The sequence below is a fragment of the Mustelus asterias genome, chromosome 24 (genome assembly GCF_964213995.1).
Source record: "Mustelus asterias chromosome 24, sMusAst1.hap1.1, whole genome shotgun sequence".
Lineage (NCBI taxonomy): Eukaryota > Metazoa > Chordata > Chondrichthyes > Carcharhiniformes > Triakidae > Mustelus > Mustelus asterias.
In genome coordinates this window covers 53,249,667-53,502,371 of record NC_135824.1, presented here as the reverse complement: position 1 = coordinate 53,502,371, position 252,705 = coordinate 53,249,667, and the positions used below count along the sequence as shown (strand labels likewise).

At 43.9% G+C, this 252,705-nt stretch overlaps 1 protein-coding gene across 3 annotated transcripts; it reads left to right on the top strand.

Moving 5' to 3' along the window:
• Positions 1–14,674: 14,674 nt before the first annotated feature.
• Positions 14,675–141,864, top strand: LOC144511423 (hepatocyte nuclear factor 3-beta-like). 3 transcript variants are annotated; one of them, XM_078241766.1, is made up of 2 exons: positions 14,675–15,185; positions 140,148–141,864. In XM_078241766.1, the coding sequence occupies exons 1-2, from the start codon at positions 15,114–15,116 to the stop codon at positions 141,303–141,305; spliced, it is 1,230 nt and encodes a 409-aa protein (XP_078097892.1). In that variant the 5' UTR covers positions 14,675–15,113; the 3' UTR covers positions 141,306–141,864. The 3 variants fall into 3 exon arrangements, with proteins under 3 accessions (XP_078097892.1, XP_078097894.1, XP_078097893.1); XM_078241768.1 differs by having other exon boundaries at positions 14,675–15,420; XM_078241767.1 differs by lacking the exon at positions 14,675–15,185 and adding an exon at positions 15,449–15,604.
• The last annotated feature ends 110,841 nt before the right edge of the window (positions 141,865–252,705 follow it).

Here is a 252,705-nt window from a genome sequence, read left to right as displayed (position 1 = left end):
AGCACTGCACCCAGAGAGCAGATACAGTCAGCACTGCACCCAGAGCAGATACAGTCAGCACTGCACATAGAGCAGATATAGTCAACACTGCACCCAGAGCAGATACAGTCAGCACTGCACATAGAGCAGATACAGTCAGCACTGCATCCAGAGCAGATACAGTCAGCACTGCACCCAGAGCAGATACAGTCAGCACTGCACCCAGAGCAGATACAGTCAGTACTGCACCCAGAGAGCAGATACAGTCAGCACTGCACCCAGAGCAGATACAGTCAGTACTGCACCCAGAGAGCAGATACAGTCAGCACTGCACCCAGAGCAGATACAGTCAGCACTGCACCCAGAGCAGATACAGTCAGTACTGCACCCAGAGAGCAGATACAGTCAGCACTGCACCCAGAGCAGATACAGTCAGCACTGCACCCAGAGCAGATACAGTCAGTACTGCACCCAGAGAGCAGATACAGTCAGCACTGCACCCAGAGCATATACAGTCAGTACTGCACCCAGAGAGCAGATACAGTCAGCACTGCACCCAGAGCAGATACAGTCAGCACTGCACCCAGAGCAGATACAGTCAGTACTGCACCCAGAGAGCAGATACAGTCAGCACTGCACCCAGAGCAGATACAGTCAGCACTGCACCCAGAGCAGATACAGTCAGCACTGCACCCAGAGAGCAGATAGAACACAGAACAGTTCAGCACAGAACAGGCCCTTCGGCCCACGATGTTGTGCCGAGCTTTATCTGAAACCAAGATCAAGCTATCCCACTCCCTATCATCCTGGTGTGCTCCATGTGCCTATCCAATAACCGCTTAAATGTTCCTAAAGTGTCTGACTCCACTATCACTGCAGGCAGTCCATTCCACACCCCAACCACTCTCTGCATAAAGAACCTACCTCTGATATCGTTCCTATATCTCCCACCACGAACCCTATAGTTATGCCCCCTTGTAATAGATACAGTCAGCACTGCACCCAGAGGGCAGATACAGTCAGCACTGCACCCAGAGCAGATACAGTCAACACTGCACCCAGAGCAGATACAGTCAGCATGGCACAGAGAGCAGATACGGTCAGCACTGCACCCGGAGCAGATACAGACAGCACTGCACCCAGAGCAGATACAGACAGCACTGCACCCAGAGAGCGGATACGGTCACCACTGCACCCAGAGCAGGGGCGGCACGGTAGCACAGTGGTTAGCACTGCTGCTTCACAGCTCCAGGGTCCCGGGTTCGATTCCTGGCTCGGGTCACTGTCTGTGTGGAGTTTGCACATTCTCCTTGTGTCTGCGTGGGTTTCCTCCGGGTGCTCCGGTTTCCTCCCACAGTCCAAAGATGTGCAGGTTAGGTTGATTGGCCAGGTTAAAAATTGCCCCTTAGAGTCCTGATGCGTAGGTTAGAGGGATTAGCGGGTAAATATGTGGGGGTAGGGCCTGGGTGGGATTGTGGTCGGTGCAGACTCGATGGGCCGAATGGCCTCCTTCTGCACTGTAGGATTTCTATTCTTCTATTAAAAAAAAGATAGTCAGCACTGCACCCAGAGCAGATACAGTCAGCACTGCACCCAGAGCAGATGCAGCCACCACTGCACCCAGAGAGCGGATACGGTCAGCACTGCACCCAGACCAGATACAGCCACCACTGCACCCAGAGAGCGGATACGGTCAGCACTGCACCCAGACCAGATACAGTCAGCACTGCACCCAGACCAGATACAGACAGCACTGCACCCAGAGAGCGGATACGGTCAGCACTGCACCCAGACCAGATACAGTCAGCACTGCACATGGAGCAGATACAGTCAGCACTGCACCCAGAGCAGATACAGTCAGCACTGCACCCAGAGCAGATACAGTCAGTACTGCACCCAGAGCAGATACAGTAAGCAACAAGGCACGGATGCAGTGAATTCTGACAGAGTGGAAGTGGCTGCATTTTTATATTGTCACTGGATTAGAAATCCAGAGATCCAGCGTATATTTGTGGGTAGATCATTTTGATCCCAGCCGAGCAGCTGGCGAATTTTAAATTTAACATCTAAATAAGTAATCTGGAATTGAAGGTTGTTGCAGTAACGGTGACCGTAAAACTTATCATCAATTGATGTAAAAACCTGCCTGGTTCACTAATGTCCCTTTAGGGAAGGAAATCTGCCGTCCTTACCCCGGTCTGGCCTACATGTGACTCCAGAGCCACAGCAATGTGGTTGACTCTCAACTGCCCTCTGAAATGGCTGAACGAGACACTCAGTGTCCCAGCCTCCCATCCATTGACTCTGTCTACACTTTCCACTGCCTCGGGAAAAGCAGTCAGAATAATCAAGGACCCCCACGCACCCTGGACATTCTCTCTTCCACCTTCTTCCATCAGGGAAAAAGATACAAAAGTCTGAAGTCACGCACCAACCGACTCAAGAACAGCTTCTTCCCTGCTGCTGTCAAAGACTTTTGAATGGACCGACCTCGCATTAAGTTGATCTTTCTCTACACCCTAGCTATGACTGTAACACTACATTCTGCACTCTCGCCTTTCCTTCTCTATGAACGGTATGCTTTGTCTGTATAGCGCGCAAGAAACAATGCTTTTCACTTTATACTAATACATGTGACAATAATAAATCAAATCAAATCAGTTCAAGGGGCAATTAGGGATGGTCAATAAATGCTGGCCCAGCCAGCGACACCCACGTCCCATGAGAAAATGAAGAGTAAACATATATGGATGCACTGCATGCAGGGACAGCGTGGAGACAGTGAACTGGACTAAACACAGATACAGTAAGCAACAAGGCACAGTGCAGATACAGTGGGAACTGGGACAGCAACTAGACTCAATCAGCATACATGGCGGCACGGTGGCCCAGTGGTTAGTACAGCTGCCTCACAGCGCCAGGGACCCGGGTTCGATTCCCGGCTCGGGTCACTGTCTGTGTGGAGTTTGCACATTCGCCCCGTGTCTGCGTGGGTTTCCTCCGGGTGCTCCGGTTTCCTCCCACAGTCCAAAGATGTGCGGGTTAGGTGGATTGGCCATGCTAAATTGCCCCTTAGTGTCAAAAGATGTGTAGGTTAGGTGGATTGGCCATGCTAAATTGCCCCTTAGTGTCCAAAGATGTGTAGGTTAGGTGGATTGGCCATGCTAAATTGCCCCTTAGTGTCCAAAGATGTGCAGGTTGGGTGGATTGGTCATGCTAACTTGCCCCTTAGTGTCAAAAGATGTGTAGGTTAGGTGGATTGGCCATGCTAAATTGCCCCTTAGTGTCAAAAGATGTGTAGGTTAGGTGGATTGGCCATGCTAAATTGCCCCTTAGTGTCAAAAGATGTGTAGGTTAGGTGGATTGGCCATGCTAACTTGCCCCTTAGTGTCCAAAGATGTGTAGGTTAGGTGGATTGGCCATGCTAAATTGCCCCTTAGTGTCCAAAGATGTGTAGGTTAGGTGGATTGGTCATGCTAAATTGCCCCTTAGTGTCCAAAGATGTGCAGGTTGGGTGGATTGGCCATGCTAACTTGCCCCTTAGTGTCAAAAGATGTGTAGGTTAGGTGGATTGGCTATGCTAAATTGCCCCTTAGTGTCCAAAGATGTGTAGGTTAGGTGGATTGGCCATGCTAAATTGCCCCTTAGTGTCCAAAGATGTGCAGGTTAGGTGGATTGGCCATGCTAAATTGCCCCTTAGTGTCCAAAGATGTGTAGGTTAGGTGGATTGGCCATGCTAAATTGCCCCTTAGTGTCCAAAGATGTGCAGGTTGGATGGATTGGCCATGCTAAATTGCCCCTTAGGGTGGAATTTTCCCATCAGACCTTGCAAAGGTCTGTTGATCTCGGGTGGGATTTTCCGGTCTTGGGGCGAGGGCTGCTGGAAAATCCCACCCATGCTGTCAGGGGGATTAGCAGGGTAAACATGTGGGGTTACGGGGATAGGGCCTGGGTGGGATTGTGGTCGGTGCAGGCTCGATGGGCTGAATGGCCTCCTCCTTCACTGTAGGGATTCTATGATTCTGAAATGCGGACATGTTGAGTACATTCACTCAGAATACAGCAAGGCTGTCAAGATGAAACTTCCATGTTCACTTAACCCCACTCCCAGAGTGTCCTTGGTGTCTGGGATGGGTCCTTTCAAATGAGTGGATGGATAAAGTTTTTGGTAGTTTTCACTGTCCTGCTGGCAATCGTCCGCAGCTCCCAGAGCCTGGAGAACACAATCTGGGTGGAGTGACACTGTGTCTCCACCCGAGGGCAGCATTGTACAGAGCTGAAGCATACCAACCCTGCCCAAGGTCGGCTGAGCAAGAACAAGCTGCGTTTATATAGCGCCTTGAAAGTGATAAATCATCCCAAGGCAATTTGTAAGAACAAGGATAATTGACACTGGGCTGAAGAATGAGATCTTGGGACGGCACGGTGGCACAGCGGTTAGCACTGCTGCCTCACAGCGCCAGGGACCCAGGTTCGATTCCCGGCTTGGGTCACTGTCTATGTGGAGTCTGCACGTTCTCCCCATATCTGCGTGGGTTTCCTCTGGATGCTCCGGTTTCCTTTCACAGTCCCAGAGACATGCTGGTTAGGTGCATTGGCCATGATAAATTGTCCTTTAGTGTCGGGGGATTAGCAGGGTAAATATGTGGGGTTACGGGAATATGGTATGGGTGGGATTGTGGTCGGTGCAGACTCGATGGGCCGAATGGCCTCCTTCTGCACTGTAGGGATTCTATGATTCGCAGACTGGTAGCAGAAAGCTTGTTCTTTTTTTATTCATCCGTGGGACATGGGTGTCGCTGGCTAGGCCAGCATTTATTCCCCATCCCTAGTTGCCCTTGGAGTCAACCCCATTGCTGTGGCTCTGGAGTCACATGTAGGCCAGACCGGGTAAGGACGGCAGATTTCCTTCCCTAAAGGGACATTAGTGAACCAGATGGGTTTTTCCGACAATGGTTTCATGGTCATCAGTAGATTCTTAATTCCAGATTTTAAAAAATTGAATTCAAATCTGTGGCGGGATTCGAACCTGGGTCCCCAGAACGTTAACTGAGTTTGTGGATTAGTGATAATCTCACTAGGCTATCACCTCCTCTAAAGCTTGCTCGAGGAGGAAGATTTTGCAGAGAATATTCTCTCTCCACAGATGCTGTCAGACCTGCCGAGATTTTCCAGCATTTTGTGTTTTTGTGACAGATTCCAGCACCCGCAGTATTTTGCTTATATCCAAAGCGGTCTAAGAGGGTCGTGGGGTCTTCAGGAGATTACAGAGTTACAGTTTATTTTTTAGCGGCACAAGTAGGTTTACATTAACACTGCAATGAAGTTACTGTGAAAATCGTCTAGTCGTCACACTCCGGCTCCTATTCAAGTGCACTGAGGGAGAATTTAGCACGGCCAATGCACCCTAATCAGCAGGTCTTTGGACTGTGGGAGGAAACTGGAGCACCCGGAGGAAACCCACGCAGACACGGGGAGAATTTTACCTGTCTGACTAGCACACCAGACAGACTCTGGTCTGGACTGGGGTCAGATTCTGGTCTGGACTGGGTCAGTCTGGTCTGGTCTGGATCAGACTCTGGTCTGGACTAGGGTCAGATTCTGGTCTGGACTGGGTCAGTCTGGTCTGGACTGGGGTCAGACTCAAACACACACCTGCCCTGCGCCCATGCGTACACACCCATACAAACATGTTAAAACACACACATGCACACACACACATGGCTACGCTCAGGTATATATTCTCCATAACATACAATCTTCACATTCGCAGTCAAGTTTGGGGAAGTTAGCTGCTGAACCTTTGCAGACAGTCCCCATCGCTCTGCCCAATGTTCACCCAGCCATCCGCCCCTTGTTGGTGTTGAGTCAGTGCCAAGACTCCCACTCCCTGTCTCGCCCGCACTCGGGGGTTTTATTTGTGTTTCAAGTTCACTGGGCTGTCTGTCTGAGATACACACACACCCGGCTTAATCGGGGGTACGGTGGGAGGGAGGGGGGGGGGGGCGGGTAGAGTTTCCAGTTGTGTCGTGGCCAGCTGTGTCGAATGTTCCAGCCTTTACACAAAACATTTGCTTCCTCCACCCACCGTGTTGAACCCAAGTCCCCGTCGCCTCTCGGTCTGACATCCCTCTCCCCCGTCCTCACAGCAGTCTGGACTGGATGTTACACATGGATGCCATGTGTGTGTGTGTGTGTGTTAATGTGAATGAAAGCACCTGGGAGGGATGGACATTCTTGTGGCCGGACTGCCCAAAACCTGCCTTCAATGTTGTTGTCTAGTCTGGCAGCGGGAAAAGGGAATCCTTTCAATGGTGCAACTCACTGAATTACAATTCAGACAAAACTTTTCCACTCTGAGATTTGCCACACTCCCAAATCACCAAAGTCTCAGACTCAATTGGAAAATTAATTTCAACCTTTCCCCCACTCCCCCCCCCCCCGCCAACCCCACATCACCAAAGAACAAAGATAATTACAGCACAGGAACAGGCCCTTCGGCCCTCCGAGCCTGCGCCAACCATGCTGCCCTTTCTGAACTAAAACCCCCTACCCTTCTGAGGGCTATATGCCTCTATTCCCTCCTGTTCATGTATTTGTCAAGACGCCCCTTAAAAGTCACGAAAGATTATTTACTTCTGCAATGAAGTTACTGTGAAAATCCACACTCCGGCGCCTGTTCGGGTACACTGAGGGAGAATTTGACACGGCCAATCCACCAAACCCGGATGTCTTTGGACTGTGGGAGGAAACCGGAGCACCCGGAGGAAACCCACCCAGACACGGGGAGAATGTGCAGACTCCACACAGACAGTGACCCAAGCTGGGAATCGAACCCGGGTCCCTGGCGCTGTGAGGCAGCAGTGCTAACCACTGTGCCACCGTGCCACCCTGTCGTATCTGCTTTCACAACCTCACCCCCGGCAGCGAGTTCCAGGCACCCACCACTCTCTGTATAAAACATCTGCCTCGGACATCTCCTTCAAACCTTGCCCCTAGCACCTTAACCCTATGACCCCTAGTAATTGACTCTTCCACCCTGGGAAAAAACTTCTGACTATCCACTCTGTCCATGCCCCTCATAATCTTGTAGACTTCTATCAGGTCATCCCTCAACCTCCATCGTTCCAGTGAGAACAAACCAAGTTTCTTCAACCTCTCCTCATAGCTAATATCGTCCAGAGCAGAAAACATCCTGGTAAATCTTTTCTGTACCCTCTCCAAAGCCTCCAAAACAGGGTCACTGTCTGTGCGGAGTCTGCACGTTCTCCCCGTGTCTGCGTGGGTTTCCTCCGGGCGCTCCGGTTTCCTTCCACAGTCCAAAAGACGTGCTGGTTAGGGTGCATTGGCCGTGCTAAATTCTCCCTCAGTGTACCCGAACAGGCGCCGGAGTGTGGCGACTAGGGGATTTTCACAGTAACTTCATTGCAGTGTTAATGTAAGCCTACTTGTGACTAATAAATAAACTTTAAATTTTAACTTTATACACCCTATAATCCCCAAAGGGTCATCTGGACATGAAACGTCAGCTCGTTTCTCTCCTTACAGATGCTGCCAGACCTGCTGAGATTTTCCAGCATTTTCTCTTTTGGTTCCAGAATCCCCTGGGCAAAAGTTAAAGATCTCATTACCTCGAGGTCAAAGGTTCCAGCTCCCCTAATCTCCAGGTCAAAAGTTGCAGGTCCCCTCATCTTGAGAGCAAAGGTTGCAGATACTCTAACCCTTTGGGCAAAGGTTACAGTCCCCCTGGCCCACAGGACAAAGATTACAGATTACAGAATCAAACCGTACAGGTTTACCAGGATGTTCCCTGGTCTGGAGGAGACAATACACATCTTTTTAGCCTGTCTTGATGCTCTCTCCACTCACGTTGTTTGTATCTTAAAGACTTGATTAGCTGTAAGTATTCGCATTCCAACCATTATTCATGTAAATTGAGTCTGTGTCTTTATATGCCCTGTTTGTGAACAGAATTCCCACTCACCTGAAGAAGGGGCTTGCAGCTCCGAAAGCTTGTGTGGCTTTTGCTACCAAATAAACCTGTTGGACTTTAACCTGGTGTTGTTAAACTTCTTACTGGAGGGTATTAGCCATGAGGAGAGGTTGGAGAAACTTGGTTTGTTCTCACTGGCAGTTGAGGGGGTGTCCTGATACAGGTTTACAAGATTATGAGCGGCATGGACAGAGTGGATAGTCAGGTGCTCTTTCCTAAGGTAGAAAAGTCAAGTACTCGGGGACATAGGTTTAAGGTGCGTGGGGGAAAGTTTAGAGGAGATGTGCGAGGTAAGTTTTTTTACACAGAGGGTGGTGAATGTCTGGAACGCGCTGCCCGGGGAGGTGGTGGGAGCGGGTACGATAGCGGTATTTAAGGGGCAACTAGATGAATACATGGATAGGATGGGAATGGAAGGATACGGACTCCGTAAGTCCATACGGTTTTAGTTGAGGCAGACATCATGATCGGCGCAGGCTTGGAGGGCCGAAGGGCCTGTTCCTGTGCTGTACTGTTCTCTGTTCCTTGAACCCGGGTCCCTGGCGCGGTGAGGCAGCAGTGCTAACCACTGTGCCGCTGTTTGTGTTTGGTTGAAGGTGCTGGGGTAAGGAGGCAGTGTGGGTGGTGTTTGGGGGGGGGGGGGTCGGGGGGGGGGGGGGTGGGGGTGGTGAGAGGGTGGGGGTGTGGGGGGGGTTGGTGAAGAGTGTGTTCCAGTTGAGTTGACCGCTTCGTTCCCCTGCAATGTTTCCTGGCCACTTGCTCTGAGCAAACCAGCTTTTGTCAGACGTGCTGCTATGAATGGGCGATTTATAATCTGAGGGCATCGAATGTATCAGCAGCATGTCACATACGTGGGTCGCCTGACTGCTTTACACTGTGAGTCTGAAAACAAATGGTGCCCATTAGGGACCCCAGCCTCCCCCCGGCCCCCCCCCGGCAGCTTGTGTGAGAGCAGCTACCATGACACCAACCCAATGAATCACGTCAGATATTGACACCAAAACTGAAAACAAACGCAAAGGTGCCAGGAGGCCATGTCTCTGCCAACTCCCCTTCCGATGGTTATTGTTGGCACAACACAATACAAAGGGCATGCTCTGAATTACAGCCCAACAGCTTATTAACAGGGAGCGGAGGCCCAAACGGCAAAGGGGTTCATATCACTTCAGATCAGCCATGATCTTATTGAATGGCGGGGCAGGCTCGAGGGTCTAGATGGCCTACTCCTGCTCCTATTTCTTATGTTCTTATGTTGCTTTGATTTGATTTGATTTATTATTGTCACATGTATTAACATACAGTGAAAAGTATTGTTCCTTGCGCGCTGTACAGACAGAGCATACCGTTCATAGAGAAGGAAAGGAGAGAGTGCAGAATGTAGTGTTACAGTCATAGCTAGGGTGCAGAGAAAGATCAACTTAATGCGAGGTAGGTCCATTCAAAAGTCTGACGGCAGCAGCAGGGAAGAAGCTGTTCTTGAGTCGGTTGGTGCGTGACCTCAGACTTTTGTCTCTTTTTCCCAATGGAAGAAGGTAGAAGAGAGAATGTCCGGGGTGCGTGGGGTCCTTAATTATGCTGGCTGCTTTGCCGAGGCAGCGGGAAGTTTAGACAGAGTCAATGGATGGGAGGCTGGTTTGCGTGATGGATTGGGCTACATTCACGACCTTTTGTAGTTCCTTGCAGTCTTGGGCAGAGCAGGAGCCCCAGACCAAGCTGTGATACAACCAGAAAGAATGCTTTCTATGGTGCATCTGTAAAAGTTGGTGAAAGTTGTAGCTGACATACCAAATTTCCTTAGTCTTCTAAGGAAGTAGAGGCGTTGGTGAGCTTATTCTTATGCTCTTCAGGTGTGTGCTGGGGACTACTGGACATTCCTGGCGGCACGGTGGCACAGTGGTTAGCACTGCTGCCTCGCAGTGCCAGGGACTCAGGTTCGATTCCCTGCTTGGGTCACAGTCTGTGTGGAGTTTGCAAGTTCTCCCCGTGTCTGCATGGGTTTCCTCCGGGTGCTCCAGTTTCCTCCCACAGTCCAAAGATGTGTGGGTTAGGTTGATTGGCCATGCTAATTTGACCCTTAGTATCATGGGGTTACGGGGATGGGGCCTGGGTGGGATTGTTGTCGGTGCAGGCTCGATGGGCTGAATGGCCTCCTTCTGCACTGTAGGGATTCTATGATTCCAGAGGATGTTTTATAGGGTCCCCAACCCGCGCCCCCCCCCCCCCCCCATCCCCAGAATTGGCTTGGAGTCTCCAGGAATCAAAAATCAATCTCCGGGACACTGCTGTGTGCCCCCCTGGAGAAAAATCATCGGGAACATTGAAAATAAATTGTTTAAAAAAAAATTTTTTTTTACCGGATATAAAAATATTGAAAATGGGAGAAAAGGTTGATTCGCTGACAGTCAAACATCATCCAATTGGGTAATGAGTCTTTGTGCTTTCTGATTGGTGAAGGAAGACCATACGTCACAAGGATGGATGTGTTGGTCGCCTATTGGCTGAGCGGCAAGTCATGTGACGGAACCTCCAGGGATACATTGCATCACAGTTGGCAACCGTAACCATGTACCTCTAGGGGACTATTGGATACTGCAGGGCTTTGCACGGGTTGGGGAAGAGGTGGGCTGGTTTCTGTCTGCGTGTGTGGTAGCATTCTTGCCTCTGCCTCTGAAAGTTCTGGGTTCAAGTCCCACTCCAGAACTTAAGCATAAACTTCTAGGTTGACACTCCGGCAGCACTGAGGGAGTGCTGCACTATCAGAGGTATCACCTTTCATAGATCATAGAATCCCTACAGTGCAGAAGGAGCCATTCGGCCCATCGAGCCTGCACCGACCATAATCCCACTCAGGCCCTATCCCAATAACCCCATGAATTTACCCCAGCTAGTCTACCTGACACTAAGGGGCAATCTAGCACGGCCAATCCACCTAACCCGCACATCTTTGGAGTGTGGGAGGAAACCGGAGCACCCGGAGGAAACCCACGCAGACACGGGGAGAGGGTGCAAACTCCACACAGACAGTGACCCGAGGCTGGGAATGGAACCCGGGTCCCTGGCGCTGTGAGGCAGCGGTGCTAACCCACTGTGCCACCGTGCCACCCAATTTCAATTAGCACGTCAAAGCAATGTTCTCTTGGGTCAATGTGAAATATCCCATGGCACCATTTGAAAGATGAGCAGGGGAGTTCTCCCTGGGTTTCCAGGCCAATATTTATTCTCAGTGATGGAGTCATACAGTACCGAAGAGGCCCTTCAGCCCATCGAGTCTGCACTGATAGAATTACAGTAAATCCACACTAATCCCAGCACTTGGGCCATAGCCTTGAATGTTATGACATTTCAAGTGCTCCTCCGTGTATACGTTGAAGGATGTGAGCTTTCCTATCTCTACTTACCACCAACCCCCCCCCCCCCCCCCCCCACCCCCCACCCCGCCATCCCGCAACCCAACCCAGGCAGCGCATCGCAAACTCCCGGCATCTATTGGGAGAAAAATATTTTCCTCAGATTCCCCTCTAAGGAAAATAAAAATTCTCTGAAACCCTCTGAGGAAAAATTACCATCACACACACAAGACAATTATCTGGTCAAATCATGGAATAGAATCATAGAATCCCTACAGTGCTAAAGAGACCATTCGGCCCATCGAGTCTGCACTGACTCTCTGACAGGGCATTCCACCCAGGCCCACTCCCCCTGCCCTATCCCCGCAACCCCACACATTTACCATGGTGAATTCCTCTAACCTGTACATCTTTGGACCCGTTGCGACTTGTCGGAGTTTGGTGTGACGAAATTGGGTCTCTCCCAATGAGGACAGCTCTTGAAAGTGCTCCACTGGCTGCGAAAAAGCCCATTGAAGAGGGATGGTGGTCGTGAAAGGCGCCATATAAATGCAAGTCTTCCTCTTTCACCAACAACCCCAGTCCACACGAGATGCCCTCGCACGCTGACACCGTTCGCCCCTTTTCTGCACGCTCTCACCCCTTTACCCACTCGCGTCACTGAGGGCACTGGAAGGGGGGGTCAGTGTGGGTGGGTCGGGTGGGGTGCAGCGAAGGTTCACACCGAACGCAGGTGAAAGGTTTGAGGGGTTTGCAAAACCTGCCCGACGCACCTTTTGGAGGAGGAGATCTCTCAAGTCTGGTGGGGAGGAGGATGTGTGTGTGGAAGTGTGTGAGTGTGAGTGTGTGAGTGAATATGTGTGTGTATGTGTGAGTGTGTGTGTGAATGTGTGTGTGTGTGAGTGTGTGTGTGAGAGTGTGTGTGTGTGAGTGTGAGTGTGTGTGTGAGAGTGTGTGTGTGAATGAGAGTGTGTGTGAGAGCGTGTGAGAGTGTGTGTGTGTGTGAGAGTGTGTGTGTGTGAGTATGAGTGTGTGTGTGAGTATGAGTGTGTGAGTGTGTGAATGTGTGAGTGTGAGAGAGTGTGTGTGTGAGCATGTGAGTGTGTGCGTGTGAATGTGTGAGTGTGTGTGAACGTGAGAGTGTGTGTGAGTGTGCATGTGTGAGTGTGTGCGTGTGAGAATGTGTGTGTGTGAATGTGTGTTATTGTGTGTTATTGTGTGTGTGGGAGTTATTGTGTGTGTGTGTTATTGTGTGTGTGTGAGTGTGTGTGTTATTGTGTGTGAGTGTGTGTGTGTGAGTGTAAGTGTGTGTGTGAATCTGTGTGTGAGTTTGTGTGTGAATGTGTGTAGGAACATAGAACATAGAACAGTACAGCACAGAACAGGCCCTTCGGCCCACGATGTTGTGCCGAGCTTTATCTGAAACCAAGATCAAGCTATCCCACTCCCTATCATCCTGGTGTGCTCCATGTGCCTATCCAATAACCGCTTAAATGTTCCTAAAGTGTCTGACTCCACTATCACTGCAGGCAGTCCATTCCACACCCCAACCACTCTCTGCGTAAAGAACCTACCTCTGATATCCTTCCTATATCTCCCACCATGAACCCTATAGTTATGCCCCCTTGTCATAGCTCCATCCACCCGATGAAATAGTCTCTGAACGTTCACTCTATCTATCCCCCTCATCATCTTATAAAGCTCTATCAAGTCTCCCCTCAGCCTCCTCCGCTCCAGAGAGAACAGCCCTAGCTCCCTCAACCTTTTCTCATAAGACCTATCCTCCTAACCAGGCAGCATCCTGGTAAATCTCCTCTGCACTCTTTCCAGCGCTTCCACATCCTTCTTATAGTGAGGTGACCAGAACTGCACACAATATTCCAAATGTGGTCTCACCAAGGTCCTGTACAGTTGCAGCATAACCCCACGGCTCTTAAACTCCAACCCCCTGTTAATAAAAGCTAACACACTATAGGCCTTCTTCACAGCTCTATCCACTTGAGTGGCAACCTTTAGAGATCTGTGGATATGGACCCCAAGATCTCTCTGTTCCTCCACAGTCTTCAGAACCCTACCTTTGACCCTGTAATCCACATTTAAATTAGTCCTACCAAAATGAATCACCTCACATTTATCAGGGTTAAACTCCATTTGCCATTTTTCAGCCCAGCTTTGCATCCTATCTATGTCTCTTTGCAGCCTACAACAGCCCTCCACCTCATCCACTACTCCACCAATCTTGGTGTCATCAGCAAATTTACTGATCCACCCTTCAGCCCCCTCCTCTAAGTCATTAATAAAAATCACAAGGACCAAGTGTGTGAGAATGTGTGTGAGTGTGTGTGTTATTGTGTGTGAGTGTGTGTGTGTCTTTGTGAGTGTGTGAGTGTGTGCGTGTGAGAATGTGTGAGTGTGTGTGTTATTGTGTGTGAGTGTGTGTGTGTGTGTATTTGTGAGTGTGTGTGTGTGAGTGTGTGTGTGAAAATGTGTGAGTGTGTGATTGTTGTGGAGCGTGTGGGGAGGTTGTACAAACCAAAACAGAGGATGCTTTCGAGCCAGACTCTGGAAATGGTTCAATGCACACCTGGGGCTGGACTGCATGTACCCAATGCAGGGTGCTCAGCCCCTGGGGGAGTGGGGGGGGGGGGGGGTCACTGCCAGCCTGGGCTTGTCTGTGCGGTGGAGATGCCGGCGTTGGACTGGGGTGAACACAGTAAGAGTTTTAACAACACCAGGTTAAAGTCCAACAGGTTTATTTGGTAGCAAACAACCGGGATGTTGGATTTATGTCACATTATCAGTAACCCCCACAGCTTGCCTCCTGGACTTGCAGAATCTCACTAGCTGTTCTGTCTGGAGACAATACACATCTCTTTAACCTGTGCTTCATGCTCCCTCCACCCACATTGTCTGTATCTTTAAGATCTGGTTGGTTGTAGAGATTCGCATTCTAATCAGTATTCTGTAACTTGATTTCTGTGTCTCTGTGTGCCCTGTTTGAGAGCACATTTCCACTCCATCTGACGAAGGAGCAGCGCTCCGAAAGCTAATGGTGTTTGCTACCAAATAAGCCTGTTGGACTTTAACCTGGTGTTGTTAAAACTCTTCTTGTCTGTGTTCCCAGCCCTCTGGGGTCGGGTTGGGGCGGTGGAAAGAGCAGAATTTCCAGGCACAGACACAAGGAGACGCTGCTGCTGCCCAAGTTGTACCAAATCCATTGAAGTGACATGACTATTTTGGCACAGACACACACATCAAGAGTTCAGGTTAATCTATAACTTGTCTAACAGTCACACACACACACACTTGTAATCCAGAGACTCTCTCTCTCTCCCTCCCTCTCAGTCTCTCATTCCCACTTCCCCCCCCCCCACCTCCCCCCCGCGCCCCCCCCCCCAAAAAAAACACAACTCCTCCTGCACTGTGAAGGGAAACTTCTCCAACCCCACACTTACAAGCTGACTTCCAGCAGATCTGAAATTTGGGATTACAGAGAGCGACTGGCGTGCCTTGGAATTTCTATTCGGGACTATCTGCTGCGACCCTCCACCAACCTCTGCCTCCCCCACCTGGAGTATTTGTCCTGGGCGATGAGAGATATTCCACGTTTATGTGTCTGACACATCCAGGAGTTTTGGGATGTCGCCCCATGGAGTTCGTTGAATACTTTTGGAGTTAGCAATTGGAATACAGTTTGGAGACCCAGGGATCCTTTTTGTTTTCTCCTCCCCACACCCACCTCGACCCAGTCCCACTCCAACAGCCTTTCTATCTGTATAAATAGAGAAGGAACAATGTTGGGGTCTGTGAAGATGGAATCCCACGAGGTTACTGACTGGAACAGTTTATATTCAGATCCAAGCGAGGTCAGTAAGAACGCCTTGGTCGACTTTGTCATTCAATTCTCAAAAGCTGCAGTTGTTTAGCCAGATGTGCTGTTCAATGTTAAAGTCTGTTTGCCACAGTGGAGCAGGAGGGACTGTTTCACTGTCCTGTCTCTCCGGCAGCTTCTGCTGCCCATTCTAAATCAGCGAGAGATGCTGGCCCGGGACAGGGGCGCTGAAGATGGATCGGATACCAACATCACCGCTGCTGCACAGGGTACAAACAAGCTACATCACGGGGGCTCATTGCAAAACATTTCACTTTGATATGGCACACCCAGCACTGAATTCAGGGCACAATTCGCCGATCCCCGAACAAGGGTACCACAAGCACTGGCGGAAAATAACAAATGTCCAATAATATTTCCCAAAGGATGCTCGCGAAGTTCAAAGAGATCATTGTGTGTGTGTTTATATCAGTGTGTCAGTGTGAGTGTTTATATCAGTGTGTCAGTGTGTGTTTATATCAGTGAGTTAGTGTGTGTTTAGATCAGTGTGTCAGTGTGTGTTTATATCAGTGAGTTAGTGTGTGTTTAGATCAGTGTGTCAGTGTGAGTACTTATATCAGTGTGTGTGTTTATATCAGTGTGTTAGTGTGAGTGTTTATATCAATGTGTCAGTGTGTGTGTTTATATCAGTGTGTCAGTGTGTGTATTTATATCAGTGTGTGTGTTTATATCAGTGTGTTAGTGTGAGTGTTTATATCAATGTGTCAGTGTGAGTGTTTATATCAGTGTGTGTGTTTATATCAGTATGTCAGTGTGTGTGTTTATATCAGTGTGTGTGTTTATATCAGTGTGTCAGTGTGTGTGTTTATATCAGTGTGTCAGTGTGAGTGTTTATATCAGTGTGTCAGTGTGTGTGTTTATATCAGTGTGTGTGTTTATATCAGCGTGTCAGTGTGTGTGTTTATATCAGTGTGTCAGTGTGAGTGTTTATATCAGTGTGTCAGTGTGTGTGTTTATATCAGTGTGTTAGTGTGTGTTTATATCAATGTGTCAGTGTGTGTTTATATCAGTGTGTCAGTGTGAGTGTTTATATCAGTGTGTCAGTATGTGTGTTTATATAAGTGTGTGTGTGTTCCTATCAGTGTGTGTGTTTATGTCAGTGTGTCAGTGTGTGTGTTTATATCAGTGTGTGTGCTTATATCAGTGTGTCAGTGTGTGTGTTTATATCAGTGTGTGTGTTTATATCAGTGTGTGTGTTTATATCAGTGTGTCAGTGTGTGTGTTTATATCAGTGAGTCAGTGTGTGTGTTTATATCACTGTGTGTTTATATCAGTGTGTGTGTTTATATCAGTGTGTGTGTTTATATCAGTGTGTCACTGTGTGTGTTTATATCAGTGAGTCAGTGTGTGTGTTTATATCACTGTGTGTTTATATCAGTGTGTGTGTTTATATCAGTGAGTCAGTGTGTGTGTTTATATCAGTGTGTCAGTGTCAGTGTTGATATCAGTGTGTGTGTTTATATCAGTGTGTCAGTGTGTGTGTTTATATCAGTGTGTCAGTGTGTGTGTTTATATCAGTGTATCAGTGTGTGTGTTCATATCAGTGTGTGCGTATAAATTAGTGTGTGTGTTTAAATCAGTGTGTCAGTGTGTGTGTTTATATCAGTGAGTCAGTGTGTGTGTTTATATCACTGTGTGTTTATATCAGTGTGTGTGTTTATATCAGTGAGTCAGTGTGTGTGTTTATATCACTGTGTGTTTATATCAGTGTGTGTGTTTATATCAGTGAGTCAGTGTGTGTGTTTATATCAGTGTGTCAGTGTCAGTGTTGATATCAGTGTGTGTGTTTATATCAGTGTGTCAGTGTGTGTGTTTATATCAGTGTGTCAGTGTGTGTGTTTATATCAGTGTATCAGTGTGTGTGTTCATATCAGTGTGTGCGTATAAATTAGTGTGTGTGTTTAAATCAGTGTGTCAGTGTGTGTGTTTATATCAGTGAGTCAGTGAGTGTGTTTATATCACTGTGTGTTTATATCAGTGTGTGTGTTTATATCAGTGAGTCAGTGTGTGTGTTTATATCAGTGTGTCAGTGTCAGTGTTGATATCAGTGTGTGTGTTTATATCAGTGTGTCAGTGTGTGTGTTTATATCAGTGTGTCAGTGTGTGTGTTTATATCAGTGTGTGTGTTTATATCAGTGTGACAGTGTGAGTGTTTATATCGGTGTGTATGTTTATATCAGTGTGTGTGTTTATATCAGTGTGTCAGTGTGTGTGCTTACATCAGTGTGTGTGTGTTCCTATCAGTGTGTCAGAGTGTGTGTTTATGTCAGTGTGTAAGTGTGTGTGTTTATATCAGTGTGTGTTTATATCAGTGTGTCAGTGTGTGTGTTTATATCAGTATGTCAGTGTGCGTGTTTATATCAGTGCGTCAGTGTGTGTGTTTATAACACTGTGTGTTTATATCAGTGTGTGTGTTTATATCAGTGTGTGTGTTTATATCAGTGTGTGTTTATATCAGTGTGTCAGTGTGTGTGTTTATATCACTGTGTCAGTGTGTGTTTATATCAGTGAGTCAGCGTGTCTGTTTATATCAGTGTGTCAGTGTGTGTGTTTATATCAGTGTGTCAGTGTGTATGTTTCTATCAGTGTGTCAGTGTGTGTGTGTTGATATAAGTGTGTGTGTTTATATCAGTGTGACAGTGTGTGTGTTTATATCAGTGTGTCAGTGTGAGTGTTTATATCAGTGTGTGTGTTTATATCAGTGTGTCAGTGTGTGTGTTTATATCAGTGTATGTGTCTTCCTATCAGTGTGTCAGAGTGTGTGTTTATGTCAGTGCGTCAGTGTGTGTGTTTATATCAGTGTGTGTGTTCATATCAGTGTGTCAGTGTGTGTGTTTATATCAGTGTGTGTGTTTATATCAGTATGTCAGTGTGACTGTTTATATCAGTGTATCAGTGCGTGTGTTTATATCAGTGTGTGTGTTTATAACACTGTGTGTTTATATCAGTGTGTGTGTTTATATCAGTGTGCGTGTTTATATCAGTGTGTCAGTGTGTGTGTTTATATCAGTGTGTGTGTTTATATCAGTATGTCAGTGTGTGTGTTTATATCAGTGTGTGTGTTTATATCAGTGTGTCAGTGTGTGTTTTTATATCAGTGTGCCAGTGTGTGTGTTTATAACACTGTGTGTTTATATCAGTGTGTGTATTTATATCAGTGTGTCAGTGTGTGTTTTTATATCAGTGTGTCAGTGTGTGTGTTTATATCAGTGTGTCAGTGTGTGTGTTTATATCAGTCTGTCAGTGTGTGTGTTTCTATCAGTGTGTCAGTGTGTGTGTTTATGTAAGTGTGTGTTTATATCAGTGTGTCAGTGTGAGTGTTTATATCAGTGTGTCAGTGTGTGTGTTTTTATCAGTGTGTCAGTGTGTGTTTATATCAGTGTGTCAGTGTGTGTGTTTATATCAGTGTGTGTTTATATCAGTGTGTGTGTTTATATCAGTGTGTCAGTGTGTGTGTTTATATCAGTGTGTGTGTTTATATCAGTGTGTCAGTGTGTGTGTTTCTATCAGTGTGTCAGGGTGTGTGTTTGTGTCAGGGTGTGTGTTTATATCAGTGTGTCAGTGTGTGCGTTTATATTAGTCTGTCAGTGTGTGTGTTTCTATCAGTGTGTCAGTGTGTGTGTTTATGTAAGTGTGTGTTTATATCAGTGTGTCAGTGTGAGTGTTTATATCAGTGTGTCAGTGTGTGTTTATATCAGTGTGTCAGTGTGTGTGTTTCTATCAGTGTGTCAGTGTGTGTGTTTATGTAAGTGTGTGTTTATATCAGTGTGTCAGTGTGAGTGTTTATATCAGTGTGTGTGTTTATATCAGTGTGTCAGTGTGTGTGTTTATATCAGTGTGTGTGTTTATATCAGTGTGTCAGTGTGTGTGTTTTTATCAGTGTGTCAGTGTGTGTGTTTATATCAGTGTGTGCGTTTATATCAGTGTGTCAGTATGAGTGTTGTATATCAATGTGTGTGTTTATATCAGTGTGTCAGTGTGAGTGTTTATATCAGTGCGTGTTTGTATCAGTGTGTCAATGTGTTTTTTTATATCAGTGTGTCAGTGTGTGTGTTTATATCAGTGTGTCAGTGTGTGTGTTTATATAAGTGTGTGTGTGTTCCTATCAGTGTGACAGAGTGTGTGTTTATGTCAGTGTGTCAGTGTGTGTGTTTATATCAGTGTGTGTGTTTATATCAGTGTGTCAGTGTGTGTGTTTATATCAGTGTGTGTGTTTATATCAGTATGTCAGTGTGTGTGTTTATGTCAGTGTGCGTGTTTATATCAGTGTATTAGTGTGTGTGTTTATATCAGTGTGTCAGTGTGTGTGTTTATAACACTGTGTGTTTATATGAGTGTGTGTGTTTATATCAGTGTGTCAGTGTGTGTGTTTATATCAGTGTGCGTGTTTATATCAGTGTGTCAGTTTGTGTGTTTATATCAGTGTGCGTGTTCATATCAGTGTGTCAGTGTGTGTTTATGTCATTGTGTCAGTGTGTGTGTTTATATCAGTGTGTCAGTGTGTGTGTTTATATCAGTGTGTCACAGTGTGTGTTTATATCAGTGTGCGTGTTTATATCAGCGTGTCAGTGTGTGTTTATGTCATTGTGTCAGTGTGAATGTTTATAACAGTGTGTCACAGTGTGTGTTTATATCAGTGTGCGTGTTTATATCAGCGTGTCAGTGTGTGTTTATGTCATTGTGTCAGTGTGAATGTTTATAACAGTGTGTCCGTGTGTGTGTTTATATCAGTGTGTGTGTTTATATCAGTGTGTCTGTGTGTGTGTTTATATCAGTGTGTCAGTGTGTGTGTTTATATCAGTCTGTCAATGTGTGTGTTTCTATCAGTGTGTCAGTGTGTGTTTATATCAGTGTGTGTTTATATCAGTGTGTCAGTGTGCGTGTTAACATCAGTGTGTCAGTGTGCGTGTTTATATCAGTGTGTCAGTTTGTGTGTTTACATCAGTGTGTCAGTGTGTGTGTTTATATCAGTGTGTCAGTGTGTGTGTTTATATCAGTGGGTCAGTGTGTGTGTTTACATCAGTGTGTCAGTGTGTGTGTTTATATCAGTGTGACAGTGTGTGTGTTTATATCAGTGTGTCAGTGTGTGTGTTTATATCAGTGTGTGTGTTTATATCAGTGTGTCAGTGTGTGTGTTTACATCAGTGTGTGTGTTTATATCAGTGTGTGTGTTCATATCAGTGTGTGTGTTTATATCAGTGTGTCAGTGTGTGTGTTTATATCAGTGTGTCAGTGTGTGTGTTTATATCAGTGTGTGTGTTTATATCAGTGTGTCAGTGTGTGTGTTTATATCAGTGTGTGTGTTTATATCAGTGTGTGTGTTCATATCAGTGTGTGTGTTTATATCAATGTGTGTGTTTATATCAGTGTGTGTGTTCATAACAGGGCGTCAGTGTGTGTGTTTATATCAGTGTGTCAGTGTGTGTGTTTATATCAGTGTGTGTGTTTATATCAGTGTGTCAGTGTGTGTGTTTATATTAGTGTGTGTGTTTATATCAGTGTGTCAGTGTGTGTGTTTATATCAGTGTGTGTGTTAATATCAGTGTGTCAATGTGTGTGTGTTTATATCAGTGTGTGTCTTTAAATCAGTGTGTCAGTGTGTGTGTTTATATCAGTTTGTCAGTGTGTGTGTTTACATCAGTGTGTGTGTTAATATCAGTGTGTCAATGTGTGTGTGTTTATATCAGTGTGTGTGTTTATATCAATGTGTGTGTTTATATCAGTGTGTGTGTTCATATCAGGGCGTCAGTGTGTGTGTTTATATCAGTGTGTCAGTGTGTGTGTTGATATCAGTGTGTGTGTTTATATCAGTGTGTCAGTGTGTGTGTTTATATCAGTGTGTGTGTTTATATCAGTGTGTCAGTGTGTGTGTTTATATCAGTGTGTGTGTTCATATCAGGGCGTCAGTGTGTGTGTTTATATCAGTGTGTCAGTGTGTGTGTTTATATCAGTGTGTGTGTTTATATCAGTGTGTCAGTGTGTGTGTTTATATCAGTGTGAGTGTTTATATCAGTGTGTCAGTGTGTGTGTTTATATCAGTGTGTGTGTTTATATCAGTGTGTGTGTTAATATCAGTGTGTCAATGTGTGTGTGTTTATATCAGTGTGTGTCTTTAAATCAGTGTGTCAGTGTGTGTGTTTATATCAGTGTCTCAGTGTGTTTACATCAGTGTGTGTTTATATCAGCGTGTGTGTTGATGCCAGAGTGTCAGTGTGTGTGTTTATATCAGTGTGTGTGTTTAAAACAGTGTGTCAGTGTGTGTGTTTATATCAGTGTGTCAGTGTGTTTGTTTATATCAGTGTCTCAGTGTGTGTGTTTAAATCAGTGTGTCAGTGTGTGTGTTTATATCAGTGTGTGTGTTTATATCAGTGTCTCAGTGTGTGTGTTTATATCAGTGTGTCAGTGTGTGTGTTTATATCAGTGTGTGTGTTTATATCAGTGTGTCAGTGTGTGTGTTGATATCAGTGTGTCAGTGTGAGTGTTTATATCATTGTGCCAGTGTGTGTGTTTCTATCAGTGTGTCAGTGTGTGTGTTTATGTAAGTGTGTGTGTATATCAGTGTGTCAGTGTGAGTGTTTATATCAGTGTGTCAGTGTGTGTGTTTATATCAGTGTGTCAGTGTCTGTGTTTCTATCAGTGTGTCAGTGTGTGTGTTTATGTAAGTGTGTGTTTATATCAGTGTGTCAGTGTGAGTGTTTATATCAGTGTGTCAGTGTGTGTGTTTATATCAGTGTGTCAGTGTGCGTGTTTATATCAGTGTGTGTGTTTATATCAGTGTGTCAGTGTGTGTGTTTATCGCAGTGTGTCAGTGTGAGTGTTATATATCAGTGTGTGTGTTTATATCAGTGTGTCAGTGTGAGTTTTTATATTAGTTTGTCAGTGTGTGTGTTTATATAAGTGTGTGTTGCTATCAGTGTGTCAGAGTGTGTGTTTACGTCAGTGTGTCAGTGTGTGTGTTTATATCAGTGTGTGTGTTTATATCAGTGTGTCAGTGTGTGTGTTTATATCAGTGTGTGTGTTTCTATCAGTGTGTCAGGGTGTGTGTTTATATCAGTGTGTCAGTGTGTGTGTTTCTATCAGTGTGTCAGTGTGTGTGTTTATGTAAGTGTATGTTTATATCAGTGTGTCAGTGTGAGTGTTTATATCAGTTTGTGTGTTTATATCAGTGTGTCAGTGTGTGTGTTTATATCAGTGTGTGTGTTTATATCAGTGTGTCAGTGTGTGTGTTTTTATCAGTGTGTCAGTGTGTGTGTTTATATCAGTGTGTGCGTTTATATCAGTGTGTCAGTGTGTATGTTTATATCAGTGTGTCAGTGTGAGTGTTTATATCAGTGCGTGTTTGTATCAGTGTGTCAATGTGTTTTTATATATCAGTGTGTCAGTGTGTGTGTTTATATCAGTGTGTCAGTGTGTGTGTTTATATAAGTGTGTGTGTGTTCCTATCAGTGTGACATAGTGTGTGTTTATGTTAGTCTGTCAGTGTGTGTGTTTATATCAGTGTGTGTGTTTATATCAGTGTGTCAGTGTGTGTGTTTATGTAAGTGTATGTTTATATCAGTGTGTCAATGTGAGTGTTTATATCAGTTTGTGTGTTTATATCAGTGTGTCAGTGTGTGTGTTTATATCAGTGTGTGTGTTTATATCAGTGTGTCAGTGTGTGTGTTTATATCAGTGTGTGTGTTTCTATCAGTGTGTCAGGGTGTGTGTTTATATCAGTGTGTCAGTGTGTGTGTTTATATTAGTGTGTGTGTTTATATCAGTGTGTCAGTGTGTGTGTTTATATAAGTGTGTGTGTGTTCCTATAAGTGTGTCAGTGAGTGTGTTTATGTCAGTGTGTCAGTGTGTGTGTTTATATCAGTGTGTGTGTTTATATCAGTGTGTGTGTTTATATCAGTGTGTCAGTGTGTGTGTTTATATCAGTTTGTGTGTTTATATCAGTGTGTCAGTGTGTGTGTTTATATCAGTGTGTGTGTTTATATCAGTGTGTGTGTTTATATCAGTGTGTCAGTGTGTGTGTTTATATCAGTTTGTGTGTTTATATCAGTGTGTCAGTGTGTGTGTTTATATCAGTGTGAATGTTTATATCAGTGTGTCAGTGTGTGTGTTTCTATCAGTGTGTCAGTGTGTGTGTTTATGTAAGTGTATGTTTATATCAGTGTGTCAGTGTGAGTGTGTATATCAGTTTGTGTGTTTATATCAGTGTGTCAGTGTGTGTGTTTATATCAGTGTGTGTGTTTATATCAGTGTGTCAGTGTGTGTGTTTTTATCAGTGTGTCAGTGTGTGTGTTTATATCAGTGTGTGCGTTTATATCAGTGTGTCAGTGTGTATGTTTATATCAGTGTGTCAGTGTGAGTGTTTATATCAGTGCGTGTTTGTATCAGTGTGTCAATGTGTTTTTATATATCAGTGTGTCAGTGTGTGTGTTTATATCAGTGTGTCAGTGTGTGTGTTTATATAAGTGTGTGTGTGTTCCTATCAGTGTGACATAGTGTGTGTTTATGTTAGTCTGTCAGTGTGTGTGTTTATATCAGTGTGTGTGTTTCTATCAGTGTGACAGTGTGTGTGTTTATGTAAGTGTATGTTTATATCAGTGTGTCAGTGTGAGTGTTTATATCAGTTTGTGTGTTTATATCAGTGTGTCAGTGTGTGTGTTTATATCAGTGTGTGTGTTTCTATCAGTGTGTCAGGGTGTGTGTTTATATCAGTGTGTCAGTGTGTGTGTTTATATTAGTGTGTGTGTTTATATCAGTGTGTCAGTGTGTGTGTTTATATAAGTGTGTGTGTGTTCCTATAAGTGTGTCAGTGAGTGTGTTTATGTCAGTGTGTCAGTGTGTGTGTTTATATCAGTGTGTGTGTTTATATCACTGTGTGTGTTTATATCAGTGTGTCAGTGTGTGTGTTTATATCAGTGTGTGTGTTTATATCAGTGTGTGTGTTTATAGCAGTGTGTGTGTTTATATCAGTGTATCAGTGTGTGTGTTTATATCAGCGTGTCAGTATGTGTGTTTATATCAGCGTGTCAGTATGTGTGTTTATAACACTGTGTGTTTATATCAGTGTGTGTGTATATCAGTGTGTCAGTGTGTGTTTATAGCACTGTGTGTTTATATCAGTGTGTGTGTTTATATCAGTGTCTGTGTTTATATCAGTATGCGTGTTTATATCAGTGTGTCAGTGTGTGCGTTTATATCAGTGTATGTGTTTATATCAGTGTGTCAGTGTGTGTGTTTATAACATTGTGTGTTTATATCAGTGTGTGTGTTTATATCAGTGTGTCAGTGTGTGCGTTTATATCAGTCAGTCAATGTGTGTGTTTCTATCAGTGTGTCAGTGTGTGTGTTTATATCAGTGTGTGTTTATATCAGTGTGTCAGTGTGCGTGTTTACATCTGTGTGTCAGTGTGTGTGTTTATATCAGTGTGTCAGTGTGTGTGTTTACGTGTGTGTGTGTGTCTGTTCATATCAGTGTGACAGTGTGTGTGTTTATATCAGTGTGTGTGTTTATATCAGTATGTCAGTGTGTGTGTTTATAGCAGTGTGTGTGTTTATATCAGTGTATCAGTGTGTGTGTTTATATCAGTGTGTCATTGTGTGTGTTTATATCAGCGTGTCAGTATGTGTGTTTATAACACTGTGTGTTTATATCAGTGTGTGTGTGTATATCAGTGTGTCAGTGTGTGTGTTTATAGCACTGTGTGTTTATATCAGTGTGTGTGTTTATATCAGTGTCTGTGTTATATCAGTATGCGTGTTTATATCAGTGTGTCAGTGTGTGCGTTTATATCAGTGTATGTGTTTATATCAGTGTGTCAGTGTGTGTGTTTACAACATTGTGTGTTTATATCAGTGTGTGTGTTTATATCAGTGTGTCAGTGTATGCGTTTATATCAGTCAGTCAATGTGTGCGTTTCTATCAGTGTGTCAGTGTGTGTGTTTATATCAGTGTGTGTTTATATCAGTGTGTCAGTGTGCGTGTTTACATCTGTGTGTCAGTGTGTGTGTTTATATCAGTGTGTCAGTGTGTGTGTTTACATGTGTGTGTGTGTGTCTGTTCATATCAGTGTGACAGTGTGTGTGTTTATATCAGTGTGTCAGTGTGTGTGTTTACATCAGTGTGTCAGTGTGTGTGTTTATATCAGTGTGTCAGTGTGTGTGTTTACATCAGTGTGTCAGTGTGTGTGTTTACATCAGTGTGTCAGTGTGAGTGTTTATATCAGTGTGTCAGTGTGTGTGTTTACATCAGTGTGTCAGTGTGTGTGTTTATATCAGTGTGTCAGTGGGTGTGTTTACATCAGTGTGTCAGTGTGTGTGTTTATATCAGTGTGACAGTGTGTGTGTTTATATCAGTGTGTCAGTGTGTGTTTATATCAGTGTGTGTGTTTCTATCAGTGTGTGTGTTCATATCAGTGTGTGTGTTTATATCAGTGTGTCAGTGTGTGTGTTTATATCAGTGTGTCAGTGTGTGTGTTTTTATCAGTGTGTGTGTTTATATCAGTGTGTCAGTCTGTGTGTTTATATCAGTGTGTGTGTTCATATCAGTGTGTGTGTTTATATCAGTGTGTGTGTTTATATCAGTGTGTGTGTTCATATCAGGGCGTCAGTGTGTGTGTTTATATCAGTGTGTCAGTGTGAGTGTTTATATCAGTGTGTGTGTTTATATCAGTGTGTCAGTGTGTGTGTTTATATCAGTGTGTGTGTTTATATCAGTGTGTCAGTGTGTGTGTTTATATCAGTGTGTGTTAATATCAGTGTGTCAATGTGTGTGTGTTTATATCAGTGTGTGTCTTTAAATCAGTGTGTCAGGGTGTGTGTTTATACCAGTTTGTCAGTGTGTGTGTTTAAAACAGTGTGTCAGTGTGTGTGCTTATATCAGTGTGTCAGTGTGAGTGTTTATATCAGTGTGCATGTTTATATCAGTGTGTCAGTGTGTGTGTTTATATCAGTGTGTGTGTTAATATCAGTGTGTCAATGTGTGTGTGTTTATATCAGTGTGTGTCTTTAAATCAGTGTGTCAGTGTGTGTGTTTATATCAGTGTCTCAGTGTGTGTGTTCAAATCAGTGTGTCAGTGTGTGTGTTTATATCAGTGTGTGTGTTTATATCAGTGTGTCAGTGTGTGTGTTTATATCAATGTGTCAGTGTGTGTGTTTATATCAGTGTGTGTGTTTATATCAGTGTGTCAGTGTGTGTGTTGATATCAGTGTGTCAGTGTGAGTGTTTATATCATTGTGTCAGTGTGTGTGTTTATATCACTGTGTCAGTGTGTGTGTTTATATCAGTGTGTGTGTTTATATCAGTGTGTCAGTGTGTGTGTTGATATCAGTGTGTCACTGTGAGTGTTTATATCATTGTGTCAGTGTGTGTGTTTATATCAGTGAGTCAGAGTGTGTGTTTATATCAGTGTGTGTGTTTATATCAGTGAGTCAGTGTGTGTGTTTATATCAGTGTGTCCGTGTGACTGTTTATATCAGTGTATCAGTGCGTGTGTTTATATCAGTGTGTCAGTGTGTGTGTTTATATCAGTGTGCGTGTTTATATCAGTGTATCAGTGTGTGTGTTTATATCAGTGAGTCAGTGTGTGTGTTTATAACTCTGTGAGTTTATATCAGTGTGTGTGTTTATATCAGTGTGTGTGTTTATATCAGTGTGTCAGTGTGAGTGTTTATATCAGTGCGTGTTTGTATCAGTGTGTCAGTGTGAGTGTTTATATCATTGTGTCAGTGTGTGTGTTTATATCAGTGAGTCAGTGTGTGTGTTTATATCAGTGTGTGTGTTTATATCAGTGAGTCAGTGTGTGTGTTTATATCAGTGTGTCAGTGTAACTGTTTATATCAGTGTATCAGTGTGTGTGTTTATATAAGTGTGTCAGTGTGTGTGTTTATATCAGTGTGTGTGTTTATATCAGTGTATCAGTGTGTGTGTTTATATCAGTGTGTCAGTGTGTATGTTTATATCAGTGTGTGTGTTTATATCAGTGTGTGTGTTTATATCAGTGTGTCAGTGTGAGTGTTTGTATCAGTGTGTGTGTTTATATCAGTGTGTCAGTGTGTGTGTTTATATGAGTGTGTGTGTTCATATCAGTGTGTGTGTTTATATCAGTGTATCAGTGTGTATGTTTATATCAGTGTGTCAGTGTGTGTGTTTATAACACTGTGTGTTTATAGCAGTGTGTGTCTTTATATCAGTGTGTGTGTTTATATCAGTGTGTAAGTGTGTGTGTTTATATCAGTGTGTGTGTTTATATCAGTGTGTCAGTGTGAGAGTTTGTATCAGTGTTTGTGTTTATATCAGTGTGTCAGTGTGAGTGTTTACATCAGTGTGTGTGTTCATATCAGTGTGTCAGTGTGTGTTTATATGAGTGTGTGGGTTCATATCAGTGCGTCAGTGTGTGTGGTTATATCAGTGTGTCAGTGTGAGTGTTTATATCAGTGTGTGTTTAAATCAGTGTCTCAGTGTGTGTGTTTCTATCAGTGTGTCAGTGCATGTGTTTATATCTGTGTGTCAGTGTGTGTGTTTATATCAGTGTGTCAGTGTGTGTGTTTATATCAGTGTGTCAGTGTGTGTGTTTATATCAGTGAGCTAGTGTGAGTGTTTATATCAGTGTGTGTGTTTATATCTGTGTGTGTTTAAATCAGTTTGTCAGTGTGTGTGTTGATATCAGTGTGTCAGTGTGAGTGTTTATATCAGCGAGTCAGTGTGTGTGTTTATATCAGTGTGAGATTATATCAGTGTGTCAGTGTGTGTGTTTATATCAGTGTGTGTGTTTATATCAGTGTGATAGTGTGTGTGTGTTTATATCAGTGTCAATGTGTGTGTGTTTATATCAGTGTGTGTCTTTAAATCAGTGTGTCAGTGTGTGTGTTTATATCAGTTTGTCAGTGTGTCTGTTTATATCAGTGTCTCAGTGTGCGTGTTTACATCAGTGTGTGTTTATATCAGTGTGTGTGTTGATGCCAGAGTGTCAGTGTGTGTGTTTATATCAGTGTGTGTGTTTAAAACAGTGTGTCAGTGTGTGTGTTTATATCAGTGTGTCAGTGTGTTTGTTTATATCAGTGTCTCAGTGTGTGTGTTTAAATCAGTGTGTCAGTGTGTGTGTTTATATCAGTGTTTCAGTGTGTGTGTTTAAATCAGTGTGTCAGTGCGTGTGTTTATATCAGTGTGTGTGTTTATATCAGTGTGTCAGTGTGTGTGTTGATATCAGTGTGTCAGTGTGAGTGTTTATATCATTGTGTCAGTGTGTGTGTTTATATCAGTGAGTCAGTGTGTGTGTTTATATCAGTGTGTGTGTTTATATCAGTGAGACAGTGTGTGTGTTTATATCAGTGTGTCAGTGTAACTGTTTATATCAATGTATCAGTGTGTGTGTTTATATCAGTGTGTCAGTGTGTGTGTTTATATCAGTGTGTGTGTTTATATCAGTGTATCAGTGTGTGTGTTTATATCAGTGTGTCAGTGTGTGTGTTTATATCAGTGTGTCAGTGTGAGTCTTTATATCAGTGAGTCAGTGTGTGTGTTTATATCAGTGTGTCAGTGTGTGTGTTTATATCAGTGTGTGTGTTTATACCAGTGTGATAGTGTGTGTGTTTATATCAGTGAGTCAGCGTATGTGTTTATATCAGTGTGTGTGTTTATATCAGTGTGACAGTGTGTCTGTTTATATCAGTGTGACAGTGTGTGTGTTTATATCAGTGTGTCAGTGTGAGTGTTTATATCAGTGTGTGTGTTTATATCTGTGTGTGTTTCAATCAGTCTGTCAGTGTGTGTGTTGATATCAGTGTGTCAGTGTGAGTGGTTATATCAGTGTGTCAGTGTGTGTGTTTATATCAGTGAGTCAGTGTGTGTGTTTATATCAGTGTGTGTTTATATCAGTGTGTCAGTGTGTGTGTTTATCTCAGTGAATCAGTGTGTGTGTTTATATCAGTGTGTGTGTTTATATCAGTGTGACAGTGTGTGTGTTTATATCAGTGAGTCAGCATGTGTGTTTATATCAGTGTGTGTGTTTATATCAGTGTGTGTGTTGATGTCAGTGTGTCAGTGTGTGTGTTTCTATCAGTGTGTCAGTGGGTATGTGTTGATATAAGTGTGTGTGTTTATATCAGTGTGTCAGTGTGTGTGTTTATATCAGTGTGACAGTGTGTGTGTTTATATCAGTGTGTCAGATTGTGTGTTTATGTCATTATGTCATTGTGTGTGTTTATATCAGTGTGTGTGTTTATATCAGTGTGTCAGTGTGTGTGTTTATATCACTGTGTGTGTTTATATCAGTGTGTCAGTGTGTGTGTTTATATCAGTGTGTCAGTGTGTGTGTTTATATCAGTGTGTGTGTTTATATCAGGATGTCAGTTTGTGTGTTTATATCAGTGTGCGTGTTTATATCAGTGTGTCAGTGTGTGTTTATGCCATTGTGTCAGTGTGTGTTTATATCAGTGTGTGTGTTTATATCAGTGTGACTGTTTATATCAGTGTGTCCGTGTGTGTGTTTATATCAGTGTGCGTGTTTATATCAGTGTGTCAGTGTGAATGTTTATATCAGTGTGTCATTGTGTGTGTTTATGTCATTGTGTCAGTGTGTGTGTATATATCAGTGTGTGTGTTTATATCAGTGTGTGTGTTTATATCAGTGTGTCATTGTGTGTTTATGTCATTGTGTCAGTGTGTGTGTATATATCAGTGTGTGTGTTTATATCAGTGTGTCATTGTGTGTTTATGTCATTGTGTCAGTGTGTGTGTATATATCAGTGTGTGTGTTTATATCAGTATGTCAGTGTGTGTGTTTATATCAGTGTGCGTGTTTATATCAGTGAGTGTTTATGTCAGTGTGTCAGTGTGTGTGTTTATATCAGTGTGTCAGTGTGTGTGTTTATATCAGTGTGCGTGTTTATATCAGTGTGTCAGTGTGTGTGTTTATATCAGTGTGTGTGTTTATATCAGTGAGTGTTTATGTCGGTGTGTCAGTGTGTGTGTTTATATCAGTGTGTGTGTATATATCAGTGTGTGTGTTTATATCAGTGTGTCATTGTGTGTTTATGTCATTGTGTCAGTGTGTGTGTATATATCAGTGTGTGTGTTTATATCAGTGTGCGTGTTTATATCAGTGTGCGTGTTTATATCAGTGAGTGTTTGTGTCAGTGTGTCAGTGTGTGTGTTTATATCAGTGTGTCAGTGTGTGTGTTTATATCAGTGTGCGTGTTTATATCAGTGTGTCAGTGTGTGTGTTTATATCAGTGTGTGTGTTTATATCAGTGAGTGTTTATGTCAGTGTGTCAGTGTGTGTGTTTATATCAGTGTGTGTGTATATATCAGTGTGTGTGTTTATATCAGTGTGTGTGTATATATCAGTGTGTGTGTTTATATCAGTGAGTGTTTATGTCAGTGTGTCAGTGTGTGTGTTTATATCAGTGTGTGTGTATATATCAGTGTGTGTGTTTATATCAGTGTGTGTGTTTATATCAGTGTGTCATTGTGTGTTTATGTCATTGTGTCAGTGTGTGTGTATATATCAGTGTGCGTGTTTATATCAGTGTGTCAGTGTGAATGTTTATATCAGTGTGTCATTGTGTGTGTTTATATCAGTGTGTCAGTGTGTGTGTTTATATCAGTGTGTGTGTTTATATCAGTGTGTCATTGTGTGTTTATGTCATTGTGTCAGTGTGTGTGTATATATCAGTGTGTGTGTTTATATCAGTATGTCAGTGTGTGTGTTTATATCAGTGTGCGTGTTTATATCAGTGAGTGTTTATGTCAGTGTGTCAGTGTGTGTGTTTATATCAGTGTGTCAGTGTGTGTGTTTATATCAGTGTGCGTGTTTATATCAGTGTGTCAGTGTGTGTGTTTATATCAGTGTGTGTGTTTATATCAGTGAGTGTTTATGTCAGTGTGTCAGTGTGTGTGTTTATATCAGTGTGTCAGTGTGTGTGTTTATATCAGTGTGCGTGTTTATATCAGTGTGTCAGTGTGTGTGTTTATATCAGTGTGTGTGTTTATATCAGTGAGTGTTTATGTCGGTGTGTCAGTGTGTGTGTTTATATCAGTGTGTGTGTATATATCAGTGTGTGTGTTTATATCAGTGTGTCATTGTGTGTTTATGTCATTGTGTCAGTGTGTGTGTATATATCAGTGTGTGTGTTTATATCAGTGTGCGTGTTTATATCAGTGTGCGTGTTTATATCAGTGAGTGTTTGTGTCAGTGTGTCAGTGTGTGTGTTTATATCAGTGTGTCAGTGTGTGTGTTTATATCAGTGTGCGTGTTTATATCAGTGTGTCAGTGTGTGTGTTTATATCAGTGTGTGTGTTTATATCAGTGAGTGTTTATGTCAGTGTGTCAGTGTGTGTGTTTATATCAGTGTGTGTGTATATATCAGTGTGTGTGTTTATATCAGTGTGTGTGTATATATCAGTGTGTGTGTTTATATCAGTGAGTGTTTATGTCAGTGTGTCAGTGTGTGTGTTTATATCAGTGTGTGTGTATATATCAGTGTGTGTGTTTATATCAGTGTGTGTGTTTATATCAGTGTGTCATTGTGTGTTTATGTCATTGTGTCAGTGTGTGTGTTTATATCAGTGTGCGTGTTTATATCATTGTGTCAGTGTGTGTGTTTATATCAGTGAGTCAGTGTGTGTGTTTATATCAGTGTGTGTGTTTATATCAGTGAGACAGTGTGTGTGTTTATATCAGTGTGTCAGTGTAACTGTTTATATCAATGTATCAGTGTGTGTGTTTATATCAGTGTGTCAGTGTGTGTGTTTATATCAGTGTGTGTGTTTATATCAGTGTATCAGTGTGTGTGTTTATATCAGTGTGTCAGTGTGTGTGTTTATATCAGTGTGTCAGTGTGAGTCTTTATATCAGTGAGTCAGTGTGTGTGTTTATATCAGTGTGTCAGTGTGTGTGTTTATATCAGTGTGTGTGTTTATACCAGTGTGATAGTGTGTGTGTTTATATCAGTGAGTCAGCGTATGTGTTTATATCAGTGTGTGTGTTTATATCAGTGTGACAGTGTGTCTGTTTATATCAGTGTGACAGTGTGTGTGTTTATATCAGTGTGTCAGTGTGAGTGTTTATATCAGTGTGTGTGTTTATATCTGTGTGTGTTTCAATCAGTCTGTCAGTGTGTGTGTTGATATCAGTGTGTCAGTGTGAGTGGTTATATCAGTGTGTCAGTGTGTGTGTTTATATCAGTGAGTCAGTGTGTGTGTTTATATCAGTGTGTGTTTATATCAGTGTGTCAGTGTGTGTGTTTATCTCAGTGAATCAGTGTGTGTGTTTATATCAGTGTGTGTGTTTATATCAGTGTGACAGTGTGTGTGTTTATATCAGTGAGTCAGCATGTGTGTTTATATCAGTGTGTGTGTTTATATCAGTGTGTGTGTTGATGTCAGTGTGTCAGTGTGTGTGTTTCTATCAGTGTGTCAGTGGGTATGTGTTGATATAAGTGTGTGTGTTTATATCAGTGTGTCAGTGTGTGTGTTTATATCAGTGTGACAGTGTGTGTGTTTATATCAGTGTGTCAGATTGTGTGTTTATGTCATTATGTCATTGTGTGTGTTTATATCAGTGTGTGTGTTTATATCAGTGTGTCAGTGTGTGTGTTTATATCACTGTGTGTGTTTATATCAGTGTGTCAGTGTGTGTGTTTATATCAGTGTGTCAGTGTGTGTGTTTATATCAGTGTGTGTGTTTATATCAGGATGTCAGTTTGTGTGTTTATATCAGTGTGCGTGTTTATATCAGTGTGTCAGTGTGTGTTTATGCCATTGTGTCAGTGTGTGTTTATATCAGTGTGTGTGTTTATATCAGTGTGACTGTTTATATCAGTGTGTCCGTGTGTGTGTTTATATCAGTGTGCGTGTTTATATCAGTGTGTCAGTGTGAATGTTTATATCAGTGTGTCATTGTGTGTGTTTATGTCATTGTGTCAGTGTGTGTGTATATATCAGTGTGTGTGTTTATATCAGTGTGTGTGTTTATATCAGTGTGTCATTGTGTGTTTATGTCATTGTGTCAGTGTGTGTGTATATATCAGTGTGTGTGTTTATATCAGTGTGTCATTGTGTGTTTATGTCATTGTGTCAGTGTGTGTGTATATATCAGTGTGTGTGTTTATATCAGTATGTCAGTGTGTGTGTTTATATCAGTGTGCGTGTTTATATCAGTGAGTGTTTATGTCAGTGTGTCAGTGTGTGTGTTTATATCAGTGTGTCAGTGTGTGTGTTTATATCAGTGTGCGTGTTTATATCAGTGTGTCAGTGTGTGTGTTTATATCAGTGTGTGTGTTTATATCAGTGAGTGTTTATGTCGGTGTGTCAGTGTGTGTGTTTATATCAGTGTGTGTGTATATATCAGTGTGTGTGTTTATATCAGTGTGTCATTGTGTGTTTATGTCATTGTGTCAGTGTGTGTGTATATATCAGTGTGTGTGTTTATATCAGTGTGCGTGTTTATATCAGTGTGCGTGTTTATATCAGTGAGTGTTTGTGTCAGTGTGTCAGTGTGTGTGTTTATATCAGTGTGTCAGTGTGTGTGTTTATATCAGTGTGCGTGTTTATATCAGTGTGTCAGTGTGTGTGTTTATATCAGTGTGTGTGTTTATATCAGTGAGTGTTTATGTCAGTGTGTCAGTGTGTGTGTTTATATCAGTGTGTGTGTATATATCAGTGTGTGTGTTTATATCAGTGTGTGTGTATATATCAGTGTGTGTGTTTATATCAGTGAGTGTTTATGTCAGTGTGTCAGTGTGTGTGTTTATATCAGTGTGTGTGTATATATCAGTGTGTGTGTTTATATCAGTGTGTGTGTTTATATCAGTGTGTCATTGTGTGTTTATGTCATTGTGTCAGTGTGTGTGTATATATCAGTGTGCGTGTTTATATCAGTGTGTCAGTGTGAATGTTTATATCAGTGTGTCATTGTGTGTGTTTATATCAGTGTGTCAGTGTGTGTGTTTATATCAGTGTGTGTGTTTATATCAGTGTGTCATTGTGTGTTTATGTCATTGTGTCAGTGTGTGTGTATATATCAGTGTGTGTGTTTATATCAGTATGTCAGTGTGTGTGTTTATATCAGTGTGCGTGTTTATATCAGTGAGTGTTTATGTCAGTGTGTCAGTGTGTGTGTTTATATCAGTGTGTCAGTGTGTGTGTTTATATCAGTGTGCGTGTTTATATCAGTGTGTCAGTGTGTGTGTTTATATCAGTGTGTGTGTTTATATCAGTGAGTGTTTATGTCAGTGTGTCAGTGTGTGTGTTTATATCAGTGTGTGTGTATATATCAGTGTGTGTGTTTATATCAGTGTGTGTGTTTATATCAGTGAGTGTTTATGTCAGTGTGTCAGTGTGTGTGTTTATATCAGTGTGTGTGTATATATCAGTGTGTGTGTTTATGTCATTGTGTCAGTGTGTGTGTATATATCAGTGTGTGTGTTTATATCAGTATGTCAGTGTGTGTGTTTATATCAGTGTGTGTGTTTATATCAGTGTGTGTGTATATATCAGTGTGTGTGTTTATATCAGTATGTCAGTGTGTGTGTTTATATCAGTGTGTGTGTTTATATCAGTGTGTCACTCTGTGTTTATGTCATTGTGTCAGTGTGTGTGTTTATATCAGTGTGTGTGTTTATATCAGTGAGTGTTTATGTCAGTGTGTCAGTGTGTGTGTTTATATCAGTGTGTGTATATATCAGTGTGTGTGTTTATATCAGTGTGTCATTGTGTGTTTATGTCATTGTGTCAGTGTGTGTGTATATGTCAGTGTGTGTGTTTATATCAGTATGTCAGTGTGTGTGTTTATATCAGTGTGCGTGTTTATATCAGTGAGTGTTTATGTCAGTGTGTCAGTGTGTGTGTTTATATCAGTGTGTCAGTGTGTGTGTTTATATCAGTGTGCGTGTTTATATCAGTGTGTCAGTGTGTGTGTTTATATCAGTGTGTGTGTTTATATCAGTATGTCAGTGTGTGTGTTTATATCAGTGTGCGTGTTTATATCAGTGTGAGTGTTTATGTCAGTGTGTCAGTGTGTGTGTTTATATCAGTGTGTCAGTGTGTGTGTTTATATCAGTGTGTCAGTGTGACTGTTTATATCAGTGTGTCAGTGTATGTGTTTATGTCATTGTGTCAGTGTGTGTGTTTATATCAGTGTGTGTGTTTATATCAGTGTGTGTGTTTATATCAGTCTGTCAGTGTGAATGTTTATATCAGTGTGTCAGTGTGTGTGTTTATATCAGTGTGTCAGTGTGTGTGTTTATATCAGTGTGTCAGTTTGTGTGTTTATATCAGTGTGTGTGTTTATATCAGTGTGTCAGTGTGTGTGTTTATATCAGTGTGTGTGTTTATATCAGTGTGTCAGTTTGTGTGTTTATATCAGTGTGCGTGTTTATATCAGTGTGTCAGTGTGTGTTTATGTCATTGTGTCAGTGTGTGTGTTTATATCAGTGTGTCAGTGTGTGTGTATATAACAGTGTGCGTGTTTATATCAGCGTGTCAGTGTGTGTTTATGTCAGTGTGTCAGTGTGTGTGTTTATATCAGTGTGACTGTTTATATCAGTGTGTCAGTGTGTGTGTTTATATCAGTGTGTCAGTGTGTGTGTTTATATCAGTGTGTCAGTGTGACTGTTTATATCAGTGTGTCAGTGTGTGTGTTTATGTCATTGTGTCAGTGTGTGTGTTTATATCAGTGTGTGTGTTTATATCAGTGTGTGTGTTTATATCAGTGTGTCAGTGTGAATGTTTATATCAGTGTGTCAGTGTGTGTGTTTATATCAGTGTGTCAGTGTGTGTGTTTATATCAGTGTGTCAGTGTGTGTTTCTGTCATTGTGTCAGTGTGACTGTTTATATCAGTGTGTCCGTGTGTGTGTTTATATCAGTGTGCGTGTTTATATCAGTGTGTCATTGTGTGTTTATGTCATTGTGTCAGTGTGTGTGTTTATATCAGTGTGCGTGTTTATATCAGTGTGTCAGTGTGAATGTTTATATCAGTGTGTCATTGTGTGTGTTTATGTCATTGTGTCAGTGTGTGTGTTTATATCAGTGTGTGTGTTTATATCAGTATGTCAGTGTGTGTGTTTATATCAGTGTGTGTGTTTATATCAGTATGTCAGTGTGTGTGTTTATATCAGTGTGCGTGTTTATATCAGTGTGAGTGTTGATGTCAGTGTGTCAGTGTGTGTGTTTATATCAGTGTGTCAGTGTGTGGGTTTATATCAGTGTGCGTGTTTATATCAGTGTGTCAGTGTGTGTGTTTATATCAGTGTGTGTGTTTATATCAGTATGTCAGTGTGTGTGTTTATATCAGTGTGCGTGTTTATATCAGTGTGAGTGTTTATATCAGTGTGTCAGTGTGTGTGTTTATATCAGTGTGTCAGTGCGTGTGTTTATATCAGTGTGTCAGTGTGTGTGTTTATATCAGTGTGTCAGTGTGACTGTTTATATCAGTGTGTCAGTGTGTGTGTTTATGTCATTGTGTCAGTGTGTGTGTTTATATCAGTGTGTGTGTTTATATCAGTGTGTGTGTTTATATCAGTGTGTCAGTGTGTGTGTTTATATCAGTGTGTCAGTGTGTGTGTTTATATCAGTGTGTCAGTTTGTGTGTTTATATCAGTGTGTGTGTTTATATCAGTGTGTCAGTGTGTGTGTTTATATCAGTGTGTGTGTTTATATCAGTGTGTCAGTTTGTGTGTTTATATCAGTGTGCGTGTTTCTATCAGTGTGTCAGTGTGTGTTTATGTCATTGTGTCAGTGTGTGTGTTTATATCAGTGTGTCAGTGTGTGTGTATATAACAGTGTGCGTGTTTATGTCAGCGTGTCAGTGTGTGTTTATGTCAGTGTGTCAGTGTGTGTGTTTATATCAGAGTGCGTGTTTATATCAGTGTGTCAGTGTGTGTGTTTATATCAGTGTTTCAGTGTGTGTGTTTATATCAGTGTGTGTGTTTATATCAGTATGTCAGTGTGTGTGTTAATATCAGTGTGTGTGTTTATATCAGTATGTCAGTGTGTGTGTTTATATCAGTGTGCGTGTTTATATCAGTGTGAGTGTTTATGTCAGTGTGTCAGTGTGTGTGTTTATATCAGTGTGTCAGTGTGTGGGTTTATATCAGTGTGCGTGTTTATATCAGTGTGTCAGTGTGTGTGTTTATATCAGTGTGTGTGTTTATATCAGTATGTCAGTGTGTGTGTTTATATCAGTGTTCGTGTTTATATCAGTGTGAGTGTTTATATCAGTGTGTCAGTGTGTGTGTTTATATCAGTGTGTCAGTGTGTGTGTTTATATCAGTGTGTCAGTGTGTGTATATATCAGTGTGTCAGTGTGACTGTTTATATCAGTGTGTCAGTGTGTGTGTTTATGTCATTGTGTCAGTGTGTGTGTTTATATCAGTGTGTGTGTTTATATCAGTGTGTGTGTTTATATCAGTGTGTCAGTGTGAATGTTTATATCAGTGTGTCAGTGTGTGTGTTTATATCAGTGTGTCAGTGTGTGTGTTTATATCAGTGTGTCAGTTTGTGTGTTTATATCAGTGTGTGTGTTTATATCAGTATGTCAGTGTGTGTGTTTATGTCATTGTGTCAGTGTGTGTGTTTATATCAGTGTGTGTGTTTATATCAGTGTGTCAGTGTGTGTCTTTATGTCATTGTGTCAGTGTGTGTGTTTATATCAGTGTGTGTGTTTATATCAGTGTGTCAGTGTGTGTGTTTATATCAGTGTGTCAGTTTGTGTGTTTATATCAGTGTGCGTGTTTATATCAGTGTGTCAGTGTGTGTTTATGTCATTGTGTCAGTGTGTGTGTTTATATCAGTGTGTCAGTGTGTGTGTATATAACAGTGTGCGTGTTTATATCAGCGTGTCAGTGTGTGTTTATGTCAGTGTGTCAGTGTGTGTGTTTATATCAGTGTGCGTGTTTATATCAGTGTGTCAGTGTGGGTGTTTATATCAGTGTTTCAGTGTGTGTGTTTATATCCGTGTGTCAGTGTGACTGTTTATATCAGTGTGTCAGTGTGTGTGTTTATGTCATTGTGTCAGTGTGTGTGTATATATCAGTGTGTGTGTTTATATCAGTGTGTCATTGTGTGTTTATGTCATTGTGTCAGTGTGTGTGTATATATCAGTGTGTGTGTTTATATCAGTGTGCGTGTTTATATCAGTGTGCGTGTTTATATCAGTGAGTGTTTGTGTCAGTGTGTCAGTGTGTGTGTTTATATCAGTGTGTCAGTGTGTGTGTTTATATCAGTGTGCGTGTTTATATCAGTGTGTCAGTGTGTGTGTTTATATCAGTGTGTGTGTTTATATCAGTGAGTGTTTATGTCAGTGTGTCAGTGTGTGTGTTTATATCAGTGTGTGTGTATATATCAGTGTGTGTGTTTATATCAGTGTGTGTGTATATATCAGTGTGTGTGTTTATATCAGTGAGTGTTTATGTCAGTGTGTCAGTGTGTGTGTTTATATCAGTGTGTGTGTATATATCAGTGTGTGTGTTTATATCAGTGTGTGTGTTTATATCAGTGTGTCATTGTGTGTTTATGTCATTGTGTCAGTGTGTGTGTATATATCAGTGTGCGTGTTTATATCAGTGTGTCAGTGTGAATGTTTATATCAGTGTGTCATTGTGTGTGTTTATATCAGTGTGTCAGTGTGTGTGTTTATATCAGTGTGTGTGTTTATATCAGTGTGTCATTGTGTGTTTATGTCATTGTGTCAGTGTGTGTGTATATATCAGTGTGTGTGTTTATATCAGTATGTCAGTGTGTGTGTTTATATCAGTGTGCGTGTTTATATCAGTGAGTGTTTATGTCAGTGTGTCAGTGTGTGTGTTTATATCAGTGTGTCAGTGTGTGGGTTTATATCAGTGTGCGTGTTTATATCAGTGTGTCAGTGTGTGTGTTTATATCAGTGTGTGTGTTTATATCAGTGAGTGTTTATGTCAGTGTGTCAGTGTGTGTGTTTATATCAGTGTGTGTGTATATATCAGTGTGTGTGTTTATATCAGTGTGTGTGTTTATATCAGTGAGTGTTTATGTCAGTGTGTCAGTGTGTGTGTTTATATCAGTGTGTGTGTATATATCAGTGTGTGTGTTTATGTCATTGTGTCAGTGTGTGTGTATATATCAGTGTGTGTGTTTATATCAGTATGTCAGTGTGTGTGTTTATATCAGTGTGTGTGTTTATATCAGTGTGTGTGTATATATCAGTGTGTGTGTTTATATCAGTATGTCAGTGTGTGTGTTTATATCAGTGTGTGTGTTTATATCAGTGTGTCACTCTGTGTTTATGTCATTGTGTCAGTGTGTGTGTTTATATCAGTGTGTGTGTTTATATCAGTGAGTGTTTATGTCAGTGTGTCAGTGTGTGTGTTTATATCAGTGTGTGTATATATCAGTGTGTGTGTTTATATCAGTGTGTCATTGTGTGTTTATGTCATTGTGTCAGTGTGTGTGTATATGTCAGTGTGTGTGTTTATATCAGTATGTCAGTGTGTGTGTTTATATCAGTGTGCGTGTTTATATCAGTGAGTGTTTATGTCAGTGTGTCAGTGTGTGTGTTTATATCAGTGTGTCAGTGTGTGTGTTTATATCAGTGTGCGTGTTTATATCAGTGTGTCAGTGTGTGTGTTTATATCAGTGTGTGTGTTTATATCAGTATGTCAGTGTGTGTGTTTATATCAGTGTGCGTGTTTATATCAGTGTGAGTGTTTATGTCAGTGTGTCAGTGTGTGTGTTTATATCAGTGTGTCAGTGTGTGTGTTTATATCAGTGTGTCAGTGTGACTGTTTATATCAGTGTGTCAGTGTATGTGTTTATGTCATTGTGTCAGTGTGTGTGTTTATATCAGTGTGTGTGTTTATATCAGTGTGTGTGTTTATATCAGTCTGTCAGTGTGAATGTTTATATCAGTGTGTCAGTGTGTGTGTTTATATCAGTGTGTCAGTGTGTGTGTTTATATCAGTGTGTCAGTTTGTGTGTTTATATCAGTGTGTGTGTTTATATCAGTGTGTCAGTGTGTGTGTTTATATCAGTGTGTGTGTTTATATCAGTGTGTCAGTTTGTGTGTTTATATCAGTGTGCGTGTTTATATCAGTGTGTCAGTGTGTGTTTATGTCATTGTGTCAGTGTGTGTGTTTATATCAGTGTGTCAGTGTGTGTGTATATAACAGTGTGCGTGTTTATATCAGCGTGTCAGTGTGTGTTTATGTCAGTGTGTCAGTGTGTGTGTTTATATCAGTGTGACTGTTTATATCAGTGTGTCAGTGTGTGTGTTTATATCAGTGTGTCAGTGTGTGTGTTTATATCAGTGTGTCAGTGTGACTGTTTATATCAGTGTGTCAGTGTGTGTGTTTATGTCATTGTGTCAGTGTGTGTGTTTATATCAGTGTGTGTGTTTATATCAGTGTGTGTGTTTATATCAGTGTGTCAGTGTGAATGTTTATATCAGTGTGTCAGTGTGTGTGTTTATATCAGTGTGTCAGTGTGTGTGTTTATATCAGTGTGTCAGTGTGTGTTTCTGTCATTGTGTCAGTGTGACTGTTTATATCAGTGTGTCCGTGTGTGTGTTTATATCAGTGTGCGTGTTTATATCAGTGTGTCATTGTGTGTTTATGTCATTGTGTCAGTGTGTGTGTTTATATCAGTGTGCGTGTTTATATCAGTGTGTCAGTGTGAATGTTTATATCAGTGTGTCATTGTGTGTGTTTATGTCATTGTGTCAGTGTGTGTGTTTATATCAGTGTGTGTGTTTATATCAGTATGTCAGTGTGTGTGTTTATATCAGTGTGTGTGTTTATATCAGTATGTCAGTGTGTGTGTTTATATCAGTGTGCGTGTTTATATCAGTGTGTGTGTTGATGTCAGTGTGTCAGTGTGTGTGTTTATATCAGTGTGTCAGTGTGTGGGTTTATATCAGTGTGCGTGTTTATATCAGTGTGTCAGTGTGTGTGTTTATATCAGTGTGTGTGTTTATATCAGTATGTCAGTGTGTGTGTTTATATCAGTGTGCGTGTTTATATCAGTGTGAGTGTTTATATCAGTGTGTCAGTGTGTGTGTTTATATCAGTGTGTCAGTGCGTGTGTTTATATCAGTGTGTCAGTGTGTGTGTTTATATCAGTGTGTCAGTGTGACTGTTTATATCAGTGTGTCAGTGTGTGTGTTTATGTCATTGTGTCAGTGTGTGTGTTTATATCAGTGTGTGTGTTTATATCAGTGTGTGTGTTTATATCAGTGTGTCAGTGTGTGTGTTTATATCAGTGTGTCAGTGTGTGTGTTTATATCAGTGTGTCAGTTTGTGTGTTTATATCAGTGTGTGTGTTTATATCAGTGTGTCAGTGTGTGTGTTTATATCAGTGTGTGTGTTTATATCAGTGTGTCAGTTTGTGTGTTTATATCAGTGTGCGTGTTTCTATCAGTGTGTCAGTGTGTGTTTATGTCATTGTGTCAGTGTGTGTGTTTATATCAGTGTGTCAGTGTGTGTGTATATAACAGTGTGCGTGTTTATGTCAGCGTGTCAGTGTGTGTTTATGTCAGTGTGTCAGTGTGTGTGTTTATATCAGAGTGCGTGTTTATATCAGTGTGTCAGTGTGTGTGTTTATATCAGTGTTTCAGTGTGTGTGTTTATATCAGTGTGTGTGTTTATATCAGTATGTCAGTGTGTGTGTTAATATCAGTGTGTGTGTTTATATCAGTATGTCAGTGTGTGTGTTTATATCAGTGTGCGTGTTTATATCAGTGTGAGTGTTTATGTCAGTGTGTCAGTGTGTGTGTTTATATCAGTGTGTCAGTGTGTGGGTTTATATCAGTGTGCGTGTTTATATCAGTGTGTCAGTGTGTGTGTTTATATCAGTGTGTGTGTTTATATCAGTATGTCAGTGTGTGTGTTTATATCAGTGTTCGTGTTTATATCAGTGTGAGTGTTTATATCAGTGTGTCAGTGTGTGTGTTTATATCAGTGTGTCAGTGTGTGTGTTTATATCAGTGTGTCAGTGTGTGTATATATCAGTGTGTCAGTGTGACTGTTTATATCAGTGTGTCAGTGTGTGTGTTTATGTCATTGTGTCAGTGTGTGTGTTTATATCAGTGTGTGTGTTTATATCATTGTGTGTGTTTATATCAGTGTGTCAGTGTGAATGTTTATATCAGTGTGTCAGTGTGTGTGTTTATATCAGTGTGTCAGTGTGTGTGTTTATATCAGTGTGTCAGTTTGTGTGTTTATATCAGTGTGTGTGTTTATATCAGTATGTCAGTGTGTGTGTTTATGTCATTGTGTCAGTGTGTGTGTTTATATCAGTGTGTGTGTTTATATCAGTGTGTCAGTGTGTGTCTTTATGTCATTGTGTCAGTGTGTGTGTTTATATCAGTGTGTGTGTTTATATCAGTGTGTCAGTGTGTGTGTTTATATCAGTGTGTCAGTTTGTGTGTTTATATCAGTGTGCGTGTTTATATCAGTGTGTCAGTGTGTGTTTATGTCATTGTGTCAGTGTGTGTGTTTATATCAGTGTGTCAGTGTGTGTGTATATAACAGTGTGCGTGTTTATATCAGCGTGTCAGTGTGTGTTTATGTCAGTGTGTCAGTGTGTGTGTTTATATCAGTGTGCGTGTTTATATCAGTGTGTCAGTGTGGGTGTTTATATCAGTGTTTCAGTGTGTGTGTTTATATCCGTGTGTCAGTGTGACTGTTTATATCAGTGTGTCAGTGTGTGTGTTTATGTCATTGTGTCAGTGTGTGTGTTTATATCAGTGTGTGTGTTTATATCAGTGTGTGTGTTTATATCAGTGTGTGTGTTTATATCAGTGTGTCAGTGTGTGTGTTTATATCAGTGTGTGTGTTTATATCAGTATGTCAGTGTGTGTGTTTATATCAGTGTGTCAGTTTGTGTGTTTATATCAGTGTGCGTGTTTATATCAGTGTGTCAGTGTGTGTTTGTGTCAGTGTGTGTGTTTATATCAGTGTGTCAGTGTGTGTGTATATAACAGTGTGCGTGTTTATATCAGCGTGTCAGTGTGTGTTTATGTCAGTGTGTCAGTGTGTGTGTTTATATCAGTGTGACTGTTTATATCAGTGTGTCAGTGTGTGTGTTTATATCAGTGCGTCAGTGTGTGTGTTTATATCAGTGTGTCAGTGTGTGTGTTTATGTCATTGTGTCAGTGTGTGTGTTTATATCAGTGTGTGTGTTTATATCAGTGTGTGTGTTTATATCAGTGTGTCAGTGTGTGTGTTTATATCAGTGTGTCAGTGTGAATGTTTATATCAGTGTGTCATTGTGTGTGTTTATGTCATTGTGTCAGTGTGTGTGTTTATTTCAGTGTGTGTGTTTATATCAGTATGTCAGTGTGTGTGTTTATATCAGTGTGCGTGTTTATATCAGTGTGCGTGTTTATATCAGTGTGTCAGTGTGTGTGTTTATATCAGTGTTTCAGTGTGTGTGTTTATATCCGTGTGTCAGTGTGACTGTTTATATCAGTGTGTCAGTGTGTGTGTTTATGTCATTGTGTCAGTGTGCGTGTTTATATCAGTGTGTCAGTGTGTGTTTATGTCATTGTGTCAGTGTGACGGTTTATATCAGTGTGTCCGTGTGTGTGTTTATATCAGTGTGCGTGTTTATATCAGTGTGTCATTGTGTGTTTATGTCATTGTGTCAGTGTGTGTGTTTATATCAGTGTGCGTGTTTATATCAGTGTGTCAGTGTGAATGTTTATATCAGTGTGTCATTGTGTGTGTTTATGTCATTGTGTCAGTGTGTGTGTTTATTTCAGTGTGTGTGTTTATATCAGTATGTCAGTGTGTGTGTTTATATCAGTGTGCGTGTTTATATCAGTGTGCGTGTTTATATCAGTGTGTCAGTGTGTGTGTTTATATCAGTATGTCAGTGTGTGTGTTTATATCAGTGTGTCAGTTTGTGTGTTTATATCAGTGTGCGTGTTTATATCAGTGTGTCAGTGTGTGTTTATGTCATTGTGTCAGTGTGTGTGTTTATTTCAGTGTGTGTGTTTATATCAGTATGTCAGTGTGTGTGTTTATATCAGTGTGCGTGTTTATATCAGTGTGCGTGTTTATATCAGTGTGTCAGTTTGTGTGTTTATATCAGTGTGCGTGTTTATATCAGTGTGTCAGTGTGTGTTTATGTCATTGTGTCAGTGTGTGTGTTTATATCAGTGTGTCAGTGTGTGTGTTTATATCAGTGTGCGTATTTATATCAGCGTGCCAGTGTGTGTTTATGTCATTGTGTCAGTGTGAATGTTTATAACAGTGTGTCCGTGTGTGTGTTTATATCAGTGTGCGTGTTTATATCAGTGTATCAGTGTGTGTTTATGTCATTGTGTCAGTGTGTGTGTTTATATCAGTGTGCGTGTTTATATCCGTGTGTCAGTGTGAATGTTTATATCAGTGTGTCAGTGTGTGTGTTTATGTCATTGTGTCAGTGTGTGTGTTTATATCAGTGTGTGTGTTTATATCAGTATGTCAGTGTGTGTGTTTATATCAGTGTGCGTGTTTATATCAGTGTGAGTGTTTATGTCAGTGTGTCAGTGTGTGTGTTTATATCAGTGTGTGTGTTTATATCAGTGTGTCAGTGTGTGTGTTTATATCAGTGTGTGTGTTTATATCAGCGTGTCAGTGTGTGTGTTTATATCAGTGTGCGTGTTTATATCAGTGTGTCAGTTTGTGTGTTTATATCAGTGTGCGTGTTTATATCAGTGTGTCAGTGTGTGTTTATGTCATTGTGTCAGTGTGTGTGTTTATATCAGTGTGTCAGTGTGTGTGTTTATATCAGTGTGCGTGTTTATATCAGCGTGTCAGTGTGTGTTTATGTCATTGTGTCAGTGTGAATGTTTATAACAGTGTGTCCGTGTGTGTGTTTATATCAGTGTGCGTGTTTATATCAGTGTATCAGTGTGTGTGTTTATATCAGTGTGTGTGTTTATATCAGTGTGTCAGTGTGAATGTTTATATCAGTGTGTCAGTGTGTGTGTTTATATCAGTGTGTGTGTTTATATCAGTGTGTCAGTGTGTGTGTTTATATCAGTGTGTGTGTTTATATCAGCGTGTCAGTGTGTGTGTTTATATCAGTGTGCGTGTTTATATCAGTGTGTCAGTTTGTGTGTTTATATCAGTGTGCGTGTTTATATCAGTGTTTCAGTGTTTGTTTATGTTATTGTGTCAGTGTGTGTGTTTATATCAGTGTGTCAGTGTGTGTGTTTATATCAGTGTGCGTGTTTATATCAGCGTGTCAGTGTGTGTTTATGTCATTGTGTCAGTGTGAATGTTTATAACAGTGTGTCCGTGTGTGTGTTTATATCAGTGTGCGTGTTTATATCAGTGTATCAGTGTGTGTTTATGTCATTGTGTCAGTGTGTGTGTTTATATCAGTGTGCGTGTTTATATCCGTGTGTCAGTGTGAATGTTTATATCAGTATGTCAGTGTGTGTGTTTATGTCATTGTGTCAGTGTGTGTGTTTATATCAGTGTGTGTGTTTATGTCATTGTGTCAGTGTGTGTGTTTATATCAGTGTGCGTGTTTATATCAGTGTGAGTGTTTATGTCAGTGTGTCAGTGTGTGTGTTTATATCAGTGTGTCAGTGTGTGTGTTTATATCAGTGTGTGTGTTCATATCAGTATGTCAGTGTGTGTGTTTATATCAGTGTGCGTGTTTATATCAGTGTGTCAGTGTGTGTGTTTATATCAGTGTGTGTGTTTATATCAGTGTGTCAGTGTGACTGTTTATATCAGTGTGTCAGTGTGTGTGTTTATATCAGTGTGTCAGTGTGTGTGTTTATATCAGTGTGTGTGTTCATATCAGTGTGTCAGTGTGTGTGTTTATATCAGTGTCAGTGTGTGTGTTTTTATCAGTGTGTGTGTTTATATCAGTGTGTCAGTGTGTGTATTTATATCAGTGTGTCAGTGTGAGTGTTTATATCAGTGTGTCAGTGTGTGTGTTTATATCGGTGTGTGTGTTTATATCAGTGTGTCAGTGTGTGTGTTTATATCAGTGTGTGTGTTTATATCAGTGTGTCAGTGTGTGTGTTTATATCAGTGTGTCAGTGTGAGTGTTTATATCAGTGTGTGTGTTTATATCAGTGTGTCAGTGTGTGTGTTTCTATCAGTGTGTCAGTGTGTGTGTTTATATCAGTGTGTCAGTGTGTGTGTTTCTATCAGTGTGTCAGTGTATGTTTTTTTATCAGTGTGTGTGTTTATATCAGTGTGTCAGTGTGTGTGTTTCTATCAGTGTGTCAGTGTGTGTGTTTATATCAGTGTGTCAGTGTGTGTGTTTCTATCAGTGTGTCAGTGTGTGCGTTTATATCAGTCTGTCAGTGTGCGTGTTTCTATCAGTGTGTCAGTGTGTGTGTTTTTATCAGTTTGTCAGTGTGAGTGTTGAAATCAGTGTGTCAGTGTGAGTGTTTACATCAGTGTGTGTGTTTCTATCAGTGTGTCAGTGTGTGTGTTTATATCAGTTTGTCAGTGTGAGTGTTTACATCAGAGTGTGTGTTTATATCAGTGTGTCAATGTGTGCGTTTATATCAGGGTGTCACTGTGTGTGTTTATATCAGTGTGTGTGTTTATATCAGTGTGTGTGTTTATATCAGTGTGTCAGTGTGTGTGTTTCTATCAGTGTGTCAGTGTGTGTGTTTATATCAGTGTGTCAATGTGTGTGTTTATATCAGGGTGTCACTGTGTGTGTTTATATCAGTGTGTGTGTTTCTATCAGTGTGTCAGTGTATGTGTTTCTATCAGTGTGTCAGTGTGTGTGTTTTTATCAGTGTGTCAGTGTGTGTGTTTATATCAGTGTGTCAGTGTGTGTGTTAATATCAGTGTGTCATTGTGAATATTTATATCAGTGTGTCAGTGTGTGTGTTCATATCAGTGTGTCAGTGTGTGTGTTTCTATCAGTGTGTCAGTGTGTGTGTTTCTATCAGTGTGTCAGTGTGTGTGTTTCTATCAGTGTGTCAGTGTGTGTGTTTCTATCAGTGTGTCAGTGTGTGTTTATATCAGTGTGTCAGTGTGTGTGTTTATATCAGTGTGTCAGTGTGTGTGTTTATATCAGTGTGTCAGTGTGTGTTTATATCAGTGTGTCAGTGTGTGTGTTTCTATCAGTGTGTCAGTGTGTGTTTATATCAGTGTGTCAGTGTGTGTGTTTATAATAGTGTGTCAGTGTGTGTGTTTCTATCAGTGTGTCAGTGTGTGTTTATATCAGTGTGTCAGTGTGTGTTTATATCAGTGTGTCAGTGTGACTGTTTATATCAGTGTGTCAGTGTGTGTGTTTATGTCATTGTGTCAGTGTGTGTGTTTATATCAGTGTGTGTGTTTATATCAGTGTGTGTGTTTATATCAGTGTGTCAGTGTGAATGTTTATATCAGTGTGTCAGTGTGTGTGTTTATATCAGTGTGTCAGTGTGTGTGTTTATATCAGTGTGTCAGTTTGTGTGTTTATATCAGTGTGTGTGTTTATATCAGTATGTCAGTGTGTGTGTTTATGTCATTGTGTCAGTGTGTGTGTTTATGTCATTGTGTCAGTGTGTGTGTTTATATCAGTGTGTGTGTTTATATCAGTGTGTCAGTGTGTGTGTTTATGTCACTGAGTCAGTGTGTGTGTTTATATCAGTGTGTGTGTTTATATCAGTGTGTCAGTGTGTGTGTTTATATCAGTGTGTCAGTTTGTGTGTTTATATCAGTGTGCGTGTTTATATCAGTGTGTCAGTGTGTGTTTATGTCATTGTGTCAGTGTGTGTGTTTATATCAGTGTGTCAGTGTGTGTGTATATAACAGTGTGCGTGTTTATATCAGCGTGTCAGTGTGTGTTTATGTCAGTGTGTCAGTGTGTGTGTTTATATCAGTGTGCGTGTTTATATCAGTGTGTCAGTGTGTGTGTTTATATCAGTGTTTCAGTGTGTGTGTTTATATCCGTGTGTCAGTGTGACTGTTTATATCAGTGTGTCAGTGTGTGTGTTTATGTCATTGTGTCAGTGTGTGTGTTTATATCAGTGTTTCAGTGTGTGTGTTTATATCAGTGTGTGTGTTTATATCAGTATGTCAGTGTGTGTGTTAATATTAGTGTGTGTGTTTATATCAGTATGTCAGTGTGTGTGTTTATATCAGTGTGCGTGTTTATATCAGTGTGAGTGTTTCTGTCAGTGTGTCAGTGTGTGTGTTTATATCAGTGTGTCAGTGTGTGGGTTTATATCAGTGTGCGTGTTTATATCAGTGTGTCAGTGTGTGTGTTTATATCAGTGTGTGTGTTTATATCAGTATGTCAGTGTGTGTGTTTCTATCAGTGTTCGTGTTTATATCAGTGTGAGTGTTTATATCAGTGTGTCAGTGTTTGTGTTTATATCAGTGTGTCAGTGTGTGTGTTTATATCAGTGTGTCAGTGTGTGTTTATATCAGTGTGTCAGTGTGACTGTTTATATCAGTGTGTCAGTGTGTGTGTTTATGTCATTGTGTCAGTGTGTGTGTTTATATCAGTGTGTGTGTTTATATCAGTGTGTGTGTTTATATCAGTGTGAATGTTTATATCAGTGTGTCAGTGTGTGTGTTTATATCAGTGTGTCAGTGTGTGTGTTTATATCAGTGTGTCAGTTTGTGTGTTTATATCAGTGTGTGTGTTTATATCAGTATGTCAGTGTGTGTGTTTATGTCATTGTGTCAGTGTGTGTGTTTATGTCATTGTGTCAGTGTGTGTGTTTATATCAGTGTGTGTGTTTATATCAGTGTGTCAGTGTGTGTGTTTATGTCATTGTGTCAGTGTGTGTGTTTATATCAGTGTGTGTGTTTATATCAGTGTGTGTGTTTATATCAGTGTGTCAGTGTGTGTGTTTATATTAGTGTGTCAGTTTGTGTGTTTATATCAGTGTGCGTGTTTATATCAGTGTGTCAGTGTGTGTTTATGTCATTGTGTCAGTGTGTGTGTTTATATCAGTGTGTCAGTGTGTGTGTATATAACAGTGTGCGTGTTTATATCAGCGTGTCAGTGTGTGTTTATGTCAGTGTGTCAGTGTGTGTGTTTATATCAGTGTGCGTGTTTATATCAGTGTGTCAGTGTGTGTGTTTATATCAGTGTTTCAGTGTGTGTGTTTATATCCGTGTGTCAGTGTGACTGTTTATATCAGTGTGTCAGTGTGTGTGTTTATGTCATTGTGTCAGTGTGTGTGTTTATATCAGTGTGTGTGTTTATATCAGTGTGTGTGTTTATATCAGTGTGTGTGTTTATATCAGTGTGTCAGTGTGTGTGTTTATATCAGTGTGTGTGTTTATATCAGTATGTCAGTGTGTGTGTTTATATCAGTGTGTGTGTTTATATCAGTATGTCAGTGTGTGTGTTAATATCAGTGTGTGTGTTTATATCAGTATGTCAGTGTGTGTGTTTATATCAGTGTGCGTGTTTATAACAGTGTGAGTGTTTCTGTCAGTGTGTCAGTGTGTGTGTTTATATCAGTGTGTCAGTGTGTGGGTTTATATCAGTGTGCGTGTTTATATCAGTGTGTCAGTGTGTGTGTTTATATCAGTGTGTGTGTTTATATCAGTATGTCAGTGTGTGTGTTTATATCAGTGTTCGTGTTTATATCAGTGTGAGTGTTTATATCAGTGTGTCAGTGTTTGTGTTTATATCAGTGTGTCAGTGTGTGTGTTTATATCAGTGTGTCAGTGTGTGTTTATATCAGTGTGTCAGTGTGACTGTTTATATCAGTGTGTCAGTGTGTGTGTTTATGTCATTGTGTCAGTGTGTGTGTTTATATCAGTGTGTGTGTTTATATCAGTGTGTGTGTTTATATCAGTGTGTCAGTGTGAATGTTTATATCAGTGTGTCAGTGTGTGTGTTTATATCAGTGTGTCAGTGTGTGTGTTTATATCAGTGTGTCAGTTTGTGTGTTTATATCAGTGTGTGTGTTTATATCAGTATGTCAGTGTGTGTGTTTATGTCATTGTGTCAGTGTGTGTGTTTATGTCATTGTGTCAGTGTGTGTGTTTATATCAGTGTGTGTGTTTATATCAGTGTGTCAGTGTGTGTGTTTATGTCATTGTGTCAGTGTGTGTGTTTATATCAGTGTGTGTGTTTATATCAGTGTGTGTGTTTATATCAGTGTGTCAGTGTGTGTGTTTATATCAGTGTGTCAGTTTGTGTGTTTATATCAGTGTGCGTGTTTATATCAGTGTGTCAGTGTGTGTTTATGTCATTGTGTCAGTGTGTGTGTTTATATCAGTGTGTCAGTGTGTGTGTATATAACAGTGTGCGTGTTTATATCAGCGTGTCAGTGTGTGTTTATGTCAGTGTGTCAGTGTGTGTGTTTATATCAGTGTGCGTGTTTATATCAGTGTGTCAGTGTGTGTGTTTATATCAGTGTTTCAGTGTGTGTGTTTATATCCGTGTGTCAGTGTGACTGTTTATATCAGTGTGTCAGTGTGTGTGTTTATGTCATTGTGTCAGTGTGTGTGTTTATATCAGTGTTTCAGTGTGTGTGTTTATATCAGTGTGTGTGTTTATATCAGTATGTCAGTGTGTGTGTTAATATTAGTGTGTGTGTTTATATCAGTATGTCAGTGTGTGTGTTTATATCAGTGTGCGTGTTTATATCAGTGTGAGTGTTTCTGTCAGTGTGTCAGTGTGTGTGTTTATATCAGTGTGTCAGTGTGTGGGTTTATATCAGTGTGCGTGTTTATATCAGTGTGTCAGTGTGTGTGTTTATATCAGTGTGTGTGTTTATATCAGTATGTCAGTGTGTGTGTTTCTATCAGTGTTCGTGTTTATATCAGTGTGAGTGTTTATATCAGTGTGTCAGTGTTTGTGTTTATATCAGTGTGTCAGTGTGTGTGTTTATATCAGTGTGTCAGTGTGTGTTTATATCAGTGTGTCAGTGTGACTGTTTATATCAGTGTGTCAGTGTGTGTGTTTATGTCATTGTGTCAGTGTGTGTGTTTATATCAGTGTGTGTGTTTATATCAGTGTGTGTGTTTATATCAGTGTGAATGTTTATATCAGTGTGTCAGTGTGTGTGTTTATATCAGTGTGTCAGTGTGTGTGTTTATATCAGTGTGTCAGTTTGTGTGTTTATATCAGTGTGTGTGTTTATATCAGTATGTCAGTGTGTGTGTTTATGTCATTGTGTCAGTGTGTGTGTTTATGTCATTGTGTCAGTGTGTGTGTTTATATCAGTGTGTGTGTTTATATCAGTGTGTCAGTGTGTGTGTTTATGTCATTGTGTCAGTGTGTGTGTTTATATCAGTGTGTGTGTTTATATCAGTGTGTGTGTTTATATCAGTGTGTCAGTGTGTGTGTTTATATTAGTGTGTCAGTTTGTGTGTTTATATCAGTGTGCGTGTTTATATCAGTGTGTCAGTGTGTGTTTATGTCATTGTGTCAGTGTGTGTGTTTATATCAGTGTGTCAGTGTGTGTGTATATAACAGTGTGCGTGTTTATATCAGCGTGTCAGTGTGTGTTTATGTCAGTGTGTCAGTGTGTGTGTTTATATCAGTGTGCGTGTTTATATCAGTGTGTCAGTGTGTGTGTTTATATCAGTGTTTCAGTGTGTGTGTTTATATCCGTGTGTCAGTGTGACTGTTTATATCAGTGTGTCAGTGTGTGTGTTTATGTCATTGTGTCAGTGTGTGTGTTTATATCAGTGTGTGTGTTTATATCAGTGTGTGTGTTTATATCAGTGTGTGTGTTTATATCAGTGTGTCAGTGTGTGTGTTTATATCAGTGTGTGTGTTTATATCAGTATGTCAGTGTGTGTGTTTATATCAGTGTGTGTGTTTATATCAGTATGTCAGTGTGTGTGTTAATATCAGTGTGTGTGTTTATATCAGTATGTCAGTGTGTGTGTTTATATCAGTGTGCGTGTTTATAACAGTGTGAGTGTTTCTGTCAGTGTGTCAGTGTGTGTGTTTATATCAGTGTGTCAGTGTGTGGGTTTATATCAGTGTGCGTGTTTATATCAGTGTGTCAGTGTGTGTGTTTATATCAGTGTGTGTGTTTATATCAGTATGTCAGTGTGTGTGTTTATATCAGTGTTCGTGTTTATATCAGTGTGAGTGTTTATATCAGTGTGTCAGTGTTTGTGTTTATATCAGTGTGTCAGTGTGTGTGTTTATATCAGTGTGTCAGTGTGTGTTTATATCAGTGTGTCAGTGTGACTGTTTATATCAGTGTGTCAGTGTGTGTGTTTATGTCATTGTGTCAGTGTGTGTGTTTATATCAGTGTGTGTGTTTATATCAGTGTGTGTGTTTATATCAGTGTGTCAGTGTGAATGTTTATATCAGTGTGTCAGTGTGTGTGTTTATATCAGTGTGTCAGTGTGTGTGTTTATATCAGTGTGTCAGTTTGTGTGTTTATATCAGTGTGTGTGTTTATATCAGTATGTCAGTGTGTGTGTTTATGTCATTGTGTCAGTGTGTGTGTTTATGTCATTGTGTCAGTGTGTGTGTTTATATCAGTGTGTGTGTTTATATCAGTGTGTCAGTGTGTGTGTTTATGTCATTGTGTCAGTGTGTGTGTTTATATCAGTGTGTGTGTTTATATCAGTGTGTGTGTTTATATCAGTGTGTCAGTGTGTGTGTTTATATCAGTGTGTCAGTTTGTGTGTTTATATCAGTGTGCGTGTTTATATCAGTGTGTCAGTGTGTGTTTATGTCATTGTGTCAGTGTGTGTGTTTATATCAGTGTGTCAGTGTGTGTGTATATAACAGTGTGCGTGTTTATATCAGCGTGTCAGTGTGTGTTTATGTCAGTGTGTCAGTGTGTGTGTTTATATCAGTGTGCGTGTTTATATCAGTGTGTCAGTGTGTGTGATTATATCAGTGTTTCAGTGTGTGTGTTTATATCCGTGTGTCAGTGTGACTGTTTATATCAGTGTGTCAGTGTGTGTGTTTATGTCATTGTGTCAGTGTGTGTGTTTATATCAGTGTGTGTGTTTATATCAGTAAGTGTGTTTATATCAGTGTGTGTGTTTATATCAGTGTGTCAGTGTGTGTGTTTATATCAGTGTGTGTGTTTATATCAGTATGTCAGTGTGTGTGTTTATATCAGTGTGTCAGTTTGTGTGTTTATATCAGTGTGTGTGTTTATTTCAGTATGTCAGTGTGTGTGTTTATATCAGTGTGTCAGTTTGTGCGTTTATATCAGTGTGTGTGTTTATATCAGTATGTCAGTGTGTGTGTTTATATCAGTGTGTGTGTTTATATCAGTGTGTCAGTGTGTGTGTTTATATCAGTGTGTGTGTTTATATCAGTATGTCAGTGTGTGTGTTTATATCAGTGTGTCAGTGTGTGTGTTTATATCAGTGTGTGTGTTTATATCAGTATGTCAGTGTGTGTGTTTATATCAGTGTGTCAGTTTGTGCGTTTATATCAGTGTGTGTGTTTATATCAGTGTGTCAGTGTGTGTGTTTATATCAGTGTGTGTGTTTATATCAGTATGTCAGTGTGTGTGTTTATATCAGTGTGTCAGTTTGTGCGTTTATATCAGTGTGCGTGTTTATATCAGTGTGGCAGTGTGTGTTTAGGTCATTGTGTCAGTGTGCGTGTTTATATCAGTGTGTCAGTGTGTGTTTATGTCATTGTGTCAGTGTGACTGTTTATATCAGTGTGTCCGTGTGTGTGTTTATATCAGTGTGCGTGTTTATATCAGTGTGTCATTGTGTGTTTATGTCATTGTGTCAGTGTGTGTGTTTATATCAGTGTGTCATTGTGTGTTTATGTCATTGTGTCAGTGTGACTGTTTATATCAGTGTGTCAGTGTGTGTGTTTATATCAGTGTGTGTGTTTATATCAGTGTGTGTGTTTATATCAGTGTGTCATTGTGTGTTTATGTCATTGTGTCAGTGTGACTGTTTATATCAGTGTGTCAGTGTGTGTGTTTATATCAGTGTGCGTGTTTATATCAGTGTGTCAGTGTGTGTTTATGTCATTGTGTCAGTGTGTGTGTTTATATCAGTGTGCGTGTTTATATCAGTGTGTCATTGTGTGTTTATGTCATTGTGTCAGTGTGTGTGTTTATATCAGTGTGTCAGTGTGTGTGTTTATATCAGTGTGCGTGTTTATATCAGTGTGTCATTGTGTGTTTATATCAGTGTGTCAGTGTGTGTGTTTATATCAGTGTGCGTGTTTATATCAGTGTGTCATTGTGTGTTTATGTCATTGTGTCAGTGTGTGTGTTTATATCAGTGTGTGTGTTTATATCAGTGTGTCCGTGTGTGTGTTTATATCAGTGTGTGTGTTTATATAGTGTGTCAGTGTGTGTGTTTATATCAGTGTGCGTGTTTATATCAGTGTGTCAGTGTGTGTGTTTATATCAGTGTGTGTGTTTATATCAGTGTGTCAGTGTGTGTGTTTATATCAGTGTGTGTGTTTATATCAGTGTCTCAGTGTGTGTGTTTATATCAGTGTGCGTGTTTATATCAGTGTGTCATTGTGTGTTTATGTCATTGTGTCAGTGTGTGTGTTTATATCAGTGTGTGTGTTTATATCAGTGTGTCCGTGTGTGTGTTTATATCAGTGTGCGTGTTTATATCAGTGTGTCATTGTGTGTTTATGTCATTGTGTCAGTGTGTGTGTTTATATCAGTGTGTCAGTGTGTGTGTTTATATCAGTGTGCGTGTTTATATCAGTGTGTCATTGTGTGTTTATGTCATTGTGTCAGTTTGTGTGTTTATATCAGTGTGCGTGTTTATATCAGTGTGTCAGTGTGAATGTTTATATCAGTGTGTCATTGTGTGTGTTTATGTCATTGTGTCAGTGTGTGTGTTTATATCAGTGTGCGTGTTTATATCAGTGTGCGTGTTTATATCAGTGTGTCAGTTTGTGTGTTTATATCAGTGTGCGTGTTTATATCAGTGTGTCAGTGTGTGTTTATGTCATTGTGTCAGTGTGTGTGTTTATATCAGTGTGTCAGTGTGTGTGCTTATATCAGTGTGCGTGTTTATATCAGCGTGTCAGTGTGTGTTTATGTCATTGTGTCAGTGTGAATGTTTATAACAGTGTGTCCGTGTGTGTGTTTATATCAGTGTGCGTGTTTATATCAGTGTATCAGTGTGTGTTTATGTCATTGTGTCAGTGTGTGTGTTTATATCAGTGTGCGTGTTTATATCCGTGTGTCAGTGTGAATGTTTATATCAGTGTGTCAGTGTGTGTGTTTATGTCATTGTGTCAGTGTGTGTGTTTATATCAGTGTGTGTGTTTATATCAGTATGTCAGTGTGTGTGTTTATATCAGTGTGCGTGTTTATATCAGTGTGAGTGTTTATGTCAGTGTGTCAGTGTGTGTGTTTATATCAGTGTGTGTGTTTATATCAGTGTGTCAGTGTGTGTGTTTATATCAGTGTGTGTGTTTATATCAGCGTGTCAGTGTGTGTGTTTATATCAGTGTGCGTGTTTATATCAGTGTGTCAGTTTGTGTGTTTATATCAGTGTGCGTGTTTATATCAGTGTGTCAGTGTGTGTGTTTATATCAGTGTGTGTGTTTATATCAGCGTGTCAGTGTGTGTGTTTATATCAGTGTGCGTGTTTATATCAGTGTGTCAGTTTGTGTGTTTATATCAGTGTGCGTGTTTATATCAGTGTGTCAGTGTGTGTTTATGTCATTGTGTCAGTGTGTGTGTTTATATCAGTGTGTCAGTGTGTGTGTTTATATCAGTGTGCGTGTTTATATCAGCGTGTCAGTGTGTGTTTATGTCATTGTGTCAGTGTGAATGTTTATAACAGTGTGTCCGTGTGTGTGTTTATATCAGTGTGCGTGTTTATATCAGTGTATCAGTGTGTGTGTTTATATCAGTGTGTGTGTTTATATCAGTGTGTCAGTGTGAATGTTTCTATCAGTGTGTCAGTGTGTGTGTTTATATCAGTGTGTGTGTTTATATCAGTGTGTCAGTGTGTGTGTTTATATCAGTGTGTGTGTTTATATCAGCGTGTCAGTGTGTGTGTTTATATCAGTGTGCGTGTTTATATCAGTGTGTCAGTTTGTGTGTTTATATCAGTGTGCGTGTTTATATCAGTGTTTCAGTGTTTGTTTATGTTATTGTGTCAGTGTGTGTGTTTATATCAGTGTGTCAGTGTGTGTGTTTATATCAGTGTGCGTGTTTATATCAGCGTCTCAGTGTGTGTTTATGTCATTGTGTCAGTGTGAATGTTTATAACAGTGTGTCCGTGTGTGTGTTTATATCAGTGTGCGTGTTTATATCAGTGTATCAGTGTGTGTTTATGTCATTGTGTCAGTGTGTGTGTTTATATCAGTGTGTCAGTGTGTGTGTTTATATCAGTGTGCGTGTTTATATCAGCGTGTCAGTGTGTGTTTATGTCATTGTGTCAGTGTGAATGTTTATAACAGTGTGTCCTTGTGTGTGTTTATATCAGTGTGCGTGTTTATATCAGTGTATCAGTGTGTGTTTATGTCATTGTGTCAGTGTGTGTGTTTATATCAGTGTGCGTGTTTATATCCGTGTGTCAGTGTGAATGTTTATATCAGTGTGTCAGTGTGTGTGTTTATGTCATTGTGTCAGTGTGTGTGTTTATATCAGTGTGTGTGTTTATATCAGTATGTCAGTGTGTGTGTTTATATCAGTGTGCGTGTTTATATCAGTGTGAGTGTTTATGTCAGTGTGTCAGTGTGTGTGTTTATATCAGTGTGTGTGTTTATATCAGTGTGTCAGTGTGTGTGTTTATATCAGTGTGTGTGTTTATATCAGCGTGTCAGTGTGTGTGTTTATATCAGTGTGCGTGTTTATATCAGTGTGTCAGTTTGTGTGTTTATATCAGTGTGCGTGTTTATATCAGTGTGTCAGTGTGTGTGTTTATATCAGTGTGTGTGTTTATATCAGCGTGTCAGTGTGTGTGTTTATATCAGTGTGCGTGTTTATATCAGTGTGTCAGTTTGTGTGTTTATATCAGTGTGCGTGTTTATATCAGTGTGTCAGTGTGTGTTTATGTCATTGTGTCAGTGTGTGTGTTTATATCAGTGTGTCAGTGTGTGTGTTTATATCAGTGTGCGTGTTTATATCAGCGTGTCAGTGTGTGTTTATGTCATTGTGTCAGTGTGAATGTTTATAACAGTGTGTCCGTGTGTGTGTTTATATCAGTGTGCGTGTTTATATCAGTGTATCAGTGTGTGTGTTTATATCAGTGTGTGTGTTTATATCAGTGTGTCAATGTGAATGTTTATATCAGTGTGTCAGTGTGTGTGTTTATATCAGTGTGTGTGTTTATATCAGTGTGTCAGTGTGTGTGTTTATATCAGTGTGTGTGTTTATATCAGCGTGTCAGTGTGTGTGTTTATATCAGTGTGCGTGTTTATATCAGTGTGTCAGTTTGTGTGTTTATATCAGTGTGCGTGTTTATATCAGTGTTTCAGTGTTTGTTTATGTTATTGTGTCAGTGTGTGTGTTTATATCAGTGTGTCAGTGTGTGTGTTTATATCAGTGTGCGTGTTTATATCAGCGTGTCAGTGTGTGTTTATGTCATTGTGTCAGTGTGAATGTTTATAACAGTGTGTCCGTGTGTGTGTTTATATCAGTGTGCGTGTTTATATCAGTGTGTCAGTGTGTGTGTTTATATCAGTGTTTCAGTGTGTGTGTTTATATCCGTGTGTCAGTGTGACTGTTTATATCAGTGTGTCAGTGTGTGTGTTTATGTCATTGTGTCAGTGTGTGTGTTTATATCAGTGTGTGTGTTTATATCAGTGTGTGTGTTTATATCAGTGTGTCAGTGTGTGTGTTTATATCAGTGTGTGTGTTTATATCAGTATGTCAGTGTGTGTGTTTATATCAGTGTGTCAGTTTGTGTGTTTATATCAGTGTGTGTGTTTATATCAGTATGTCAGTGTGTGTGTTTATATCAGTGTGTCAGTTTGTGCGTTTATATCAGTGTGTGTGTTTATATCAGTGTGTGTGTTTATATCAGTATGTCAGTGTGTGTGTTTATATCAGTGTGTGTGTTTATATCAGTGTGTCAGTGTGTGTGTTTATATCAGTGTGTGTGTTTATATCAGTATGTCAGTGTGTGTGTTTATATCAGTGTGTCAGTGTGTGTGTTTATATCAGTGTGTGTGTTTATATCAGTATGTCAGTGTGTGTGTTTATATCAGTGTGTCAGTTTGTGCGTTTATATCAGTGTGTGTGTTTATAGCAGTGTGTCAGTGTGTGTGTTTATATCAGTGCGTGTGTTTATATCAGTATGTCAGTGTGTGTGTTTATATCAGTGTGTCAGTTTGTGCGTTTATATCAGTGTGCGTGTTTATATCAGTGTGGCAGTGTGTGTTTAGGTCATTGTGTCAGTGTGCGTGTTTATATCAGTGTGTCAGTGTGTGTTTATGTCATTGTGTCAGTGTGACTGTTTATATCAGTGTGTCCGTGTGTGTGTTTATATCAGTGTGTCATTGTGTGTTTATGTCATTGTGTCAGTGTGTGTGTTTATATCAGTGTGTGTGTTTATATCAGTGTGTCATTGTGTGTTTATGTCATTGTGTCAGTGTGACTGTTTATATCAGTGTGTCGGTGTGTGTGTTTATATCAGTGTGTGTGTTTATATCAGTGTGTGTGTTTATATCAGTGTGTCATTGTGTGTTTATGTCATTGTGTCAGTGTGACTGTTTATATCAGTGTGTCAGTGTGTGTGTTTATATCAGTGTGCGTATTTATATCAGTGTGTCAATGTGTGTTTATGTCATTGTGTCAGTGTGTGTGTTTATATCAGTGTGCGAGTTTATATCAATGTGTCATTGTGTGTTTATGTCATTGTGTCAGTGTGTGTGTTTATATCAGTGTGCGTGTTTATATCAGTGTGTCATTGTGTGTTTATGTCATTGTGTCAGTGTGTGTGTTTATATCAGTGTGTGTGTTTATATCAGTGTGTCAGTGTGTGTGTTTATATCAGTGTGCGTGTTTATATCAGTGTGTCATTGTGTGTTTATGTCATTGTGTCAGTGTGTGTGTTTATATCAGTGTGCGTGTTTATATCAGTGTGTCAGTGTGAATGTTTATATCAGTGTGTCATTGTGTGTGTTTATGTCATTGTGTCAGTGTGTGTGTTTATTTCAGTGTGTGTGTTTATATCAGTATGTCAGTGTGTGTGTTTATATCAGTGTGCGTGTTTATATCAGTGTGCGTGTTTATATCAGTGTGTCAGTTTGTGTGTTTATATCAGTGTGCGTGTTTATATCAGTGTGTCAGTGTGTGTTTATGTCATTGTGTCAGTGTGTGTGTTTATATCAGTGTGTCAGTGTGTGTGTTTATATCAGTGTGCGTGTTTATATCAGCGTGTCAGTGTGTGTTTATGTCATTGTGTCAGTGTGAATGTTTATAACAGTGTGTCCGTGTGTGTGTTTATATCAGTGTGCGTGTTTATATCAGTGTATCAGTGTGTGTTTATGTCATTGTGTCAGTGTGTGTGTTTATATCAGTGTGCGTGTTTATATCCGTGTGTCAGTGTGAATGTTTATATCAGTGTGTCAGTGTGTGTGTTTATGTCATTGTGTCAGTGTGTGTGTTTATATCAGTGTGTGTGTTTATATCAGTATGTCAGTGTGTGTGTTTATATCAGTGTGCGTGTTTATATCAGTGTGAGTGTTTATGTCAGTGTGTCAGTGTGTGTGTTTATATCAGTGTGTGTGTTTATATCAGTGTGTCAGTGTGTGTGTTTATATCAGTGTGTGTGTTTATATCAGCGTGTCAGTGTGTGTGTTTATATCAGTGTGCGTGTTTATATCAGTGTGTCAGTTTGTGTGTTTATATCAGTGTGCGTGTTTATATCAGTGTGTCAGTGTGTGTGTTTATATCAGTGTGTGTGTTTATATCAGTATGTCAGTGTGTGTGTTTATATCAGTGTGTCAGTGTGTGTGTTTATATCAGTGTGTGTGTTTATATCAGTATGTCAGTGTGTGTGTTTATATCAGTGTGTCAGTTTGTGCGTTTATATCAGTGTGTGTGTTTATATCAGTGTGTCAGTGTGTGTGTTTATATCAGTGTGTGTGTTTATATCAGTATGTCAGTGTGTGTGTTTATATCAGTGTGTCAGTTTGTGCGTTTATATCAGTGTGCGTGTTTATATCAGTGTGGCAGTGTGTGTTTAGGTCATTGTGTCAGTGTGCGTGTTTATATCAGTGTGTCAGTGTGTGTTTATGTCATTGTGTCAGTGTGACTGTTTATATCAGTGTGTCCGTGTGTGTGTTTATATCAGTGTGTCATTGTGTGTTTATGTCATTGTGTCAGTGTGTGTGTTTATATCAGTGTGTGTGTTTATATCAGTGTGTCATTGTGTGTTTATGTCATTGTGTCAGTGTGACTGTTTATATCAGTGTGTCAGTGTGTGTGTTTATATCAGTGTGTGTGTTTATATCAGTGTGTGTGTTTATATCAGTGTGTCATTGTGTGTTTATGTCATTGTGTCAGTGTGACTGTTTATATCAGTGTGTCAGTGTGTGTGTTTATATCAGTGTGCGTATTTATATCAGTGTGTCAATGTGTGTTTATGTCATTGTGTCAGTGTGTGTGTTTATATCAGTGTGCGTGTTTATATCAGTGTGTCATTGTGTGTTTATGTCATTGTGTCAGTGTGTGTGTTTATATCAGTGTGTGTGTTTATATCAGTGTGTCAGTGTGTGTGTTTATATCAGTGTGCGTGTTTATATCAGTGTGTCATTGTGTGTTTATGTCATTGTGTCAGTGTGTGTGTTTATATCAGTGTGCGTGTTTATATCAGTGTGTCAGTGTGAATGTTTATATCAGTGTGTCATTGTGTGTGTTTATGTCATTGTGTCAGTGTGTGTGTTTATTTCAGTGTGTGTGTTTATATCAGTATGTCAGTGTGTGTGTTTATATCAGTGTGCGTGTTTATATCAGTGTGCGTGTTTATATCAGTGTGTCAGTTTGTGTGTTTATATCAGTGTGCGTGTTTATATCAGTGTGTCAGTGTGTGTTTATGTCATTGTGTCAGTGTGTGTGTTTATATCAGTGTGTCAGTGTGTGTGTTTATATCAGTGTGCGTGTTTATATCAGCGTGTCAGTGTGTGTTTATGTCATTGTGTCAGTGTGAATGTTTATAACAGTGTGTCCGTGTGTGTGTTTATATCAGTGTGCGTGTTTATATCAGTGTATCAGTGTGTGTTTATGTCATTGTGTCAGTGTGTGTGTTTATATCAGTGTGCGTGTTTATATCCGTGTGTCAGTGTGAATGTTTATATCAGTGTGTCAGTGTGTGTGTTTATGTCATTGTGTCAGTGTGTGTGTTTATATCAGTGTGTGTGTTTATATCAGTATGTCAGTGTGTGTGTTTATATCAGTGTGCGTGTTTATATCAGTGTGAGTGTTTATGTCAGTGTGTCAGTGTGTGTGTTTATATCAGTGTGCGTGTTTATATCAGTGTGTCAGTTTGTGTGTTTATATCAGTGTGCGTGTTTATATCAGTGTGTCAGTGTGTGTGTTTATATCAGTGTGTGTGTTTATATCAGCGTGTCAGTGTGTGTGTTTATATCAGTGTGCGTGTTTATATCAGTGTGTCAGTTTGTGTGTTTATATCAGTGTGCGTGTTTATATCAGTGTGTCAGTGTGTGTTTATGTCATTGTGTCAGTGTGTGTGTTTATATCAGTGTGTCAGTGTGTGTGTTTATATCAGTGTGCGTGTTTATATCAGCGTGTCAGTGTGTGTTTATGTCATTGTGTCAGTGTGAATGTTTATAACAGTGTGTCCGTGTGTGTGTTTATATCAGTGTGCGTGTTTATATCAGTGTATCAGTGTGTGTGTTTATATCAGTGTGTGTGTTTATATCAGTGTGTCAGTGTGAATGTTTCTATCAGTGTGTCAGTGTGTGTGTTTATATCAGTGTGTGTGTTTATATCAGTGTGTCAGTGTGTGTGTTTATATCAGTGTGTGTGTTTATATCAGCGTGTCAGTGTGTGTGTTTATATCAGTGTGCGTGTTTATATCAGTGTGTCAGTTTGTGTGTTTATATCAGTGTGCGTGTTTATATCAGTGTTTCAGTGTTTGTTTATGTTATTGTGTCAGTGTGTGTGTTTATATCAGTGTGTCAGTGTGTGTGTTTATATCAGTGTGCGTGTTTATATCAGCGTGTCAGTGTGTGTTTATGTCATTGTGTCAGTGTGAATGTTTATAACAGTGTGTCCGTGTGTGTGTTTATATCAGTGTGCGTGTTTATATCAGTGTATCAGTGTGTGTTTATGTCATTGTGTCAGTGTGTGTGTTTATATCAGTGTGCGTGTTTATATCCGTGTGTCAGTGTGAATGTTTATATCAGTGTGTCAGTGTGTGTGTTTATGTCATTGTGTCAGTGTGTGTGTTTATATCAGTGTGTGTGTTTATATCAGTATGTCAGTGTGTGTGTTTATATCAGTGTGCGTGTTTATATCAGTGTGAGTGTTTATGTCAGTGTGTCAGTGTGTGTGTTTATATCAGTGTGTCAGTGTGTGTGTTTATATCAGTGTGTGTGTTCACATCAGTATGTCAGTGTGTGTGTTTATATCAGTGTGCGTGTTTATATCAGTGTGTCAGTGTGTGTGTTTATATCAGTGTGTGTGTTTATATCAGTGTTTCAGTGTGACTGTTTATATCAGTGTGTCAGTGTGTGTGTTTATATCAGTGTGTCAGTGTGTGTGTTTATATCAGTGTGTGTGTTCATATCAGTGTGTCAGTGTGTGTGTTTATATCAGTGTCAGTGTGTGTGTTTTTATCAGTGTGTGTGTTTATATCAGTGTGTCAGTGTGTGTATTTATATCAGTGTGTCAGTGTGAGTGTTTATATCAGTGTGTCAGTGTGTGTGTTTATATCGGTGTGTGTGTTTATATCAGTGTGTCAGTGTGTGTGTTTATATCAGTGTGTGTGTTTATATCAGTGTGTGTGTTTATATCAGTGTGTCAGTGTGTGTGTTTATATCAGTGTGTGAGTGTTTATATCAGTGTGTGTGTTTATATCAGTGTGTCAGTGTGTGTGTTTCTATCAGTGTGTCAGTGTGTGTGTTTATATCAGTGTGTCAGTGTGTGTGTTTCTATCAGTGTGTCAGTGTATGTTTTTTTATCAGTGTGTGTGTTTATATCAGTGTGTCAGTGTGTGTGTTTCTATCAGTGTGTCAGTGTGTGTGTTTATATCAGTGTGTCAGTGTGTGTGTTTCTATCAGTGTGTCAGTGTGTGCGTTTATATCAGTCTGTCAGTGTGCGTGTTTCTATCAGTGTGTCAGTGTGTGTGTTTCTATCAGTGTGTCAGTGTGTGCGTTTATATCAGTCTGTCAGTGTGCGTGTTTCTATCAGTGTGTCAGTGTGTGTGTTTATATCAGTTTGTCAGTGTGAGTGTTTACATCAGAGTGTGTGTTTATATCAGTGTGTCAATGTGTGCGTTTATATCAGGGTGTCACTGTGTGTGTTTATATCAGTGTGTGTGTTTATATCAGTAAGTGTGTTTATATCAGTGTGTCAGTGTGTGTGTTTCTATCAATGTGTCAGTGTGTGTGTTTATATCAGTGTGTCAATGTGTGTGTTTATATCAGGGTGTCACTGTGTGTGTTTATATCAGTGTGTGTGTTTCTATCAGTGTGTCAGTGTATGTGTTTCTATCAGTGTGTCAGTGTGTGTGTTTTTATCAGTGTGTCAGTGTGTGTGTTAATATCAGTGTGTCATTGTGAATATTTATATCAGTGTGTCAGTGTGTGTGTTCATATCAGTGTGTCAGTGTGTGTGTTTCTATCAGTGTGTCAGTGTGTGTGTTTCTATCAGTGTGTCAGTGTGTGTGTTTCTATCAGTGTGTCAGTGTGTGTTTATATCAGTGTGTCAGTGTGTGTGTTTATATCAGTGTGTCAGTGTGTGTGTTTATATCAGTGTGTCAGTGTGTGTTTATATCAGTGTGTCAGTGTGTGTGTTTCTATCAGTGTGTCAGTGTGTGTTTATATCAGTGTGTCAGTGTGTGTGTTTATAATAGTGTGTCAGTGTGTGTGTTTCTATCACTGTGTCAGTGTGTGTTTAGATCAGTGTGTCAGTGTGTGTGTTTTTATCAGTGTGTGTTTATATCAGTGTGTCAGTGTGAGTGTTTATATCAGTGTGTCAGTGTTTGTGTTTATATCAGTGTGTCAGTGTGTGTGTTTATATCAGTGTGTCATTGTGAATATTTATATCAGTGTGTCATTGTGAATATTTATATCAGTGTGTCAGTGTGTGTGTTCATATCAGTGTGTCAGTGTGTGTGTTTCTATCAGTGTGACAGTGTGTGTGATTATATCAGTGTGTCAGTGTGTGTGTTTTTATCAGTGTGTCAGTGTGTGTTTTTATATCAGTGTGTCAGTGTGTGTATTTCTATCAGTGTGTCAGTGTGAGTGTTTCTATCAGTGTGTCAGTGTGCGTGTTTCTATCAGTGTGTCAGTGTGTGTGTTTCTATCAGTGTGTCAGTGTGTGTGTTTCTATCAGTGTGTCAGTGTGTGTGTTTCTATCAGTGTGTCAGTGTGTGTGTTCATATCAGTGTGTGTGTTTTTGTCAGTGTGTCAGTGTGTGTGTTTTTATCAGTGTGTCAGTGTGTGTGTTTCTATCAGTGTGTCAGTGTGTGTGTTTCTATCACTGTGTCAGTGTGTGTGTTTATATCAGTGTGTGTGTTTATATCAGTGTGTCAGTGTGTGTGTTTTTATCAGTGTGTCAGTGTGTGTCTTTATATCAGTGTGTCAGTGTGTGTGTTTATATCAGTGTGTATATTTATATCAGTGTGTCAGAGTGTGTGTTTCTATCAGTGTGTCAGTGTGTGTGTTTATATCAGTGAGTCAGTGTCTGTGTTTCTATCAGTGTGTCAGTGTGTGTGTTTATATCAGTGTGTGTGTTTATATCAGTGTGTGTGTTTATATCAGTGTGTCAGTGTGTGTGTTTTTATCAGTGTGTCAGTGTGTGTGTTTATATCAGTGTGTCAGTGTGTGTGTTTCTATCAGTGTGTCAGTGTGTGTGTTTATATCAGTGTGTGTGTTTATATCAGTGTGTCAGTGTGTGTTTTTATATCAGTGTGTCAGTGTGTGTGTGTTTATCAGTGTGTCAGTGTGTGTGTTTCTATCAGTGTGTCAGTGTGTGTGTTTATACCAGTGTGTGTGTTTATATCAGTGTGTCAGTGTGTGTGTTTTTAACAGTGTGTCAGTGTGTGTGTTTATATCAGTGTGTCAGTGTGTCTGTTTTTATCAGTGTGTCAGTGTGTGTTGATGTCATTGTGTCAGTGTGACTGTTTATATCAGTGTGTGTGTTTATATCAGTGTGTGTGTTTATATCAGTCTGTCAGTGTGAATGTTTATATCAGTGTGTCAGTGTGTGTGTTTATATCAGTGTGTCAGTGTGTGTGTTTATATCAGTGTGTCAGTTTGTGTGTATATATCAGTGTGTGTGTTTATATCAGTGTGTCAGTGTGTGTGTTTATATCAGTGTGTGTGTTTATATCAGTGTGTCAGTTTGTGTGTTTATATCAGTGTGCGTGTTTATATCAGTGTGTCAGTGTGTGTTTATGTCATTGTGTCAGTGTGTGTGTTTATATCAGTGTGTCAGTGTGTGTGTATATAACAGTGTGCGTGTTTATATCAGCGTGTCAGTGTGTGTTTATGTCAGTGTGTCAGTGTGTGTGTTTATATCAGTGTGACTGTTTATATCAGTGTGTGTGTTTATATCAGTGTGTCAGTGTGTGTGTTTATATCAGTGTGTCAGTGTGACTGTTTATATCAGTGTGTCAGTGTGTGTGTTTATGTCATTGTGTCAGTGTGTGTGTTTATATCAGTGTGTGTGTTTATATCAGTGTGTGTGTTTATATCAGTGTGTCAGTGTGTGTGTTTATATCAGTGTGTGTGTTTATATCAGTATGTCAGTGTGTGTGTTTATATCAGTGTGCGCGTTTATACAAGTGTGTCAGTTTGTGTGTTTATATCAGTGTGCGTGTCTATATCAGTGTGGCAGTGTGTGTTTAGGTCATTGTGTCAGTGTGCGTGTTTATATCAGTGTGTCAGTGTGTGTTTATGTCATTGTGTCAGTGTGTGTGTTTATATCAGTGTGCGTGTTTATATCAGTGTGTCCGTGTGTGTGTTTATATCAGTGTGCGTGTTTATATCAGTGTGTCATTGTGTGTTTATGTCATTGTGTCAGTGTGTGTGTTTATATCAGTGTGTCCGTGTGTGTGTTTATATCAGTGTGCGTGTTTATATCAGTGTGTCATTGTGTGTTTATGTCATTGTGTCAGTGTGTGTGTTTATATCAGTGTGTCAGTGTGTGTGTTTATATCAGTGTGCGTGTTTATATCAGTGTGTCAGTGTGAATGTTTATATCAGTGTGTCATTGTGTGTGTTCATGTCATTGTGTCAGTGTGTGTGTTTATATCAGTGTGTGTGTTTATATCAGTATGTCAGTGTGTGTGTTTATATCAGTGTGCGTGTTTATATCAGTGTGTCAGTGTGTGTGTTTATATCAGTGTGTCAGTGTGTGTGTTTATATCAGTGTGTCAGTGTGTGTGTTTATGTCAGTGTGTCAGTGTGTGTGTTTATATCAGTGTGTCAGTGTGAGTGTTTATGTCAGTGTGTCAGTGTGTGTGTTTATATCAGTGTGTCAGTGTGTGTGTTTATATCAGTGTGTCAGTGTGACTGTTTATATCAGTGTGTCAGTGTGTGTGTTTATGTCATTGTGTCAGTGTGTGTGTTTATATCAGTGTGTGTGTTTATATCAGTGTGTGTGTTTATATCAGTGTGTCAGTGTGAATGTTTATATCAGTGTGTCAGTGTGTGTGTTTATATCAGTGTGTCAGTGTGTGTGTTTATATCAGTGTGTCAGTGTGTGTTTATGTCATTGTGTCAGTGTGACTGTTTATATCAGTGTGTCCGTGTGTGTGTTTATATCAGTGTGCGTGTTTATATCAGTGTGTCAGTGTGTGTTTATGTCATTGTGTCACTGTGTGTGTTTATATCAGTGTGCGTGTTTATATCAGTGTGTCAGTGTGAATGTTTATATCAGTGTGTCATTGTGTGTGTTTATGTCATTGTGTCAGTGTGTGTGTTTATATCAGTGTGTGTGTTTATATCAGTATGTCAGTGTGTGTGTTTATATCAGTGTGCGTGTTTATATCAGTGTGAGTGTTTATGTCAGTGTGTCAGTGTGTGTGTTTATATCAGTGTGTCAGTGTGTGGGTTTATATCAGTGTGCGTGTTTATATCAGTGTGTCAGTGTGTGTGTTTATATCAGTGTGTGTGTTTATATCAGTATGTCAGTGTGTGTGTTTATATCAGTGTGCGTGTTTATATCAGTGTGAGTGTTTATATCAGTGTGTCAGTGTGTGTGTTTATATCAGTGTGTCAGTGTGTGTGTTTATATCAGTGTGTCAGTGTGTGTGTTTATATCAGTGTGTCAGTGTGACTGTTTATATCAGTGTGTCAGTGTGTGTGTTTATGTCATTGTGTCAGTGTGTGTGTTTATATCAGTGTGTGTGTTTATATCAGTGTGTGTGTTTATATCGGTGTGTCAGTGTGAATGTTTATATCAGTGTGTCAGTGTGTGTGTTTATATCAGTGTGTCAGTGTGTGTGTTTATATCAGTGTGTCAGTTTGTGTGTTTATATCAGTGTGCGTGTTTATATCAGTGTGTCAGTGTGTGTTTATGTCATTGTGTCAGTGTGTGTGTTTATATCAGTGTGTCAGTGTGTGTGTATATAACAGTGTGCGTGTTTATATCAGCGTGTCAGTGTGTGTTTATGTCAGTGTGTCAGTGTGTGTGTTTATATCAGTGTGCGTGTTTATATCAGTGTGTCAGTGTGTGTGTTTATATCAGTGTTTCAGTGTGTGTGTTTATATCAGTGTGTGTGTTTATATCAGTATGTCAGTGTGTGTGTTTATATCAGTGTGTGTGTTTATATCAGTATGTCAGTGTGTGTGTTTATATCAGTGTGCGTGTTTATATCAGTGTGAGTGTTTATGTCAGTGTGTCAGTGTGTGTGTTTATATCAGTGTGTCAGTGTGTGGGTTTATATCAGTGTGCGTGTTTATATCAGTGTGTCAGTGTGTGTGTTTATATCAGTGTGTGTGTTTATATCAGTATGTCAGTGTGTGTGTTTATATCAGTGTGCGTGTTTATATCAGTGTGAGTGTTTATATCAGTGTGTCAGTGTGTGTGTTTATATCAGTGTGTCAGTGTGTGTGTTTATATCAGTGTGTCAGTGTGTGTGTTTATATCAGTGTGTCAGTGTGACTGTTTATATCAGTGTGTCAGTGTGTGTGTTTATGTCATTGTGTCAGTGTGTGTGTTTATATCAGTGTGTGTGTTTATATCAGTGTGTGTGTTTATATCAGTGTGTCAGTGTGAATGTTTATATCAGTGTGTCAGTGTGTGTGTTTATATCAGTGTGTCACTGTGTGTGTTTTATATCAGTGTGTCAGTTTGTGTGTTTATATCAGTGTGTGTGTTTATATCAGTGTGTCAGTGTGTGTGTTTATATCAGTGTGTGTGTTTATATCAGTGTGTCAGTTTGTGTGTTTATATCAGTGTGCGTGTTTATATCAGTGTGTCAGTGTGTGTTTATGTCATTGTGTCAGTGTGTGTGTTTATATCAGTGTGTCAGTGTGTGTGTATATAACAGTGTGCGTGTTTATATCAGCGTGTCAGTGTGTGTTTATGTCAGTGTGTCAGTGTGTGTGTTTATATCAGTGTGCGTGTTTATATCAGTGTGTCAGTGTGTGTGTTTATATCAGTGTTTCAGTGTGTGTGTTTATATCCGTGTGTCAGTGTGACTGTTTATATCAGTGTGTCAGTGTGTGTTTATGTCATTGTGTCAGTGTGTGTGTTTATATCAGTGTGTGTTTATATCAGTGTGTGTGTTTATATCAGTGTGTCAGTGTGTGTGGTTATATCAGTGTGCGTGTTTATATCAGTGTGAGTGTTTATGTCAGTGGGTCAGTGTGTGTGTTTATATCAGTGTGTCAGTGTGTGGGTTTATATCAGTGTGTGTGTGTATATCAGTATGTCAGTGTGTGTGTTTATATCAGTGTGCGAGTTTATATTAGTGTGTCAGTTTGTGTGTTTATATCAGTGTGCGTGTTTATATCAGTGTGGCAGTGTGTGTTTAGGTCATTGTGTCAGTGTGCGTGTTTATAATCAGTGTGTCAGTGTGTGTTTATGTCATTGTGTCAGTGTGACTGTTTATATCAGTGTGTCCGTGTGTGTGTTTATATCAGTGTGCGTGTTTATATCAGTGTGGCAGTGTGTGTTTAGGTCATTGTGTCAGTGTGCGTGTTTATAATCAGTGTGTCAGTGTGTGTTTATGTCATTGTGTCAGTGTGACTGTTTATATCAGTGTGTCCGTGTGTGTGTTTAAATCAGTGTGCGTGTTTATATCAGTGTGGCAGTGTGTGTTTATGTCATTGTGTCAGTGTGTGTGTTTATATCAGTGTGCGTGTTTATATCAGTGTGTCAGTGTGAATGTTTATATCAGTGTGTCATTGTGTGTGTTTATGTCATTGTGTCAGTGTGTGTGTTTATATCAGTGTGTGTGTTTATATCAGTATGTCAGTGTGTGTGTTTATATCAGTGTGCGTGTTTATATCAGTGTGAGTGTTTATGTCAGTGTGTCAGTGTGTGTGTTTATATCAGTGTGTCAGTGTGTGTGTTTATATCAGTGTGCGTGTTTATATCAGTGTGTCAGTGTGTGTTTTTATATCAGTGTGTCAGTGTGTGTGTTTATATCAGTGTGTCAGTGTGACTGTTTATATCAGTGTGTCAGTGTGTGTGTTTATGTCATTGTGTCAGTGTGTGTGTTTATATCAGTCTGTGTGTTTATATCAGTGTGTGTGTTTATATCAGTGTGTCAGTGAATGTTTATATCAGTGTATCAGTGTGTGTGTTTATATCAGTGTGTCAGTGTGTGTGTTTATATCAGTGTGTCAGTATGTGTGTTTATGTCAGTTTGTGTGTTTATATCAGTGTGTGTGTTTATATCAGTGTGTCAGTGTGTGTGTTTATATCAGTGTGTGTGTTTATATCAGTGTGTCAGTGTGACTGTTTATATCAGTGTGTCAGTGTGTGTGTTTATGTCATTGTGTCAGTGTGTGTGTTTATATCAGTGTGTGTGTTTATATCAGTGTGTGTGTTTATATCAGTGTGTCAGTGTGAATGTTTATATCAGTGTGTCAGTGTGTGTGTTTATATCAGTGTGTCAGTGTGTGTGTTTTATATCAGTGTGTCAGTTTGTGTGTTTATATCAGTGTGTGTGTTTATATCAGTGTGTCAGTGTGTGTGTTTATATCAGTGTGTGTGTTTATATCAGTGTGTCAGTTTGTGTGTTTATATCAGTGTGCGTGTTTATATCAGTGTGTCAGTGTGTGTTTATGTCATTGTGTCAGTGTGCGTGTTTATATCAGTGTGGCAGTGTGTGTTTAGGTCATTGTGTCAGTGTGCGTGTTTATAATCAGTGTGTCAGTGTGTGTTTATGTCATTGTGTCAGTGTGACTGTTTATATCAGTGTGTCCGTGTGTGTGTTTATATCAGTGTGCGTGTTTATATCAGTGTGGCAGTGTGTGTTTATGTCATTGTGTCAGTGTGTGTGTTTATATCAGTGTGCGTGTTTATATCAGTGTGTCAGTGTGAATGTTTATATCAGTGTGTCATTGTGTGTGTTTATGTCATTGTGTCAGTGTGTGTGTTTATATCAGTGTGTGTGTTTATATCAGTATGTCAGTGTGTGTGTTTATATCAGTGTGCGTGTTTATATCAGTGTGAGTGTTTATGTCAGTGTGTCAGTGTGTGTGTTTATATCAGTGTGTCAGTGTGTGTGTTTATATCAGTGTGCGTGTTTATATCAGTGTGTCAGTGTGTGTGTTTATATCAGTGTGTCAGTGTGACTGTTTATATCAGTGTGTCAGTGTGTGTGTTTATGTCATTGTGTCAGTGTGTGTGTTTATATCAGTGTGTGTGTTTATATCAGTGTGTGTGTTTATATCAGTGTGTCAGTGAATGTTTATATCAGTGTGTCAGTGTGTGTGTTTATATCAGTGTGTCAGTGTGTGTGTTTATATCAGTGTGTCAGTTTGTGTGTTTATGTCAGTTTGTGTGTTTATATCAGTGTGTGTGTTTATATCAGTGTGTCAGTGTGTGTGTTTATATCAGTGTGTGTGTTTATATCAGTGTGTCAGTGTGACTGTTTATATCAGTGTGTCAGTGTGTGTGTTTATGTAATTGTGTCAGTGTGTGTGTTTATATCAGTGTGTGTGTTTATATCAGTGTGTGTGTTTATATCAGTGTGTCAGTGTGAATGTTTATATCAGTGTGTCAGTGTGTGTGTTTATATCAGTGTGTCAGTGTGTGTGTTTTATATCAGTGTGTCAGTTTGTCTGTTTATATCAGTGTGTGTGTTTATATCAGTGTGTCAGTGTGTGTGTTTATATCAGTGTGTGTGTTTATATCAGTGTGTCAGTTTGTGTGTTTATATCAGTGTGCGTGTTTATATCAGTGTGTCAGTGTGTGTTTATGTCATTGTGTCAGTGTGTGTGTTTCTATCAGTGTGTCAGTGTGTGTGTGTATATAACAGTGTGCGTGTTTATATCAGCGTGTCAGTGTGTGTTTATGTCAGTGTGTCAGTGTGTGTGTTTATATCAGTGTGCGTGTTTATATCAGTGTGTCAGTGTGTGTGTTTATATCAGTGTTTCAGTGTGTGTGTTTATATCCGTGTGTCAGTGTGTGTGTTTATATCAGTGTGTGTTTATATCAGTGTGTGTGTTTATATCAGTGTGTCAGTGTGTGTGTTTATATCAGTGTGCGTGTTTATATCAGTGTGAGTGTTTATGTCAGTGTGTCAGTGTGTGTGTTTATATCAGTGTGTCAGTGTGTGGGTTTATATCAGTGTGTGTGTTTATATCAGTATGTCAGTGTGTGTGTTTATATCAGTGTGCGAGTTTATACCAGTGTGTCAGTTTGTGTGTTTATATCAGTGTGCGTGTTTATATCAGTGTGCGTGTTTATATCAGTGTGGCAGTGTGTGTTTAGGTCATTGTGTCAGTGTGCGTGTTTATATCAGTGTGTCAGTGTGTGTTTATGTCATTGTGTCAGTGTGACTGTTTATATCAGTGTGTCCGTGTGTGTGTTTATATCAGTGTGCGTGTTTATATCAGTGTGTCATTGTGTGTTTATGTCATTGTGTCAGTGTGTGTGTTTATATCAGTGTGCGTGTTTATATCAGTGTGTCATTGTGTGTTTATGTCATTGTGTCAGTGTGAATGTTTATATCAGTGTGTCATTGTGTGTGTTTATGTCATTATGTCAGTGTGTGTGTTTATATCAGTGTGTGTGTTTATATCAGTATGTCAGTGTGTGTGTTTATATCAGTGTGCGTGTTTATATCAGTGTGAGTGTTTATGTCAGTGTGTCAGTGTGTGTGTTTATATCAGTGTGTCAGTGTGTGTGTTTATATCAGTGTGCGTGTTTATATCAGTGTGTCAGTGTGTGTTTTTATATCAGTGTGTCAGTGTGTGTTTATATCAGTGTGTCAGTGTGACTGTTTATATCAGTGTGTCAGTGTGTGTGTTTATGTCATTGTGTCAGTGTGTGTGTTTATATCAGTGTGTGTGTTTATATCAGTGTGTGTGTTTATATCAGTGTGTCAGTGAATGTTTATATCAGTGTGTCAGTGTGTGTGTTTATATCGGTGTGTCAGTGTGTGTGTTTATATCAGTGTGTCAGTTTGTGTGTTTATGTCAGTTTGTGTGTTTATATCAGTGTGTGTGTTTATATCAGTGTGTCAGTGTGTGTGTTTATATCAGTGTGTGTGTTTATATCAGTGTGTCAGTGTGACTGTTTATGTCAGTGTGTCAGTGTGTGTGTTTATGTCATTGTGTCAGTGTGTGTGTTTATATCAGTGTGAGTGTTTATGTCATTGTGTCAGTGTGTGTGTTTATAACAGTGTGCGTGTTTATATCAGCGTGTCAGTGTGTGTTTATATCAGTGTGTCAGTGTGTGTGTTTATATCAGTGTGCGTGTTTATATCAGTGTGTCAGTGTGTGTGTTTATATCAGTGTGTCAGTGTGTGTGTTTATATCAGTGTGTCAATGTGTGTGTTTATATCAGTGTGTGTGTTTATATCATTGTGTCAGTGTGTGTGTTTCTATAAGTGTGTCAGTGTGTGTGTTTTTATCAGTGTGTGTGTTTAGATCAATGTGTCTGTGTGAGTGTTTATATCAGTGTGTCAGTGTTTGTGTTTATATCAGTGTGTCAATGTGTGCGTATATTTCAGGGTGTCACTGTGTGTGTTTATATCAGTGTGTGTGTTTCTATCAGTGTGTCAGTGTGTGTGTTTTTATCAGTGTGTCAGTGTGTGTGTTTATTTCAGTGTGTCAGTGTGTGTGTTAATATCAGTGTGTCATTGTGAATATTTATATCAGTGTGTCAGTGTGTGTGTTCATATCAGTGTGTCAGTGTGTGTGTTTCTATCAGTGTGTCAGTGTGTGTGTTTATATCAGTGTGTCATTGTGAATATTTATATCAGTGTGTCATTGTGAATATTTATATCAGTGTGTCAGTGTGTGTGTTCATATCAGTGTGTCAGTGTGTGTGTTTATATCAGTGTGTCAGTGTGTGTGTTTTTATCAGTGTGTCAGTGTGTGTTTATATCAGTGTGTCAGTTTGTGTGTTTATATCAGTGTGTCAGTGTGTGTGTTTCTATCAGTGTGTCAGTGTGTGTTTACATCAGTGTGTCAGTGTGTGTGTTTATATCAGTGTGTCAGTCTGTGTGTTTCTATCAGTGTGTCAGTGTGTGTTTATATCAGTGTGTCAGTGTGTGTGTTTTTATCAGTGTGTCAGTGTGTGTGTTTATATCAGTGTGTCAGTGTGTGTGTTTATATCAGTGCGTGTATTTATATCAGTGTGTCAGTGTGTGTGTTTATATAAGTGTGTCAGTGTGTGTGTTTATATCAGTGTGTGTGTTTTTATCAGGGTGTCAGTGTGTGTGTTTCTATCAGTGTGTCAGTGTGTGTGTTTTTATCAGGGTGTCAGTGTGTGTGTTTCTATCAGTGTGTCAGTGTGTGTGTTTATATCAGTGTGTCAGTGTGTGCGTTTCTATCAGTGTGACGGTGTGTGTGATTATATCAGTGTGTCAGTGTGTGTGTTTTTATCAGTGTGTCAGTGTGTGTTTTTATATCAGTGTGTCAGTGTGTGTATTTCTATCAGTGTGTCAGTGTGTGTGTTTCTATCAGTGTGACAGTGTGTGTGTTTCTATCAGTGTGTCAGTGTGTGTGTTTCTATCAGTGTGTCAGTGTGTGTGTTTTTATCAGTGTGTCAGTGTGTGTGTTTCTATCAGTGTGTCAGTGTGTGTGTTTATATCAGTGTGTGTGTTTATATCAGTGTGTCAGTGTGTGTGTTTTTATCAGTGTGTCAGTGTGTGTGTTTATATCAGTGTGTCAGTGTGTGTGTTTATATCAGAGTGTGTGTTTATATCAGTGTGTCAGTGTGTGTGTTTCTATCAGTGTGTCAGTGTGTGTGTTTATATCAGTGAGTCAGTGTCTGTGTTTCTATCAGTGTGTCAGTGTGTGTGTTTATATCAGTGTGTGTGTTTATATCAGTGTGTGTGTTTATATCAGTGTGTCAGTGTGTGTGTTTTTATCAGTGTGTCAGTGTGTGTGTTTATATCAGGGTGTCAGTGTGTGTGTTTCTATCAGTGTGTCAGTGTGTGTTTATATCAGTGTGTCAGTGTGTGTGTTTATATCAGTGTGTCAGTGTGAGTTTATATCAGTGTGTCAGTGTGTGTGTTTATACCAGTGTGTGTGTTTATATCAGTGTGTCAGTGTGTGTGTTTATATCAGTGTGTCAGTGTGTGTGTTTATATCAGTGTGTCAGTGTGTGTGTGTTTATCAGTGTGTCCGTGTGTGTGTTTCTATCAGTGTGTGCGTTTATATCAGTGTGTCAGTGTGTGTGTTTATATCAGTGTGTCAGTGTGTGTGTTTTTATCAGTGTGTCAGTGTGTCTGTTTTTATCAGTGTGTCAGTGTGTGTGTTTCTATCAGTGTGTCAGTGTGTCTGTTTCTATCAGTGTGTCAGTGTGTGTGTTTCTATCAGTGTGTCAGTGTGAGTGTTTATATCAGTGTGTCAGGATGTGTGTTTCTATCAGTGTGTCAGTGTGTGTGTTTATATCAGTGTGTCAGTGTGTGTGTCTACATCCGTGTGTGTATTTATATCAGTGTGTCAGTGTGTGTGTTTACATCCGTGTGTGTGTTTGTATCAGTGTGTCAGTGTGTGTGTTTACATCCGTGTGTGTGTTTCTATCAGTGTGTCAGTGTGTGTGTTTATATCAGTGTGTCAGTGTGTGTGTTTATATCAGTGTGTGTGTTTATCGCAGTGTGTCAGTGTGAGTGATATATATCAGTGTGTGTGTTCATATCAGTGTGTCAGTGTGTGTGTCTACATCCGTGTGTGTGTTTATATCAGTGTGTCAGTGTGTGTGTTTATCGCAGTGTGTCAGATTGAGTGATATACATCAGTGTGTGCGTTTATATCAGTGTGTCAGTGTGTGTGTTTATATCAGTGTGTGTGTTTATATCAGTGTGTCAGTGTGTGTGTTTATATCAGTGTGTGTGTTCATATCAGTGTGTCAGTGTGTGTGTTTATATCAGTGTCTCAGTGTGAGTGTTTATATCAGTGTGTGTGTTTATATCAGTGTGTCAGTGTGTGTGTTTATATCAGTGTGTCAGTGTGTGTGTTTTTATCAGTGTGTGTGTTTATATCAGTGTGTCAGGGTGTGTGTTTATATCAGTGTGTGTCTTTAAATCAGTGTGTCAGTGTGTGAGTTTATATCAGTTTGTGAGTGTGTCTGTTTATATCACTGTCTCAGTGTGTGTGTTTACATCAGTGTGTGTGTTTAAATCAGTGTGAGAGTTTGTGTGTTTATATCAGTGTGTCAGTGTGTGTGTTGATATCAGTGTGTCAGTGTGTGTGTTTATATCAGTGTGTCAGAGTGTGTGTTTATATCAGTGTGTCAGTGTGTGTGTTCATAACACTGTGTGTTTATATCAGTGTGTGTGTTTATATCAGTGTGTCAGTTTGAGTGTTTGTATCAGTGTGTCAGTGTGAGTGTTTACATCAGTGTCTGTGTTTATATCAGTGTGTCAGTGTGAGTGTTTGTATCAGTGTGTGTGTTTAAATCAGTGTGTCAGTGTGTGTGTTTATATCAGTGTGTCAGTGTGTGTGTTTATATCAGTTTATGTGTTTATTTCAGTGTCTGTGTTTATATCAGTGTTTCAGTGTGATTGTTTATATCAGTGTGTGTGTTTATATCTGTGTGTGTTTAAATCAGCTTGTTAGCGTGTGTGTTGATATCAGTGTGTCAGTGTGAGTGTTTATATCAGTGTGTCAGTGTGTGTGTTTATATCAGTGAGTCAGTGTGTGTGTTTATATCAGTGTGTGATAATATCAGTGTGTCAGTGTGAGTGTTTATATCAGTGTGTCAGTGTGTGTGTTTATATCAGAGTGTCAGTGTGTGTGTTTATATCAGTGTGTGTGTTCATTTCAGTGCGTCAGTGTGTGTGTTTATATTAGTGTGACAGTGTGAGTGTTTATATCGTGTGTGTTTATATCAGTGTGTCAGTGTGTGTGTTTCTATCAGTGTGACAGTGTGTGTGTTTATATCTGTGTGTCAGTGTGTGTGTTTATATCAGTATTTGTGTTTATATCAGTGTGTGTGTTTATATCAGTGTGTCAGTGTGTGTGTTTACATCAGTGTGTGTGTTTATATCAGTGTGTCAGTGTGTGTGTTTATAGCAGTGTGTGTGTTTATATCAGTGTGTCAATGTGTATGTTTTTATCAGTGTGTCAGTGTCTGTGTTTACATCAGTGTGTGTGTTTATATCAGTGTGTGTGTGTGTGTTTATATCAGTGCGTCAGTGTGTGTTTATATCATTGTGTGTGTTTATATCAGTGTGTGTGTATATATCAGTGTGTCAGTGTGTGTGTTTATATCAGTGTGTCGTTGTGAGTGTTTATATCAGCGTGTGTGTTTATATCAGTGTGTGTGTTTATATCAGTGTGTCAGTGTGTGTGTTTATATCAGTGTGTCACTGTGTGTGTTTATATCAGTGTGTGTGTTTATATGAGTGTGTCAATGTGTGTGTTTATATCAGTGTGTCTGTGTGAATGTTTATATCAGCGTGTCAGTGTGTGTGTTTATATCAGTGTGTCACTGTGTGTGTTTATATCAGTGTGTGTGTTTATATGAGTGTATCAGTGTGTGTGTTTATATCAGTGTGTCAGTGTGAATGTTTATATCAGCGTGTCAGTGTGTGTGTTTATATCAGTGAGTCACTCATTGTGTTCATATTAGTGTGTCAGTGTATGTGTTTATATCAGCGTGTCAGTGTGTGTGTTTATATCAGTGTGTCACTGTGTGTGTTTATATCAGTGTGTGTGTTTATATGAGTGTATCAGTGTGTGTGTTTATATCAGTGTGTCAGTGTGAATGTTTATATCAGCGTGTCAGTGTGTGTGTTTATATCAGTGAGTCACTCTTTGTGTTCATATTAGTGTGTCAGTGTATGTGTTTATATCAGTGTGTCACTGTGTGTGTTTATATCAGTGTGACTGTGTGAATGTTTATATCAGCGTGTCAGTGTGTGTGTTTATATCAGTGTGTCACTGTGTGTGTTTATATCAGTGTGTCTGTGTGAATGTTTATATCAGCGTGTCAGTGTGTGTGTTTATATCAGTGTGTCACTGTGTGTGTTTATATCAGTGTGTGTGTTTATATGAGTGTGTCAGTGTGTGTGTTTATATCAGTGTGTCAGTGTGAATGTTTATATCAGCGTGTCAGTGTGTGTGTTTATATCAGTGAGTCATTCTTTGTGTTCATATTAGTGTGTCAGTGTGTGTGTTTATATCAGTGAGTCAGTGTGAGTGTTTATATCAGTGTGTCCGTGTGTGTTTATATCAGTGTGTCACTGTGTGTTTATATCAGTGTGTCACTGTGTGTTTTATATCAGTGTGTGCGTTTATATCAGTCTGTCAGTGTGTGTGTTTCTATCAGTGTGTCATTGTGTGTGGTAATATCAGTGTGTCAGTGTGTGTGTTTATCGCAGTGTATCAGTGTGAGTGATATATATCAGTGTGTGTGTTTATATCAGTGTGTCAGTGTGTGTGTTTATATCAGTGTGTGTGTTTATATCAGTGTGTCAGTGTGTGTGTTTATATCAGTGTGTGTGTTTATATCAGTGTGTCAGTGTGTGTGTTTATATCAGTGTGTCAGTGTGTGTGTTTATATCAGTGTGTGTGTTTATATCAGTGTGTCAGTGTGTGTGTTTATATCAGTGTGTGTGTTTATATCAGTGTGTCAGTGTGTGTGTTTATATCAGTGTGTGTGTTTATATCAGTGTGTCAGTGTGTGTGTTTATATCAGTGTGTGTGTTTATATCAGTGTGTCAGTGTGTGTGTTTATATCAGTGTGTGTGTTTATATCAGTGTGTCAGGGTGTGTGTTTACATCCATGTGTGTGTTTAAATCAGTGTGACAGTGTGTATGTTTATATCAGTGGGTCTGTGTGTGTGTTTATATCAGTGCGTCAGTGTGTGTGTTTATATCAGTGTGTGTGTTTATATCAGTGTGTCAGTGTGTGTGTTGATATCAGTGTGTCAGTGTGTGTGTTTATGACACTGTGTGTTTATATAAGTGTGTGTGTTTGTATCAGTGTGTGTGTTTATATCAGTGTGTCAGTTTGAGTGTTTGTATCAGTGTGTCAGTGTGTGTGTTTATAACACTGTGTGTTTATATCAGTGTGAAAGTGTGTGTGTTTATAACACTTTGTGTTTATATCAGTGTGTGTGTATATATCAGTGTCTGTGTTTATATCAGTGTGTCACTGTGAGTGTTTACATCAGTGTCTGTGTTTAAATCAGTGTGTCAGTGTGTGTGTCAATATCAGTGTATGCGTTTATATCATTGTGTCAGTGTGTTTTTTTATATCAGTGTGTCAGAGTGTGTGTTTATATCATTGTGTCAGTGTGTGTGTTTATATCAGTGTGTCAGTGTGTGTGTTTGTATCAGTGTGAGTGTTTAAATCAGTGTGTCAGTGTGAGTGATTATATCAGTGTGTCAGAGTGTTTACATCAGAGTGTGTGTTTATATCAGTGTGTCACTGTGTGTGTTTATATCAGTGTGCGTGTTTATATCAGCGTGTCAGTGTGCGTGTTTATATCAGCGTGTCAGTGTGCGTGTCAATATCAGTGTATGCGTTTATATCATTGTGTCAGTGTGTGTTTTTCTATCAGTGTGTCAGAGTGTGTGTTTATATCATTGTGTCAGTGTGTGTGTTCATATCAGTTTGTCAGTGTGTGTGTGTATATCAGTGTGAGTGTTTATATCTGTGTGTCAGTGTGTGTGCTTATATCTGTGTGTCAGTGTGTGTGTTTATATCTGTGTGTCAGTGTGTGTGTTTATATCAGTGTGAGTGATTATATCAGTGTGTCAGTGTGAGTGTTTACATCAGAGTGTATGTTTATATCAGTGTGTCAATGTGTGTGTTTATATCAGGGTGTCACTGTGTGTGTTTATATCTGTGTGTTTTTATATCAGTGTGTGTGTTTATATCAGTGTATCAAAGTATGTGTTTATATCAGTGTGTCAGTGTGTGTTTTTTATATCAGTCTGAGTGTTGAAATCAGTGTGTCAGTGTGTGTGTTTATATCAGTATGTCAGTGTGTGTGTTTAAATCAGTGTGAGTATTTATATCAGTGTGTCAGTGTGTGTGTTTATATCAGTGCGTCACTCTGTTTGTTTATATCAGTGTATCACTGTGTGTGTTTATATCAGTGTGTCACTCTGTTTGTTTATATCAGTGTGTCACTCTGTGTGTTTATAGCAGTGTGAGTGTTTATATCAGTGTGTCAGTGTGTGTGTTTATATCAGTGTGTCAGTGTGTGTGTTTATATCAGTGTGTCAGTGTGTGTGTCTATATCAACATGTCAGTGTGAGTGTTTCTATCAGCGTGTCAGTGTGTGTTTATATGAGTGTCAATGTCTGTGTTTATATCAGTTTTTCACTGTGTGTGTTTATAACAGTGTGAGTGTTTTTACCAGTGTGTCTGTGTGAATGTTTATATCAGCGTGTCAGTGTGTGTGTTTACATCAGTGTGTCACTGTGTGTGTTTATATCAGTGTGTGTGTTTATATGAGTGTGTCAGTGTGTGTGTTTATATCAGTGTGTCAGTGTGAATGTTTATATCAGCGTGTCAGTGTGTGTGTTTATATCAGTGAGTCACTCTTTGTGTTCATATTAGTGTGTCAGTGTGTGTGTTTATATCAGTGTGTCACTGTATGTGTTTATATCAGTGTGAGTGTTTACATCAGTTTGTCAGTGTGTGTTTTTATATCAGTGTGTGTGTTTATATCAGTGAGTCACTCTTTGTGTTCATATTAGTGTGTCAGTGTGTGTGTTTATATCAGTGTGTGTGTTTATATCAGTGAGTCACTCTTTGTGTTCATATTAGTGTGTCAGTGTGTGTGTTTATATCAGTGTGTCAGTGTGTGTGTTTATATCAGTCTGAGTGTTTATATCAGTGTGTCAGTGTGAGTGTTTATATCAGTGTGTCAGTGTGTGTGTTTGTATTAGTGTGTCAATGTGTGTTTATATCAGTGCGTCAGTGTGTGTGTTTCTATCAGTGTGTCAATGTGTATGTTTATATCAGTGTGTCAGTGTGTGTGTTTATATCAGTGTGAGTGTTTATATCAGTGTGTCAGTGTGTGTGTTTATATCAGTGTGCCACTGAGTGTGTTTATATCAGTGTGAGTGTTTATATCAGTGTGTCAGTGTGTGTGAGTATCTCAGTGTGTGTGTCAGTGTGTGTTTATATCAGTGTGTGTTTGTATCAGTGTGTCAATGTGTGTCTTCATATCAGTTTGTCTGTGTGTGTTTATATCGTTGTGTTTGTTTATATCAGTGTGTGTGTTTATGTCAGTGTGTGTGTTTATGTCAGTGTGTGTGTTTCTATCAGTGTGTCAATGTGTATGTTTATATCAGTGTGTCAGTGTGTGTGTTTATATCAGTGTGAGTGTTTATATCAGTGTGTCAGTGTGTGTGTTTATATCAGTGTGCCACTGAGTGTGTTTATATCAGTGTGAGTGTTTATATCAGTGTGTCAGTGTGTGTGAGTATCTCAGTGTGTGTGTCAGTGTGTGTTTATATCAGTGTGTGTTTGTATCAGTGTGTCAATGTGTGTCTTTATATCAGTTTGTCTGTGTGTGTTTATATCGTTGTGTTTGTTTATATCAGTGTGAATGTTTATATCAGTGTGTGTGTTTATATCAGCGTGTCAGTGTGTGTGTTTAAATGAGTGTGTCAGTGTGTGTGTTTATATCAATGTGTCAGTGTGTGTCTTTATATCGGTGTGTGTGTTTATATCAGCGTGTCAGTGTGTATGTTTAAATGAGTGTGTCACTCTGTGAGTTTATATCAGTGTGTCACTGTGTGTGTTTATATCAGTGTGTCAGTGTGTGTGTTTATATCAGTGTGTGTGTTTATATCAGTGAGTCACTCTTTGTGTTCATATTAGTGTGTCAGTGTGTGTGTTTATATCAGTGTGTCAGTGTGTGTGTTTATATCAGTGTGTCAGTGTGTGTGTTTATATCAGTGTGTCACTGTATGTGTTTATATCAGTGTGAGTGTTTATATCAGTTTGTCAGTGTGTGTTTTTATATCAGGGCGTCATTGTGTGTGTTTACATCAGTGTGTGTGTTTATATCAGTGAGTCACTCTTTGTGTTCATATTAGTGTGTCAGTGTGCGTGTTTATATCAGTGTGTCAGTGTGTGTGTTTATATCAGTGTGTCAGTGTGAATGTTTATATCAGCGTGTCAGTGTGTGTGTTTATATCAGTGAGTCACTCTTTGTGTTCATATTAGTCTGTCAGTGTTTGTGTTTATATCAGTGTGTCAGTGTGTGTGTTTATATCAGTGTGTCAGTGTGTGTGTTTGTATCAGTGTGTCAGTGTGTGTGTTTATATCAGTGTGTCAGTGTGTGTGTTTATATCAGTGTGTGTGTTTATATCAGTGTGTCAGTGTGAGTGTTTATATCAGTGTGTCAGTGTGTGTGTTTATATCAGTGTGTCAGTGTGTGTGTCTACATCCGTGTGTGTGTTTATATCAGTGTGTCAGTGTGTGTGTTTATCGCAGTGTGTCAGATTGAGTGATATACATCAGTGTGTGCGTTTATATCAGTGTGTCAGTGTGTGTGTTTATATCAGTGTGTGTGTTTATATCAGTGTGTCAGTGTGTGTGTTTATATCAGTGTGTGTGTTTATATCAGTGTGTCAGTGTGTGTGTTTATATCAGTGTCTCAGTGTGAGTGTTTATATCAGTGTGTGTGTTTATATCAGTGTGTCAGTGTGTGTGTTTATATCAGTGTGTCAGTGTGTGCGTTTATATCAGTGTGTGTGTTTATATCAGTGTGTCAGTGTGTGTGTTTTTATCAGTGTGTGTGTTTATATCAGTGTGTCAGGGTGTGTGTTTATATCAGTGTGTGTCTTTAAATCAGTGTGTCAGTGTGTGAGTTTAGATCAGTTTGTGAGTGTGTCTGTTTATATCACTGTCTCAGTGTGTGTGTTTACATCAGTGTGTGTGTTTAAATCAGTGTGAGAGTTTGTGTGTTTATATCAGTGCGTCAGTGTGTTTGTTTATATCAGTGTGTGTGTTTATATCAGTGTGTCAGTGTGTGTGTTGATATCAGTGTGTCAGTGTGTGTGTTTATATCAGTGTGTCAGAGTGTGTGTTTATATCAGTGTGTCAGTGTGTGTGTTCATAACACTGTGTGTTTATATCAGTGTGTGTGTTTATATCAGTGTGTCAGTTTGAGTGTTTGTATCAGTGTGTCAGTGTGAGTGTTTACATCAGTGTCTGTGTTTATATCAGTGTGTCAGTGTGAGTGTTTGTATCAGTGTGTGTGTTTAAATCAGTGTGTCAGTGTGTGTGTTTATATCAGTGTGTCAGTGTGTGTGTTTATATCAGTATATGTGTTTATTTCAGTGTTTGTGTTTATATCAGTGTTTCAGTGTGATTGTTTATATCAGTGTGTGTGTTTATATCTGTGTGTGTTTAAATCAGCTTGTTAGCGTGTGTGTTGATATCAGTGTGTCAGTGTGAGTGTTTATATCAGTGTGTCAGTGTGTGTGTTTATATCAGTGTGACAGTGTGAGTGTTTATATCGTGTGTGTTTATATCAGTGTGTCAGTGTGTGTGTTTCTATCAGTGTGACAGTGTGTGTGTTTATATCTGTGTGTCAGTGTGTGTGTTTATATCAGTATTTGTGTTTATATCAGTGTGTGTGTTTATATCAGTGTGTCAGTGTGTGTGTTTCTATCAGTGTGACAGTGTGTGTGTTTATATCTGTGTGTCAGTGTGTGTGTTTATATCAGTATTTGTGTTTATATCAGTGTGTGTGTTTATATCAGTTTGTCAGTGTGCGTGTTTATATCAGTGTGCGTGTTTATATCAGTGTGTATGTTTTTATCAGTGTGTCAGTGTCTGTGTTTACATCAGTGTGTGTGTTTATATCAGTGTGTGTGTGTGTGTTTATATCAGTGCGTCAGTGTGTGTTTATATCATTGTGTGTGTTTATATCAGTGTGTGTGTATATATCAGTGTGTCAGTGTGTGTGTTTATATCAGTGTGTCGTTGTGAGTGTTTATATCAGTGTGTGTGTTTATATCAGTGTGTGTGTTTATATCAGTGTGTCAGTGTGTGTGTTTATATCAGTGTGTCAGTGTGTGTGTTTATATCAGTGTGTCACTGTGTGTGTTTATATCAGTGTGTGTGTTTATATCAGTGAGTCACTCTTTGTGTTCATATTAGTGTGTCAGTGTGTGTGTTTATATCAGTGTGTCAGTGTGTGTGTTTATATCAGTGTGTCAGTGTGTGTGTTTATATCAGTGTGTCACTGTATGTGTTTATATCAGTGTGAGTGTTTATATCAGTTTGTCAGTGTGTGTTTTTATATCAGGGCGTCATTGTGTGTGTTTACATCAGTGTGTGTGTTTATATCAGTGAGTCACTCTTTGTGTTCATATTAGTGTGTCAGTGTGCGTGTTTATATCAGTGTGTCAGTGTGTGTGTTTATATCAGTGTGTCAGTGTGAATGTTTATATCAGCGTGTCAGTGTGTGTGTTTATATCAGTGAGTCACTCTTTGTGTTCATATTAGTCTGTCAGTGTTTGTGTTTATATCAGTGTGTCAGTGTGTGTGTTTATATCAGTGTGTCAGTGTGTGTGTTTGTATCAGTGTGTCAGTGTGTGTGTTTATATCAGTGTGTCAGTGTGTGTGTTTATATCAGTGTGTGTGTTTATATCAGTGTGTCAGTGTGAGTGTTTATATCAGTGTGTCAGTGTGTGTGTTTATATCAGTGTGTCAGTGTGTGTGTCTACATCCGTGTGTGTGTTTATATCAGTGTGTCAGTGTGTGTGTTTATCGCAGTGTGTCAGATTGAGTGATATACATCAGTGTGTGCGTTTATATCAGTGTGTCAGTGTGTGTGTTTATATCAGTGTGTGTGTTTATATCAGTGTGTCAGTGTGTGTGTTTATATCAGTGTGTGTGTTTATATCAGTGTGTCAGTGTGTGTGTTTATATCAGTGTCTCAGTGTGAGTGTTTATATCAGTGTGTGTGTTTATATCAGTGTGTCAGTGTGTGTGTTTATATCAGTGTGTCAGTGTGTGCGTTTATATCAGTGTGTGTGTTTATATCAGTGTGTCAGTGTGTGTGTTTTTATCAGTGTGTGTGTTTATATCAGTGTGTCAGGGTGTGTGTTTATATCAGTGTGTGTCTTTAAATCAGTGTGTCAGTGTGTGAGTTTAGATCAGTTTGTGAGTGTGTCTGTTTATATCACTGTCTCAGTGTGTGTGTTTACATCAGTGTGTGTGTTTAAATCAGTGTGAGAGTTTGTGTGTTTATATCAGTGCGTCAGTGTGTTTGTTTATATCAGTGTGTGTGTTTATATCAGTGTGTCAGTGTGTGTGTTGATATCAGTGTGTCAGTGTGTGTGTTTATATCAGTGTGTCAGAGTGTGTGTTTATATCAGTGTGTCAGTGTGTGTGTTCATAACACTGTGTGTTTATATCAGTGTGTGTGTTTATATCAGTGTGTCAGTTTGAGTGTTTGTATCAGTGTGTCAGTGTGAGTGTTTACATCAGTGTCTGTGTTTATATCAGTGTGTCAGTGTGAGTGTTTGTATCAGTGTGTGTGTTTAAATCAGTGTGTCAGTGTGTGTGTTTATATCAGTGTGTCAGTGTGTGTGTTTATATCAGTATATGTGTTTATTTCAGTGTTTGTGTTTATATCAGTGTTTCAGTGTGATTGTTTATATCAGTGTGTGTGTTTATATCTGTGTGTGTTTAAATCAGCTTGTTAGCGTGTGTGTTGATATCAGTGTGTCAGTGTGAGTGTTTATATCAGTGTGTCAGTGTGTGTGTTTATATCAGTGTGACAGTGTGAGTGTTTATATCGTGTGTGTTTATATCAGTGTGTCAGTGTGTGTGTTTCTATCAGTGTGACAGTGTGTGTGTTTATATCTGTGTGTCAGTGTGTGTGTTTATATCAGTATTTGTGTTTATATCAGTGTGTGTGTTTATATCAGTGTGTCAGTGTGTGTGTTTCTATCAGTGTGACAGTGTGTGTGTTTATATCTGTGTGTCAGTGTGTGTGTTTATATCAGTATTTGTGTTTATATCAGTGTGTGTGTTTATATCAGTTTGTCAGTGTGCGTGTTTATATCAGTGTGCGTGTTTATATCAGTGTGTATGTTTTTATCAGTGTGTCAGTGTCTGTGTTTACATCAGTGTGTGTGTTTATATCAGTGTGTGTGTGTGTGTGTTTATATCAGTGCGTCAGTGTGTGTTTATATCATTGTGTGTGTTTATATCAGTGTGTGTGTATATATCAGTGTGTCAGTGTGTGTGTTTATATCAGTGTGTCGTTGTGAGTGTTTATATCAGTGTGTGTGTTGAAATCAGTGTGTGTGTTTATATCAGTGTGTCAGTGTGTGTGTTTATATCAGTGTGTCAGTGTGTGTGTTTATATCAGTGTGTCACTGTGTGTGTTTATATCAGTGTGTGTGTTTATATGAGTGTGTCAATGTGTGTGTTTATATCAGTGTGTCTGTGTGAATGTTTATATCAGCGTGTCAGTGTGTGTGTTTATATCAGTGTGTCACTGTGTGTGTTTATATCAGTGTGTGTGTTTATATGAGTGTATCAGTGTGTGTGTTTATATCAGTGTGTCAGTGTGAATGTTTATACCAGCGTGTCAGTGTGTGTGTTTATATCAGTGAGTCACTCTTTGTGTTCATATTAGTGTGTCAGTGTGCGTGTTTATATCAGCGTGTCAGTGTGTGTGTTTATATCAGTGTGTCACTGTGTGTGTTTATATCAGTGTGTGTGTTTATATGAGTGTATCAGTGTGTGTGTTTATATCAGTGTGTCAGTGTGAATGTTTATATCAGCGTGTCAGTGTGTGTTTATATCAGTGAGTCACTCTTTGTGTTCATATTAGTGTGTCAGTGTATGTGTTTATATCAGTGTGTCACTGTGTGTGTTTATATCAGTGTGTCTGTGTGAATGTTTATATCAGCGTGTCAGTGTGTGTGTTTATATCAGTGTGTCACTGTGTGTGTTTATATCAGTGTGTCTGTGTGAATGTTTATATCAGCGTGTCAGTGTGTGTGTTTATATCAGTGTGTCACTGTGTGTGTTTATATCAGTGTGTGTGTTTATATGAGTGTGTCAGTGTGTGTGTTTATATCAGTGTGTCAGTGTGAATGTTTATATCAGCGTGTCAGTGTGTGTGTTTATATCAGTGAGTCATTCTTTGTGTTCATATTAGTGTGTCAGTGTGTGTGTTTATATCAGTGAGTCAGTGTGAGTGTTTATATCAGTGTGTCCGTGTGTGTTTATATCAGTGTGTCACTGTGTGTTTATATCAGTGTGTCACTGTGTGTTTTATATCAGTGTGTGCGTTTATATCAGTCTGTCAGTGTGTGTGTTTCTATCAGTGTGTCAGTGTGTGTGGTAATATCAGTGTGTCAGTGTGTGTGTTTATCGCAGTGTGTCAGTGTGAGTGATATATATCAGTGTGTGTGTTTATATCAGTGTGTCAGTGTGTGTGTTTATATCAGTGTGTGTGTTTATATCAGTGTGTCAGTGTGTGTGCTTATATCAGTGTGTGTGTTTATATCAGTGTGTCAGTGTGTGTGTTTATATCAGTGTGTCAGTGTGTGTGTTTATATCAGTGTGTGTGTTTATATCAGTGTGTCAGTGTGTGTGTTTATATCAGTGTGTGTGTTTATATCAGTGTGTCAGTGTGTGTGTTTATATCAGTGTGTGTGTTTATATCAGTGTGTCAGGGTGTGTGTTTACATCCATGTGTGTGTTTAAATCAGTGTGACAGTGTGTATGTTTATATCAGTGTGTCTGTGTGTGTGTTTATATCAGTGTGTCAGTGTGTGTGTTTATATCAGTGTGTGTGTTTATATCAGTGTGTCAGTGTGTGTGTTGATATCAGTGTGTCAGTGTGTGTGTTTATGACACTGTGTGTTGATATAAGTGTGTGTGTTTGTATCAGTGTGTGTGTTTATATCAGTGTGTCAGTTTGAGTGTTTGTATCAGTGTGTCAGTGTGTGTGTTTATAACACTGTGTGTTTATATCAGTGTGTCAGTGTGTGTGTTTATAACACTTTGTGTTTATATCAGTGTGTGTGTATATATCAGTGTCTGTGTTTATATCAGTGTGTCAGTGTGAGTGTTTACATCAGTGTCTGTGTTTATATCAGTGTGTCAGTGTGTGTGTTTATATCAGTATATGTGTTTATTTCAGTGTTTGTGTTTATATCAGTGTTTCAGTGTGATTGTTTATATCAGTGTGTGTGTTTATATCTGTGTGTGTTTAAATCAGCTTGTTAGCGTGTGTGTTGATATCAGTGTGTCAGTGTGAGTGTTTATATCAGTGTGTCAGTGTGTGTGTTTATATCAGTGAGTCAGTGTGTGTGTTTATATCAGTGTGTGATAATATCAGTGTGTCAGTGTGAGTGTTTAGATCAGTGTGTCAGTGTGTGTGTTTATATCAGAGTGTCAGTGTGTGTGTTTATATCAGTGTGTGTGTTCATTTCAGTGCGTCAGTGTGTGTGTTTATATCAGTGTGACAGTGTGAGTGTTTATATCGTGTGTGTTTATATCAGTGTGTCAGTGTGTGTGTTTCTATCAGTGTGACAGTGTGTGTGTTTATATCTGTGTGTCAGTGTGTGTTTTTATATCAGTATTTGTGTTTATATCAGTGTGTGTGTTTATATCAGTGTGTCAGTGTGTGTGTTTCTATCAGTGTGACAGTGTGTGTGTTTATATCTGTGTGTCAGTGTGTGTGTTTATATCAGTATTTGTGTTTATATCAGTGTGTGTGTTTATATCAGTGTGTCAGTGTGTGTTTACATCAGTGTGTGTGTTTATATCAGTTTGTCAGTGTGCGTGTTTATATCAGTGTGCGTGTTTATATCAGTGTGTATGTTTTTATCAGTGTGTCAGTGTCTGTGTTTACATCAGTGTGTGTGTTTATATCAGTGTGTGTGTGTGTGTTTATATCAGTGCGTCAGTGTGTGTTTATATCATTGTGTGTGTTTATATCAGTGTGTGTGTATATATCAGTGTGTCAGTGTGTGTGTTTATATCAGTGTGTCGTTGTGAGTGTTTATATCAGTGTGTGTGTTTATATCAGTGTGTGTGTTTATATCAGTGTGTCAGTGTGTGTGTTTATATCAGTGTGTCAGTGTGTGTGTTTATATCAGTGTGTGTGTTTATATGAGTGTGTCAATGTGTGTGTTTATATCAGTGTGTCTGTGTGAATGTTTATATCAGCGTGTCAGTGTGTGTGTTTATATCAGTGTGTCACTGTGTGTGTTTATATCAGTGTGTGTGTTTATATGAGTGTATCAGTGTGTGTGTTTATATCAGTGTGTCAGTGTGAATGTTTATATCAGCGTGTCAGTGTGTGTGTTTATATCAGTGAGTCACTCTTTGTGTTCATATTAGTGTGTCAGTGTATGTGTTTATATCAGCGTGTCAGTGTGTGTGTTTATATCAGTGTGTCACTGTGTGTGTTTATATCAGTGTGTGTGTTTATATGAGTGTATCAGTGTGTGTGTTTATATCAGTGTGTCAGTGTGAATGTTTATATCAGCGTGTCAGTGTGTGTGTTTATATCAGTGAGTCACTCTTTGTGTTCATATTAGTGTGTCAGTGTATGTGTTTATATCAGTGTGTCACTGTGTGTGTTTATATCAGTGTGTCTGTGTGAATGTTTATATCAGCGTGTCAGTGTGTGTGTGTATATCAGTGTGTCACTGTGTGTGTTTATATCATTGTGTCTGTGTGAATGTTTATATCAGCGTGTCAGTGTGTGTTTTTATATCAGTGTGTCACTGTGTGTGTTTATATCAGTGTGTGTGTTTATATGAGTGTGTCAGTGTGTGTGTTTATATCAGTGTGTCAGTGTGAATGTTTATATCAGTGTGTGTGTTTATATCAGCGTGTCAGTGTGTGTGTTTAAATGAGTGTGTCAGTGTGTGTGTTTATATCAATGTGTCAGTGTGTGTCTTTATATCGGTGTGTGTGTTTATATCAGCGTGTCAGTGTGTATGTTTAAATGAGTGTGTCACTCTGTGAGTTTATATCAGTGTGTCACTGTGTGTGTTTATATCAGTGTGTCAGTGTGTGTGTTTATATCAGTGTGTGTGTTTATATCAGTGAGTCACTCTTTGTGTTCATATTAGTGTGTCAGTGTGTGTGTTTATATCAGTGTGTCAGTGTGTGTGTTTATATCAGTGTGTCAGTGTGTGTGTTTATATCAGTGTGTCACTGTATGTGTTTATATCAGTGTGAGTGTTTATATCAGTTTGTCAGTGTGTGTTTTTATATCAGGGCGTCATTGTGTGTGTTTACATCAGTGTGTGTGTTTATATCAGTGAGTCACTCTTTGTGTTCATATTAGTGTGTCAGTGTGCGTGTTTATATCAGTGTGTCAGTGTGTGTGTTTATATCAGTGTGTCAGTGTGAATGTTTATATCAGCGTGTCAGTGTGTGTGTTTATATCAGTGAGTCACTCTTTGTGTTCATATTAGTCTGTCAGTGTTTGTGTTTATATCAGTGTGTCAGTGTGTGTGTTTATATCAGTGTGTCAGTGTGTGTGTTTGTATCAGTGTGTCAGTGTGTGTGTTTATATCAGTGTGTCAGTGTGTGTGTTTATATCAGTGTGTGTGTTTATATCAGTGTGTCAGTGTGAGTGTTTATATCAGTGTGTCAGTGTGTGTGTTTATATCAGTGTGTCAGTGTGTGTGTCTACATCCGTGTGTGTGTTTATATCAGTGTGTCAGTGTGTGTGTTTATCGCAGTGTGTCAGATTGAGTGATATACATCAGTGTGTGCGTTTATATCAGTGTGTCAGTGTGTGTGTTTATATCAGTGTGTGTGTTTATATCAGTGTGTCAGTGTGTGTGTTTATATCAGTGTGTGTGTTTATATCAGTGTGTCAGTGTGTGTGTTTATATCAGTGTCTCAGTGTGAGTGTTTATATCAGTGTGTGTGTTTATATCAGTGTGTCAGTGTGTGTGTTTATATCAGTGTGTCAGTGTGTGCGTTTATATCAGTGTGTGTGTTTATATCAGTGTGTCAGTGTGTGTGTTTTTATCAGTGTGTGTGTTTATATCAGTGTGTCAGGGTGTGTGTTTATATCAGTGTGTGTCTTTAAATCAGTGTGTCAGTGTGTGAGTTTAGATCAGTTTGTGAGTGTGTCTGTTTATATCACTGTCTCAGTGTGTGTGTTTACATCAGTGTGTGTGTTTAAATCAGTGTGAGAGTTTGTGTGTTTATATCAGTGCGTCAGTGTGTTTGTTTATATCAGTGTGTGTGTTTATATCAGTGTGTCAGTGTGTGTGTTGATATCAGTGTGTCAGTGTGTGTGTTTATATCAGTGTGTCAGAGTGTGTGTTTATATCAGTGTGTCAGTGTGTGTGTTCATAACACTGTGTGTTTATATCAGTGTGTGTGTTTATATCAGTGTGTCAGTTTGAGTGTTTGTATCAGTGTGTCAGTGTGAGTGTTTACATCAGTGTCTGTGTTTATATCAGTGTGTCAGTGTGAGTGTTTGTATCAGTGTGTGTGTTTAAATCAGTGTGTCAGTGTGTGTGTTTATATCAGTGTGTCAGTGTGTGTGTTTATATCAGTATATGTGTTTATTTCAGTGTTTGTGTTTATATCAGTGTTTCAGTGTGATTGTTTATATCAGTGTGTGTGTTTATATCTGTGTGTGTTTAAATCAGCTTGTTAGCGTGTGTGTTGATATCAGTGTGTCAGTGTGAGTGTTTATATCAGTGTGTCAGTGTGTGTGTTTATATCAGTGTGACAGTGTGAGTGTTTATATCGTGTGTGTTTATATCAGTGTGTCAGTGTGTGTGTTTCTATCAGTGTGACAGTGTGTGTGTTTATATCTGTGTGTCAGTGTGTGTGTTTATATCAGTATTTGTGTTTATATCAGTGTGTGTGTTTATATCAGTGTGTCAGTGTGTGTGTTTCTATCAGTGTGACAGTGTGTGTGTTTATATCTGTGTGTCAGTGTGTGTGTTTATATCAGTATTTGTGTTTATATCAGTGTGTGTGTTTATATCAGTTTGTCAGTGTGCGTGTTTATATCAGTGTGCGTGTTTATATCAGTGTGTATGTTTTTATCAGTGTGTCAGTGTCTGTGTTTACATCAGTGTGTGTGTTTATATCAGTGTGTGTGTGTGTGTTTATATCAGTGCGTCAGTGTGTGTTTATATCATTGTGTGTGTTTATATCAGTGTGTGTGTATATATCAGTGTGTCAGTGTGTGTGTTTATATCAGTGTGTCGTTGTGAGTGTTTATATCAGTGTGTGTGTTTATATCAGTGTGTGTGTTTATATCAGTGTGTCAGTGTGTGTGTTTATATCAGTGTGTCAGTGTGTGTGTTTATATCAGTGTGTCACTGTGTGTGTTTATATCAGTGTGTGTGTTTATATGAGTGTGTCAATGTGTGTGTTTATATCAGTGTGTCTGTGTGAATGTTTATATCAGCGTGTCAGTGTGTGTGTTTATATCAGTGTGTCACTGTGTGTGTTTATATCAGTGTGTGTGTTTATATGAGTGTATCAGTGTGTGTGTTTATATCAGTGTGTCAGTGTGAATGTTTATACCAGCGTGTCAGTGTGTGTGTTTATATCAGTGAGTCACTCTTTGTGTTCATATTAGTGTGTCAGTGTATGTGTTTATATCAGCGTGTCAGTGTGTGTGTTTATATCAGTGTGTCACTGTGTGTGTTTATATCAGTGTGTGTGTTTATATGAGTGTATCAGTGTGTGTGTTTATATCAGTGTGTCAGTGTGAATGTTTATATCAGCGTGTCAGTGTGTGTTTATATCAGTGAGTCACTCTTTGTGTTCATATTAGTGTGTCAGTGTATGTGTTTATATCAGTGTGTCACTGTGTGTGTTTATATCAGTGTGTCTGTGTGAATGTTTATATCAGCGTGTCAGTGTGTGTGTTTATATCAGTGTGTCACTGTGTGTGTTTATATCAGTGTGTCTGTGTGAATGTTTATATCAGCGTGTCAGTGTGTGTGTTTATATCAGTGTGTCACTGTGTGTGTTTATATCAGTGTGTGTGTTTATATGAGTGTGTCAGTGTGTGTGTTTATATCAGTGTGTCAGTGTGAATGTTTATATCAGCGTGTCAGTGTGTGTGTTTATATCAGTGAGTCATTCTTTGTGTTCATATTAGTGTGTCAGTGTGTGTGTTTATATCAGTGAGTCAGTGTGAGTGTTTATATCAGTGTGTCCGTGTGTGTTTATATCAGTGTGTCACTGTGTGTTTATATCAGTGTGTCACTGTGTGTTTTATATCAGTGTGTGCGTTTATATCAGTCTGTCAGTGTGTGTGTTTCTATCAGTGTGTCAGTGTGTGTGGTAATATCAGTGTGTCAGTGTGTGTGTTTATCGCAGTGTGTCAGTGTGAGTGATATATATCAGTGTGTGTGTTTATATCAGTGTGTCAGTGTGTGTGTTTATATCAGTGTGTGTGTTTATATCAGTGTGTCAGTGTGTGTGCTTATATCAGTGTGTGTGTTTATATCAGTGTGTCAGTGTGTGTGTTTATATCAGTGTGTCAGTGTGTGTGTTTATATCAGTGTGTGTGTTTATATCAGTGTGTCAGTGTGTGTGTTTATATCAGTGTGTGTGTTTATATCAGTGTGTCAGTGTGTGTGTTTATATCAGTGTGTGTGTTTATATCAGTGTGTCAGGGTGTGTGTTTACATCCATGTGTGTGTTTAAATCAGTGTGACAGTGTGTATGTTTATATCAGTGTGTCTGTGTGTGTGTTTATATCAGTGTGTCAGTGTGTGTGTTTATATCAGTGTGTGTGTTTATATCAGTGTGTCAGTGTGTGTGTTGATATCAGTGTGTCAGTGTGTGTGTTTATGACACTGTGTGTTGATATAAGTGTGTGTGTTTGTATCAGTGTGTGTGTTTATATCAGTGTGTCAGTTTGAGTGTTTGTATCAGTGTGTCAGTGTGTGTGTTTATAACACTGTGTGTTTATATCAGTGTGTCAGTGTGTGTGTTTATAACACTTTGTGTTTATATCAGTGTGTGTGTATATATCAGTGTCTGTGTTTATATCAGTGTGTCAGTGTGAGTGTTTACATCAGTGTCTGTGTTTATATCAGTGTGTCAGTGTGTGTGTTTATATCAGTATATGTGTTTATTTCAGTGTTTGTGTTTATATCAGTGTTTCAGTGTGATTGTTTATATCAGTGTGTGTGTTTATATCTGTGTGTGTTTAAATCAGCTTGTTAGCGTGTGTGTTGATATCAGTGTGTCAGTGTGAGTGTTTATATCAGTGTGTCAGTGTGTGTGTTTATATCAGTGAGTCAGTGTGTGTGTTTATATCAGTGTGTGATAATATCAGTGTGTCAGTGTGAGTGTTTAGATCAGTGTGTCAGTGTGTGTGTTTATATCAGAGTGTCAGTGTGTGTGTTTATATCAGTGTGTGTGTTCATTTCAGTGCGTCAGTGTGTGTGTTTATATCAGTGTGACAGTGTGAGTGTTTATATCGTGTGTGTTTATATCAGTGTGTCAGTGTGTGTGTTTCTATCAGTGTGACAGTGTGTGTGTTTATATCTGTGTGTCAGTGTGTGTTTTTATATCAGTATTTGTGTTTATATCAGTGTGTGTGTTTATATCAGTGTGTCAGTGTGTGTGTTTCTATCAGTGTGACAGTGTGTGTGTTTATATCTGTGTGTCAGTGTGTGTGTTTATATCAGTATTTGTGTTTATATCAGTGTGTGTGTTTATATCAGTGTGTCAGTGTGTGTTTACATCAGTGTGTGTGTTTATATCAGTTTGTCAGTGTGCGTGTTTATATCAGTGTGCGTGTTTATATCAGTGTGTATGTTTTTATCAGTGTGTCAGTGTCTGTGTTTACATCAGTGTGTGTGTTTATATCAGTGTGTGTGTGTGTGTTTATATCAGTGCGTCAGTGTGTGTTTATATCATTGTGTGTGTTTATATCAGTGTGTGTGTATATATCAGTGTGTCAGTGTGTGTGTTTATATCAGTGTGTCGTTGTGAGTGTTTATATCAGTGTGTGTGTTTATATCAGTGTGTGTGTTTATATCAGTGTGTCAGTGTGTGTGTTTATATCAGTGTGTCAGTGTGTGTGTTTATATCAGTGTGTGTGTTTATATGAGTGTGTCAATGTGTGTGTTTATATCAGTGTGTCTGTGTGAATGTTTATATCAGCGTGTCAGTGTGTGTGTTTATATCAGTGTGTCACTGTGTGTGTTTATATCAGTGTGTGTGTTTATATGAGTGTATCAGTGTGTGTGTTTATATCAGTGTGTCAGTGTGAATGTTTATATCAGCGTGTCAGTGTGTGTGTTTATATCAGTGAGTCACTCTTTGTGTTCATATTAGTGTGTCAGTGTATGTGTTTATATCAGCGTGTCAGTGTGTGTGTTTATATCAGTGTGTCACTGTGTGTGTTTATATCAGTGTGTGTGTTTATATGAGTGTATCAGTGTGTGTGTTTATATCAGTGTGTCAGTGTGAATGTTTATATCAGCGTGTCAGTGTGTGTGTTTATATCAGTGAGTCACTCTTTGTGTTCATATTAGTGTGTCAGTGTATGTGTTTATATCAGTGTGTCACTGTGTGTGTTTATATCAGTGTGTCTGTGTGAATGTTTATATCAGCGTGTCAGTGTGTGTGTGTATATCAGTGTGTCACTGTGTGTGTTTATATCAGTGTGTCTGTGTGAATGTTTATATCAGCGTGTCAGTGTGTGTTTTTATATCAGTGTGTCACTGTGTGTGTTTATATCAGTGTGTGTGTTTATATGAGTGTGTCAGTGTGTGTGTTTATATCAGTGTGTCAGTGTGAATGTTTATATCAGCGTGTCAGTGTGTGTGTTTATATCAGTGAGTCATTCTTTGTGTTCATATTAGTGTGTCAGTGTGTGTGTTTATATCAGTGAGTCAGTGTGAGTGTTTATATCAGTGTGTGTGTTTATATCAGTGTGTCACTGTGTGTTTATATCAGTGTGTCACTGTGTGTTTTATATCAGTGTGTGCGTTTATATCAGTCTGTCAGTGTGTGTGTTTCTATCAGTGTGTCAGTGTGTGTGGTAATATCAGTGTGTCAGTGTGTGTGTTTATCGCAGTGTGTCAGTGTGAGTGATATATATCAGTGTGTGTGTTTATATCAGTGTGTCAGTGTGTGTGTTTATATCAGTGTGTGTGTTTATATCAGTGTGTCAGTGTGTGTGTTTATATCAGTGTGTGTGTTTATATCAGTGTGTCAGTGTGTGTGTTTATATCAGTGTGTCAGTGTGTGTGTTTATATCAGTGTGTGTGTTTATATCAGTGTGTCAGTGTGTGTGTTTATATCGGTGTGTGTGTTTATATCAGTGTGTCAGTGTGTGTGTTTATATCAGTGTGTGTGTTTATATCAGTGTGTCAGGGTGTGTGTTTACATCCATGTGTGTGTTTAAATCAGTGTGACAGTGTGTATGTTTATATCAGTGTGTCTGTGTGTGTGTTTATATCAGTGCGTCAGTGTGTGTGTTTATATCAGTGTGTGTGTTTATATCAGTGTGTCAGTGTGTGTGTTGATATCAGTGTGTCAGTGTGTGTGTTTATGACACTGTGTGTTTATATAAGTGTGTGTGTTTATATCAGTGTGTCAGTGTGTGTGTTTATATCAGTGTGTCAGTGTGTGTGTTTATATCAGTGTGTGTGTTTATATCAGTGTGTCAGTGTGTGTGTTTATATCGGTGTGTGTGTTTATATCAGTGTGTCAGTGTGTGTGTTTATATCAGTGTGTGTGTTTATATCAGTGTGTCAGGGTGTGTGTTTACATCCATGTGTGTGTTTAAATCAGTGTGACAGTGTGTATGTTTATATCAGTGTGTCTGTGTGTGTGTTTATATCAGTGCGTCAGTGTGTGTGTTTATATCAGTGTGTGTGTTTATATCAGTGTGTCAGTGTGTGTGTTGATATCAGTGTGTCAGTGTGTGTGTTTATGACACTGTATGTTTATATAAGTGTGTGTGTTTGTATCAGTGTGTGTGTTTATATCAGTGTGTCAGTTTGAGTGTTTGTATCAGTGTGTCAGTGTGTGTGTTTATAACACTGTGTGTTTATATCAGTGTGTCAGTGTGTGTGTTTATAACACTTTGTGTTTATATCAGTGTGTGTGTATATATCAGTGTCTGTGTTTATATCAGTGTGTCAGTGTGAGTGTTTACATCAGTGTCTGTGTTTATATCAGTGTGTCAGTGTGTGTGTTTATATCAGTGTGTGTGTTCATATCAGTGCGTCGGTGTGTGTGTTTATATCAGTGTGTCAGTGTGAGTGTTTATATCACTGTGTGTGTTTAAATCAGTGTGTCAGTGTGTGTGTCAATATCAGTGTATGCGTTTATATCATTGTGTCAGTGTGTGTTTTTATATCAGTGTGTCAGAGTGTGTGTTTATATCATTGTGTCAGCGTGTGTGTTTATATCAGTGTGTGTGTTTATATCAGTGTGTCAGTGTGTGTGTTTATATCAGTGTGTGTGTTTATATCAGTGTGTCAGTGTGTGTGTTTATATCAGTGTGTGTGTTTATATCAGTGTGTCAGTGTGTGTGTTTATATCAGTGTCTCAGTGTGAGTGTTTATATCAGTGTGTGTGTTTATATCAGTGTGTCAGTGTGTGTGTTTATATCAGTGTGTCAGTGTGTGCGTTTATATCAGTGTGTGTGTTTATATCAGTGTGTCAGTGTGTGTGTTTTTATCAGTGTGTGTGTTTATATCAGTGTGTCAGGGTGTGTGTTTATATCAGTGTGTGTCTTTAAATCAGTGTGTCAGTGTGTGAGTTTAGATCAGTTTGTGAGTGTGTCTGTTTATATCACTGTCTCAGTGTGTGTGTTTACATCAGTGTGTGTGTTTAAATCAGTGTGAGAGTTTGTGTGTTTATATCAGTGCGTCAGTGTGTTTGTTTATATCAGTGTGTGTGTTTATATCAGTGTGTCAGTGTGTGTGTTGATATCAGTGTGTCAGTGTGTGTGTTTATATCAGTGTGTCAGAGTGTGTGTTTATATCAGTGTGTCAGTGTGTGTGTTCATAACACTGTGTGTTTATATCAGTGTGTGTGTTTATATCAGTGTGTCAGTTTGAGTGTTTGTATCAGTGTGTCAGTGTGAGTGTTTACATCAGTGTCTGTGTTTATATCAGTGTGTCAGTGTGAGTGTTTGTATCAGTGTGTGTGTTTAAATCAGTGTGTCAGTGTGTGTGTTTATATCAGTGTGTCAGTGTGTGTGTTTATATCAGTATATGTGTTTATTTCAGTGTTTGTGTTTATATCAGTGTTTCAGTGTGATTGTTTATATCAGTGTGTGTGTTTATATCTGTGTGTGTTTAAATCAGCTTGTTAGCGTGTGTGTTGATATCAGTGTGTCAGTGTGAGTGTTTATATCAGTGTGTCAGTGTGTGTGTTTATATCAGTGTGACAGTGTGAGTGTTTATATCGTGTGTGTTTATATCAGTGTGTCAGTGTGTGTGTTTCTATCAGTGTGACAGTGTGTGTGTTTATATCTGTGTGTCAGTGTGTGTGTTTATATCAGTATTTGTGTTTATATCAGTGTGTGTGTTTATATCAGTGTGTCAGTGTGTGTGTTTCTATCAGTGTGACAGTGTGTGTGTTTATATCTGTGTGTCAGTGTGGGTGTTTATATCAGTATTTGTGTTTATATCAGTGTGTGTGTTTATATCAGTTTGTCAGTGTGCGTGTTTATATCAGTGTGCGTGTTTATATCAGTGTGTATGTTTTTATCAGTGTGTCAGTGTCTGTGTTTACATCAGTGTGTGTGTTTATATCAGTGTGTGTGTGTGTGTTTATATCAGTGCGTCAGTGTGTGTTTATATCATTGTGTGTGTTTATATCAGTGTGTGTGTATATATCAGTGTGTCAGTGTGTGTGTTTATATCAGTGTGTCGTTGTGAGTGTTTATATCAGTGTGTGTGTTTATATCAGTGTGTGTGTTTATATCAGTGTGTCAGTGTGTGTGTTTATATCAGTGTGTCAGTGTGTGTGTTTATATCAGTGTGTCACTGTGTGTGTTTATATCAGTGTGTGTGTTTATATGAGTGTGTCAATGTGTGTGTTTATATCAGTGTGTCTGTGTGAATGTTTATATCAGCGTGTCAGTGTGTGTGTTTATATCAGTGTGTCACTGTGTGTGTTTATATCAGTGTGTGTGTTTATATGAGTGTATCAGTGTGTGTGTTTATATCAGTGTGTCAGTGTGAATGTTTATACCAGCGTGTCAGTGTGTGTGTTTATATCAGTGAGTCACTCTTTGTGTTCATATTAGTGTGTCAGTGTATGTGTTTATATCAGCGTGTCAGTGTGTGTGTTTATATCAGTGTGTCACTGTGTGTGTTTATATCAGTGTGTGTGTTTATATGAGTGTATCAGTGTGTGTGTTTATATCAGTGTGTCAGTGTGAATGTTTATATCAGCGTGTCAGTGTGTGTTTATATCAGTGAGTCACTCTTTGTGTTCATATTAGTGTGTCAGTGTATGTGTTTATATCAGTGTGTCACTGTGTGTGTTTATATCAGTGTGTCTGTGTGAATGTTTATATCAGCGTGTCAGTGTGTGTGTTTATATCAGTGTGTCACTGTGTGTGTTTATATCAGTGTGTCTGTGTGAATGTTTATATCAGCGTGTCAGTGTGTGTGTTTATATCAGTGTGTCACTGTGTGTGTTTATATCAGTGTGTGTGTTTATATGAGTGTGTCAGTGTGTGTGTTTATATCAGTGTGTCAGTGTGAATGTTTATATCAGCGTGTCAGTGTGTGTGTTTATATCAGTGAGTCATTCTTTGTGTTCATATTAGTGTGTCAGTGTGTGTGTTTATATCAGTGAGTCAGTGTGAGTGTTTATATCAGTGTGTCCGTGTGTGTTTATATCAGTGTGTCACTGTGTGTTTATATCAGTGTGTCACTGTGTGTTTTATATCAGTGTGTGCGTTTATATCAGTCTGTCAGTGTGTGTGTTTCTATCAGTGTGTCAGTGTGTGTGGTAATATCAGTGTGTCAGTGTGTGTGTTTATCGCAGTGTGTCAGTGTGAGTGATATATATCAGTGTGTGTGTTTATATCAGTGTGTCAGTGTGTGTGTTTATATCAGTGTGTGTGTTTATATCAGTGTGTCAGTGTGTGTGCTTATATCAGTGTGTGTGTTTATATCAGTGTGTCAGTGTGTGTGTTTATATCAGTGTGTCAGTGTGTGTGTTTATATCAGTGTGTGTGTTTATATCAGTGTGTCAGTGTGTGTGTTTATATCAGTGTGTGTGTTTATATCAGTGTGTCAGTGTGTGTGTTTATATCAGTGTGTGTGTTTATATCAGTGTGTCAGGGTGTGTGTTTACATCCATGTGTGTGTTTAAATCAGTGTGACAGTGTGTATGTTTATATCAGTGTGTCTGTGTGTGTGTTTATATCAGTGTGTCAGTGTGTGTGTTTATATCAGTGTGTGTGTTTATATCAGTGTGTCAGTGTGTGTGTTGATATCAGTGTGTCAGTGTGTGTGTTTATGACACTGTGTGTTGATATAAGTGTGTGTGTTTGTATCAGTGTGTGTGTTTATATCAGTGTGTCAGTTTGAGTGTTTGTATCAGTGTGTCAGTGTGTGTGTTTATAACACTGTGTGTTTATATCAGTGTGTCAGTGTGTGTGTTTATAACACTTTGTGTTTATATCAGTGTGTGTGTATATATCAGTGTCTGTGTTTATATCAGTGTGTCAGTGTGAGTGTTTACATCAGTGTCTGTGTTTATATCAGTGTGTCAGTGTGTGTGTTTATATCAGTATATGTGTTTATTTCAGTGTTTGTGTTTATATCAGTGTTTCAGTGTGATTGTTTATATCAGTGTGTGTGTTTATATCTGTGTGTGTTTAAATCAGCTTGTTAGCGTGTGTGTTGATATCAGTGTGTCAGTGTGAGTGTTTATATCAGTGTGTCAGTGTGTGTGTTTATATCAGTGAGTCAGTGTGTGTGTTTATATCAGTGTGTGATAATATCAGTGTGTCAGTGTGAGTGTTTAGATCAGTGTGTCAGTGTGTGTGTTTATATCAGAGTGTCAGTGTGTGTGTTTATATCAGTGTGTGTGTTCATTTCAGTGCGTCAGTGTGTGTGTTTATATCAGTGTGACAGTGTGAGTGTTTATATCGTGTGTGTTTATATCAGTGTGTCAGTGTGTGTGTTTCTATCAGTGTGACAGTGTGTGTGTTTATATCTGTGTGTCAGTGTGTGTTTTTATATCAGTATTTGTGTTTATATCAGTGTGTGTGTTTATATCAGTGTGTCAGTGTGTGTGTTTCTATCAGTGTGACAGTGTGTGTGTTTATATCTGTGTGTCAGTGTGTGTGTTTATATCAGTATTTGTGTTTATATCAGTGTGTGTGTTTATATCAGTGTGTCAGTGTGTGTTTACATCAGTGTGTGTGTTTATATCAGTTTGTCAGTGTGCGTGTTTATATCAGTGTGCGTGTTTATATCAGTGTGTATGTTTTTATCAGTGTGTCAGTGTCTGTGTTTACATCAGTGTGTGTGTTTATATCAGTGTGTGTGTGTGTGTTTATATCAGTGCGTCAGTGTGTGTTTATATCATTGTGTGTGTTTATATCAGTGTGTGTGTATATATCAGTGTGTCAGTGTGTGTGTTTATATCAGTGTGTCGTTGTGAGTGTTTATATCAGTGTGTGTGTTTATATCAGTGTGTGTGTTTATATCAGTGTGTCAGTGTGTGTGTTTATATCAGTGTGTCAGTGTGTGTGTTTATATCAGTGTGTGTGTTTATATGAGTGTGTCAATGTGTGTGTTTATATCAGTGTGTCTGTGTGAATGTTTATATCAGCGTGTCAGTGTGTGTGTTTATATCAGTGTGTCACTGTGTGTGTTTATATCAGTGTGTGTGTTTATATGAGTGTATCAGTGTGTGTGTTTATATCAGTGTGTCAGTGTGAATGTTTATATCAGCGTGTCAGTGTGTGTGTTTATATCAGTGAGTCACTCTTTGTGTTCATATTAGTGTGTCAGTGTATGTGTTTATATCAGCGTGTCAGTGTGTGTGTTTATATCAGTGTGTCACTGTGTGTGTTTATATCAGTGTGTGTGTTTATATGAGTGTATCAGTGTGTGTGTTTATATCAGTGTGTCAGTGTGAATGTTTATATCAGCGTGTCAGTGTGTGTGTTTATATCAGTGAGTCACTCTTTGTGTTCATATTAGTGTGTCAGTGTATGTGTTTATATCAGTGTGTCACTGTGTGTGTTTATATCAGTGTGTCTGTGTGAATGTTTATATCAGCGTGTCAGTGTGTGTGTGTATATCAGTGTGTCACTGTGTGTGTTTATATCAGTGTGTCTGTGTGAATGTTTATATCAGCGTGTCAGTGTGTGTTTTTATATCAGTGTGTCACTGTGTGTGTTTATATCAGTGTGTGTGTTTATATGAGTGTGTCAGTGTGTGTGTTTATATCAGTGTGTCAGTGTGAATGTTTATATCAGCGTGTCAGTGTGTGTGTTTATATCAGTGAGTCATTCTTTGTGTTCATATTAGTGTGTCAGTGTGTGTGTTTATATCAGTGAGTCAGTGTGAGTGTTTATATCAGTGTGTGTGTTTATATCAGTGTGTCACTGTGTGTTTATATCAGTGTGTCACTGTGTGTTTTATATCAGTGTGTGCGTTTATATCAGTCTGTCAGTGTGTGTGTTTCTATCAGTGTGTCAGTGTGTGTGGTAATATCAGTGTGTCAGTGTGTGTGTTTATCGCAGTGTGTCAGTGTGAGTGATATATATCAGTGTGTGTGTTTATATCAGTGTGTCAGTGTGTGTGTTTATATCAGTGTGTGTGTTTATATCAGTGTGTCAGTGTGTGTGTTTATATCAGTGTGTGTGTTTATATCAGTGTGTCAGTGTGTGTGTTTATATCAGTGTGTCAGTGTGTGTGTTTATATCAGTGTGTGTGTTTATATCAGTGTGTCAGTGTGTGTGTTTATATCGGTGTGTGTGTTTATATCAGTGTGTCAGTGTGTGTGTTTATATCAGTGTGTGTGTTTATATCAGTGTGTCAGGGTGTGTGTTTACATCCATGTGTGTGTTTAAATCAGTGTGACAGTGTGTATGTTTATATCAGTGTGTCTGTGTGTGTGTTTATATCAGTGCGTCAGTGTGTGTGTTTATATCAGTGTGTGTGTTTATATCAGTGTGTCAGTGTGTGTGTTGATATCAGTGTGTCAGTGTGTGTGTTTATGACACTGTGTGTTTATATAAGTGTGTGTGTTTATATCAGTGTGTCAGTGTGTGTGTTTATATCAGTGTGTCAGTGTGTGTGTTTATATCAGTGTGTGTGTTTATATCAGTGTGTCAGTGTGTGTGTTTATATCGGTGTGTGTGTTTATATCAGTGTGTCAGTGTGTGTGTTTATATCAGTGTGTGTGTTTATATCAGTGTGTCAGGGTGTGTGTTTACATCCATGTGTGTGTTTAAATCAGTGTGACAGTGTGTATGTTTATATCAGTGTGTCTGTGTGTGTGTTTATATCAGTGCGTCAGTGTGTGTGTTTATATCAGTGTGTGTGTTTATATCAGTGTGTCAGTGTGTGTGTTGATATCAGTGTGTCAGTGTGTGTGTTTATGACACTGTATGTTTATATAAGTGTGTGTGTTTGTATCAGTGTGTGTGTTTATATCAGTGTGTCAGTTTGAGTGTTTGTATCAGTGTGTCAGTGTGTGTGTTTATAACACTGTGTGTTTATATCAGTGTGTCAGTGTGTGTGTTTATAACACTTTGTGTTTATATCAGTGTGTGTGTATATATCAGTGTCTGTGTTTATATCAGTGTGTCAGTGTGAGTGTTTACATCAGTGTCTGTGTTTATATCAGTGTGTCAGTGTGTGTGTTTATATCAGTGTGTGTGTTCATATCAGTGCGTCGGTGTGTGTGTTTATATCAGTGTGTCAGTGTGAGTGTTTATATCACTGTGTGTGTTTAAATCAGTGTGTCAGTGTGTGTGTCAATATCAGTGTATGCGTTTATATCATTGTGTCAGTGTGTGTTTTTATATCAGTGTGTCAGAGTGTGTGTTTATATCATTGTGTCAGCGTGTGTGTTTATATCAGTGTGAGTGTTTATATCTGTGTGTCAGTGTGTGTGCTTATATCTGTGTGTCAGTGTGTGTGTTTATATCTGTGTGTCAGTGTGTGTGTTTATATCAGTGTGTATGTTTATATCAGTGTGTCTGTGTGTGTGTTTATATCAGTGTGTCAGTGTGTGTGTTTATATCAGTGTGTGTGTTTATATCAGTGTGTCAGTGTGTGTGTTGATATCAGTGTGTCAGTGTGTGTGTTTATGACACTGTGTGTTGATATAAGTGTGTGTGTTTGTATCAGTGTGTGTGTTTATATCAGTGTGTCAGTTTGAGTGTTTGTATCAGTGTGTCAGTGTGTGTGTTTATAACACTGTGTGTTTATATCAGTGTGTCAGTGTGTGTGTTTATAACACTTTGTGTTTATATCAGTGTGTGTGTATATATCAGTGTCTGTGTTTATATCAGTGTGTCAGTGTGAGTGTTTACATCAGTGTCTGTGTTTATATCAGTGTGTCAGTGTGTGTGTTTATATCAGTATATGTGTTTATTTCAGTGTTTGTGTTTATATCAGTGTTTCAGTGTGATTGTTTATATCAGTGTGTGTGTTTATATCTGTGTGTGTTTAAATCAGCTTGTTAGCGTGTGTGTTGATATCAGTGTGTCAGTGTGAGTGTTTATATCAGTGTGTCAGTGTGTGTGTTTATATCAGTGAGTCAGTGTGTGTGTTTATATCAGTGTGTGATAATATCAGTGTGTCAGTGTGAGTGTTTAGATCAGTGTGTCAGTGTGTGTGTTTATATCAGAGTGTCAGTGTGTGTGTTTATATCAGTGTGTGTGTTCATTTCAGTGCGTCAGTGTGTGTGTTTATATCAGTGTGACAGTGTGAGTGTTTATATCGTGTGTGTTTATATCAGTGTGTCAGTGTGTGTGTTTCTATCAGTGTGACAGTGTGTGTGTTTATATCTGTGTGTCAGTGTGTGTTTTTATATCAGTATTTGTGTTTATATCAGTGTGTGTGTTTATATCAGTGTGTCAGTGTGTGTGTTTCTATCAGTGTGACAGTGTGTGTGTTTATATCTGTGTGTCAGTGTGTGTGTTTATATCAGTATTTGTGTTTATATCAGTGTGTGTGTTTATATCAGTGTGTCAGTGTGTGTTTACATCAGTGTGTGTGTTTATATCAGTTTGTCAGTGTGCGTGTTTATATCAGTGTGCGTGTTTATATCAGTGTGTATGTTTTTATCAGTGTGTCAGTGTCTGTGTTTACATCAGTGTGTGTGTTTATATCAGTGTGTGTGTGTGTGTTTATATCAGTGCGTCAGTGTGTGTTTATATCATTGTGTGTGTTTATATCAGTGTGTGTGTATATATCAGTGTGTCAGTGTGTGTGTTTATATCAGTGTGTCGTTGTGAGTGTTTATATCAGTGTGTGTGTTTATATCAGTGTGTGTGTTTATATCAGTGTGTCAGTGTGTGTGTTTATATCAGTGTGTCAGTGTGTGTGTTTATATCAGTGTGTGTGTTTATATGAGTGTGTCAATGTGTGTGTTTATATCAGTGTGTCTGTGTGAATGTTTATATCAGCGTGTCAGTGTGTGTGTTTATATCAGTGTGTCACTGTGTGTGTTTATATCAGTGTGTGTGTTTATATGAGTGTATCAGTGTGTGTGTTTATATCAGTGTGTCAGTGTGAATGTTTATATCAGCGTGTCAGTGTGTGTGTTTATATCAGTGAGTCACTCTTTGTGTTCATATTAGTGTGTCAGTGTATGTGTTTATATCAGCGTGTCAGTGTGTGTGTTTATATCAGTGTGTCACTGTGTGTGTTTATATCAGTGTGTGTGTTTATATGAGTGTATCAGTGTGTGTGTTTATATCAGTGTGTCAGTGTGAATGTTTATATCAGCGTGTCAGTGTGTGTGTTTATATCAGTGAGTCACTCTTTGTGTTCATATTAGTGTGTCAGTGTATGTGTTTATATCAGTGTGTCACTGTGTGTGTTTATATCAGTGTGTCTGTGTGAATGTTTATATCAGCGTGTCAGTGTGTGTGTGTATATCAGTGTGTCACTGTGTGTGTTTATATCAGTGTGTCTGTGTGAATGTTTATATCAGCGTGTCAGTGTGTGTGTTTATATCAGTGTGTCACTGTGTGTGTTTATATCAGTGTGTGTGTTTATATGAGTGTGTCAGTGTGTGTGTTTATATCAGTGTGTCAGTGTGAATGTTTATATCAGCGTGTCAGTGTGTGTGTTTATATCAGTGAGTCATTCTTTGTGTTCATATTAGTGTGTCAGTGTGTGTGTTTATATCAGTGAGTCAGTGTGAGTGTTTATATCAGTGTGTGTGTTTATATCAGTGTGTCACTGTGTGTTTATATCAGTGTGTCACTGTGTGTTTTATATCAGTGTGTGCGTTTATATCAGTCTGTCAGTGTGTGTGTTTCTATCAGTGTGTCAGTGTGTGTGGTAATATCAGTGTGTCAGTGTGTGTGTTTATCGCAGTGTGTCAGTGTGAGTGATATATATCAGTGTGTGTGTTTATATCAGTGTGTCAGTGTGTGTGTTTATATCAGTGTGTGTGTTTATATCAGTGTGTCAGTGTGTGTGTTTATATCAGTGTGTGTGTTTATATCAGTGTGTCAGTGTGTGTGTTTATATCAGTGTGTCAGTGTGTGTGTTTATATCAGTGTGTGTGTTTATATCAGTGTGTCAGTGTGTGTGTTTATATCGGTGTGTGTGTTTATATCAGTGTGTCAGTGTGTGTGTTTATATCAGTGTGTGTGTTTATATCAGTGTGTCAGGGTGTGTGTTTACATCCATGTGTGTGTTTAAATCAGTGTGACAGTGTGTATGTTTATATCAGTGTGTCTGTGTGTGTGTTTATATCAGTGCGTCAGTGTGTGTGTTTATATCAGTGTGTGTGTTTATATCAGTGTGTCAGTGTGTGTGTTGATATCAGTGTGTCAGTGTGTGTGTTTATGACACTGTGTGTTTATATAAGTGTGTGTGTTTATATCAGTGTGTCAGTGTGTGTGTTTATATCAGTGTGTCAGTGTGTGTGTTTATATCAGTGTGTGTGTTTATATCAGTGTGTCAGTGTGTGTGTTTATATCGGTGTGTGTGTTTATATCAGTGTGTCAGTGTGTGTGTTTATATCAGTGTGTGTGTTTATATCAGTGTGTCAGGGTGTGTGTTTACATCCATGTGTGTGTTTAAATCAGTGTGACAGTGTGTATGTTTATATCAGTGTGTCTGTGTGTGTGTTTATATCAGTGCGTCAGTGTGTGTGTTTATATCAGTGTGTGTGTTTATATCAGTGTGTCAGTGTGTGTGTTGATATCAGTGTGTCAGTGTGTGTGTTTATGACACTGTATGTTTATATAAGTGTGTGTGTTTGTATCAGTGTGTGTGTTTATATCAGTGTGTCAGTTTGAGTGTTTGTATCAGTGTGTCAGTGTGTGTGTTTATAACACTGTGTGTTTATATCAGTGTGTCAGTGTGTGTGTTTATAACACTTTGTGTTTATATCAGTGTGTGTGTATATATCAGTGTCTGTGTTTATATCAGTGTGTCAGTGTGAGTGTTTACATCAGTGTCTGTGTTTATATCAGTGTGTCAGTGTGTGTGTTTATATCAGTGTGTGTGTTCATATCAGTGCGTCGGTGTGTGTGTTTATATCAGTGTGTCAGTGTGAGTGTTTATATCACTGTGTGTGTTTAAATCAGTGTGTCAGTGTGTGTGTCAATATCAGTGTATGCGTTTATATCATTGTGTCAGTGTGTGTTTTTATATCAGTGTGTCAGAGTGTGTGTTTATATCATTGTGTCAGCGTGTGTGTTTATATCAGTGTGAGTGTTTATATCTGTGTGTCAGTGTGTGTGCTTATATCTGTGTGTCAGTGTGTGTGTTTATATCTGTGTGTCAGTGTGTGTGTTTATATCAGTGTGAGTGATTATATCAGTGTGTCAGTGTGAGTGTTTGCATCAGAGTGTATGTTTATATCAGTGTGTCAATGTGTGTGTTTATATCAGGGTGTCACTGTGTGTGTTTATATCTGTGTGTTTTTATATCAGTGTGTGTGTTTATATCAGTGTATCAAAGTATGTGTTTATATCAGTGTGTCAGTGTGTGTTTTTTATATCAGTCTGAGTGTTGAAATCAGTGTGTCAGTGTGTGTGTTTATATCAGTATGTCAGTGTGTGTGTTTAAATCAGTGTGAGTATTTATGTCAGTGTGTGTGTTTATATCAGTGCGTCACTCTGTTTGTTTATATCAGTGTATCACTGTGTGTGTTTATATCAGTGTGTCACTCTGTTTGTTTATATCAGTGTATCACTGTGTGTGTTTATATCAGTGCGTCACTCTGTTTGTTTATACCAGTGTATCACTGTGTGTGTTTATATCAGTGTGTCACTCTGTTTGTTTATATCAGTGTGTCACTCTGTGTGTTTATAGCAGTGTGAGTGTTTATATCAGTGTTTCACTCTGTGTGTTTATATCAGTGTGTCAGTGTGTGTTTTTATATCAGTGTGTCAATGTGTGTGTTTATATCAGCGTGTCACTCTGTGTGTTTCTCTTAGTCTGAGTGTTTATATCAGTGTGTCAGTGTGTCTGTTTATATCAGTGTGTCACTCTGTGTGTTTCTCTTAGTCTGAGTGTTTATATCAGTGTGTCAGTGTGTCTGTTTATATCAGTTTGTCAGTGTGTGTGTTTATATAAGTGTGTGTGTTTATATCAGTGTGTGTGTTTATATCAGTGTGTGTTTTTATATCAGTGTGTCAGTGTGTGTGTTTTTATCAGTGTGTCAGTGTGTGAGTTTATATCATTGTGTGTGTTTATATCAGTGTGTGTGTGTGTATCAGTGTGTCAATGTGTGTGTTTCTATCAGTGTGTCTGTGTGTGTGTTTATATCAGTGGTGTCACTGTGTGTGTTTATATCAGTGTGTCAGTATGTGTATTTATATCAGTGTGTCAGCGTGTGTGTTTCTATCAGTGTGTCACTGTGTGTGTTTATATCAGTGTGAGTGTTTATATCAGTGTGTCACTCTGTGTGTTTATATCAGTGTGTCACTGTGTTTATATTAGTGTGACTGTTTATATCACTGTGTGTGTTTATATCACTGTGAGTGTTTATATCAGTGTGTCAGTGATGTATTTATATCAGTGTGTCACTGTGTGTTTCTATCAGTGTGTCAGTGTGTGTGTTTATATACGTGTGTGTGTTTATATCAGTGTGTCAGTGTGTGTGTTTATATACGTGTGTGTGTTTATATCAGTGTGTCAGTGTGTGTGTTTATATCAGTGTGAGTGTTTATATCAGTGTGTCACTGTGAGTGTTAATTTCAGTGTGTCAGTTTGTGTGTTTGTATCAGTGTGTATGTTCATATCAGTGTGTCAGTGTGAGTGTTTAAATCAGTGTGTCAGTGTGTGTGTTTGTCTCAGTGTTTCTGTGTGTTTATATCATTGTGTGTGTATATATCAGTGTGTCAGTGTTTGTGTTTATATCAGTGTGTCAGTGTGTGTGTTGATATCAGTGTGTGTGTTTATATCATTGTCTCAAAGTGTGTTTATGTCAGTGTGTCAGTGTGTGTGTTTATATCAGTCTGAGTGTTCACATCAGTGTGTCAGTGTGTGTGTTTATATCGGTGTGTCAGTGTGTGCGTTTATATCAGTCTGAGTGTTCACATCAGTGTGTCAGTGTGTGTGTTTATATCGGTGTGTCAGTGTGTGTGTTGATATCAGTGTGTGTGTTTATATCAGTGTATCAAAGTGTGTTTATGTCAGTGTGTCAGTGTGTGTGTTTATATCACTGTGAGCATTTATATCAGTATGCCACTCTGTGTGTTTATATCAGTGTGTCAGTGTGTGCAATTATATCAGTGTGTGTGTGTGTTTCTATCACTGTGTCACTGTGTGTTTATATCAGTGTGAGTGTTTATATCAGTGTGTCAGTGTGTGTGATTATATCAGTGCGTCAGTGTGGGCGTTTATATCAGTCGGAGTGTTTGTATCAGTGTGTCAGTGTGTGTGTTTATATCACTGTGAGCATTTATATCAGTATGTCACTCTGTGTGTTTATATCAGTGTGTCAGTGTGTGTGTTTATATCAGTGTGTCAGTGTGTGTATTTATATCAGTGTCTGTGTTTATATCAGTGTGTCACTGTGTGTGTTTATATGAGTGTGTCAGTGTGTGTGTTTATATAAGTGTGTGTGATCATATCAGTGTGTCAGTGTGTGTGTTTATATCAGTGTGTGTGTTTATATCAGTGTGTCACTCTGTGTGTTTATATCAGTATGAGTGTTTATATCATTGTGTCAGTGTGTGTGTTTATATCAGTGTGTCAGTGTGTGTGTTTATATCAGTGTGAGTGTTTATATCAGTGTGTCACTCTGTGTGTTTATATCAGTATGAGTGTTTATATCATTGTGTCAGTGTGAGTGTTTATGTCAGTGTGTGTGTTTGTATCAGTCTGTCAATGTGCGTGTTTATATCAGTGTGTGTGTTTCGATCAGTGTGTGTGTTTATATCAGTGTGTCAGTGTTTGTGTTTATATCAGTGTGTCAGTGTGTGTATTTCTATCATTCTGTGTGTTTATATCGGTGTGTCAGTGAGTGTGTTTATATCAGTGTGTCAGTGTGTGTGCTTATATCAGTGTAAGTGTTTATATCAGTGTGTCAGTGTGTGTGTTTATATCAGTTTGTCAGTATGTGTGTTTATATCAGTGTGAGTGTTTATATCAGTGTATCAGTGTGTGTGTTTATATCAGTGTGTCAGTGTGTGTGATTATATCAGTGTGTGTGTTTATATCAGTGTGAGTGTTTATATCAGTGTGTCACTGTGAGTGTTAATTTCAGTGTGTCAGTTTGTGTGTTTGTATCAGTGTGTATGTTCATATCAGTGTGTCAGTGTGAGTGTTTAAATCAGTGTGTCAGTGAGTGTGTTTGTCTCAGTGTTTCTGTGTGTTTATATCATTGTGTGTGTATATATCAGTGTGTCAGTGTTTGTGTTTATATCAGTGTGTCAGTGTGTGTGTTGATATCAGTGTGTGTGTTTATATCATTGTCTCAAAGTGTGTTTATGTCAGTGTGTCAGTGTGTGTGTTTATATCAGTCTGAGTGTTCACATCAGTGTGTCAGTGTGTGTGTTTATATCGGTGTGTCAGTGTGTGCGTTTATATCAGTCTGAGTGTTCACATCAGTGTGTCAGTGTGTGTGTTTATATCGGTGTGTCAGTGTGTGTGTTGATATCAGTGTGTGTGTTTATATCAGTGTATCAAAGTGTGTTTATGTCAGTGTGTCAGTGTGTGTGTTTATATCACTGTGAGCATTTATATCAGTATGCCACTCTGTGTGTTTATATCAGTGTGTCAGTGTGTGCAATTATATCAGTGTGTGTGTGTGTTTCTATCACTGTGTCACTGTGTGTTTATATCAGTGTGAGTGTTTATATCAGTGTGTCAGTGTGTGTGATTATATCAGTGCGTCAGTGTGGGCGTTTATATCAGTCGGAGTGTTTGTATCAGTGTGTCAGTGTGTGTGTTTATATCACTGTGAGCATTTATATCAGTATGTCACTCTGTGTGTTTATATCAGTGTGTCAGTGTGTGTGTTTATATCAGTGTGTCAGTGTGTGTATTTATATCAGTGTCTGTGTTTATATCAGTGTGTCACTGTGTGTGTTTATATGAGTGTGTCAGTGTGTGTGTTTATATAAGTGTGTGTGATCATATCAGTGTGTCAGTGTGTGTGTTTATATCAGTGTGTGTGTTTATATCAGTGTGTCACTCTGTGTGTTTATATCAGTATGAGTGTTTATATCATTGTGTCAGTGTGTGTGTTTATATCAGTGTGTCAGTGTGTGTGTTTATATCAGTGTGAGTGTTTATATCAGTGTGTCACTCTGTGTGTTTATATCAGTATGAGTGTTTATATCATTGTGTCAGTGTGAGTGTTTATGTCAGTGTGTGTGTTTGTATCAGTCTGTCAATGTGCGTGTTTATATCAGTGTGTGTGTTTCGATCAGTGTGTGTGTTTATATCAGTGTGTCAGTGTTTGTGTTTATATCAGTGTGTCAGTGTGTGTATTTCTATCATTCTGTGTGTTTATATCGGTGTGTCAGTGAGTGTGTTTATATCAGTGTGTCAGTGTGTGTGCTTATATCAGTGTAAGTGTTTATATCAGTGTGTCAGTGTGTGTGTTTATATCAGTTTGTCAGTATGTGTGTTTATATCAGTGTGAGTGTTTATATCAGTGTATCAGTGTGTGTGTTTATATCAGTGTGTCAGTGTGTGTGATTATATCAGTGTGTGTGTTTATATCAGTGTGTCAGTGTGTGTGTTTATATCAGTGTGTCTGTCTGTGTGTTTCTACCAGTGTGTGTGTTTATATCAGTGTGTCAGTGTGAGTGTTTATATCAGTGTGTCAGTGTGTGTGTTTCTATCAGTGTGTGTGTTTATATCAGTGTGTCAGTGTGTGTGTTTATATCAGTGTGTCAGTGTGTCTGTTTATATCATTGTGTGTGTTTATATCAGTGTGTGTGTTGATATCAGTGTATCAAAGTGTGTGTTTATATCAATGTGAGTGTTTATATCAGTGTGTCAGTCTGTGTGTTTCTATCAGTGTGTGTGTTTATATCAGTGTGTCAATGTCTGTGTTTATATCGTTGTGTGTGACAATATCAGTGTGTGTGTTTATATCAGTGTATCAAAGTGTGTGTTTATATCAGTGTGTCAGTGTGTGCGTTTATATCAGTCTGAGTGTTGAAATCAGTGTGTCAGTGTGTGTGTTTATATCAGTGTGTCAGTGTGTGTGTTTATATCAGTGTGTGTGTTTATATCAGTGTGTCAGTGTGTGCGTTTATGTCAGTGTGAGTGTTTATATCAGTGTGTCAGTGTGTGTGTTTATATCAGTGTGTCAGTGTGTGTGTTTATGTCAGTGTGTATGTTTATATCAGTGTCTCACTGTGTGTTTTTATATCAGTGTGTCAGTGTGTGTGTTTATATCAGTGTGCCAGTGTGTGTGTTTATGTCAGTGTGTATGTTTATATCAGTGTCTCACTGTGTGTTTTTATATCAGTGTGTCAGTGTGTGTGTTTCTATCAGTGTGCGTGTTTATATCAGTGTGTCAGTGTGTGTTTACATCAGTGTGTGTGTTTCTTTCAGTGTGTCAGTGTGTGTGTTTATACCAGTGTGTGAGAGTGTGTGTTTATATCAGTGTGTCAGTGTGTGTTTATATCAGTGTATCAGTGTGAGTGTTTATATCAGTGTGTCAGTGTGAGTGATTATATCAGTGTGTCAGTGTGAGTGTTTATATCAGAGTGTGTGTTTATATCAGTGTGTCAATGTGTGTGCTTATATCAGTGTGTGTGTTTATAGCAGTGTGTCAATGTGTGTGTGTTTATATCAGTGTGTGTGTTTGTATCAGTGTGTCAATGTGTGTGCTTATATCAGTGTGTCAGTCTGTGTTTATATCAGTGTGTCAGTGTGTGTGTTTATATCAGTGTGTCAGTGTGTGTGTTGATATCAACATGTCAGTGTGTGTGTTTATATCAGTGTGTCAGTGTGAATGTTTATATCAGCGCGTCAGTGTGTGTGTTTATATCAGTGTGTCAGTGTGAGTGTTTATCAGTGTGAGTGTTTGTATCAGTGTGTCAGTGTGTGTGTTTATATCAGTGTGTCAGTGTGTGTGTTAATATCAGTGCGTGCGTTTATATCAACATGTCAGTGTGTGTGTTTATATCAGTGTGAGTGTTTATATCAGTGTGTCAGTGTATGTGTTTATATCAGTGTGTCAGTGTGTGTGTTTATATCAGTGCGTGTTTGTATCAGTGTGTGAATGTGTGTGTTTATATCAGTGTGTCAGTCTGTGTGCTTCTATCAGTGTGTGTGTTTATATCAGTGTGTCAGTGTGTGTGTTTATATCCGTGTGTCAGTGTGTGTGTTTATATCTTTGTGTGTGTTTATATCAGTGGGTGTGTTTATATCAGTGTATCAAAGTGTGTGTTTATATCAGTGAGTCAGTGTGTGTGTTTATATCAGTGTGTCACTCTGTGTGTTTATATCAGTCTGAGTGTTTATATCAGTGTGTCAGTCCGAGTGTTTATATCAGTGTGTCAGTGTGAGTTTTTATATCAGTGTGTCAGTGTGTATGTTTATATCAGTGTGAGTGTTTATATCAGTGTGTCAGTGTGTGTGATTATATCAGTGTGTCAGTGTGAGTTTTTATATCAGTGTGTCAGTGTGTATGTTTATATCAGTGTGAGTGTTTATATCAGTGTGTCAGTGTGTGTGATTATATCAGTGTCTGTGTTTATAAGAACATAAGAAATAGGAGCAGGAGTAGGCCATCTAGCCCCTCGAGCCTGCCCCGCCATTCAATAAGATCATGGCTGATCTGACGTGCATCAGTACCACTTACCCGCCTGATCCCCATAACCCTTAATTCCCTTACCGATCAGGAATCCATCCATCCGCGCTTTAAACATATTCAGCGAGGTAGCCTCCACCACCTCAGTGGGCAGAGAATTCCAGAGATTCACCACCCTCTGGGAGAAGAAGTTCCTCCTCAACTCTGTCTTAAACCGACCCCCCTTTATTTTGAGGCTGTGTCCTCTAGTTTTAACTTCCTTACTAAGTGGAAAGAATCTCTCCGCCTCCACCCTATCCAGCCCCCGCATTATCTTATAAGTCTCCATAAGATCCCCCCTCATATGTGGGGGTAGGGCCTGGGTGGGATTGTGGTCGGTGCAGACTCGATGGGCCGAATGGCCTCCTTCTGCACTGTAGGGTTTCTATGATTTCTATGATCCTTCTAAACTCCAACGAGTACAAACCCAATCTCCTCAGCCTCTCCTCATAATCCAAACCCCTCATCTCCGGTATCAACCTGGTGAACCTTCTCTGCACTCCCTCCAATGCCAATATATCCTTCCTCATATAAGGGGACCAATACTGCACACAGTATTCCAGCTGCGGCCTCACCAATGCCCTGTACAGGTGCATCAAGACATCCCTGCTTTTATATTCTATCCCCCTCGCAATATAGGCCAACATCCCATTTGCCTTCTTGATCACCTGTTGTACCTGCAGACTGGGCTTTTGCGTCTCATGCACAAGGACCCCCAGGTCTCTTTGCACGGTAGCATGTTTTAATTTGTTTCCATTGAGATCGTAATCCCATTTGTTATTATTTCCTCCAAAGTGTATAACCTCGCATTTCTCAACGTTATACTCCATTTGCCATATCCTCGCCCACTCACTCAGCCTGTCCAAATCTCTCTGCAGATCTTCTCCGTCCTCCACACGATTCACTTTTCCACTTATCTTTGTGTCGTCTGCAAACTTCGTTCCCCTACACTCCGTCCCCTCCTCCAGATCATCTATATAAATGGTAAATAGTTGCGGCCCGAGTACCGATCCCTGCGGCACGCCACGAGTTACCTTCCTCCAACCAGAAAAACACCCATTTATTCCGACTCTTTGCTTCCTGTCGGATAGCCAGTCCCCAATACACTTTAACACATTACCCCCAACTCCATGTGCCATAATCTTCTTCAGCAGCCTTTTATGGGGCACCTTATCAAACGCCTTTTGGAAATCCAAAAACACCGCATCCACCAGTTCTCCTCCATCAACCGCCCTAGTCACATCTTCATAAAAATCCAACAATCTGAGTGTTGAAATCAGTGTGTCAGTGTGTGTGTTTATATCAGTGTGAGTGTTTATATCAGTGTGTCACTCTGTGTGTTTATATCAGTCTGAGTGTTTATATCAGTGTGTCACTGTGTGTGTTTGTATCAGTGTGTCAGTGTGTGTGTTTCTATCAGTGTGTGTGTTTATAGCAGTGTGTCAGAGTGTGTGTGTTTATATCATTGTCTGTGTTTATATCAGTGTGAGTGTTTATACCAGTGTGTCAGTGTGTGTGATTATATCAGTGTGTGTGTTTATATCAGTGTGTCAGTGTGTGTGTTTATATCAGTGTGTGTTTGTATCAGTGTGTTAAAGTGTGTGTTTATATCAGTGTGTCAGTCTGTGTGTTTCTTTCAGTGTGTGTTTATATCAGTGTGTCAGTGTGTGTGTTTATATCAGTGTGTCAGTGTGAGTATTTCTATCAGTGTGTCAGTGTGTGTGTTTATATCAGTGTGTCAGTGTGTGTGTTTATATCAGTGTGAGTGTTTATATCAGTGTGTCAGTGTGTGTGTTTATATCAGTGTGTCAGTGTGAGTATTTCTATCAGTGTGTCAGTGTGTGTTTATATCAGTGTGTCAGTGTATGTGTTTATATCAGTGTGTCAGTGTGTGTGTTTATATCAGTGTGAGTGTTTATATTAGTGTGTCAGTGTGTGTGTTTATATCAGTGTGAGTGTTTATATCAGTGTGTCAGTGTGTGTTTATATCAGTGTGTCAGTGTGAATGTTTATATCAGTGTGTCAGTGTGTGTGTTTATATCAGTGTGTCAGTGTGTGTGTTTATATCAGTGTGAGTGTTTATATCAGTGTGTCAGTGTGTGTCTTTATATCAGTGTGAGTGTTTATATCAGTGTGTCAGTGTGTGTTTATATCAGTGTGTCAGTGTGAATGTTTATATCAGTGTGTCAGTGTGTGTGTTTATATCAGTGTGTCAGTGTGTGTGTTTATATCAGTGTGAGTGTTTATATCAGTGTGTCAGTGTGTGTCTTTATATCAGTGTGAGTGTTTATATCAGTGTGTCAGTGTGTGTTTATATCAGTGTGTCAGTGTGAATGTTTATATCAGTGTGTCAGTGTGTGTGTTTATATCAGTGTGTCAGTGTGAATGTTTATATCAGCGTGTCACTGTGTGTTTATATCAGTGTGTCACTGTGTGTGTATATATCAGTGTGAATGTTTATATCAGTGTGTCAGTGTGTGTGTTTATATCAGTGTGTCAGTGTGAATGTTTATATCAGCGTGTCACTCTGTGTGTTTATATCAGTGTGTCACTGTGTGTGTATATATCAGTGTGTGTTTATATCAGTGTGAGTATTTATATCAGTGTATCAAAGTGCGTGTTTATATCAGTGAGTCAGTGTGTGTGTTTTTTATCAGTGTGTCAGTGTGTGTGTTTATATCAGTGTGAGTGTTTATATCAGTGTGTCAGTGTGTGTGTTTATATCAGTGTGTCAGTGTGAGTATTTATATCAGTGTATCAAAGTGTGTGTTTATATCAGTGAGTCAGGGTGTGCGTTTATAACCGTGTGTCAGTGTGAATTTTTATATCAGTGTGTCAGTGTGTGTGTTTATAACAGTGTGTCAGTGTGAGTATTTATATCAGTGTATCAAAGTGCGTGTTTATATCAGTGAGTCAGTGTGTGTGTTTTTTATCAGTGTGTCAGTGTGTGTGTTTATATCAGTGTGAGTGTTTATATCAGTGTGTCAGTGTGTGTGTTTATATCAGTGTGTCAGTGTGAGTGTTTATATCAGTGTGTCAGTGTGTGTGTTTATATCAGTGTGTCAGTCCGAGTGTTTATATCAGTGTGTCAGTGTGTGTTTTTATATCAGTGTGTCAGTGTGTGTGTTTATATCAGTGTGAGTGTTTATATAAGTGTGTCAGTGTGTGTGATTATATCAGTGTCTGTGTTTATATCAGTGTGTCAGTGTGTGTGTTTATATGTGTGAGTGTTTATATAAGTGTGTCAGTGTGTGTGATTATATCAGTGTCTGTGTTTATATCAGTGTGTCAGTGTGTGTGTTTATATCAATCTGAGTGTTTATATCAGTGTTTCAGTGTGTGTGTTTAGATCAGTGTCTGTGTTTATATCAGTGTGTCAGTGTGTGTGTTTATATCAGTCTGAGTGTTTATATCAGTGTGTCAGTGTGTGTGTTTATATCAGTGTCTGTGTTTATATCAGTGTGTCAGTGTCTGTGTTTATATCAGTGTGTCAGTGTGTGTGTTTATATCAGTGTGTCAGTGTGTGTGTTTATATCAGTGTCTGTGTTTATATCAGTGTGTCAGTGTCTGTGTTTATATCAGTGTGTCAGTGTGTGTGTTTATATCAGTGTGTCAGTGTGTGTGTTTATATCAGTGTGAGTGTTTATATCAGTGTGTCAGTGTGTGTGATTATATCAGTGTCTGTGTTTATAACAGTGTGTCAGTGTCTGTGTATATATCAGTGTGTCAGTGTGTGAGTTTATATCAGTGTGAGTGTTTATATAAGGGTGTCAGTGTGTGTGATTATATCAGTGGCTGTGTTTATATCAGTGTGTCAGTGTGTGTGTTTATATCAGTGTCTGTGTTTATATCAGTGTGTCAGTGTGTGTGTTTATATCAGTGTCTGTGTTTATATCAGTGTGTCAGTGTGTGTGTTTATATCAGTGTGAGTGTTTATATAAGTGTGTCAGTGTGTGTGATTATATCAGTGTCTGTGTTTATATCAGTGTGTCAGTGTGTGTGATTATATCAGTGTCTGTGTTTATATCAGTGTGTCAGTGTGTGTGTTTATATCAGTGTGTCAGTGTGTGTGTTTATATCAGTTTGTCAGTGTGAGTTTTTATTTCAGTGTGTCAGTGTGAGTGTTTATATCAGTGTGAGTGTTTATATCAGTTTGTCAGTGTGTGTTTTTATATCAGTGTGTGTGTTTATATCAGTGTGAGTGTTTATATAGGTGTGAGTGTGTGTGTGATTATATCAGTGTCTGTGTTTATATCAGTGCGTCAGTGTGTGTGTTTATATCAGTGTGTCAGTCCGTGTGTTTATATCAGTGTCTGTGTTTATATCAGTGTGTCAGTGTGTGTGATTATATCAGTGTCTGTGTTTATATCAGTGTCAGTGTGTGTGTTTATATCAGTGTGTCAGTCTGTGTGTTTATATCAGTGTGAGTGTTTATATAAGTGTGTCAGTGTGTGTGATTATATCAGTGTCTGTGTTTATATCAGTGTGTCAGTGTGTGTGTTTATATCAGTGTGTCAGTCTGTGTGTTTATATCAGTCTGAGTGTTTATATTAGTGTGTCAGTGTGAGTTTTTATATCAGTTTGTCAGTGTGTGTTTTTATATCAGTGTGCCAGTGTGTGTGTTTGTATCAGTGTGTCAATGTGTGTGTTTATATCAGTTTGTCAGTGTGTGTTTTTATATCAGTGTGCCAGTGTGTGTGTTTGTATCAGTGTGTCAATGTGTGTGTTTATATCAGTTTGTCAGTGTGTGTTTTTATATCAGTGTGTCAATGTGTGTGTTTATATCAGTGTGCGTGTTTATATAAGTGTGTCAGTGTGTGTGATTATATCAGTGTCTGTGTTTATATCAGTGTGTCAGTGTGTGTGTTTATATCAGTGTGTCAGTGTGTGTGTTTATATCAGTGCGTGTTTGGATCAGTGTGTCAATGTGTGTGTTTATATCAGTGTGTCAGTCTGTGTGTTTCTATCAGTGTGTGTGTTTATATCAGTGTGTCAGTGTGTGTGTTTTATCTTTGTGCGTGTTTATATCAGTGTATCAAAGTGTGTGTTTATATCAGTGTATCAGTGTGTGTGTTTATATCAGTCTGAGTGTTTATATCAGTGTGTCACTCTGTGTGTCTATATCAGTGTGTCAGTGTGTGTGTTTATATCAGTGTGTCAGTGTGTGTGTTTCTATCAGTGTGTGTGTTTATATCAGTGTGTCAGTGTGTGTGAAAATATCAGTGTGTGTGTTTATATCAGTGTGTCAGTGTGTGTGTTTATATCAGTGTGTGTTTGTATCAGTGTGTCAATGTGTGTGTTTATATCAGTGTGTCAGTGTGTGTGTTTATATCAGTGTGTCAGTGTGTGTGTTTATATCATGGTGTGTGTTTATATCAGTGTGTGTGTTTATATCAGTGTATCAAATCGTGTGTTTATATCCGTGTGTCAGTGTGTGCGTGTATATCAGTTTGAGTGTTGAAATCAGTGTGTCAGTGTGTGTGTTTATATCAGTGTGTCAGTGTGTGTGTTTATATCAGTGTGAGTGTTTATATCAGTGTGTCAGTGTGTGTGTTTATATCAGTGTGCCAATCTGTGTGTGTTCATATCATTGTGTCACTGTGTGTGTTTCTATCAGTGTGAGTGTTGAAATCAGTGTGTCAGTGTGTGTGTTTATATCAACGTGTCAGTGTGTGTGTTTATGTCATTGTGTCACTCTGTGTGTTTATATCAGTGTGTCAGTGTGTGTGTTTATATGAGTGTGTCACTCTGTGTGTTTGTATCATTGTGTCACTGTGTGTGTTTATATCAGTGTGAGTGTTTATACCAGTGTGTCAGGGTGTGTGTTTATATCAGTGAGTCACTGTGAGGTTTTATGTCAGTGTGTCAGTCTGTGTGTTTATATCAGTGTGTCAGTGTGTGTTTATATCAGTGTCTGTGTTTATATCAGTTTGTCAGAGTGTGTGTTTATATCAGTTTGTCAGAGTGTGTGTTTATATCAGTTTGTCAGAGTGTGTGTTTATATCAGTGTGTCAGTGTGTGTGTTTATATCAGTTTGTCAGAGTGTGTGTTTATATCAGTGTGTCAGTGTGTGTGTTTATATCAGTGTGTCAGTGTGTGTGTTTATATCAGTGTGTCAGTGTGTGTGTTTCTATCAGTTTGTCAGAGTGTGTGTTTATATCAGTCTGAGTGTTTATGTCAGTGTGTCAGTGTGTGTGTTTATATCAGTGTGAGTGTTTATGTCAGTGTGTCAGTGTGTGTGTTTATATCAGTGTGAGTGTTTATATCAGTGTGTCAGTGTGTGTGTTTATATCAGTGTGAGTGTTTATATCAGTGTGTCAGTGTGTGTGTTTCTATCAGTTTGTCAGAGCGTGTGTTTATATCAGTCTGAGTGTTTATGTCAGTGTGTCAGTGTGTGTGTTTATATCAGTGTGAGTGTTTATATCAGTGTGTCAGTGTGTGTGTTTATATCAGTGTGAGTGTTTATATCAGTGTGTCAGTGTGTGTGTTTCTATCAGTTTGTCAGAGTGTGTGTTTATATCAGTCTGAGTGTTTATGTCAGTTTGTCAGTGTGTGCGTTTATATCAGTGTGTCATTTTGTGTGTTTATATCAGTGTGTCACTCTGTGTGTTTATATCAGTGTGTCACTGTGTGTGTTTATATCAGTGTGAGTGTTTATATCAGTGTGTCAGTGTGAGTGTTTATATCAGTGTGTCAGTGTGAGTTTTTATATCAGTGTGTCAGTGTGTGTGTTTGTATCAGTGTGTCACTCTGTGTGTTTATATCAGTGTGTCACTGTGTATGTTTATATCAGTGTGAGTGTTTATATAAGTGTGTCAGTGTGAGTGTTTATATCAGTGTGTCAGTGTGAGTTTTTATATCAGTGTGTCAGTGTGAGTGTTTGTATTAGTGTGTCAGTGTGAGTTTTTATATCAGTGTGTCAGTGTGTGTGTTTACATCAGTGTGTCACTCTGTGTGTTTATATCAGTGTGTCACTCTGTGTGTTTATATCAGTGTGTCACTGTGTGTGTTTATATCAGTGTGAGTGTTTATATCAGTGTGTCAGTGTGTGTGATTATATCAGTGTATCAGGGTGTGTGTTTATATCAGTGTGTCAGTGTGAGTGTTGATATCAGCATGTCAGTGTGTGTGTTTATATCAGTGTGAGTGTTTATATCAGTGCGTCAGTGTGTGTGTTTATATCAGTGTGTCAGTGTGAGTGTTTATATCAGTTTGTAAGTGTGTGTTTTTATATCAGTGTGTCAGTGTGTGTGTTTATATCAGTCTGAGTGTTTATATCAGTGTGTCAGTGTGAGTTTTTATATCGGTGTGTCAGTGTGTGTGTTTGTATCAGTGTGTCAATGTGTGTGTTTATATTAGTGTGTGTGTTTATATCAGTGTGTCAGTATGTGTGTTTATATCAGTGTGTGTGTTTATATCAGTGCGTCAGTGTGAGTGTTTATATCAGTGTGTGTGTTTATATCAGTGTGTCAGTGTGTGTGTTTATGTCAGTTAGTCTGTTTATATCTGTGTGTCAGTGTGTGTGTTTATATCTGCGTGTCAGTGTGTGTGTTGATATCAGTGTGTGTGTTTATATCAGTGTGTCACTGAGTGTGTTTATATCAGTGTGTCAGGGTGTGTGTTTATATCATTGTGTGTGTTTATATCAGTGTGTCAGTGTGTGTGTTTATATCCGTCTGAGTGTTTATATCAGTGTGTCAGTGTGTGTGTTTATATCAGTGTGTCAGTGTGTGTGTTTCTATCAGTGTGTCAGTGTGACTGTTTATATCAGCATGTCAATGTGTGTGTTTATATCAGTGTGTCACTCTGTGTGTTTATATCAGTGTGTCACTGTGTGTTTATATCAGTGTGAGTGTTTATATCAGTGTGTCAATGTGTGTGTTTATATCAGTGTATCACTGTGTGTGTTTATATCAGTGCATCAGTGTGTGTGTGTATATCAGTGTGTCAGTGTGAGTGTTTATATCAGTTTGTCAGTGTGTGTTTTTATATCAGGGTGTCATTGTGTGTGTTTATATCAGTGTGTGTGTTTATATCAGTGTGTGTGTCTATATCAGTGTGTCAGTGCGTGTGTTTATTTCAGTTTGTGTGTTCATACAGTGTGAGTTTTTATATCCGTATGTCAGTGTGTGTGTTTATATCTGTGTGTCAGTGTGCGTGTTTATATCAGTGTGTCAGTGTGTGTGTTTATGTCAGTGTGCCAGTGTGTGTGTTTATGTCAATGTGTATGTTTATATCAGTGTGTCAGTGTGTGTTTCTAACAGTGTGTGTGTTTATATCAGTGTGTGTTTATATCAGTGTGTGTGTCTGTATCAGTGGATTAATGTGCGTGTTTATGTCAGTGTGTCAGTGTGTGTGTTTATATCAATGTGAGTGTTTACATCAGTGCGTCAGTGTGAATGATTTTATCAGTGTGTCAGTGTGAGTGTTTATATCAGTGTGTGTGTTTATATCAGTGTGTCAGTGTGTGTGTTTATATCAGTGTGTGTGTTTATATCAGTGTGTGTGTTTATATCAGTGTGTCAGTGTGTGTGTTTATATCAGTGTGTGTGTTTGTATCAGTGTGTCACTGTGTGTGTTTATATCAGTGTGTCAGTGTGTGCGTGTATATCAGTGTGTCAGTGTGTGTGTTTATATCAGTGTGTCAGTGTGTGTGTTTATATCAGTGTGTTAGTGTGTGTGTTCATTTCAGTTTGTGTGTTCATATCAGTGTGAGTTTTTAAATCAGTATGTCAGTGTGTGTGTTTATATCTGTGTGTAAGTGTGCCTGTGTATATCAGTGGGTGTGTGTATATTAGTGTGTCAGTGTGTGTGTTTATATCAGTCTGAGTGTTTATATCAGTGTGTCAGTGTGTGTGTTTATATCAGTGTGTGTGTTTATATCAGTGTGTCAGTGTGTGTGTTTATATTAGTGTGTCAGTGTGTGTGTTTATATCAGTGTGTCAGTCTGTGTGTTTATATCAGTCTGAGTGTTTATATTAGTGTGTCAGTGTGAGTTTTTATATCAGTTTGTCAGTGTGTGTTTTTATATCAGTGTGCCAGTGTGTGTGTTTGTATCAGTGTGTCAATGTGTGTGTTTATATCAGTTTGTCAGTGTGTGTTTTTATATCAGTGTGCCAGTGTGTGTGTTTGTATCAGTGTGTCAATGTGTGTGTTTATATCAGTTTGTCAGTGTGTGTTTTTATATCAGTGTGTCAGTGTGTGTGTTTATATCAGTGTGCGTGTTTATATAAGTGTGTCAGTGTGTGTGATTATATCAGTGTCTGTGTTTATATCAGTGTGTCAGTGTGTGTGTTTATATCAGTGTGTCAGTGTGTGTGTTTATATCAGTGCGTGTTTGGATCAGTGTGTCAATGTGTGTGTTTATATCAGTGTGTCAGTCTGTGTGTTTCTATCAGTGTGTGTGTTTATATCAGTGTGTCAGTGTGTGTGTTTTATCTTTGTGCGTGTTTATATCAGTGTATCAAAGTGTGTGTTTATATCAGTGTATCAGTGTGTGTGTTTATATCAGTCTGAGTGTTTATATCAGTGTGTCACTCTGTGTGTCTATATCAGTGTGTCAGTGTGTGTGTTTATATCAGTGTGTCAGTGTGTGTGTTTCTATCAGTGTGTGTGTTTATATCAGTGTGTCAGTGTGTGTGAAAATATCAGTGTGTGTGTTTATATCAGTGTGTCAGTGTGTGTGTTTATATCAGTGTGTGTTTGTATCAGTGTGTCAATGTGTGTGTTTATATCAATGTGTCAGTGTGTGTGTTTATATCAGTGTGTCAGTGTGTGTGTTTATATCATGGTGTGTGTTTATATCAGTGTGTGTGTTTATATCAGTGTATCAAATCGTGTGTTTATATCCGTGTGTCAGTGTGTGCGTGTATATCAGTTTGAGTGTTGAAATCAGTGTGTCAGTGTGTGTGTTTATATCAGTGTGTCAGTGTGTGTGTTTATATCAGTGTGAGTGTTTATATCAGTGTGTCAGTGTGTGTGTTTATATCAGTGTGCCAATCTGTGTGTGTTCATATCATTGTGTCACTGTGTGTGTTTCTATCAGTGTGAGTGTTGAAATCAGTGTGTCAGTGTGTGTGTTTATATCAACGTGTCAGTGTGTGTGTTTATGTCATTGTGTCACTCTGTGTGTTTATATCAGTGTGTCAGTGTGTGTGTTTATATGAGTGTGTCACTCTGTGTGTTTGTATCATTGTGTCACTGTGTGTGTTTATATCAGTGTGAGTGTTTATACCAGTGTGTCAGGGTGTGTGTTTATATCAGTGAGTCACTGTGAGGTTTTATGTCAGTGTGTCAGTCTGTGTGTTTATATCAGTGTGTCAGTGTGTGTTTATATCAGTGTCTGTGTTTATATCAGTTTGTCAGAGTGTGTGTTTATATCAGTTTGTCAGAGTGTGTGTTTATATCAGTTTGTCAGAGTGTGTGTTTATATCAGTGTGTCAGTGTGTGTGTTTATATCAGTTTGTCAGAGTGTGTGTTTATATCAGTGTGTCAGTGTGTGTGTTTATATCAGTGTGTCAGTGTGTGTGTTTATATCAGTGTGTCAGTGTGTGTGTTTCTATCAGTTTGTCAGAGTGTGTGTTTATATCAGTCTGAGTGTTTATGTCAGTGTGTCAGTGTGTGTGTTTATATCAGTGTGAGTGTTTATGTCAGTGTGTCAGTGTGTGTGTTTATATCAGTGTGAGTGTTTATATCAGTGTGTCAGTGTGTGTGTTTATATCAGTGTGAGTGTTTATATCAGTGTGTCAGTGTGTGTGTTTCTATCAGTTTGTCAGAGCGTGTGTTTATATCAGTCTGAGTGTTTATGTCAGTGTGTCAGTGTGTGTGTTTATATCAGTGTGAGTGTTTATATCAGTGTGTCAGTGTGTGTGTTTATATCAGTGTGAGTGTTTATATCAGTGTGTCAGTGTGTGTGTTTCTATCAGTTTGTCAGAGTGTGTGTTTATATCAGTCTGAGTGTTTATGTCAGTTTGTCAGTGTGTGCGTTTATATCAGTGTGTCATTTTGTGTGTTTATATCAGTGTGTCACTCTGTGTGTTTATATCAGTGTGTCACTGTGTGTGTTTATATCAGTGTGAGTGTTTATATCAGTGTGTCAGTGTGAGTGTTTATATCAGTGTGTCAGTGTGAGTTTTTATATCAGTGTGTCAGTGTGTGTGTTTGTATCAGTGTGTCACTCTGTGTGTTTATATCAGTGTGTCACTGTGTATGTTTATATCAGTGTGAGTGTTTATATAAGTGTGTCAGTGTGAGTGTTTATATCAGTGTGTCAGTGTGAGTTTTTATATCAGTGTGTCAGTGTGAGTGTTTGTATTAGTGTGTCAGTGTGAGTTTTTATATCAGTGTGTCAGTGTGTGTGTTTACATCAGTGTGTCACTCTGTGTGTTTATATCAGTGTGTCACTCTGTGTGTTTATATCAGTGTGTCACTGTGTGTGTTTATATCAGTGTGAGTGTTTATATCAGTGTGTCAGTGTGTGTGATTATATCAGTGTATCAGGGTGTGTGTTTATATCAGTGTGTCAGTGTGAGTGTTGATATCAGCATGTCAGTGTGTGTGTTTATATCAGTGTGAGTGTTTATATCAGTGCGTCAGTGTGTGTGTTTATATCAGTGTGTCAGTGTGAGTGTTTATATCAGTTTGTAAGTGTGTGTTTTTATATCAGTGTGTCAGTGTGTGTGTTTATATCAGTCTGAGTGTTTATATCAGTGTGTCAGTGTGAGTTTTTATATCGGTGTGTCAGTGTGTGTGTTTGTATCAGTGTGTCAATGTGTGTGTTTATATTAGTGTGTGTGTTTATATCAGTGTGTCAGTATGTGTGTTTATATCAGTGTGTGTGTTTATATCAGTGCGTCAGTGTGAGTGTTTATATCAGTGTGTGTGTTTATATCAGTGTGTCAGTGTGTGTGTTTATGTCAGTTAGTCTGTTTATATCTGTGTGTCAGTGTGTGTGTTTATATCTGCGTGTCAGTGTGTGTGTTGATATCAGTGTGTGTGTTTATATCAGTGTGTCACTGAGTGTGTTTATATCAGTGTGTCAGGGTGTGTGTTTATATCATTGTGAGTGTTTATATCAGTGTGTCAGTGTGAGTGTTTATATCAGTGTGTCAGTGTGAGTTTTTATATCAGTGTGTCAGTGTGTGTGTTTGTATCAGTGTGTCACTCTGTGTGTTTATATCAGTGTGTCACTGTGTATGTTTATATCAGTGTGAGTGTTTATATAAGTGTGTCAGTGTGAGTGTTTATATCAGTGTGTCAGTGTGAGTTTTTATATCAGTGTGTCAGTGTGAGTGTTTGTATTAGTGTGTCAGTGTGAGTTTTTATATCAGTGTGTCAGTGTGTGTGTTTACATCAGTGTGTCACTCTGTGTGTTTATATCAGTGTGTCACTCTGTGTGTTTATATCAGTGTGTCACTGTGTGTGTTTATATCAGTGTGAGTGTTTATATCAGTGTGTCAGTGTGTGTGATTATATCAGTGTATCAGGGTGTGTGTTTATATCAGTGTGTCAGTGTGAGTGTTGATATCAGCATGTCAGTGTGTGTGTTTATATCAGTGTGAGTGTTTATATCAGTGCGTCAGTGTGTGTGTTTATATCAGTGTGTCAGTGTGAGTGTTTATATCAGTTTGTAAGTGTGTGTTTTTATATCAGTGTGTCAGTGTGTGTGTTTATATCAGTCTGAGTGTTTATATCAGTGTGTCAGTGTGAGTTTTTATATCGGTGTGTCAGTGTGTGTGTTTGTATCAGTGTGTCAATGTGTGTGTTTATATTAGTGTGTGTGTTTATATCAGTGTGTCAGTATGTGTGTTTATATCAGTGTGTGTGTTTATATCAGTGCGTCAGTGTGAGTGTTTATATCAGTGTGTGTGTTTATATCAGTGTGTCAGTGTGTGTGTTTATGTCAGTTAGTCTGTTTATATCTGTGTGTCAGTGTGTGTGTTTATATCAGTGTGTGTGTTTATATCAGTGTGTCACTGAGTGTGTTTATATCAGTGTGTCAGGGTGTGTGTTTATATCATTGTGTGTGTTTATATCAGTGTGTCAGTGTGTGTGTTTATATCCGTCTGAGTGTTTATATCAGTGTGTCAGTTTGTGTGTTTCTATCAGTGTGTCACTGTGTGTGTTTATATCAGTGTGTCAGTGTGTGTGTTTATATCATTGTGTGTGTTTATATCAGTGTGTCAGTGTGTGTGTTTATATCCGTCTGAGTGTTTATATCAGTGTGTCAGTGTGTGTGTTTATATCAGTGTGTCAGTGTGTGTGTTTCTATCAGTGTGTCAGTGTGACTGTTTATATCAGCATGTCAATGTGTGTGTTTATATCAGTGTGTCACTCTGTGTGTTTATATCAGTGTGTCACTGTGTGTTTATATCAGTGTGAGTGTTTATATCAGTGTGTCAATGTGTGTGTTTATATCAGTGTATCACTGTGTGTGTTTATATCAGTGCATCAGTGTGTGTGTGTATATCAGTGTGTCAGTGTGAGTGTTTATATCAGTTTGTCAGTGTGTGTTTTTATATCAGGGTGTCATTGTGTGTGTTTATATCAGTGTGTGTGTTTATATCAGTGTGTGTGTCTATATCAGTGTGTCAGTGCGTGTGTTTATTTCAGTTTGTGTGTTCATATCAGTGTGAGTTTTTATATCCGTATGTCAGTGTGTGTGTTTATATCTGTGTGTCAGTGTGCGTGTTTATATCAGTGTGTCAGTGTGTGTGTTTATGTCAGTGTGCCAGTGTGTGTGTTTATGTCAATGTGTATGTTTATATCAGTGTGTCAGTGTGTGTTTCTAACAGTGTGTGTGTTTATATCAGTGTGTGTGTCTGTATCAGTGGATTAATGTGCGTGTTTATGTCAGTGTGTCAGTGTGTGTGTTTATATCAATGTGAGTGTTTACATCAGTGCGTCAGTGTGAATGATTTTATCAGTGTGTCAGTGTGAGTGTTTATATCAGTGTGTGTGTTTATATCAGTGTGTCAGTGTGTGTGTTTATATCAGTGTGTGTGTTTATATCAGTGTGTGTGTTTATATCAGTGTGTCAGTGTGTGTGTTTATATCAGTGTGTGTGTTTGTATCAGTGTGTCACTGTGTGTGTTTATATCAGTGTGTCAGTGTGTGCGTGTATATCAGTGTGTCAGTGTGTGTGTTTATATCAGTGTGTCAGTGTGTGTGTTTATATCAGTGTGTTAGTGTGTGTGTTCATTTCAGTTTGTGTGTTCATATCAGTGTGAGTTTTTAAATCAGTATGTCAGTGTGTGTGTTTATATCTGTGTGTAAGTGTGCCTGTGTATATCAGTGGGTGTGTGTATATTAGTGTGTCAGTGTGTGTGTTTATATCAGTCTGAGTGTTTATATCAGTGTGTCAGTGTGTGTGTTTATATCAGTGTGTGTGTTTATATCAGTGTGTCAGTGTGTGTGTTTATATTAGTGTGTCAGTGTGCATGTTTATATCAGTGTGTCAGTGTGTGTGTTTATGTCAGTGTGTCAGTGTGTGTGTTTATATCAGTGTGTGTGTTTATATCAGTATATCAGTGTGCGTGTTTATATCAGTGTATCAGTGTGCGTGTTGATGTCAGTGTGTCAGTGTGCGTGTTTCTATCAGTGTGAGTGTTTATATCAGTGTGTCAGTGTGTGTGTTTAAATCAGTGTGTCAGTGTGAGTGTTTATATCAGTGTGTGTGTTTATATCAGTGTGTCACTGTGTGTGTTTATATCAGTGTTTCAGTGTGTGTGTGTATATCAGTGTGTCAGTGTGAGTTTTTATATCAGTTTGTCCGTGTGTGTTTTTATATCAGGGTGTCATTGTGTGTGTTTATATCAGTGTGTGTGTTTATATCAGTGTGTGTGTTTATATCAGTGTGTCAGTGTGTGTGTTTATGTCAATGTGTCAGTGTGTGTGTTTATGTCAGTGTGCCAGTGTGTGTGTTTATGTCAATGTGTCAGTGTGTGTGTTTCTAACAGTGTGTCAGTGTGTGTGTTTACATCAGTGTATGTGTTTGTATCAGTGGATCAGTGTGCGTGTTTATTTCAGTGCTTCAGTGTGAGTGATTTTATCAGTGTGTCAGTGTGAGTGCTTATATCAGTGTGTGTGTTTCTATCAGTGTGTCAGTGTGTGTGTTTATATCAGTGTGTCAGTGTGTGTGTTTTTATATCAGGGTGTCATTGTGTGTGTTTATATCAGTGTGTGTTTATATCAGTGTGTGTGTTTATATCAGTGTGTCAGTGTGTGTGTTTATATCAGTGTGTCAGTGTGTGTGTTTATATCTGTGTGTCAGTGTGCGTGTTTATATCAGTGTGTCAGTGTGTGTGTTTATGTCAGTGTGCCAGTGTGTGTGTTTATGTCAATGTGTCAGTGTGTGTGTTTCTAACAGTGTGTCAGTGTGTGTGTTTATATCAGTGTATGTGTTTGTATCAGTGGATCAGTGTGCGTGTTTATTTCAGTGCTTCAGTGTGAGTGATTTTATCAGTGTGTCAGTGTGAGTGCTTATATCAGTGTGTGTGTTTCTATCAGTGTGTCAGTGTGTGTGTTTATATCAGTGTGTCAGTGTGTGTGTTTATATCAGCGTGTGTGTTTGTATCAGTGTATCAGTCTGCGTGTTTCTATCAGTGTGTGTGTTTATATCAGTGTGTCACTGTGTGTGTTTATATCAGTGTGTCAGTGTGAGTGTTTATATCAGTTTGTCAGTGTGTGTTTTTATATCAGGGTGTCATTGTGTGTGTTTATATCAGTGTGTGTGTTTATGTCAGTGTGTGTGTTTATATCAGTGTGTCAGTGTGTGTGTTTATATCAGTGTGAGTGTTTATATCACTGTGTCAGTGTGTGTTTTTATATCAATGTGTGTGTTTATATCAGTGTGCCAGTGTGTCTGTTTATGTCAGTGTGTATGTTTATATCAGTGTGTCAGTGTGTGTGTTTATGTCAGTGTGTGTGTTTATATCAGTGTATCAGTGTGCGTGTATATGTCAGTGTGTCAGTGTGCGTGTTTCTATCAGTGTGAGTGTTTATATCAGTGTGTCAGTGTGTGTGTTTATATCAGTGTGTCAGTGTGAGTGTTTATATCAGTGTGTCAGTGTGTGTGTTTATATCAGTGTGCGTGTGTTTGTATCAGTGTGTCAGTGTGAGTGATTATATTAGTGTGTCAGTGTGTGTGTTTATATCAGTGTGTCAGTGTGAGTGTTTATATCAGTGTGTGTGTTTATATCAGTGTGTCAGTGTGTGTGTTTATATCAGTGTGTCTGTGTGTGTGTTTATATCAGTGTGTGTGTGTTTGTATCAGTGTGTCAATGTGTGTGTTTTTATCAGTGTGTCAGTGTGTGTTTATATCAGTGTGTGTGTTTGTATCAGCGTGTCAGTGTGTGTTTATATCTGCGTGTGTGTTAATATCAGTGTGTCAATGTGTGTGTTTATATCAGTGAGTGTGTTTATATCAGTGTTTCAGTGTGTGTGGTTATATCAGTGTGTGTGTTTCTATCAGTGTGTGTGTTTATATTAGTGTGTCTCTCTGTGTGTTTATATCAGTGTGTCAGTGTGTGTGTTTATATGAGTGTGTCACTCTGTGTATTTATATCAGTGTGCCACTGTGTGTGTTTATATCAGTGTGAGTGCTTATATCAGTGTGTCAGTGTGTGTGTTTATATCAGTGTGTCAGTGTCAGCTTGTGTGTCAGTGTGTCAGTGTGTCTGTTTACATCAGTGTGTCAGTGTGAGTGTTTATGTTAGCATGTCAGTGTGTGTGTTTATATCAGTGTGTCAGTGTGTGTGTTTATATCAGTGTGTCAGTGTGAGTGTATATATCAGCGTGTCAGTGTGTGTGTTTATATGTGTTTCACTCTGTGTGTTTATATCAGTGTGTCACTCTGTGTGTTTATGTCAGTCTGTGTGTTTATATCAGTGTGTCAGTGTGTGTGTTTATACCAGTGTGTCAGTGTTTGTGTTTATATCAGTGTGTGTGTTTATCTCACTGTGTCAGTGTGTGTGTTTATATCAGTGTGAGTGTTTTTATCAGTGTGTCAGTGTGAGTGTTTATATCAGTGTGTCAGTGTGTGTGTTTATATTAGTGTGTCAGTGTGAGTGTTTATATCAGTGTGTGTGTTTATATCAGTTAGTGTGTTTATACCAGTGTGTCACTCTGTGTGTTTATATCAGTCTGAGTGTTTATATCTGTGTGTCTGTGTGTGTGTGTATATCAGTGTGTCAGTGTGCGTGTTTATATCTGTGTCAGTGTGAGTGTTTATATCAGTGTGTCGCTGTGTGTTTATATCAGTCTGAGAGTTTATATCAGTGTGTCAGTGTGAATGTTTCTATCAGTGTGTCAGTGTGTGTGTTTATATCATTGTGTCAGTGTGTGTGTTTATATCAGTGTGTCAGTGTGCGTGTTCATATCAGTGTGTCAGTGTGTGTGTTTATATCAGTGTGAGTGTTTATATCAGTGTGTCAGTGTGTGTTTATATCAGTGTGTCAGTGTGAGTGTTTATATCAGTGTCAGTGTGTGTGTTTATATCAGTGTGTGTGTTGATATCATTGTGTCAGTGTGTGTGTTTCTATCAGTGTGTCACTGTGTGTGTTTATATCAGTGTGTCAGTGTGTGTGTTTACATCAGTGTGTGTGTTTATATCACCGTGTCAGTGTGTGTGTTTATATCAGTGTGTCACTGGGTGTGTTTATATCAGTGTGTCAGTGTGTGTGTTTATATCAGTTTGTCAGTGTGTGTGTTTATGTCAGTGTGAGTGTTTGTGTAAATGTGTGTGTTTATATCAGTATGTGTTTGTGTCAATGTGTGTGTTTATATCAGCGTTTCAGTGTGTGTGTTTATATCAGTGTGTCAGTGTGTGTGTTTATATCAGTGTGTCACTATGTGTGTTTATATCAGTGTGTCAGTGTGTGTTTATATCAGTGTGAGTGTTTGTGTAAATGTGTGTGTTTATATCAGCGTTTCAGTGTGTGTGTTTATGTCAGTGTGTCAGTGTGTGTGTTTTGTATCAGTGTGTCAGTGTGTGTGTTTATATCAGTGTGTCAGTGTGTGTGTTTACATCAGTGTGTGTGTTTATATCAGTGTGTCAGTGTGTGTGTTTATGTCATTGTGTCAGTGTGTGTGTTTATATCAGTGTGTCAGTGTGTGTGTTTATATCAGTGTGTCAGTGTCAGCTTGTGTGTCAGTGTGTCAGTGTGTCTGTTTACATCAGTGTGTCAGTGTGAGTGTTTATGTTAGCATGTCAGTGTGTGTGTTTATATCAGTGTGTCAGTGTGTGTGTTTATATCAGTGTGTCAGTGTGAGTGTATATATCAGCGTGTCAGTGTGTGTGTTTATATGTGTTTCACTCTGTGTGTTTATATCAGTGTGTCACTCTGTGTGTTTATGTCAGTCTGTGTGTTTATATCAGTGTGTCAGTGTGTGTGTTTATACCAGTGTGTCAGTGTTTGTGTTTATATCAGTGTGTGTGTTTATCTCACTGTGTCAGTGTGTGTGTTTATATCAGTGTGAGTGTTTTTATCAGTGTGTCAGTGTGAGTGTTTATATCAGTGTGTCAGTGTGTGTGTTTATATTAGTGTGTCAGTGTGAGTGTTTATATCAGTGTGTGTGTTTATATCAGTTAGTGTGTTTATACCAGTGTGTCACTCTGTGTGTTTATATCAGTCTGAGTGTTTATATCTGTGTGTCTGTGTGTGTGTGTATATCAGTGTGTCAGTGTGCGTGTTTATATCTGTGTCAGTGTGAGTGTTTATATCAGTGTGTCGCTGTGTGTTTATATCAGTCTGAGAGTTTATATCAGTGTGTCAGTGTGAATGTTTCTATCAGTGTGTCAGTGTGTGTGTTTATATCATTGTGTCAGTGTGTGTGTTTATATCAGTGTGTCAGTGTGCGTGTTCATATCAGTGTGTCAGTGTGTGTGTTTATATCAGTGTGAGTGTTTATATCAGTGTGTCAGTGTGTGTTTATATCAGTGTGTCAGTGTGAGTGTTTATATCAGTGTCAGTGTGTGTGTTTATATCAGTGTGTGTGTTGATATCATTGTGTCAGTGTGTGTGTTTCTATCAGTGTGTCACTGTGTGTGTTTATATCAGTGTGTCAGTGTGTGTGTTTACATCAGTGTGTGTGTTTATATCACCGTGTCAGTGTGTGTGTTTATATCAGTGTGTCACTGGGTGTGTTTATATCAGTGTGTCAGTGTGTGTGTTTATATCAGTTTGTCAGTGTGTGTGTTTATGTCAGTGTGAGTGTTTGTGTAAATGTGTGTGTTTATATCAGTATGTGTTTGTGTCAATGTGTGTGTTTATATCAGCGTTTCAGTGTGTGTGTTTATATCAGTGTGTCAGTGTGTGTGTTTATATCAGTGTGTCACTATGTGTGTTTATATCAGTGTGTCAGTGTGTGTTTATATCAGTGTGAGTGTTTGTGTAAATGTGTGTGTTTATATCAGCGTTTCAGTGTGTGTGTTTATGTCAGTGTGTCAGTGTGTGTGTTTTGTATCAGTGTGTCAGTGTGTGTGTTTATATCAGTGTGTCAGTGTGTGTGTTTACATCAGTGTGTGTGTTTATATCAGTGTGTCAGTGTGTGTGTTTATGTCATTGTGTCAGTGTGTGTGTTTATATCAGTGTGTCAGTGTGTGTGTTTATATTAGTGTGTCAGTGTGAGTGTTTATATCAGTGTGTGTGTTTATATCAGTTAGTGTGTTTATACCAGTGTGTCACTCTGTGTGTTTATATCAGTCTGAGTGTTTATATCTGTGTGTCTGTGTGTGTGTGTATATCAGTGTGTCAGTGTGCGTGTTTATATCTGTGTCAGTGTGAGTGTTTATATCAGTGTGTCGCTGTGTGTTTATATCAGTCTGAGAGTTTATATCAGTGTGTCAGTGTGAATGTTTCTATCAGTGTGTCAGTGTGTGTGTTTATATCATTGTGTCAGTGTGTGTGTTTATATCAGTGTGTCAGTGTGCGTGTTCATATCAGTGTGTCAGTGTGTGTGTTTATATCAGTGTGAGTGTTTATATCAGTGTGTCAGTGTGTGTTTATATCAGTGTGTCAGTGTGAGTGTTTATATCAGTGTCAGTGTGTGTGTTTATATCAGTGTGTGTGTTGATATCATTGTGTCAGTGTGTGTGTTTCTATCAGTGTGTCACTGTGTGTGTTTATATCAGTGTGTCAGTGTGTGTGTTTACATCAGTGTGTGTGTTTATATCACCGTGTCAGTGTGTGTGTTTATATCAGTGTGTCACTGGGTGTGTTTATATCAGTGTGTCAGTGTGTGTGTTTATATCAGTGTGTCAGTGTGTGTGTTTATGTCAGTGTGAGTGTTTGTGTAAATGTGTGTGTTTATATCAGCGTTTCAGTGTGTGTGTTTATATCAGTGTGTCAGTGTGTGTGTTTATATCAGTGTGTCACTATGTGTGTTTATATCAGTGTGTCAGTGTGTGTTTATATCAGTGTGAGTGTTTGTGTAAATGTGTGTGTTTATATCAGCGTTTCAGTGTGTGTGTTTATGTCAGTGTGTCAGTGTGTGTGTTTTGTATCAGTGTGTCAGTGTGTGTGTTTATATCAGTGTGTCAGTGTGTGTGTTTACATCAGTGTGTGTGTTTACATCAGTGTGTCAGTGTGTGTGTTTATGTCATTGTGTCAGTGTGTGTGTTTATATCAGTGTGTCAGTGTGTGTGTTTATCAGTGTGTGTTTATGTCAGTGTGTCAGTGTGTGTGTTTATATCAGTGTGTGTGTTTATATCAGTGTGTCAGTGTGTTTGTTTATATCAGTGTGTGTGTTTATATCAGTGTGTCAGTGTGAGTGTTTGTATCAGTGTTTGTGTTTATGTCAGTGTGTCAGTGTGTGTGTTCATAACAGTGTGTCAATGTGTGTGTTTGTATCAGTGTGTCAGTGTGTGTGTTTATGTCAGTGTGTCAGTGTATGTGTTTATATCAGTGTGTTAGTGTGTGTTTATCAGTGTGTGTGTTTATGTCAGTGTGTCAGTGTGTGTGTTTATATCAGTGTGTGTGTTTATATCAGTGTGTCAGTGTGTGTCTTTATATCCGTGTGTCAGTGTGTGTGTTTATATCAATCAGTGTGTGTGTTTATATCAGTGTGTCAGTGTTTGTGTTTATGTCATTGTGTGTGTTTATATCAGTTTGTGTGTTTATATCAGTGTCTCAGTGTGTGTGTTTATATCAGTGTGTCAGTGTGTGCGTTTATATCAGTGTGTGTGTTTATATCAGTGTGTGTGTTTATATCAGTGTGTCAGTGTGTGTGATTATATCAGTGTGTCAGTGTGTGTGTTTATATCAGTGTGTGTGTTTATATCAGTGTGTCAGTGTGTGTGATTATATCAGTGTGTCAGTGTGTGTGTTTATATCAGTGTGTGTGTTTATATCAGTGTGTCCGTGTGTGTGATTATATCAGTGTGTCAGTGTGTGTGATTATATCAGTGTGTGTGTTTATATCAGTGTGTGTGTTTATATCAGTGTGTGTATTTATATCAGTGTGTCAGTGTGTGTGATTATATCAGTGTGTCAGTGTGTGTGATTATATCAGTGTCTGTGTTTATATCAGTGTGTGTGTTTATATCAGTGTGTGTGTTTATATAAGTGTGTATTAGTGTGTGATTATATCAGCGTGTCAGTGTGTGTGTTTATATCAGTGTGTCACTCCGTGTGTTTATATCTGTGTGTCACTCTGTGTGCTTATGTCAGTCTGTGTGGTTATATCAGTGTGTCAGTGTGTGTGTTAAAATCAGTGTGTCAGTGTGTGTGTTTATATCAGTGTGTGTGTTTATATCAGTGTGTCACTGTGTGTGTTTATATCAGTGTGTCAGTGTGTGTGTTTATATCAGTGGGTGCGTGTATATCAGTGAGTCAGTGTGTGTGTTTATATCAGTGTGAGTGTTTATATCAGTGTGTCAGTGTGTGTGTTTATATCAGTGTGACAGTGTGTGTGTTTATATCAGTGTGTCACTCTGTGTGTTTATCTCACTGTGTCAGTGTGTGTGTTTATATCAGTGTGAGTGTTTTTTTCAGTGTGTCAGTGTGAGTGTTTATATCAGTGTGTCAGTGTGTGTGTTTATATTAGTGTGTCAGTATGAGTGTTTATATCAGTGTGTGTGTTTATATCAGCGTGTCAGTGTGTGTGTTTATGTCAGTTAGTGTGTTTATATCAGTGTGTCACTCTGTGTGTTTATATCAGTCTGAGTGTTTATATCTGTGTGTCTGTGTGTGTGTGTATATAAGTGTGTCAGTGTGCGTGTTTATATCAGTGTGTCAGTGTGTGTGTTTATATCAGTGTGTCAGTGTGTGTGTTTATATCAGTGTGTCACTATGTGTGTTTATATCAGTTTGTCAGTGTGTGTTTATATCAGTGTGTGTTTGTGTAAATGTGTGTGTTTATATCAGCGTTTCAGTGTGTGTGTTTATGTCAGTGTGTCAGTGTGTGTGTTTTGTATCAGTGTGTCAGTGTGTGTGTTTATATCAGTGTGTCAGTGTGTGTGTTTACATCAGTGTGTGTGTTTATGTCAGTGTGTCAGTGTGCGTGTTTATATCAGTGTGTCAATGTGTGTGTTTATATCAGTGTGTCAGTATGTGTGTTTATGTCATTGTGTCAGTGTGTGTGTTTATATCAGTGTGTCAGTGTGTGTGTTTATCAGTGTGTGTTTATGTCAGTGTGGCAGTGTGTGTGTTTATATCAGTGTGTGTGTTTATATCAGTGTGTCAGTGTGTTTGTTTATATCAGTGTGTGTGTTTATATCAGTGTGTCAGTGTGAGTGTTTGTATCAGTGTTTGTGTTTATGTCAGTGTGTCAGTGTGTGTGTTCATAACAGTGTGTCAATGTGTGTGTTTGTATCAGTGTGTCAGTGTGTGTGTTTATGTCAGTGTGTCAGTGTATGTGTTTATATCAGTGTGTCAGTGTGTGTTTATCAGTGTGTGTGTTTATGTCAGTGTGTCAGTGTGTGTGTTTATATCAGTGTGTGTGTTTATATCAGTGTGTCAGTGTGTGTGTTTATATCAGTGTGTGTGTTTATATCAGTGTGTCAGTGTGTGTCTTTATATCCGTGTGTCAGTGTGTGTGTTTATATCAATCAGTGTCTGTGTTTATATCAGTGTGTCAATGTTTGTGTTTATATCAGTGTGTGTGTTTATATCAGTGTCTCAGTGTGTGTGTTTATATCAGTGTGTCAGTGTGTGCGTTTATATCAGTGTGTGTGTTTATATCAGTGTGTGTGTTTATATCAGTGTGTCAGTGTGTGTGATTATATCAGTGTGTCAGTGTGTGTGTTTATATCAGTGTGTGTGTTTATATCAGTGTGTCAGTGAGTGTGATTATATCAGTGTGTCAGTGTGTGTGATTATATCAGTGTGTGTGTTTATATCAGTGTGTGTGTTTATATCAGTGTGTGTATTTATATCAGTGTGTCAGTGTGTGTGATTATATCAGTGTGTCAGTGTGTCAGTGTGTGTGTTTATATCAGTGTGTGTGTTTATATCAGTGTGTGTGTTTATATAAGTGTGTATTTGTGTGTGATTATATCAGTGTGTCAGTGTGTGTGTTTATATCAGTGTGTGTGTTTATATCAGTGTGTGTGTTTATATCAGTGTGTGTGTTTATATCAGTGTGTCAGTGTGTGTGATTATATCATTGTGTGTGTTTATATCAGTTTGTGTGTTTATATCAGTGTGTGTGTTTATATCAGTGTGTCAGTGTGTGCGTTTATATCAGTGTGTGTGTTTATATCAGTGTGTGTGTTTATATCAGTGTGTCAGTGTGTGTGATTATATCAGTGTGTCAGTGTGTGTGTTTATATCAGTGTGTGTGTTTTTATCAGTGTGTCAGTGTGTGTGATTATATCAGTGTGTCAGTGTGTGTGATTATATCAGTGTGTGTGTTTATATCTGTGTGTGTGTTTATATCAGTGTGTGTATTTATATCAGTGTGTCAGTGTGTGTGATTATATCAGTGTGTCAGTGTGTGTGATTATATCAGTGTGTGTGTTTATATCAGTGTGTGTGTTTATATCAGTGTGTGTGTTTATATAAGTGTGTCAGTGTGTGTGATTATATCACTGTGTCAGTGTGTGTGTTTATATCAGTGTGTCAGTGTGTGTGATTATATCAGTGTGTGTGTTTATATCATTGTCATGATGTGGAGATGCCGGCGTTGAACTGGGGTGAACACAGTAAGAAGTCTCACAACACCAGGTTAAAGTCCAACAGGTTTATTTGGTAGCAAATACCATAAGCTTTCGGAGCACTGCTCCTTCGTCAGATGGAGTTGAAATCTGCTCTCAAACAGTGCAAACAGACAGAATCAAGTTGCAGAATACTTATTGGAACGCAACCAGCCAGGTCTTAAATGTACAGATAATGTCGGTGGAGGGTACCAAATAAACCTGTTGGACTTTTACCTGGTGTTGTGAGACTTCTTACTTTATATCAGTGTGTCAGTGTGTGCGTTTATGTCAGTGTGTGTGTTTCTATCAGTGTGTCAGTGTGTGTGTTTCTATCAGTGTGTCAGTGTGTGTGTTTCTATCAGTGTGTCAGTGTGTGTGTTTCTATCAGTGTGTCAGTGTGTGCGTTTATGTCAGTGTGTGGGTCTTTATATCAGACTTTTAGACCCATTCTCAGGCGCCCCTATACGCGCTATTCTGGAAAATCCCAGCAATTCCGTATCGCGCTGCAGAATCCTGTGGGCGGGGCTTAACGAATCCGAAATCCTGCTGATCCAATTGCCTCTCCGACTTTATTGAGGAAGAAAAGATGCTAAGGGGGATTGATAAGATGGTCATTGGACAGATGTTCCCCCTTTTAGGAGAGTCCAGAACAAGACGTGATAGGTATTGAGGGAGAGGAGGTAGCTTTGAAACTGAGTGGAGGAGAACCTATTTCTCTCAGGGGATTGCGAATTGTGGAACGTACCGCCCCAGAGTGCAGTGGAGGCAAGATCCCTCAACAGATTCGATAGCGATAGAGATGTTTCTGATCAAAAGCGGGATAAAGGGCGACGGGGAGTAGGCAGGAAATTGGAGTTGAGACCAGGATAAGATCAGACACGATCAGAGAAAGATAGAAATATAGAAGGTAGGAGCAGTGGGAGGCCATTTGGTGGGGTGTGCTAGAAGGGCTGAATGGCCTGCCCCTGATCAGAATTCCAATGGGATCGCACCAATGGCTGGTGGTCAGAGCAGAAGAAACATCTTGGTTAGTCATAGATTTGATTTGATTTGATTTATTATTGTCACATGTATTGGGATACAGTGAAAAGTATTGTTTCTTGCGCGCTATACAGACAAAGCATACCGTTCATAGAGAAGGAAAGGAGAGAGTGCAGAATGTAGTGTTACCGTCATAGCTAGGGTGTAGGGAAAGATCAACTTAATGCGAGGTAAGTCCATTGAAAAGTGTGACGGCAGCAGGGAAGAAGCTGTTCTTGAGTTGGTTGGTCCGTCACCTCAGACATCTGTCTCTTTTTCCCGACGGAAGAAGGTGGAAGAGAGAATGTCCGGGGTGCGTGGGGTCCTTGATTATGCTGGCTGCTTTGCCGAGGCAGCGGGGAGTGTCGCCAGAGTCAATGGATGGGAGGCTGGTTTGCGTGATGGATTGGGCTGCATTCACGACCCTTTGTAGTTTCTTGCGGTCTTGGGCAGAGCAGGAGCCATACCAAGCTGTGACACAACCAGAAAGAATGCTTTCTATGGTGCATCTGTAAAAGTTGGTGAGAGTTGTAGCTGACATGCCAAATTTCCGTAGTCCTCTGAGAAAGTTGGTGGGCTTCCTTAACTATAGTGTCGGCGCCTCTCAAGTTCTGGCTTCAGACCTCCCCAAGAAAAACAAGCCTCAGAAATAGATGTAAGCATGTGATTTATGTGTCTCTGGACAAGGCAGGTCTGCTCAGCCATTTGCTTATCGTACATTGATATCTACTTTCTTTAACTTTCCAAAGATGTATCCCACGGCAAGCAGCATGAATCCGAGTCTGGGCACCATGAACACCATCAACAGCTACATGAGCATGAATTCCATGGGATCCATTGGAAATCTTTCTCCCGCCTCACTCAGCATGTCCTACACAAACCTCAGCCCTCCCCTCTCCGTCCTGCCAGGCACAGTCAGCCCGGTCACCAACGGACTCTCGCCCATGCCAAACTCCATGAGCCCTGGCATTGGCCCCGTGGGAGGCCAGACCGCCCCCATCAACTCGCTGTCTCCATATCAGCCCATGGGCCAAGGCCTGGGCCCCCTGGCACTGTCCCCCGGGCTGAACCGGGGCAAAGACCTGAAGCCATATCGGCGAAATTTCAGCCACGCCAAGCCACCCTACTCTTACATCTCCCTGATCACCATGGCCATCCAGCAGGCCTCCAGCAAGATGCTGACATTGAACGAGATCTACCAGTGGATCATGGACCTCTTCCCGTACTACCGGGAGAACCAACAGCGGTGGCAGAATTCCATCCGCCACTCCCTGTCCTTTAACGACTGTTTTGTGAAGGTGCCCCGATCCCCGGACAAGCCCGGCAAGGGATCATACTGGACCCTGCACCCGGACTCGGGGAACATGTTTGAGAATGGCTGCTACCTCCGCCGCCAGAAGCGCTTCAAGTGCCAAAAGGAGAAACTGGAACCGGGTCTCAAGGGGTTGGAGAGCGGCGTCGAGGGAAAGGACCCAAGCCCCAGCTCACAGGACACCGAGTCCAGCCGGTCTGACACCCCCCCAGGCTCCGAGGAGCGGCGGACCCTGACTGAGCTTGGGTGCCGTAGGGCTGACCAACCGTCCTCGGTGCCGGGACCCTCCCCATCTCCGGTGGCCATGCACCAAGGAATTGCCCATCACCTTCTCCCGCATCATCTGCCCGACCTCCAGAGCGAGCTGAAGATGGACCCTCACTACAGCTTCAACCATCCTTTCTCGATCACCAACCTGATGTCTTCCGAACAGCCCCACAAGGCGGATCTGAAGCTGTACGACCAGCCCGTCCACTACAACAACATGTATAACACCTTGCTGAGCAAAAGCGGCTTCGAGACGCCCCCCGCCATGAATGATCCTGGCTCCTATTATCAGGTGATGTACAACAGATCCGTCCTCAATGCTTCATAAGGTCCTGAACTCCCACCCCACCTTCAGGGCAGAGCTTGGGACCAGAGGCGGGGGGGGGACAACGTACAATCTGTGGCCTCATCTTCTTTACCTTATTCGCTGGACTGTTCATCATTGAAGTTCTTGCATTGGGTGGAATTTTATGAAAAAGATTCTAAGTGCTGAATGAACGTTAAAATGGGAGAGTATTGCTCTGATTATTCGGGCGAGCTCTCAGTCGCGGTCGTCTGGCACTTAGTTTAAAAAAAAGCCCAGATGCGATTCTCGCCAGAGGTCCATCTTTTTTCATTTTTCTAGCTCCCTCCACCTTCTTTCTCATCGATATTAACCTAGATCATGAAGACCTGTGGCTGTTTACTCACCCTACCCTCCCATACTACTAACCCCCCACCCCACCCGGAGGAGGCCTGTCTAGTTCCCACATGGCACAGGATGAGCATTCAACGAGACTGAGACGGTTTACCATGACCTCCTTTTATTCAAATTATCCATGACCTTAACAGAAATTAACTTAAGGCCTGATTGGACGCAGTAGATTCAGAAAGAATGTTCCCGATGGTGGGGGGGAGTCCAGAACTAGGGGGGGTCATCGTTTGAGGATAAGGGGGTAAACCTTTTAGAACTGAGGTGAGGAGAAATTTCTTCACCCAGAGAGTGGTGGAATTCACTACCACAGAAAGTATTTGAGGCCAAAACGTTGTGTGATTTCAAGAAGAAATTAGATTTCGCTCTTGGGGCTAAAGGGATCAAGGGATATGGGGGGAAGGAGGGGATCAGGATATTGAATTCGATGATCAGCCATGATCAAAATGAATGGCGGAGCAGGCTCGAAGGGCCGAATGGCCTCCTCCTGCTTCTAGTTTCTACCTTTCTGTCCTGGTTAGAACAGCACACTTGCTTTAGCTGTTTATAAATTGCAAAGTGGTGGGGAGTGGGGTTCCTAACAAGGGAATAATTGATGTCAGGATTGGCGAGAGCACGGTATAAACTGCTGGGAACTTTTCAAACATTCCAAAGCACATATAAAACACGTATAAAACACATGTCAAACAGAGGTCAGTCCTTTTCCCAGACACAGGCTGGGAGAACACGCTCCCCTTAAGCTCAGCACTTTCCTGCAGAGATAACGGGTACTTTATGGACATGATACATAACATGCATGGAGCTGTATCCTAGCAACAGTCAGCGTCGCTGGAGCTGTACCCTAGCAACAGTTAACTTCCTGGAACTGTACTCTGGCAACAATCAACTTCCCTGGAACAATATCCCAGCAGTAGCTAACATTCCTGGAACTGTAAGCCAGAAACGGTTGGCATCCCTGGAACTGTAAAACTCCCAACAGGTTGTATACCTGGAACTGTACCTTAGCAACAGGCAGTGTCCTTGGAACTGTAATCCAGCAACAGGCTGTATTCATGGAACTGTAATCTAGCAACAGTCGTTATCCCTGGAGCTGTAAGCTCCCAACAGGCAGTATCCATGGAACTATATCATAGCAACAGGCAGTGTCCATGGAACTGTAACCGAGCAACAGGCAGTATCCATGGAACTGTTTCTTAGCAACAGTCAGTATTTCTGAAACTGTAACCCAGCGACAGTTGGTAACCCATGAACTGTAACCTCGCAACAGACATACCCATGGAACTGCAACCCAGCGACAGTTGGTATCCCTGGAACTGTAACCTAGCAACAGTTGGCAACCATGGAACTGTAACCCAGCGACAGTTGGTATCCCTGGAACTGTAACCTAGCAACAGTTGCTAACTATGGAACGGTAACCCAGCAACAATTGGTATCCCTGGAACTATAACCCAGCAACAGGCATGTCCATGGAACTGTAACCCAGCGACAGTTGGTATCCCTGGAATTGTAACCTAGCAACAATTGGTATCCCTGGAACTGTAACCTAGCAACATTCGGTATCCCTGGAACTGTAGCCCAGCAACAGGCATATCCATGGAACTGTAACCCAGTAACAGTTGGTATCCCTGGAGATGTAACCTAACAACAGTCGGTATCCATGGAACTGTAACCCAGCAACTGTTGGTATCTCTGGAACTGTAACCTAGCAACAGTCGGTGTCCTTGGAGCTGTAACTCAGCGACTGTTGGTATCCCTGGAACTGTGCCCCAATATGCGGGATGCTTTCAGGAGAGCAGGAATGAAGTCCCCATCACATTTGTTTTTTGGGACTCATTACAATTTTAAGAAAACTGCAAAGGGCAGTTGCCAAACAGTATCTTCCTTTTCGTGTTGTCACCATCGGGAGTTTGCGATGGACAAATTTACCATTGTTTTATTGGTTGATTTATGAGGTGTATATGGATAGTTTTACTTCTTATCTAAATGTGTTGAATTTAATTTTATTAAGTATATTGTAAATCTTAAACAGCCTTCGCCCAGTGAAACAGGCTCACCGAGATCGGTTGCTGTATTTAAGAAACGCGTTTGCGGTAATTTTCCTCATTAGCATTGTTAATGTATCTTAGAGTAGTGGCTTTAATGTTTTATTTAATTAAATGCTGAGAGGGAGGGAGGGAGGGAAGAGGCGTCGCGATGGAAAACTGATTGTTGCGAAGGCATTCCCCCCCCCTTACAACTGAGCCCTGTGGCACAGACTGGGTAACTGTGCCGAACCCCACCTTGTGCCCAGGCTGGTCGCAGTGGAAACTGTACTTCACAGTGCCACAAATGGGTGACCCATTGCCGGTCGGTACATGGCAGGCAACGGTTCAGATCCGGTGTGCGCCAGGGCGGGTAACAGGCAGATTTGCCACCCCCGGTGAAGATGACAATAAGGGTGAAAGCTTTCTGCAACCCTGGTGTTTTTTTTGGTGTGTCTTCCCACTCCACTGACGCCGCAAACAAGGGTGTGGGTAGAACATTGGGCAAGAGTTTGGTCTCACTCGGTCCTCCCCGGCTTAATCAAAATTCGATTCACAGTTAAACTTGTGACGGGAATGATATTAAGAAATAAATCAAATTATTTTCCGTAGCAATTGACTCCACTTGGCTATTTTCTTTCCACCTGGTCGTGATGGGAAGTAATTTCCATCCACAAAACTGTGACTCCTTAACAAACCTGTACCGTAAGGGATTGTGAGGCAGACAGAGAGAGAGAGACGGTCAGGCAGAGACATAGAGAGAGGGTTGGGTAGACAGAGAGAGAGAGTCAAGAGAAGCGGTCACCCAGAACGACAGTCAAACAGATCAAAAGGCAGAGAGACAGCCAGGAGGTAGAGATGGTTGGCTGGGGAGATAGAGAGAGCAAGGGAGAGTCGGATGGAGAGAGAGTGACACAGAGACACAGACAGAGAAATTGAGAGTCAGGCAGAGAGATAGGGAGAAAGAGAGTCAGATAGAATGACAGCCAGTCAAAAAGATAGGAGAGAGATAGAGAGTTGGATAGAGAGCTAGGGAATAGGGACAGCTTGACAGAGAAGTGGAGTGACTGAGAGACACAGACACAGATAGAGATGTGGAAACAGACAGAGAGAGATAGACACAGTCAGATAGAGAAATAGACCCACAGTCAGATAGTAAAGTTTATTTATTTGTCACAAGTAGGCTTGCATTGACACTGTAATGAAGTTACTGTGAAAATCCCCTAATCACCAGACTCCAGCGCCTGTTCAGGTACACCGAGGGAGAATTTAGCACGGCCAATACACCTAACCAGGACATCTTTCAGACTGTGGGAGGAAACCCGAGCACCCGGAGGAAACCCACGCAGACACGGGGAGAACGTGCAAACTCTACACAGACAGTGACCCCAGGCCAGGAATCGAACCCGGGTCCCTGGCGCTGTGAGGCAGCAGTGCTAACCCACTGTGCCACCCGATAGAGAAATAAAGACAGTCAGATGAAGAAACAGACTGAGTGAAATAGAGCGAGACAGAGGTAGATAGCGAGCAATCAGAGGAGTGGAGACTGTCAGGCAGTTGGAGAGACAGACAGAAAGACGGACAGACGGAGAGAGAGATTGAGAGACAGATGGATAAAGAGGATAAATGTTCCCTTTGCTGGGTTTTGCAGGCTTGGTGCTAACACTTGTCCGATTGATTGAAACGATATCTGTTTGTTGATCAGATCGGCAGGTTAATAATTGACTGTTTCCAGGATGTCACACACATGTCAGGGTGAGTATGCAAAGTTAAATGTCAGGATCATTCTCGGTGAGTCATTCAACCAAAGAAGTGACCATTGTTTCATTGACCGTGGCCCTGGCCAAACCGCAGTGACGGAACATCACGGGTGCACCCTGCGCCCTTCCCAATCCATGCTATCAGCCACATGCACCCAAGTCAATCTAGAATCATGGAATCGCTACAGTGCAGAAGAAGGCCATTCGGCCCATCGAGTCTGCACCGACTCTCCGACTGAGCATCTTCCCCACACTCAGTTCCCGTAACTCCACATATTTATTCTTCAAATCCCCCTGGCATCTTTGGACACAAAGGGGCAATTTAGCATGGCCAATCCACCTAACCTGCACATCTTTGGACATTAAGGGGCAATTTAGCATGGCCAATCCACCTAACCTGCACATCTTTGGACACTAAGAGGCAATTTAGCATGGCCAATCCACCTAACCTGCACATCTTTGGACACTAAGAGGCAATTTAGCATGGTCAATCCATCTAACCTACACATCTTTGGACACTAAGGGACAATTTAGCATGGCCAATCCACCTAACCTACACATCTTTGGACACTAAGAGGCAATTTAGCATGGTCAATCCATCTAACCTACACATCTTTGGACACTAAGGGGCAATTTAGCATGGCCAATCCACCTAACCTACACATCTTTGGACACTAAGAGGCAATTTAGCATGGTCAATCCATCTAACCTACACATCTTTGGACACTAAGGGGCAATTTAGCATGGCCAATCCACCTAACCTGCACATCTTTGGACACTAAGAGGCAATTTAGCATGGCCAATCCACCTAACCTGCACATCTTTGGACACTAAGAGGCAATTTAGCATGGCCAATCCACCTAACCTGCACATCTTTGGACACTAAGAGGCAATTTAGCATGGCCAATCCACCTAACCTACACATCTTTGGACACTAAGAGGCAATTTAACATGGCCAATCCACCTAACCTACACATCTTTGGATAGTAAGGGACAATTTGGCATGGCCAATTCACCTAACCTGCACATCTTTGGACTGTGGGAGGAAACTGGAGCACCCGGAGGAAACTCACGCAGTCACGGGGGAGAATGCGCAGGTGCCACATAGACTGTGACTCAAGGCTGGAATTGGACCTGTGTCCGTGGCGCTATGAGGCAGCAATGCTAAACACTGTGCCACCGCGCCGTGATGTTGATTCATCAGACACACTCCCTGCTTCCTTCGTCTGCCCTATCTTTTTCCAGGCACATATTTTCCCTGTACTTCAATCAAGGAACTTACAGCATGGCAGGAGCCCATTCAGCCCATTGTGCCTGCCCTGGCCCTTTGAGAGAGTTGCCCAGTTGGTTGGCACTGCCCTTCTCCCACAGCCTTGCCAAGCTCTTCCCCTTCAAGTATGTATCCAACCCCCTTTTGAAAATTGCGAATGAATCTGCTTCCTTTGAAGGCAGCAAATTCTAGATTGCACGACACGCAGTGTCAAAAAAAATCTCCTCTGTGGTGGGATTTTCCCATCCCACCTGTCCTGGCACAGGAAAATCCCGCCCGAGGTCGATGGAACTTCCAATTGTCCGCCATATTGTCTGTCCCGCCAGTGATAGTTCCCATGGCGGGCAGGACTGGAAAACCTGCCCCTGGTTCTTGTGTCTTTCAACTGTACACTCCTTACTTACTCTATCCACATGTTTATGAAAACCCTTTTTAAATCCCCTCAACCTTCATAGAGAATCATCCATACTTTCCCAGAAGACTAAGGAAATTTGGCATGTCAGCTACAACTCTCACCAACTTTTACAGATGCACCATAGAAAGCATCCTTTTCGGATGCATCACAGCTTGGTATGGCTCCTGCTCTGCCCAAGACCGCAAGGAATGACAAAAGGTCGTGAATGTAGCCCAATCCATCACACAAACCAGCCTCCCATCCATCGACTCTGTCTACACTTCCCGCTGCCTCGGCAAAGCAGCCAGCATAATTAAAGACCCCCACGCACCCCGGACATTCTCTCTTCCACCTTCCGTCGGGAAAAAGATACAAAGGTCTGAGGACACGTACCAATCGACTCCAGAACAGCTTCTTCCCTGCAGCCGTCAGACTTTTGAATGGACCTACCTCGCATTAAGTTGATCTTTCTCTACACCCTAGCTATGACTGGAACACTACATTCTGCACTCTCTCCTTTCCTTCTCTCTGAACGGTATGCTTTGTCTGTAGAGCGCGCAAGAAACAATACTTTTCACTGTATACTAATACATGTGACAATAACAAATCAAATCAAATCCAATCAAATCATCCCAGATTCTCTCCAGTCGCTTGAAGTCTATCTCAACATTTTTTAAAAATGGTTAATTTTTGTTTGTTGGCTCTCTCTGTGCCCCACGTATGAGTAACTCAACAGATAAGGCCATAAATTCTGCGGTTAAGCAGTTGACCCTCCCTGCAGCCTCTCCTACTGAGAGTTGGCTGTGAAGCAACACAGCTCTCCAAAGAGAAACTCTCTCTTTTTTTTGAACAAGTGTTTCCATTTCACCTTCAGCGATACAACCTCGGCAAACAGAACTGTCCATCGGCTTGGAGCCTCCCTTGCACTTACTCAAATGCCTCAGTTGGTGTGACAGGGGGTGGCCAAGGCCCCCTGTGTTAGTGCGGTCGAGTCTAAAGCTTGTCCCAAAACACTAACCCAGGCAAAGCCCTGCACATCGTACTGACCTGATACAGAGAAAAATATTGCACAAGGATGTTAAAAAGGAGTGAAGATAAATGGGGAGGGGCAGGGGGAGAATTCCTAGCCTAATCCGTGAACTTGGCTGGTAAGAGTGTTCACGGAAATAAAAAGTAAAGTTTATTTATTAATGTCTCAAGTAGGCTTACAGTAACACTACAATGAAGTTACTGTCAAAATCCCCTAGTCACCACACTCCGGATTCTGTTCAGGTATAGAATCATGCAATCACTGCAGTGCAGAAGGAGTAAGAAGTCTCACAACACCACGTTAAAGTCCAACAGGTTTATTTGGTAGCAAACACCATAAGCTTTCGGAGTGCTGCTCCTTGGTCAGATGGAGTGGAAATGTGCTCTCAAACAGTGCACAGAGACACAACATCAAGTTACAGAATACTGATTAGAATGCGAATCCCTAAAGCCAGCCAGGTCTTAAAGGTACAGACAATGTGGGTGTTTATCAAGTATTTATATCCTGTTAGTCCCCCTAAGGGGCAATTTAGCATGGCCAACCAACCTAACCCGTACATCTTTGAACTGTGGGAGGAAACCGGAGCACCCGGAGGAAACCCACGCAGACACGGGGAGAACGTGCAAACTCCACGCAGACAGTGACCCAAGCCGGGAATCGAACCCGGGTCCCCGGCGCTGTGAGGCAGCAGTGTTCACCACTGTGCCACCCCCCCAAAGATGTTACACAGAACATAGAACAGGGCAGCACAGGAACAGGCCCTTCGGCCCACGATGTTCTGCTGAACATGACGCCAAATTAAACTAATCCCTTCTGCCTGCCCTTGGTCCACATCCCTCATAGAATCATAGAATCATAGAATCCCTACAGTGCAGAAGGAGGCCATTCGGCCCATCGAGTCTGCACCGACCACAATCCCACCCAGGCCCTACCCCCACATATTTTACCCGCTAATCCCTCTAACCTACGCATCTCAGGAGTCTAAGGGGCAATTTTTAACCTGAGGAAACCGGAGCACCCGGAGGAAACCCACACAGACACGAGGAGAATGTGCAAACTCCACACAGACAGTGACCCGAGCCGGGAATCGAACCCAGGACCCTGGAGCTGTGAAGCAGCAGTGCTAACCACTGTGCTACCGTGCCGCCCTCCATTCCATGTACATTCCTGTGCTTATCTAAAAGCCTCTCAAACGCCCTCTCGTATCTGCCTCCACCACTACTCCTGCCAGCGCATTCCAGACACCTACCACTCTCTGTGTAAATACTTCCCCTCTCACCTTAAGTGCGTGCCCCCTAGTATTAGACATTTCAACTCTGGGAAAAAGATTCTGACTGCCAACCCAATCTATGCCTCTCATAATCAGGTTTCCCCTCAGCGGCTCCAGAGAAAACTGATCAGAGGATTAGATAGGGTGGATAGTGAGAGCCTTTTTCCTCGGATGGTGTTGGCTAGCACGAGGGGACATAGCTTTAAATTGAGGGGTGAGAGATATAGGACAGATGTTAGAGGTAGGTTCTTTACTCAGAGAGTAGTAAGGGCGTGGAATGCCCTGCCTGCAGCAGTAGTGGACTCGTCAACATTAAGAGCATTCAAATGGTTATTGGATAAACATATAGATGATATTGGAATAGTGTAGATTAGAGGGGCTTTAGATTGGTTCCACTGGTCGGCGCAACATCGAGGGCCGAAGGGCCTGTACTGCCTTGTAATGTTCTATGTTCTATGTTCTATTAAAACAACCCAAGTTTATCCAGCATCTCCTGATAGCTCACACACTCTAATCCTGGTAAACCTCTTCTGCACCCTATCCAAAGCCTCCACATCCTTCCTGTAATGTGGCGACCAGAATTGAATGCAATACTCTTAGACACACATTTTGGCATTTATATGAATCCCATTCCTTTACTTTCCATTCTTCCTCCCTCACCAACACCACTCTGCTGCCACTTTTTTCTTTATTTTCACAAGGAACCTGGGTTTCGTTGACAAGGTCATTATCAATTTATTTGTTTGCTACCCATCCCTAATCACCTTTGAACTGAGTGTCGCGCTCGGCCATTTCAGACGGGCAGTTGAGAGTCAACCACATTGCTGTGGCTCTGGAGTCACATGTAGGCCAGACCGGGTAAGGACGGCAGATTTCCTTCCCTAAAGGAGTCATTTAGAGACATGGATAGTCAGAAGCTTTTTCCCAGGGTGGAAGAGCCAATTACTAGGGGGCATAGGTTTAAAGGAGATGTACGAGGCGAGTTTTTTACACAGAGGGTGGTGGGTGCCTGGAACTCGTTGCCGGGGGAGGTAGTGGAAGCGGATACGATAGTGAGTTTTAAGAGGCGTCTTGACAAATACGTGAATAGGATGGGAATGGAGGGATACGGTCCCCGGAAGGGTAGGGTAGTTCAGCTGGGCAGCATGGTTGGTACAGGCCTGTTCCTGGAATTTTCTTTGTTCTTTGTTATTAGTGAACCAGATGGGTTTTTAACGACAATCAATGTTAGTTTCATGGCCATCATTACTGAGACTCAATTCCGTATTTTTTTATCAATTGAATTTAAATTCTACCAGCTGCTATGATGGGATCTGAACCCTTATGTCCAAAGGCATTAGCCTTGGCCCTCTGGATTACTAGTCCAGTGTTAGAGCACCGTCGCCCATTGGCAAGTCCCCCTCACTGCAGCAAGGAGACTGGGTTAAGCCAGGATATTCTAGACTCCTGGCTGTCCAGTTCAGCTTAGCCAATCCTCCAGAGCAAAGCTCCATGACTCTTATGAGTTTTCTTAAGGACTCCCAATCTTCATTGGCCTGATGCATTTTGATGCTAACAAAATGGTCTGTTTTGCCTTTTTTCCCACATTTTTCTTAACATTTTATATGTGAGTATCAGAGTACAGGAATGAGATAGAGAATCTGGTGAACTGGTGCGGCAACAATAATCTCTCCCTCAATGTCAACAAAACAAAGGAGATTGTCATCGACTTCAGGAAGCGTAAAGGAGAACATGCCCCTGTCTACATCAACAGGGACGAAGTAGGAATGGTCGAGAGCTTCTAGTTTTTAGGTGTCCAGATCACCAACAACCTGTCCTGGTCCCCCCTTCCCGACACTATGGTTAAGAAAGCCCACCAACGCCTCTACTTTCTCAGAAGACTAAGGAAATTTGCCATGTCCGCTGCGACTCTCACCAATGTTTACAGATGCCCCATAGAAAGCATTCTTTCTGGTTGTATCACAGCTTGGTATGGCTCCTGCTCTGCCCAAGACTGCAAGGAACTACAAAAGGTCATGAATGTAGCCCAATCCATCACGCAAACCGACCTCCCATCCATTGACTCTGTCTACACTTCCCGCTGCCCCGGCAAAGTAGCCAGCATAATGAAGGACCCCACGCACCCCGGACATTCTCTCTTCCACCTTCTTCCGTCGGGAAAAAGATACAAAAGTCTGAGGTCACGTTCCAACCGACTCAAGAACAGCTCCTTCCCTGCTGCTGTCAGACTTTTGAATGGATCTACCGCGCATTAAGTTGAGCTTTCTCTACACCCTAGCTATGGCTGTAACCGGGTGCTCCGGTTTCCTCCCACAGTCCGAAAGACATGCTGGTTAGATTGATTGACCATGTTAAATTGCTCCTTAGTGTCCAAAGATATGCACGTTAGGTGGATTGGCCATGCTAAATTGCCCCTTAATGTCCAAAGATGTGCAGGTTGGGTGGATTGGCCATGCTAAATTGCCCCTTAATGTCCAAAGATGAGCAGGTTAGGTGGATTGGCCATGCTAAATTGCTCCTTAGTGTCCAGAGATGTGCAGGTTGGGTGGATTGGCCATGCTAAATTGCCCCTTAGTGTCCATCTTTGGACAATAAGAGGCAATCTTTGAATGTGCAACTCCACACAGTCACTTGAGGCTGGAATCGAACCCGGGTCCCTGGCACTGTGAGGTAGCAGTGCTAACCACCGGGCCATCGTGCCGCCCCTGGCAGCATAAAGGTCTAAAGGAGGTGCTGCTAGTGGCATAAGGGTAAGATCACAGAATGTGCTAATAGGAGAGTTAAGGTCAGTGCTCAGTGAGAGCAAAACGAAAGAACAAGTGACAGATGGTCCAGTGGGGGAGGGGGGTGGGGATTTGTGTGTGAATCTTCAAACCTGTCCACCCCTGGAACTCAATCCTCTTGTGTTCCTTCAAGTAAAAGACTCCATCACTAATATAAGAGGTTGTTCATAGGTCACCCCTTTGGGACTTACGATTACGGTCCACCCAATATGCTCGGCTCTCAAGGGAATATCATAGAAACATAGAAGATAGGAGCAGGAGGAGGCCATTCGGCCCTTTGAGCCTGCTCCCCCATTCATCACGATCATGGCTGATCGTCCAACTCAATAGCCTAATCCTGCTTTCTCCCCATAATCTTTGATCCCATTCGCCCCAAGTGCTATATCCAGCCGCCTCTTGAATACATTCAATGTTTTGGCATCAATTACTTCCTGTGGTAATGAATTCCACAGGCTCACCACTCTTTGGGTGAATAAATGTCTCCTCACCTCCGTCCTAAATGGTCTACCCCGAATCCTCAGACTGTGACCCCCTGGTTCTGGACCTGGGAGGAAAGGCTAAGGGGGGAAACCGGAGCAGCCGGAGGAAACCCACGCAGACACGGGGAGGACTTGCAAGCTCCACGCAGAAAGTGACCTGAGCCTTGGATCGAACCCGGGTCCCTGGGGCAGAAGTGCCAACCTCTGTGCCATTGTGCCACATTGCTGCAGGTCTGGAGTCACTTGTAGGCCAGACCAGGTAAAGATGGTAGATCTCCTTCCCTAAAGGGACATTAGTGAAGCAGTTGGGTTTTTACAACAATCGATATTAGTTTCATGGTTACCGTTACTGAGACTGACTTTGGATGGCAGACTCTTTAAGTAACACAGTCGCTCAATCTTGGGTAGGTGGCAACTAAATGCAGAGAGTAGGAATGTGAAGACTAAGCAAGCATGAAATCAGCCAGAAGAATGATTTAGTCTCACGATCTGACGAGTGGGAAGCATCCAGCAAATACATGATAGACCCGCACAGGTACCCCATTGGCAAAGGGCGTAACATGGGCTGCAGCAGACTAGCTAGAAATGTTGCTCCCCATCAGAGAACTTTGGTGAAAGAGTAAAGCTCCCTCTACACTGTCCCCATCAAACACCCCCAGGACAGGTACAGCATGGGTTTAGATACAGAGTAAAGCTCCCTCTACACTGTCCCCCATCAAACACTCCCAGGACAGGTACAGCATGGGGTTAGATACAGAGTAAAGCTCCCTCTACACTGTCCCCCATCAAACACTCCCAGGACAGGTGCAGCACGGGGTTAGATACAGAGTAAAGCTCCCTCTACACTGTCCCCATCAAACACCCCCAGGACAGGTACAACACGGGTTTAGATACAGAGTAAAGCTCCCTCTACACTGTCCCCCATCAAACACTCCCAGGACAGGTACAGCATGGGGTTAGATACAGAGTAAAGCTCCCTCTACACTATCCCCCATCAAACACTCCCAGGACAGGTACAGCAAGGCATTTGTTAATGACACAAATCTATTGTCTCTACCGAGAGCTCAGTCCGAACCCTCGGCTGTATTCCACATGAAAATGACAAAATGGTTCTTGCAGGAAGCGCTACAGTTGGTCTCTGGATACTTGGAGACAGAATGGCAGTTTGAGAGGAGTATATGGGACATCAGTGTTAGTGAGGTGGGGCCCTCGGGTTAGTGACGGGGGACCCAGTGCGGGAGTTAGTGAGGGGGGGGTCAGTGCGGGAGTTAGTGAGGGGGGGTCAGTGCGGGAGTTAGTGAGGGGGGGGATCAGTGCTGGAGTTAGTGAGGGGGGTCTCAGTGCTGGGGTTAGTGAGGGGGGGTCAGTGCTGGAGTTAGTGAGGGGGGGTCAGTGCGGGGGTTAGTGAGGGGGGGGTCAGTGCGGGAGTTAGTGAGGGGGGTCTCAGTGCTGGGGTTAGTGAGGGGGGAGATCAGTGCTGGAGTTAGTGAGGGGGGGGTCAGTGCGGGAGTTAGTGAGGGGGGTCTCAGTGCTGGAGTTAGTGAGGGGGGGGTCAGTGCGGGAGTTAGTGAGGGGGGGGTCAGTGCGGGAGTTAGTGAGGGGGGTCTCAGTGCTGGGGTTAGTGAGGGGGGAGATCAGTGCTGGAGTTAGTGAGGGGGGTCTCAGTGCTGGAGTTAGTGAGGGGGGGGTCAGTGCTGGGGGTAGTGAGGTGGGGGGTCAGTGCTGGGGGTAGTGAGGGGGGGTCAGTGCTGGAGTTAGTGAGGGGGGTCTCAGTGCTGGGGTTAGTGAGGGGGGGTCAGTGCTGGAGTTAGTGAGGGGGGGTCAGTGCGGGGGTTAGTGAGGGGGGGGTCAGTGCGGGAGTTAGTGAGGGGGGTCTCAGTGCTGGGGTTAGTGAGGGGGGAGATCAGTGCTGGAGTTAGTGAGGGGGGGGTCAGTGCGGGAGTTAGTGAGGGGGGGGTCAGTGCGGGAGTTAGTGAGGGGGGGGTCAGTGCGGGAGTTAGTGAGGGGGGTCTCAGTGCTGGGGTTAGTGAGGGGGGAGATCAGTGCTGGAGTTAGTGAGGGGGGTCTCAGTGCTGGAGTTAGTGAGGGGGGGTCAGTGCTGGGGGTAGTGAGGTGGGGGGTCAGTGCTGGGGTTAGTGAGGGGGGGTCAGTGCTGGAGTTAGTGAGGGGGGGTCAGTGCTGGGGTTAGTGAGGGGGGGTCAGTGCTGGGGTTAGTGAGGGGGGGTCAGTGTTGGAGTTAGTGAGGGGGGGTCAGTGCTGGGGGTAGTGAGGTGGGGGGTCAGTGCTGGGGTTAGTGAGGGGGAGTCAGTGCTGGGGTTAGTGAGGGGGGGTCAGTGCTGGGGGTAGTGAGGGGGGGGTCAGTGCTGGAGTTAGTGAGGGGGGGTCAGTGCTGGGGTTAGTGAGGGGGGGTCAGTGCTGGGGTTAGTGAGGGGGGGTCAGTGCTGGGGTTAGTGAGGGGGGGTCAGTGCTGGGGGTAGTGTGGGGGGGTCAGTGCTGGAGTTAGTGAGGGGGGGTCAGTGCTGGGGTTAGTGAGGGGGGGTCAGTGCTGGGGGTAGTGAGGGGGGGGATCAGTGCTGGAGTTAGTGAGGGGGGGTCAGTGCTGGAGTTAGTGAGGGGGGGTCAGTGCTGGAGTTAGTGAGGGGGGGTCAGTGCGGGAGTTAGTGAGGGGGGGTCAGTGCTGGGGTTAGTGAGGGGGGGTCAGTGCGGGGGTTAGTGAGGGAGGGGTCAGTGCTGGAGTTAGTGAGGGGGGGGTCATTGCGGGAGTTAGTGAGGGGGGGTCAGTGCGGGAGTTAGTGAGGGGGGTCTCAGTGCTGGGGTTAGTGAGGGGGGAGATCAGTGCTGGAGTTAGTGAGGGGGGCCTCAGTGCTGGAGTTAGTGAGGGGGGGTCAGTGCGGGAGTTAGTGAGGGGGGGGTCAGTGCGGGAGTTAGTGAGCGCGGGTCAGTCCTGGAGTTAGTGAGGGGGTGGGCGAGCCCCTCTTGTGTGGGTAAGAGTTCTGAATGTGTTTGCTTTCTGGGAGTTTTACACCTTTGTTGTCTCTGACAATCTTTTTTTAGTTTATTTATTCGTCCCAAGTAAGGCTTACATTAACACTGCAATGAAAACCATAGAAAACCTACAGTGCAGAAGGAGGCCATTCGGCCCATTGAGTCTGCACCGACCACAATCCCACCCAGGCCCTACCCCCACATATTTACCCACTAATCCCTCTAACCTACGCATCTCAGGACTCTAAGGGGCAATTTATTTAACCTGGCCAATCAACCTAACCCGCACATCTTTGGACTGTGGGAGGAAACCGGAGCACCCGGAGGAAACCCACGCAGACACGAGGAGAATGTGCAAACTCCACACAGACAGTGACCCGAGCCGGGAATCGAACCCGGGACCCTGGAGCTGTGAAGCAGCAGTGCTAACCACTGTGCTACCGTGCCGCCCACAAGTTACTGTGAAAAGTTACTGTGAAAATCCCCTAGTCGCCAATTCCGGCGCCTGTTCGGGTTACACTGAGGGAGAATTTAGCACGGCCAATGCACCCTAACCCGCACATCTTTCGGACTGTGGGAGGAAACCGGAGCACCCGGAGGAAACCCACGCAGATACGGGGAGAATGTGCAGACTCCACACAGACAGCGACCCAAGGCCGGGAATCGAACCCGGGTCCCTGGCGCTGTGAGGCAGCGGCGGTAACCACTGTGCCACCGTGCCGCCCACAATCGATCTTTGATCTCTGCTGAAGGTGGCAATTTTTTTCTCCCTGAATATTTGAACCCAGTTAATACCCTCACTGATCAGGACCATCTCCTGATCCCAAGGGAACGCTCTGTTTATTTTCACTGAATATTCCCAGTGGGAAGTGTGACTCCTCGCCTTGGTGACTGCCCTCAGCCTTCCTGTTGTGCTGGAGTCTGGAATTGGAGGTGGGAAGGGGCGTGGGAGACAGGGGGCGGGGGGTTGGGGGTTGGTGTTTGTCCATCTGGCATCCAGATGTGGCGGCGGCCGGCCGCTGCAGACACTGGCGGGGCCACCGTCTGAGTGGGATCCTGCTCCGTGCCTTCTGTCCCTCAAAGCCTTTCCACGGAGCCTTGCAGACCTGGATTCAGTGCGGGAGAAGAGGCGGCGAGACCTGGAATCAGGCAGCCAGCAGGCACTGAATGCTGCCTGTGTGCAATCCCGATGCTGACATTCCTTCAGGAAGAAAGCTGCACTGTTTATCGCCAGCTTCCCAGATCAGCCCAGACTCTGTGCGGAATCTTAAACCCAAAAAAGGCACGTGTTGCGGCTTCTAGAATGCCCTTTCTAATTCACCAGGAATTTGGTTTATTTCCTTCCTGCCTCCGGTTTGAGGGGTTAACTCACTGACGACCCTCTCCTGCGTTGTTCCCAAGGCTGTAGGGGTGTCGGATGTGATGTACGTCTCTTCTGGGGGCTGGAGAGAACAGCTTCAAAAATAAAAAACCGACTGACGCTCACTGGCTTGGGAATAGAATGAGATCATCGAATCGTCGAATCCCTACAGTGTCCAAGAAGGTCCATTTAGCCCATTGAGCCTGCACTGACCACAATCCCACCCTATTCCCATAACTCCACCTATTTACCCTGTCAATCCCCCAGAAACTAAAGTCAATTTTAGCACGGCCAATCCACCTAACCCGCACATCTTTGGGCTGTGGGAGGAAACCGGAGCACCCGGAGGAAACCCACGCAGACACGGGGAGGACATGCATGTGAGGCAGCGACCCAATCCGGGAATCGAACCCGGCTCCCCTGGCGCTGTGAGGCAGCAGTGCTAACCACTATGACGCGCCCCCCAGCACCAACAGGCGCTTACTAGCTTGAGAAGGGACGGCACGGTGGCACAGTGGTTAGCACTGCTGCCTCACAGCACCAGGGGCCCGGGTTCGATTCCCGGTTTGGATCACTGTCTGTGGGGAGTCTGCACGTTCTCCCCGTGTCTGCGTGGGTTTCCTCCGGGTGCTCCGGTTTCCTCCCACAGTCCAAAGATGTGTGGGTTAGGTGGATTGGCCGTGCTAAAATTGCCCCTTAGTGTCCAAAGATGTGCAGGTTAGGAGGATTGGCCATGCTAAATTGACCCTTAGTGTCAGGGGGACTAGCTAGGATAAATGCTTGGGGTTATGGGGATAGGGCCTGGGTGGGATTGTGGTCGGTGCGGACTTGATGGGCTGAATGGCCTCCTTCTGCACTGTATGGGATTCTACAATAGAATGAGAGCTGAAGAATTCGGAACATGAATAGGCCACTCGGCCCTTGGACCTGCTCCCCCATTCAATCAGCTCATGTTCTGATTGTGAATCCTATTCCATTTTTCAGACTGCTCCCCTATCCTCACACCAACCCCCATAACCCTTGCATTTCATGATGTGGAGATGCCGGCGTTGGACTGGGGTGAACACAGTAAGAAGTCTCACAACACCAGGTTAAAGTCCAACAGGTTTATTTGGAATCACGAGCTTTCAGAGCTCCAAAATCGCCGAAGATTTGAAAGTTTGTGATACCAAATGAAGCTGTTGGACTTTAACCTGGTGTTGTGAGACTTCTTACCTTGCATTTTAGAAATATGTCTAACTCCGCCTTGACTAAACTAAAGCTTATTTATTTGTCACAACTAAGGCTTACATTAACACTGCAATGAAGTTACCGTGAAATCCCCCTAGTCACCACACTCTGGCGCATGTTCGGGTAAATGTACCTAACCTGCACATCTTTAAGATTGTGAGAGGCAACCGGAGCACCCGGAGGAAACCCACGCAGACGCGGGGAGAACATGCAGACTCCGCACAGACAGTCACCTCAGCCGGGAATTGAACCTGGGTCCCTGGCGCTGTGAGGCCATGATGTGGAGATGCCGGTGTTGGACTGGGATAAGCACAGTAAGAAGTCTCACAACCACCAGGTTAAAGTCCAACAGGTTTATTTGGCAGCACAAGCTTCCAGAGTCTCAGTCTCCTTCATCAGGTGAGTGAGGACTTGTGTTCTCAAACAGGTCATTTACAGGCACAAACTCAATTTACAAGATAATGCTTAGAATGCGAGTCTTTACAAGTAATCAAGTCTTAAAGGAACAGACAATGTGAGTGGAGAGAGGGCCAAGCACAGGTTAAAGAGATGTGTATTGTCTCCAGCCAGGACAGTTAGCGAGATTTTGCGAGCCCAGGCAAGTCGTGGGGGTTACAGATAGTGTGACATGAACCCAAGATCCCGGTTGAGGCCGTCCTCATGTGTGCGGAACTTGAATTGAGTTTGTGTCTGTATATGACCTGTTTGTGAACACAAGTCCTCACTCACCTGATGAAGGAGTTGAGACTCCGAAAGCTAATGCTGCCAAATGCGGCACGGTAGCACAGTGGTTAGCACTGCTGCTTCACAGCTCCAGGGTCCCGGGTTCGATTCCCAGCTCGGGTCACTGTCTGTGTGGAGTTTGCACATTCTCCTCGTGTCTGCGTGGGTTTCCTCCGGGTGCTCCGGTTTCCTCCCACAGTTCAAAGATGTGCGGGTTAGGTTGATTGGCCAGGTTAAAAAAATTGCCCCTTAGAGTCCTGGGATGCGTAGGTTAGAGGGATTAGCGGGTAAAATATGTGGGGGTAGGGCCTGGGTGGGATTGTGGTCGGTGCAGACTCGATGGGCCGAATGGCCTCCTTCTGCACTGTAGGGTTTCTATGATTCTATGATTCTATGAAATAAACCTGTTGGACTTTAACCTGGTGTTGTGAGACTTCTTACTGTGCTGTGAGCCAGCAGTGCGAACCATTGTGCCATTGTGCTGTCTACATATTTACCAGGATGCTGCCTGGTTTGGAGGGTAGGTCTTATGAGGAAAGGTTGAGGGAGCTAGGCCTGTTCTCTCTGGAGTGGAGGAGGTTGAGGGGAGACTTAATAGAGGTTTATAAAATGATGAAGGGGATAGATAGAGTGAACGTTCAAAGACTATTTCCTCAGGTGGATGGAGCTATTGCAAGGGGGCATAACTATAGGGCTCATGGTGGGAGATATAGGAAGGATGTCCGAGGTAGGTTCTTTACTCAGAGAGTGGTTGGGGTGTGGAATGGACTGCCTGCAGTGATAGTGGAGTCAGACACTTTAGGAACATTTAAGCGGTTATTGGATAGGCACATGGAGCACACCAGGATGATAGGGAGTGGGATAGCTTGATCTTGGTTTCAGATAAAGCTCGGCACAACATCGTGGGCCGAAGGGCCTGTTCTGTGCTGTACTGTTCTATGTTCTGTGTTCTATATATATCAGACTTACATATATATCAGAATATATCAGACTTTTGAATGGTCTTAGCACACATTAAGTTGATCTTTCTCTGCACCCTAGCTATGATTGGCGTACGCTACATTCTGCACTCTCTCCTTTCCTTCTCCCCTATGCACTCTATGAACAGTATGTTAAAGTTTATTTATTCGTGTCACAAGTAGGCTTACATTAACACTGCGATGAAGTTACTGTGAAAATCCCCTAGTCGCCACACTCCGGCACCTGTTCGGGTACATGAGGGATCCTTGGGTACCAGCAATTTTAGGCACACTTCGTGGACTCTTAACACAAGACACCATGCATCCAATTCAAAGTTTTTAATTACTTGTGAACAAGGAGAACTCTCCCCCTCCCTCCATCGAAATGGCTGGAGTAGTTCTAATATTACAGAAGAACAACTTAGCGGTTATAATCAATTATAGCAAATTAAGATCAAGAGATTTTTCACATCTCTCATTGACATACAATTAAATCCTGGCTTTTCACCCTTTCCCATTCGATGAAAAATTGACTTCTGCTTATCCTTCATTTGCATAGCATATCCCCATATCTCGCCTTTGGTATTTGTTACGGATAAAATCTGGTCTTGTTCACCCTCCGGGGAAGGTCGTAAAGCAGAATGTTATGAGGCCTACGCAGAAGAAGGTTAGTCTGAAAGTAGACAGGCTCCCTTGAAGGTCTGCAACTGATAACGTTCTCACAAAATGTTACAAAGAAGGCATGATTTTTGTTTTAATCTGAGCGTTTCAGCTTCCGCAGGTACAATGAGGGAGAATTTAGCATGGCCAATGCACCTAATCCGCACTGGATAAAAGAAAATTGCTGTGGATGCTGGAATCTGAAACCAAAAGAGAAAATGCTGGAAAATCTCAGCAGGTCTGGCAGCATCTGTAAGGAGAGAAAAGAGCTGACGTTTCGAGTCCAGATGATCCTTTGGATTTGAAACGTCAGCTCTTTTCTCTCCTTAAAGATGCTGCCAGACCTGCTAAGATTTTCCAGCATTTTCTCTTTTGGTTTCACCGAACCAGTAAATTTTTTGGACTGTGGGAGGAAACCCACGCAGACACGGGGAGAACGTGCAGACTCCACACAGAGAGTGACCCAAGCCGGGAATCGAACACGGGTCCCTGGCGCTGTGAGGTATCAGTGCTAACCACTGCGCCACCGTGCCATCCCACAATGCTTTGTGTGTATAGCGCGCAAGAAACAATACTTTTCACTGTATCCCAATACATGTGACGATAATAAATCAAATCAATTCAGTATTCAATGACCGAGCCCCCACTGCTCTCTAGGGGACAGAGTTCCACAGACCCTCAGAGGGAAGGAATTCCTCTTCATCCCTGTCCTCAACCGAGTTTCAAAAACTGCACCCCTGAGTTTAAGAATCACTTCATCTGCAAATGAGTTTGAGCTGAGGTAGGGTGTACATGGGGAGCAGTGGCCATGGCTCAGTACAGAGAGCACCATCCCTTGATATCAGAAGGCTGTGAGTTCAAGCCCTAGCCAGGTCACCCGAGTGTGAGCTGAGGGCTTAAGTAAATCTCCTCATGCCGCAGTGAGGGAGCACTGCATTGTCAGAGGTGCTGTCTTTCGGAAGAGATATTAATTGAGGATTCCCCACTGATTCCTTGGGTGGAAGAGGGGAGGCAAACCGGTTTGAAGCAGAAAAGGGGACTTCATGAAATCCCTACATTGCACAAGGAGGCCATTCGGCCCATCGAGTCTGCACCAACAACAATCCCACCCAGGCGCTATCCCCATAACCCCAAATATTAACCCTGTTAATCCCCCGTGACACTAAGGGTCAATTTAGCATGGCCAATCAACCTAACTTGCACATCTTTGGAGTGTGGGGGGAAACCGGAGGAAACCCACGCAGACAGGGGGAGAACGTGCAAACTCCACACAGCCAGTAACTCGAGGCTGGAATTGAACCCGGGTCCCTGGCGCTGTGAAGCAGCAGTCCTAACCCACTGTGCCACCACGTGACTTCTTCCCAATATCTGGTCCGACTCCTCAAACAGCGAACGGGATTCTCCAGTCTCGTCTGTGGGCGGACCTGTCGTGAGCGAGAATGGAAAATTTGGCATTCCAGCTAAAACTGTCTTTCTGTTAAAACTGTTAAAACAGCTACCGTGGTCAGCACGGTAGCACAGTGGTTAGCACTGCTGTTTCACAGCTCCAGGGACCTGGATTCGATTCCCGGCTCGGGTCACTGTCTGTGTGGAGTTTGCACATTCTCCTCGTGTCTGCGTGGGTTTCCTCCGGGTGCTCCGGTTTCCTCCCACAGTCCAAAGATGTGCGGGTTAGGTTGATTGGCCGTGCTAAAAATTGCCCCTTAGAGTCCTGAGATGCGTAGGTTAGAGGGATTAGCGGGTAAATATGTAGGGATATGGGGGGTAGGGCCTGGGTGGGATTGTGGTCGGTGCAGACCCGATGGGCCAAATGGCCTCTTTCTGCACTGTAGGGTTTCTATGATTCTATGAAAACTCCATTCAATGCCAGCGGCAGTGGAAAGTCCCAGCCGCGTAGGAGGATGGAAGAATCCAGCCGGCCGTGCTGAAGCAGATTATTGTCCAGTCACCGTGTCATATTGCTGTTTGTGGGATCTTGCTGTGCACAAATTGGCTGTGTATTTGCCACATTACAACAGTGGCCACACTTCAAACATCACTCCTAATCCCACTCACCCCCCCAATCTGCAAGGCACAAGTCAGGAGTGTGATGGAACACTCCTCACTTGTCTGGATGGGTGCAGCTCCAACAACACTCAAGAAGCTCGACACCATCCGGGACAAAGCAGCTTGATTGGTACCCCATCCATAAGCATCCACTCCCTCCACCACCAGCGTACAGTGGCAGCAGTGTGTACCATCTACAAGATGCACTGCAGCAATTCACTTTTTTCTTATTTATTAATTTCATGGGACGTGGGCGTCGCTGGTGGGCCAGCATTTATCACCCATTTCAAAGGGTATTTGAGGGTCAAGCACATTGGTGTGGGCCTGGAGTCACATGTAGGCCAGACCGGGTAAGGACAGCAGAACCAGATGGGCCTGGATCGAGTGGACCGTGGAGAGGGCGTTTCCACTCGTCGGAAAAACTAGAACCAGAGGGCACAACCTCAGGCTAAAGGGACGATCCTTTAAAACAGAGATGAGGAGGAGTTTCTTCAACCAGAGAGCGGTGAATCTGTGGAACTCTTTGCCTCCGAAGGCTGTGGAGGCTGGGTCATTGAGTGTCTTTAAGACAGAGATAGATAGGTTCTTGATTAATAAGGGGATCAGAGGTTGTGGGGACAAGGCAGGAGAATGGGGATGAGAAAGATCTCAGCCATGGTTGAATGGTGGAGACTCGATGGGCTGAGTGGCCTAATTCTGCTCCTATGTCTTATGATCTTTTACAACAATTCATAGAAATCATAGAAACCCTACAGCACAGAAAGAGGCCATTCGGCCCATCCAGTCTGCACCGACCACAATCCCACCCAGGCCCTACCCCCATATTCCTACATATTTTACCCGCTAATCCCTCTAACCTACACATCTCAGGACACTAAGGGCAATTTTAGCATGGCCAATCAACCTAACCCGCACATCTTTGGACTGTGGGAGGAAACCGGAGCACCCGGAGGAAACCCACGCAGACACGAGGAGAATGTGCAAACTCCACACAGACAGTGACCCAAGCCCGCGAATCGAACCCAGGTCCCTGGAGCTGTGAAGCAGCAGCGCTAACCACTGTGCTACCGTGCCGCAATGGTTGACAATGGTTTCATCAACATTAGAGTTTAAATTGCAGTTTTATATTTGAATTCAAATTCCACCATCTGTTGCGGCGGGATTCGAACCCGGGTCCCCCAGAACATTATGATAAAAGTAAAAATACTGCGGATGCTGGAATCTGAAACGAAAACAGAAAATGCTGGAAAATCTCAGCCGGTCTGACAGCGTCCGTGGGGAGAGAATAGAGCCAATGTTTCCAGTCTGGAAGACCCTTCGTCAGAGCCCTGATCTGTTGCCTATCTCCGATCCTCTTCACCATTGGCCATGCCTTCAGTGGTCCAGGCCCTTTCATAGAAGGAAATAATGCATTTCATAGAATCCCGACAGTACTGAAGGAGGCCATTCAGCCCATCGTGTCAGCACTGACAACAATCCCACCCAAACCCTATTCCCATAACCCCACATATTTACCCTGCTATTCCACCTGACACTCGGGTGAATTTAACAATGGTTAATCAATCTAATCCACACATCTTTGGACTCATAGAATCCCTACAATACAGAAGGAGACCATTTGGCCCATCGAGTCTGTACCGACCACAATCCCACCCAGGCCCTATTCTCGCAACCGCTCACATTTAACCTACAAATTTAACCTACAAATTTAACCTACACATTTAACCTACAAAGACTATTTCCTCGGGTGGGTGGAGCTATTACAAGGGGGCATAACTATAGGGTTCATGGTGGGAGATATAGGAAGGATATCAGAGGTAGGTTCTTTACGCAGAGAGTGGTTGGGGTGTGGAATGGAATGGACTGCCTGCAGTGATAGTGGAGTCAGACACTTTCGGAACATTTAAGCGGTTATTGGATAGGCACATGGAGCACACCAGGATGATAGGGAGTGGGATAGCTTGATCTTAGTTTCAGATAAAGCTCGGCACAACATCGTGGGCCGAAGGGCCTGTTCTGTGCTGTACTGTTCTATGTTCTAAATCCCCCTGACACTAGGGTCAATTTAGCATGGCCAGTGAACCTAACCTGCACATCTTTGGACTGTGGGAGGAAACTGGAGCACCTGGAGGAAACCCACGTAGACATGGGGAGAATGTGCAAACTCCACACAGACAGTGACCCGAGGCCAGAATTGAACCTGGGACCCTGGTGCTGTGAGGCAGCAGTGCTAACCACTGTGCCACCGTGCCACCCCTCTCGTGACTTTCGAGGATCCCCTCCTAAATCTCTCCGACTCTCTCTCCTCCAATAAGACCTCTTTGGCCAAATGTTGCGGGCAGTTGTCTTTGTGCCTCCTTACTTTGGTTGGCACTCCTGTCGTGTGCTGGGACACTCAGAGGTGCCATTCCAAGGCAATCTAATTCATGGCAGGTTCGACGCTCCAGGTCCCATCAGCGAGGCAGGGTGGTCAACGGTTCCCTGCAGCACTGCAGACCTGTATCTGATTGTTGTGTCTACCAAGCAATGGTGATGGCATCCCAAATGCCCACTCCCAACTCTGCCGCCCTGACGAGGCTCCACCGAGGTTGGGAGATGCAAACCGATCGGCGAACTGTGCCGGGGTGGGGTGTGGAAAAGGAAAGAAATTGCAGTGAAACAGAAGGTGGAACGCCGGTGGTGCAATGTGTAACCTCAGGCATTGAGAATGTCTGAAGGTAAACAGCAGGAGTCGGGAGGGTCCAGGGTAACCATATCCCTCTACGTGCTTCCCACAATCATCCCTTTCACCCGTTCATGAGTTCTGCTTATTTGTCCTCAGGTCTGAGTTACTGGTTTAAAAATAGCTCCGTTTGATTTGAATTCATAAAAACGAGGATGTTTTTTTCTTTGCCACGCTTACACAGAAATCATTTATCTCCTCGGCACAGTTTCCAAAAATAGGGCAGTTAGCGATTCCTGAGAGCAACCGGATGGGATCCAACGCAAGGCGACATTCCTTGGGGATAAGGTTTATGTCCCGTTTGATAAACAAATTTAAAAATACCTGTCTGTACTTTTAGTTTCTATTCACTCATGGGATGTGGTCATTGTCGGCAAAGCCAGCATTCACTACACCCTGGGTAAAGGTAAAGTCTATTTATTAGTTACAAGTAAGGCTTACATTAACACTGCAATGAAGCTACTGTGAAATTTCCCCCAGTCGCCACACTCCGGCGCCTGTTCGGGTCAATGCACCCTAACCAGCACGTCTTTCAGACTGTGGGAGGAAACCGGAGCACCCGGAGGAAACCCACGCAGACACGGGGGAGAACGTGTAGACTCCGCACAGACAGTGACCCGAACCGGGAATCGAACCCGGGTCCCTGTGAGCCAGCAGCGTTAACCACTGTGCCACCGTGCCACCCCAGGTGATGGTGAGCAGCTTTCAATAATGCACCATATTCTGCACCCTCTCCTTTCCCTCTCCCCTGTGTACTCTATGAACGGTAAGCTTTGTCTGTATAGTGTGCAAGAAACAATACTTTTCACTGTATATTAACATGTGTGACAATAATAAATCAAAAAGAACCAATTCCCCTATGTACTCTATGAACGGTATGCTTTGTATAGCGTGCAAGAAACAATATTTTTCACTGTATCCCAATACACAGTGAATACATTCTCCCCCTGTCTGCGTGGGTTTCCTCCGGGTGCTCCGGTTTCCTCCCACAGTCCAAAAGACATGCTGGTTAGGTGCATTGGCCATACTAAATTCTCCCTCAGTGTACCCGAACAGGCACCAGAGTGTGACAACTTGGGGATTTTCACAGTAACTTCATTGCAGTGTTAATGTAAGCCTTACTTGTGACACTCATAAATAAATTGAATTGAATCAAAAAAGATACAAAAGTCTGAGGTCACGTACCAACCGACTCAAGAACAGCTTCTTCCCTGCTGCCGTCAGACTTTTGAATGGACCTACCTCGCATTAAGTTGATCTTTCTCTGCACCCTAGCTATGACTGTAACACTACATTCTGCACCCTCTCCTTTCCTTCTCTATGAATGGTATGCTTTGTATAGCGCGCAAGAAACAATACTTTTCACTGTATGCTAAAACATGCAACAATAATAAATCAAATCAAATTAATTCATAAATGCCACCAGGGACTGGATGGCTTGTTTTAATCACCCTGTAACAACTGAGTGGCCCTTTTTTAGAGCCAGTCACACTGCTGTAGGTCTGGACTCATGTGTAGGCCATCCAGGAATCCCAGGAACCTTCGGTGTACTCCCTCGAAAGCAAGGAAATCCTCCCTCAGATAAGGACACCAAAACTGCACACAATACGCCAGGTTTGGCCTCACCAACACCCTGTACAATTGCAGCAAAACATTCCTATCCTTATAATCAAATCCTCTCACTATGAAGGCCAACATACCATTTGCCTTCTTTACTGCCTGCTGTACCTGCGCACTAACTTTCAGTGACTGATGCATGGAGGCATTCCCGGGGATTTGGTTTCCTACTTCCAACTCTGGTTGAAGGAGAGGTAGGGTCGATTATCATAGAATCTTAGAAACCCTCCAGTACGGGAGGAGGCCATTCGGCCCATCGAGCCTGCACCCACAACAATCCCACCTAGGCCCTATCCCCATAACCCCACATATTTACCCTGCTAATCCCTCTAACCTATGCATTCCAGGACACCAAGGCGCAATTTAGCACGGCCAATCCATCTAACCCGCACATCTTTGGACTGTGGGAGGAAACCGGAGCACCCGGAGGAAACCCACGCAGACACGGGGAGAGCATGCAAATTCCACACAGACAGTCACCTGAGACCGGAATCGAACCTGGGTCTCTGGAGCTGTGAGGCAGCGGTGCTAACCACTGTGCCACTGTGTTGCCCTAGACCTGTATCCGTTGGAGTTTCCAAGTTGGAAAGGGGATCTCACTGAGATGTATAAAATTCTGACGGGGCTGGCAGACTGGATGCAGGGATGATGTTTCCTCTGGCTGGGTGGGGTCTGGAACAAGGGGTCACCGTCTCAGGATATGGGGGAGGCCATTTAGGACTGAGATGAGGAGAAATTTTTTCACTCGGAGGGTGGTGACCCTGTGGAATTCTCCACTGCAGAAAGCTGTGGGGGCCAAGGCACCAAATATATTTTGATTTGATTTATTATTGTCACATGTATTAGCATACAGTGAAAAGTATTGTTTCTTGCGCGCTGTACAGACAAAGCATACCATTCATAGAGAAGGAAAGAAGAGGGTGCAGAATGTAGTGTCATAGTCATAGCTAGGGTGTAGAGAAAGATCAACTTAGTGCAAGGTAGGTCCATTCAAAAGTCCAACAGCAGCAGGGAAGAAGCTGCTCTTGAGTCGGTTGGTATGTGACCTCAGACTTTTGTATCTTTTTCCCGAAGGATGAAGGTGGAAGAGAGAATGGCCGGGGTGTGTGGGGTCCTTAATTATTTTGGCTGCTTTCCCGAGGCAGCGGGAAGTGTAGACAGAGTCAATGGATGGGAGGCTGGTTTGCGTGATGGATTGGGCTACATTCGCGACCTTTTGTAGTTTCTTGCGGTCTTGGGCAGAGCAGGAGCCCAGACCAAGCTGTGATACAACCAGAAAGAATACTTTCTGTGGTGCATCTGTAAATGTCGCTGAGAGTCGTAGTGGGCATATCAAATTTCCTTCGTCTTCTGAGAAAGTTGAGGCATTAGTGTCGGCGTGGAGGCCATGATGTGAAGATGCCAGCGTTGGACTGGGGTGGGCTCAGTAAGAAGTCTCACAACACCAGGTTAAAGTCCAACAGGTTTATTTGGTAGCACGAGCTTTCGGAGCGCCACTCCTTCATCAGGTGAATGTGTTGGCGTGGAGGGACCAGGACAGGTTGTTGGTAATCTGGACACCGAAAAACTTGACGCTCCTGGCCATTTGTAAATATATAGATAAATAGATATATAAATGGACATATAAATAGATTTCTAGGCTCTAAAGGGATTAAGGGATATGGGGAGAATGCTGGAGTATGGCGTTGGGATAGCGGGTTAGCCATGATCATGTTGAATGATGGAGCAGGCTCAATGGGCTGAATAGCCTACTCCAGCTCCTATTTCCTATATTTCTGCGTTCGTAACTGCTCTTCCCCTGCCCTTCCACCATTGGTCATCCAACACATCCAATCACACGGGACACTATCTTCCCACGGCCATTTGGAAAAGCAAACAGACTCATTGTTAGCTGATTGGGCGATTGTTGACTGCCAATCAAACAGCCTTTTCTCCAACTTCCAGTGCAATAAAAAGCAACATTGTTTGAAGAAGGTGAAAACACGTACGTTTCTTTCAATGGCCCTTTGATTTGTCTCCATGACTTGCTTGGTTAGCACGGTGGCACAGTGGTTTGCACTGCTGCCTCACAGCGCCAGGGACCCGGGTTCAATTCCCGGCTTGGGTCACTGTGTGGGGTCTGTGCGTTCTCCCCGTGTCTGTGTGGGTTTCCTCCGGGTGCTCCGGTTTCCTCCCACAGTCCGAAAGACGTGCTGGTTAGGGTGCATTGACCATGCTAAATTTTCCCTCAGTGTACCCGAACAGGAGTGTGGCGACTAGGGAGATTTTCACAGTAACTTCATTGCAGTGTTAATGTAAGCCGACTTGTGACAATAATAAATAAACTAAACTTCGAAAAGAAGATGGATGTGGTGGTTGGAGATCTAACATCTCAGCTCCAGAACATCGCTCCAGGAGTTCCTCAGAGGAATGTCCCAGTGACACTAATAAATAAACTTCAACTTTAAACCCAATGGTTAACCTTTCAGCCCTGGGGACTCCAGGGCAGTCCTGGAGGAGTTGGCAACACCAGATCCTGTCGTTATGCCAAGCTCAGAGGCACAGTGATGAAATGTTGTCGTCACCCCATGGGGTAGACGCACCTGACACTGGGTGCTCTAGTTTCCTCTCACCGTCTAAAGATGTGTATGTTAGGTGGATTGTCCATGGTAAATTGCCCCTTAGTGTCCAAAGATGTGCAGGCTAGGTGGATTGGCCATGCTGAATTGCCCCTTAGTGCCCAAAGATGTGTAGGTTAGGTGAATTAGCCATGCTAAATTGCCCCTTAATGTCCAAAGATGTGCAGGTTGGGTAGATTGGCCATGCTAAATTGCCCTTAATGTCCAAAGATGTGCGGGTTAGGTGGATTGGCCATGTTAAATTGCCCCTTAGTGTCCAAAGATGTGCAGGTTAGGTGGATTGTCCATGGTAAATTGCCCCTTAGTGTCCAAAGATGTGCAGGTTAGGTGGATTGTCCATGGTAAATTGCCCCTTAGTGTCCAAAGATGTGCAGGTTAGGTGGATTGTCCATGGTAAATTGCCCCTTAGTGTCCAAAGATGTGCAGGTTAGGTGGATTGGCCATGCTAAATTGCCCCTTAATGTCCAAAGATGTGCAGGTTGGGTAGATTGGCCATGCTAAATTGCCCTTAATGTCCAAAGATGTGCGGATTAGGTGGATTGGCCATGTTAAATTGCCCCTTAGTGTCCAAAGATGTGCAGGTTAGGTGGATTGGCCATGCTAAATTGCCCCTTAGTGCCCAAAGATGTGCGGGTTAGGTGGATTGGCCATGCTAAATTGCCCCTTAGTGCCCAAAGATGTGCGGGTTAGGTGGATTGGCCATGCTAAATTGCCCCTTAGTGTCCAAAGATGTGCGGGTTAGGTGGATTGGCCATGCTAAATTGCCCCTTAGTGCCCCAAGGTGTGCAGGTTGGGTAGATTGGCCGTGCTAAATTGCCCCTTAGTGTCAGGGAGATAAATAGTTGGGGTTAGGGGGATAGGGCCTGGGTGGGATTGTTGCCGGTGCAGGCTCGATGGGCCTAATGGCCTCCTTCCCAATAAAATGGCTGCAGCACCTTCAAAGAGTTGACCGTCCATTTGGTCATCCAGCCCTTACGAATGGCAGGTTCTTTTGCTGGAAGCCGCTATGGGGACACAGGCCCCAGTGAGGGCAAACACTGAGTGTCACTGCCACTACCTCTCCCCCACCCCCACACTCCACAATCTCACCAGGGTCAAAGGTTCAAACTACTGTTTGTTATCTCCAGCTACCTTTATCCGTGAATACCAGGTTCAGGTATTCTGGTATTTCAGCACAGGACAATGAGACACACCTTCCTTCCAGTGAGAGAGGGAGAGGCTGATGTGAAATGTATTTACTTCTTCCCAACAGGAAATGTTCCAGAGAAATGAGCTGGCAATAGTTTGTTCCTGGGAATTAAATATCCATCAGCACTGACAGACCGAGCAGATAACGAAGATGTCTTGGAATCATTTACCGGAATTTTACCACTCCTCCCGCCATGGGAATCGGAGCGGGTGAGGGGCGGACAATTGGACGGTCTGTTGACCTCGGGCGGGATTTTACGGCTGTGGGACAAGCGAGGCCGTAAAGACCCCCCCAGGGAGTTTTACAGCACAGAAAGAGGCCTTTCGGCCCATCTTTTCTGGACTGGCCATCAAGCAACTATCTATTCTAATCCCATTCTCCAACATTTGGTCCGTGGCCGCGTTTGCTACGGCATTTCAAGTGCTCATCTGAATGCTTCTTAAATGTTTAGAAGTCTCACAACACCAGGTTAAAGTCCAACAGGGTTATTTGGAATCACGAGCTTTCGGAGCGCTGCCCCTCCATCAGGAGGTAGGTTCACAAACACGGGGTATATAGGCAGAGACACAATTGCAAGATTGGAATGTGTAGAATCTGTAATCATCTTGCGATTGTGTCTTTGTCTATATGTACCGTGTTTGCGAACCTACCTCTCCGATGAAGGAGCAGTGCTCTGAAAGCACAGATAAACCTGTTGGGCTTTAATCTGGCGTTGTGAGACTTCTAACAGTCCAAGGCCGGCATCTCCACATTCTTAAATGTTGTGAGGATCCCTGCCTCTAGCAGCCTTTCAGGAAGTGAGTTCCAGACACCACCACCCTCTGGGTGAAAAATGGTTTTCCTCAAATCCCCTCGAAATCTCCTGCCCCTAAGCTTAAATCTATGCCCTCTGGTTATTGATCCTCTACAAGGGGGAAACGTTTTTTCCTATTTACCCTATCCTTGCCCCTCAATCAGGTCCCTTTCCTTGGCCTTCTCTGCTCTAAGGAAACAATGTCTGGAGACAATACACATCTCTTGAGCCTGTCTTGATGCTCTCTCCACTCACATTGTTTTGTTTCTTAAAGACTTGATTAGTTGTAAGTATTCGCATTCCAACCATTATTCATGTAAATTGAGTCTCTGTCTTTATATGCCCTGTTTGTGAACCGAATTCCCACTCACCTGAAGAAGGGGCTTGGAGCTCCGAAAGCTTGTGTGGCTTTTGCTACCAAATAAACCTGTTGGACTTTAACCTGGTGTTGTTAAACTTCTTACTAAGGAAACAACCCCAGCCTCACCAGCCTCTCACCATAGCTGGAACACTGCAGCCCAGGCCAGTGCCAGAGGACTGGAGGATAGCTGACTTGGTTCCACTTTTCAAGAAAAAGCAAAGTTTATTTATTCGTCACAAGCAAGCTTACATTAACACTGCAATGAAGTTACTGTGAAATTCCCCTATTCGCCACACTCCGGCGCCTGTTCAGGTCAATGCACCCTAACCAGCACGTCTTTCAGACTGTGGGAGGAAATCCGGAGCACCCGGAGGAAACCCACGCAGACACGGGGAGAATGTGCAGACTCCGCACAGACAGTGACCCAAGCCGGGAATCGAACCCGGGTCCCTGGCGCTGTGAGGGAGCAGTGCTGACCACTGTGCCATTTGCCACCGATGCACCAAGAAGGGTGGTAGAGTGAGTCTCACGTCAGTGGTAGCAAAATTCTGAAGGAGAGGATTAATATCCACTTGGAAAGACATGGATTAATTGGGGATTGTTGTATGAGGAACGGCTGAGGACTCTGGGTCTGTACTCGTTGGAGTTTAGAAGAATGGGGGGGGGATCTTATTGAAACTTACAGAATACTGCGAGGCCTGGATAGAGCGGACATGGAGAGGATGTTTCCACTAGTCGGAAAAACTAGAACCAGAGGGCATAACCTCAAGCTAAAGGGACGATCCTTTAAAACAGAGATGAGGAGGAATTTCTTCAGCCAGAGAGTGGTGAATCTGTGGAACTCTTTGCCGCAGAAGGCTGTGGAGGCCAGGTCATTGAGTGTCTTTAAGACAGAGATAGATAGGTTCTTGATTAATAAGGGGATCAGGGGTTATGGGGACCCGGCCTTGGGTCACTGCCTGTGTGGAGTTTGCGCGTTCTCCCCATGTCTATGTGGGTTTCCTCCGGGCGCTCTGGTTTCCTCCCACAGTCCAAAGATGTGTGGGTTAGTAAATTAGCCATGCTAAAATGTCCCTTAGTGTCCAAAGATGTGCGGGTTGGGTGGATTGGCCATACTAAATTGCCCCTTAGTGTCCAAAGATGTATGGGTTCGGTGGATTGGCCATGCTAAATTGCCCCTTAGTGTCTGGTTGGACTAGCTGGGGTAAATGCATGGGGTTACGGGGATAGGGTCTGGGTGGGATTGTGATCGGTGGAGAATCGATGGGCCGAATGGATTCTATGATTCTATCCTAACAGGCTTGTGGTCATTTTCACTGATACCAACCTTCAGGCTTCAGAGGTTTTTTTTAAAGGTTGAATTCAGCCGAGATTTGAACTCACATTCTCTGAGCAAGTCAACGAACATTAACGTCCACTGCATTGTTGGATACAGGGGCAAGGGGTAGGGTGGGACGCCACAAATCTCGTTGAGTGAAACTAGACATTTAGGATGAGGAAATAAATAAGGAGAAAAGTTCGAGAAGTTGGGCACGTTTGGGCATTGTTCCTTTGAGTGATTTCATCAGCCTTGCTGTGTGTGGATGTGTCACACAGTGAGAGGGCATGGGGTTTTATTCGCCAGGCTAGGTTGGCAAACTGCCAATCACTAAAGTATGAGTCACTTCACAGAGACTCTCATGAAACAAAGGGTCACTTCAAAAGCACCCTGCCCCAAAGCAATGACAAGGCACTTAACATGATATCAAACAAGGAGAGATAGTCGACGTAATTCGATCATACTCCCCATTCTTCACCCTCCCCCGCACTCCCATCATCTCCAGCTCACCAACTTACTCACTACAATAAAAGCAACATACTGCTGGAAGCTGAAACAAAAACAGAAAACGCTGGAAATATCTCAGCAGGTCTGACAGCATCTGTGGGGAGAGAATTGAGCCAACGCTTCGAGTCCGGATGACCCTTCATCAGAGCTCCACATTACATCTCATTGTGATCTTAATCCTGCCCCAGATCGGGAGTAGATTCCATCAGAGTAACCTATTCCCCTCTGGATTTAATTTGGCAAGAGTTATAATGCAAGAACAGAATCCCTGCAGTGCAGAAGGAGGCCATTCGGTCCATCAAATCGACACCGACTCTCCGACAGAGCATCTTATCCAGGCCCCACCCCTGCTCTATCCACATAACCCCACAAGTTTACCCCACTAATCCCCCTGACCTACACACTAGGTACACACTAGGGTAGCACGTAGGTTACAACTGCTGCCTCACAGCGCCAGGGGCCAGGGTTCGATTCCTGGCTTGGGTCACTGCCTGTGTGGAGGTTGCACGTTCTCCCCGTGTCTGCGTGGGTTTCCTCCGGGTGCTCCGGTTTCCTCCCACAGTCCAAAGATGTGCGGGTTAGGTGGATTGGCCATGCTAAATTGCACACCCTTAGTGCCAGGGGGCTAACTAGGGTAAATGCATGGGGTTATGGGGATGGGGCCTGGGCGGGATTGTGGTCAGTGCATACTTGATGGGCCAAATGGCCTCCTTCTGCACTGTAGATTCTATGATTCTGTGATGAAGGGGCAATTTAGTTAACCTGTACATCTTTGGACACTAAGGGCCTGATTTTACCATTTTGAGTCTAAGTGCCGAATCCGGGCGTCAAATAGATCCGCGCCCGGAATCCTCTTTCCAGCGCTCCGGCCCGATCCGCGCTGTGGGTGGGGCTTAGCGCTGGCGGACCGATCGGAGCTCTGAACCGCGCATGCACAGTTCAAAAAAAATCTGACAGAGCGCGCCCGGGCGGGAAAGAAAACATTCGGGAGGCAGAGGTGGCCATAGGTAGAAGCTTCAGGGATATAGGTACTCCGAGGAATGAAAATAGATGGGTGACAGTTAGAGGGGCTGGGAGGAAGCAGTCAGTACAGGGATCCCCTGTGGTCATTCCCCTCGGCAACAAATATTCCACTTTGGATACAGTTGAGGGGGACGACCTACCAGTGGTAAGCCACGGTGACCAGATCTCCAGCACTGAGTCCGTCCCTGTGGCTCAGAAGGGAAAGGGGGAGAGCAGGAGAGCAATAGTTATTGGGGACTCATTAGTTAGAGGGAGGCTGGTTTGCGTGATGGATTGGGCCACATTCACGGCCTTTTGTAGTTCCTTGCGGTCTTGGGCAGAGCAGAGGCCGGAATTAGAGGAACGCTGATTTCTCAGGGTGGAAATGGCTGCTACGAGAGGATACAGGTTTAAGGTGCTGGGGGGTAGGTACAGGGGAAATGTTCAGGGGAAGTTTTTTACACAGAGGGTGGTGGGCGAGTGGAATCGGCTGCCGTCAGTGGTGGTGGAGGCAAACTCAATAGGGTCTTTTAAAAGACTCCTGGATGAGTACATGGGACTTAATAGGATGGAGGGTTATAGGTAGGCCTAAAGGGTAGGGATATGTTCGGCACAACCTGTGGGGCCGAAGGGCCTGTTTTGTGCTGTAGTTTTTCTATGTTTCTATGTTTCTATCTTGGAGGGTCATGGAGATAGGGAGAGGCAAGGCTGCGTGAAGGGATTTAAAAGCAAGGGTGAGAATTTAAAGAACAATAAGTTACTTGGCTTGGGGTTGGAGGACGATTGTCGGTCAGCGAGCACAGGGCGATAGGGGAGTGGGACGTGCTGCTAGTTGAGACACCGGGGGAGGAGGGGCAGAGTTTTGGATGGCCTCAAATTTGTGGGGGACAGAATGTGGAAGAGAGACCAGGAGTTGCAGTGGAATGGGCGAGTCGTAATGAAGGCACGAATGAGGTTTTCAACAGCAGATGAGCCGAGAAAGGGGCATCATTGCCGCAATGTTGCGGAGGTGAAATTGTTGGGGGGGGCGGGTGCTTAGCAATGGCACAAAAAATGGGACCTTCTTTGGGGGTTGAATCTCAGGCTGATGCCAGGGAGAGGGATTGCGTCAGTAACGAGGGAATGGGGTTTGGGGTAGGGACTGAAAATAATGGCTCCGGGTGGAAAATGAGGCGAGCCGTTCAAACGTCCATCGCCTTTGGCAGAACTGGAAAATCAGGCTGGGTGGGAGGGGCTGTACAACTCCACCCAGTGGTTCCAGTCCGCGGCATGACCTTCTGAAGGTTTCGCGTCCGATCTATGTACAGAATCTAATCTCTGAGAAATACATTTATGTTTATTGATTATTAGTGTCACGAGTAGGCTTACATTCACACTGCAATGAAATAACTGTGAAAATCCCCTACTCGCCACACTCCTGTTCGGGTAACACTGAGGGAGAATTTCGCATGGCCGATGCGCCCTAACCAGCACGTCTTTCAGACTGCGGGTGGAAATCGGAGCACCCGGAGGAAACCCACGCAGACATGGGGAGAATGTGCAGACTCCACACAGACAGTGACCCAAGCCAGGAATTGAACCAGGTCCCTGATGCCGTGAGGCAGTAGTGCGAACCACTGTGCCACCATACCATTCCAGTGAAACCTGATGTGAAAAGATAAGCCATGGCCCATGGAACCAGAAACATTATAAATTTGAACAGAGAAGAGGGTAAACGCAGGGCAGCTGGAGAACGAGAGAAGCTCGGTCATAGCTAGGGTGGAGAGAAAGATCAAGTTAATGCAAGGTAAGTCCATTCAAAAGTCTGACGGCAGCAGGGAAGAAGCTGTTCTTGAGTCGGTTGGTACGTGACCTCAGACTTTTGTATCTTTTTCCCGAAGGAAGAAGGTGAAAGAGAGAATGTCCGGGGTGCGTGGGGTCCTTAATTATGCTGGCTGCTTTGCAGAGGCAGTGGGAAGTGTAGACAGAGTCAATGAATGGGAGGCTGGTTTGCGTGATGGATTGGGCTACATTCACGACCTTTTGTAGCTGCTTGCGGTCTTGGGCAGAGCAGGAGCCATACCAAGCTGTGATACAACCAGAAAGAATGCTTTCTATGGGGGGAGGAAGAATTTATTACTATTTGTTCATTGCTCCTATGTTGCTCTGACGAAGTAGAAAGGGTCGAGAGCTTTAGGTGTCCAGATCACCAACAACCTGTCCTGGTCCCCCAATGCCGACACTATAGTTAAGAAAGCCCACCTACTTTCTCAGAAGTTTAAGGAAATTTGGCATGTCCGCTACGACTCTCACCAACTTTTACAGATACACCATAGAAAGCATTCTTTCTGGTTGTATCACAGCTTGGTATGGCTCCTGCTCTGCCCAAGACCGCAAGGATCTACAAAAGGTCGTGAATGTAGCCCAATCCATCACACAAACCAGCCTCCCATCCATTGACTATGTCTGCACATCCCACTGCCTCGGCAAAGCAGCCAGCATTATTAAGGACCCCACGCACCCCGGATATTCTCTCTTCAACCTTCTTCCGTCGGGAAAAATTTACAAAAGTCTGAGGACATGTACCAACTGACTCAAGAACAGCTTCTTCCCCGCTGCTGTCAGACTTTTGAATGGACTTACTTTGAATTAAGTTGATCTTTCTCTACACCCTAGCTATGGCTGTAACACTACATTCTGCACTCTCTCCTTTCCTTCTCTATGAACGGTATGCTTTGTCTGTATAGCACGCAAGAAACGATACTTTTCACTGTATACTAATACATGTGACAATAATAAATCAAATCAGATCAAATCAAAAAGTATTAGCATCTACTTGGCTCCTTTTGAATGGACACACTGTGCAGTGTGCGACAGCGTCCAAACCTGCCAACTTCTTCCACTTATATCTCTGCCTTGTGAATGCGGATCATTGTGAGCTCTCCCTGAGGAACTGCAGAGGTTTCATCAGCCGCGCGTTGTGTGGCAAAACCTCCTTTCCCGTTAATTCCAACCTCGTTCTCCTCGCACGGATGGGAAGCTGTTTATCCCTTCGATATACAAGTTCAGTGGGGCTTCCTTATGGACCATTGACATTCTCCCTGGTCGGGCACCATCTGAGTGTGTGGGGGGGGTGGGGGGGGAGTCCAAATCTTCAGGCCATGAATGTAAGATCGTGACAAGTAAATCCAGCAAAGAATTCAGGAGAAACTTCTTTCCCCAGAGGTTGAATGTTGGCCGACAAACGGCGCAACTCACTATCATAGAGGGTGATGGCATAAAGGGCTTAAGTGGAAGCTCGATATGTATCATGTGGGCGTTCAGGGCTGAAGGGGTTCATAGAAACATAGAAGATAGGAGCAGGAGGAGGCCATTTGGCCCTTCGAGCCTGCTCCGCCATTCATCACCATCATGGCTGATCATCCAACTCAATAGCCTAATCCTGCTTTCTCCCCATAACCTTTGATCCCATTCACCCCAAGTGCTATATCCAGCCGCCTCGTGAATACATTCAATGTTTTGCCATCAACTACTTCCTGTGGTAATGAATTCCACAGGCTCACCGGGTGAAGAAATGTCTCCTCAACTCCATCCTAAATGGTCTACCCCGAATCCTCAGGCTGTGACCCTTGGTTCTGGACTCCCCCCACCATCGGGAACATCCTTCCTGCATCTATCCTGTCTGGTCCTGTTAGAATTTTATAAGTCTCTATGAGATCCCCACCTCATTCGATTGAACTCCAGAGAAAACAATCATAGAGTCCCTACAGTGCAGAAGGAGGCCATTCGGCCCATCGAGTCTGCACCGACCACAATCCCACCCAGGCCCTACCCCCACATATTTTACCCGCTAATCCCTCTAACCTACGCATCCCAGGATTCTAAGGGGCAATTTTTTTAACCTGGCCAATCAACCTAACCCGCACATCTTTGGACTGTGGGAGGAAATCGGAGCACCCGGAGGAAACCCATGCAGACACGAGGAGAATGTGCAAACTCCACACAGACAGTGACCCGAGCCGGGAATCGAACCCAGGACCCTGGAGCTGTGAAGCAGCAGTGCTAACCACTGTGCTACCGTGCCGCCAATCTAGTCAACCTAGTCAATCTCTCCTCATACATCAGTCCCGCCATCCCCGGAATCAGCCTGGTAAACCTTCGCTGCACTCCCTCGAGAGCAAGAACATCCTTCCTCAGAAAAGGAGACCAAAACTGCACACAGCACTCCAGGTGTGGCCTCACCAAGGCCCTGTATAATTGCAACAACACATCCCTGCTCCTGTACTCGAAACCTCTCGCAATGAAGGCCAACATATCAATTGCCTTCTTTACCACCTGCTGCACCTGCATGCTTACCTTCAGCGACTGGTGCACAAGGACACCCAGGTCCCGCTGCACACTCCCCTCTCTCAATTTACAGCCATTTAGGCAGTAATCTGCCTTCTTGTTTTTGCTTCCAAAGTGAATAACCTCACACTTATCCAAATTATACTGCATCTGCCACTGATTTGCCCACTCACCCAACCTGTCCAGATCATTCTGAAGGATCTCTGCATCCTTGTCACAGTTCACCCTCCCACCCAACTTGGTATCATTTGCAAACTTTGAGATGTTACATTTTGTTCCCTCATCCAAATCATTAATATATATTGTGAATAGCTGGGGTCCCAGCACCGATCCCACTAGTTACTGCCTGCCAATTTGAAAAGAACCCATTAATTCCTACTTTTTGTTTCCTCTTTGCCAACCAGTTTTCCATCCGTCTCAATACAGTTCCCCCAATCCCATGCACTTTAATCTTGCACGATAATCTCTTATGCGGGACTTTGTCAAACACTTTCTGAAAGTCCAAATATACCACATCGACTGGTTCCCCCTTGTCAACTCTACTAATTACATCTTCAAAGAATTCCAATAGATTTGTCAAGCATGATTTCCCCTTCATAAATCCATGCTGACTCTGTCCGATCCTGTCACTGCTTTCTAAATGCTCTGCTATAAAGTCCTTGATCACGGATTTGAGAATTTTCCCCACTACCGAAGTTTAGCTTACTGGTCTATAATTCCCTGTTTTCTCTCTCCTTCCCTTTTTGAACATTGGAGTGACATTTGCTACCCTCCAATCTGCCGGGATTATTCCAGAGTCTATAGAATCCTGGAAGATGACCACCAATGCATCCACTATTTCTAGAGCCACTCCCTTCAGTACTCTGGGACGTAGATTATCAGACCCTGAGGATTTATCCACCTTCAATCCCATCAATTTTCCCAGCACCATTTCTCTACTAATATTGATCTCCTTCAGTTCTTCCCGCTCATTCTCCAACATTTCCGGCATTTGATTTGTGTCCTCTTTGGTGAAGACAGAACCAAAGTATGTATTCAGTTGCTCGGCCATTTCTTTGTCCCCGATTGTAAATGCAGTTCAGGAGGATGGGTTAATGCATGGGACTGCAGAAACAGTACAGCCCACATGATGATGAATGAGAGAGTCACGTGAATAAGAAGTTAGAAGCAGCAAGCCCATGACTCAGATAAACACCTTTACTCCTGGATATCATAGAATCATACAGCGCAGAAGAGGTCCTTCGGCCCATTGAGTCTGTACCAACACATGAGAAACACTTGAACTCCCACCTAACCCATTTACCAGCACTTGGCCCATAGCCCTGAATGTTATGATGGGCCAAATACTCACCCGGGTACTTTTTAAAGGATGTGAGGCAACCCGCCTCCACCACCCTCCCAGGCAACGCATTCCAGACTGTCACCACCCTCTGGGTACAAATGTTTTCCTCACATCCCCCGCTAAACCTCCTGCCCCTTCACCTTGAACCTATGTCCCCTCGTGACTGACCCTTCAACTAAGGGGAACAGCTGCTCCTTATCCAATCTGTCCATGTCTCTCAATCTTGTACACCTCGATCAGGTCGCCCCTCAGTTTTCTCTGCTCCAATGAAAACAACCCAAACCTACCCAACCTCTCTTCATAACTTGAATGTTCCATCCCATGCAGCATCCTGGTGAATCTCCTCTGCACCCCCTCCAGTGCAATCACGCCCTTCCTATAATGTGGCGACCAGAACTGCACACAGTACTCCAGCTGTGGCCTCACCAAAGTTCTGTACAACTCCAACATGACCTTCCTAATTTCGTAAACTTAGCCTGAAATGACAAGTGTCTCATAAGCCTTTTTCACCACTCTGTTAACATTCACTTCCACCTTCAGAGATCTGTGGACAAACACGCAAGGTCCCTTTATTCCACAGAAAAGTCAAAGTTTATTAAAGCTTATTTATTTGTCACAAGCAGGCTGACATTAACACTGCAATGAAGTTACTGTGAAAATCCCCTAGTCGCCACATTCCGGCGCTTGTTTGGGTTACACTGAGGGAGAATTTATCACGGCCAATGCATCTAACCTGCACATCTTTCGGACTATGGGAGGAAACTGGAGCACCCAATTCAATTAGTGATCGCTACCCGACCAGAAGGATGTGGAAGCTTTGGAGAGGGTACAGAAAAGATTTACCAGGATGTTGCCTGGTATGGAGGGCATTATCTATGAGGAGAGGTTGGAGAAACTTGGTTTGTTCTCACTGGAACGAAGGAGGTTGAGGGGAGACCTGGTAGAAGTCTACAAGATTATGAGAAGCATGGACAGAGTGGATAGTCAGAAGCTTTTTCCCAGGGTGGAAGAGTCAATTACTAGGGGGCATAGGTTTAAGGTGCGAGGGGCAAGGTTTAAAGGAGATGTACGAGGCAGATTTTTTACACAGAGGGTGGTGGGTCCCTGGAACTCGCTGCGGGGGAGGTAGTGGAAGCAGATACGGTAGTGACTTTTAAGGGGCATCTTGACAAATACATGAATAGGATGGGAATAGAGGGATATGGTCCCCAGAAGGGTAGGGGGTTTTAGTTCAGTCGGGCAGCATGGTCGTGCAGGCTTGGAGGGCCGAAGGGCCTGTTCCTGTGCTGTAATTTTCTTTGTTCTTTGTTCACCCGGAGGAAACCCATGCAGACACGGGGAGAATGTGCAGACTCCACACAGACAGTATAAATGGACTTAAGTGGAGGCTAGATATGTAGTTCGTGGGACTGGAGAAACAGTACCGCCCAAGACTGGAATCGAACCCGGCACCCAGACACTGCGAGGCAGCAGTGCTAACCACTGTTCCGTCCTAAATAAGGTGCACACCAAGTGACAGGGTGTCAGAAGAGGCCCAAATAGAGAGTTATGTGGTTATGCACTCCCATCCGCGGACTGCGCCTTCAATCATGGTAAAGCTACTGTAGTTCCAGAGGCTGCTCACCACTTTGACGGGGGAGAGCTGACCGGTGGTGAGTTAACCTGAGCGGTCACTGCACCTCAGGCAAGGGGCAAGGTTGAGATGGCGGGGCCTTCATGAAAAACCTCAACTGGTACGGGAATTGAACCCACGCTGTTGGTGTTGTTCTGCATTATGATCCAGCTGTCCAACCAACTGAGCTAAACCAACCCCAGGGTGTTGCCTGGGATGGAGCATTTGAGCTATGAAGAGAGGCTGGATAGGCTCCGGTTGTTTTCTTCAGAGCAGGGAAGGCTGAGGGGGGACATGATTGAGGTGTGTAAGATTATGAGGGGTATGGACAGGGTGGATAGGGAGCAGCTGTTCCCCCTTAGTTGAAGGGTCAATAACAAGGGGGCATAGTTTTAAGGTGTAAGAGGGATTTGGGGAACTATTTTTCACTCAGAGGGTGGTGGGAGTTTGGAATGCGCTGCCTGGGAGGACAGTAGAGGCAGGAACCCTCAAAACCTTTAAAAAGTACATGCTTGGGCACTGGAAATGTCATGACATTCAAGGCTATGGGCTAGAAGTGGGATTAATGTAGATTTAGTGTAGTTTTGCCAGTGCAGACTCGATGGGCCGAAGGGCCTCTTCTGTATTTTATAACTCGATGACTATGACTGATTTAGGCATATGGAAGGGCCAGGCCAAACACTAGAACTGGATACAATGAAGGAAGATATTTATAAGATTCAGAATTGCATCCGGATTTAACTATAACTCAGAGATTGAAGAATCAATACGTTATTCTACTCAATTGGAGCAACTGCTGATGATAAGATAGCAAAGCAAGGCATTAATGAAACATCAGATAAATTCAAAGCGGTCATAGAAGCCTTTGATAATTATTCTAAAACATGGAGCAGCAAGATATTAGAAACAGCCAAGTTTAATAAAATGGGTCCAGAAACCAGTTGAACCTGGGCGGCATGGTAGCACAGTGGTTAGCACTGCTGCTTCACAGCTCCAGGGACCTGGGTTCGAATCCCGGCTCGGGTCACTGTCTGTGTGGAGTCTGCACGTTCTCCCTGTGTTTGCGGGGGTTTCCTCCGGGTGCTCCGGTTTCCTCCCACAGTCCGAAAGATGTGCGGGCTAGGTTGATTGGCCCTTCTAAATTGCCCTTAGTGTCCCGGGATGCATAGGTTAGAGGGTAAATATGTGGGGATATGGGGATAGGGCCTGGGTGGGATTGTGGTCGGTGCAGACTCGATGGGCCGAATGGCCTCTTTCTGCACTGTAGGATTCTATGAACCAATGTATTTATTAGTGTCACAAGTAGGCTTACATTAACACTGCAATGAAGTTACTGTGAAAATCTCCTATTCAGCACACTCTGGCACCTATTCGGGTACACTGAGGGGGAATTTAGCATGGCCAATCCACCCAACTAGCACATCTTTCAGAGGAAACCCACACAGACACGGGGAAAATGTGCAGACTCCATACAGACAGTGACCCCAGCCGGGAATCGAACCCAGGTCCCTAGCGCTGTGAGGCAGCAGTGCTGTGCCACTAGGCCGCCCTATCATACTCAGACCAAAGACAAAGCATAGTTCAGAAAGTCCTCAGTGACGGTACAGCTAGTGCTATAGCCACCAAAAGACCCCAAAAAGCGCAAACAGTGTCCCGAAAGAATTGCAGAATGCTTTAGAAAGACGTGCAGAACTAAAACCTCTGGATACGTAGAGGGCGAGAGAGTTTTCACACACAAGGCAAATTAGTGGAATCGAGAAACAGCAGACGAGATCAAGGATTGGAGGTAACACTTTCTGCAGTGGGGACATTAGTGTAAATGGGTACGTCACTCATTTTAAATTTGATGCAGGAGCAAGCCTTATCCAATAAAGAATCCTTTGGACAGAGAGAAAGCCTGCTGATTTCACGATTGGATAGCCTGGTTTTGGTTTTAAGATGATGTCCCTTTGTTCATGAATTCCCCACCAGAGTAAAGAGTTTCTCCCTGCTGACCCTGATTGAACTCCTGGAACAGATCACTCCAAAATCATCTCTATTCAAAGCACAACAAGTTATCTGAATCAAGGACTGGGTTTTGGTGTGTGTTGACAGGCAATAGATAGGAGAGTTGATTTTGATTTTGATTTGGTTTGATTTATTATTGTCACATGTATTGGGGTACAGTGAAAAGTATTGTTTCTTGCGCGCTATACAGGCAAAGCATACCGTTCATAGAGAAGGAAAGGAGAGAGTGCAGAATGCAGTTCATTGAATGAGAGTAAAAGATAGAATTAGAAAGTTTGATGGTCATTGAATGCAAGATACCACCTCGCTCCAGTGCCATTGTGGTTTATGACCTTGTTGGTGACCTTTTCACAAAGGTCTCAAATGCACAGGGGCCACTTTTCCAAAGTCAACAGGAATTGGGAGGTCATTTTTGTAAAGTTTATGTATTGGTGTGGCAAGTGGGCTTACATTAACATTGCAATGAAGTTACTGTGAAAATCCCCGAGTCGCCACACTCCGGCGCCTGTTCGGGTACACCGAGGGAGAATTTAGCACGGCCAATGCACCCTAACCAGCACGTCTTTCGGACTGTGGGAGTGTGGTGAACCATTGTTGGTTCCCACCAGGTAGTGCTGAGCCATGGTCTGGCCAGTACTATGAGTCTGTAGATATGTTACTGTTGGGGTTAGGGTTGGGCTGTTCTACCTGTTAATATAGTCCTATGGTACACCCCAGTTGGCTCCGCCTCCTGGGAGAGGTATAAAGGTCACTGCTCTGCCTGGTGACCCTTTAGTCTGGGATCGTATACTGTATATAGTAGCTCTGTTATTGTTGGCAATAAAAGCCTTTATTTCCCGAGTACATCCAGCCTCTCGTGTGTTATATCGCACATCAGAGAGGAAACCGGAGTCCCCAGAGGAAACCCGCGCAGACACAGGGAGAACGTGCAGACAGTGACCCAAGCCAGGGATTGAACCGGGGTGCCTGGTGCTGTGAGGCAGCAGTGTCAACCACTGTACCACCGTGCCGCTGTGTGTATGCTACTGTGGTAGTGAGGACCCTTCATGCAAACCACCCACTGCGTCCTCAGTGACCTCTGGTTTGCTATTATTCAACAAGGCAGGAATTCAGCTCAGGACACCTTCCCTACTTCATTTAATGCAATGGGATATTTCACGCCAAACTGAAGCGGCAAAGTGCCTCAGTCTAAAATCTTGGGAAAAAGACAACCTCGCCCTCATTGCCACAGTGAAATATGGACCAAGAATAACCTGCCCAAGTCTCTGGAGTTGGGGCTTGAACCCATGACGTTGACTCAGAGATGGGTTGTTATCCATTGGGTCAAGACTCATACACTGAACAACTTAATTTAGCGCCTGTTTCTCTACACACTACCAGAGAGATGTGGAAGCTCTGCAGAGGGTACAGATAGGATGTTGCCTGGTATGGAGGGCATTAGCTATGGGGAGAGGTTGGAGAAACTTGGTTTGTTCTCACTGGAACGACGGAGGTTGAGGGGTGACCTGATAGAAGTCTACAAGATTATGAGGGGAATGGAAGCTTTTTCCCAGGGTGGAAGAGTCAATTACTAGGGGGGCACAGGTTTAAGGTGCGAGCGGCAAGGTTTAAAGGAGATGTACGAGGCAAGTTTTTTACACAGAGGTTGATGGGTGCCTGGAACTCGCTGCCAGGGGAGCGGATACGATAGTGACTTTTGAACGGCGTCTTGACAAATACATGAATAGAATGGGAATAGAGGGATATGGTCCCCGCAAGGGTAGGGGGTTTTAGTTCAGCCGGGCAGCATGGTCGGTGCAGGCTTGGAGGGCCGAAGGGCCTGTTCCTGTGCTGTAATTTTCTTTGTTCAATGATTCTTATTGAATGGCGGGGCAGGTTCAAGGGGCTGAATGGGCTATTCTGCCTATTTCTTCTGCTCTTATTGCATAGGGGGAGGGGGAGAAACAACAACAGGTAGTATAAGGGGTATCAGAGCTCATTCCATCTCTGGAGCCTTCGGTTTGACAGAGACTGCCATCGCCTTACCGTTTCCCCTTCAAATAAAGGAACAGCCCCTTTAATCCAGTGGCCATCTTACATCTTGTCGACGCTGTTTACCTTTGTGGCTGCGCCAATAATAATCACCTGACTCGATGATTCAGCACCAACTTGTCCTTCCCTCTTCCTGTCTGACTATCAGCTCCAAAAATAACAACTGTTCACTAGCAGCATGTGTTCTATTTTTACAAGATGATATCGACAGTAACCACAAGCTAACCTACTCTTTCCGAACACGGGGAGCCTGTGTGTGACTTTCTATCACGTATCCTTCCTAACTGCAACTTAAGGACGAAGGTCATGCTATGTGTCTGACTGTCCACATTTCGCGACTGAGTTCTTTTTTCATTCATTCCTGGGACATGGGCGTCGCTGGTTGGGCCAGCATTTATTGCCCATCCCTAGTTGCCCTTGGAGGGCAGTTGAGAGTCAACCACATTGCTGTGGCTCTGGAGTCACATGTAGGCCAGACTGGGTAAGGACGGCAGGTTTCCTTCCCTGAAGGGACATCAGTGAACCAGATGGGTTTTTCCGACAATGGTTCCAGGCGGGATTTTACGGTTCCGGGACGAGCAAGGATGTAAAATTCCGTCCTTAGAGTGATAGAGCAATACAGCAAAGAAATAGGCCATTCGGCCCAACCGGTCCATGCCAACCATGGTGTCCTCCCAGCTTGTCCCAAATGCCCATGTTTGGCCCATATCCCTCTAATCCTTTCCCATCCATGTACTTATCCAAATGCTTTTTAGTTGTTGCCATTATACCTGCCTTAGCCACTTTCTCTGGCAGCTCATTCCATATCCGCACCACCCTCTGCATGAAGACGCTGCCCCTCAGATCCCTTTTAAATCTTTCCCCCTCTCACCTTTAACCTATGCCCTCGAGTTTTCAGCTTCACTACCCTAGGAAAAAGACTATGCGCGTTCATCCTATCTTTGCCCCTCATGATTTTATACACCTCAATAACGTTGCCCCTCATGATTTTATACGCCTCAATAAAGTCACCCCTCATCCTCCTCTTTCAGGGTGCGGGAATTGCCATGAGACCTGCCCCCTCCTGGTCACTCAGGTGCTAATCCGGGGCCTAGTGCACCAGCTAGAGACCATCTATTCTTTCTCAGGTTAGTGATGCATTGTCCAACCGCCGACCTTTCACCTCTCGGAGCGTCAGGGGCAACGGAGTTTTTTTACTTGCCTCCTGTCAGCTCAAGCCCGGATTTTGTCCACGTTTTTGTTGCTGCTAGGGAGGGGGTTCCAGGATTTCGACCCAGTGACAGTGAAGGAATGATCGACATATTCCCAAATCGGGATGGTGAGTAGCTCGGAGAGGGGAACATCCAGGCGTTCCCATGTGTCTGCTGCCCTTGTCCTTGTAGATGGGAGAGTTGTGGGTCTGGAACGTGCTGTCGAAGGAGCCTTGGTGAGATGCTGCAGTGTATCTGCTTCTTCCAGTGGTGTAAGGTAGGTGCAGTTCAGGGCGCGGAAACTATCCCCGTTTTGTGTAACCTGTTGGAAGGTGTGGGTTCCGTGAGGGCGGTTTGTTCGTTAAATACATCAGGATGAGATTTCCACAGGGATCTCCCGGTGACTGCAGTCACATGACACCAAATTCACCAGGATTTCTCCCATTTTCTGCTGAGATTACGACAGGGAAAATCCTGCAGAAATCCCAGATGGATTCCCTCAGCAGAGTACATTTCCTGTCAAGCCTTGACACTTCGTGCATGGAAAGTCTACATCTCTGACAAGGCCCAGGTGAAGTGAGTGTTGGGGAATAATGTTCTTTCTAGACTTTGAGAACTTTTGATTTGATTCGTTTGAAGGTGTTAAGATGGAAAGGGGAACCGTCGATGGCGCGGTGGCACAGTAGTTAGCACTGCTGCCTCACAACGCCAGGGACCTGGGTTCGATTCTGGCTTTGGGTGACAGTGTAGAGTTTGCAAGTTCTGCCCGTGTCTGCGTGGGTTACCTCCGATTTCCTCCCACAGTCCAGAGATGTGCAGGTTAGGTGGATTGGCCATGCTAAATTTCCCCTTAATGTCCAAAGGTGTGCGGGTTAGGTGGATTGGCCATGCTAAATTGCCCCTTAGTGTCCAAGGATGTGTAGGTTAGGGGGATTGGCCATGCTAAATTGCCCCTTAGTGTCCAAGGATGTGTAGGTTAGGGGGATTGGCCATGCTAAATTGCCCCTTAGTGTCCAAAGATGTGCAGGTTAGGTGGATTGGCCATGCTAAATTGCCCTTTAGTGGCCAAAGATGTGTATTCAGGTGGATTGGTCATGCTAAATTGCCCTTAATGTCCAAAGATGTGTGGCTTAGGTGGATTGGCCATGCTAAATTGCCCCTTAGTGTCCAAGGATGTGCAGGTTAGGTGGAGTGGCCGTGCTAAATTGCCCCTTAGTGTCCAAGGATGTGTAGGTTAGGGGGATTGGCCATGCTAAATTGCCCCTTAGTGTCCAAAGATGTGCAGGTTAGGTGGATTGGCCATGCTAAATTGCCCCTTAGTGTCCAAAGATGTGCAGGTTAGGGGGATTGGCCATGCTAAATTGCCCCTTAATGTCCAAAGATGTGCAGGTTAGGTGGATTGGCCATTCTAAATTGCCTCTTAGTGTCCAAAGATGTGCAGGTTAGGGGGATTGGCCATTCTAAATTGCCCCTTAATGTCCAAAGATGTGCAGGTTAGGGGGATTGGCCATTCTAAATTGCCCTTTAATGTCCAAAGATGTGCAGGTTAGGTGGATTGGCTGTAGTAAATGAGTGGGGTTACATGGATAGGTTGGGCCCGGGTAAGAAACCTGGAGAGTTGGTGCAGACTCAATGGGCCAAATGGCCTCCCTTATGCACAGTAGGGGTTCTATGGATTGTCTAAAAGCTAGAGTCAGACCTTTCAGAATTCTACAGTATAAAGTTCTGAAGAAAGTTGACCGGAAACACTGCAGACTCTGCCTGACCTGCTGATTATTTCCAGCCTTCCTTTCAGGAGTTAAGTTCGGAAGAACAGCTACACGCCAATGTTCGGACGTTCGCTGCCTCAAATGGCAATCAATGCTGTGTCAATTATTAATTTTGAACCCAAGGTTGATAGGCTTCTGTTGACCAAAGAGATTAAAAGATATGTGGAGCAAAGGTGTGGACATGGAGTTAGATCACAGAGCAGCCATTGAATGGGCAGGTCAGTCTCAGGGGGCTGAATGGCCTCCTTCGCTTCTGATGTTCCTGTTCAAATAAAGGCAAGTAAAAGGATGCGATGCGGGTTCATGAGGATTTAATTGGAGCAACCAAAGGAACTGAGATTGGTTTTGAAGGGGACAGAATTGAAAAGCGAGGAGGTTATGCCAAGTCTGTTTCTACTTCTCGCATTCTTTCAGGCAGTGAACTCCAGATTTGGGTTGCCAACTGTGATGCAATGTATTCCTGGAGGCAGCCATCACATGACTTGCCCCTCACCGTCCAGCCATTAGTCGGGCAACAGATCCTTGTGATGTACGGCCTTCCTACACCAATCGGAAAGCACAGTGGCACAGTGGTTGGCACTGCTGCCTCACAGCCCCAGGGACCTGGGTTCAATTCCGGCCTCGGGTCACTGGCTGTGTGGAGTTTGCATGTTCTCCCTGTGTCTGCGTGGGTTTCCTCCGGGTGCTCCGGTTTCCTCCCACACTCTAAAGATGTGCAGGTTAGGTTGATTGGCCATGCTAAATCATAGAATCCTACAATGCAGAAGGAGGCCATTCGGCCCATCGAGTCTGCACCAACCACAATCCCACCTAGGCCCTATCCCCATAATCCCTTGCATTCACCCTAGCTAGTCCCCCTGATACTAAGGGGCAATTTAGCATGGGGTTATGGGAATAGGGCCTGGGTAGAATTGTGGTCAGTGCTCACTCGATGGACTGAATGGACTCCTTCTGCACTGAAGGGATTCTATGAAATACTCATTACTCAACTGAATGATGTTTGATTATCAGCCAATCAGCCTTTTCCCCCATTTTCAATATTTTTATATCTGGTAAAGAGAAATATTCAGAGGAAATTAAAACAGAAAATGATCTATTTTTAACGTTCCGATGATTTTCCTCCAGGATGGCACGCAGCAGTGTCCCGGAGATTAATCTTCGATTCCCGGAGACTCCAGGCCAATCCTGGTGAGTTCCCCTGGAATCTCCTCTCAACCCCCGGCATCTTACCCCAGATCTATTGCTCCCTTGGTTATGGCCTCCTCGAGCAAGCAGGGGTTAGGGAGATATGCAGCATAAGCGCTGGCACGGACTTCACAAGGGCCAAATGGCCTCTTTCTGAGCCACTTTGGTGGGTGGCACAGTGGTTAGCACTGCTGCCTCCCAGCGCCAAGGACCCGGGTTCAATTTCGGCCTCGGACTGCCTGTGTGGAGTTTGCACATTCTCCCCGTGTCTGCGTGGGATTCTTCCGGTTTCCTCCCGTTTTGCTCTGGGTCACATCTCGGTCAGAACAGCGGATTTCCACCACTGAAGTACATCAGTGAATCAAAGGGGTTTCCACCATAACCCACATGGTCGGAATTACTCGTACTAACTTTTCAATTCTAGATTTACTTAACAAATTGGATTAAAATTCCCTAAGAGCTGCGGTGGGATCTGAACTCACACCCACCAACTCACTAATCCTGACCTCCAGGTCACTGGTTCACTAACATAACCATTAATCTATCCTGTCAGGGTGGACGATTGCAGCTGAATGTGTTTCCACAGAGGCATCAGGGCAGGGATTGAGTCAAATAGCCTGGGTGATACAAATCTTGCCTTTGATCTTGACGTTGAGCATGGCTGGAGTTGAGCGAGGGATGGTACGGTGGCACAGTGCTTAGCACTGCTGCCTCAACAGCGCCAGGGACCCGGGTTCGATTCCCGGCTTGGGTCACTGTCTGTGTGGAGTTTGCACATTCTCCCCGTGTCTGCGTGGGTTTCCTCCGGGTGCTCCGGTTTCCTTCCACACTCCGAGAGACGTGTGGGTTAGGTGGATTGTAATTTGATCCTTATTGTCAGGGGGGCTAGCAGGGTAAATACATGAGGTTACAGGGATAGGACCTAGGTGGAATTGTTGTCAATGCAGACTTGATGGGCTGAATGGCCTCCTTCTGCACTGTAGGGATTCCTTGATTCAATGAGTATAGAATCTCTACAGTGCAGAAGGAGGCCATTCAGCCCATCAAGTCTCCACCAACCATTATCCCACCTATTCCGGCCATGCTATATTTACCCTAGCTGGTCCCCTGACACTAGGGTCAATATAGCATGGCCAATCCACCTAACCTGTACATCTTTGGACTGTGGGAGGAAGCCCACGCAGACACGGGGAGAATGTGCAGACTCCACACAGACAGTGACCCAAGCCGGGAATCGAACCCGGGTCCCTGGCGCTGTGAGGCAGCAGTGCTAACCACTGTGAATACTTTGTGAATTAAGAACCTCCCAAGTGCCATGTTGCCTATTTAGAAACACATAGAAACATAGAAACCCTACAGTACAGAAAGAGGCCATTCGGCCCATCGAGTCTGCACCGACCACAATCCCACCCAGGCCCTACACCCATATCTCTACATATTTTACCCGCTAATCCCTCTAATCTACGCATCCCAGGACACTAAGGGGCAATTTTAGCATGGCCAATCAACCTAACCCGCACATCTTTGGACTGTGGGAGGAAACCGGAGCACCCGGAGGAAACCCACGCAGACACGAGGAGAATGTGCAAACTCCACACAGACAGTGACCCAAGCCGGGAATCGAACCCGGGTCCCTGGAGCTGTGAAGCAGCACTGCTAACCACTGTGCTACCGTGCCGCCCAGATTTAGAAATCAGCAGCGGGATTGGGGAAGAGTGATCCAGATCCGATATGAAGCTTAATGTTTAATTATTAGTCGCAAGCAAGGCTTACATTAACACTGCAATGAAGTTACTGTGAAATTCCCCTAGTCGCCACAGTCCAGCGCCTGTTCAGGTCAATGCACCCTAACCAGCACGTCTTCCAGACTGCAGGAGGAAACCAGAGCACCCGGAGGAAACCCACGCAGACACGGGGAGAATGTGCAAACTCCACACAGACAGTGACCCCAAGCCAGGAAACGAACCCGGGTCCCTGGCGCTGTGAGGCAGCAGTGCTAACCACCGTGCCACCGTGCCGCCCCAATATTGTGTCAACAGAGAGGCACTTGCACAGCCCCCAACGACCCTTGGTAACACTGTACTGTACAGGTAGTGGGGCTGAGGCTCACGGGAGCGAAGTAACCTTAATTTCCCAACGATAGGATCAGTCCCGCAAAGGGTTAAGGCTAGGGACCCCGAGCATTTGCAACGCTGGGATTTCCTTCAAGCTTTCTTCCTCAAAACATCCGCTGTGTGAATGAATTAGCCGGTTTGTGCAGTGTGGCTTCCTCGCTGCTAAAGTAAGCAGTGGAAGCTTTCTGCCCCCGAGCCACCCCGGCTTCTGAATTGAGGCGGGGAAACACATTGCCCTTTGTGCAGGAGGAGCGCAGGGAAGTGTCAGCTCTGGCCGCAGCGAAGCTTCCCCTTCCTTCAGAATAAAGATGGTTCTGTCTCCCCGGCCCGACTCCACTTCCCGCAGCAGACGCAGTTGGCAAGTCACTTCAGGGAGGGGGGAGGAGGGGCGGCGGCGGTGGGTAAATAGGGAGCCTGCATGGGAACCAGGGAAGTCACGGTGCCGATGTGGTCAGGAGGCCAAGGATCGGTTCCGTCAGAAAGGTGCAAACTCCAGACAGAAGCAAAATACTCCGCGCGGGTGCTGGGAATCTGCAATAAAAACAGAAGATGCTGGATAAACGCAGCAGGTCTGGCTGTGTCTGTGGAGAAACAGAGTTAGCATTTCAGATCTGTCTGATCTTTCTCCAGAGCAGAATCACGGAATCTCTACAGGAGGAGGCCATTCAGCCCATCGAGTCTGCACCAACTCTCCAAAAGGGCATTATCCCCAGACTCTCCACTCCGCCCTATCCCCGTAACCGTGTGCATTTACCATGGCCAATCCACCAAACAGTGGGAGGAAACCAGAGCAAACTTACACACACAAACTCACACACACAAACACACAGACTCACACTCACAGACAAACACAGACACACTCATAAACACACACACACACACATACACTCACATAATCATAAACACACACTCACACGCACATATTCACAAACACACACTCACAAACACACACACACTCACACACACAAACTCACAAACACACACACTCACGAACACACTCACGCACACACACTCTCACTCACAAACACACACACACACAGATACATACTCACAAATGCACACACACTCAGAAACACATGAAAATGCACACACACACAAATACACACTCACAAATACACACATATACACTCAGAAACACATGCAAATATACACACACACACACAAACACACACACTCACACACACTCACTCACACACACACTCACACTCACTCACACTCACACACACACTCACACTCACACACACACGCGGTAATGTTTTCTCAGGGAGTGCTCCATTTAGACTCCCTCGCACACTATCCAACAGCAAGTGTCAGTGAGAATTCACACACTCCTCCACCGTAACTCCTCAATGAACTCATCCTGCTCCATCCTCCCCAAACCCAGGCACGAACCCGGAAAAGCTCTCAAATGAACCGCAGCGCCGGTGCCGGTTTTGACAGCCCTGCCCTGAATTCCGGAGAGCTGCCTTTGTCATAATTCTTTGCAAGCGTGGTCACTTTACCACAGGGACATACGGATTAGGAGCAGGAGTCAGCCACTTGGCACTCCGTGTCTGCCCCTCCATTCAATAAGATTCACTGCAACTTCACATTCCCACCGACCCCCAGTAACCTTTCCCCTCCTTGCTTATCAAGAATCCATCCTGCCTCGGCCTCAGTCACCCCTTGGAGGGAGAGAATGCCAAAGTCTCAAACCCTCTGGGAGAGAGCAATGTTTCCATCCTAAATGGGTGACCTCTTCCTTTTGAACTGTGACCCCTAATACTAGATTCTCCCACAACAGTAAAACATCCACTCCACACCCACCCTGTCAGGAACCCCCAGGCCGACCTACCCTGGATCATAGAATCATAGAATCCCTGCAGCGCAGAAGGAGGCCATTCGGCCCATCGAGTCCGCACCGTCCACAATCCCACCCAGGCCCTATTCCCATAACCCCACATACTTATCCTGCTAGTCCCCCTGACACTAGGGTCAATTTAGCACGGCCAATCAACCTAACCTGCACATCTTTGGACTGTGGGAGGAAACCGGAGCACCCGGGGGAAACCCACGCAGACACGGGGAGAATGTGCAAACTCCACACAGACAATGACCTAAGGCTGGAATTGAACCTGGGTCCCTGGTGCTGTGAGGTAGCAGTGCTAACCCACTGTGGCACCAGATCTTATATGTTTCAATCAAGTAACATAGGAGCGGCACGTGACGCAGTGGTTAGCACTACTGCCTCACAGCACCAGGGATCCGGGTTCGAATCCCGGCTTGGGTCACTGTCTGTGTGGAGTCTGCACGTTCTCCCCGTGTCTGCTTGGATTTCCTCCGGGTGCTCCGGTTTCCTCCCACACTCCAAAGATGAGCGGGTTGAGTGGATTGGCCGTGCTAAATTGCCCCTTTGTGTCGGGGGGGCCAACTAAGGTAAATGCATGGAGTTATGGGGATAGGGCCTGGGTGGGATTGTGGTCGCTGCAGACTCGATGGGCTGAATGGCCTCCTTCTGCACTGTAGGGATTCTATGAGTTGTCTCTTACTCCTCTGAACTCCAGCCAAAAGCAGCCAAACCTGTCCAACCTTTCCTCAGAAGACAACCCGCCCATCCCAGGTATTAACCAAGTTAATCTTCTCTGAACTGTTTCCAACAGATTTACATATTTCCTTAAATAAGGAGAGCAGTATTCTACACAGAACTCCAGCCGTGGTCTCACCAAGGCCCTGTGCAACTGACATAAAAACTCCCAGATAAAAGCAAAATACTGCGAATGCTGGAATCTGAATCACAAACAGAAAAAAGCTGGAAAACGGCAGCAGGAGGATGTAGAGATGCTTCAGTGTGACTTAGAGAATCATAGAATCTCTACAGTGCAGAAGGAGGCCATTCGGCCCATCGAACCTGCACCGACCACAATCCCACCCAGCTCCTATCCCCACAACCCAACATATTTACCCTCCTAATCCCCCTGATAATAAGGGGCAATTTAACATGGTCAATTCACTAACCCGCACATCTTTGGACTGTGGGAGGAAACCAGAGCACCCGGAGGAAACCCACGCAGACACGGGGAGTATGTGCAAACTCCACACAGACAGTGACCCAAGCCGGGAATCGAGCCCGGGTCATAGGATCATAGAATCCCTACAGTGCAGAAGGCCCATCGAGTCTGCACCGACCACAATCCCACCCAGGCCCTATTCCCGTGATCCCCATATTTACCCTGCTGACCCCCCTGACACTAAGGGGCAATTTAACATGGCCAATCAACCTAACCAGCACATCTTTGGACTGTGGGAGGAAACCGGAGCACCCGGAGGAAACCCACGCAGACACGAGGAGAACGTGCAGACTCCGCACAGAGTGACCCAAGCCGGGAATCGAACCTGGGTCCCTTGCGCTGTGAGGCAGCAGTGCTAACCACTGTGCTGCCATGCCACCCAGGAAGCTGAGTGAAGGGCAAATGCATGGCTGATGCAATATAATGTGGATAAATGTGAGGTTATCCACATAGGCAGCAAAAACAGGCAGGCAAATTATAATCTGAATAGCTATAAATTGAAAAAGGGGAATGGAGAACGAGACCTGGGTGTCCTGGGCGGCACAGTGGCACAGTGGTTATCACTGCTGCCTCACAGCGCCAGGGGCCCGGGTTTGATTCCCGGCTTGGGGATCACTGTCTGTGTGGAGTCTGCACGTTTTCTCCGTGTCTGCGTGGGTTTCCTCCGGGTGCTCCGGTTTCCTCCCACAGTCTGAAAGACATGCTGGTTAGGGTGCATTGACCCGAACAGGCACTGGAGTGTGGCGACTAGGGGAATTTCACAGTAACTTCATTGCAGTGTTAATGTAAGCCTTACTTGTAATAAATAACATAGAAACATAGAAAACTACAGCACAAAACAGGCCCTTCGGCCCCACAAGTTGTGCCGAACATATCCCTACCTTTTAGGCCTACCTAATAGAAACATAGAAACTTTAACTTTAACTCATACACCAGTCATTGAAGATAAACACGCAGGTGCAGCAGGCAGTAAAGAAGGGAAATGGTATGTTGGCCTTCATTGCGAGAGGTTTCGAGTACAGGAGCAGGGATGTGTTGTTGCAATTATACAGGGCCTTGGTGAGGCCACACCAAGAGTATTGTGGGCAGTTATGATCTCCTTATCTGAGGAAGGATGTTCTTGCTCTCGAGGAACTGCAGCGAAGGTATATCAGACTGATGCCTGGGATGGTGAGACTGACCTAGGAGGAGAGATTGAGTTGGTTAGGATTATATTCACTGGAGTTCAGAATGAGAGGGAATCTCATAGAAAGCTAGAAAATTCTAACAGGAATAGACAGGGTAGAACGGCGGCACGGTAGCACAGTGGTTAGCACTGCTGCTTCACAGCTCCAGGGACCTGGGTTCGATTCCCGGCTTGGGTCACTGTCTGTGTGGAGTTTGCACATTCTCCTCGTGTCTGCGTGGGTTTCCTCCGGGAGCTCCGGTTTCCTCCCACAATCCAAAGATGTGCGGGTTAGGTTGATTGGCTATGCTAAAATTGCCCCTTAGTGTCCTGGGATGCATAGATTAGAGGGATTAGTGGGTAAAATATATGGGTGTAGGGCCTGGGTGGGATTGTGGTCGGTGCAGACTCGATGGGCCGAATGGCCTCTTTCTGTACTGTAGGGTTTCTATGATTTCTATGATGAGAAGTAGGAAGGATGTTCCCAATGGTGGGGGAGTCCAGAAGCAGGGCTCACAGTCTAAAGAAACGGGATAAACCTTTTAGGACAGAGATGAGGAGAAATTTCTTCACTCAGTGAGTGGTAAGCCTGTGGAATTCACTCCCACAGGAAACAATTGAGACCAAAGCATTGCATTTTTCAAAAAGGAGGAGCAAGAAGAAGGTGTAGAGGAGATTCACGAGGTTGATTCCGGAGTTTGAGAGGATTGGCTTATAAGGAGAGACTGAGTAGACCGGGACTATACTCATTGGAATTCAGAAGAATGAGGGGGAGATCTTACAGAAACATATAAGATGATGAGGGGAATAGATAAGATAGAAACAGGAAGGTTGTTTCCACTGGCGGGTGAAACTAGAACTAGGGGGCATGGCCTCAAAATAAGGGGGAGCAGACTGGGTTGAGGAGGAACTTTTTCACCCATATCTGTGGAATTCCCTGCCCAGTAAAGCAATTGAGGCTACCTCGTTGAATGTTTTTAAGGCAAGGATAGATAGATTTTTGAACAGTAAAGGAATTAAGAATTATGGTGAGCGGGCGGGTAAGTGGAGCTGAGTCCACGAAAAGATCAGCTATGATCTTATTGAATGGCGGAGCAGGCTCGAGGGGCCAGATGGCCTATTCCTGCTCCTAGTTCTTATTAAGGAGTTAGATAGAGTTATAGAGTCATAGAGGCTTACAGAGTTTTAGACTCCCCTACCTTTGAGAACAGATATTGACGATCTACCTTGTCTATGCCCCTCATTATTTTATGGACCTCTATAAGGTCACCCCTCAGCCTCCTACGCTCCAGAGAAAAAAACCCCAGTCTATTCAGCCTCTCCTTATAACTCAATCCATCAAGTCCCGGTAGTAATTCTTTTCTGCACTCTTTCTAGTTTAATAATATCCTTTCTATAATAGGGTGACCAGAATTGCACACAGTATTCCAAGTGTGGCCTTGCCAATGTCTTGTACAACTTCAACAAGACATTCCAACTCCTGTATTCAATGTTCTGACAGATGAAACCAAGCATGCCGAATGCCTTCTTCACCACTCTGTCCGACTGTGACTCCACTTTCAAGGAGCTATGAACATGTACTCCTAGATCTCTCTGTTCTGTAACTCTCCCCAATGCCCGACCATTAACTGAGTAAGTCGTGCCCTGGTTCAATCTACCAAAATGCATCACCTCGCATTTGTCTAAATTAAACTCCATCTGATATTCGTCAGCCCACTGGCCCAATTGATCAAGATCCCGCTGCAATTGGAGATAACTTTCTTCACTGTCTTGGTGTCATCTGCAAACTTACTAACCATGCCTCCTATATTCTCATCCAAATCATTAATATAAATGACAAATAACGGTGGGCCCAGCACTTTTTTGGTGGAAAGAATAGAAAAGCAGCGTACTATTTAAACAGAGATTGAAGAAAACAGACAGAGGGATCTTTCTTGGGGCAAAGGGGGTCAAAAGGTAAGGCAGAATTAATTTTTTGAGTTGGATGATCCGCCAGGATCATAATGAAAGGCGAAGCAGGCTCGGAGGGCCGAATGGCCTCCTCCTGCTCCTGTTCTCTATGTTCCTAAGAGAGAAATGAGAGATAGGATAGTGACCTTTTGGGGCTTTGACCTGACAGCAATGCGTTTCCAGTGTAGCAACTCATTCTGATCCACTAAGCGAAAGGAAGGCAAACATAAATCATAGCAAAACCCTGGACTCTCGCTGTGCATCACAGAATAAGCAGAATAGAAGATCTATGGAAAGCTTTAATGTAAATCCGAGTGCAGACGGTGACTTAAATACCTGCTCGGCAGACTATAAATGATACCTTTTCATGTGTTATTCAGTCACTAGCACCAGTTTATTGAAATAAGTGCGGGTATTTCTGGCAGGGAATTTGAGGTTAATGATTAAGTGGGAGGTGAGACAGTCTTTCGGCTCATATCGATTATTCATTTCCTGGATGGGTTCACAGGTCTGGCCGCACGCGAGGGTTCAACTGTGTCTGGAGCGCCACAAGACCTGCCCAAGGCCTGCTCCACCCTGAACCAGGCCGGGACAACCATTCTCTTTATTCAAACACAACACTGCCATTGTTGGGCAAGGCCAGCCTATACTGCCCTTGGTGAAAAGAGGAAAGTGGCTTGTTAGGTCATGTCATAGTCAGCCACGTTGCTGTGGGTCTAGAGTCTCAAGTAGGCCAGACTGGGTAAGGATGGAAAATTTCCTTCCCCCAAGAACATGAGTGAAGCAGACCATTTATTCCAAAAAGTTTCACCTCGCTTTTTAATTCCACATTTATTTACTTTTTTGAATTTCCATTCCTCAGTTGCCGTGGTGAGATTTGAACTCATGTCTCCCGATAAGTCTTGGTTTCTGGATTACGACAAAGACCCAGGTTCATGCTCTGGGAGACATAGGTTCAAATCCCACCAAGGCAGTTTTAAAAAAAAATCTTCATTCATGGGACATGGTCGTCACTGTCTGGCCAGCATTTGTTGCCCATCGGTAGCACAGTGGTTAGCACTGCTGCCTCACAGCGCCAGGGACCTGGGTTCGATTCCCGGCTCGGGTCACTGTCTGTGTGGAGTTTGCACATTCTCCTCGTGTCTGCGTGTGTTTCCTCCGGGTGCTCCGGTTTCCTGCCACAGTCTGAAAGACGTGCTGGTTAGGGTGCATTGACCCGAACAGGCGCCGGAGTGTGGCGACTAGGGGAATTTCACAGTAACTTCACTGCGGTGTTAATGTAAGCCTTACTTGTGACTAATAAATAAACTTTAACTGAGGGAGAATTTAGCACGGCCAATGCACCTAATCAGCACGTCTTTCAGATCATGGGAGGAAACCCACGCAGACATGGGGAGAACGTGCAAACTCCACACAGACAGTGACCCGAGCCGGGAATCGAACCTGAGTTCCTGGTGCTGTGAAGCAGCAGTGCTAACCACTGTGCTACCGTGCCGTCCATATTCCCATTATTGAGGCACTGGTTAACCAGCTATGTTGGATGGGCCATATCGACCACATGCCCGACACAAGAGCCCCAAAGCAACCTTTCTACTTCAGGCTTTGTCACGGCGAGTGGTTACCAGGAGGGCCAAGGAAACGATTCAGTGACTCCCCGAAAGCCCCCTCCTGAAAAAAATGCAACATCCCCACTGATTGCTGGGAATCTCTTGGTCGAGCGCCCCCCCCAAACTGGAGGAGAAACATCCGTGAAGGTGCCAACCATTTCCAAAGTCTCCGAAGGGTCGGGTGCAGGTCAAGTGAGATCAGAGGAAGGGACGAACCAAAATCCGAGTGTCCCACCCACCCGCCTCATCAAACACTACCTGCCCCACCTGTGGCAGAGTGCGCGGATCTGGCATTGGACTGCTTAGTTACCTCAGGACCCAAAGCCCCAAGTCATCCTTCGTCCCAGTGGACTGTCTAAGAAGAAGTAAATGTTTCTGATGGTTAATAATTACTTCCTGTTGAATGAAGTCGGTATACAGGTGCAGCACGCAATAAAAAAGGCAAATGTGCTGTTGGCATTTATTGCAAAAGGGCTGGAGTATGGAAGTAGAGAAGTATTGCTGAAATTGTGTAGGGTGTTGGTGAGACCACTACCAGAATTGTACCGCCTCGCCCGCCCAAGGCTCGTAAGATCCCATCCGAGGCAAACGGAGAATGCCGTTCTACAAGCCTTGCCCGCCCCGTGTGGCCGGTAAAATTCCCACCCACACCTGGAGTATTGTGTCCAGTTTTCATCTCCTTATTTGAGGAAGGATGCGGTGACATTGGAGGCAGTTCAGAGGAGGTTCACCAGGTTGATTCCGGGGATGAAAGGGTTGACGTATGAGGAGGGATTAAACAGTTTATACTCGCTGGAGTTTAGCAGGATGAGAGGGGATCTGATCGAGGTATATAAAATTCTAAAAGGGATTGATAAAGTCAATGTGGACCAAATGTTTCCTCTTGTGGGGCAATCTGGAACAAGAGGTCACAGGGTACAGGTCGAGAGGCGGTAGATTTAAAACTGAGATGAGGAGGAACTACTTCTCGCAGAGGGTGGTGAATTTGTGGAACTCACTGCGCCATAGCGCGGTGGAGTCTGAATCATTGAATGGTTTCAAGAAGGAGATAGAGATATTTCTAATTTTAAAAAGGGATAAGGAGATATGGGGAACAGGTGGGGAGGTGGATTTGAGACCAGGGAGAGATCAGCCATGATCTAATTGAATGGCAGAGCAGGCTCGAAGAACTGAATTTGCCCACTTCTGCTCCTAATTCCCATGTTACTAACTACCTCAGCCTACGAACACGCAAATAGTAAACTATCTGATGCGCTATCAACAAGGCGAAAGACTACCGATATGCCAATATAAGTGTAGGCTTTTATTCACAACAGAATCAGGAGCAGATCCCAACAATTAACCGACCTGGACTGAACAAGGGGGAGGAGACAGCCACCTTTATACTAGGTGCTGAGGGGAGGAACCAAACTGGAAGGGGATGTGTCCAGGTATGACAAACACACACAACGGTGGTCCATATAGGACAAAGGCACAACTGAGGTCCACCACACTACCCCCGACACCTTACAACGAAAAAGGCCACATGACTAATCTGCAATCCCCACAGACTGAGGTACAAGAGGAGATTAATCTCCTGCCTGCTGCAGCACTAGCGGATGCCTAGAGTAGCCATCTTTCCCTTGGCTGCACCCATGATCATTGCCCAGGGTTCACACTAGTTAAGTTGGACAGCATCAGGATCAGTGACAGGCCCGGGGCTGAGATCAGTGTAGACAATGCCAAGGAACAATCAGGAACTTTTTGCTTTAAATATTTCACTCCAGTTTCCTGTTCGACCAGCTCAGTTACATGTTGACTTCTCAGCCGAGTTCATTGCAGAAACAGCCGAAGAGTTCATTGCAGAAACAGCCGAATTTTTTGGTTACATGAGGGACCCATTGCACCAGAGATGTGCGTGTGTCCCAGTGGACCATGAATGAGCGGGTGTCCCACCAAAGCAGAAATGTACATGTGTCCTTGGGCAGCACAGTAGTTAGCACTGCTGCCTCACAGCGCCAGGCACCCGGGTTCGATTCCAGCCTCATGTCACTGTCTGTGTGGAGTCTGCACCTTCTCCCCGTGTCTGCGTGGGTTTCCTCCGGGTGCTCCGGTTTCCTCCCACAGTCTGAAGGACGTGCTGGTTAGGGTGCTAAATTCTCCCTCAGTGTCCATGAACAGGCGCCGGAGTGTGGCGATTTTCACGGTAACTTCATTGCAGTGCTAATGTAAGCCTACTTGTGACACTAATAAATAAACTTGAAAAACTTTTGCACCAGGAATGCAACAGATGCATGGGCCACTTCTGTATACAAGTAATGCACGGGTGTCCCATTACACCATGAATGCACAGCTGCCTCAGTATGGCAGGGAGACACTGATGTCCCTTATTGCGCAGGGTTGTTGGGGCTCGAACTACTTCACTTGACCCAGTTGTTGCATGCATGTGGGTGGACGGCATTGCAAGGACTGATGGCCTGGCTGATCTTTCGCACAGTGACCCACACACTCAGAATGACCACCAGGGCGAGGCTGGGGCAACAAGAAGAAGACATAACAGCACTTGGACTTTCAAGGGATAGTTGGATACTGTGATGGCGGAGGATGGCGGGGGCAGGGCGGGGGGGCTTCAAGCAGCTGGCGAAGGACAAAGCAGATGTGCGAAATGTCCTCCCCCCACCTGACCTTACCTTTGCGATTATGATTGTAAAGGTAGCATAATATCCACCTGAAAAAAACACTAGACGCGATCTTACAAACCGTTCATGGCACACTGCTGCTGGGGCGAGGTCGGAGAATTTGGCACCCAGCCAAATTTCCATTCCTAGAATCCCTACAGTACAGAAGGAGGCCATTCGGCCCATCGAGTCTGCACAATCCCACCCAGGCCATATTCCCGTAACCCCATACATTTACCCTGTTAATCCCCTTGACACTAAGGGTCAATTTATAAGTTGGGGCGGCACGGTAGCACAGGGGTTAGCACTGCTGCTTCACAGCTCCAGGGACCTGGGTTCGATTCCCGGCTTGGGTCACTGTCTGTGTGGAGTTTGCACATTCTCTTCGTGTCTGCGTGGGTTTCCTCCAGGTGCTCCGGTTTCCTCCCACAGTCCAAAGATGTGCGGGTTAGGTTCATTGGCCATGCTAAAATTCCCCTTAGTGTCCTGGGATGCGTAGGTTAGAGGGATTAGTGGGTAAATATGTAGGGATATGGGGGTAGGGTCTGGGTGGGATTGTGGTCGGTGCAGACTCGATGGGCCCAATGGCCTTTCTCTGTGCTGTAGGTTTCTAAGATTCTAAGAATTCAGTATGGCCAATCTGTTAGAATGTAACCAGTGACAACTTTGTATTGGATGTAATGTGACCAATGGGATCAAGATGTAAGGGTCAGCTGACCCAGTAAACCATGGAACCAATTACAGAGGGATGTAATAGTCAGCTGACCAGCTGATTCATTATAAATAAGGAACTATGTAGAATTGTGGGTAGCTTGGGTTGGCCCAGGGCGAGGCCCCAAGTTTGGAGTAATGAAGTTTCTTTATTAAACCCTTTCTTTGATTTATAAGTTGGAGTTGGTTTTGTTGTATTAGCTGCATTTTGAAGGGTTCCTTCTGAAAAAACACAATCTACTTAACCTGCACATCTTTGGACTGTGGGAGGAAACCGGAGCACTCGGAGGAAACCCACGCAGACACGGGGAGAACGTGCAAACCACACAGGCAGCGACCCAAAGCCGGGAATCGAACCCGGGTCCCTGTCGCTGTGAGGCAGCAGTGCTAACCACTGTTCCACCGTGCCGCCGCTATCCCGCTGGCGTGAACGGTGGTCACATTCCGGCCAAAGGAAGGGATTTTCCACCCACCCCTGTAACCCCTGCGGCATGTTTTGCGGTGACGGAAGCGGCCCCGTCATTGGATCTTCCAGTCCCGCTGCTGTCAACGGGTTTTCCCGTTTCCTTCACAAGATCTGTCGCCAGGAAAAAGGGGGAGGGGGGTGTTCGCCATCGGGGGAACCGGAAGATCCTTACCAGCGGGAACGGTCAGAAAATTTCGGCTTAAATACCAATCACAGTTTAGGAGGAAAATGGGGCCCAATTTGGCCAAACATTTACATTCTATAGACCATATTTAGAGCATGTTACGAAGGGATAAGAACATAAGAACATTAGAAATAGGAGCAGGAGTAGGCCATCTAGCCCCTCGAGCCTGCCCCGCCATTCAATAAGATCATGGCTGATCTGAAGTAGATCAGTTCCACATACCCGCCTGATCCCTATAACCCCTAATTCCCTTACTGATCAGGAATCCATTTATCCGTGATTTAAACATATTCAACGAGGTAGCCTCCACCACTTCAGTGGGCAGAGAATTCCAGAGATTCACCACTCTCTGAGAGAAGAAGTTCCTCTTCAACTCTGTCCTAAACTGACCCCCCCTTTATTTTGAGGCTGTGCCCTCTAGTTGTAGCTTCCTTTCTAAGTGGAAAGAATCTCTCCACCTCTACCCTATCCAGCCCCTTCATTATCTTATAGGTCTCTATAAGATTCCCCCTCAGCCTTCTAAATTCCAACGAGTACAAACCCAATCTGCTCAGTCTCTCCTCATAATCAACACCCCTCATCTCGGATGGTGGCCTCTTTGTTGCTGCATGATGGAAGTCCATCATTGATGCTCTCTCACTGTAGCCTACCAGGTGGTAAAGAATGTGATTGTTCTGCTGTAGTGGAGTACGCACCACTGACTCTTTGTGTTCGAGGGCACTGGCCTTATTTCAAAGCCAGCTCTGAGCTGACAGGTGCCCATTGTACCTCCACGTTGGGGATTGTTTTATTTGGTCCTCTCTCAGCCGTATTTCAGTCCGGTGCCCCCTGTGGTGACAGGTGGCCATTGTTTCCCCAATGCCAAGGATTGCGATGCAGTCATTGGACAGAGTGCACGGATACAACTGCCATTACCCTGCGCCTTCAGAGGGTGTTTCAATCGCCTTCCGTGTCGAAAGCTATTTGTAAAGGATAGCCTCGAGGAATGGCAAAGGACTTTACTGCACATTTGTCCCCTTGCCAGTGTTAATGCCCCCCCCCACCCATCTCCTTCCATCCATAGTCATCGAACCCCATCAACACATCCTCTTCATGTTTTCTCCCTGATGCGTTCGCGTAGCTCCCCTTTGAACGTATCCACCTCAACCGTTCGTGGAATCATAGAGGGCAGAAGGAGGCCATTTGGTCCATTAAGTCTGCACCGACCACAATCCCACCCGGGCCCTATTCCTATAACCCCATGCATTTACCCGAGCTAGTTCCCCTTGACACAAAGGGGCAATTTAACATGGCCAATCAACCTAACCTCTCCATCTTTGGAGAGTGGGAGGAAATCAGAGCACCCGGAGGAAACCCACACGGACATGGGGAGAACATTCCAAAGATGTGCGGTGGATTGGCCATGCTAAATTAACCCAAGAGTCAGAGGGATTAGCAGGCCATATATGAGGGAACCCGGGAATAGGGCCTGGGTGGTATTGTGGTTGATGCATAGTTTTTTTATTCACTCATGGCACACGGGCGTCACTGGTTGGGCCAGCATTTATTACCCATTCCTAGTTGCCCTTGGAGGGCAATTACGAATCAACCACATTGCTGTCTGGAGTCACATGTAGGCCAGACCAGGAAAGGACGGCAGATTTCCTTCCTTGAAGGGACATTAGTGAACCAGATGGGTTTTTCCGACAATCGACAATGGCTTTACAGTCATCAGAATGGGCGGCACGGTAGCACAGTGGTTAGCACTGCTGCTTCACAGCTCCAGGGTCCCGGGTTCGATTCTCGGCTCGGGTCACTGTCTGTGTGGAGTTTGCACATTCTCCTCGTGTCTGCGTGGGTTTCCTCCGGGTGCTCCGGTTTCCTCCCACAGTCCAAAGATGTGCGGGTTAGGTTGATTGGCCAGGTTAAAAATTGCCCCTTAGAATCCTAAAATGCGTGGGTTAGAGGGATTAGCGGGTAGATATGTGGGGGTAGGGCCTGGGTGGGATTGTGGTCGGTGCAGACTCGATGGGCCGAATGGCCTCCTTCTGCACTGTAGGGTTTCTATGATTTCTATGATGAGTAGATTCTTAATTCCAGATTTAAAAAAAATTGTATTCATATTCCACCATCTGCGGGATTCGAACCCAGGTCCCCAAAACGTTAGCTGAGTTTCTGGATTAATAGTCTAGAGATAATACCATAAGGCCAAGGCCTCCCCATAATACTTGATGGGCCAAATGGCCTTCTTCTGTATTGCAGGGATTGTATGATTCTGTGAACGTGCAGACTTCACACACACAGTGACCCGAGGCCGGAATCGAACCCGGGCTCCTGGCGCTGTGAGGCAGCAGTGCTAACCACTGTGCCACCCATTCAAGTTCCACATTCCCGACAGTACAAGGTACTGGTGAGGCCGCAACTAGGGTACTGTGTGCAATTTTGGTCCCCTTGTTTGCGAAAGGATATATTGGCCTTGGAGGGAGTACAGAGAAGGTTCACCAGGTTCACGAAGGAGAGGGGCGTGTTAACCGGGAGTGTCTCGGAGGGAGGTGTTGACCCGTTAGAGAAAATCTCCATTACAAGAGAGGAAGTGTGAGGTTTTTTAGGGAACATTAAAACTGACAAAGCCCCAGGGCCTGATGGCATCTATCCTCGACTGCTCAGGGAGACGAGAGGTGAAATTGCTGGGCCTCTGATGGAAATCTTTGTCGCTTCTTTGGACACGGGTGAGGTCCCTGAGGATTGGAGGATAGCGAATGTGGTCCCGTTGTTTAAGAAGGGTAGCAGGGATAACCCAGGAAATTATAGGTCGGTGAGCTTGACGTCCGTGGTAGGGAAGTTGTTGGAGAGGATTCTTAGAGACAGGATGTATGTGCATTTAGAACGGAACAATCTCATTAGTGACAGACAGCATGGTTTTGTAAGAGGGAGGTCGTGCCTTACAAATTTGGTGGAGTTTTTTGAGGAAGTGACAAAAACGGTTGATGAAGGAAGGGCCGTGGATGTCGTCTATATGGATTTCAGTAAGGCATTTGACAAAGTCCCAGATGGCAGGTTGCTTAAGAAGGTTAAGGCTCATGGGATACAAGGAGAAGTGGCTAGATGGGTGGAGAACTGGCTTGGCCATAGGAGACAGAGGGTAGTGGTCGAAGGGTCTTTTTCCGGCTGGAGGTCTGTGACCAGTGGTGTTCCGCAAGGCTCTGTACTGGGACCTCTGCTATTTGTGATATATATAAATGATTTGGAAGAAGGTGTAACTGGTGTAATCAGCAAGTTTGCGGATGACACGAAGATGGCTGGAATTGCGGATAGCGAAGAGCATTGTCGGGCAATACAGCAGGATATAGATAGGCTGGAAAATTGGGCGGAGAGGTGGCAGATGGAGTTTAATCCGGATAAATGCGAAGTGATGCATTTTGGAAGAAATAATGTAGGGAGGAGTTATACAATAAATGGCAGAGTCATCAGGAGTATAGAAACACAGAGGGACCTAGGTGTGCAAGTCCACAAATCCTTGAAGGTGGCAACACAGGTGGAGAAGGTGGTGAAGAAGGCATATGGTATGCTTGCCTTTATAGGACGGGGTATAGAGTATAAAAGCTGGAGTCTGATGATGCAGCTGTATAGAACGCTGGTTAGGCCACATTTGGAGTACTGCGTCCAGTTCTGGTCGCCGCACTACCAGAAGGACGTGGAGGCATTGGAGAGAGTGCAGAGAAGGTTTACCAGGATGTTGCCTGGTATGGAGGGTCTTAGCTATGAGGAGAGATTGGGTAGACTGGGGTTGTTCTCCTTGGAAAGACGGAGAATGAGGGGAGATCTAATAGAGGTGTACGAGATTATGAAGGGTATAGATAGGGTGAACAGTGGGAAGCTTTTTCCCAGGTCGGAGGTGACGATCACGAGGGGTCATGGGCTCAAGCTGAGAGAGGCGAAGTATAACTCAGACATCAGAGGGACGTTTTTTACACAGAGGGTGGTGGGGGCCTGGAATGCACTGCCAAGTAGGGTGGTGGAGGCAGGCACGCTGACATCGTTTAAGACTTACCTGGATAGTCACATGAGCAGCCTGGGAATGGAGGGATACAAACGATTGGTCTAGTTGGACCAAGGAGCGGCACAGGCTTGGAGGGCCGAAGGGCCTGTTTCCTGTGCTGTACTGTTCTTTGTTCTTTGTTCTTTGTTGATACCGGAGATGAGGGGGTTAGCTTATGAGGAGAGATTGAGTAGATTGGGCCTGTACTCGTTGGAGTTTAGAAGGCTGAGGGGAGATCTTATAGAGACATATAAGATAATGAAGGGGCTAGACAGGTAGAGGCAGAGAGATTCTTTCCACTTAGAAAGGAAACAAGAACTAGAGGACACAGCCTCAAAATAAGGGGGAGTCAGTTTAGAACAGAGTTGAGGAGGAACTTCTTCTCTCAGAGGGTAGTGAATCTCTGGAATTCTCTGCCCATTGAAGCAGTGGAGGCTACCTCGTTAAATATGTTTAAGACACAGGTAGATAGATTTCTGATCAATAAGGGAATTAAGGGTTATGGGGAGCGGGCAGGTAAGTGGAACTAAACCACTATCAGATCAGCCATGATCTTATTGAATGGCGGGGCAGGCTCGAGGGGCTAGATGGCCTACTCCTGCTCCTATTTCTTATGTTCTTATGACAGTAACACATGGCATTCTCGGTAATCAGAAACAGGTGGGAGGAGAAGCTATGTAAGATTCTTTGCGCTGCTTATTGCCTTGGTAACGAGATCAAGGCACAGCACCTTGCATACAACACAGAGAATTGGAAATGGAATGCCTTACCACATGACGCTATTGAGGAAGGAACTGTCATGTGGCTTAAGAGGATTTAGATAAGGATCTGAGCAATGTAAACAGTTACATGGAAAAGGACAGGCAGATTAGGACAGGCAGATTAGAGCAGGCAGGTCCAGTTGAACAGCTCATAGAACATAGAACAGTACAGCACAGAACAGGCCCTTCGGCCCACGATGTTGTGCCGAGCTTTATCTGAAACCAAGATCAAGCTATCCCACTCCCTATCATCCTGGTGTGCTCCATGTGCCTATCCAATAACCGCTTAAATGTTCCTAACGTGTCTGACTCCACTATCACTGCAGGCAGTCCATTCCACACCCCAACCACTCTCTGCGTAAAGAACCTACCTCTGATATCCTTCCTGTATCTCCCACCACAAACCCTATAGTTATGCCCCCTTGTAATAGCTCCATCCACCCAAGGAAATAGTCTTTGAACGTTCACTCTATCTATCCCCTTCATCATTTTATAAACCTCTATTAAGTCTCCCCTCAGCCTCCTCCGCTCCAGAGAGAACAGCCCTAGCTCCCTCAACCTTTCCTCATAAGACCTACCCTCCAAACCAGGCAGCATCCTGGTAAATCTCCTCTGCACTCTTTCCAGCGCTTCCACATCCTTCTTATAGTGAGGTGACCAGAACTGCACACAATATTCCAAACGTGGTCTCACCAAGTCCTGTACAGTTGCAGCATAACCCCACGGCTCTTAAACTCCAACCCCCTGTTAATAAAAGCTAACACACTATAGGCCTTCTTCACAGCTCTATCCACTTGAGTGGCAACCTTTAGAGATCTGTGAATATGGACCCCAAGATCTCTCTGTTCCTCCACAGTCTTCAGAACCCTACCTTTGACCCTGTAATCCACATTTAAATTTGTCCTACCAAAATGAATCACCTCACATTTATCAGGGTTAAACTCCATTTGCCATTTTTCAGCCCAGCTTTGCATCCTATCTATGTCTCTTTGCAGCCTACAACAGCCCTCCACCTCATCCACTACTCCACCAATCTTGGTGTCATCAGCAAATTCACTGATCCACCCTTCAGCCCCCTCCTCTAAGTCATCAATAACAATCACAAAGAGCAGAGGACCAAGCACTGACCCCTGCGGCACTCCGCTAGCAACCTGCCTCCAATCCGAAAATTTTCCATCGACCACCACCCTCTGTCTTCGATCAGACAGCCAGTTACCTATCCAATCGGCCAACTTTCCCTCTATCCCACACCTCCTCACTTTCATCATAAGCCGACCATGGGGGACCTTATCAAACGCCTTACTAAAATCCATGTATATGACATCAACTGCCCTACCTTCATCAACACTTAGTTACCTCCTCAAAAAATTCAATCAAATTTGTGAGGCACGACTTGCCCTTCACGAATCCGTGCTGACTATCCCGGATTAATCCGCATCTTTCTAAATGGTCGTAAATCCCATCTCTAAGGACCTTTTCCATCAATTTACCAACCACCGAAGTAAGACTAACCGGTCTATAATTACCAGGGTCATTTCTATTCCCTTTCTTAAACAGAGGAACAACATTCGCCATTCTCCAGTCCTCTGGTACCATCCTCGTGGACAGCGAGGACCCAAAGATCCAAGCCAAAGGCTCTGCAATCTCATCCCTTGCCTCCCAAAGAATCCTTGGATACATTTCATCAGGCCCAGGGGACTTATGAAATGCTCGAGGCAACTCGGGTTCGATGGGCTGATTGGCCCCTCTCCATGCTCTCCTTTCTACTACCCCATCAGTCTTCCAAGGCAGCTGAAGTCAATTGGGAAGCTTCCCCTTGACTGCTGTAGGCAATGGAATAAGATGTATCACAGCTTGGTGTGGCCCCTGCTCTGACCAAGACCGCAAGAAATTACAAAGGGTTGTGAATGTAGCCCAGTCCATCACTCAAACCAGCCTCCCATCCATTGACTCTGTCTACACTTCCCGCTGCCTCGGCAAAGCAGCCAGCATAATCAAGGACCCCACGCACCCCGGACATTCTCTCTTCCACCTTCTTCCATCGGGAAAAAGATACAAAAGTCTGAGATCACGTACCAACCGACTCAAGAACAGCTTCTTCCCTGCTGCTGTCAGACTTGAACCTACCATATATTAAGCTGATCTTTCTCTACACCATGGCTCTAACACTACATTCTGCACCCTCTCCTTTCCTTCTCTATGAACAGTATGCTTTGTCTGTATAGTGCGCAAGAAACAACACTTTTCACTGCATACTAATACATGTGACAATAATACATCAAATCAGAAGGTGCAGGAATGTGTCGTCGAACCCTTCCTCTTCCAGTGGACTGTAACAACCCTCAGACTATTCAACTGGAGTAGTCAGCACATATCCAATGCGGCTTCAGATTTCCTAACTAGATATTGGCCTAACATCATTTACTGATTGCTAAGGGGTGGCAGTGGCATAGTGGTACTGTCAACAGACTCATAATCGAGAGACCCAGGGTAAAGCCCTGGGGACCTGGGTTCGAATCCCACCACGGCAGATGGTGAGATTTGACTTCAATGGAAAGCTGGAATTAAAAGGCTAATGATTCCAACTGTGGTAACGCCCTTTCGGGAGGGACAATCTGCCATCCTAGGCTGGTCTAGCCCACATGTGGTTGCCTCTTAAATAGGGAAGGGCAGTGAGGGAAGGGCAATAAATTCTGGTCCAGCTACTGACATGAATGAATTAAAAAATATATAGCATTAGGCTGACAATCTGCCCCTATAAGAAGTGTAGTGCTTTGAACAGCAGTCCTATAGGCCATAGTTTAGTGAGATGAAGTAGCTACTATAAAGATACAAAATTCATGTAGTGGGACACTCCAGCTATCGTGAAATTGGCGGAGCAGGCTTGAAGGGCCGAATGGCCTTCCCCTGATCCTATTTCTTAGGAATGCTTCACTCAGTGAGCCTTGCTTGTGCATGATCTGCGGTAAGACCGCTTGGTCTCTCTCCTAGGACTCAAAGTGATTCCAAGCCGGTGGCACAGTGGTAATCCTGAGATCTCGGCACTCCTCCAGTGTTTCCCAAAGTGGGGCTTTAGCATCAATTGTATCAAACTTGGGTTAGACCACACTTGGGGTACTGTGTGCAGTTTTGGACCCCTCACCTTAGGGAGGGTATTAATGCCATACAGAGGTTCACCAGACTTAGAATCTATAGAATCCCGACAGTGCTGAAGGAGGCTATTCGGCCTATTGAGACTGCACCGACTTTCTGACATAGCATCTTACCCAGGCCCTATTCCCATAAACCCGCACAATTACCACTGTGCCATCGTGCCGGGCTAGTAATCCAAAACTCAGGCTAGGTGGCAGGGTAGTACAGTGGCTAGCACTGCTGCCTCACAGCGCCAGGGACCCGCGTTCGATTCCCGGCTTGGGTCACTGTCTGTGTGGAGTCTGCACATTCTCCCCGTGTCTGCATGGGTTTCCTCCGGGTGCCCCGGTTTCCTCCCACAGTCTGAAAGACGTGCTGGTTAGGGTGCATTGGCCGTGCTAAATTCTCTCTCAGTGTAACCCGAACAGGAGTGTGGCGACTGGGGGATTTTCACAGTAACTTCATTGCAGTGTTAACGTAAGCCTACTTGTGACTAATAAATAAACTTTAAAACTTTAAAAAACTCAGGGGCCACGGGTTCAAATCCCACCACAGCAGCTGGTGGAATTTAATTTCAATTAATAAGATCTGGAACTGATCAAACTACCATCGATTGTTGTAAAACATCACCTAATGTTTGAAGAAAATCGGCCGTCCTTATCTGGTCCGGCCTACATGTGATGCCAGAGCAATGTAGCTGACTCCTAAATGCCCTCTGAAATTCAATTGCAATTGTGTCTTTGCCTATATAGAACATAGAACAGTACAGCACAGAACAGGCCCTTCGGCCCACGATGTTGTGCCGAGCTTTATCTGAAACCAAGATCAAGCTATCCCACTCCCTATCATCCTGGTGTGCTCCATGTGCCTATCCAATAACCGCTTAAATGTTCCTAAAGTGTCTGACTCCACTATCACTGCAGGCAGTCCATTCCACACCCCAACCACTCTCTGCATAAAGAACCTACCTCGGACATCCTTCCTATATCACCCACCATGAACCCTATAGTTATACCCCCTTGTAATAGCTCCATCCACCCGAGGAAATAGTCTTTGAACGTTCACTCTATCTATCCCCTTCATCATCTTATAAACCTCTATTAAGTCTCCCCTCAGCCTCCTCCGCTCCAGAGAGAACAGCCCCAGCTCCCTCAACCTTTCCTCATAAGACCTACCCTCCAAACCAGGCAGCATCCTGGTAAATCTCCTCTGCACTCTTTCCAGCGCTTCCCACATCCTTCTTATATATGCCGTGATTGTGAAACCTACCCTCTCCACTCAGGAGCAGCGCTCCGAAAGCTCGTGATTCCAAACAAACCTGTTGGAACTGGCGTTGTGAGCCTTCTTACCGTGCCCCCCCCCCCCGCCCCCCCCCCCCAGCCCAACGCCGGCATCTCCGCATCATGCCCTCTGAAATTGCCCTGGTGTTCAGTTCAAGGGGCAGTTAGGGATGGGAGCCAATGCTGACCTCACCAGCGACGCCCACACGCCGTGAAAGAATAAAAGAACAAATAGCACCATGTACACAGGGAGTGACCGCCCTGAACATGGAGAATAGGATTAGTGGCAAACAGCGGAAACCATGGCAACGCTATCAGAGGTCAGCAGGAAGGCCTAGCCATACCTTGCTGTCCAGTGATTGAGGGACCCAGCAGTCTGCAAGCAAACAGCATGCTGAACATGAATGCCCCGTCAATCGCCCCCTGCAGTGACCGACAAGTTGTTGTTTGCAGTGACTGTTTGACTTGCCCGCAGGGTTGGCCTTCCGTGAAGGTACTTGGACCCCGGCCTACTATCGGGAAAGGGTTTGAGTGATTGCAGTTAGAATCCCTGCAGTGCAGAAGGGGACCATTCGACCCATCAAGCCTGTACCGACCACAATTCCACCCAGGCCCCCATTCCCGTGACATTTACCCTGCTAATCCCCCCTGACACTAGGGTTTATTTCTATTTATTGTTTATTAAGTGCATCGTCTTAATCAGAACTCCCTGAAGGCAACAAATTGGCTGGTTGATTGTATTCCGTTTCCCCTTGACTTATCATAGAATCATAGAATTCCGACAGTGCAGAAGGAGGCCATTTGGCCCATCGAGTCTGCACCGACCACAATCCCACCTATTCCCATAACCCCACATACTTAACCTGCTAACCACTCCCCGCTCCTCCCCGACATCAGAGTCAACTTAGCATGGCTAATCAGTCTAACTCGCACATCTTTGGAGTGTGGGAGGAAACCGGAGCACTCGGAGGAAGCCCACGCAGACACAGGGAGAATGTGCAAACTCCAGGCAGTGACCCAGGCCGAGAATCGGACCCAAGTCCCTGGGGCAGCAGTGTTAACCACTGTGCCACCGTGCCGCCCAGGAAAGTTATCTGGAAAGTTTGAGTCCAATTCCAAAGCAAATACTCAATCGACTTGTCTAATGGTGTGACAGAAGTCAGAAGGCCTCGTAAACGGTTTCACACCAGCGTAGGTCGGCAGTGAGATCTTCTGCTGTTGCCTGCCACGGCGGGTCGCAAAACCCGCGCGGAGGCTGCCGCGAAATTAATTTGCATCATGGGATGCAGGTGAAAGTTCTCTCGCACCCCTCACCCTCCCAATGCTGAATTCTCCGCGATGCTGGCGAGGAAACAGACCAGCCCAGAACACGTGGCAGCGTGAAGGTTGTCGGGATTCACCTGAACAATGCCCTGGGCACTGCCTCCGGAGTTCAGGATGGAGGTTTCCCGCAATCCCGGACCCTGGAACACCACAGCAGTGGGTTGGGGGAACATCTGCAGGGGGATGGGGGGGGATTGGAGTTTCCAGATTGGGTGCCTTGGTCTGTAATAATCTTACTGAGGCCAGTCTTCCATCGCGATCACACTCAGTGGCCATAGAGCGCTGGTCAGCCCTGAAGTCTGCGGCCTGAGTGGAGCCAGCTAGTTTTAAACTCTTCCCCCTCCACCGCTGCTCCTTCCCTAATGGGCAAACCTCCACTCACTTAATGGGGGGAACTCAAATTCTACAAGGCCCACGAAGAGATCCATTGGTGACCCTCCCCATAGTCATCATAATAAGGTCCATCTTCCAGCCTCGGAGTGCTCCCAAGGAATGCACCTCCACCTTCAGGGATCGACCTTCTTCCTTCGACAGTGGGTCACCCGTTTCAATATGGCACCCGGTTTGCGTGGCAGACGGACCACGTCAGTCCTGCCCCGCCACGGAATATGGCGCAAAGCACCCGGGTGCTGATTTAATGAGGTCGGTGCTTTGGAAGATTTGGCGGAGTTTTCCAGAAGGCCTCCGCAGCGGGAAACACTCCACAATCTTTTTTTTTCGTTTGTGGGACATGGGCGTCGCTGGCTGGGCCAGCATTTATTGCCCATCCTCAGTTGCCCTTGGAGGGCAGTTGAGAGTCAACCAGATTGTGGGCGTGGAATTGGAAATCAGGGATTCGTAAGAGGCTAGAATATTTTTATAATTAATTCTAGGACATGGGTGTCACTGGCTGGCCAGTAATTGTTGCCTATCCCCAGTTGTTCTTGAACTGAGTGGCTCGCTAGGCCATTTCAGAGGGTAGTTGAGAGTCAATCACTTTGTGGCTCTGGAGTCACATGGAGGCCAGACCAGGTAAGGACGGCAGATTTCCTCCCCTAACGGAACCAGATGGGTTTTTCCGACAATGGTTTCACAGTCATCAGTAGATTCTTAATTCTGGATATTTTTTATTGTATTCAAATTCCACCAGCTGCTGTGGCGGGATCGAACCCGGGGTCCCCCGGAACATTAGCTGACTTTCTGGATTAATAATCTATCGATAGGAAGGTTAAGAATTAATAATCTATCGTTAAGAAGGTTAAGGCTCATGGGATACAAGGAGAAGTGGCTAGATGGGTGGAGAACTGGCTTGGCCATAGGAGACAGAGGGTAGTGGTCGAAGGGTCTTTTTCCGGCTGGAGGTCTGTGACCAGTGGTGTTCCGCAGGGCTCTGTACTGGGACCTCTGCTATTTGTGATATATATACATGATTTGGAAGAAGGTGTAACTGGTGTAATCAGTAAGTTTGCGGATGACACGAAGATGGCTGGACTTGCGGATAGCGAAGAGCATTGTCGGGCAATACAGCAGGATATAGATAGGCTGGAAAATTGGGCGGAGAGGTGGCAGATGGAGTTTAATCCGGATAAATGCGAAGTGATGCATTTTGGAAGAAATAATGTAGGGAGGAGTTATACAATAAATGGCAGAGTCATCAGGAGTATAGAAACACAGAGGGACCTAGGTGTGCAAGTCCACAAATCCTTGAAGGTGGCAACACAGGTGGAGAAGGTGGTGAAGAAGGCATATGGTATGCTTGCCTTTATAGGACGGGGTATAGAGTATAAAAGCTGGAGTCTGATGATGCAGCTGTATAGAACGCTGGTTAGGCCACATTTGGAGTACTGCGTCCAGTTCTGGTCGCCGCACTACCAGAAGGACGTGGAGGCGTTAGAGAGAGTGCAGAGAAGGTTTACCAGGATGTTGCCTGGTATGGAGGGTCTTAGCTATGAGGAGAGATTGAGTAGACTGGGGTTGTTCTCCTTGGAAAGACGGAGAATGAGGGGAGATCTAATAGAGGTGTACAAGATTATGAAGGGTATAGATAGGGTGAACAGTGGGAAGCTTTTTCCCAGGTCGGAGGTGACGATCACGAGAGGTCACGGGCTCAAGGTGAGAGGGGCGAAGTATAACTCAGACATCAGAGGGACGTTTTTTACACAGAGGGTGGTGGGGGCCTGGAATGCGCTGCCAAGTAGGGTGGTGAAGGCAGGCACGCTGACATTGTTTAAGACTTACCTGGATAGTCACATGAGCAGCCTGGGAATGGAGGGATACAAACGATTGGTCTAGTTGGACCAAGGAGCGGCACAGGCTTGGAGGGCCGAAGGGCCTGTTTCCTGTGCTCTACTGTTCTTTGATAATACCACTAGGCCATTGCTTCCCCTTGCAGCCCCGCCACACGACATTTAATCCCAAAATGGGAGAATTACGCCCTACGTTCCTTCCCATCGGGGAACTCATGATGGGATGGTGGGAGGGGGATGATTGGGGGGGGCGGCGGTTAACTTTGGGGAGAACCAGAAGATTCCGCCAGCGCGTAGGCCGGGGGAATTCAGCCCTGTGTGTTATTTCAAAAGGAGGGCGGCACGGTAGCGCAGTGGTTAGCACTGCTGCTTCACAGCTCCAGGGCCCTGGGTTCGATTCCCGGCTTGGATCACTGTCTGTGTGGAGTTTGCACGTTCTCCCCGTGTCTGCGTGGGTTTCCTCCGGGTGCTCCGGTTTCCTCCCACAGTCCAAAGATGTGCGGGTGAGGTTGATTGGCCGTGCTAAATTGCCCCTTAGTGTCCTGAGATGGGTAGGTTAGAGGGATATGTAGGGATATGGGGTGGCATTGTGGTCAGTGTAGACTCGATGGGCCGAATGGCCTCTTTCTACACTGTAGGGCTTCTATGATTTCTATGATTCTATTGTTTGCAAAGGAAAAATGTAAAAGGGTGCAAAGAAAGGCAGCGACTGGGCGGGAGATTAAAGTGTGCGTGGGGAGTGAGCAGGGGAGAGGGATTAAACTGGGTGGGGTAGTAAAGTGACCTGCGGTTATATCGTGTTCCAGATCCTAACCCTTGCTGACAGAGGCTTGAAGACCCAAAGATGTGCAAGATCGGTGGACTGGCCATGCTAAACTGAGCCTCAGTGTCAGGGTAACTAGCTAGGGTAAATGTATGGGGATAGGGCCTGGTTGGGATTGTGGTCGGTGTAGACTCGATGGGCCGAATGGCCTCCTTCTGCACTGTCGGGATTCTATGATTCTGTGAATTTAGATTCTCAATCCTTGTCTAGACCACAACCCACACTAAAATCTGGTGCTAAATTCGAATCCACTCACTGTCTTGGAGTTCTGGATCCTAATCCTAACCAATGTAGACACTATCTCATAGGGGAGTCTAAAACTAGAGGGCATAGGTTTAAGGTGAGAGGGGAGAGATACAAAAGGGTCCAGAGGGGCAATTATTTCACACAGAGTGTCGGGAACAAGCTGCCAGAGGTAGTAATGGAGGCGGGTACAATTTTGTCTTTTAAAAAGCATTGAGACAGCTACATGGGTAAGATGGGTATAGAAGGATATGGGCCAAATACAGGCAATTGGGACTAGCTGAGGGGTTAAAAAAAAGAGAGGCATGGACAAGTTGGGCCGAAGGGCCTGTTTCCATGCTGTAAACCTCTATGACTCTAGGGGGAGGTTTAACACGGATAGCAGGAGGACGTATTTTACACAGAGGGTGGTGGGGGCCTGGAATGCGCTGCCGGGCAAGGTGGTGGAGGCGGACACACTGGGAACGTTTAAGACTTATCTAGATAGCCACATGAACGGAGTGGGAATGGAGGGATACAAAAGAATGGTCTAGTTTGGACCAGGGAGCGGTGCGGGCTTGGAGGGCCGAAGGGCCTGTTCCTGTGCTGTATTGTTCTTTGTTCTTTTGTTCTTTGTCTCATAATAAAGTTGCGTTGCAGATCCTAAGTGACACTAAAATAGGGCGATTGGCAAGAACCCACCTTTCAGAGCTCTAACCCAAAGATAAAGGCAAAATACTGCGGATGCTGGAATCTGAAACAAAAATGGAAAATGCTGGAAAATCTCAGCCGGTCTGACAGCATCTGTGGAGAGAGAATAGAGCCAACGTTTCGAGGCTGGATGACCCTTCGTCAGAGCTGAAGACAAGAAAAGTCGGAGAAGATTTATGCAATGAGGGTAATGGGGATTGCCCTGGCTTCCGCTGTCTGCCACTAATCCTATTCTCCGTGTTCAGAGTGGCCACGCCCCAGGTGTTATCTGTTCGTTATTCCTTCATGGCGTGTGGGTGTCGCTGGCAAGGCCAGCACTGACTCCCATCTCTAACTGCCCCTTGGACTGAGTGGTCTCGCCAGGGCAATCTGAGAGAGGATGATGCAGAGATGTCGGCATTGGGCTGAGGTGGGTTGTAATTGGTACACATGGCACAGACAAAAAGAGAAAGGGGGTGGAAAAGACTGAAAATGGTGCTAAGAGCATCCATTGAGAGATCCTTAAGAGCGCCAACCCATTCTGGTTTCGATTCCCTGCACTGCTGTTTCCCACACAGGTGCGTGCATTGTCGAGTACCTGGTATCATTCTAGGATTGTTTGCTAAGGTTTGGCTTGTGCTTGCGTGTCAGCTACATCCTGGAGGCGTATATACCTGACTGCTGCGTGTTCATTGTTCTTGCCTGCAGCGTTTTCAGAAGGTGCTTTCTGTTGTAAACTCATAAAACAGATTCACATTCAATGGTTTATTCTGCCCTGGTGATCAATGATTAACCTCTTCGTAGTATATTCCATTTTAATGTTGTTTTAATCAGGGGAAATTAAAATGTTCATACTGAATAGTCCAGCTAGATAAATCGTAAATCTGTTATGAGGCCATTCAGCCCCTCTAATATTCAGATTGGGTAGAGTTGATTGGCATCTCATAGAAACCCTACAGTGCAGAAAGAGGCCATTTGGCCCATCGAGTCTGCACCGACCACAATCCCACCCAGGCCCTACCCCCATACCCCTACATATTTACCCGCTAATCCCTCTAACCTACGCATCTCAGGACACTAAGGGGCAATTTTTAACCTGGCCAATCAACCTAACCCGCACATCTTTGGACTGTGGGAGGAAACCCGAGCACCCGGAGGAAACCCATGCAGACACGAGGAGAATGTGCAAACTCCACACAGACAGTGACCCAAGCCGGGAGTCGAATCCAGGTCCCTGGAGCTGTGAAGCAGCAGTGCTAACCACTGTGCTACCGTGCCGCCCGTTTAGCTCCATTTAGCTGCCTTTGCTTCACATCCATGGTGGCACAATAGCAATGTGATAATGTCTCTACTAGACTAGCGGTCCAGAGATTCAATGCTCTGGGCTCATGTCCCCTCCCCACCCGTCTCCACCCCCACCCCACACCAGCTGGAAGAATTCATATTCAAATTATAAATCTGGAATTTAAAGCCTGTCTTACAGTGAGAACAATCGTCGATTGTCGGAAAAACCCATCTGGTTTCACTCATGCCCCTTTTAGGGAAGGAAATCTGCCGTCCTTACCCGGTCTGGCCTACATGTGACTCCAGACCCACAGCAAAATGGCTGACTCTTAACTGCCCTCTGAAATAGCCAAGCGGCTTCAAGGATTGGGCAACAAATGCCCACATTCATTCTCATCTTCTCACCTGACAAAAAAAAATCACCCCATCTGCCTTGTAGGCACCAATTGTCCCCGAATTCAGGGCTTTTGGGAGCCCCCCTCACACACAATGCCTCATCCTGGAAACAATTGAAGGAGGAATTGAGGGTATAAACAGAGGAAAAACTGGGAGGGGGATAGAATTGAGACATGGACTGAGTGAGGATTGAAGAAAGACAGAGAGAAAGCACAATGATGTCAATGGCCCCATTAAGACCATAAGACATAGGAGCAGAATTAGGCCACTCGGCCCATCGAGTCTGCTCCACCATTCAATCATGGCTGATATTTTTCTCATCCCCATTCTCCTGCTTTTTCCCCATAACCCCTGATCCCCTTATTAATCAAGAACCTATCTATCTCTGTCTTAAAGACACTCAATGACCCGGCCTCCACAGCCTTCTGCGGCAAAGAGTTCCACAGATTCACCACTCTCTGGCTGAAGAAATTCCTCCTCATCTCTGTTTTAAAGGATCGTCCCTTTAGCCTGAGGTTGTGCCCTCTGGTTCTAGTTTTTCCCACTAGTGGAAACATTCTCTCCACGTCTACTCTATCCAGGCCTTGCAGTCTCCTGTAAGTTTCAACAAGATCCCCCTCACCCTTCTAAACTCCAATGAGTAGAACTGTACACAGTATTCCAAGTGTGGTAAGGCCACACTGTGTATAGTTCTGGTCACCCTATTATAGAAAGGATATTATTAAACTAGAAAGAATGCAGAAAAAATGTACTAGGATGCTACCAGGACTTGATGGTTTGAGTTATAAAGAGAGGCTGGATAGACTGGGACTTTTTTCTCTGGAGTGTAGTAGGCTGAGGGATGATCTTATAGGGGTCTATAAAATAATGAGGGGCACAGATCAGCTAGATAGTCAATATCTTTTCCCAAAGGCAGGGAGTCTAAAACTAGAGGGCATAGGTTTAAAGTGAGAGGGGAGAGATACAAAAGGGTCCAGAGGGGCAATTGTTTCACATAGAGGGTGGTGGGTGTCTGGAACGAGCTGCCAGAGGTAGTCGTAGAGGTGGGTACAAATTTGTCTTTTAAAAAGCGTTTACAGTTACATGGGTAAGATGGGTATAGAGGGATATGGGAAATTTGCGGGCAATTGGGACTAGCTTAGGGGTTTAAAAAAAGGGCGGCATGGACAAGTTGGGCCGAAGGGCCTGTTTCCATGCTGTAAACCTCTATGACTCTATGAGTACAGACCCAGAGTCCTCAACCATTCCTCATACGACCAGCTCTTCATTCCAGTTTGTTGTTGCTACGTCCTTCACTAAGGCTGGAGTGACAACGAACGAACCATCTATCTTCTCTTAGCGAATCCAAAGATGTGTGGGTTAGGTTGATTGGCCAGGCTAAAATTGCCCCTTAGTGTCCTGAGATGCGTAGGTTAGAGGGATTAGTGGGTGAATATGTAGGGATATGGGGGTAGGGCTTGGGTGGGATTGTGGTCGGTGCAGGCTCGATGGGCCAAATGGCCTCTTTCTGCACTGTAGGGTTTCTATGGTTCTATGGAATCCATTTAACATATTAAACAGCTCGATCAGATCCCCCCCTGACCTTGAGTAGAAACTGCAGAATTTGACAGCTCAGAGATCTGAGAGAGTTCTTCGCTCAGTCCTATTCTCCTGCTCTTTACTGAATACTCATCCTCTTCCCTGTTAAACCTCTCCTGGAGTCCGCGACCCAGTTCCTCGCGCTGTTTTTAAAGGGCATTCTATACCCTGCATGAGAAAAATATCTTGCTTCTCTTATTGGTTAACAGGGCCATAAGACATTCGGCCCATCGAGTCTGCTCTGCCATTCAATGAGATCATGGCCAATCTGATACGATAATCCTCAACTCCACTTTCCTGCCTTATCCCCGATTCCCTTACTGATTACAAATCTATCTCAGCCTTGAATCCTGCTGAGTCCCTTCAGAATCTTGTCCATTCCAATCAGATTACCTCTCATTCTCCCAGTTTGCTCTGGGTCACATCTAGGTCAGAACAGCGGATTTCCACCACTGAAGTACATCAGTGAGTCAAAGGGGTTTCCACCATCATCCCGCCCCCTTTGTTTTCATTCTATTTTATTTAATTTTTTTTACTGTTCTCTACCTTTTATTTCTTTATCGTCTTTCTTCATTCCCCCTATCGCTCTTTCCCCCGACTTCATGCCCCTTCCCTTACCTTTTCTCCCCCCGCTTCCCCTTTTCTACATTCTACCTCTGTCCCATTTCCAGCCCCCCAACATCTTCATCTCTGCCGTTTGGCCATTCACACCCTTTATTCTCTCTCTGGGCTGCCATTAGCAGCCTTTCCCCTGGTTTCTGCGGCTATGACTCATCTTTCATTCCCTCCCCCTGCAGTATAAATATCTCCCACTTTCTCTGCCCTTCAACTTTGACAAAGGGTCGTCTGGACTCGAAACCTCAGCTCTTTTCTCTCCTTTCAGATGCTGCCAGACCCGCTGAGATTTTCCAGCATCCGCAGTATTTTGCTTTTATCACTCAGCAGTTACAAGGTCAGAATTACTGGTGCTAACTTTTCGATTCTAGATTTACTCAACAAATTGGATTTAAATTCCCTAAGTGCTGTGGTGGGATTTGAACTCACACCCGCCAGCTCCCTAATCCCGACATCCAGGTCACTGGTTCACTAACATAACCATTAACCTATCCTGGTTGAGTAGGTTCCCGCAGAGGCATCAGAGAAGGGGCTGACATAGGGGTGTGATGGAACACTCCCCACTTGCCTGGATGAATGTAACAAGACTCAAGAAGCTCGACACCATCCAGGACAAAAGCAGCCCCACTTGATTGGCACCCCATCCACAAACATCCACTCCTTCCACCACCGACGCCCAGTAGCAGCAGTGTGTACCATCTACAAGATGCACTGCAGCAACTCACCAAAGATCCTTCGACAGCACCTTCCAAACCCACCATCTACCATCTAGGACAAGGGCAGCAAGTGCATGGGAACACCATTCCGAGCGACTTGCCAATGACTTGGAAATATATCGGCCATTCCTTCACTGTCGCTGGGTCAAAATCCTGGAATTCCCTCCCTAACGGAATTGTGGGAAAACCCACAGCACGCGCACTGCAGCGATTCAAGAAGGCAGCTCACCACCACCTTCTCAAGGGGCAACTAGGGATGGGCAATAAATGCTGGCCGGCCAGCGACGCCCATGTCCCACGAATGAATAAAAAGGTTACAAATTCCGCCCTTGATCTTGACATGCTGCACTGAATACATTGTGAAGGGTTAGCTCATTGTACAGCTCTGTCCTATAGATGATAAAGAATGCACTAGTGTCCAGAGAAAAAAAGTAAAGTGTTTTACCGGCCTCTCCTGAAATGAGAGGGTTGGCACTGAGTGTCAATCCTGGAGTGAGAGGGTTGGCACTGAGTGTCAATCCTGGAGTGAGAGGGTTGGCACTGAGTGTCGATCCTGGAGTGAGAGGGTTGGCACTGAGTGTCGATCCTGGAGTGAGAGAGTTGGCTCTCAATGTCGATCCTGGAGTGAGAGGGTTGGCACTGAGTGTCGATCCTGGAGTGAGAGGGTTGGCACTGAGTGTCGATCCTGGAGTGAGAGGGTTGGCACTGAGTGTCGATCCTGGAGTGAGAGGGTTGGCACTGAGTGTCGATCCCGGAGTGAGAGGGTTGGCACTGAGTGTCAATCCTGGAGTGAGAGGGTTGGCACTGAGTGTCGATCCTGGAGTGAGAGGGTTGGCACTGAGTGTCGATCCTGGAGTGAGAGGGTTGGCACTGAGTGTCGATCCTGGAGTGAGAGGATTGGCACTGAGTGTCGATCCTGGAGTGAGAGGGTTGGCTCTCAATGTCGATCCTGGAGTGAGAGGGTTGGCACTGAGTGTCGATCCTGGAGTGAGAGGGTTGGCACTGAGTGTCGATCCTGGAGTGAGAGGGTTGGCACTGAGTGCTGATCCTGGAGTGAGAGGGTTGGCACTGAGTGTCAATCTGGAGTGAGAGGGTTGGCACTGAGTGTCGATCTGGAGTGAGAGGGTTCGCACTGAGTGTCGATCCTGGAGTGAGAGGGTTGGCACTGAGTGTCAATCTGGAGTGAGAGGGTTGGCACTGAGTGTCGATCTGGAGTGAGAGGGTTCGCACTGAGTGTTGATCCCGGAGTGAGAAGGTTGGCACTGAGTGTCAATCTGGAGTGAGAGCGTTGGCACTGAGTGTCGATCTGGAGTGAGAGGGTTGGCACTGAGTGTCGATCCCGGAGTGAGACGGTTGGCACTGAGTGTCGATCCTGGAGTGAGAGGATTGGCACTGAGTGTCGATCCTGGAGTGAGAGGGTTGGCACTGATGAGTCTGTGTAATGTAGTGAATGGGTCTGCGCACTCCAGTAAATGGGTTAACAAATTAATCTGCGTGCTTTACTTAATGGGTACACATACTTTAGTAAAAGGGTCTGTGTACTTTAGCAGATTAGTTTGTGTACTGGAATAATTGGGTCTGCGTGCTTTAGTAAATGAGTTTGCGTACATTATTAAATGGGTCGGCGTAGTTTAGTGAATGGGTCTGCGTATTTTAATGAATGGGTCTGTGTATTTTAGTGAATGGTTCTGCATACTTTAGTGAATAGATCTGTGTATTTTAGTGAATGGGTCTGTGTACTTTAGTGAATGGGTCTGCGTATTTCAATGAATGGGTCTGCGTATTTTAATGAATGGGTCTGCGTACTTTAGTGAATGGGTCTGCGTATTTTAATGAATGGGTCTGCGTACTTTAGTGAATGGTTCTGTGTATTTTAGTGAATAGGTCTGCATATTTTAGTGAATGGGTTTGCGTACTTTAGTGAATGTATTAATGGACTGGTCCATGCATCACTGTGTATTAGTGAATGGGTTCTTGTGTCCAAGCAATTCTTGTTTACTCTCCCCACAGGAAGTTTCAGTTAATAATTGATGGATTGCGAGGTGCAGGAACAGGTGTGGGACAAGGGCACACAGTGATACCGAGATAAGGCCCAGTGAGGCGTTTACACAAAAATTCATTCCGTGATAACCAATAGCCACGAGATAGTCTGCGTCTTGCTACCTGCTGCTCTCACCCAGCAAGCATGAGGTCAGATATATCATTGCTAGCAGAGAAACCCATAGCAACCCGACAGTGAAGAAGGAGGCCATTCAGCCCATCGAGACTGCACCGACCACAATCCCACCTCGGCCCTTTCCCCATGACTCCACATATTCACCCCGCTAATCCCTCTAACCTACTCATCCCAGGACACTAAGGGGCAATTTAGCGTGGCCAATGCACCCTAACCAGCACATCTTTTGGACTGTGGGAGGAAACCGGAGCACCCGGAGGAAACCCACGCAGACACGGGGGAGAACGTGCAAATTACACACAGACCCAAGCTGGGAATTGAACCCGGGTCCCTGGCGCTGTGAGGCGGCAGTGCTAACCCACTGTGCCACCGTGCCGCCCCACTGTACCGCCGTGCCACAGGGAGTCAGGAGCCCCAATCGTCCCACAAATAGCTTGGCTCAGCTCTCGCCCCGCAGGGTGAAGGCAGAGAGAAGGACTTCAGAAAGGATAAAAGACCGAGGGACAGCAGGAGGCGAACGCAGTGGGAGAAACTGCAGGAAAACAAGTCAGGAGAGGAAGTTCCTTTCTCTGACTGGCCTCTCCTAGTCACACAATGGGGGAACTGCCAAAGGTACTTCAATGCAATCTTCTTATTGTTCGAGGACTTGGTTATTTCTAAAACTTTGCATAGATCTCAAATATCCGGTACTAAATCCTGGAGCTGTCAAAGGTAAACAATCGGAATCGAAGGCTTCAGATTCCAGTATGGAAATGTGGGCTTGACTCATGAAGGAGTGGTGAGATGTGTCAGATAGGATTGAATCACTCCACAGCGCACTACAATGGGTCACATTCAATACAAGGGTTCAGGCACATCAAGAAACTACAGAGGAAAATATTAGTGTGGGTTAAAACTCCACAGGCCGATTGAGGTGACGCCTGCACTCGACCACATAAAACACCACTGTGCACACACACTGTCACACACACACACTCACTGTGCACACACAATGTCACACACACACTCACTGTGCACACACTGTCACACACACACACTCACTGTCACACACACACATTCACTGTGCACACACTGTCACACACACACACTCACTGTGCACACACTGTCACACACACACACTCACTGTGCACACACTGTCACACACACACACACTGTCACACACACACACTCACTGTGCACACACTGTCACACACACACACATTCACTGTGCACACACTGTCACACACACACACTCACTGTGCACACACTGTCACACACACACACACACTGTCACACACACACTCACTGTGCACACACACTGTCACACACACACACTCACTGTGCACACACACTGTCACACACACACACTCACTGTGCGCACACACTGTCACACACACACTCACTGTGGACACACCGTCACACACACACACTCACTGTGCACACACTGTCACACACACACTCACTGTGCGCACACACTGTCACACACACACACTCACTGTGCACACACTGTCACACACACACACTCACTGCGCACACACACTGTCACACACTCACTCACTGTGCACACACACTGTCACACACACACACTCACTGTGCGCACACACCGTCACATACACACACTCACTGCACGCACACTGTCACACACACTCACTGCGCACACACACTGTCACACACACACACTCACTGTGCACACACACTGTCACACACACATACACTCACTGCACACACACTGTCACACACACTCACTGTGCACACACACTGTCACACACACACTCACTGCGCACACACACTGTCACACACACACACTCACTGTGCACACACACTGTCACAGACACACTCACTGTGCACACACACTGTCACACACACACACTCACTGCCCACACACCGTCACACACACACACTCACTGTGCACACACACTGTCACACACACACACACACTCACTGTGCACACACACCGTCACACACACACACTCACTGCACGCACACTGTCACACACACACACTCACTGTGCACACACACCGTCACACACACACACTCACTGCACGCACACTGTCACACACACACACTCACTGCGCACACACACTGTCACACACACACACTCACTGCGCACACACTGTCACACACACACACTCACTGCACGCACACTGTCACACACACACACACACTCACTGTGCACACACACTGTCACACACACTCACTGTGCACACACACTGTCACACACACTCACTGCGCACACACACTGTCACACACACACACTCACTGTGCACACACACTGTCACACACATACACTCACTGTGCACATACACTGTCTCACACACACACTGTCTCACACACACACTCACTGGGCACACACACTGTCACACACACACTCGCTGCGCACACACACTGTCACACACACACACACTCACTGCGCACACACACTGTCACACACACACACACTCACTGCGCACACACACTGTCTCACACACACACTCACTGCGCACACACACTGTCACACACACACACTCACTGCGCACACACTGTCACACACACACTCACTGTGCACACACCGTCACACACACACACTCACTGTGCACACACTGTCACACACACACTCAGTGTGCGCATACACTGTCTCACACACACACTGTCTCACACACACACTCACTGGGCACACACACTGTCACACACACACACTCACTGCGCACACACACTGTCACACACACACACACTCACTGCGCACACACACTGTCACACACACACACTCACTGCGCACACACACTGTCTCACACACACACTCACTGCGCACACACACTGTCACACACACACACTCACTGCGCACACACACTGTCACACACACTCACTGTGCACACACACTGTCACACACACTCACTGTGCACACACACTGTCACACACACTCACTGCGCACATACACTGTCACACACACACACTCACTGTGCACACACACTGTCACACACACACACTCACTGTGCACACACACTGTCACACACACACACTCACTGTGCACACACACTGTCTCACACACACACTGTCTCACACACACGCTCACTGCGCACACACACTGTCACACACACACACTCACTGCGCACACACACTGTCACACACACACTCACTGCGCACACACACTGTCACACACACACTCACTGCGCACACACACTGTCACACACACACACTCACTGTGCACACACACTGTCTCACACACACACTCACAGAGCATACACACTGTCACACACACACACTCACTGCGCACTCACACTGTCTCACACACACACTCACTGCGCACACACACTCACACACACACTCACTGTGCACACATACTGTCTCACATACACACTCACTGCACACACACTGTCTCACACACACACTCACTGTGCACACACACTGTCTCACACACACACTCAGTGCGCACACACACTGTCACACACACACACTCACTGCACACACACACTGTCTCACACACACACTCACTGCGCACACACACTGTCTCACACACACACTCACTGCGCACACACACTGTCTCACTCACACACTCACTGTGCACACACTGTCTCACACACACACTCACTGCACACACTGTCTCACACACACTGTCTCACACACACACTCTCTGCGCACACACACTGTCTCACACACACACTCACTGCGCACACACACTGTCACACACACACACACTGCGCACACACACTGTCTCACACACACACTCACTGCGCACACACACTGTCTCACACACAAAAACCACTGTGCACACACTGTCCCACACACACACTCACTGCACACACACACTGTCTCACACACACACTCACTGTGCACACACTGTCACACACACACACTCACTGTGCACACACTGTCACACACACACACTCACTGTGCACACACACTGTCTCACATATGCACTCTGCGCACACACTGTCTCACACACACACTCACAGCGCACACACACTGACTCACACACACACTCACTGCGCACACACCGTCACACACACACACACACACTCACTGTGCACACACACTGTCTCACACACACACTCACTGCGCACACACAGTCACACACACACTGTCACACACACACACTCACTGCGCACACACACTGTCTCGCACACACACTCACTGCGCACACACACTGTCTCACACACACACTCACTGCGCACACACACTGTCTCACACACACACTCACTGTGCACACACCCTGTCTCACACACACACTCACTGCACACACACTGTCTCACACACACACTCACTGTGCACACACACTGTCTCACACACACACTCACTGCACACACACTGTCTCACACACACACTCACTGCGCACACACACTGTCACACACACACTGTCACACACACACACTCACTGCGCACACACACTGTCTCGCACACACACTCACTGCGCACACACACTGTCTCACACACACTCACTGCGCACACACACTGTCTCACACACACACTCACTGTGCACACACACTGTGCACACACACTGTCTCACACACACACTCACTGCACACACACTGTCTCACACACACACTCACTGTGCACACACACTGTCTCACACACACACTCACTGCGCACACACACTGTCTCACACACACACTCACTGCGCACACACAGTCACACACACACACTCACTGCGCACACACACTGTCTCACACACTCACTGCACACACACTGTCTCACACACACACTCACTGTGCACACACACTGTCTCACACACACACTCACTGCGCACACACACTGTCTCACACACACACTCACTGCGCACACACACTGTCTCACACACACACTCACTGCGCACACACACTGTCACACACACACACTCACTGCGCACACACACTGTCTCACACACACACTCACTGCGCACACACACTGTCTCACACACACTCACTGCACACACAGACTGTCTCACACACACACTCACTGTCACACACACACACACTGCGCACACACACTGTCTCACACACACACTCACTGTGCACACACACTGTCTCACATACGCACTCACTGCGCACACACTGTCTCACACACACACTCACTGCGCACACACCGTCACACACACACACTCACTGCGCACACACACTGTCTCACACACACTCACTGCGCACACACACTGTCTCACACACACACTCACTGCGCACACACACTGTCTCACACACACACACCCACTGCGCACACACTGTCTCACACACACAATCACTGCGCACACACTGTCTCACACACACAATCACTGCGCACACACTGTCTCACACACACAATCACTGCGCGCACACTGTCACACACACACGTTCACTGCGCACACACTGTCTCACGCACACACTCACTGTGCACACACACTGTCTCACACACACACTCACTGCACACACACTGTCTCACACACACACTCACTGCGCACACACTGTCTCACACACACACTCACTGCGCACACACTGTCTCACACACACACTCACTGTGCACACACACTGTCTCACACACACTCACTGCGCACACACTGTCTCACACACACATTCACTGCACACACACTGTCACACACACACACTCACTGCGCACACACTGTCTCACACACACATTCACTGCACACACACTGTCTCACACACACACTCACTGCGCACACACACTGTCTCACACACACACTGACTGTGCACACACACTGTCTCACACACACACTCACTGTGCACACACACTGTCTCACACACACACTCACTGCGCACACACACTGTCTCACACACACACTCACTGCGCACACACACTGTCTCACACACACATTCACTGTGCACACACACTGTCACACACACACACTCACTGCGCACACACACTGTCTCACACACACACTCACTGTGCACACACACTGTCTCACACACACACTCACTGCGCACACACACTGTCACATACACACATTCACTGCGCACACACTGTCTCACACACACACTCACTGCGCACACACACTGTCTCACACACACACTCACTGTGCACACGCACTGTCTCACACACACACTCACTGCGCACACACACTGTCTCACACACACACTCACTGTGCACACACTGTCTCACACACACATTCACTGCACACACACTGTCTCACACACACACTCACTGCGCACACACACTGTCTCACACACACACTCACTGTGCACACACACTGTCTCACACACACACTCACTGTGCACACACACTGTCTCACACACACACTCACTGCGCACACACACTGTCTCACACACACACTCACTGCGCACACACACTGTCTCACACACACTCACTGTGCACATACACTGTCTCACACACACACTGTCTCACACACACATTCACTGCACACACACTGTCTCACACACACACTCACTGCGCACACACACTGTCTCACACACACTCACTGTGCACACACACTGTCTCACACACACACTCACTGTGCACACACACTGTCTCACACACACACTCACTGCGCACACACACTGTCTCACACACACACTCACTGCGCACACACACTGTCTCACACACACATTCACTGTGCACACACACTGTCACACACACACACTCACTGCGCACACACACTGTCTCACACACACAATCACTGCGCACACACTGTCTCACACACACAATCACTGCGCACACACTGTCACACACACACATTCACTGCGCACACACTGTCTCACACACACACTCACTGTGCACACACACTGTCTCACACACACACGCACTGCACACACACTGTCTCACACACACACTCACTGCGCACACACTGTCTCACACACACACTCACTGCGCACACACTGTCTCACACACACACTCACCGTGCACACACACTGTCTCACACACACTCACTGCGCACACACCGTCTCACACACACATTCACTGCACACACACTGTCACACACACACACTCACTGCGCACATACTGTCTCACACACACATTCACTGCACACACTGTCTCACACACACACTCACTGCGCACACACACTGTCTCACACACACACTCACTGTGCACACACACTGTCTCACACACACACTCACTGTGCACACACACTGTCTCACACACACACTCACTGCGCACACACACTGTCTCACACACACACTCACTGCGCACACACACTGTCTCACACACACATTCACTGTGCACACACACTGTCACACACACACACTCACTGCGCACACACACTGTCTCACACACACACTCACTGTGCACACACACTGTCTCACACACACACTCACTGCGCACACACACTGTCACACACACACATTCACTGCGCACACACTGTCTCACACACACTGTCACACACACACACTCACTGCGCACACACTGTCTCACACACACACTCACTGCGCACACACACTGTCACACACACACATTCACTGCGCACACACTGTCTCACACACACACTCACTGCGCACACACTCACTGCGCACACACTGTCTCACACACACACACTGCGCACACACTGTCTCACACACACATTCACTGCGCACACACTGTCTCACACACACTGTCACACACACACACTCACTGCGCACACACACTGTCACACACACACACTCACTGCGCACACACACTGTCTCACACACACTCACTGCGCACACACTGTCTCACGCACACACTCACTGCGCACACACACTGTCTCACACACACACTCACTGCGCACACACTGTCTCACACACACACTCACTGCGCACACACACTGTCTCACACACACACTCACTGTGCACACACTGTCACACACACACACTCACTGCGCGCACACACTGTCTCACACACACACTCACTGTGCACACACTGTCACACACACACACTCACTGCACACACACACTGTCTCGCACACACACTCACTGCGCGCGCACACTGTCTCACACACACACTCACTGCGTGCACACACTGTCTCACACACACTCACTGCGCACACACTGTCTCACACACACACTCACTGTGCACACACACTGTCTCACATACGCACTCACTGCGCACACACTGTCTCACACACACACTCACTGCGCACACACACTGTCTCACACACACACTCACTGCGCACACACCGTCACACACACACACTCACTGCGCACACACTGTCTCACACACACACTCACTGCGCACACACACTGTCACACACACACATTCACTGCGCACACACTGTCTCACACACACACTCACTGCGCACACACTCACTGCGCACACACTGTCTCACACACACATTCACTGCGCACACACTGTCTCACACACACTGTCACACACACACACTCACTGCGCACACACACTGTCACACACACACACTCACTGCGCACACACACTGTCTCACACACACTCACTGCGCACACACTGTCTCACACACACACTCACTGCGCACACACACTGTCTCACACACACACTCACTGCGCACACACTGTCTCACACACACACTCACTGCGCACACACACTGTCTCACACACACACTCACTGTGCACACACTGTCACACACACACTCACTGCGCGCACACACTGTCTCACACACACACTCACTGTGCACACACTGTCACACACACACACTCACTGCACACACACACTGTCTCGCACACACACTCACTGCGCGCGCACACTGTCTCACACACACACTCACTGCGTGCACACACTGTCTCACACACACTCACTGCGCACACACTGTCTCACACACACACTCACTGTGCACACACACTGTCTCACATACGCACTCACTGCGCACACACTGTCTCACACACACACTCACTGCGCACACACACTGTCTCACACACACACTCACTGCGCACACACCGTCACACACACACACTCACTGCGCACACACACTGTCTCACACACACACTCACTGCGCACACACACTGTCTCACACACACACTCACTGCGCACACACACTGTCTCACACACACACACCCACTGCGCACACACTGTCTCACACACACAATCACTGCGCACACACTGTCTCACACACACAATCACTGCGCACACACTGTCTCACACACATTCACTGCGCACACACTGTCTCACACACACACTCACTGTGCACACACACTGTCTCACACACACACTCACTGCGCACACACTGTCTCACACACACACTCACTGTGCACACACACTGTCTCACACACACTCACTGCGCACACACTGTCTCACACACACATTCACTGCACACACACTGTCACACACACACACTCACTGCGCACACACTGTCTCACACACACATTCACTGCACACACACTGTCACACACACACTCACTGCGCACACACACTGTCTCACACACACACTCACTGCGCACACACACTGTCTCACACACACACTCACTGTGCACACACACTGTCTCACACACACACTCACTGCGCACACACACTGTCTCACACACACACTCACTGCGCACACACACTGTCTCACACACACATTCACTGCGCACACACACTGTCACACACACACACTCACTGCGCACACACACTGTCTCACACACACACTCACTGTGCACACACACTGTCTCACACACACACTCACTGCGCACACACACTGTCACACACACACATTCACTGCGCACACACTGTCTCACACACACACTCACTGCGCACACACACTGTCTCACACACACACTCACTGCGCACACACACTGTCACACACACATTCACTGCGCACACACTGTCTCACACACACTGTCACACACACACACTCACTGCGCGCACACTGTCTCACACACACACTCACTGCGCACACACACTGTCACACACACACATTCACTGCGCACACACTGTCTCACACACACACTCACTGCGCACACACACTGTCTCACACACACACTCACTGCGCACACACACTGTCACACACACATTCACTGCGCACACACTGTCTCACACACACTGTCACACACACACACTCACTGCGCGCACACTGTCACACACACACATTCACTGCGCACACACTGTCTCACACACACTGTCACACACACACACTCACTGCGCACACACTGTCTCACACACACACACTGCGCACACACTGTCTCACACACACATTCACTGCGCACACACTGTCTCACACACACTGTCACACACACACACTCACTGCGCACACACACTGTCTCACACACACACTCACTGTGCACACACACTGTCTCACACACACTCACTGCGCACACACTGTCTCACACACACACTCACTGCGCACACACTGTCTCACACACACACTCACTGCGCACACACACTGTCTCACACACACACTCACTGCGCACACACTGTCTCACACACACACTCACTGCGCACACACACTGTCTCACACACACACTCACTGTGCACACACTGTCACACACACACACTCACTGCGCGCACACACTGTCTCACACACACACTCACTGCGCACACACACTGTCTCACACACACACTCACTGCGCACGCACACTGTCTCACACACACACTCACTGTGCACACACTGTCTCACACACACACTCACTGCGCACACACTGTCACACACACACACTCACTGCACACACACACTGTCTCGCGCACACACTGTCTCACACACACACTCACTGCGTGCACACACTGTCTCACACACACTCACTGCGCACACACTGTCTCACACACACACTCACTGCGCACACACACTGTCTCACACACACACTCACTGCGCACACACCGTCACACACACACACTCACTGCGCACACACACTGTCTCACACACACACTCACTGCGCACACACACTGTCTCACACACACACTCACTGCGCACACACACTGTCTCACACACACTCACTGCGCACACACTGTCTCACACACACATTCACTGCACACACACTGTCACACACACACACTCACTGCGCACACACTGTCTCACACACACATTCACTGCACACACACTGTCACACACACACTCACTGCGCACACACACTGTCTCACACACACACTCACTGCGCACACACACTGTCTCACACACACACTCACTGTGCACACACACTGTCTCACACACACACTCACTGCGCACACACACTGTCTCACACACACACTCACTGCGCACACACACTGTCTCACACACACATTCACTGTGCACACACACTGTCACACACACACATTCACTGCGCACACACACTGTCTCACACACACACTCACTGTGCACACACACTGTCTCACACACACACTCACTGCGCACACACACTGTCACACACACACATTCACTGCGCACACACTGTCTCACACACACACTCACTGCGCACACACACTGTCTCACACACACACTCACTGCGCACACACACTGTCACACACACATTCACTGCGCACACACTGTCTCACACACACTGTCACACACACACACTCACTGCGCGCACACTGTCTCACACACACACTCACTGCGCACACACACTGTCACACACACACATTCACTGCGCACACACTGTCTCACACACACTGTCACACACACACACTCACTGCGCACACACTGTCTCACACACACACACTGCGCACACACTGTCTCACACACACATTCACTGCGCACACACTGTCTCACACACACTGTCACACACACACACTCACTGCGCACACACACTGTCTCACACACACACTCACTGTGCACACACACTGTCTCACACACACTCACTGCGCACACACTGTCTCACACACACACTCACTGCGCACACACTGTCTCACACACACACTCACTGCGCACACACACTGTCTCACACACACACTCACTGCGCACACACTGTCTCACACACACACTCACTGCGCACACACACTGTCTCACACACACACTCACTGTGCACACACTGTCACACACACACACTCACTGCGCGCACACACTGTCTCACACACACACTCACTGCGCACACACACTGTCTCACACACACACTCACTGCGCACGCACACTGTCTCACACACACACTCACTGTGCACACACTGTCTCACACACACACTCACTGCGCACACACTGTCACACACACACACTCACTGCACACACACACTGTCTCGCGCACACACTGTCTCACACACACACTCACTGCGTGCACACACTGTCTCACACACACTCACTGCGCACACACTGTCTCACACACACACTCACTGCGCACACACACTGTCTCACACACACACTCACTGCACACACACTGTCTCACACACACACTCACTGCGCACACACTGTCTCACACACACACTCACTGCGCACACACACTGTCTCACACACACACTCACTGCGCACACACTGTCTCACACACACACTCACTGCGCGCACAAAGTCTCACACACACACTCACTGCGCACACACACTGTCTCACACACACACTGACTGTGCACACACACTGTCTCACACACACTCACTGCGCACACACTGTCTCACACACACACTGCGCGCACACAGTCTCACACACACTCACTGCACACACACACTGTCACACACACGCACTCACTGCGCACACACACTGTCTCACACACACACTCACTGCGCACACACACAGTCTCACACACACACTCACTGCGCACACACACTGTCTCACACACACACTCACTGTGCACACACACTGTCACACACACACACTCACTGTGCACACACTGTCACACACACACTCACTGTGCACACACCGTCACACACACACACTCACTGTGCACACACTGTCACACACACACACTCACTGTGCACACACTGTCACACACACACTCAGTGTGCGCACACACTGTCACACACACAAACTCACTGTGCACACACTGTCACACACACACTCACTGTGCACACACTGTCACACACACACTCACTGCACGCACACTGCGACACACACACTCACTGTGCACACACACTGTCACACACACACACTCACTGCACGCACACTGTCACACACACACACTCACTGTGCACACACACTGTCACACACACACACTCACTGTGCACACACACTGTCACACACACACACTCACTGTGCGCACACACCGTCACACACACACACTCACTGCACGCACACTGTGCACACACACACACTCACTGCGCACACACACTGTCTCACACACACACACTGTGCACACACACTGTCACACACACATACACTCACTGTGCACACACACTGTCACACACACTCACTGTGCACACACACTGTCACACACACACTCACTCACTGTGCACACACACTGTCACACACACACACTCACTGTGCACACACACTGTCACACACACACAAACTGTGCACGCACACACTGTCACACACACACTAACTCTGCACACACACTGTCTCACACACACACACACACTGTGCACACACACTGTCACACACACACACACTCACGGTGCACACACACACACTGCTCACACTGCCACACACACACACACTGCGCACACACACTGTCACACACACACACTCACTGTGCACACACACTCACACACACACACTGCGCACACACACACACTGTCTCACGCACACACTCACTGTGCACACACACTGTCACACACACACACTCATTGTGCACACACACTGTCTCACACACACTCACTCTGCACACACACTGTCACACACACACACACACACACACTGCGCACCCACACTGTCACACACACACACACTGCGCACACACACTGTCACACACACACACACTCACTGTGCACACACACTGTCTCACACTCACTGTGCACACACACTGTCTCACACACACACTCACTGCGCACACACACTGTCTCACACACACACTCACTGCGCACACACACTCACTGCGCACACACACTGTCTCACACACACACTCACTGCGCACACACACTATCTCACACACACACTCACTGTGCACACACACTGTCTCACACACACACTCACTGTGCACACACTGTCACACACACACACTCACTGTGCACACACTGTCACACACACACTCACTGTGCACACACCGTCACACACACACACTCACTGTGCACACACTGTCACACATACACTCAGTGTGCGCACACACTGTCACACACACACACTCACTGTGCACACACTGTCACACACACACTCACTGTGCACACACTGTCACACACACACTCACTGCACGCACACTGTGACACACACACACTCACTGTGCACACACACTGTCACACACACACACTCACTGCATGCACACTGTCACACACACACACTCACTGTGCACACACACTGTCACACACACACATTCACTTTGCACACACACTGTCACACACACACACTCACTGTGCGCACACACTGTCACACACACACACTCACTGTGCGCACACACCGTCACACACACACACACTCACTGCACGCACACTGTGCACACACACACACTCACTGCGCACACACACTGTCTCACACACACACACTCACTGTGCACACACACTGTCACACACACATACACTCACTGTGCACACACACTGTCACACACACTCACTGTGCACACACACTGTCACACACACTCACTGTGCACACACACTGTCTCACACACACACACTCACTGTGCACACACACTGTCACACACACACAAACTGTGCACGCACACACTGTCACACACACACTAACTCTGCACACACACTGTCACACACACACTGCGCACACACACTGACTCTGCACACACACTGTCTCACACACACACACACTGTGCACACACATTGTCACACACACACACACTCACGGTGCACACACACACACTGCTCACACACTGCCACACACACACACACTGCGCACACACACTGTCACACACACACACTCACTGTGCACACACACACACTGCGCACACACACACACTGTCTCACGCACACACTCACTGTGCACACACACTGTCACACACACACACTCACTGTGCACACACTCTCACACACACTCACTCTGCACACACACTGTCACACACACACACACTGTGCACACACACTGTCACACACACACACACTGCGCACACACACTGTCACACACACACACTCACTGTGCACACACACTGTCTCACACTCACTGTGCACACACACTGTCACACACACACACACACACTGCGCACACGCACTGTCACACACTCTGTGCACACACACTGTCTCACACTCACTGTGCACACACACTGTCACACACACACACACACACTGCGCACACACATTGTCTCACACACACACTCACTGTGCACACACACTGTCTCACACACACACTCACTGTGCACACACTGTCACACACACACTCACTGTGCACACACTGTCACACACACACTCACTGTGCACACACCGTCACACACACACACTCACTGTGCACACACTGTCACACACACACTCAGTGTGCGCACACACTGTCACACACACACACTCACTGTGCACACACTGTCACACACACACTCACTGTGCACACACTGTCACACACACACTCACTGCACGCACACTGTGACACACACACACTCACTGTGCACACACACTGTCACACACACACACTCACTGCGCACACACTCTGTCACACACACACTCTGTGCACACACACTGTCACACACACACTCTGCGCACACACACTGTCACACACACACACTCACTGTGCACACACTGTCACACACACACACTCACTGCGCACACACTCTGTCACACACACACACTCACTGTGCACACACACTGTCACACACACACTCTGTGCACACACTCTGTCACACACACACTCTGTGCACACACACTGTCACACACACACTCTGTGCACACACACTGTCACACACACACTCACTGCCCACACACTCTGTCACACACACACATTCACTGTGCACACACACTGTCACACACACACTCTGTGCACACACTCTATCACACACACACACTCACTGCACGCACACACTGTCACACACACACTCTGTGCGCACACACTGTCACACACACACACTCACTGTGCACACACACTGTCACACACACACACACACTCACTGCACGCACACACTGTCACACACACACTCTGTGCGCACACACTGTCACACACACACTCTGTGCACACACACACTCTGTGCACACACACTGTCACACACACACTCTGTGCACACACACTGTCACACACACTCACTGTGCACACACACTGTCACACACACACACTCACTGTGCACACACACTGTCACACACACACACTCACTGCGCACACACACTGCCACACACACGGACACTGGATTTTTTTCAGGCATCTCAGACTCAGCTGTGGACGTGGTGTTTAGCAGAGCCACGAGCAGATGTGTGGAGCCTTGCTGCTGAACAGACAGAGGCTGTGTGAATGAGTAGGTGCATCTGTCCCGGCTGTGTGTGTGTGTGTGCGTCTCACCCAGAATCCGAGACAGCTCGCTAGAATGTCCAAACAGAGATGTGCAGAAATAGTCTGAGCCTGTGTGTGTGCGGAATGGGGCAGGTTCTGAAGGAAAAACAAGAGAAAATGTTACATTACAGTGACTAAATTCATCATGGGCCAATCAGACTTCCTCTTGCACCTAAGTAATCACACACAGCACTGTGCACCTCAACCCTGCCCACAAGCTCTGGTCAATGCACCCATTCATCGGGCTTCCTGTAGCAGTCCCAGCCACCCAGCCCCGGCGAGTACACTCAGTGCAAGAACTATCTACAGCAACACTCGCTTATTTATTTTATCAAAGTTCCTGTGGACCGGTGGCCAGAATGAACCTCATTTCTAATTACGGACCGGCGGAAAGCGGGGCGAGTGCAGCAGGGCAGGTCGTCTCAAAGGGAAGGGAGAAGGCAGGTTAATAGTTCAGGTGGCGGGAGCCTTTCCCCCGGAGCACAGCTCCAACCCGACCACCCGACCTGCAGAGCTGGGGGAAAGGTGGTGGTAATATAGAATCAGAATCTCTGCAGCGCAGGAGGAAGGAGGCCATTCGGCCCATCGAGTCGGCACTCACTCAGCACCTTACTCAAGACCATACCTTCCCGCCCGTCTGATCCCTGTAACCCCGACTCCCCCTGAGCTGCACATCTTTGGACACTAAGGGGCAATTTAGCATGGCCAATCCACCTAACCTGCACATCTTTGGACACTAAGGGGCAATTTAGCATGGCCAATCCACCTAACCTACATATCTTTGGACACTAAGGGGCAATTTAGCATGGCCAATCCACCTAACCTACATATCTTTGGACACTAAGGGGCAATTTAGCATGGCCAATCCACCTAACCTACATATCTTTGGACACTAAGGGGCAATTTAGCATGGCCAATCCACCTAACCTACATATCTTTGGACACTAAGGGGCAATTTAGCATGGCCAATCCACCTAACCTACATATCTTTGGACACTAAGGGGCAATTTAGCATGGCCAATCCACCTAACCTACATATCTTTGGACACTAAGGGGCAATTTAGCATGGCCAATCCACCTAACCTACATATCTTTGGACACTAAGGGGCAATTTAGCATGGCCAATCCACCTAACCTACATATCTTTGGACACTAAGGGGCAATTTAGCATGGCCAATCCACCTAACCTACATATCTTTGGACACTAAGGGGCAATTTAGCATGGCCAATCCCCCTAACCTACACATCTTTGGACTGTGGGAGGAAACCGGAGCACCCGGAGGAAACCCACGCAGACACGGGGAGAACGTGCAAACTCCACACAGAGAGTGACCCAAGCCAGGAATTGAACCCGGATCCCTGGTGCTGTGAGGCAGCAGCGTGAACCACTGTGCCACCGTCACTGGAGTTAGTGATGCAGGCTAATATCAGAGGGACAGGGGTATGAGTCCCACCAGAGCTATTTAATAAATTAATAAAAATCTGAATGGTTCTGCGATCCTGCGATAGGAACGCGGACCGGTTTTTTTTCTGATGTCATATCGAAACAAAACCCGCCTGGGTCGCTAATGTCCCTATAGGGGAGGAAATCTGCCACCCTAACCCGGGCGGCCTACACGTGACTCCAGAGCCACAGCAATGGGGTTGACTCTGAAATATCTGGACAAGCCACTCCACTCAAAGGCAGCTCCACACCAGCCCAGCGCAGCACGGCCCACACAGCCCGGGAAAGAACCCAGGGCAAAATCTGCTGTGGAAACTTCTCTTTCTGCCACTCCCCCTTGGGGGCCGAGCAAGATGGGTGAGACCAAGCGCAGAGATATCAGGGCCACCTCCCCACCCCTGGGATATTACAGACCCCCACTCAATGGAGAGGTAAATGGCCCACCAGGAGCACTGGGGGTGGTGGGAAAGGAGTGGAGGGGTGGCGGGGGGTGGGGGGTGGGGGGGACGGGGGGGGGGGGGGGGGGACGGGTGCGGAGTGGATCTTTCCCTGGTCCAGCTGTTAGTCAGGTGATTGAGGGTTGGAGCAGAAAGAGGATTGTTACACAGAGAGAGTCACAGAGACGGTCACACACTGACCAACACAGAGAGAGAGTGTTACACAGAGAGAGTCACAGAGACGGTCACACACTGACCAACACAGAGAGAGAGTGTTACACAGAGAGAGTCACAGGGACTGTCACACACTGACCAACACAGAGAGAGAGTGTTACACAGAGAGAGTCACAGAGACTGTCACACACTGACCAACACAGAGAGAGAGTGTTACACAGAGAGAGTCACAGAGACTGTCACACACTGACCAACACAGAGAGAGAGAGTGTTACACAGAGAGAGTCACAGGGACTGTCACACACTGACCAACACAGAGAGAGAGTGTGTTACACAGAGAGAGTCACAGGGACTGTCACACACTGACCAACACAGAGAGAGAGAGTGTTACACAGAGAGAGTCACAGAGACTGTCACACACTGACCAACACAGAGAGAGAGAGTGTTACACAGAGAGAGTCACAGGGACTGTCACACACTGACCAACACAGAGAGAGAGAGTGTTACACAGAGAGAGTCACAGAGACTGTCACACACTGACCAACACAGAGAGAGAGTGTTACACAGAGAGAGTCACAGAGACTGTCACACACTGACCAACACAGAGAGAGAGAGTGTTACACAGAGAGAGTCACAGGGACTGTCACACACTGACCAACACAGAGAGAGAGTGTTACACAGAGAGAGTCACAGGGACTGTCACACACTGACCAACACAGAGAGAGAGAGTGTTACACAGAGAGAGTCACAGAGACTGTCACACACTGACCAACACAGAGAGAGAGTGTTACACAGAGAGAGTCACAGAGACTGTCACACACTGACCAACACAGAGAGAGAGTGTTACACAGAGAGAGTCACAGGGACTGTCACACACTGACCAACACAGAGAGAGAGAGTGTTACACAGAGAGAGTCACAGGGACTGTCACACACTGACCAACACAGAGAGAGAGAGTGTTACACAGAGAGAGTCACAGGGACTGTCACACACTGACCAACACAGAGAGAGAGTGTTTCACAGAGAGAGTCACAGGGACTGTCACACACTGACCAACACAGAGAGAGAGAGAGTGTTTCACAGAGAGAGTCACAGAGACTGTCACACACTGACCAACACAGAGAGTGTTACACAGAGAGAGTCACAGAGACTGTCACACACTGACCAACACAGAGAGAGAGTGTTACACAGAGAGAGTCACAGGGACTGTCACACACTGACCAACACAGAGAGAGAGTGTTACACAGAGAGAGTCACAGGGACTGTCACACACTGACCAACACAGAGAGAGAGAGTGTTACACAGAGAGAGTCACAGGGACTGTCACACACTGACCAACACAGAGAGAGAGAGTGTTACACAGAGAGAGTCACAGGGACTGTCACACACTGACCAACACAGAGAGAGAGTGTTACACAGAGAGAGTCACAGGGACTGTCACACACTGACCAACACAGAGAGAGAGAGTGTTACACAGAGAGAGTCACAGAGACTGTCACACACTGACCAACACAGAGAGAGAGTGTTACACAGAGAGAGTCACAGGGACTGTCACACACTGACCAACACAGAGAGAGAGAGTGTTACACAGAGAGAGTCACAGGGACTGTCACACACTGACCAACACAGAGAGTGTTACACAGAGAGAGTCACAGGGACTGTCACACACTGACCAACACAGAGAGTGTTACACAGAGAGAGTCACAGAGACTGTCACACACTGACCAACACAGAGAGAGAGAGTGTTACACAGAGAGAGTCACAGAGACTGTCACACACTGACCAACACAGAGAGAGAGTGTTACACAGAGAGAGTCACAGGGACTGTCACACACTGACCAACACAGAGAGAGAGAGTGTTACACAGAGAGAGTCACAGAGACTGTCACACACTGACCAACACAGAGAGAGAGTGTTACACAGAGAGAGTCACAGGGACTGTCACACACTGACCAACACAGAGAGAGAGTGTTACACAGAGAGAGTCACAGAGACTGTCACACACTGACCAACACAGAGAGAGAGAGTGTTACACAGAGATTGTCACAGGGACTGTCACACACAGACTAGCAGGACATGGGAACATTACTGCACCATGTTACAGTGATGAGCAGGGTAAAGTGTGTTACACAGCGAGTATGCCACAGGGAGTGCATCACCAGATACATCACACAGACAGATCCCTAAATGTCCAGATCCCCGCTGTGAGGAAGTGGGGCCTGTTACACACTGGCCAGGAATGCAGGGAGTGTTTAACACCAGGCTGGAATGCCTGGGTGGGGATCTAGGTCACCTCTGGGGTAATGCAGGGAGTGTTGGAACACCGGGTGGGAATACAGGTCGCTCCCCCGGATGTTTCCCTTCCTGTCTCGAGGTCCTCTCGTGTGATTGCAAGGGGGGGTGAACCCGGTCTCATCCACAGCAAACGCTGACAGGATAAAGGTTTAAATAGAGCGGGTCCTATTCTAACCGCTGACTGATGTTAAAAATCAAAGTAAAGTTTATTTATTAGTCACAAGTAAGGCTTACATTAACACTGCAATGAAGTTACTGTGAAATTCCCCAGGTCGCCACACTCCGGCACCTGTTCGGGTCAATGCACCCTAACCAGCACGTCTTTCAGACTGTGGGGGGAAACCGGAGCACCCGGAGGAAACCCACGCAGACACGGGGAGAATGTGCAAACTCCACACAGACAGTGACCCAAGCCGGGGAAATCGAACCCGGGTCCCTGGCGCTGTGAGGCAGCAGTGCTAACCACTGTGCCACCGTGATGCCCAAATTAGCCACACAATTGGGTTGTGGGGCTCCTGAGAGAATTCCCAAGGCAGCAGACACCCTATCGATGTCTGAGGGGACCTGTCCAGTTAATTCCTGTGCACACAATGTGATCTCTCACAGACAGTATGGGATCCTGCTGCCCTCTTTGTACTTTGTGGTGCGACTCTGCCACCTGCTGGTGTAACAGCGGCAGCAGCAGCCGTCACTTCTCTGCTCTCAAACGGTGATCGACCGCCCCCTGCTGTCACAGTCTGGAACTGCTGACTTCACAGAGTGTGTCACACACTGACGAACACAGAAAATGTTACACAGAGAGAGTCACAGAAAATGTTACACAGAGAGAGTCACAGAGAGTGTTACACAGAGAAAGTCACAGAGAATGTCACACACTGACCAACACAGAGTGAGTGTTTACACAGAGGGGGTCACAGAGTGTGTCACACACTGACCAACACAGAGAGTGTTACACAGAGAGTGTCACACACTGACCAACACCGAGAGTGTTACACAGAGAGAGTCACAGTGTGTCACACACTGACCAACACAGAGAGAGAGTGTTACACAGAGAGAGTGACAGAGTGTGTCACACACTGACCAACACAGAGAGTGAGAGTTACACAGAGATTGTCACAGGGACTGTCACACACTGACCAACACAGAGAGAGAGAGTTACATAGAGAGAGTCACAGGGACTGTCACACACAGACTAACAGGACATGGGAACATTACTGCACCATGTTACACAGTGATGAGCAGGGTAAAGTGTGTTACACAGCGAGTATGCCACAGGGAGTGCATCACCAGATACATCACACAGACAGATCCCTAAATGTCCAGATCCCCGCTGTGAGGAAGTGGGGCCTGTTACACACTGGCCAGGAATGCAGGGAGTGTTTAACACCAGGCTGGAATGCCTGGGTGGGGATCTAGGTCACCTCTGGGGTAATGCAGGGAGTGTTGGAACACCGGGTGGGAATACAGGTCGCTCCCCCGGATGTTTCCCTTCCTGTCTCGAGGTCCTCTCGTGTGATTGCAAGGGGGGGTGAACCCGGTCTCATCCACAGCAAACGCTGACAGGATAAAGGTTTAAATAGAGCGGGTCCTATTCTAACCGCTGACTGATGTTAAAAATCAAAGTAAAATTTATTTATTAGTGTCACAAGTAAGGCTTACATTAACACTGCAATGAAGTTACTGTGAAATTCCTCGAGTGGCCACACTCCGGCACCTGTTCGGGTCAATGCACCCTAACCAGCACGTCTTTCAGAATGTGGGGGGAAACCGGAGCACCCGGAGGAAACCCACGCAGACACGGGGAGAACGTGCAAACTCCACACAGACAGTGACCCAAGCCGGGGAAATCGAACTCGGGTCCCTGGCGCTGTGAGGCAGCAGTGCGAACCACTGTGCCACCGTGATGCCCAAATCAGCCACACAATTCATAATGCTAAAGTGCAAAGGGACTTGGGAGTCCTAGTCCAGGATTCTCTAAAGGTAAACTTGCAGGTTGAGTCCGTAATTAAGAAAGCAAATGTAATGTTGTCATTTATCTCAAGAGGCTTGGAATACAAAAGCAGGGATGTACTTCTGAGGCTTTATAAAGCACTGGTTAGGCCCCATTTGGAGTACTGTGAGCAATTTTGGGCCCCACACCTCAGGAAGGACATACTGGCACTGGAGCGGGTCCAGCGGAGATTCACACGGATGATCCCAGGAATGGTAGGCCTGACATACGATGAACGTCTGAGGATCGTGGGATTATATTCATTGGAGTTTAGGAGGTTGAGGGGAGATCTGATAGAAACTTACAAGATAATGAACGGCTTAGATAGGATGGACGTAGGGAAGTTGTTTCCATTAACAGGGGAGACTAGGACGCGGGGGCACAGCCTTAGAATAAAAGGGAGTCACTTTAGAACAGAGATGAGGAGAAATTTCTTCAGCCAGAGAGTGGTGGGTCTGTGGAATTCATTGCCACAGAGGGCTGTGGAGGCCGAGACGTTGAGCGTCTTCAAGACAGAAATTGATAAATTCTTGATTTCTCGAGGAATTAAGGGCTATGGGGAGAGAGCGGGTAAATGGAGTTGAAATCAACCATGATTGAATGGTGGAGTGGACTCGATGGGCCGAATGGCCTTACTTCCGCTCCTATGTCTTATGGTCTTATGGTCTTACAATTGGGTTGTGGGGCTCCTGAAAGAATTCCCAAGGCAGCAGACACCCTATCGATGTCTGAGGGGACCTGTCCAGTTAATTCCTGTGCACACAATGTGATCTGTCACAGACAGTGTGGGATCCTGCTGCCCTCTTTGTACTTTGTGGTGCGACTCTGCCACCTGCTGGTGTAACAGCGGCAGCAGCAGCCGTCACCTCTCTCCTCTCAAACGGTGATAGACCGCCCCCTGCTGTCACAGTCTGGAACCGCCGACTTGACTGAGGCAAAAACTCTCAAATAAACCATTGCAAAACAGCATATCCAATAACTACAAACAGTGCAAAAAAAAGGTCAAAAGCAACACAGTTACCCGGCCCTCGGTCTGCCTCGGTTGAAAGGCTTCACACGGTGGCCTTTCCCCATTGTGCCTTTGCGGCGGCTGCCCCAAGCTTGAGCGCGTCCCTCAGCGCGTCGTCCTGGACCTTGGAATGTGCCAGTCTGCAACACTCGGTCGAGGACAAATCTTTCAGCTGGAAGATCAGCAAGTTTCGGGCGGACCAAAGTGCGTCCTTCACCGAGTTGATGACCCTCCAGCAGCAGTTGATATTTGTCTCGGTGTGTGTCCCCGGAAACAGCCCGCAGAGCAGAGTCCTGCGTCACCGAGCTGCCCGGGACGAACCGCGACAAATACCACTGCATCTCACTCCAGACCTTCTTTGCAAAGGCACATTCCGACTTGCCTGAGGCAAATGCTGCAACTGCGAGGGGAATTTCCACATCGTTGGGGGAGATGTAAAGTGGGCTATCACACCCGGGTCGAAATTACCCCCAGTAAATATTACTAAAAACCCTCATTCCTTCCGACTCCAGTCCCAAGTTTTTGATTTGATTTATTATTGTCACATGTATTAGTGAAAAGCATTGTTTCTCGCGCGCTATACCGACAAAGCATACCGTTCATAGAGAAGGAAACGAGAGAGTGCAGCATAGAATCCCTATAGTGCAGAAGGAGGCCATTCAGCCCATCGAGTCTGCACCGACCACAATCCCACCCAGGCCCGATCCCCATAACCCCATGCATTTACCCTAGTCTCCCCTGACACTAAGGAACAATTTAGCATGGCCAATCCACCTAACCCGCACATCTTCGGACTGTGGGAGGAAACCGGAGCACCCGGAGGAAACCCACGCAAACACAGGGAGAATGTGCAAACTCCACACAGACAGTGACCCAAGCCAGGAATCGAACCCGGGTCCCTGGCGCTGTGAGGCAGCAGTGCTAACCCACTGTGCCACCCCGTGCTGCATGGAGTGTTACAGTCATAACTCGGGTGTAGAGAAAGACTTAAATGCAAGGTAGGTCCATTCGAAAGTCTGATGGCAGCAGGGAAGAAGCTGTTCTTGAGTCGGTTGATACGTGACCTCAGACTTTCGTATTTTGTGTTTTAGATTCCGCAGCCGGGGGACACAATCTCTCGGCATCTCGCCAATCAAGCCCCTTCTGAAAGGGGCATATTTCAATGAGATCACAGAATAATAGAATTCCTACAGTGGAGAAGGGTAGGGGGCTTTAGTTCAATCGGGCAGCATGGTCGGTGCAGGCTTGGAGGGCCGAAGAAGGCCATTCAGCCCATCGAGCCTGCACCCACAACAATCCCACCCAGGCCCTATCCCCGTAACCCCACATATTTGCCCCACTAATCCTTCTAACCTACGCTCCCAGGACACTAAGTGCAAATTTAGCATGGCCAATCAACCTAACCCGCCCATCTTTGGAATGTGGGAGAAAACCAGATCACCCGGAGGAAACCCACGCAGACACGGGGAGAACGTGCAAACTCCACACAGACAGTGACCCAAGGCCGGAATTGAACCCGGGTCCCTGTCACTGTGAGACAGCAGTGCTAACCCACTGTGACACCCTGTGCCACCCGGACCACTGTGCCACTGTGCCGCCCGGACCACTGTGCCACCCATTCTTCTAAACGCTGGGGCATATTAGCCCAGTTTACTCAGCCTCTCATTGCAGGACAGCCCTTTGATGCCAGAGACAAATCCAGTGAACCTTCACATTGTGAAACCTGCCTCTCCACTCACCTGATGAAGGAGCGGCACTCCGAGAGCTGGTGATTCCAAATAAACCCTGTCGGACTTTAACCTGGTGTTGTGAGACTTCTTACTGAGCCCACCCCAGGTCCAACGCCAGCATCTCCACGTCATGGCCCCTTAAGAAGGTGGTGGTGAGCTGCCTTCTTGAACCCGCTGCAGTTCATGTGGTGTAGGTACACCCACAGTGCTGTTAGGGAGTGGATCCCAGGATTTTGACCCAGTGACAGTGAAGGAACGGTGGTGAGTGGCTCAGAGGGAAATTCGAAGATGGTGGTGTTCCCCTGTGTCTGCTGCCCTTTGTCCTTCTAATTGGTCGTGGTTCTGTGCTTCCAGCCTGCCTCCACACTCATTGCTTTCTCCCGCACACTCCATTCATTGTCTTTCTCGCCTGTGCACTCCACTCCCTCATACTCAATACTCTCTCCCTCACACTCCAGTCTCTCCCATTCTCTCTCCCTCACCTGCGCTATAGTTAAGAAAGCCCCACCAACGCCTCTACTTTCTCAGGAGGCTAGCGAAATTTGGCATGTCGGCTACGACTCTCATCAACTTTTACAGATGCACCATAGAAAGCATCCTTTCCGGATGTATCACAGCTTGGTCTGGGCTTCTGCTCTGCCCAAGACCGCAAGAAACTAGAGGGTTGTGAACAAAGCCCAGTCCATCACGCAAACCAGCCTCCCATCCATTGACTCTGGCTACACTTCCCGCTGCCTCGGGAAAGCAGCCAGCATAATCAAGGACCCCCACGCACCCCGGACATTCTCTCTTCCATCTTCTTCCGTCGGGAAAAAGATACAAAAGTCTGAGGTCACGTACCAACCGACTCAAGAACAGCTTCTTCCCTGCTGCCGTCAGACTTTTGAATGGACCTACCATATATTTATTACAGGGTGGCGCAGTGGTGAGCACTGCTGCCTCACAGCTCCAGGGACCTGGATTTGATTCCCGCTTGGGTCACTGTCTGTGCGGAGTTTGCACGTTCTCCCCGTGTCTGCGTGGGTTTCCACCAGAGCTTTCCTCCGAAGGACGTGCTGATTAGGTGCATTGGCTATGCTGAATTTTCCCTCAGTGTACCCGAACAGGTGTCGGCGTGTGGCAACTAGGGGATTTTCACAGTAACTTAATTGCAGAGTTAATGTAAGCCTTACTTGTGACTAATAAATAAACTTTATATATTAAGCTGATCTTTCTTTGCACCCTACTTATGTTGGTAGCACTACATTTTCCACGTTCTCCTTTCCTTCCCTTCTCCCCTATGTGCTCTATGAACGGTGTGCTTTGTCTGTCTAGCACACAAGAGACAATACTTTTCACTGTACGCCACGGCACGGTGGCACAGTGGTTAACACTGCTGCCTCACGGTACCAGGGGCCCGGGTTCCATTCCTGGCTTGGGTCACTGTCTGTGCGGAGTCTGCATGTTCTCCCCGTGTCTGCATGGGTTTCCTCCGGGTGCTCCAGTTTCATCCCACAATCCAAAGATGTGCAGGTTAGGTGGATTGGCCATGCTAAATTGCCCATCAGTGTCAGGGGGACTAGCTAGGATAAATGCATGGGGTTACAGAGATAGGGCCTGGGTGGGATTGTGGTCAGTGCAGACTCGATGGGCCAAATGGCCTCCTTCTGCACTGTGGGGATTCTATGATTCTATGTAACAATAATAAATCAAATCACAATGCTCCCTCACACTCAATGCTCTGTCCCTCACACTCCACCCCCTCTCTCTCTTGCCTGTGCACAACACTCCCTCACACTCTGCACTCTCTCTCACACTCCAATCCCCCCCCTCTCTCACCAGCGCCCGCTGCTCCCTCACACTCTGCACTCCCTCGCTCACACTCCAATCCCCCTCTCTCGCTCGCCAGCGCCCACTGCTCCCTCACTCTCTGCACTCCCTCGCTCACACTCCAATCCCCCCCCTTCTCTCTCGCCAGTGCCCACTGCTCCCTCACACTCTGCACTCCCTCGCTCACACTCCAATCCCCCTCTCTCGCTCGCCAGCGCCCACTGCTCCCTCACTCTCTGCACTCCCTCGCTCACACTCCAATCCCCCCCCTTCTCTCTCGCCAGCGCCCACTGCTCCCTCACTCTCTGCACTCTATCGCT

Coding starts and splice junctions, on each gene's coding strand:
- LOC144511423 (XM_078241766.1), top strand. CDS start 15,114: ATGTTGGGGTCTGTGAAGATGGAATCCCACGAGGTTACTGACTGGAAC. Junction 15,186..140,147: donor TATATTCAGATCCAAGCGAG/GTCAGTAAGAAC, acceptor AACTTTCCAAAG/ATGTATCCCACGGCAAGCAG.